The sequence below is a fragment of the Colias croceus genome, chromosome 19 (assembly GCF_905220415.1).
Source record: "Colias croceus chromosome 19, ilColCroc2.1".
Classification (NCBI taxonomy): Eukaryota; Metazoa; Arthropoda; class Insecta; order Lepidoptera; family Pieridae; genus Colias; species Colias croceus.
The window spans coordinates 2452778-2701890 of record NC_059555.1 but is presented as its reverse complement, the minus strand read 5'-3'; the positions used below and the strand labels follow the sequence as shown (position 1 = coordinate 2701890).

Sequence of the window (249113 nt, the reverse complement as noted above, 5' to 3'; positions counted from 1 at the left end):
TCGTTTAAAGCGGGCGAAGCCGCGGGCGGTAAGCTAGTATTATTATATACTTTTAACAGACAATTCTTCAGTAATTTATTGATACAAAGGTTTCTTAAGGTTCTTGTGTGTGTACCTAATAAAACCTCGAACGAAAAAAAATGTTCAATTAGAATAAACTAGTTGAAGGGATTTTAGTAAAAAAAAACAGGATTATAATGTAAATTTTGAATTTATTAATACAGTATAACAAGCTGGTCTGTAAATGAAATATGACAGAAATATTAGAGCAACATAGACTTAAATGTAATCAGCCTAGATTCAGTGCAGGCGTAAGGGTCACTGACACCCCGGGCGCAAATATTGTGGCGCCCACTTGAGGGAAGTAATACCAAGTGTTAGGTTAACCAACTTCAGATCTTGGCGCCCCCCATTATTTGTCGCCCTGGGCCATTGCCCCCTCTAGCCCCCCCTAACACCGGCACTGCCTAGATTATAACAATTACTATAAAGTGTTGTATGATACAGACAATATATGAGTGGATTTCAACAACTAGCATTTTTTTACTAATTTTGGTGGAAATTTTTGTTTATGATTTTTTTTTATTCAATTTGATTTTAGGTGTTAGATAGTACTATCTTTTAATTAAATTATCAACAAGAATAAGAATATTCCCTTAAATAATCATGTTATTCCTGACACCGAAATTTACCTCCCACCAAAATTGGTTTTTTGACACCAAAATTGAAAATCATACCACCAAAATTGTTACACCCCACCAAAATTATATTTGGATGGAAAAAAACCTTGTACTGCAATAAAAAAATGAAAAATAATAATAAAAATTGCCTTTTGGTAACAGATCTGCTGACTACCTTGGCTGGCTTGCCTGCCTGAATAACTTTACCTTAAAATTCATGTCATGTAAAGCTAGCGTGCAGCTTTAAAGATGGACAGAACATGTACTAGTATATAAAGATGAATCCTAATGGCTGTACCTACTCATATATTTTAAAGACTAACCGAATATGGCCTCGGCCTCCAGAAAAATGAACTGTTTGAACTTCTTCTCCATATTTTGTGTTATAATTCTCACTGAAGTCAACGTATATTAAGCATTCGTTTTCAGATAGTTCCTCTTTTATTTTCTTTACAGAAGCGTAATGATTCTTAATTCTTCCACAATGAGCCATAAAGGGCGTTATAGTTTTTAAAAATAATTAAATAACATCTTTAGGAGTGTCCACTTTGTTAACTTTTGCAATTGCATTAATATATTATTTTTCTTTGTTGTTTTTAGTATAGCTTTTGGCTGCTTTCTCCCATGCATAGTATGAAATGGTTTTTGAGTTGTCAAATTCCTTGAAACTTAACATTTTATTACAACAAACCTCACATTTACGTAGTAAACAGGCAACCGTAGTTTTTTCACAAGTCAAAGTATTTAAGACCTCTGTTATGGAATTTTCAAGAATAATCTTGTTGTTCTTCAGAGATGATATTACAAACTCCATATTAGCATGCGTTTTACACATGCACGTCTCACGGTTTTCGATTCTTGGCTTAATAACCCAAAATGGTCTCATTCTTGTAAAAGTAATATAGCTTATAGGCGGGTACCCATTCTCAAGATATTTTCGATGTAAATTTCTTAGAGAATCATTCCAATATCGTTTTTGCTTTCTCAATCCACCTCTTGTTATATAATCTTGCTTGCGACAAATTCGACTATTTTCATCATCTTCAAAGAAGTTTTTCATAATATTGCGTAGTCTTTTTTGTTTAGGACTGATTGATTTAGGACTTACCATACGTTTGCTACACCCAACCTTATTTGGACTTATCTTCATCTTTTTTTCCAACCTCTCAAGTCTTTTTCTATACAAAAACTTTTGTTGTTGTTCCTTCAGAAGAGCTTTCTTAAGTAATCTTATTTTGGACTTTTTCTGTTCTCGGTATTTTCTAAGTTGGTTGTTCAGTTCTCGTTTAAAGATGCTACTTGTAGAAATATCTGACTGTGGACTGTTTCGCCCAGACATAGAACTGGGAGAGTGTATGCAGCTTATGTTGGGACTTATAAATGGAGAAGCGGTCTCATTAACGGGTGTGCTTCTTTGAATAGCATTGATAGATAAAGTTTCTTCAATCGGAGCAGCAGGAGCAGATTCAACGGTAAAAGTAAGACTTTTGTTATGGGATCGCAAAACTCGAGGTGAATTTGAAATTTGGTGCTGTGACGTAGGCTGTGACGTTGTTTCGATGGGTAAATTATGTAGTGGAATGTAGCTGGACAGTATTGAAGGTAAACCTCTTCGTTTTTTTCTTTCACAGTACGCTTTGAAGTTAATATAATTTCGTCTCTGTTTCAGTCTACGGGCTCGAGGTGGTAATTCGGACAATGGTACAATTTTGCCTTCAGCTTTCTTTCTGTGGTATCTTTCGCGTTCTTTTCTTCTCAGTTCTTCAAGCTTGAGAGGATCTTTTCTGATGTTTTCTTTTCTCTTTCTTTCTGACTCTCTCTTTCTTTGTAACTGCTCTGCTCTAGTTTGTTTAGTTTTTTTCTTTGGATTCCTGTAACAGAATACCTTCTTAATTTGAAAATATCTATCTACAGGATAAAAAAATATTGTTATGTAGGGTCCCCAAAATGCCACCAAAACCACCAAAATTGTCCCACCAAAATTGGAAATTGCAAGAAAAAAATTCTCATAAAAAAAACTACGTGTACTAAAATAATAACATATTTACTAAACAATAAACAAACCAAAACTTTACTAATACTCAAAATAACAATAAAATATTACTGTCACAAGTATGATAAATTAAGTACACCAAAATTGCATAAAATCGGGGGTGTTGCAATGAAACTGTTTACTTACATTTTTGGCGGGAAACTGGTACGACACAGCACACAACCACCTGCTAAGCCGGTTAGTGCGTGACTAAATGAAGTGCATAACGTAATTTGTATGCTTTAGGAATCACTGGTGTTTTGTAGAAATATCGTTTTGTAAATGACACCAAAATTAGAAAATTCTCGGCGACAGACCTAAATTGTGCCTGTAAAACTATACTACAGTACTTAATATAATTAAATTGATATATTTTGAATGGTCAACTATTATAAAACGACTACATAAAAATTAAAATCGAATCCTAAGTCTAGTTTTTAGTTAATCGATCTTGATATTGAGTGAAGTAGGTCGGCGACAAGCCACCAAAATTGGAAATCGCCTATATTTACTTCATTTTCTTGGAAAATAATAATTATTTTTAAACTATAATGATAGGGCCATATTATAAACATTGTGCTTTACGATTAAAACAAAAAATAAAAACAATATCTTGAAAAAATAGGATAGTTTTCAGCCTTGCCGCGTAAAAAAGCGGTTTGGGAAATCCACCCATATCTTGTTCTTATATTAAATTTATTTTATTTATCATAATATTGAGATTCTTCACACAGAGAGTTTTCAGATAGGAAGAAGTTGCCAGCTATCGGCCCATCAAGATTGTATTTACAAGCAAAATCTTCAACAGAAAATCCTTGTCGGTCACGAGCCAACCTGAAATCGTAATTAAAGTTATCGTCATTTCCTGAAGTAAATTAACAATATAAGTACCTAATGAGGCTTAGGTACTAATTAATATTCGTCAATGTTCAGTTTGTTATCGGTTCTCTTTTTAATTGTTCAAATATTTTTTTTATTGTGTATATGAATTGTCTGACACCACCACCAAATTCAATTTTTTCTTCTTTACACCGACTACTCACCTTTTCTTGCAGCAGGGGCAATATTGGAACAATGTTGATTGCACGGCCGGCGGTCGGAGCAATTTGCTCTAAATTGCCCCTGCTTGCCTATACACATCACATTAAGGAGCCAATTAAGGGTGCAATTCCAAATTGCAAAATCAGATAAGTTTTTAAATTTTACAGTTTACTTACAATAAAATTTCAGCACCATAAATGTCCATATATGCATTTTGTCGATACATCAAAGCAACGTATCGATGCAGGCCAGTACGTAAGGCAGGATTTGCGGGTGTTAATGGAACTATAACGTCTCCTTTAAATAGGTTTTGAGCAGGACTATTCACAATGATACCATTTATGTATGCTCTACCACTTGGCTTTGAAGGAGATGGTGAATCGATATCTGAAAAGCGCCATAAAAGAAGCCTTCGAAATTCACATTAGTTTACTAGTAGTATTAATTTTTTCGATTTCGAAGAACTTTTTGGAAGCTGGCAAAATAGAGATGTGAATCTATGTATTTTCCACAGGCTTCCAAAAAAGGAGTAGTTTCTCAATTCGTCTGAATTTTTATTGGTTTGTTTGCTCAGAACTTTCGACTGGATGAACCGATTTTGATGTTACCATTTAAATTTGATCTAGTTCTGATTGAAGATTTAATTATTAAAAAATAATTATTGTTAATTTACTAGTAGCTTGAATCTTTTTCTATTATTATATACTAGCTTTCCTCCCGCAGCTTGGCCCGCGCAGTCAAAGAAAAACCCGCATAGTTCTCGTTCCCGGGGGATTTCCGAGATTGCGTCATTTTCCCGGGATAAAAAGTAGCCTATGCCCTTTCTCGGGTATTAAAATATCTTCATACCAAATTTCATGAAAATTGGTTCAGTAGTTTAGCCGCGATTGAGTAACAGACAGACAGAGTTACTTTCGCATTTATAATATTAGTATGGATTTGGAAGCTACAATAATAGAAAATTTGATTTTATTAAATAAATACCTACCAAGCAGCATTATTGTATAAAGTTCCCCTTCACACGCATTAGGGTAGTATATGTAAGGGTAGTCCATAGTGTGTAGCGGAGATAGTATGGTCCCTGGAGTCACCTCCACTGTTGAAAATCCAGCCTGTTGATAAATAAATAAAGAATTAAAGTTTACTCCTGAAATAATTTAACATTAGTAGGCGAATCATTGTTTTCATCCACAAATTAAATAAAATGGAGTGACAAAAAACGTTACTGATTCATGTCGAAAATTTACAACCTATTGAAGATGGATATTATTTTGACTGAGTGATATTTTTAATAGACAATGCTTACTAAATTGTCTTTCTTTTGAACAACATTCAAGTTGCGAAATGAATTCTGTTTTTCTTTCCGAGATGAAAAGAAAAACGACGTGTGGCACTCGGGGACTGCCGCGGTAAAGCTATTGCATAGCAAGCCTTCAAGCCACACCTCTGCCCGTCGGAGTGGGTAGCGTGAGGTTATTTCGTTACGGAATTTCTCGATTCGGTCCCCGCGCTCAAGGCCCGCGCTAGAAGTTATGCAATAGCTTAAAAGAAACCTTATGATCTACTTCGTCTTTTTTCAACAATCTGCAGTTTTATTACCTTCAATAAATCTGTAGGCGGCTCTTTTATGTAATCGCCCACAATTTTATATTCCTTGAACGCTTCTGCAACATTTAAATTCTTCTTTGGTCTGATGGGGTTTATTCTACAGCAGCTATTTGCATTTATTTCAGTTATAGCGAACAAGGTGATCGCAAACGCTAGAATATTTAACATGATGTCTGATTGCAGTAAATCTGAAAGAAAGGGTTTTTCAAAGATGAATCGGTTTGTTATTAGATCATGGGACATCCACTATATTTCATTATTTTTTGATTAAGGATCTAATTAAGGATTGTAAAAATACGTGAAGTAGAAGATATACAATATTTCATATTGCATATTGTTGTATGTGTTAATGGTATTGAATCAAAAATGGAATTTTGAACAAAATCAACTTGGTTTTTAGCAAAAAAATAATTTTAAACAAAAATCCATAACAACCTAATAATTAAACGAAAATACCTGTGATGTTTGAACCGGAGTAAAAATAAGGACAAGACCCTTTAATTTATAATAATCCTTTTTATAACTTTTAGCATATCTCGCATATGGAAATAAGTGCATGTAAATGATAAACACAAATGCAATAGTGATACGAAAAACTTGATATAGAACACTATATGCACCCTCCGACATTATTTGCTTTTCATTTTATTTTATTTTTTTCGTTTATTTTATTACGACTCTTAATTAAGTTTTTTTTTTTATAAATGCAGGCAACTAAGGTAGGTACTAATAAAAATATGTATTTTATAATTTAAAGTATAAAAAATTATAATTTTGCATTTGCATTATACAATGATTATAAGCTTTAAACGAGAACAGATTCTTTTATAAATTGTTATATATTATATTATGTTATGATAATTCAAGTGCTTTCATTTACCACATTCAAATAATCATATTTTTAACCAATATTACTTTGTATATAACTAGGTTTCCGCCCGCGGCTTCAACCGCGCTGTCAAAGAAAAACCCGCATAGTTCCCGCTCCCGTGGGATTTTCGGGATTGCGTCATTTTCCCGGGATAAAAAGTAGCCTATGTCCTTTCTCGGGTACCTATCAAAATATCTCCATACCAAATTTAATGTGAATTGGTTCAGTAGTTTAGGCGTGATTGAGTAACAGATAGACAGACAGAGTTACTTTCGCATTTATAATACAAAAAAAAATATATTAATATATAATAATAATATTTTATATGTATAGTAATAACGAATAACTATGCAATGAATGTTATCTGTGAAGCAGTGGTGGCTCAGTGGTAAGGACCTCAAGAGACCAGGAGGGCGTGCAGGAGATAAATTTGTTTTCCCAGGCTTGTGTCCCAGCAGTGGGAACGAGCTGATGATGATGATGAATGTTATCACCATGGTTTTGGTTACCTTCGAAAGTAATAAGCATACATCTATGATATTATTTGTATAGATAATAATAACTAGCTTCCGCCCGCGACTCCGTCCGCGCGTCGAAAAATTAAGAAAAATTATATTAAGATTTTTTTTCTACGTATTTTTCCGGGATAAAAAGTATCCTATTTTATGCCCAGGATTATAAGGTATAATTATACCAAGTTTCATCGAAATCGAACCGTCAGTTTTTACGTGATGCCTTCACAATTCACATACAGACAGACAAAAATCTTCACAGACAGACAGACAAAAATTTTTTTAATCACATATTTGGGTTTGGTATCGATCTAGTAAAACCCGTGCTATTTATTTTATCAAAATATTTTCAATGTACAGAATTGACCCTTCTACAGATTTATTATATGTATAGATTATCTACAAAATATAATACATACAATAAGACAGATACTTTAAAAGTATTTCAAATGAACTACTTAATATTCAAACGATAGGTACTTATTTGAACAGTTGGATTAGTTTTGAACTTATCCATCTAACAATAAAAGAAAATTGTTCTTAGTTGTGAAATTGAATAATATTTCACGCCAATTTTATTTATTTGACGTCATAATATAATTTCTACAATTATAAAGTATAACTGAAAATTTTGAGGGGTTGATCGCGCTAATCTCAGGAACAACTGGTTCGAATTGGAAAATTCTTTCGTTGTTAGATAGCCCATTCATCGAGGAATGGAATATAATATCATCATGCTAAGGCCAACAGGAGCGGAGCTTGTTATTAGCGCGTTCGAACTAACAAACAAACTCTTCAGTTTGTATAGAATATTGAGTATAAGTTATATTAGAATAGAACTCTTAATGCGAAACTGTGTTTATTTATTTGTTATTTATTAAATAAAGCCGTGCTCAATAAATGGCCTTTCTAACTCTACCATCTCTTCACATATTAAAAATGTTTAATTCGCATTTATTTAGAACTAGCTGCTCCGCGCGGTTTCACCCCCGTGGCTCCACTCCTGGTGGTAGCATGATGAATATAGCCTATAACCTTCCTCAATAAATGGGCTATCTAACACCGAAAGAATTTTTCAAATCGGACCAGTAGTTCCCGAGATTAGCGCGTTCAAACAAACAAACTCTTCAGCTTTATAATATTAGTATAGATAATAATTATCTTACTAGCTAACTTGAAATATGTAGTAATTAATTCACGAATATTTTCATGGTGTATTTACATGCTTATACCTAACATTAATAAGCAAACATGGAAATAGTATGCCACACGTAACAAAATTAATTATGGTTGGCCCTCGCCCTCCATTTTTCATAAGGAAAAATAAATAAAACATCCCTGGTTAAACTTTACCTTCATTTGTTTATCGGGACATTACTGATATTTTATTAATGTATTTTCTTTAATATTTATGACTAGTTAAGGAATCTCATATAAATGCTATTAAAAATATAGAGCGTAACACACAGTCCCCGGCCGCGGTTGATAACTTAGATAGCCAATAAAAATGGCCAAAGTGTATCCGGAAAAATATGAAAACAAAATGAACGGTCCGTTAACATTGCTGTTTAAAATATCTAGGACTTTAGGAGTAGCTCCCGTTGAATTCACTTCAAGAGGTCTGAAGATTTCCAGATCATACATATTATATAGTAGAGTTGTGATATTCATTCTATGTAAGTATTTAAATATAATTATCTTGTTGGAATGAATGATTAAACCATGTTGAAGCAATAGTAGCTATCAAGGCAGAAAGACAATAATTATAGACAATATTTCCTATGTGGTAGTGACTACTAGAACAAGATGAATCAGGGTTTATACATTCAGCAGAATTTACTCGTTGTTCCATTCCAATCTCATGGTGGTTTAGAAGTGGAAACTAACATCCTGGGTGAAAATTTATCACAGATTGTAAAACATATTCTTGGCTATAAGTTTAAATGCCATCTAATTACGTAGTTTTAAAATACACCTGTGTGAATTGTTTTATGTATCATTGAGAATCAATTTTAAACATATTATAAATTCCTCATATAGAAATATAAAACACGGGATTGGCTTCAATTTGGGTTGCATAGAATTTAAAACTTTAGGTCCAGTCTTCAAAAATGTAAACCTAATTAAATAACGTTTCGACGGTTTATTCTTTAAAAGCAATCGGTGTATTTTCTTCTTTACATTCTTATTTTTACAGTTACTATTATTTTAACCGGCTTCAGTATAGATTTCGTATATTCAAGTGTATCTCTCCGTGCAAATACTCCGTCTACCGCTCTCACTTGGATTGGCAATTTGTCAATGCTAATGACAACTACTGGAATAGGATGCTTTAGAGGAAAAGAACGGTTAACATGCATTATTAATGTGTTAAATCGTATAGAAAAGGTAAGATATTGTAGAATCTATGCTAATTTAAAGAAGAAATATCAGGTCAGATAAATTCTTCAAAAGCAATTATAAAAAAATAAAGAAATCGATGACGGAGGCGGGATAAATGCAGATTTTTTCTATTATTTAAAGGAAATATTCTGTTTTATCTATATATTTTCTATAAATGCATGCAATGAATGGAGCTCTTCCAGCCCCATGAAGTTATTGCTGTGGGTATGTCAGCTCTGACAGGTCCTGCACGTACAGCTTCTCTTTCTCGGGTCCCGGCAACATTCCCATTATAAATCGATCGCGCAACACATCTTCTACATTACTGAAGACAGTATGCTGTGAGGCCGCGAAGTCTCGCTCGCCGCTCGGTCAAAGATTAGAACACTACTTTGTTGTAAAATACTGCTAAATCTACAGACGTATACGGTATATCTATGTATATTGTATAGGTTTATGTAATATGCTTAATATAATAGATAAAGACTGATCCTTAGAAGCGGACGTTTTCAATTTTTGTAAAGAAACTAAACTTGATACGAATATATAGTAAGAATATGAGACGGTATTAAAGTTAGATTAATGTACGTCAGTCACGCTATAACGTCATCATATTATTATATGGTTGAAGTTAGGTTGTAGTAATAAAATTGATAATGTCGAAACATTACAGATAATTAGTACACCTTAACAATGTTTAAATATTGCTAATTAACTTTAACAAATGTCTTTACTTTGCAGATAAAATACAAAATGGGTGTAATTAAAAAAAAGGACACCACTATACATATTCAATATGCCATGATTTTCTCTTTTATTACTGTCTTAGTAACTTTAGAGGTGATCGATTATAACTCCTATATTGATGAGGCTTATCGTCATAATCTTAATAGTAAGTAACAACTAATGTACTAGATTTCCGCCGCCGCTTCGCACGCGTTTTCAAAGAAAACCCCGTATAAATATAAATTTATAACCCACAGCAATATATAATGTATATGGTTTGAATGCCATAAAAACCAAAAAATATAAACCCCGTATAGTTCAAAAGAAACTTGCGTCCCATAGGCACATATTACCTATGTTTATGTGAAGTCCCGTGTCCCCAAGTGGGGTAAGGGGCTGATGCATTATGCATCCACCTGTTTCACTGATCGATTATCTTTAGGGACAAGTAGGTGATCAGCCTTCTGTGTCCTGTCACTGCCACTGGGAATCGAACCCATTATCACTCGGTTCTACGCTCACGGCATATGTATATGTGCCTATACTTAATTAGGATATGTACATATTGTATCCATACTTATCCATACTAATATTATAAATGCGAAAGTAACTCTGTCTGTCTGTCTGTTACTCAATCACGCCTTAACTACTGAACCAATTTGCATGAAATTTGGTATAGAGATATTTTGATACCCGAGAAAAGACATAGGCTACTTTTTACAGCGGGAAATAGGATAGGTTTTATCCCGGAAATCCCACGGGAACGGGAACTATGCGGGTTTTTCTTTGACTGCGCGGACGAAGCTACGGGTAGAAAGGTAGTAGGTATCTTAAGATTTCACATTATTTATTATGGAAAATGGGACTGGTATTAACCAGTCACGTATGACGTAAGACGTGCGTCTTTCGAATTAACAACCCATTTTAAATAACAACGCAATAACGTCTTATACTGATAGTAGGTATTACTTTCAATTTTTATTTTATCTATATTGCTAATAAGAAGAATATATATTAAACTAGCGATCCGCCCCGGCTTCGCCCGTGGTACCTACATGTTTACGTTTTTTTTTCATAAAATCTATCCTATCTCTCAAGTTGGATCGAACTGCACATGGTGTGCGAATTTTATTATAATCGGTTAAGTGGTTTAGGAGTCCATTGAGGACAAACATTGTGACACGAGATTTATATATATTAAGATAATCTTTAATTATTTTCACTCAGTGAAATAAAAATAATAAGTATTATAATTATGGAGACTCGGATTATGATCAGATTTTGAAGGAAAACTTATGATCATAATTGATAGTATATTAATGTGTGTAAATTAATGTGAAATCTCATATGTTTCAGTAAAAACATATTATATGTACTCCCTGTTTTATGTGTTATTCATTATACAAGTACTCCTGGAGCTCCAGTTTTCATTAACAGCGATGCAATTGAGAAATATGTTAAAAACGTGTAATGACGAGCTGGATAACATATTAAATAAGATAAGTATGTACATGTCTCTAAAATACTTACTCTTAATTTCAACGCAAGATGTTTTTTAAAATTAAATTTTCTGATTCTACGACTAAGTATCTAAGTACTAACAGTATCATTGCCTTGATCAGATAGAATCGATTTTAAGATTAACGAATTTTAGAAAGAATTTACAATTTATGCTTGATTATTATGATGATGATAGCTTTCCGCCTGCGGCTTGGCCCGCGTTTTAAGAAAAGTTAGCTTAGTTCCCGTTCCCGTGGGATTTCCGGGTTAAAACTTGTCCTATGTCCATCAAATTTAATGTGTAATCCAATTAACCCTTTATATGTGTGCATCCATCATCATAAACTTTCGCATTCATAACATTAGTAACTAGGACAGGAAAGGATTTCAAGATTTCCTCGAATACTGTTCAATTTATTATGATTTGTAGGTCTCCAGGGAGATTTATTATTATCCCAAAACATGTACTAAAGTATAATTCTGTTTCAGGTTCAAAGGCAGAACGAAATGAAAAAATTAGTAACGCAAACAAAAAGCTACCCGTAAGACATATTAATAAGGCTATAGATACATTATACACAAATTTAAAAAAATCAGGTGAATCTTACAATTTTTCATATGAACAATTTTATTTACTTTTTTCCAAAATAGTGCTTAATAATATTGAATTGTGTTTCACACAGCCCGAGGCCCCAAAAAAAAACTACGAATTCACTTAGAAATACTTTAATATAAAATTATTACAATGTGTCTTTCTCGATGCAAGTCTTAAAAATTAATGAATATAATGCTAATTGAATTTAAAAGGAAAACTTAAAATTACGTTGCGCCAATGGAATCTGCTACGTTCGTACCAGTTCGTACAACACGTTCCCGTGAGAACCTTCGACGCAGCAATGTCTTAGGGATCCGTTGGCGTAACTATTGGCTATTGCAATAATATTTCCTATAACAAAAGTTTTAGTTATCGGATTTCTGGTTGGAAATTTTTGTTTGAATACTAACGAAGAAAATATAGTAAAAAAAATGAAAATGAATATACCTAAATAAATTATATGTTACAGATACAGAAGATCACAAGAAAACAATTCGTGCTTTAGCACAAATATATGAGGATATTTGTAAAGACGAACAAGATCTCAACAGAGTTTTTGGAAGCCTCCTCATTGTTGTACTCTTTTCTTTATTGTTGTACTTGATCATCACTCCTTATTATATAATCACTTATTTACGTAAGTTTTCAAGGAATCTATACTAATATTATAAAGCTGAAGAGTTTGTTTGTTTGTTTGAACGCGCTAATCTCGGGAACTACTGGTCCGATTTGAAAAATTCTTTCGATGTTAGATAGCCCATTTATCGAGGAAGGTTATAGGCTATATATCATCAGGCTACGACCAACAGGAGTGGAGCCACGGGGGTGAAACCGCGCGGAGCAGCTAGTACTAAAATATGAGCAACATAGCATTGATAAATTAAATTTCGGTTGCTTGGATATGTAATTTTTTTTAGATAGATAATTTCTGGAGTCCGTTTTAATTCGTTCCTAATGTTAGATATTTCCTGTAAGTCTCTAAGGAAAAAAAACCTACCTGGTCTTTTTCAAATACTTTCTCTTTCATGAAATTAATTGAGGGTTTCGGCTTTTGCGGTTATCGTTAGGAAAATAGTCCAATACACACAATAAAATTATGTAATAAATTTAAATTTAAAGCTAAGCCTTATTTATTTTATTTTTATTTTTACTAGATTACTCAATAGATCAAGCAGCGACTATTTTATTCCAAACTGCATGGCTTTCGTTTCATGCATTTAATTTATTGCTAATAACAGAACCGTGTCACTTCATGCAATTAGAGGTGAGTTAATATTGCAGTTTTATTTATTCTTTATTGTACCAATATATTATTATTGTATATACAAATCGAAGATACACTGAACTATATATAATAAGGTGCAATCAGAACACACAGCACATACGTAAAAAAGGCGGCCTTATTGCTCAAAAGCCATCTCGTCCAGGCAATCCTGATTGGTAAGGAATGTAGACTTGTACGCAAAGGCGCAAATGTTGAAGTTACATAATTAAAAATAATTATATTATTGAATTCTACCAAAATTAGATAATTGGTGCATAGGATCTATTAATTGTTTTTCAACAAGTAACTAAACCAACAAATAGTCAGAGTTGGACACAATTTAAAAGAAACCAACCGGAAAACTTCCAAATAAAAAAAAATCATCACCCAGTTTAATTGAAAACATCCTTCTTTTTTGAAGTCATTTGAAAATAGGTACCTTATATAATATTTTTTACTTAATTTACTCTAACTAGAGAAGAATAATATCTAATAATATTCATTTTTAATAAGTTTACTTCTAATATTTTTAGGTTTACAGAACTCGTGTTATAGTGAGCAAGCTACTGCACCGATCATGTTTCTTCAGTGACAGTCTTTACGAAGATCTTCGTGTATTTAGCCAGGTTTTGTTAATAAATAAATTTAATTACGCCCCTATTGGCATGTGCGTTCTTGAGCGACCACTTATTACCAAGGTAAGTAGGTATTACAAGATTAATGAAATTGAATATACAGTAGAACCTCGATAAGTTAAAGACTAAGGGAAACACAAAATATTTTAAGTTATAGAGGTTTTAAGTTATCAAGGGTCTATCCATTTTTCACTGTTTCTATAACTTTTAATTTATCAGCGTAGGTGAGGGTTGTTAGTTTTCTTTTTGGAATCATTTTAAGCCAGGTTTATCACACAGTAAGTAAAGCGATGTTTCCAGGACAACGATCAAAAACTTATGATGGAAGTAAGTCGTTGTCATAAAGCTAACCGCCGCAAAGCTTAGAAGAATTTCGATAAAGCAAACAATAGGTTTACGTTAACAATACATAGTAAACACGTGCAAGCAATAAATACCGAAACCTTTTGTTTTGACACTCTTTCAAAATGACTCATTGACAAAAATTTTATGTAATATAGAGGTTGTGGAAACATTTATTTAAGTTATAGAGGTTGCGTATTTTAAGTTAGAGAGGTTTTGGGCTCTGATGGGAAGGGAACATATTATTTTTTGAAGTTACAGAGGTTTTTATGTTACTGAGGTTTAAGTTATCGAGGTTCTACTGTATTATTTTTTGAAGTTACAGAGGTTTTTATGTTACTGAGGTTTAAGTTATCGAGGTTCTACTGTATAAGAAGACTGATTCACGCTACACCGGGCCGCGGCCGGGCGGTGCCGGATTCGTGAAACAACGGTGTAGTGTAAATGATCCTTTATAGATCATCATTAGCAATTTCTTTAAAATAAAAAATTGGATATATTTTATAATCTTCTTGAAAATAACTTTCTATTTCATTATCTGTTCATAGATTTTAGGTGCAGTGACGACTTATTTAGTAATCCTTGTTCAATTTCGTGCAGGAAACAAGGATTGGTGAAAATAGAACATTATAATATAAACATTCTGAAGAAACTATGGAAAAAGATCAATACATTATATCAGTGATGTATTAGTTTGTTTCATCATTTATATTTTCCAAGCATGACGTAATTTTTTCATATCAAAAATCTAGCTGCTTTTTATCAAAAAAATCTTTTGAATTGTATATTTTTTAATTATTATTAAAGGAATTCTTTGAATAAAAGAATGTCAGATAAGAAACAGATTTTTATTTATACCTAATCTTATTTCTATCCGAAAGACATTGTCATCTTCAAAATGTATTAATACATTAGATACAACTAGCTTTCCGCCCGCGGCTTCGCCCGCGCAGTCAAAGAAAAACCCACATAGTTCCCGATCCCGTGGGATTTCCGGGATAAAATCTATCCTATGTCCCGGGGTAAAAAGTAGCCTATGTCCTTTCTCAGGTATCAAAATATCTCTATACCAAATTGGTTCAGTAGTTAAGGCGTGATTGAGTAACAGACAGACAGATTTACCTACTTTCGCATTTATAATATTAAGTATGGTAATGGATATACAAATAATATCTAATAATAATAATAATAACCCCATCACCGTATCTCTACGTTGACGACGTGATGGGGCTTGTGTGTTTCAATGACTCTCGGGGCTAAGCCGGTAGAGCTACTCATGCCGGATAGGCCCAAGACGAGAAACCAGACCAAGCGAGATACAGCCCAATCCAAGGTGGAACAGCAAGCGCCAAAGGATGCATGGCTAAGGGGAGCTTAGTCGCTAGTTTGCGAACTCCGGAGACCAGGGGAAATCCGGTTTAAATTACCCTTGCCACGGTGAACGCGGGGCTCTGCCCTGGTGGACCGATAGTCCCTAGCTACTCGTGGGAACATCATGTAACAAAATGGAGGAGGTAGGAGGCAGACAAAGATATAACCTAAGGTCGCTGCCCGGAGGACGCCGGGGCGCGTCTGGAGCCGATGCTGGACGTGACAGCATGCGAACCATCGGTGACAGGGGGCTGAACAGGAGAAGCCCCCTCCGTAACAACACAACAAATGAAAATCCCTCATCATCAGCATCATCCCCAAAATCATTATTTTCCTCCCTCCAATCATCCCCAATCTCTTATACCAATCATCTTTCACCTTCATCATGCTCATCTAACTATTCTAGTTCTATAACAACCGAGGATGTTGTGCAGGAGGCAAACTGTGCCGAAATACCTGCACCCACCAACGTTGAAAAACGTGCCCGCAAGAAATGGACAGATGAAATGAATATCTTTATCTTGCGCACATATTTTACTCTTACTCTATTAGAATCTGATACGAACACATATTTACCAGCATTACACACATCATTCATACAACAGTTCCCACAAATGCAAGTCAGCAGACAGCGTATAGGCGACCAACGCCGAGCTATTACGCAACAACTTACTTAATCAAGATAAAGTACAGGAAATCCGTAGAGAGGTTGAAGTATTTTTATCGAGTCAAAACAATTCTGCTACTCCAGCTAATCCCGTTTTACTAAACAGAGAGAACTCAGGCCAAAGAATGAGATGGTCAAATGCAATAAACGAAAGTATAATGTATCATTACTATGCAATCACTAATTTAGAAACCAATAGAACGTCTTACATTCAACCTCTGCATCAAGCTGTAATATCTAAACATCCTCATATTTCGCATGTATCCGAACAACGTATATCTGACCAACGTAGAGTCATAATTAATAACAAACTCATATCTGATACCCGATTGCAAGAAATGAGAAACGAAGTAGCTAGTATACTATTGCATCTTGGGCAACAACCACAAGATGAAATCACTAATGAGACACCAGTTTCCTATCAATATATTAATACAGCTGCTGGTATTGAAGGAGTTTTAACAAATGATGAAACTATTCTTTCTTGCAATTTGCTCGCAGAAAATGAAGCGGAGGCCCATAAAGAAACTTCGATGTTTATTTCTTCAGATGTTGAGAATACTTTTATAAATACTTTAGATACATTTAAAAACACTGACCCTAAACAAATACCATCAATCCCTAAGCAAAAAATAACCAAAAAACTAGCTCATTTAGTCAACTTCATTAATCACACCATACTACCTAAATACTGTCGAGAGGATACAGACTTTCACAACCTCCAAGAAATTATTTACTCCGCAGCATACACAGCCGCTACGCACAATGGATCGAAAATTAGAAATAACCCCATTCATACACGTCCACATAAGCATAAAACTCCACTCTGGCAGGTTAGATTAGAAAAAAGAATTGAAGACCTCAGAGTTAAAATTGGCAGACTCACCGAATACATAAAAGGAAACAGCAGCCCAAGATTAAAAAGACATATTGAATCGATTAAACGCAGCTATAAAATTCACTCTCAGCATGAAAATGAAAATACAGATCTTGCACATTTCTTAGATACCCTGAAGCAGAAACTTAGCGCTTTGTCCAGTAGGCTACGTAGGTATAAGCAAACTACACTGAGGAAATCTCAAAATACCCATTTCACTATGAATGAAAAATCTTTCTATAGGAACTTTAATCAATCTTCTTCAGAGCCACGCGTCGAGTTAGAAGAACTACCGAACCCTGAAGATGTCCATGGTTTCTGGTCAAATATTTGGGCGAAACCAATCCAACACAACCCCGCAGAATGGATTAAAGACGACAAAGACAGTCTTATCGACGTATTAGACATGAAATATGAAGATATCTCTATTGAACTGTTTCGGTTTGTCATAGGAAAGTCACACAATTGGAAAGCTACTGGATCTGATAAATTACACAATTACTGGTATAAAAAATTTACTGCCGTCCACCATTTGTTGCTAACTCTAACTTCGTTGCTAACTCATATAAACACTTTTATTAAATCACCCGAATCAATACCTAAATATATTACTCAAGGAATAACTGTCATGATACCTAAAGACAAATCAGACCCAAAAAATCCCGCAAAGTACAGACCAATCACATGCCTACAAAATATTTACAAAATTATCACTTCATGTATAAGTCAAATAATGTATCAGCACCTAGAAAAATATTGCATAATAGCAGAAGAACAGAAAGGATGTCGTAAAAGGACTCAGGGATGTAAAGAACAACTTGTTATTGATTCAGTGGTTTCAAAGCAGGCATACAACAAGAAAAGAAATATATATACAATGTACATAGATTACCAAAAGGCATTTGACTCGGTCCCCCACAGCTGGCTTATATATATACTCGAACACTACAAAATAGATCCTACACTTATAAATTTTTTACGAAGCATTATGAATAATTGGCAGACAGTTTTAAGACTCCACACACAAACTAAATTTATAGAAACAGCGCCCATAAGTATTCGTCGTGGTATATTTCAAGGGGATGCTCTTAGCCCTCTTTGGTTTTGTTTAGCATTAAATCGGCTTTCTAATTTATTAAACAAGGCTAATGTAGGTTTCCGTTTAAAATACAATAATAATTAATTCATACTTACACATTTAATGTACATGGATGACATAAAATTATACGCTTCAAATTTAGCTGAAATCAACAAATTAGCAGATGTAACGCAAGTTTTCTCTTCCGACATACATATGAATTTCGGTATTGATAAATGTAAGATACAGAGTGTTAAACGAGGCAAATTAGAATCGAATTCATACACTTTACATAATGACGAAGTTATCCAGCCAGTAGACAACCAAATAGGATATAAATATCTAGGCTTCTACCAAAATCAAAATATTCTCCATAAACAGGTTAAAATCGAAATCGAAAAATGCTTTAGAGTTAGATTACATAAAATATTGAATACACATCTTAACGCTAAAAATATTGTCAAAGCTATTAACTCCTTTGCTATACCTATCTTAACTTACTCTTTCGGAACAATTAACTGGTCTCAAACACAATTAAAAAAGCTTCAACGAATTATAAATACTTTAAGCACTAAATACCGTAAACACCATCCAAGATCTGCAATAGAACGTCTGACGCTACCTAGAGCCGAAGGAGGACGGGGTATTATCGATATACAAAACCTACATAATAAAATTATTACTAATTTACGTTCATACTTTCACAATAAAACCTTAGATTCCGTACTGCACAAGGCTATCTCTCACACCGACAAAAAACTTACACCTCTAAACTTATCAGACAGAAGTACCCAAAAAAATGAAAAAATTAGAAAACCACAAGATAAAATAGATGCATGGCTACAGAAATCTTTACATGACAGACACCGACGCGATCTGATGAATAGTGACATCGACAAGCTGGCATCGAACACATGGCTCAAACGCGGCGAGTTGTTTCCAGAGACAGAAGGTTTTATGATTGCCATACAAGACCAAATAATTGATACGAGAAACTATAGGAAGTTCATACGGAAAGACCCAAATTTAGTTACAGACCAATGTAGACAATGTCACAGCGCATCCGAAACAATCCAGCACATTACGGGGGCTTGCAGGTCGCTTGCTCAGACAGACTACAAGCATAGGCACGACCAAGTCGCGTCTATAATACATCAATATCTGGCCATCAAATATAATCTCATCACCGAAAAAGTATCTTACTATAAATACACCCCTAAAATAATTCTAGATTCCACAAACTACAAACTCTACTGGGATAGAACAATTATTACGGATAAAACAATTCAAAGCAATAGACCTGATATTACTCTCCTAGATAAACGAAACAAAATTGTATATTTAATAGATATCGCTATCCCTAATACACACAACCTAACATCCACATTCTCCAACAAAATTGCTAAGTATACTGATCTCTCCATTGAAATAAAAACTCAATGGCGAGTCAGTACAGTCAAAACGGTCCCAATAGTTATCTCCTCAACAGGAATCATACCAAAATCACTTCACTCGAGCCTCAAAACTTTAAGCATTCATACTTACTTACTTAATTTCCTAAGGCCCCTAGCTGGGGCAAAGGGCGTCAACAGTACTCCGCCATGCGTGTCGATTTTGGGCAGCTCGTTTTATCTCGCTCCAGCACCTTCCGATTGACTTGGCCTCTGCGATAACAGTACGACGCCAAGTGAGCTTTGGACGGCCACGTTTCCGTTTTCCCTGGGGGTTCCAATCCAAAGCTTGCTTTGGTATGTGTTCCGGGTCTCTACGTAGCGTGTGGCCAATCCAGCCCCACTTACGGCGTTTAATCTGAAGGGCGATCGGTGTCTCATCGCAGCATTTCCAAAGGTCGTCGTTGGAGATAGTTTCTGGCCAGTAAATTCCGATGATTCGGCGGAGACAGCGGTTAACAAAAACCTGCAGCTGGCGCGTGATGTCCTTTGTGACCTTCCATGTTTCACACCCGTATAGCAATACAGTTTTTACGTTGGACTGGAAAATTTTGAGCTTAAGCCTCCGCGTTAATTTACTCGATTGCCACACGGGTCGCAGCCGAGCGAAAGTGGCCCTGGCTTTGGCTATCCTTGAAACGATGTCTTCTTCCGTACCACCGTTCTCTGTCACAACGCTTCCAAGGTAGGTGAATTGGTTCACGCGCTCTACACACTCGGAATCAATTCGCAGCGGCTGCGAGCTCGTATCGCCACACCTCATCTCTTGCGTCTTGCGAGTGTTTACCTTCAGGCCCCTCTTTGTAGCTTCTCGCTGTAGGTCATTAAGCTTGGCTTGCATATCCTCACGGGTGTGACTGAACAGACAGATATCGTCTGCGTAATCTAAGTCCTCGAGAGTGTCAGTCAAACCCCATTCAATACCGCGGCGGTTGTTGACAGTGGTATCAAGCATAATGCCATCTAAGACAATAAGGAAGAGCAGAGGTGAGAGCAAACATCCTTGACGTACTCCTGCATATACGCGTATGTCATCCGATAACAAGCCATTGTGAGAAACTGTACAGGTGTATTTTTCATACATAGCTCTTATGATATTAATTAATTTCCGAGGTACTCCAATATCCTGCAGACGTGACCAAATACTTGACCAACTCAGCGTATCAAAGGCTTTTTCGAAATCCACAAAGGCTAGATAAATTTCCCTTTGCCATTCTGATGCCTGCTCCAAGATAATACGTAGAGTGTTAATTTGGTCAGTGCATGAACGATTGGGCCGGAAACCAGCTTGCTCCCTGCGAATCAGGGGTTCGATTGCTTTTGATAGCCTATTCAATATTATCTTGCACAGAATCTTAGATGGTATTGAGAGTAAGGTGATACCTCTCCAATTGTTGCAGTTGCTGAGGTCTCCTTTTTTCGGAACGGTTACAAGCACTCCTTTATTCCAGTCGTCTGGTAACTCTTCGCTATTCCATATTTTTTGTATCAAGGGCGTTAGGTGTTTGACTGCAGTTTCAATATCAGCTTTCAGCATTTCAGCTGTGATGAGGTCTGCTCCAGGTGCCTTGCCGTTTTTGAGTGACTGGATTACACTTTCTACCTCTCTTTCAGTCGGCGGTGCTGAGTTGATATCAAGAGTCCTGATTGGCGGGCTACTACTAAGATCAGCAGTTGCAGTGGTAGTGTTGTTCGAGGCCTGAAAGAGCTCCTCAAAGTGTTCTTGCCAGCGTCGCAGCTGTCCTTCAGAAGTCACTACGAATTGGCCTTCCTTATTCTTAAGTGGTCTTTTTGAATAGCTCTTCTTCCCCGATAAACGCATAGTCGCCTGGTACATTTCCCTCATGTTACCACATCTGGCAGCACGTTGCGCCGATTCTGCTATAGCATCTGCCCACACTCTACGGTCTTTTCTTGTACTGCGGTAGATTTTACGGCGAATGGAACGATATTGTTGGCTGAGTTCTTCGTGGGTACTGGCGGTGTTACAGTTCAGGAGTTTCAGGTGGATATCTTTCCTGTCATTTATTAGGTCCCATGTTCTTTGCGATATCCAGTCGTCACGACAATGACTTTTATAACCAAGAACTTTTGAACAGGTTTCTGTATATGCCATTTTAATTCCATTCCATTGAACATCTATGTTATTGTTATCGGGATCAGTCTCTAGACCAGAGAAACGGTTTCGAAGCTCGATTCTGAAAGAGTCATAGGTATCTGGATTTTCTAACTTAGTGCTATCATAGCGTCGACTAGCTTTTACCGTCCTGGTTCTATTCCGATTTGTGGCAATCTTTATTCTTATCTCCGCCACTATAAGGTGATGATCACTATCGATGTCAGCGCCGCGGCGGTTGCGTACATCGAGGAGAGATGAACGCCACTTGGAGCTGATGGCGAGGTGGTCAATCTGATTCTTAGTAGTGCCATCGGGTGAGTTCCAGGTATGTTTATGGTGATCTCTATGTATGAATAATGTTCCACCGATGGTCAGATCGTTGCTTTGGCAGAATTCTAAGAATCTCTCTCCATTTTCGTTTCGGGTACCCAATCCGTGCCTACCCATGTGCCTCTCGCAGTTCGTATTATTCGAGCCCACCTTGGCGTTGAGATCTCCCAAGACAATTACTATGTCCTGCTTGCGAATAGACTTGAAGGTTGCTTCGAGTGCATTATAGAAATTGTCTTTGTTTTCTTCAGATGCCAGGTTTGTAGGAGCATAGCACTGTACTATGGTTAGTTTTCGGACTTTGGTGTTAAAACGAGCTGTCAAGATTCTGTCTGAGACTGGTTTCCAATCCAGTAGGCTTTTCTTAGCGACATCAGAAAGAAGTAGACCTACGCCATTCTCATGTACATCATCTTCATTTTCCTTGCCAGAATAGAGGAATGTAAGGCCTCTAGAGGTTCTAATCTCCCCAAACCCATTTCTTCGTACTTCGCTAAGACCAAGTATTTGAAGATTATACCTGAGCATTTCCGCTTCCACTTGTGCCAAACGGCTATCCTCAGTTAGTGTACGTACGTTCCAAAAAGCAATTCGAGTCCGGGTTTTCATGCCAAAGGTCGTTGTTCGTAAATCGGTCCGGTTTTGTACTGTTTCAGTTTCGAAAATCATGAAGTTTTCGGATAAGCAGGTGATTAGCCCACTATATCCTAGTCCGCTGGTGGGATTGCCACCTTAAAGCCTGCAGACGGGCTCGGTTTAGTTTCGGGTATCCTCCCTGGTGAGTGATTCTGAGTTATAGGCGCAGAATTCGCCTTTCGCCCTGCATCTTGTTAGCAACTACGACTTTTTAAGGCGGATCACGCGGCGGCGTGGTCGTAGCAGGTCCCAGGGTGGACGACGGGGACGTCGATGACTCGGACTGGGTGAGGCTCTGCTAAGAAATAGTGTCCCGCCAAAAACACAGCAGATAGATACATGGTAATTTGATGGTAATGCTACGCTCACCACGTGGCATTTCCAAAACCTTTCCTCACCTTCCCACCCCAAGTAAGTAAGCATTCATAGTAACACACATATTCTTTTACAAAAGGCCGTTATTTTAAACACGTGCCGTATAGTTCGCAAATTTTTATCTTTGGATTAATAATTAAGTTTGTCTGTTTGTCACACCCATTAAATATAAGCTTGTATAGGCATCTTTGTTTGGCCAAAAGCCCGCAAAAATGCTAGAGTCCTCGATTTTGAGAGAACTTATAAAATATAAAAAAACATAAATAATAATAATAATAAAACTCACTATCAAAGTTAAAGAATTGGAAATCCCCAGGATCAGATAATATTCATAGTTTCTGGTACAAAAAGTTAACATATATTCACCCCTTTTTAATGGACCATATCAATAATTTCATTCTTCACCCTGAATCAATTCCCCCTTTCATAACAGAAGGAATAACACATATGATACCAAAAGATCCTTCAGAACCACTTAACCCAGCAAAATACAGACCTATTACCTGCCTACAAATAATTTATAAGATAGTTACTTCTTGTATAGCTGAAACTATAAATAAACACGTTAATAAAAATAACCTAATAAGCGAGGAACAAAAAGGATGTAGAAAATTTAGTCAAGGATGTAAAGAGCAGTTGATTATCGATTCCGTTATTCTTAAACAGGTACTGAAGGAGAAAAAAGATTTATTCACAATGTACATAGATTATAAAAAAGCATATGATTCGGTCCCACATTCGTGGTTATTTAAAGTGTTAGATTTATACAAAGTTAACCCAATTATAATAGATTTCCTTTTAGTCGCGTCAAAAAAATGGGCCACCCGATTAAAGATTAATACTTGCAATGGATTCCAACTAACAGATAGCATTAAAATACAACGTGGCATTTTCCAGGGGGACTCTCTTAGCCCCCTTTGGTTCTGCCTCGCTCTCAATCCACTATCAAACATTTTAAATGCCCACGACTTAGGTTTCCCTCTTAAATATACTCCTAACATAAACGCACAAATATCCAGTATTAGAAATAATGACGCTGTAAAAATTACGCACCTACTCTACATGGATGATATAAAACTATACACTTCTTCACAAAATGATATGAATAAACTTGCACAACTGACTGAAAATTTTTCAAAAGACATCTGTATGCAGTTTGGTATTGACAAGTGCAGGATAAATTCTGTTAAAGCGGGCCGTAATCATGAACACTTTTACGTTTTAGATACAGGAGATAAAATAGATCCACTAGACCAAAATAGCACATACAGATATTTAGGATATAATCAGGCAAAACAAATCTTAAACAAAGAAACCAAAATAGATCTTACCAACCAATTTAAGAATAGACTAAATGTACTTCTAAAATCCAAGTTAAATGCAAGAAATTTAATAAAAGCAATAAATACATATGCAATACCTATCCTCACCTACTCTTTTGGAATTATAAACTGGTCAAAATCAGAACTTAAAAACATCCAACGCATTATCAACGTAAACATGAGCAAAAATAGAAAACATCATCCAAGATCATGCAGCCAACGTTTAACTTTGCCAAGAATTGATGGAGGGAGAGGACTTATAGATATTGTCAATCTTCACAACAAGCAAATAGCCACTCTTAGAAAGTTTTTCCATAATAAAGCAGTTACAGTAATATTGCACAATGCCATCGTACAAAACGATAAAAAGTTTACTCCACTTAATTTATCTGACCATACAACCCAACGAAATGAGACCCTGATAAGTAATAGTACTAAAGTAGCGGCATGGACCCCAAAAATCACTTCATGGAAGACATATCCAACATCTTAATTTACCTCAAGTAGATAAGGCAGCATCAAATACATGGCTTAAGAGAGGAGAGCTCTTTCCTGAGACTGAGGGCTTCATGCTAGCTATACAGGACCAAGTTATCGAAACACGCAATTATCAGAAGTATATTATCAAAAATTTATCATCAGATATTTGTAGAAAATGCAATAGTGCACCAGAAACCATCCAACATATAACAGGAGCATGTAAAGCAATAACCCAATCCGACTACAAACACCGTCATGATCAGATAGCCAGCATTATCCACCAGCAATTAGCGCAAAAATACAAACTTATTCCATACGACAATACACCATACTATAAATATATACCAGAAACCATCATAGAAAATAACTCTCATAAATTATACTTTGACAGAACTATATTAACTGATAAAACTGTACACTACAATAGACCTGACATTACACTTATTGATAAAAAAGAAAAAAAGGCATTAATAATAGATATAGCTGTACCTAATACTCATAATCTTCCAAATACTATAGCCGAAAAACTGAATAAATATATAGAACTTAAACAAGAAATAACAAAAATGTGGAAACTACAAAATGTTAGCATAGTGCCCATAGTGATCTCCACTACAGGGGTTATACCCACTCAACTTCACAAATCCATAGAATTACTAGAGTTACCAAAACATACATACATAAAATTACAAAAGGCGGCAATATTAAATACATGTAGAATAGTACGCAAATTTCTTCAGACAGAGAATGAATGATAGACAACAACTATAAAAATATAATTATATAGCTTACACTTGGTTTACGCCCGTGTATTCTATTAATACCAGCTGAACATAAGCTGAGAATGCAAAGCATTAAAAAAATAATAATAATAATAAATTCTTTATTGCACACCAGGTAAAATAACAGAGTAAAAAACAGCACATAGAAACAATGTACAAAAGGCGGTCTTATCTATTTAATTGTATGGAAATTCAACAGTAACAATGGAATGTGCTTCCATTTCAACAGTAATATTATGTATAAACAATGGGCTATCCAACAGTGAAAGATTTTTTCAAATCGGACCAGTAGTTCCCGAGATTAGCGCGTTCAAACAAACAAACTAACTGTTCAGCTTTATAATATTATTAAGTATAAGTAGAATAAAATAAATAAAATATCAATATCAATGTTTAATTCAAATAATAAAAAACGACGTGTGGCACTCGGGGACTGCCGCGGTAAAGCTATTGAGTATTGCATGCTATGCCTTCAAGCCACACCTCCGCCCGCCGGAGTGGGGAGCGTGAGGTTTTTTCGTTACGGAATTTCTCGATTCGGTCCCCGCGCTCAAGGCCCGCGATAGAAGCTATGCAATAGAATATAATATATAATATAATGAATCACCAAATGTGTTGCTAGGTGCAAAATTTGAGGACAGCTGAACCGATTTCGTTAATACTTCTTTTTAAATATTCCTTGAAGTAGGTACGAGGGTGGTATTAGGAGGAAAACGTAAATATGTGCCACGGTCACGGAATAATAATTAATAATATTTTAGTCACTAGAATAATTTGATAAAGTATTCAAATATTTTCATTAAAATTTTATTCTAATATTCAAAATTAAAATTAATAGATATTTGATTGCCACTGCTAAAAAAATATTAAATAACGTTGCTATACAAAGGTTTCTGAACCGATTTACATGATTCTTTTTTTGTTCGATGCGGGATGGTATCGAATTAGTCCCATAAAAAATTTATTCGGTTATGCCCAGTATTTTTTTATTTTGTGAGCATTTTTGTTTGTACTCGATGACTTAATTGGAATGTAGAAAGTAACTTTGATTCCCTTTCCGGTATCCGATTGAGCTGAAATTTTGTATACGTATGTAAATTGGATAGCGATAAAACATTATCATGACATAGAGCTGATTTGATGATGGAATCGGAAGGTGGCCATAGGAACTCAGTAATATTATATTGACTCAACTTTATCGAGTTTGGGCTCGTTTGATTCGTGTTGAAAAATACACTTAAAAAAGTAGAGTTAACTACGGTACCTACTTACGACTGAAAATTTAAAAAATAGAGAAGTAAATTATTGCATGCATTGAATTGCAAGCACAAGTACATAATAAAAAAAAGGTTAAAAATATAACAGGATCCAACAATTTAAAATATGGAAGTACTTAACTACTTAAAACAAAAGTAATTCGATAAGTACATTCTTTGGAATCATAGAGATCTAGAGAGATGCCAATCGCTTGCGCTGAGTACGAAACCAGTGTCTCATAACAAATTTACGCACACAACAGTAAACAAAATAAAAACAATACTTCGCGTTGTGTGCGTGTCATCACACAAAAATTTGAGAGCGACTATTCGTTCGCACACTAGATTGTAAGTAACGTACGTATACAGCACCACACAGCCGCAAGATATGCGTTTACGATAGGGATTGCTTGTCGATAAAATGAGAAACGTTAAAATTAAAACAATTTATAGGCAATACAGTAACTAGGTAGAAAATAGAAATGGACACCTTGATGGTAGCATTCATGGTGATGAAGTACATAAAGCATTGCCTATTGACTTATTGTTAAGTAAAATAAGTATGAAATAAGTGATTTTTTTTTAATCCATGTATAATAATCACTATAAAATTATTGCTCGAGTACCTATCAAATAATAATAATACATTCAGATATTAAGCTAATAGTAATACATTATGATATAATAATAAGGTAGTAAAATAATACATAATACGATAAAAAATCCGAATCTTATCGACATGGACACACTTAACGCGCATCCTCAAGTAACGACCGCGAGCAGCGGCCGTACTACACGATCGAACGTTTTTGTTAGCTTTAGTATCTTCATTATACATTGCGGTATTCGAACTCCGCGTTTGAATAGAGTCACGTACAGAAGAAGCATTGTAAACTATTTACATAAATTAATGTGACTGTCGTTCTGTCACATAATGAAACCAAGAAATCACTCAACGTAATATTGTTTTTGAAATTATAGTAAGAAAATCGTATAATTTTCAGTACTTACCGATGGTATGTGATTCCATTTGACTTAAAGTTGCTGGTTTCACTTCAGTTTTTACAAACTTTAACGGAACAACGCGGCATTGTCAAATAATACCCGGCCGACGGTCGAACGTCAACTGAATGCAACAAACAGCATGTGTTCTTTTTTTGGGCATATTTCTGCGACACCGGCCCCGCCCCCTAACCATATCTCCCTTTAGTTTCTGTGATCTGTGTTTGGAATATATTAAGAGAAGACTTTAGTACCTAAATATTAGAGGAATGATGTTGCTCTTTGCTTGCTTTTTCATTTTTTACTTTACTGCTGTTATCTATATTAGTAAGACATAAGTATGCCCATAATTTATGGAGATCTATTTAAAAGTTACTTCATAAATCATTAATAACTGATGTATATCCTACAAATTGGAGGCCAATGATTACGTGTAGTAATTCAGTATTTTCTGTTGATGTGAATTCCTTTTACAGAGATATGGCGGTAATTACTATTTACACAGATGGAATAATAGGTTAAGTGTAGTATGTAGTTAATGTTGAATAGTATTACTGCTGATACTTTACGTCATTTTGGATTCCATACTGTTAAAATAACACTGAATAACTTTCCATCATATTCGTATTAATAAATAAATAATCAATAATACTTAATATTTCTAAGGTGATAGTTGGATAATGTTTGTACTTTTTTAATAAAAGATTCAAAGCATTCCTCATATAAGTTCCTACCAAAATAAACGTATTTGAGTTTATTCCGTTTTATTGTTTCCCTTCATGAGTGTAGATTTAGACAAAACTTGTCAGTTATATTTTACAGAAATCATGCGTCCCCAAAGCTGCACAGTGAGCGAGCCGCTGGCGCTAGTGCTGCGCATCATGCGAGTGCTCTCACTAGCGCCGCTCACCATCGCACGGGAGCGCACCGGGTACCGCATTCGAGTCTGCAAACGTTATGCGTACGTGGGATATTTCTGCATCATATTTTTGAGTAAGTATCGGTCTAAAGACCGAGCGAGAGAGAATTTTTCCGATTGTGTTAATTAGGTGACCGATGATTAGGTTAATCCTAATAAATTGTATACCTACCTACTAAAACGTGCTAAAACCTTCCTCTTGAATTACTCTATCTATTAAAAACCGCATCAAAATAGTGATACCGATCACTTACTCTTTCATTCTTTACATGTGGTACATTTATTCCATACAAAATTTTAATTATATTTATAATTTCTTTTAGATGTTTTCCATGGTGTATTGATTTTCGTTGATATGGCTATAAATTCAGATTATTATAGTGCACTGCGTGCACATATACCTTTATTGTCGTTTTTAGTGCAATCAAATATTTTGGTAGTGGCACTCATTACTTTGCAAGGATCTTTGTTTAGTGTATCAAGAATGAACAAACTAATAGAACATGTGATCTATATGGAAAAGGTAAAGTATGAAATTTTAGTTTTAACTTCTTGATTATTTTCAATATATTGGTAATGTCAATGTAATCATTTATAAAAATTGATCAAAGAAAGTTATTTTCAAATTTTACAGGCAATCCCTACGAATACGAAAGAAGTGTCTAATAAAAACAAAAGACTATTAATATTTATGATAATTTCTAGAGTTTTAATAGACACAGCCAATTTTATACGCATATTTTATATACGGGAATTACCCAGTAAGTTTATTAATTTAAGAGTGTTAGTTAACATTTAGAATTAAATGTAGAATTGAGACTTAATTTTGTATTTTGACAGAATATAAAATTTATAACTACATTTTAAGCCGCATAAAATATTTATTAGTGTGTTCGATGCAAATGTATGTATTCATAATATACGAAGAGATTTTGTTCAAAATTCGTGTAGTTCGGGAAGAGTTACAGGATCTAGCAAATTTCTTAGAATTTGGTACGTAACTTTATCATATTGTTTTATAAATAAGTTATTTTTAACACGCCTATACAAGTGTGTATGTATGTATCCTTTAGAGTCTTTTGACTTAGAATTTTGAGCCACTCAAAACAGACCGATTTAATTCCATCTTTGTACACGTATCGTATATATATATCGTACATAATATTGATCGGTGATAATACTATAATTCCATAAGTATAAGCGTGTTTTTTAATTTGTAAAACTATATTTATTTACAGGTGTTTCTATTAGTCTTCCAAAATAAGCTTTTTCTTATTAATTTAAATAACTCTTAGGTAATGTAAACGTAAAAAATAATTTTTAGAATACGTCCCATCGCCAGGGTTTACTCGATCGGCCAATACGAAACTACAAAAGATTGGAGAGAAATTGGATTGCATTAGAAAAATATTTACGAGAATGAACCAATGCAACGAATATGCTGTTTTCTTCCTTTACATATGCATTGTTTCCCGCTTGATAGAAATGGCATTCGAATTTGTTTCCTGTAAGTGTATCCCTTCCTTTCAACTACCGCCCAAACCCAGCGGAAAATAGCGTAAGTATATTGGTTTGTATATTCGACTGTGGTTCGACTGCAGAACGAGAAATCCCAGGCTCGATTCCCGGGTCGAAAGAATTTTTATTATATAAATCATCAACCATATATTATGCTCCCACTGCTGAGACCACGCTGGGACGCAGGCCTCGTATGAGGGTTGACAATTTCTTTATTCTGGTGTAACTTGTATTGACGAGATAAAATAATTAGAAATCTTTGGTGTCTAAATGCTCATTTCACTTAATACTTCCTTACTAAATAGCACTAAACTGTACTACAATTTTATCCAATGAATGAATGAATGAATGAATGAATGAATAAATGAAAATACTTTATTTGCACCAAAACAAGGAAACAATACGAAAAATGAGTATGTTTGGTTTAGTTCCAATGATCGATGTTTTTTTAACGATATATAACGAAGATAAAAACCTTAATTGTAATTAATGTTGCAGTTCTTCAGAAACCATCACCGGTGAATACGATTACGTACTTATTTATAATTACGTACTATATTTTTCTCCCGATAATATTAATTGAGCCCTTCAGAGGTATAGAGCTTGAGGTAAGTGTCGTATACCGGGTGTAATCGTGTGTGAAAAGGCGATTATTTCGTAACTATTGCAGATATAAAAAGAACTTAAAAACTGATATCGAAAGTACATTACCTAATGAGTAAAATTATAATAATAACTTTTTTTAAATAAAACCGGATTTCCGGTTAAGATATTTATCTTATTTAAAAAGTTATTATTTTAGGGCTTTCCATAACAGTTTAATGTTCTATGAATCGCCTGTGCATACTTAACGAATACACCAGGTATATAAAGAGTGTAATGTAATGAATGAACCAACATCTCTTCTCTATCTCTACCTGCAGTTACCATATTATAAATACAATAGAATTGAGTCGTATCACGCCATCATCAAAACTCATATAATAATTTTATGTTGGATTCCAGATGCAAGCTATGAAGTTTCAAGTTGGCCGCATCGCCACAACAGACTACGTAACCGACTCCATTCCAGCGCCACTTGAAATGCTCTACGACGATTTATCCGCTATAGATTTGTCGTTTTCTCCACTTGGCGTCTTCACTATAAATCGGTCTTTATTAGCCAAGGTAGCTTACTAATTACTATGTGCATGCAGCGCTTTCTATGACCATAGATAATCTTCCTACATAATGAATCCGGATTATAAAAAATACGTATCGATAATAGGGAGTTAAATAACTTTATTCCGGTTAGCTACCGACCGAACCTGATTGTGATTTTTGTAAATTAGGTAAATAAGTTTAAAAAGCTGCCAAACTATATTGAAGGGAAACTTCTTTAGGTGCGTTGAGAGCTTGGTTGAGAGTAAAATTTCAAGGTCGTCAATGGCAGTACCGTCATATCATGGAGACGCGACAATTTTGGTATCTTTCGATCTTGTCAAAGAAGTTTCACTTTTTAAACGTGTGCTCGGCACACACGCTCTTTTAAGGTACATCCATTTAACAAAAACATTTAAATTGTTACAGACCTTTGGTGCGGCGATATCCTATCTCACTATTATTTTTCAATTCAGATCTTAAATGCAGGACTAATTTCATCGACTATATAGTGATAAATTTATAAATATAAGTGTTTACTGTTTAAATATATTATTTCTTATCGCTTTACCTTCAAATTAAATGCGGCATATTTATTATTTATTTATTTATTATTAATATGAATAAATAAATAGATATTGTTAGTATAAGTTGTAAAATATTGTTATGAAAGATAAATAAATTTCTGAAAATCATGAATCTTTGTTTTAATTTGTAGATTGATAAGTTATGTTAAAAAAATATTGACCAGCAAAGCTACAAACCAACAGACAAAAAACTAAAATTGTTAATTTAGTTTGTATAGAGTTAACCAAATATAAATTTATAAAGAATAGAAAAATATAAATTTATAAACTAGTTAACCAGTTAACTATATATAAATAAATATATTTACTTTAATTCATAGTTAAATCGAAACCAATCGCACAAGTACTTCACGTAATAAGTACCTATTTTTACGAAATCGGCACTTTAAAAACTCCATTGATAGTACTTAAAATCTAGGACAACCTGTATACATGATGGAATTGAATAACCTTATTCCTTTTGAAGTCATTACAAAATATACAATACAAAATATTCCCTATTCATACGATACAAGCATGGTAACAAGCATAATGATTGATATAAAAACCACAGAAACCACACGATACATTTACAGTACCTATACAAAAGATCTTTTAACACAAGTGAGTTTGATATAAGTATCTATTCATTACATTCACATACTATAATTACTTGTATAAATTTATAAAGAATAGAAAAAATTCGATCACTAGGCGGGACGAACGGATCGAATTTTTAAGCTATTGCATAGCTTCTAACGCGGGCCTTGAGCGCGGGGACCGAATCGAGAAATTCCGTAACGAAAAACCTCACGCTCCCCCACTCCGACGGGCGGAGGTGTGGCTTGAAGGTGTGGAGGAAGGAAGGTGGAATTCCTCCATCGAAAAAGGGAGAATTCACATTTCACGTCACCAGTCTACTCGACTGGCCGGCCGTTAAAACTCGTTGGAATATGTTGTCTCATTTTCCGAACTCTAGGGGGTTCTATCCACTATCCAGGATTCAATGCAGTATAATCGTCGTTCTACAGGATTAATAAGAATTTATGAATCGTTGCTATACTTTGTATTTAATATAATATGTAAAATTTTAAAGACAATAGTGTTTTAAATCTCAACATTTCTAATTCCATTGCTGGTAAAATTAAAACGATATAAAGGAGTTCAAATATTTATTTATTCCTGACAACAATATTACCATGAACAACAATTAAAAAAGTGTACTGTTCTAAAATTAGGTTTAAATTTCCAAGCCCGTATTGCCCTTGTAGTAGGAATTAAGAAGGATCTTAGATCTTCAGTTTTTGTACTGACAATGAGTTAAAGAAGCAGGGGCAACTTTTGTTAATCATCATGTAAGGCTTCATTACTTTCAGCACATAAAACTACATAGATCCTTTTTATGCAGGAAGTAAATTAGGCATTTTAAATTGAAGAACAATAACGAGATATGAAAGTGCTGTGCGCAGAGTCTGAAAAAAAATGAAATTTCTATCCTTAGTTTCTATATTTTATTTATTCGTATATTTTATTTCATAGCCGTGTTTAAAATAAAGCTTTTTTACAATGAAATACCATAGTTCTAGAAAATAAAACAACATATTATGGGATCATTGAAAGCTGTAAGAATTAACGTAGAGCGTGGTAGAGCAACCACAAAGTACCTATGTTTTCATGGACTGCACTTTCATGTTAGACAGCATAATAGACACATTCTAGCTGTTCAAAACAGGCGGACTAAAAAGATATAATTATTGCCATTAAATAAAATACTTAATTTAGTACTTATTTAGACAGTACGTAAAGGAAACCTTGTCTAATAGAGATCGGCGTATAACGAAGATGCCGAGTGGAGATAATGTCATATCCATAGTGTACCTAACTCGTCGTGGAGCATTTCAAGTTGCACAGGAATGGAGTCGGTTACGTAGTCCGTTGTGGCGATTCGACCCACTTGCAACTTTATTATTTGCATCTGGAAAAAAAATTACTTTTCCAAAAAAAATATAAAAAACAGTTAAAAGTTTCTGATTTTGTATGTTTGTTGATGTCTTTGATACTTCCATGAAAAATCTTTGACTAATAGAAAGCTACGCTATTAAGAAGTGGTCCTTAAAATGTTACGATTAAGACAACAGGAAGAAGTCAGCGGACGAAATGAGTATGTAGACTTTAGTTTGTCTGGGCCTTTAATAATTAGGAGCAATATTAATAATATTATCATAGAAGATACAATATACATACTCACCTCGAGTTCTATTCCATGGAAAGGCTGAATAAACAGCAATAGCGAAAGTACATGATGGAACACGAAAAATAAGCGTAAAATAATCGCTGCTGTTAAACCTTCGGTACCAACTGTAACATGAATAAAATTACGTTACACTCTTTGTAATATAAGAATATATTTTGCTCTCGGCAACTAAGGATGAAAATATTTCTAATCCAAATTAGAAAACTTTTACTTCTCTTGATTAGAGCAGTGTAAATCAGCCCCATCTGTTTTGAATAACGCACCTACTTTATAGATTATATTTCAAATATGGACGTTTTTAGGGTTCCGTAGATCAAAAGTAAAATCAAAAGGTTTCAACCTTAAGTAGATGATCACTTCATGAGGTAAAGGAAACATACATGGTACATTTAAAGGCAATTTTACATAGGTTTCGCCTTACTAGATTTCAAGCAAAACACTTACTCCGAGAAACATCGTACGCAGATTGTATCGAACGGGTAACAATGCTGACATAAATAAAAAACGCAGTATACTGATTGCATTGATTCATCTTCCCGAACGTATATTTGCTGATTCCGTAAATGCTGTCGATGTTGGAATGTATTCTATGTATGATATGTAATTAATCTGTAGAAGGGTCAATTCTGTACATTGAAAATATTGAAAAAATAACTAGCAGGGGGTGTTACTGGATCGATACCAAACCCAAATATGTGATTAAAAAAATTTTTGTCTGTCTGTCTGTCTGTCTGTCTGTCTGTATGTGAAGACATCACGTGAAAACTACCGGTTCGATTTCGATGAAACTTGGTATAATTATACCTTATTATCCTGGGCGTAAAATAGGATACTTTTTATCCTGGAAAAATACGTAGAAAAAAAATTAATCTCAATTTTTCAGTTATCCATAGACGTTGTTCTGTAGTAGGTACCGCGAACGTTGCGTATTATTATAGACCTAGCCGTATTTGGGTCCAATAGATATTTATAAGATGTAATTGTCCGAGTTACTCAAAATGGAGAAATAAACCATCCACGCAAAGACCGACATCCGCGCGGACGGAGTCGCGGGCGGAAGCTAGTTACTCAATAAAATAATGCAGAGGTATCCCGCAAACGCATAACGTTTGCAGACTCGAATGCGGTACCCGGCGCGCTCCCGTGCGATGGTGAGCGGCGCTAGTGAGAGCACTCGCATGATGCGCAGCACTAGCGCCAGCGGCCCGCACACTGTGCAGCTTTGGGGACGCATGTCTGCTATTTTTGTTATTATATTATCAGCTGTAATATTAGCTTTAAATTACAATTGTTTAAATGTGCGATAGATTGACTAGAACAATTTGTAATCTACCGTATTATAAATCGTCTCTACCTCAAGGAATCTTTACTAATATTATAAAGCTGAAGAGTTTGTTTGTTTGTTTGTTTGAACGCGTTAATCTTAGGAACTACTGGTCCGATTTGAAAAATTCTTTCGGTGTTAGATAGCCCATGCATCGAGGAAGGCCAAAAACCAACAGGAAGGGACAATAAAAGGAGAGATTTAGTTGCTTGTTTGCAACGGTGTAACTCAAAAAATATGAACGGATTTAAAAATTCTTTATTTTATTTTTATCCCAAAATTTATTATTTTATGTAAATTGAAAGTCACCTGTCCTACTTAGTTCTACTTCACTGAATCAAATAATAATCACGTATTGCAATACACAGACAGTAATGCTTCTAGAAATATGTCGATATCAACGCTGAATCTACTATTTAACCTGTTTAAATAGTAATTATTGTCATATCTGTCTAAAACGAATTCCCATCATGATCAATACTTATATATTTTTTTTTTATATTTTTAGCTTTCATTGAAGTAAATAATGACCAATACATTGTCACAAAAAGGTATACAGTTTACGAAAATTGCGTTGACGGAGGACTATGAAATTTGGCATTATACCTATAGTTATATCAAGTTAGTATCAAATTAAGGTATTTTTCTTATGTAATTTAATCCAATAAAATCTTCGAAGGTCGTAATGTCGTATTTAAATGCAATAACGCTACGTAGTAAGTATTTAATTTTTTGGGTAAAAGGGATCAATTATTTATTTTTGCAATTCTCAATATTCTTTGCAGTTTTAAAAACATGGGTCAAAAAATGTATTTACATGACTATTTATTCACCAAAATGAAAACAGTGTAGGAGTGGTTGAAACATCAATTTATTCTTCATAAAAATATTTGAAACAAACTAAATATATTATTCTCTTTTGTTAGTCGCCTTCATCAATTCATTCCTAAACTTAGTCTATCTGTTTAGGATTGTTAGACTATTTACTCATCACGTCTAGATAATCAATAAGGACAGAAAGCTTACTAAGCTACAAAATTTTAATCTCCAACACGCGAGAGTATTTGTGAATAATTCTATAACTTTTAGTGCATTTAATACAAGTATCATATATCTAATATAGAGTTTTTTATTAACATAAGCATAATATGAAAAGTAACATCCATTATGGATGCAGCAAGCATCTTCAGTGACCTAAAATTGGGAATTATTAATTTTAGGCTGTGTGGATACTTATTTTAATAACAATACAGACAAAATAATGAAACAGTGCTTCGTCGTTAAACTAAACATTATACGATTTTACACTACCCAGCACAATGTGGTTACCAAGACTTGTTTCTGAAGGTAGAGAAAAGGTTCGTTACAGCTAAAATTGAATATATTAAAACATGAAGTCCTTTCGTTAGTCAAGTTTGAACTGAACAACAATAACGAGATAGGATAGCGCAGCACTCAGGGTCTGAAACAATTCGAAAATGTTTGTTAATAATTCAAATATGCCTGGGAGGTTGAAATAAACCTCATCTCCTGAAGACTTAGTGGTCTTCGAAATTTGATGGTTTTAATATACCTTGACTAATAAAGACCGATTCATAGTGATGACGCCAAGAGGAGAAAAAGTCATATCCATAGTGGATAACTCGTCGTAGAGCATTTCAAGTGGCGCTGGAATGGAATCGGTTACGTAGTCCGTTGTGGCGATGCGCCCCACTTGCAATTTTATTGTTTGCATCTGAAAACCAAACCAATATAACATTATTTTACAAGTATATTTGCCTATACACAACAAAAAAAAACATATTTTCCTATCGACTGAAGAAGTTTTCACTTCAATTACATATTATTTGCAAAGTCTGTCCGATCCAAATATTCGACGCATTTTGAATGGAAATATTATATTTTTGGTTTAGTAGGTTTTATCAGACTATATGGTTTAGTAGGTTTTATCAGACTATAGATCTAAATAAATGTTACAGGTGTTAGTAATTTGATTAATAGTAGTGTTTGTTAAGACAACGAGCAAGTAGCCAATAGTTCTGTACTATATGTGTTATGAACTTAAGAGACTCGCCTCAAGCTCTATTCCCCGGAAAGGCTCAATTAACAATACCAAGGTAACCATATTATGTATCAGAAATAGAATTATCACACCAGTGACAGTAATATCGACTACAGATTGAGTCCCCGTTGCAACTAAAATAAAAAGAACAATAGAATTGTGTCCATCAAACATAGAAATAAAATAAAATAATCATATTAAAGACCTTAAAAAGCAATAATTTTTAGAAAACGAAATGATGACTGCCGTTTCATACATTTACGCTAACTTTATTGAATAGCCCAGGTCTCCACAGTGGGAACTGCTTTTCCGAATGGTTGCAATGGCACATGCGATTTCCTCGGTCGAGCCACGTCCACGCTGACCTAGCTGCTTCGCGCTGCAATTGCTTCGCGAGGATGTTCGCTCTCTGGGTACCCGGCTTATGAACCAATTAAGGCAGATATTTATAGGAATGGAATATCAAAGGGAGAAAAATAACAAGAACTACGTTTTGTCCAGGTAGTTAAATTATGTTAGGAATATTAGCTACTAGCTTTCGACCCGCGGCATTGCCCGCGCAGTCAAAAAAAACCCGCATAGTTCCCGTTCCCGTGAGATTTCCGGGATAAAACTTATCCTATGTCCTTTCTCGGGTATCAAAATATTTCTATACCAAATTTCATGCAAATTGGTTCAGTAGTTAAGGCGTGATTGAGTAACAGACAGACAGACAGAGTTACTTTCGCATTTATAATATTAGTATGGATTACGCCTAGGTTACACGCGGTCTGATGGAATATGTAGACCACGCACAAGCAGCTGATAATAATTTAGTTAAAGAGAAGGACTCACGCGCAAGAAAGTGGAATGCGGCTTCTATTATCCAACTAACAATGCACATGTAATTTAAAAAAACTGTATATTCATTGCATTGGTTCATGTTTGTATATATTTCTCTTAAAAAATTCAAATTTTCTCCAATCTTCTCTAGTCTAGTATTGGCCGATTGATAAAACGCAGATGATGGAATATATTCTACAATCATCATAACATTTTATTGTTCTAATCGTCTTTTTATTTCTTGGTTTCATTTTTCTCCCAAGAATTAGAGGATAATGCAAATATCATTTTTAAAGAGTAATAAATAATATATTGATTAAAAAAGATGTTTCATACCAAATTCCAGCAAGTCAGCCAGATCTTGTATCTCTTCTCGAACGATACGTATTTTGGACAACATTTCACTGTATAGTATGAATACAAACATTTCAACTGAATACACCATTGTGTATTTTATGTTGCTTATAACGAACATATAAATTATTGTGTCTGCCAATAAATTATTTTAATCTTAACCTATTTCATTATATATTTATTTAAAGTTATAAGGGAAAAACGTTATCTGTAACTAATTGAGTTGTGTGCAACTTTGTTGCTACTTATTACTTTTTATAGATGGATGTAGGAGATAAAGCATGAAAACCTTGTTTCAAGATGCCGGTCTGGCGACCCCAGAAACTTGAGACCTCCCCCTACATAAAGATTTAATAAAATTGCGTCCTCTGATAAACACACGCTAAAAATTTAAACCTTTAAAATGCAACATTTTAATGGACTAGAATATAATAATATATTCTTATTGATTATTGAAATTTTTGCTATTGCTAATCTATACACATAATAAATCTATAGAAGGGTCAATTCTGTATACATTGAAAATATTGAAAAAATAAATAGCAGGGGGTGTTACTGGATCGATACCAAACCCAAATATGTGATTAAAAAAATTTTTGTCTGTCTGTCTGTATGTGAAGGCATCACGTGAAAACTAGCGGTTCGATTTCGATGAAACTTGGTATAATTATACCTTATTATCCTGGGCGTAAAATAGGATACTTTTTATCCTGGAAAAATACGTAGAAAAAAATTAATCTTAATTTTTCAGTTTTATCCATAGACGTTGTTCCGTAGAACCGCGAACACACGTTGCGTATTATTATAGGCCTAACCGTATTTGGGAATTGGGTCCAATAGATATTTATAAGATGTTATTGACAGAGGTACTCAAAATGGAAAAATAACCATCCACGCGAAGACCAACATCCGCGCGGACGGAGTCGCGGGCGGAAGCTAGTTTTTAATATAAGCTCATTATGACAGAATTGATGTTATCTTACCAGGCAGTTTTAAAATTAAGCCGTACATAACAAAACACGTGTCCAGAATAAATCTGCAAACCGTCATAAATAAGATTAGCTTTCTGTTTTTTTTACCTACTTCTTTACTAATATTCACCGGAATCACCTGAAAAAATATTCTAATATTTATTAATCAATACCTAAGTTGTATATAAGGGGGTGTTACTGGATCGATACCAAACCCAAATATCTGATTAAACAATTTTTTGTGTGTCTGTCTGTCTGTCTATATATGCTGACATCACGTGAAAACTAACGGTTCGATTTCGATTAAACTTGGTATAATTATACTTTATTATCCTGGACATAAAATAGGATACTTTTTATCCTGGAAAAATACGTGGAAAAATAATCTTAATTTTTCAGTTTTATCCATAGACGTTGTTCTGTAGAACCGCGAACACACGTTGCGTTACCCGCAGTGGATTCTTTTTTTTTATTGGATGTCATTGTCAGAGTTACTCAAAATGGAGAAATAAACCATCCACGCGAAGACGGACATCCGCGCGGACGGAGTCGCGGGTGGAAGCTAGTTTATTAATATTTATTAATGACTAGATTTCCACCCGCGGTTTCGCCCGCGCAGTCAAAGAAAAACCCGCATAGTTCCCGTTCCCGTGGGATTTCCGGGATACAACCTATCCTATGTCCTTTCTCGGATATCAAAATATCTCTATACTAAATTTCACGCAAATTGGTTCAGCAGTTAGGGCGTGATTGAGTAACAGACAGACAGACAGACAGAGTTACTTTCACATTTATAATATTAGTATGGATTTGTTAGCGAGGAATAAAACAGTAAGTAATTTGATGAGAATGACATTGAAAATACTCAAGTTAAATCGAATTCATTACATTTTCCATATAGAACACCTGTTCTATTACATTGTTCATTCTTGATACACTAAACAATGATCCATGCGTGGAAATGATCGTCACAAGCGATGTCTTTAGTACCCACAAACACAACACTAAAGGTATTCGAGTGCTTATTGGGAAATATATTTGCCCATAATTTATATTCATCCATTTGCAGTAGACAAACAATATATCTGAAAACATGATTAAATACAGTAAATAAAATTTGGTTTAGAATAAAAGAATGCATGCAATGAAGACAATGAAGTCCTAAGAGTGAGTGAATATTTCAATAACAAGAGATTGAAATATACGACATAATTAAATGTTTCCAAATGTGAACGTTATATAAAATATAAAAATAATACAAATATATTATGTCGGTGCACGGTAAGCGCACTTAGTATTACCGTGCACCGACATCAAACCTTTTTAGTAAATAACACATCTAAATAATATGAAGTAATTAATAATATCAAATCTTTTTTTTATTTTTTTTCTTTTCCGTTTTTGAAGTCGGTTGTTTTTAACGTAGTTATTTTTATTTAATACTTTTTTTAGTGTTTTTTTCAACACGAATCAAACGAGCCCAAACTCGATAAAGTTGAGTCAATATAATACTGAGTTCCTATGGCCACCTTCCGATTCCATCATCAAATAAGCTCTTTGTCATGATAATCTTTCATCCCTATCCAATTTACATATCGTGTATACAAAATTTTAGCTCAAAGTTACTTGCTACATTTCAATTAAGTCATCGAGTACAGACAAAAATGCTCGTAAAATAAAAACTATTGATAACCTCCTCCTTTTTTTGAAGTCGGTTAAAAATGGAATTTGACGATACTTACCCAATAAAATAGCGCAGAAGTATCCTACATACGCATAAAGTGTGCAGACTCGAATGCAGTACCCGGCGCGCTCCCGTGCGATGGTGAGCGGCGCTAGTGAGAGCACTCTCATGATGCCCAGCACTAGCGCCAGCGACCCGCCCACTGTGCAGCTTTGGGGGCGCATTGTCTGCTATATTAATTGTTTATGATATGCTATGTATTAAGTAATTGCTTCATTGGTATATTTTCTATGATTCATATTATGAATTGAAGAGTATTTGCAAAAATTTCCGTGAGTAGGTAAACACAGAGTATGTATAATAATAGGTTCCCATAAAGCAGTATTTGCGGACCGCCTGTTGAGTTAACAATTATTTATTTGTATTGTCTCTGTGCTGCACAATACAGAATTTTTTGTTGTTGTTGTTGTTTAAAAGTAATGTAGCATATTAAAAATAATGTCGCAAATTTTTTAAATTTTAAGCTCGTTGTTTCAAGATTCTTCTATTATTTAGAAAATACATCAAGCGATTTTTATTAGCTTAGAAGATACTTGATAAGGCATAAGTTGAAATAACCTTTTGAATTTACCTATCAATTTCATACATAGTAGGTGAAAACGGAAAGATGGACTTTTTTCTATGAGCTATAACTGAAAATATTGAAGTTTTTTCGCACTGAAATTTCTAATATGTATTATAGAACGTATGTGTGATGGGATGACTGTTTCCAGAACACGATTGGAAAAATTTTTCTCGATAAAAAAAATCCTGAAGTTACCTCTAAAATATCATATAAATGCTCATTACAACCGAATTTTATGATAATAATATGTAGAAAATCACAAATACATAGGTTCTCGCTTTCTTGACTCTTTTAGATTTAAACTAACTTTTTGATAAAAATGTGAATGGCGCTTACGATTTTTAGTTTCGAGCACGTTGATTCCATACTAAACGCGGACCCCCTTACCCCTTACCTCAGACCCGAATAGCTGAATTTTCGCTGACCACCTAACACCCCTTAAATAATGATTTCAGATTGCGACTGTTCTTGTTTTACCACAATGAATCAAAAGTATGCTAACGTACAATAATATAATACCAGACCGGTTTTGTAAACAATTCAATATCTTTGCTGAATCTAGAATTTGACCCGAAAGTAGTAATTACTGTCATATCTATTTGGAATGAATCATCAAAAAATGTTGCATTTTTTTTTTATTACAGCTAGCAAACATATTTTTACTAGTTGAACATTGAAACAATGTAGGGGTTTTTGAATATTTTAGTCTCTTCTGCTTCGTTTTCTTTTTGTTTTCCTGCTGAGTTCCTTCCATTCCTGATCTTATGTTTAGGTTTATATGTCAGTGTATTCATTAACTATGAAGGAACATCACATCTATGTTATCATTGAGATCAGACACAGCAGACTTTACTATGCCCCAACACACAGGAGTGAAAGCAAGCCGTAGACCGTAGTGTTCCTTGGATAGGTCATTTTTATAGAGGAGAGTGGGCAAACGAGCACGTGAATCGCCTGTCCGTATCTATCTAAAGAGCAGCTACAGAGGTCCGAAGGTGCGTAGCCAACATTAGGTGTATTTTAAATAATGCTAAATAAGCCATTCTGTGTCACGACTCACGACTCATTAGCTCTATTATCTTACAAAACCTCTATAGAAAGTAAGGTGAAGACAGAATATTTAATATAACGTATTCAGCTCTTCCATTAGTTAACTCTGAATTGAAGTACAATAAGGAGATAAGTAATTGCTGCACCAAGAGTCTGAAACAATTTGAAATATTAGTTTAATACAATTGTTGTTTTTGTTTTTTATTTTTGTGTGAGGTCTTTCGGGGTTTAAAATTTGATGGAAATTAGAATTCCCAAAACCACCTTAACTAACAAAGACCGATTCATAGTGAAGACACCAAGCGGCGAAAATGTCATATCCATAGTAGATAACTCGTCGTAGAGCATTTCAAGTGGTGCTGGAATGGAGTCGGTTACGTAGTCCGTTGTGGCGATGCGGCCCAATTGCAACTTTATGGCTTGCATCTGGAATTCAACACAAAAAAAACATAATTGAAGTATTTTTGTACAAATATTTTTTGTATCTTATAACCATCGTGTGCTTTAGTTTTACATTGATCCCTTTATCATTAATAACTAAGGCCCCGGAACCACAGACACAATAGAAAATCTATTGTGTCTGGCCGATGACCGATTGGGCCGCTTGGGGCTCAATGGGTTAAGTCAATGAGAACGGACTCATGGCCAGGCCAGGATACAACATGCACAGTACGAACTACTAACCTCGAGATCAATTCCTCTAAAGGGTTCAATTGTGAGCACCATCATTAACGTAATATGCATCACAATTAAGATGTCCAATAATATGACTACTGGAAGATCCTGCGGTCTAACTATAAGATATAAAGTTAGAAAAATTAATATTATAATTAATTATATAGGTATAAATTATATAAATAATTTTTGTGTTTAATTTAATTAAAATTAAGTGATATTAAGTTTTTTAAATCTAATACTCTAAAATGTAGGTTCAGAAAGAGTTAAGAATACAAAGCGTTACTTATATTATGTAGATAAAATATACTCACAATAAATAAAATCAAATGCGGTTTGTATTATCCATGAAACCATACATATATACATAAAAAATGCTATATATTCGTTACATTGGTTCATCTTCGTAAATATTTCTTTTATAAAATCCAATTTTTCTCCAATTTTGTGAAGACTCATATTGGCTGATTGAGTAAAAGCTGACGTTGGGACAAATCCTACAATCATGAGTTTTATAATTTCGCTGGCTTTAAACTTACTTGAGACCTTATTCTCTTTCAAAAATCTCCAAGTTTTTGTGAAGTAAATACTTAGGTATTATTTTACTTAAAAAGTCAACTTTCCATACCAAATTCCAGCAAGTCTGCCAATTCCTGTAACTCTTCACGAACGATGCGTATTTTGGCCAAAATTGCTTCGTATATAATAAAAACATAAATTTGTAACAAACGCACTACTGCATATTTAAAGCGAGTTAGAACTAAGCCGATGACGATGACGTCTGTCGAGAAATTATTTTGGCTAATTATAATTCTACATACAGGTAGTAAATAATAGTATTAATATGGAGAAACATACCAGGATACTGCATATTAAATACGTAGTGAAAAAAATTTATTCCATCTATTACAAATTTACAAGTAAAGATAAATATGATCCTTTTTTTGGATTTCTTAGAGTCTTTGTTCGCAGGGATTACCTGTATAATCGTCGTTAAAATGTTATTTCTTGGAATATGATCTGCGTTTTTTTAAATTAAAGGGTGTTCTAAAAACGGTGTACACTAGGGTCAACGGAACTTAGAGTTTTGCATAGTTCTGTACGTCCTACAAAATGACGTTGAAAATATTCAAAGGATGAAAAAATTAAAAAAATAAAATTTCAGTTAACCTTTTCCATATAGAACACCTGTTCTATTACATTCTTCATTCTTGATACACTAAACAATGATCCTTGCAAGGTGATGATTGCCACTAACGATATATTCAACAGCATAACAAAAATCAACAGAGGTGTCTGTGTGCAAATTTCTGTATAATATTTTTTGTTTAATTTCACTTCAAGCAACATGCACATACTGTGAAAAACATCTGAAAGAAATTATAAACACTATTAGATGTAGCTCGATAAACGGACCAAGTAATATTACGAAGTAATGAATTCGACGTGATTGATATATAAGACAAAATGAATGGGCCCCAAATACGAACCTTGTGTGACCCTATTATAATGAGCACTTTTTTTAACGATACTTACTTATTAAAATCATAAAGATGTATCCCGCGTACGCATAACGTTTGTACACTCGAATGCGGTACCCGGCGCGCTCACGTGCGATTGTGAGCGGCGCTAGTGAGAGCACTCGCATGATGCGCAGCACTAGCGCCAGCGGCTCGCCCACTGTGCAGCTTTGGGGTCGCATGATCTGCTATAATATTATTATATTATATATATCTTCGTTTCCTTCTTGTCTTTGTTACACCAAGAATGATCTTAAGGAAGCGAGTAGTATATTTTTATAGGTTTTAGTAGTTATTAATCAAACATGTAATTTTTTTATAACTTCAAATCATTCTTAATTTTGTAATCTCTAAATGCACTCTGAACATTTTGTTTTTTAAAGGGGAAATTGTTATAATTATTAATATTACAACTGATGTATTGACTATAAATAATAGTCACGTTTCATATCTATATAAAGGCAATTCTTATCAACAGAAAATGTGGAAGCACATCACATGAAAGTAAATAATTACTATCACATTACTTTAATGCTAATGTATATGAGTATCTATTCAATTACTTGCCACTTGGTTAATAAATTTCTAGTCTTGTTTTGTGCCCATAAACATACCTACATTTTTATTCCAAGTATTTTTTAATAAATTTATTTTAGGTTTACACTGGTTATTGCGTTGAATAGAAATACCTACTAAAATTACTTATGGTGCAATCCAATATCCTATTGAAACAGAAAAATATATTAATGCTATTATTACCAAACATGTAAAACATAATGCATAAAAGCACTAATAGACTAATATCCTCATCATGGCACATAATTAGGTAAACTTGATATAAATCAGTACTTAATGTAAGCTTAAATATGTTTTTTTATATGAAAGAAAATCCTTTGAATTTTTTTTTATCACCTGTTACAAATTACTACAGAATAATAAAAAGGCATTTGTATTATTATCGAAAAACCCTTTTTCAAGGATTTAGATAAGTTATACTATTGAATATTATCTAGTCTATTGACTATGTTATTTTAAGGAACTAACATAGAAAATAAAGGAAATAATTTTTGGCATGAAATTGACAAAAATAAACAAAAATTCCTTTTTTTGTATACTTGGTTATGGAACAACCATTTAAAATATATTGGTGCAGGAGACCTTGAGTCTTGAATCTGTCCTATTACTAGATTAAACCCATTTTTTTATTTATATTTAAATATCTTTCATTAAAATATTAGATAGGGAGGCGAGGTAGCTAAATGACGTAATTCAACGGCGTCGTCGAGACTTATCAAAATCGAAAGAGAAAATAATTTCGAAAAGAAAAGCTTCTATGGTAAAAACCATTTTAGCGGTGGGTTTGGCGTGTACGGATTTTCAAAAATGTAAAAAAAAACAGTTACTTGGGCATTCTCGAGCGCGTCAGATATTCATACTACGTATGCCCCAAGTCCCTCTGATAACAACGGTATACTAATCTGCCGGTTTGCGTGGTGGGGCTAGGCATATAAATTCGTCAAAAATGCACAAAAAAAAAATTTACTCGAGCGCGTCAGATTTTCGGAAGGGGTGTTAAGTAGGCCCCAAGGAAGCTCCCTTTAAAAAAACTGACGATTACGACATGACGGTAAGTTATGATGAATTTTTGAAAATGCAGAAAAAAAGAGTCCTTTTGAAATACTCGAGCGTGTCAGATTTTCATAGGGGAGGTTTATCTCGGTATCCAGAAAGCATATTTTCTTAATCTGACAAAAATGTTGGTGGGTTCTCTTAATCTGACCGAAAAAGGTTTGTGGGTTTCTTTTTTTTAATCATCGTTATTTCATATCAATTTTTCTTAACTCCTTCAGTTTTCGAGATATACACAAAAAACCGGGAGTTTGACTTTTTACGATGCTTCAAGTAAAAAAAGTTTTAACTTTGGACAAAAATGAAAAGAGACCTTTTTTGTAAAATAAAATTACCTTTTTTATTTATTTAAACTTTTTTTTTTGGAAAAAGTAAAGTTCGCGACTTATATGCTGCAACGCGTTTTTCGGAAGATGAAATGGCTCCTCCAGACTTCCGGTCATGCGGAAACCGGCAGATTTTGTATTTTTAGTAAGTTTTAGATTATATTCTTCAAAATAAAAATAAAAACAATCGCGCTCGAGAATGCCGGATTAACGTTTTTTTTTTACAAGTTCGCGACCCTATAACTCGGCGGCGTCAAGGACTTATGGTCAGATTAGTTAAATTTAGTCTTAAAACACTAAAATCAACCCCCAATATCTTAATCTGACGCGCTCGAGTATTTCAGACTATCGATTTTTTTTTACTAATCTGATCGTCTATCCTAGGCGCGCGTCACTACATATAGAGCTAAATAGTTAACAAGGTTGTTCTATTAGGTCTAAGGTATCTCTCATATCTTAAACTGCCACGCTCGAGTATTACAGAAAATTCCCCTCTTCGCCTCCCTATCTATATGCCTGTGATTACTTGCCCATCAAATAGGTTTTATGGTCGTTTTTAATTAAATTAATTTTATACTATAAATTAATTTTGTTTTCATCACCTTTTCTTTCATGTTTACCAAAAAAACAAATGGTTAATATAGAGAATAAGCATAAGGCTAAAGGCTCTCTGACTAAAGGGGATGTCATAGAAAACTTTAATTTACACATTTCTTTAATTTTTCTATACAGTGAAAAAAACAAAAGTCACAGATTTTAAGACATTTATTAATTTTTGATAAGAATAAATAAGGAAGGAAATATTTTCATACTTATACACTAAGCTTATACAGAAAAGGTAGGTATTCGTTGAATTGGATAACAATAGTGAGATAGGACACCGTAACACCTAGTGTCTGAAACAAAAAGAGACGATATTTTGTAAGGATGTAATTAAAAATAAATAATAAAAGCATTCACGAAAAAATCATTTACTAAACTACCTTAGCCAATAAAGAACGATTCACAGTGAAGATACCGAGGGGAGAAAACGACAAATCTATTGCGGATAACACGTCGTAGAGAATTTCAAGTGGCGCTGGAATGGAGTCGGTTACGTTCTGTTGTAGCGGCCAACTTGAAACTTCATAGCTTGCATCTGGAATCCAACATAAAATTATAATATGCTTCCTGATAAAATATGAAACTTTATCTATCTAGTATTTCACACTATAATTGACATTTTAAAATAGTTATACTACAGCTGCGTTAGCACGTAGGTCTACCATGAGTTTACGCACACGATACTCGCTAGCGATTGTAGTAAGCGGTTTGTATAAAATTTCGTACAGCGCCCCTAGTGTGCCGTAGCGGAACTAAAAAGCCTACTTAGTTTATAACTATTCGACGATAGATACGTCATTCACGGTAAATAATCTCGTGAAAGTTAAGAACTATTCACGTTTACTATTTTAGTTACGTCAGACGATTTAACTATGGTAGAGGTAAAGAACATAACAAGCAGCGCAAGCTTATAGTCATAGAGTCACATCTACCAGTGTTATCTTAATGTCGCGTTCAGAGCATAAGGAGCAGTATCTTATAACGATTAAAGTGAAGTTCCGTGGCGTAAGGAGCAGATGCATTATGCATACATCTGTTTCACTGATCGATTTTCTTTAGGAACAAGTAGGTGAGGGTATCGGCCGATTGGGTAAACCCTGGTGATGGATCGTACCCTAAAATAAGAAAAACTTACTTCTGTTTTCTTCAATAAGTCACAAGTAAAAAAATAATATATATTGACAAGACAATATAAGGCAGTTTCATACTAAATTCCAACAAGTCAGCCAAATCCTGAAGCTCTTCTCGAACGATACGAATTTTGGACAAAACTTCTTCGTACATAATCTAATGTAATATATATTATAAAGGCGAAAGTTTGTAAGTATGGATGTATGGATGTATGGATGTTTGTTACTCTTTCACGTAAAAACTACTGAACCGATTACAATAAAATTTAGCACACATATAGAGGGTAACTTGGATACATAGGATAGTTTTTATCCCGGAAATCCCACGGGAACGGGAACTATGCGGGATTTCCTTTGCAAACGCGGGCGAAGCCGCGGGCGGAAATCTAGTGAATACATTATATATTTGTACTGAACACATCAAGTTATATTTTATGCGGCGTATAATGTAGTCGATCATTCTAAATTCTGTAAAAAATAGTTAATTTTGAATTTGTTATTGTTCATTGCGCTAATAATTATACTTTCTTCAAAATATTAGAATGAGTTCTAAGCTTCTTTTTCTTGATTTGATGGTTCTCAAATATTTATTACTAACTGAATTTTTTTTTTTGTTCAATCTCAAGATAATTACCTAAATTATTCGAAAAAATATTTGTCCTACAAAATCTATGGTTTGTTCAAAGAGTCCCCCTTTCCAAAGTGTATCGATAACGAGGTCATCATAAATGAATGAATGAATGAATGAATGAATGAAACATTTATTGACAACAAAGTATACAAGCCGCACAGAAACAGAAAAAAAAGTAAGAACAAAAACATGGTGAAAAAAAAAACAAACTTAAAAACTAAAACAATATACCTATTACACAATCAAAAACTTACAACCTAAAAATTAGATAAGTACTGTGCGGCAACGTCTGTTGTCAAAAGGGGCTTCTCAGTATAAAGCTGCAGTGACTTTTGAGTCAACTAGCAACACTGATTTTCAGAAACCCCTATTGACAGTCGGAGTTACAGCCTGTGTGATGTGTGTGCGTGAGTGAGTGAGTGTGTGAGTGTGTATGTGTGTGTGTGTGAGTGTGTGTGTGTGGGTGGGTCGGTGCGTAGGTATATAAGAAAATAAAAATAAAAATAAACGTAAACATATAAATAAGTGAGAACTATATAGCATTCAATAGGACAGGAAATTAAAAATACAAATAAATACATATTAACTATAAATACTTACTATACTTACAATATTATCAGAAATATGGTGACAGACACTACAACGCGGGTACTAAGGCTGATTCGTAGAACTTAGAAGGTAGTTTCGATACTTAAAACGAAAACTACTGACTGACGTTAATTTAGACAGAGGTGGAGGGAGATCGTTCCAGCACTTAGTGGCCCGGTAAGTGAATCCACCTCTAAAGGCTGCGGTGCGATGCTTCGGAACTGAAAGTTTCACGCTGGCGAATCTTGTAATATAGTTGATTTCACTACGTTGTCCCAACCATGCCAACTTGTTGTACAGATACAGTGGTATTTTTTTATGAATTATTCCAAACAACAAAGTGGCAAAGTGTAGTTTCCTACGTCCGTCCATATTCAAGATATTGGCATCTCTCAGATAAGGACTGACATGGCTTCTGGGCGGAATATACCAGCAAAACCGCGCACAGGCATTCTGCACTCTCTGTATAGCAGTCTTAGTTCGAGCTAGCAGTCTGGGTCCGTATACAGTGTCAGAAAAATTAAATTTTGATAAGACAAGGGCATCGCACAGACGAATACGCAACTTTAAATCTAGATATTTTCTTATCTTGTATAATACTTTTAATCTATAAAACGAATTGGAAATAACATTATTTATGTGTTTTTCGAATCTAAGATTCTCGTCAAATACTACTCCCAAGTTACGTGTTTCGCGTACGCGTTCTATTATATTATTATTCACAGCTACTTGGGGGTTATAGCGCTCAGATATTTCTAGAACCTTAGGACTGCCTATGATCATAAACTTTGTCTTTGACAAATTCAGGACCAATGAATTGCTCGTAGACCATGCGAATACTCGACTTAAATCCGAATTCAAAAGATTAAATGCATTTTGTGTTTCCCTGGGATGATATGATATATACAGTTGTACGTCATCGGCATACATTTGATACTTGCAATGTTTGATGCATGACACAATGTCGGCACTATAAAGAATGAACAATAGTGGGCCCAGTATCGAACCTTGCGGAACACCTCTTAAAATATTGCTGCATGCAGACAAATGCTTTCTACCATCCTCTTCCGAAACCGACACCGTTTGCGTTCTGCTACAAAGATAACTACTGACCCATTTCACAGCATTTGTACTTAGGCCGTAATATGATAGTTTAGAAAGTAATAAATCAGTTTGGATTGTATCAAATGCGCGTGAATAGTCGAGCAGCAGCAGTCCTGTAGCCATACCTTCATCCTGTGCTTTCAAAATATTATCTACTACGTCGATTAAAGCCGTAGAAGTGCTTCTGTGCTTTCGGAAGCCAGATTGTTCATCAGGTAAAATGTTATTGGACTCCAAAAAATCCATAAGTTGTTTATGCACTATTTTTTCTGCGACTTTAGACATGCATGTTAGTATGCTTATGGGGCGAAGATCTTTAAATTCCTCCGGGTTATCTTTCTTGGGAATTGGAATTACCAAAGCATGACGCCACAGTTCCGGGAAAGTATTGGTACTAAAGGAAGTGTTAATGATCTTTGTTAGCACGGGAAGTGTTTTGGATAGAGTAAGGAGGAGCATGTCTAGTGAGATCCCATCTATGCCGACTGCTTGAGATTTTAATTCATTAATCACTTTAAGTACAACATTTTCATCAACTGATTTAAATTCAAACGATGCTTCAGAAAAACGATGAAATTCATAGAATGTGAGATTAGATAATGGTAGCTTATTAGTTCCGGGAATGTCTAGAAAGTGTGCGTTTATCTCATCAGGATCTCTTAAGTGTGAAGGTAAGACGCTGTTCTTTATAGCTTTGAAATTAACCTGGTCTTTGATATGTTTCCACATTTCTCGAGGTTTTTTAACGTTAGCATGTATAAACGTGTCAAAGTATGCTCGTTTCTCACAATCAAGGGCAACTTCAGTATATTTCTTTAACTGTTTATAATATTCTTTGTGAGAGTCAAGCTTTGTTTTCCGTGCTCGTGTATGTGCTTCGTTGCGGCATCTCATAATCAACTTCATGTTATAAGTTAACCATGGATGCTGTTTGTCTTTAATGTAATGGACTTTCATTGGTGCATAAAAATCAAATAAAGATAAAATATTGTTCGTGAGGGCTATCACCATGTCATTGACGTTGTTGAGGCTAAGAATATTATCCCAAATGATATTTCCCAATGATTGATTAAAAATATCCATGTCTATGTCTTTAAGTGATCTACACATCATTCGTCTGGATTGAGGTTTCTCTTTGGCTATTTTAAGAACACAAGATATAAAAGCGTGACTACTTAGAGTTTCAATATAATCAACTTTTATCTGAGAAACATTAACATTTGTACAGAGTAAATCGATAAGCGTCTCTGAATGAGCAGTAAAGTGAGTTGGTTCAGATACATATTGCCTTAGGTTATAGAAGTGTAGAAAATTTTCTAGTTTATAAAAATTGGGCTGGTCCTTATTTAAATAGTTAATATTAAAATCCCCTAATAAAGCTAGATAGTCGCACCATAAAAATGAGCCCATAGATTCCGCCAATGCACTAAAAAACACATCAGGGTCCAACCAGGGAGGACGATACGCTGTGCCAATGACCAATGTCTTACCGCGCAATGTATGTTTTAACCACATTTGTTCAACTGCCGAAGAAACCGGATGTGACAGGGTACGTACCGTCAGGCCGTGTTTTACGTAAAAGCCGACCCCACCACCACGGGTGCGGACGCTGGCCGGGCGCGGAATGTGACGTAGTCTGTATCCAGGCACAGCCGGTGCCCGACCATCTTCTCCCGGACGCAGCCACGTCTCATTAATAGCCATAATATCGACGGCACAATTCTCCATGGCAAAAATAAATTCATCGTGCTTATTTCCAAGCGAGCATGGGTTAAGAAAGCCAATTTTTAATTTATTTTTAGAACGACACGTCATTTTTGTAAATAAAGATTATTATTGTAGCTTATAGGCAAATCAATTATAATTAAAAAATGTAATGAAATAGTATTGTAGGACCTTATGTAGGACAATATAAAATGCACAATTTCTGTAAGTATAATAATAATATTATTATATTTCATCGGGGATAACATAATATTGTAAAAAAATCTAATGAGATATAAAATTATGTTATAGTAAATGTAATTTATTAATATATAGCACCATGAATAGTATAAATTAATTAAAAGTATTACCAAGTAGTGTTTGATATTTTTCAGCTGTTGTAATATTGAAATAAAAAGAATAGACAAATAGATATAGAAATTACGCCACCACACAGCACTTTTCGATAAAATACAAGAGAGAATTATTTTAAAAGAGTACAATAATGTAAAATAAAATAAAAATTCTTGCAATACGTTTGGCTTAATCTGACCATTGTTATTATTAAAAAGACAGACATTATTATATTTAGATATAAAAAAAGCAAAAACATAAACATTTACGGTTGATGTTAACAAAATATGAATAGAATTTATGCGTACGTTATGAATCTGAAGACAGGTAAACATAATAATAATATAAATGTCGCAATCAAACAAAGTTACAGGGTAAAAACCTTATCCAAATCCTCCTGCGAGCGAATACTATAAAGCTTTGAGTTTTGATTACGCCTAGCAAAGATTCTCCCGCCACGGGTCCAAACAAAACGCCAGTTTTTTATACGCCCTAATTGCTCTCGTGTTGTATAGAATAAGTTACGATTCACATGCGTAAGGTGTTCATTGATATAAAACCTCCGCGGCTCCCCTCCCACCCCCGTGCCGCTGGTGTCTGCGCCGCGCCGCACACGCGCCGCGTGCAGCAGCTCGTCGCGCAGATGTCGCCGTGCGAGGCGCACGACTATGGGCCGCGGCCGCGCGCTCGCCCCGTCCGCCGCGCCCGCGCCGCCCGTGTCGCTGGCGCCTCCCGGTGCACGGCGCAGTCCCCGACGCTGTGCATTTACTATGTCTCGCTCGTCTAGGGTTATACCTATTTTTTGCGCTAGGGTGATTACGACGTGTAACAAATTTTCACTACTATTTTCTGATACTCCTGTTATTTCAATATCGTTAAGTAATTTCTCTTGTTCGGACTCATTTAATCGTTTTTTTAAATCGGTTATAGTGTCATTTATCTCCTTATTCTGTTGGCATTGATTTAAACAGCTCTCAGCGCAGGACGCGGACTCAAGTTTCGTTACTCGTTCCTCTATACAATTTAACTTTATACTAAATTCCGATACAAGCGATGATAGCCTCGACATCTCCGATCTAAATGACGATAATTCTGTACGAAGTAATTTTATCTCCTGAGCGAGTAGAGGAGTATCGGATTGGGCAGAGTCGGTATCCACAAATACGTCATTTTCGTCATCTGGAGTGCGTGTATCTAATATTTTGGTTGTAGTTTTTCCTTTACATATTTTACATATCCATTTCGAATTAGTGCGTGCGTCTGGGCTAAGGCTATTGCATTGCCTGTGGTATAGAACGTTACATTTATGGCATTTAGCGCCATCTGACGTGTGACTAAATGATTACTAACAAGCAGATTTTTTTGTTTTCACTTAGTTAATGTTTATATAATTCAACAGACATAATATTATCCTACAAATTGCGTAATAAATATTTGAGAACCATCAAATCAAAAAATTTTATCCTTGTTATCTCTGTCAGATACCACATTGTTACCACAATCGAGAGTTTCGTACACGACATTATTCGGTGTCTCATCAAAATAAAGCTACAAAAGGAAAATCAGCTTGATAGTAGTCACTTGCAAAAATGGGCGATGTATCCTGAACTATTAATAAAACAGTAACAACTTACTAATAACTCCCACAATATAACCAAAACGTATAAAATTTGTCACATCTATGAAAATTTTATAAATAATCACAAGTTTGAATACTCTTTTGTTTTTTTTTATTAACTTCTTTATTATTATTCCCAGGAACTGCCTGTGAAATGTTAAAAATGTCATGCTTTCTATAAGTTTGGACAGAAGAATGCTAAAAATTTTAAATAGCACTTCAACCTTATCATACACTAAAAAATGATACATGTAAGGTGACGATTGTTACTGCCAACATATTCAATATTATCACAAAAAGCAATAATGGTATCTGTTTGCGAAGTTCATTAATAGTATCCGTTGATTACACTTATTTCAAACCAAACGCACAGACCATGCAAAACATCTGAAAGGAGCAATAACTATAATAAAAATTTAGTTATATAAAAATAATTTATAGGACAAAAAGAAGAGGTCCCTAATAAGCTAATAAGCTATTTTTACATCACGCACTAAGCAAAATATCGCCGATGTATCCGATAATAGCATAAAGTTTGCAGACTCGAATGCGGTACCCGGTGCGCTCCCGTGCGATGGTGAGCGGCGCTAGTGAGAGCACTCGCATGATGCGCAGCACTAGCGCCAGCGGCCCGCACACTGTGCAGCTTTGGGGACGCATGATCTCTGTAATATTTGCTTATTATATAATGTTTTCCTTTTCTGTTACTGCCGCCGGTTTATGGAACTCCCTGCCCGTTAGCATCCGAAAAGCTCAAACATTGTCTAGCTTTGCCAAACAAGTCCGAAGCCATTAATTACCATAACTTAGCATTTAACTCCGATCAGTAAGTTCTATATTATTTTAATTAGTATTTTGCTTTATTTTTTATTGTTATGGTTTTCTTCTTCCTCTTGGTTTTAACGTATTGTATGAATAATGTATGTATGTTCTTTTTTTATATAGTGTTATTTGTCCGTATTTATGCAAAATGGAACCACTCGACAAATTTGCTTTTTTACGTTTATTGAAGAATACTCATTTAAAAGTGGTCTAAATTCTTATACAAACAAGAACCACGTGATTTTTACCTTGGAAACAAGGTATACTAAAAGCAGAAAGGAACCACCAGCAACAACGAACAATACACATGAAGCAAAACCGAACCACAGCACCACGGGTCTGCTTTGTTCAAACAAATAAACGATATTACTATCATGTCTTTTTATACAAAACAGATCCGCACATACTTGGTACCATTATACATTACACACATTTCTATTAATAACAATTATTTTTAATACACAAAATGGAACCAGGTTTCTGTGGTATGGTTATGCGTAAAATAAATTCATAATTTAATTGTAATTTTTTATTGCAAAATAAAACCACAAGCATTCGGTTCTATCATGCATAAATAAAAATTGTAAAACATTCTGAAACCCATCATCGCTTTAAGGTACCAAATGCCTTGACTTGTACAATGCTTCTCATCTTTAAACAACGTATTTCATTACTTAAATAGCTGAAAGTGCTTAAATAGCTTAAATAACTCAAATTTTTAAAGTAAAACGTCGAATATAGGTGACATTCAGCGAAGTAGTTCAAATACCTACGTGACGGCCGTTTTTTTTTCTCCGCGAAGTAAGTTCTATTGTTTTTGTTAATTACCTTAAAAATTAAATATGAAAATGTTTAGTAATAAATAAATAAGCAATCAATTGGTAAGAAAAGTATTGGAGACGAACACCGAAGTTAAAATGAAGATACAACGGGTAAGTAGTATTATTAATTTGCATTTAAGTACTTATTGAATCTGAGATGCAGGTACGCTTTATCCACTTTTGATTCATTCCCGATTGTGGAGTGATTTTACAATTTTAATTTAAATTTAAAACATTAGGTACAAGAGGAATCTTCTGTGGATTTACGTATTTTAACGACACTGCAGTTGTTGTTCACAAAGGCGAGTCGAATTAAGAGTCATTTTGTTACGATTCATTTGTCATTGTGAGATGAAACTACTAAACCCTTTTTTAAAAATAACTGTCGATGATCTAGGTCTACCTACTATTTTGGTAAAATACGTTTAGATTCAGATTTAGTACAGTACATTCAGCGCATATAATTATTTGTTTGATTTTAAAACTCGCGCTGCCACTGTTTTGACCGGAACAAGGCCCTAGCCCACGAAATTCAAAATTTTAACGAGTTTATTTATTTAAATTTTTGCTAGGTTTGGTCACTGTTGCATATGATTTTTAGGGTTCCGTACCCAAAGGATAAAAGGAGACCCTATTACTAAGACTCCGCTGTCCATCTGTCTGTCCCTCTGTCTCATGAGACAGAGCTAACTATCACGGTTCATGAACCGTGATAGTTAGACAGTTGAAATTTTCATAGATGATCTATTTCTGATGCCGCTGTAACAACAAATACTAAAAAAACAGAATAAAATAAATATTTATATACAATAAACCGTGCCGTTTTTATAGACAATGGTAAGGAACTGTTCATTGCGCGAGTCCGACTTACACTTAGCCAGTTTTTTGTACATGGTGCATGTACCTACAACATCGTCGTCTAGTAGGCATACGGCTTTATAAGAACTAATAATATTTTGTTGTCGCCATATACCTACGTATAAAAGCCACGCGGCTTTATTGTTTTGATTTAAAGCTTTTTCTTTGTGTTACAGAAGGTAACGAAGAATCTTATACGTCGATGCCTCTGGAAAATTTTTCTTCTCCTTCAAGCGATATTCAGGCCATATTACATCTTATTCCTCAAGATGCACAGAGTTTTTATAACGGTCTCATTAGTGCTGATGCAATAGAAGACCACATAGACACGGTGGATTTTGAAATCCAATTTGATGACAACGTCGAATAAACGTCCTCTATAAGTTTTATTTTATATATTTTTTTAATTAAAGCTTTATTACGATATTATAAATACATAGTTTCATTTATATCATAAAATCCCTAGGTTGTGGTTCTTTTTTGTATAAGAGAAAACCTATCAATTGATAAATGTTAAAAGGAACCACATGCACATTTTCTTAATTATCTAGAAAGTTTAAAAATATTCAGAGCCAATTTATATACACATACTTAAATAAGTAATTTATCAATGAATTTAAATAAAATAAACATTAATTTTACTTCATCTAACAGAGCTGCAAAAGTTTTTGTAAATCCTTTGATATCTCAGAAGTGCGTTTTTGCTGGGTGGTTCCTTTTTGCTTAAATACGGACATTTAGTTTTATATTTTATTTTATATATGTATTATAAATATTTATTTGTATGTATTTTGTGCATATGAGTATGTATATGGATTAGTAATATGTATGCATATATAAGTGTATGTATTTATTATTTATGTAGTTGTGTACTTCTGACCTACCTCCTCCTTTATTACTTCACACAGTGGGTTACCTGGAAGGGATCACTCTTTAGTGATAAGGCCGCCCTCTGTGCTAGTTTAGCTATAAGTTTTAGTTTTATGTTATTTGTATAACTAGCATAGTAAAGTGTCAAATAAAAAAAAAAAAAAATGTTTATATTGTCGCCTGCTAGGTAGTATATTGGCATATTTCAGTCAGATTTAGGATTTATAATATTATATTGAATAAGTAATAAAAATAACATATTAAGTATGTCTATACGTATATGTTATTTTTATTACACAGAGGAGTATAAAAACATACCTAACAGTAAAGTTGATGTTGTTGATTAGTGTAGTCGCGTCTTTGTTGATGTTTAATAACATATTATAATGACAATATTAACCAAAACAGTAAAAGCATTACTAAAGAAATAGTAATTACTGTTATATCTCTCTAAACTAATTCCTATCAACGGAAAATATACATAGAGGTACGTCACGTGAAGGTAAGTCATTACCATTACATTAGTATAAATATGTGATGACTATCTGTTCAGCATTACTTACTTCTTTGTATAATTATATACAAAATACATATGCACCACACGAGAATTTCGTTCCTTATTTTTTCGAGTTTTTATTCATTATATGTATATCTAAAGATAAACCCATAGACAGAGAATCATATTAGGTAATATAATGTTAGCATTCAAGCAATAGAAGACTGTTATTGTCATGATTATTACGTAATAAATCAATCTGATTTTATTTGATCTAACTTAACGTAAAGTTAATTATGTTTATGTACTTATATTCTGCATCAGATAAAAAAAATGTGTAATATTAACGAAAAAAATAGTTTGGAAAATCCAAAAGTGCACGCCTCATAATCTCATCCTTTACAATAAAATTGATTATTTATAAAGAGTACACTATAAATATAGAAAAGAAATAAAATAAAACAGTTGGAAAAGTAAAGAAAGCGGTACCGTAATAATTGAGCTATTTTTCTTGTGGCCCCACCTACATGTGAAACTGCGCAGGTTTAAGGGACTGACTACCAACTTATTTTTTTAAACCTTGGCTTATAGTATAAAGAATCGAGTTTATAATGGTGAATTTTGAGTACACTATAAATATAAAAAAAAAAATAAAAATAAAATAAAGAATATAATATACTTATAGATATACTAAAATTATGGAGAACAGTCGATATTTTTTTTTTGTTTATTTAATAACAATTAAACCACATCGAATCAGACCCTGAAAAATGAAAGGGTTCTATTCCTGAGCATACTCAAGCGTAAGAGAGAAAAAAAAAGACTCGATTAGTAAAGTATTTCGGTCGCTATCGTGTTAACAAGAAAATCCTCCGCACATACAGACACACGGACGTCCAAGACAGAACTTTTTTAAACTGTTTTTTAACTAGTTTAAATAACAAAAATGACATCAAAAATATCATGAATGTTAAAAATAGTGTTTTTTCTTAATATGTGTGTGTATGTATTATCTTACAAGTGCAATGTATGATACATAAAGACATTTTAAGTTTGAAAAATCGGGATGTTTTGCGCGAAGTGACAGTAGTACCCACCTCAACGCTTCGCTTATGAGGCGTGCAATATGATGTTCTATTCCAGCTCCTTAAAATGTACTTATAAAAAAATTGACCAAGCCCCAATGTAAAACAGAATTTATTTTCCGTGAACTACCTATTCACAGATAGGCATACGCCAAAACAAAACATAGGACATACTTACTTATTGTTTGGAAATCCTTTGTTTATGGATGTAGCGTCGAATTTAACAGTTTACTTTACAAATTTTAGGTAAGCAATATTACTCTTATTTCGCTGTAATTTTACCATATATTTACATTCATAAATTAAAACAATAGAAGAAGTGTTCAAACGTTTATTAATTTATTCGTGATAAAAATACTTGACAAAATAAAATAAAACATGTAATAGCTACAATAATCATTTCATAAAATCGATCAGCCCCCCTAGACAAGTGGCTTGCTAAACCAAGAAGCGCTAAACGAAAGCCACTTGTCTAACCCCCCTGAACGTTTATACCACCGTCTTCGTTCCGTCCACTAATCGAGGATCGTTGAGATAGGAAACATTTTGAATGAATGGTATATCACAAAAATTTTGTATAAATACGCGGCCATACATTCGACGAGTGATATGGGAAGTAACAATAAAAGTAGGCAGAGACAGTGTCGCCACGTTACTCGTCATGCCACTCGTTGTGCTCATCGTCCTGCTCACTGCTCCCTATTTTGTCGGTTTTTGTGTCTGTGGCTGTGCCAGTGCCTGGCCACATACTCGCGCGACCGCATTTCGCATTGAGCGCTCGTGCAAGACGCACACGTATGCAAAATTGGAAATTATGTCGTCCCCAAGCATGGAATGGTCAAATGAAAAATTATTAAGTAATGTTTTTTATGTTTGAGGACGACGACGACGATGCATATTTCTTTTTACTACATTAATATAATTAGCTATACTAAAAATGCATAGCGCGCACGCTGCCACAATTTCAACGTCCATTTCGTGAGACAAGGCAAATGACAAGTCAGGAGCATCGCGATTAATCGCGCGAGTAGAGCAGTGTGTGTCCAGAGAGGGCAATGTAACGGCGAATAATGGCTGCGCGATGAGCAGATCGATGAGCAGCGCGAGGAGCATAGTGTGGCCGAGACATAAGATCAAAACATCTTATTGTTCTCTATTAAACAAGGAAAGAATGAATGCATGTTTATTCATTTTCCCATTTAACAATATCTTACTTTCGTTTATTCATTTTTCCAAGCTTGCAATTAAAAATTCATTATTTATCTTTCAAGAGAAATAAAATAAATGCAGCCTGATCGAAATATATTTTAATTTCATCTATTGAATTTCTCCATTAGTTCACTTTGAATTGAACAACAACAATGAGATGAGCAAGGACAGCGCCAAGGGTCTGAAACAATTAAAAAAGTTCATATTTTTATTGATATATGAAAAATACAATGCTAGGAAATATTTGTTGAGTATATAGCAGTGTTATTCTCCGCTAAATTTTTTCCACCCACCACTATTCAGGCGGTAGACAACAAAGCCAAGCAAAGAATGCTCCGCGATTAAAACCGTCAGTCATCTTATTTACACTACCTATCTATCTACTCTCACACATTTGCACAGCTTATATATGCCTCATGGACTGTAGTCAATCACCTTAGCCAATAAAAACCGATTCATAGTGAAGACGCCGAGCGGAGAAAACGCCATATCCATAGTGGATAACTCGTCGTAAAGCATTTCAAGTGGCGCTGGAATGCAGTCGGTTACATAGTCCGTTGTGGCGATGCGTCCCACTTGCAACTTTATTGTTTGCATCTGGAAATTCATAAAAATACCTTCCCATTTTATACATATTAAATAAATGTATATTATGGTGTATATAATTTTTATAGAGTCTTCGCGCATTAAAGATGACTGAAAACAAAAAGTAAGTACAAATTAAAAGATTAGAGGAAATAGACGAGATACAGGTGTGGCGTTTCTTATTTATATATTTTCCATAATGGCAACATTTGACGTCTGTGACGTTTGTAGAGTTCAAAAAGGACGGTTAATTTTCACTGTTATAGTATAGATTAAAGTTAAAGTTACAGCGTGTTTTTATCTCATAATGGGAATACAAATTCATTTAGATACTAGCTTTCCGCCGGCCGCGGCTTCACCCGCGTTTTTAAAGGAAACCCGCATAGTTCCCGTTTCCGTGGGATTTCCGGGATAAAACCTACCCTGTGTGTTAATCCAAGTTACCCTCTATATGTGTGCTAAATTTCATTGTACCTAATCGGTTCAGTAGTTGATGCGTGAAAACCACGTTCTGTGGTGAAAACGATATATCCATAACTACAAACCTTTCCTCTTTATAATATTAGTATAGATAAATAGCATGACTTATGGTAGCTAGCTATCGCCACGGTGATACTCTGAAATTCTGGGTGCATGTCCACCGGAGTCACGATGTTTTGTATTTGATACATTGATGTAAGTATATTACGACCATTTAGCTGGAGATAAATTATTAAACTCAGGACCGATGCCTAAACCTATACTGTGTGTATACGGTTCAGGCATCGATCGTCATCAATGTTGTTTACCGATATTGGTGCATGAATAACTATTTGCTTAGGCCGGTTGCAGAGCTTCACCGACCATCGGTCCTGACGATACGCATTGACCGACCGAATGTGCATCAGTTTATATCATTCAGTGCTCTGCGTACCAGTAAACTGACCAGACCTGGTATCGATGTTCATGTTCACAACGACGATACACGCGTTCATTTGTTTGAAACAAATGGAAAAAAATTGTTTCCATAGCGCGTCAGTCAACCGACGCTACGTATGCGGACGCGCTACACCGACGGTCCTCGTACGCATTGCGTAGCAAAATACGCGTGCGTATGGTCGGTCTAGCTATGAACGGTTTTATGAATTTCCATACATAATATGACAAGCGCGACTGACGTACGCACTGATGGTCGGTGAAGCTCTACAACCGGCCTTACTGTTACACTCACCTCAAGATCTATACCTCGAAAAGGTTCTATAATTAGTACAAGTACAGCAGTATAGTACATCAAACTTATGACGTACAAAATAGTCACAGTATATTCTCGTGAAACTGTAATGTTAAGAAAAAATTTGGAATTGTTCTTAGTTAAATTATACTATATGGACTATCCTCACAATGGGTAGTGTTGGCCCAACAAATGATCGCCGATGTTTGCCACCAATACAGAAATTATGTATCAAAATGACGGCCGATCATAGACATTTAGGCCCTCTACATCTACACCATCATTGCCCCTACATGCCGAACGCTGCCTATGTAAAGAGGGCTCATTAACTAAATTGGACAAAATTTTAGCAAAATGAGCATTCATGTATCTTTTGCATTTTAACAAAAAACGAACACCTTCAAATTGATGGGACTAAACAAAATTTAAATGGGCACAACTAAAGTTCTGAGGTGACAAACCCAAAAATATACAGTATATTATAAACTTCCTCCTAGTTTTGAAGTCGGTTGAAAAGAAAACACTTACGCCAAAAAAATTCGAATGCAATTTCTATTATACGAGCTGTAAGGCATATGTATATAAAGAAAACTGTATATTCGTTGCATTGGTTCATCTTCGTCAACATTTCTCGTAAAAAAATCAATTTTTGTCCAACATCTTGTAGCCTCGTATTGGCTGAATGAGTAAACGCCGGTGATGGGATATATTCTAAAACAGGAACATATCGTAGTATTAAGTACCTTCTTAAGTTTTTATTGACATTAACCGACCTGCCAGAGCACTGAGACAAACGTCAAAACGAAAAGGAATATAATTCGCTAGCGATACTAATTGTCATAAGCGTATGATATTTCCCCAAGGATTTGTTCACCCTACCAACGACGAAGACGACAACAAACATAATTTTCATCCAGTCGCAATTTAACAAAATTCTGTAAAACACCCTTAAAAATAGAATATTAAAATTTTTTGTCGTTCAGGTGATTGGAATTTTTTTTGCGAAAATGAACGAAAACATAGATTTTTCGTAGAAACGGTTTTTTTATAGATAATTTTATGATTTTATTGATTTTGGTCCCAGGTGATTCTATGATTAACTTATTGTCTCGGCGAAAAACGCAAAAACCCTTTTTTTATTAATTAAACCTCGAATTTTTTTTTCTTTCCGAGTACCAGTATGACGGGAAATTTTAATATTTTATTTTGAACGAATTTTGTCTGGATGGGAATTTTGGTCGTTGTCGTCGTTGTCCTTGGTACCTAGTGTGACCGAACCATTACTAAAATGACATGAGCTTATGTCAATAATAATAATTAGCGATAGCAGTTTCTATTCCTTAGCGTTTATTCTATTCTCTGCCATTAGTCTCGATTTGGTCTCGACCAAGAAGCTTATATCTAATACCAAGAAGCCTATACCTTGAATGATGCCTGGTTATTTTTTGTCCCTTTCACACCTAACTTGGCAAGTTGGTGTGAAAGGGATGAAGGAACAACCAGGCGTCATTCAAGGTCATACCTTCCCGTGACAAGTCAACGTTCATAGTGCAATCTCCAGTGTATTAGATATAAGCTTCTTGGTCTCGATCTACAGTTTTGGAGATGTCGCTAGACGATCTATAACTATAGCTCTGTCATTTTTTCATACATAATTAAAAACATCACCGTAACCCCCCTGGAAAGTCATAGCACAGATAATAATATACCTAATAGGTAGATATAAACCTAATAGGTTGAAATATTGTTTTTCTTTAATCAGTTAAATTTTACTTTTATTTGATATCATAATGTAAAGAAGTTCCATACCAAATTCCAGCAAGTCAGCCGTGTCCTGTAGCTCTTCTCGAACGATACGTATTTTGGACATAATTTCCTTGTATACGATGAATACATACGTCTGCACTGAACACACTAGTATATATTTCATTTGTCGTATAATAACGCTGTATATGGCTATGCCTGTGAATGTAGTGAATCATCTTTCATATATTTTGACAAAAAAAAACCTTTATTGACTGACTGACTGTATCGTACATGTACATTACATACCTACGTAATTCATTTTATACTAATAGCGTGCTAGCTACACAATGAGCAGGTATTAAATAAAACTAGCTGCTCCGTGCGGTTTCACCCGCGCGGCGTGGCTCCACTCCTGTTGGTCGTAGCGTGATGATATATAGCCAACCTTCCTCAATAGATGGGCTATCTAACTCCGAAATAATTTTTCAAATCGGATCAGTAGTTCCCGAGATTAGCGCGTTCAGACAAACAAACAAACTCTTCAGATTTATAATATTAGTATCTACTTATAGATTTCAATAATAAAAAAAAACTTTAAAAAATTGAATTTAGGAAGCTCTGCTATAAACAAGTGTAGGATTTATCATTTGTCGCAAAATTTAGGGCAGTAGTTTCACAGTGTTCGTAGGAGTTTTGGACTCGATCTTTTTTCATTAGCTCACAATAGTTAGAAATAAAATAATAAAAATAAAATGGCTCGCCCACTGTGCAGCTTTGGGGACGCATATTTTTACGCTGTATATTTTTTTATTATAATATCAGAGACGATTAATTATTTTATTTTTATAAATTAATTTTTTATAACTAAGAAAACTTACCAGAATATCCCAAGATGTAAATGTCACGTATAAAATTAAGTATACCTTCAACAACTCTAGAAATAATCATAAATATGATTATATTTTTGTTTTTAGTGTCTGAATCTTTTTTTTTATTCGCAGGAATTGTCTGTAAAATGTTAAAAATGTGACTTTTTATTAATATGTTTTTGGAGTCGTAAGTAGTGAGGTAAGTAATGAAGACTGAGAATTGAAATAACAACAAGAAGAATAGAGGAAGATGTATATATTCGTAAATACACGTTTTACAATAAATGAGAACAAACGACATGCGCTCCGCGTCGAGGTCAGAACACGACTGCCTCTCTGCGGCCGGCCTGCGCTCGCGCAGCGTGATGCGCCCCCCGCGCGCGGCCCCGCATCATGCGATTGGACGGAGCTTATCGCGGCCTAACGGTACTCCTCGGTTCTAGTGAGGAGCATCGGTCGATAAAGTATTATCGATAATTTAAAGAAGTTATCTATCGATAATTTGGAGTACGCATCGCTTGTAATAAAAATGTAAATATAATAAATACAATATAATGTGTATAATATAATAATATGTATAATGAGTTACTTACATAATAAATATAATATAATATTATGTTTATGATAATATGTGTAATGAGTTACCTACACCACCCCCCTCCAGAGACCGTCAAGGGCGATAAAAATCAGTAAATCTTACCCGGCGCCCAGAACGAGTGACATACTCTTTGGGTATAACTGGCGGAGGTTCATCTTTATGGTCGGACAGTATGAAGGCCGGTTTAATACGGTCTATCGATACTGTGACCTCATTGTTCTTTAACAATATCTTAAAAACTTTACTTCCCCTTGATAAGACTTTATGTGGACCTGAATAAGCCGGTGTTAGAGAACCACGTGATGCGTCTTCACGGAGGAAAACGTGATCACAAGTGGCGAGATCCTTATAAACGAAGGTATTCGGCAGACCATGGCGAGTTGTTGGTGTTGGCTGCAGCTGTCTGGCAAAATTTCTGATGCGAGCTATGAAATCAGAAGTATCGGTAGTACCTACTGTGATGGGGTTAAAAAATTCACCCGGTAACCTCAGAGGTTCGCCGTATACCAGCTCAGCCGATGAAGACTGGAGATCTTCTTTAATAGCTGTTCGAATGCCTAACAGAACCCATGGTAAAGACTCGGTCCATCCCTCATTCCCATGACATACGATAGCGGCTTTGAGTTGTCGATGGAAACGTTCCACCAGCCCATTGCATGCTGGATGGTAAGCAGTTGTATGCTTATGTTCGAATGCGGCTATCTTAGACAAACATTGGAATAGCGCCGACTCGAACTGACGACCACGGTCGGTTGTAATATTTGTAGGGCAGCCGAATCGAGCTATCCAGCCTGAGAGCAAGGCTTTGGCAACTGTCTCCGCTGTGATGTCCTCGATCGGTATTGCTTCCGGCCAACGAGTAAACCTATCTACCGCCGTCAGACAGTACCGGTAACCATTGGAGAGAGGAAGGGGTCCCACAAGGTCAATGTGGATGTGTTTAAACCGTGCCCTGGGTAAACTGAACGTACCTAATGGAGCAGTCACGTGGCGTGTTACCTTGGCACGTTGACATGGGATACAGGCTCGTGCAAACTCTCTGCAGTCCTTGCGCACTCCTGGCCAGACGTATCGCTCAGCAACTAATTTTGCCGATGCATTAGCGCCAGGGTGGCTGAGTGAGTGCAGGCTGTCGAAGACCTGCTTCCTGAAAAACTTGGGTACATATGGTCTGGAAGTCGGCGTACTTACGTCGCAGTACAGAGCTATACGACTTCCAGGTATGTGTAGTTTCTCCAGGCGCAATGATGAACCCTCTTCTAGTAACTTAGAAAGTTCGTTGTCCGCAGCCTGGGCCTTGGCTAAATTCTCGAGGTCGACAGGCGCTTCCAGTTCCTCGATCCGCGACAGGGTATCAGCAACGACATTGTCCTTACCCGCTATATGTCGTATATCAGTTGTGAACTGGGAAATGAAGTCTAAATGTCTATACTGCCTGGGCGAACAGTTTTTCTTCCTTTCATGGAATGCAAAACTGATCGGCTTATGGTCAGTATAGACTATGAAGTGTCGGGCCTCGAGCATATGCCGGAAGTGTTTAACCGCTTCATAAATGGCAAGTAGTTCCCTGTCATAAGGTGAGTACTTTACCTGAGAAGGGCTTAACTTTCGTGAGAAAAAAGCTAACGGCTCCCACGAGTTATCCTTACGTTGTTGAAGAACTGCACCGATCGCCTTGTCTGACGCATCAGTCACCAGGGCGAGCTTAGCGGAGCAGTCTGGATGTGCTAGAAGAGCGGCGTTAGTCAAGCTCTCCTTACAAGCTTCGAAGGCAGCTAGGGTCTCCCTTGTGAGCTGGATAGGGTGTGATCCTTTTACTGAACCAGTTAACAACGCGTGCAATGGGGCTTGAACTTCAGCAGCGTGAGGAAGAAATCTCCTATAAAAATTAAGCATGCCCAAAAATGCCCTTAGTTGCCGGACGTTGGTGGGTGCAGGGAAATCTTTAATCGCCTGGACTTTGACGTCAAGCGGTCGGGAGCCTCGTTCGGAGATGCTATAACCTAAAAATGTTACCTCCTTAGCCCCGAAAACACACTTCGACGTGTTCATCACCATGCCGTAGTCCCTCAGCCTACCAAAGATGATCCGGAGGTGCTCTTCATGCTGCTTGCCATCGCGCGAAAACACTAAAAAATCGTCGAGATAGCAGTACACGAAATCTAGTCCCCTAGTCATCTCGTCCACAAACCTCTGGAAAGTTTGGCCCGCATTTCGAAGGCCAAAGGTCATGAAAGGGAATTCAAATAATCCAAACGGTGTGGTTATTGCCGTCTTGGGAATATCCTCTGCGCTGACAGGTATCTGATGATAGGCTTTGACCAAATCGAGGGTGCTAAAGATCTTGCAACCTGCTATAGAATGGGCAAAATCGTGAATATGACGAATTGGGTACCTGTCGGGCACAGTGCGGGCGTTCAACATGCGGTAATCGCCGCACGGCCGCCAACCGTTGTCCTTCTTACACGCTAGGTGAAGCGGAGAGGACCATGGACTCTTCGAAGGTCTGGCAATCCCGCTGGCGAGCATGGACTGAAATTCCTGCTGAGCAATTTTTAATTTATCAGGCGCAAGACGGCGGGGTGATGAGGAAACTGGAGGCCCTGGCGTCGTGAGTATGTGATGTGTGGTGTCACCAGTTTGGAGTCGTAAGTAGTGATATTCGTTTTGATACATCCGAATTGTGATTTTAAACAGAAACGAAAGTGAAATTAAACTTAAAAATACCTTTTCCATACAAAAAACTTGCTCAATTACATTGCTCATTCTTGATACACTAAATAATGATCCGTTCAAAGTGATAACCGTCATAAGTAACGTAATCGAAAGGTCCAAAAAAAAGAACAAAGGGGCATATCTAAAAATTAAATTATAATGGTTTTTGTTTGAATTTATATCAAGCCATATAAAGAGGCCACGCAAAAAATCTGAAAAAAAAAGATAATGCTTTAAATAAAGATGGACGATAGGTTACAAATACAGGCTTAAAAGGGATACCTGTTTAACTATTATAATGAGTTATTTTAACGTCACTTACTCAACAAAATAACACAGAAGTATCCCACGTACGCATAACGTTTGCAGACCCGAATACGGTACCCGGCGCGCTCCCATGCGATGGTGAGCGGGGCTAGTGAGAGCACTCGCATGATGCGCAGCACTAGCGCCAGCGGCTCGCCCACTGTGCAGCTTTGGGGACGCATATTTTTAGGCTGTATATTTTTTTATTATTATATCAGAGATGATTAATTATTTTATTTTTCAGGGAATTAATAAAATCGTAACTTGTCGACTCGTTGAGACATCAAATCATAGTCACCTTACTTAGCTTTTTCCAAAGCAAACAGTACGGAACTAATGTAGGGTACACATAGGCATATAGTAATTGCAGTCATATCTCTATAAAATAAATTCCTATCGTTTCCTATCAATAGAAAATATAGAAGTACGTTGCACACGAACATTAATAATTACTGTTACAATGCCACTATGTATATGTGATTCAATCGGTTATCGGTATCTATTAGATACCGATCCACACAGCAATGGGTTTGGTCGTGGAAACCGTGCGCCATTTTCCTAGGCCGAAGAACGTCCAAACAAGGACCAAACAGACCGAGCTGCTTCGTGAGGTGCTTCGTGAGCTCTGTGTGGACCCGCCTATTCAATTTTACCTACTTCTTTATATATTATGTCATATAATTTATTATTAAAATATTGTTTCTTATATTTAAATATTATATTTATGTCCTAAAATCTTAAAATATATATATATATTATAATTTATAACGAATTAGTATACCTAGTGGCTAGTTCTATCTTTTTAAAAACAATTTATTCAATCCGCCCGCGACTCCGTCCGCTCGGAAAAATTAAGATTTCTTTTTCTACGTATTTTTCCGGAAAAAAGTATCCTATTTTATGCCCAGGATCATAAGTTTTATCGAAATCAAATCGTTAGTTTTCACGTGATGCCTTCACGTACAGACAGATAGACGGACAAAAATTTTTTTAATCACATATTTGGGTTTGGTATCGATCCAGTAATACCCCCTGCTATTTATATTTTCAATATTTTCAATGTACAGAATTGACCCTTCTACAGATTTATTATATATACGTACCTATAGATCTCTGCTTAACATTTTCAAACCTATCGTAAAACGTATAAAAAAGCCTTTCTAAAATCGTAGTAACACTTAGTATGTTATTATAAATTTCGTGAAATAAGTGGAAATATCGAATTTATACAAACTGTATCACAAAATGATACGAAATTACCTATATTATTTACGTCAATGTAACGTAAAATATAGGAATATTCTGTAGATATGAATACGTTTGATGGAGATATGAAAGTAATTACTATTTATATAGGTTTAATAGGAGATTTAGAATAGATATTGGATTATTTTTAAAAGCATTACTGTTTATATATCGTTACCACATTATCTTGATTCAGTGTGGTTAAACCAGAACAGGCGCAAGTATACTTTTATTTTTTATATATATAACTATAAGTTGAAAAAAATTTACCACCTTTTTATTTTTAAGCCCCTTGATTTCTGAATTCTTGATTTTTGAAGCAACTAGTTAGTCTGACGCCTTTGATCTAATTAGGCTCTAATTGTAGATCATGCGTCCCCAAAGCTGCACAGTGTGCGGGCCGCTGGCGCTAGTGCTGCGCATCATGCGAGTGCTCTCACTAGCGCCGCTCACCATCGCACGGGAGCGCGCCGGGTACCGCATTCGAGTCTGCAAACGTTATGCGTACGCGGGATACTTATACGCTATTTTCCTGAGTATGTGTCGTTAAGAGTTAAGATTGGACTAACAGATTAAATTAAATTTTAGGACAGCTTTTCCAAACTCAAAACAATTCATCTCTTCTATATTGATTGACCCCTACTGATTCTCTTATTGCTATTTCTAGTTATTTTTATAACTCCTCATATATCCTGTCAAATAATAAACAGTAGGTATTAAATTAATCTTAACTATAATACCTACTTGCTGATTCGATTTTTTTTAGATGTCTTCCACGTTTACATCTCATCGTTGGGGAAAGATTCCAAAAATGAATATATCAAAACAATAGAAAATTTGCCGTTACTGTGGCTTTTAACAATTTTAGATGTGTCACTGGGGACAATTATCACGGGGCTCGGAGCATTGTTCAGTATATCAAGAATGAACAATGTAATAGAACAGGTCTATTATATGGAACAGGTAATGTTAGTGATTTTAAAAGAAACCTTTTTTTTGATGTCGCCCTTACCTATATCATAAACATTATCTCATCAAACATTATCCGTGAATATTTATATATTTATTTAAAAAAAGGCTTAACTACCAACTAGATACATAATTTTTTGTTCAAACAATTCAAAATTAACTTAAAATAAACATTAGTATTTACGTATCTAAATTACAGGTAGGCGCCGCTTTAACAATTTTTCATAAAAATTAAATTATAAATTGAAACTAAAAAGTAAAAACTTAAATTTTATACAATTTGTTTAAAGTTTTAACAATATGCTTTTTGAACGAGCTTAGTTTTGAAAAATAAATAATAATAAATAAATAAATAAATATTATAGGACATTATTACACAAATCGACCTAGTCCCACAGTAAGCTCAATTAAGGCTTGTGTTGTGGGTACTAGGCGACGATAAATATAATATTTAATAAATACATATATAGATAATAACACCCAGACCCAAGAACAAATAATTGAGTTCATCACACAAATATTTGCCCTGACCGGGGATCGAACCCGGGACCGTCGGCTCAGTAGGCAGTTACTTTACCACTGCGCCAACCGCGTCGTCCTGAAATATCTGTGTTATGATCAACTGTAAATATTCTATTACATATATAATTTTAAAATAAGTTGTAACGGGGAGTTCGAACCATATCTATTTTTTGATAATTTTGTGTACCTACATAGGGCAAAAAGTACTTAGCCGACAATTATAGATAGGCACCACAGTATTACAATATTATATGGTAATACTGTGTAGGCACCGAGAGACCAATTTGCGACAGCAGTGATGGACTGTCTATCTCAAATGTTCAATAATTTATGTAGGCATATTAGCTGTGACGCGCTTCTGCGCGCTTCCAAAGACTCCATTTTAATATAAAAAAGTTAAGCTTTTCGCTATAATTTTTACAGTCGTACGGCCTACTTACCATCGTAATATGTGTACCACGACAAAATTAATAATTATGACATCGTTTGTTTAATTTCGTATTTTTACGTAATCTGAATATACAAAATTATAAGATCTTTAAAGCTTAGTAAACCGACGGTGTATATTCATAGCAATTGGTTGTTTCAGGTGTTCCCCGCACACAGACAAAAAGAAGTGAATAATAAAAACAAAAGGCTTATACTATTTATGATTATTTCGAGAATGTTATTAGATGGACATTTTTTGGTATATACGGCTTTTATCAATAAAATAGGTCAGAAGAAAAATATTCATTTATAAGAAGCCTAGCCATAAGAAGCCTTTAATGCCTAAAAAATTTTATCATACCTTTATAGGGAAACATCATTTAGAATTTTAATAGTCTTCATTCGGAGATCAAAGTATTAAAATAGTTTTTTTTATAGATAAAGGCTGGGTCGGCCTACTCTCTAATCGCCTTAAATTCACAGTAGTATGTTCGGTGCAAGCATATGTATTTGCGTTGTATGAAGAAATGTTATCTAAAATACGTATCGTTCGAGAAGAGCTACAGGATCTAGCAGACCTATTGGAATTTGGTAGAAAATTTTTCATTATGCTTAAGTATATCATGTGCTAAATAATATGCTAAATCCGTTTTTATTTTAGAATACATCCCATCATCGGCCGCATTTACGGAATCAGTAAATCTAAGGTTACGAAAGATTGTAGAAAAAATTGATTTTTTAAAGAAAATATTTGGCAAGATGAATCAAAGCAACCAATATACTGCCTTTTTTATTTACATCAACATTATTACCCGGTTAATAGAAACTGCGTTCGATCTTTTAAAGTGTAAGTTGAGTGTTTCTTTCAAATATAATGGCTGTCGACGCGCGCTATGGTACCTATACACCCATGTACAGTGTACACCTCACAGGTCCACCTGTACTGGACTACGCAGGTAAACTGTAGCATGTGTGGGAATAGATCTGTGCAGTTTTTTTGAGCCTATCTATGTTTGGTTGACCTGCCCCCCTTGACAAGTGGCTTTCTATTAGCGTAAAGTTTGATAGAATAGATTATGAATATATGAGATTGACATATGCATTAGATAAACGTATCTCCAGCTTACGTCAATCTCATACATTCATAGTCTATTCTATTAAACTTTACGCTAATAGAAAGCCACTTGTCTAACCCCCCCTGTGCAGATATATCTATAGCCTTGGCGTGTATAGCTTACGTAGGTACCTAATACGGCGTAAACAATAAAATATGTACAAATATTCCTTCCATGGCCTTACGAGTACCTTCTCTTAACGATCAATTCTTGTTTGTTTGTATTTTATGTGAAATCATTTGAAATTTTACTATTAATCTTTATAATACAAATAGATAAATCTGATTTACTACATTTCATAAAATTGAGAAGTACCTAGCTCGACGTAGGTACCTAGTTACCTATTTGTTTTGTTTTTGTAATTTCACGATAAAAGTGTGGTCTCAAAAAGAATGGAAGATAATTTTTATTCATGTTACAGTCGGTCCCGAAGGTCTAACCGTGATGATTACGTTCCGCTTTTTATTCTTGTTGCACCATTATTTTGTTCTGGTTATGTTTACTGAGCCTTTCCATGGAATAGAGATCGAGGTGAGGATCATCTTCTTCTGTTTTAATATTTCTCTTATATTAATGTATATCATAAATTGTACTAAATGAGCATGTGATTTCTTCTGGCTTCAAATTTAATAATGTTTTAAAAGATCTCGATTATCGAAACAATTGACCCTCGAAAACAAACCTTTCAGTTGTCACTTATTACTAAACAATATAATGATACATACACGGTAAGTTAATTTTATGTTGAAATCCAGATACAAGCCTTAAAGTTGCAAGCGAGTCGCATCGCCACAACGGACTACGTAACCGACTCCATTCCAGCGCCACTTGAAATGCTCTACGACGAGTTATCCACTATGAATATGACGTTTTCTCCGCTTGGAATTATCACAATAGATCGATCCCTACTAGCCAAGGTTTCCATTCTATTCTAATTCTAATTTTAAATCTTATGAACAGAAGATATTTTTATAAGAAATAGAAAGGAATTTGATCACGAGGCGGGATTCGAACCCGCGTCTTTCGCCATACCGGTACGCTTATACAGAGTATACAGATTGTATTTAAATACAGAGTAGATGATTTTTATGCTATAGGTATTAAGAAAAAAAAAATATCAATTAGAGATAGAATTAATAAAAATGATAATAATAGTTAGGTATTTTAAAAGTTCTCAATAATGTACCTACATAATTTTATCAACTATAAATGGCTTGTAACTCTAAAATCTAAAAATAAGTATATTATGTAGTTTTACTAACACTAGAATAAGTACTACTAACAATATATGGGCAATGCTGCCTGATATAAATAAATAAATAAATAAAATATAGGTACGCTTGGTCCCTCGGCCACCCGTGATCCCGCGAGAGCAATCGAATTTATTCTACGCTTTCGTTCCCTCTCTAATAATTTTGTCTTTTCCGTTAAAAATTCTCATTTATAAAGCTGAAGAGAGATATTTTGTTGTATAGCATTCTGCATATCTTATCGACATCTTTTTCAAGTTTTATAATTGTTTCAGACCCTGGGTGCTGCAATTTCCTATCTCGTTATTGTTCTTCAGTTCAAAGTTGACTCAGGGAAAAATTAGTTTTGTCTTACCTGTACTTTCTGGAAAAAGAGAAGATCTGTTACTTCATGACATGATAAAGTTGATATATCTACTATATAAAAATAAGTCGGGTTTTCCTTCCTGACGCTATAACTCCAGAATGCACGAACCGATTTACGCAGTTTTGCATTCGTTGGAAAGGTCTCGAGCTCCGTGAGGTTTATATATAGCAAAGAAAATGTGTCTCTGGTGGCGAAACGGAGTTCGCCCGGTTTGCTATCTATATGTACCTAAATACATACCTATTTTTATTTCGAATTGTGATTATCTTTCTTTAACAAGCATAACCTTGAATAAATGTTTGAAAGCTTCTAATTTCGTTTTTAATTTCTTAGTCCATTGAAGTTCTAAGAACATTTTTTTTAGAAGACGCAATTTTACTTTTTTGATGTTTATTAGGGGTTAGTGTGAAGTTTTTGGGGCCGCCATCTTGAAAATAAGGGGTGAAATGATTTTTACAATATAAGTATATATAATATTATATCTCTTAAACTACACATCTAATAAAAAAATACGCTAACATTTTTTGTTTCAAATTAAATTCTCTAAGTACCTACATCTTTGGCCCAGAAACTTTTTGTCGTGGAACTGTAAATAAAAAACTTATGAGCGAAAATGTCCAAAAATTCGAGAGATTGATATTTTTCGATATAACTTTTTATCATTTTCCAAAAAAATGGTATCAGGCCATTTTTGTAGATTGTTCTTTGAGGAACAACTATACAGGGTGGAAGGTTAAGATGGGGCATGAAGGGCAGGTACCTTAACCGTTGTAGCTACATGAAAACGTTCTTAGGAGACTATCCTTAAATTCTTGAGAAATTTTAATCTGCATTCACAGATTTTTGAAAAAATGTACGGTCAGCAAGGAAATCGGCAGTTTTCAAAAAAAAATTTTTTGATGCCAATCGATCCAGTTTCTCATGGGGATCAAAACACTCTAAAAGACCAACTGAGGTATGAGTACTAGAAAAGTCAGAAATCGCGAAAAACTATTTTCACACATTCACTAAGAAAATAAGTGATTCAACAAAAGATCCGCTAATAGAAAACTCCAAAGAGATTTTCAGGCTTCAATATTTTTTGTTTCTGATTATTAAAACACATACTGATAATAAGAAGAAACATTAATTTAATTAAACGGTTGTCAAAGAAAATAAAAAATAACAAAATAATAACAAAAAACAACATTTAAAGTGGTGATAATTCCAGAATTTCTGAAATAATTTACATAAAACTTATGATATGAGATGCTCAAAGTGGTCACCGTTTTGACGTAAACATTGGTTTGTTCGTTTACTACTGAGCGCGTAGCAGCCGACAACTTATTTGGGTGAATTCCGTAAAGTATTGCAGAAAGTGAATCTTTTAGTTCTTGAGCATTGTTGTATGATCTTTTATAAATTTAACAACCAACTTCGACGGCAACTTGTCTTGAAGAATTTTCGGGATATGCTTCCACAAGTGCTAAAATTGCTATCACCGTATTCTCATTCAATACGCGTGAACGACGCGGACGTGTCAAGCTTTTCTTAAATGAGCCACTTTCTGCTAGATTTTTTACAAGATTCACAATTACCTTTCGCGTCGGTACCTGTCGCATTGGGTATTTATTCCTGTACCATTCCAATGCAATTGTTGGGTTTTTATTATTTAAAAAGTAAGCCTCTAACAGATCTAAACGTTCCAAATGATTTAAGGACATTTTTAGTGAAGACAGAGTAACTTTTGGTAACTTTTGTTTTCTATGTATTATTGTTTACATAAGCCATAAAAATGTGACGTGTTCGTTCGATATTCAAATTTAAATAATATTTCTTCTCGTGCACGAGCTGCCAGCCACCGCCCGCTCATGCCCCTCGTCGCTGACATGTTATGCTGCTGTACCTTTGTCTTTTTACTTGTACATGAATGAAAATAGTTTTTCAAGATTTCTGACTTTTCTAGTACTCATACCTCAGTTGGTCTTTTAGAGTGTTTTGATCCCCATGAGAAAATGGATCGATTGACATCAAAAAAAATTTTTTTGAAAACTGCCGATTTCCTTGCTGACCGTACATTTTTTCAAAAATCTGTGAATGCAGATTAAAATTTCTCAAGAATTTAAGGATAGTCTCCTCAGAACGTTTTCATGTAGCTACAACGGTTAAGGTACCTGCCCTTCATGCCCCATCTTAACCTTCCACCCTGTATATAAGTACCTACAACATTTTTTCATTCAGTCAATAGCTAAGGTTTTATAGCGCTCCGAAGTGAGTCCTATTTTTCACTACTTGAATTTATACCGAACTAGCTTTCCACCCGCGGCTTCATCCGCTTTGTCTAAAACCTATTAAATTATTTACTAAAACCTTCCTCTTGAATCCCTCTATTAATTAAACCGCATCAAAATCCGTTGCCTAGTTCTAAATATTTAAGCATAGGTACATTGGGACTTAGGCCCAGATTCACAATCGTGACTTTACTTTAGAGCAAAAGAGTCTTCACAAAGTAAACTTTGTATGACCGAAGTTTACTTTCAACATATTTAATTTCAGAGAGAATTGCTTGACTTTCCTTAGAAAAGTACGGTCCCAAAGTAAAGTACAGGGTAAGACGTGTAACTGTTACTTTATACGCATAATTTATGTTTTTGAGAACATAATACACAACATAATATTATTCAATTAAGTTATAGGTATTTCCATAAAAAAACATAATATATAATAATAACATTATTATTTTAAGTAGTTATATCAAAAATTAAATGTTTAGAAAAAAAACCATCATGTTAGAAGATTATAGTAGAAATATCAAAAACCGGTAGACACAGCAAAATTCGTCAGAAAAATATAATAAAACATTATTTTTATAATTTATAACAATAAGGCAAACGAAACGATGCAACGATCAACACATCAACAAAAAAATGTTACTCGACATGACGTTTCGATCTATAACCCAACCAATGTGTTTCTATTCTAGGAAATTGGTTTAAAATGAAGGCCTACATGATTTATGCGCATAGTCATGTAAAGTTTACTTTGAGACCAAAGTCGTGATTATCGGCTCCTTAGCCTTTACTAAGTAAAGTACTTATAGTTTCTGGAAAGTAAAGATGAGCTTGACACGACTAAGAAATATATTTTTGGGTGAAAGTAGATCTTTCCATCAAAGTAAAGTTAAAGTGCGATCTATGAATCTCGGCCTTAGGGACAGAGAAAGCGACTTTTCTCTATACTATGTAGTCATTATAATGAACCACATATTTAAAGGTCATTATTTTACGACAATGTAAGGTAATAATATAGAAATAGAAAATTTCTGTTGATGGGAATTTGTTATAGAGAGATATGATGGTAATTACTATGTTATCAGGTTAAATAGAAGATTCAGCATAGATATTGACATATTTTTAAAAGCATTAATGTCTTTATATACGTTATTATTATTTTTATTCAGTGTGGTACCTATACAAGAAGAGGCACGATTATATATTTATTTATTGTACTCTAGGTACTTACACAAAACTTTTGGAAAAATCATTACCGACGTTCCTGCGTCTCCCCAGATTTCTAATTTCCTTCGTATTTTATTTTAAAGCTTTCACCCACAATATTTTACAAAAGCGATATAGTTAATAATTATAGGTACCTTATATACCTTAATAATAAACCTTATTAATACATATTATGTATATTATTATATCTATTTTTTTTCACCGCATTGGCTCAAACCGCCTTCCACCGCCTCTGTATCTCATAGTATGCTGGAGTTAGAGATATATCTATAAAGTCCAATAAAATTGCAATCCAGTTAAGTAACGTAAACTTTAACGTAGGTATCACGCGTATAATACATGTTTAAAATGTCGAATATTGACCTACAAATTTTTTAGCATCTTTCAAACTAGAAAAAGCCTGCCATTTAGTAAAAATTTAGAAATATATATTTAAAACAAAATTAATCTGTAGTGAATAAACCATACGAATTATTTAGCTTTACCAGATACTTATTATCTTCTACACAATAATAGTATTATCTACAGACGATGCGTCCCCAAAGCTGCACAGTGTGCGGGCCGCTGGCGCTAGTGCTGCGCATCATGCGAGTGCTCTCACTAGCGCCGCTCACCATCGCACGGGAGCGCACCGGGTACCGCATTCGAGTCTGCAAACGTTATGCGTACGTAGGATACTTCGGCGCTATTTTATTGAGTAAGTGAATATTTAATCGTATAAATTAATTAATTAAATTTAATCGTTAAGCCTTTACAGTTTGTCACATATTTTCAACCACTTTCTTTAGAAGCTCTTTACTTCTTTAATTTAATCTAGACAGTAGAGTCAAGACTATCGACTATTTTCTCTAATCTTTTAATTTGTAGATACTTTTGTTTTCAGTTATCTTGAATGGTGCATATATTTGGATTGATATGAAAATAAAAAAAGAAAATACAATCATTACTGTAAAGTTGCCGATATTGTTTATTTTAAAAATGTTAGATGTATGGCTGGGGACATTAATCTCCGTGCTCGGGGTATTGTTTAGTGTGACCAGAATGAACAATGTAATAGAACAGGTCTATTATATGGAACAGGTAGGTAATGTTGGAAATTTCAATTGAACTTTCCAAAGAGTTTTCACAGTCTTCACTAGGTATGATGGTTTTCTACACATCCATAACTTTATCTGACTTAAATTCATAAAAATTTAATATGTTACAGGAAATACCTGCGAACAGGCGAAAACAAGTAAATAATAGAAACAAAAGGCTTATCCTGTTTCTGATTATGTCCAGAGTGTTTTTAGAACTAATTCAATTTATACGCGATCTATTTAGCTTGGACTTAGGTCAGAAAATAAACTATTTACCATAATTAGTTATGCCAAAATCGGTAGTTGATATTGCTTTGTATAAAAAATCTTATGGACCAACTAGTGGTCCACCCCGGCTTCGCCCGTGGTACATATTTCGCAATAAAAGGTAGCCTATATCCTTTCTCGGGTATCAAAATATCTCCATACCAAATTTCATGCAAATTGGTTCAGTAAGTAGTTTAGGCGTGATTGAGTAACAGACAGACAGACAGAGTTACTTTCGCATTTATAATATTAGTATGGATTAAACTTCTATAGAAAATCAAACATTAAATAATAATTTGTTTTCATAGAAATAGTCATATACAGCTACTTCTTTAGTCGCATAGAATACGTACTAGTATGTGCGGTGCAAATATACTTATTTGCAATATACGAAGAAATTTTGGCTAAAATACGTATCGTTCGAGAACAGTTACAGGATCTGACAGATTCATTGGAATTTGGTAAGGAAAATCTTTATTTATACCTTAGATTTATACTATCACGCTTCTATCAGGAAATGGTATTGGTAATTGGTATTTTTTTTAGAAAACTCGATTCTACATTAAGTATTAACACGTTAGCTGCGAAACAGGGCTTGAAACACCCTGTCCGTGTCTCGTCGTTATAGCGGTAGGAAAAAACGTAAACTTCTCTGTCGTGCGGGAGGCATAACTTCCATCTGGTTCAGTGTAGGAAAGTGATATCTATATATCTGAGATGTGCTATTGATTCCTAGTTCAATGGTATACCGACCTTAATACCGGGTTTCTAAGACCTCGTGCCGCACTGAACAAATAAAAATTCTAACACAGTGCGGAACGAGGTTGCGAACACCTCGTACCACCGCGCACCTCGTACCGCACCCTAAGCTAGCTCACGCGGTTAGTGTTGTGCAACGCATTCGAGACTATTTGTGGAACAACTTATTGAAGCTTTTACAAAGAATGACTTGAATGTAGATACAGGTAATTTACAAACATCCTAGCTACTATCTAAATATCGTTAATAGAAACGTGAATGTGACATGTTGAGTAACTTTCTTCAAATAGGTTGATAATCATGATTACTATTAGTGCGTTTGTTCATTAAATCAACTAGCGGCAAATCCAAAACACCCGGCAATCGGTGTATGGCTCATCAAAATTTAACTCTTGCCCAAGTCAACAAGCCAACAAACAAGGCACATCATCTCTTAAAGGGATCAAAGAAGAGGAGACGTGTAGGATGTTACTAAAAACTCCGCACCTTCTTAACAAGTCGTGAGGCTGACAAAAAAGTAAAGAAAATTCTCACAGAATGCACTGGTTGCAAACAATATTACCTATTGTTTGGCCTGTTTTAATGAAAAACATCCATAAGTTTGATAAATAAATACAATTAAATAAAATCGATATTTCTTTTCCCATCACTAAATTGTATGAAAAACTGCTATTGTTCAGTGCGGTATGGGGTACATCAGACCCCACATTTTATTTTACCCATAGAATCTAAACTAACTAATCTAACCACGGGCGGCGGTAGATTTAGGTCAATCAACTCATTGATAATAATAATCAGGACAAAAACCGCACATTTTGTCTTATTTGGCGCCAAAAAAAGGATTTTGGTCTCCTACGGGCGGTGGGGTTTAATATGCCTCGTGCCGCCACAATCTCTGGTATAGGACAAGGTTTAAAACGACCCGTAACGCAGTAATGGAAAGTACAGCTATATCTGTGCCGCAGTGAACGTGTTAAGTAGCTATACCTTATAAACTTTAAATGCTGGTACGTCAACAACCAGCTTGTACAAGCACTATCATGATATTGCCGCAGTACGTCGTAGTCTAAAGACATTAAATATTATTATGATAGACACAATAGTACCTACGTACCTACTACTTATGCGTGTGCGCCAATATATTACTAACTCACGTGTACACAATTTACGTGTACGGTGGGGCAGGGTGGGGCGCTTGCCCCACCCAGGCTTTGACCTGGAAGGTACCTAACCAAATCTAAAAATTGAATTATCCAGGTACTAACTACTAAGCTTAATATCCGTAAGAAAATTCACACTCAATTCTGGAAAGTCGACAGTCGACACAGAAAATGAGACCAAAACATTAGTATTATTTACCTCTACAATGACTGATGAACAAATAATTGTCATGCGCCCAGCGACCAAACGGCTGAAGATAGGGACACATTTTGGATCTATTTCGTGATGTGGTAGGTGAACAATAAGGTGTTTTGAATAAGAATAATTCGAATAACGAATTACACACGAAAAAAGAAAATAGCTGAGGCTTCTATGTTACATAAACTGTAAGAAAAATGAGTGTAGTACAGTTAGTTACCCCACTATTTTATCCAATTTCAATTTTGTTTTAAGTTTCACGTTCTAAAGAACGTGTCACGTGAGTTACAACTCAAAAAAATATGGGCCTTAGAAAAAAAACTTTCAGAAAATATTACACAGACTAAAGTGAGTGTTATAAAAAAGTTTTCAAGGTCAAGAAGATGTCATCGCAAATGCCCTCGCAAATGCCCTCGCAAATGCCTTCGCAAATGCCTTCGCAAATGCCTTCGCAAATGCCTTCGCAAATGCCTTCGCAAATGCCTTCGCAAATGCCTTCGCAAATGCCTTCGCAAATGCCTTCGCAAATGCCTTCGCAAATGCCTTCGCAAATGCCTTCGCAAATGCCTTCGCAAATGCCTTCGCAAATGCCTTCGCAAATGCCTTCGCAAATGCCTTCGCAAATGCCTTCGCAAATGCCTTCGCAAATGCCTTCGCAAATGCCTTCGCAAATGCCTTCGCAAATGCCGGCGGCACAGCCGCCGGCCGTGCCACCGGCATTTGAGGTTTGAAGACCTGGATATGACTTTGGGTACATACAGTTGCTAGTTACATATTATTTTTTTATTGTTGCCCCACCTTGAGCCCATGGCTAGCTACGCCCATGCGTGTACGCAAAAATTACTAACTCAAGTGTACGCAAAACCGCAGCCTAAACCATTTCAATTTTAGAATATATCCCATCATCGGAACCAATTACGGAAACAGCAAATATAAGGCTACAAGTGATTAGCGAGAAAATGGAATTCTTAAAGGAAACATTCCAGAAGATGAATCAAAGCAACAAATATACTGCTTTTTGTATTTACATTGTCGTGTTTTCCCGGTTTATACAATCCATGTTTGATGCTTCTCGGAGTAAGTGTTGTTTTTCTTTCAAATCTTTTATGGTGTAACCATCATATATTCTCTACAGGCTACGCTATGAGCACTTCCTGTAGGTAGTTGGTACGTATATGTATTTATATAAATACAAATAAGAATTTTCTTATTTGTATTTTACAATCAGTTTTCCCACGAAGACATTTATAATATATAATTTATATTTCACTTTATATGAAACTGAGTAAAAAAGAGCATCGAATAATATTATTACACGTTGATTTTCATTATGACCAAAAATAGAAAAGAATATATCATTGTTTTATGATTTTAGATTACAAATATTATAACGGTCACCCGAATAGTATACCTACTGTTAAGTTAAAAAGAAGGTAACGTAATTTTTATTTTGTTTTACAGTAATAAGGCCAGAAGATCTTGTAGTGTCTATTGTTTTCCGCATCATATTCGTATTACACCATACGTTTGGTCTGGTGCTATTTGTTGAGCCTTTCCATGGAATAGAGCTCGAGGCGAGTATGCTATGCTTGCTATTAATTTATATCAGGCGAAATAAAATTGAATACAGACTCCTTTAAACGATTTTGTCTGATATTTCACAGTTGTTGCATAGGAAAATTTGTCTCAATTCTCGGAAAGTTTTATTATATTTTGTATGTATTCGTTAAAATCATTTACTAAAATATTAAATCCATCTATAATCATAAAACTGCACCTTTCTACTCCATCGGAAAAAAATATATACACCATAATATACATTTAGTATAAAATGGCAAGGTATTTTTATGAATTTCCAGATGCAAACAATAAAATTGCAAGTGTGTCGCATCGCCACAACGGACTACGTAACCGACTCCATTCCTGTGCCACTTGAAATGCTCTACGACGAGTTATCCACTATGGATATGACTTTTTCTCCGCTTGGTGTTTTCACTATGCGACGATCTTTATTAACCAAGGTAGCTTCTCCACATATAATACTGATATTTGTATACGTAGTATATTATTATTAGTCTGTGCTGATATTAACGCAATATGTATTGTATTATAACGCCCTCTAGTGTAAAGTTTACAATTTAAAAATAGGTTTAAAAAATTCAGTTCGGTTTATATAAAGGTAGACCAATCGGAAAATTCATTAGATTAGTCTCTTTGAAGTTTGAATGTAAATTAGACAGATATAACCCATGCTTATTGCTAACATAACAAAGTTTGTATGTTTACGATATTATATTATGTTTCTTTCACACAACGCCACCTAGTTTAAAATACTACAAAGCTATGCATTGGTTCTCATTTTTCAATAAAAATGTCCTAAAGGCTAAAAGTGTTAAATGCATTTATTAAAATTTCATTTTGTTTCAGGCATTGGGTGCTGCTATTTCTTATCTTGCTATTGTCATCCAATTCAAAGTAGATTAACGTCAGATCTTAAAATATATAATATACTTTACACTTCACCAAATAATTTAAACACATTCCCCAACACCTTCATCGAAAATAAATAAATATTCACACATTTTCAATGTACAGTTTATCAATAAGAATAATTGTATGTAGTATTAAGTAAAAGCAATACTATTATTTAAAAATTTACACCAGAAACGCTGCAAAGGAACCTTCATAAAACTTCAGTTGTTATTTACTGAACAACATGATTTTTGCCTTCACTGATGTAGTGAGCTGGTGAACAGGTACATTCTAGTGAAGCATGCTCCATCCTAGACTACATACAATACAGCAGGTTAGATTGAGGTCAGGTGCTTCCTTTTTGTTCATAAAAATATTATAATCAAAATATCAGTAAAAATAATAAGAATGACTAATAGAAGAGAAAGAAAAACTATGATTGGTGGCTACAATAATCTTAATGTACTTTCTTAGTTCATTGAAAAGTTACATTTGGGGTTGCATTTCTTAGAGGACGCAATTTTATTTTTTTGATGTGTAGAGGGGGTTAGTGTGAAGCTATCACCAAGTTTGTGGGGTCGCCACCCTTGTCCCACGGCCGCCATCTTGAAAATAGCGGAAGATATGGTTTATACGATATATCTCTTAAACTGTTAATCTGATAAAAAAAATTGTTAACATTATTTGTTGCAAATTAAATTCTCTACAATTTTGGTCCAGTAACTTTTTGTCGTAGAACTATAAATGAAAAAGTTATAAGCGAAAATGTTCAGAGAGTAGAGATATTTATATTTTTCAATAAAACTTTTTTTTATCATTTTACGAAGAAATGATATCACACCATTTTTGTAGATTTTTTTTCGAGGAACAACTTTTACATACAACATTTTTTCTTAAAGTCAATAGCCAAGGTTTTAAAGCGCTCCGAAATAAGTACTATTTTTCAGTACTCTTAGCTATACGTTATACATATATTACGTGTGTACTAATAATTATTTGTCATCAGTAATTGTTTTTTTTTTTTTGTTATTATAATATTATTTTTAATAATTAATTTTGCAATATTATTAATAATTAATTATTGACTCTTTTCCCCACCACCCAGGAGGTATAGTCTGGAAGCAAGTTTTTTTTTACGTCGAAAAGCAGGGCTGGTTCTTGCAGTGCTGCATGGGAAAAGAGCCAATAGCCAATATATGTATAGTTAAGAGTACTGAAAAATAGTACTCACTTAAGAGCGCTGTAAAACCTTACCTATTGACGTAATGAAAAAATGTTGTATGTAAAAGTTGTTCCTCGAAAAACAATCTACAAAAATGGTCTGATATCATTTCTTCGTAAAATGATAAAAAAAAAAGTTTTATTGAAAAATATAAATATCTCTACTATCTGAACATTTTCGCTTATAACTTTTTCATTTATAGTTCTACGACGAAAAGTTACTGGACCAAAATTGTAGAGAATTTAATTTGCAACAAATAATGTTAACAAATTTTTTTTTATCAGATTAACAGTTTAAGAGATTTATCGTAAAAACCATTTCAACCTCTATTTTCAAGATGGCGGCCGTGGGACAAGGGTGGCGACCCCACAAACTTGGTTTTAGCTTCACATTGAACCCCCCTACACATCCAAAAAATAAAATTGCGTCCTCTAAAAAATGCAAGGTTAGGCCAAAAAAATGTAACATTTCAATGGACTATCTAGACTAGCCCTTATTTTAAGATATAATTTTATTGTATGAGATATAAGTAAAAAGGTATAATTAACTAACAAATATGTTGTATTCTATCATCTATGTGCCTATAAGCTAGTTGTCTTCCCAGTTCACACATCAACAATCATTCACTCAGGCTTCTCTTCGAACTTCTGCAAATAAATCTGTGCTAAATATTGATACTTTTTTATTTAATATGGCAACTTAGAAACTGCACCTATAAAAAAACAAATTTGTTATTTTTTCTATTTCATAATTGCAATAAATTGTACCTACTATAGTCCTTACACAGGTAAACTCCATTTCCAATTTGAGCCCTTAATTTATTTTCTATATTATTAATGAAACCTTTAGCGCAGTTTGCAGTTTAATGGAGGTTCAAGAGGATAACTCCAAGCGGCTATGCAATTCATCCAACAGTCTTTATGGTGAACTGGTTGAATGTGGACAGTTAAGTGGCTTTGAAAACAGTAGGAACATTAAGTTCAATTCACATAACAAATTGAAAAAATATCTTAAATTATGTAAGTTTATAAAACGTACAAAATCAATTATTAGAAATAGATTTTCATGGAAAAATGTAGTACAATTACAAAATAAAAATAACAGTCTTGTGAAAGAGTTAGATAGTTATCATAGGGACTTAGAACATTATAAAATGTTATATGAAGTAGAAACTTCTGAACTGAAGGAGAAAATAGACTCATTAAATGGCACATTAATTGACCTCAAACAAAAATATTCGGCTGCCCAATTACAAATTAATGAACACATAAAAGAGGCAGATTACTTAATAAAGTTGAGTAATGAAAATATGGATCGCTTCGAGTCTCTGACCAATAACTATGTATGTAGGTGTTCCATAAGTGACAATGAGCAACCGTCGCCCCATAAGTCCATTGACTGCACTGATATACATAGTATTCAATCAACGGCAACAATTCCATCTACTAAAACGAAACATCTTTCTATGCAGGAAATTATTGTGTTGTCAGATAATATAGGTCAGGGATTTGGCGCTTTGCTTAACAATTTGGGGCATAAAGTAACTAATTTTTGTACTCCTAATAGTTCATTTACATATAATATTTATTTATTTATTTATTTATTTACTCTTTATTGTACTTACAAAAGTCTTATAAAATAAAAATACAACAAAACCATTCAAAATGTACAAATGGCGGCCTTATGGCTCAAAGCCATCTCTGCCAGGCAACCTTCAGGCAAAGGACAAATCAAAACTTTAGGTACCAATTAGTAATTTTGCATTTGACAACAAAAATAAAAAATAAAATAAAACTATATTTAAATAAAATAAAGCATAATACACAAAACACTATGTTTACATAAATACAATACATATATACATAAACATTAAACATACTAAATAAATATTCATATATGTACATAGATACATTTTAAATATATTATATACATAAACAACAAACATACTATACATAGACAGTACTTATATAGATAGATAGTAGTCTTTCAGCATCTTTTTAAACGATCGTAACGTCTGGGCGCGTCGAATCGTTTCCGGAAGGGCATTCCATAAACGGATTGCTGACACCGTAAACGATGTACCGTATAATTTAGTGCCATGCACAGGGAAACGAAGAAGAAAGTTATTAGAGGATCGTAGGGTATAGGACTCGGAAGCAAGGTAATGGAAATTGGATTTCAAGTAGCTAGGAGTATGTGGATTAAAAAGAATGGAATAGAGGAGGTGGAGAGTGTGAGCATTCCGACGCAATCGGATTGGTAACCAATCCAATGATAATATCATGAATTCATTAGATAATTTTAGTTTTAATGAAAATAGTATTGTTATTATATTATATGGAGATAGTTTTAAATTAAAAAAACATGACATTGATATAGGATTTCAAAAAATGTTAAAAATTAGTAGTGAGACAAAATGCAAATTTATGTTGTGTACATTACCATATTTGCCTGGTTTGACACAAAATCAAAATAAATTTATCTATACTATTAACTTAAAATTATAATATAATATTATTAATTAATTATATTATAATTTAACAAATCATCATAGTGATGCATTTATATATTTTGACCTTAATTCTTGTACAAAATCTTTTTGTTTGACAAAGGATACAGTTTATCTGCCATTTAGATATAAGCGAGAACTTGCTATGTTAATAGCATATAATATTAACCAGTCTGGTACATGTTCGGTATCAGACCATCGATCTACTATAATTTTATGTAGTAGTAATTATATACATCAACCTAGGTTAAGTGTTGACAGACAATCTAGCCCTAAGCTAGATTTAAACTAGTATATAAGACAACAGCTAAGCAGACTTTTTCCATTGTGCATCAAAATATTCAAGGCTTGGCTAGCAAATTGTTAGAAATAGAATTGTTTCTGAATGATAACAATATTAAAATATTTTGTGTAACAGAACATTGGCTTAAACAATGTCAGTCGTTAGTAAATATTGAAAATTACAAATTAAAAAGTATATACTTTAGGACACAGGCTATTCACGGAGGTTCTGTTATTTTTGTACATGATAGTGTAAAATGTAAAGAACGAACTGACATTGTTAGTCTTTCTGTAGAACGGACCATTGAACTGTCCTGTGTGGAGCTGGAGCGTTATATTATTGTTTGCGTTTATAGACCCCCTTCCAGTGACTATAATATGTTTGAGACAGTCATGGAAGAAATATTAAAGCGTCTAAGCAGGAGTAAAAAAAAAGTTATAGTATGTGGCGATTTTAATATTGATTTACTTTTACAAACACAAACGGCTACACGAATTGTTAATTTATTTCAGTCATTTAATCTATATAAACTTTTTAACGAACCCACACGAATTACACCTACTTCTGCAACCTGTATTGATAATATATACTTACTGTGACTGCATCTGTTTAGAGAAAAATATTCTCAATACATTGACTTCGGATCACTGTGGCCAGAAAGTAGTTTTTGAATGGGATTGCATACCTACATTTAAAAGGATTAATGTTAGGCCTATAACTAAAAAAGGCATTAATAAATTTAGGAATAATATTAATAAAAACCTGCCCGTACTAAATGATCAATCCTTTCCTAATAGTCCTTGTGAAATGTTTAAAAATCTTTTTAATTTAGTACATAATGAATTTGAAAAAATATTTAAAGTTAAATCTTTAAATATTACCAAGGATTTACCATTTAGTAAATGGGCGACAGCTAGTATACATAGGTGCAGGAACATTCTTTATGAATTATATGGTATGAAGCAATATAGTAAAGACCCATCTTTCCTTAGTTATGTTAGAAATTACTCAAAATTTTTTAAAAAAGTTTGTTTTACTGCAAAGCGTTTGTATATCAAAGATAAAATACGCGACTCTGGTAATAAAGTAAAAACAGTTTGGTCTATTATTAACGGTGAAATGGGTAAAAGCAAATCAAGTAATACCATAAAACTTGTAAATAATGACAGGGTTATTGACAAAAGTGCTGATGTTGCGCTTGCTTTTGAAGAATTCTTCAGTAGTGTCCCTGCTACTATTACTAATAGTTTAAATTCGTCTTCAGCACTTGCAGAAACCTTTTTGAGGGACCATGTTGCGGGGTGCAGTACATTATTTGAATTACGACACGTAACTGCTAGTGATATTGTTACTGCTTTTAAGACGCTTAATCTAAAAAATACTTGTGATCTTTGGGGAATGTCCGTAAATTTAGTTAATAATATAATAGAAAATATTGCGAAAAATTTAGCTTTCATATTTAATAAGTGTTGTGACTATGGTACATTTCCTAATTTACTAAAGCTTAGTAAAGTTATACCTCTATTTAAGAAGGGCGATCAAGAAGACTGTAACAATTATAGACCTATCTCTATTTTACCAACATTAAGTAAGGTATTCGAGAAGTTAATATTAAACCAATTGAGTAGTCATTTTGCATCTAATAATTTACTGCACACCAAACAGTTTGGTTTCACAAAGGGGCGCTCAACCACAGATGCTGGAGTTGCACTTCTAACACATATATATAAAGCATGGGAAAACTCAAAAAATGCTCTGGGGATATTTTGTGACCTCTCTAAAGCATTTGACTGCGTTGAACATTGTACTTTGTTACGTAAACTTAATCACTATGGAATTAAAGGAAAAGCCCAGAACCTCATAGCGTCATACCTGTATGATAGGATTCAGACTGTAGTTGTTGATGGAGAACGTTCTAGCGGTGCGTCAATTAACATTGGTGTTCCACAAGGGTCAATTTTAGGTCCCTTCTTGTTCTTGGTATATATCAATGATCTTCCCTATTATTTGCAGGATAGGTGTGAAATAGTTCTGTTTGCAGATGATACCTCATTAATTTTTAATGTGGATAGGCATGACCCAAATGTTGACGAAGTGAACAGTGCTCTTTTACACATATCTGAATGGTTTACTGCCAATAATTTATTATTAAATGCCAAAAAAACCACTTGTGTTGAATTTTTACTTCCTAACGTAAAAAAGTTGAACAGAGATATTACCTTGAACGGGGAGGTATTGCATCCTACTGAGTCTACTGTATTTCTAGGGTTTACATTGGACGAGAAACTACAGTGGGGAGCCCATGTCAACACCGCTGCAGGTAAGCTCAGTTCAGCTGCATATGCAGTCCGAAAAATAAGGCATCTCACCGATGAAGATACGGCTAGATTGGTTTATTTCAGCTACTTTCATAGCATTATGTCCTATGGAATTCTACTGTGGGGCAGGGCTGCAGATATAGAAACTATATTTATCTTACAGAAAAGAGCCATTCGCTCTATATATAATTTACGTGCTCGGGACTCACTAAGAGATCATTTTAAGAATACTGGTATCCTTACTGTACCATCACAGTATATATTTAATAATATTTTGCATGTACACAAAAGCTCCGACTTACACACAAGAGTAGGAGATAGACACGATTATGGCACAAGGAACAGGAATAGAATTGAAATGCCATTTTTCCGATTAGCTAAAGTTAAAAATTCATTTATGGGTCAAGGTATACGCTTTTACAATAGAATTCCTCATAATATTAAAGAGTTTAGTAGTTCTAAATTTAAAACTTATATAAAAAATGTACTAGTTCAGAGAGCGTACTACAGTATTCAGGAATATATGGACGATAAAAATCCATGGAGGGTTGTCGCGTAAAAACCACAGGACAGTTCTTTGGCATATTATGATATAATATGTAGTTAGATATAAGTTACTGTATATTATGTAATATTGACATGATTTTAAAAGAGCAACTATGGAGTTTCTTGCCGATTCTTCTCCATAGATACTGCTTTCCGAATCGGTGGTAAATGTTAAAAATACTTACCTATGTAATGACGATTCGAAAGTGCTACTTAATAGTAGTCTAATTGAATAAATGAATGTTTGAGTTTGAGTTTGAGTTTGAGTTTACACTTACAGAATTAACACCTTCAAAGTTTCAACATAATGTAGGTATTCACAATCGCCATGCCCTTCATATAAAACTTGGGAATGTTATTTAACCATACCAACACTTAAAATTCACTTACTTATAAATATTTTAAATACCTACATGATACGTGATTGAGTAATTAAAAACTTGCGTAATCTTAATTACGCAAATAAAACGCATTGACTGTCGAAGTCAGATCGAAGTAAATAAAAAAAAATGTGTATTGAACACATTTTATTTTTAAAGAAATAAATACCTATCATATTAAAACTTAAGAACATAGATTATTTTCCAATTACTACAAATTATTAATAAAATCTGTATCCCAAAATTCAAAACACAAAACATACTAGAATCACAGAGCACTAGAATCTAGATTCTAGATAATGGTGAGCAAAGAATACCTATGTCGTGGTCATATCGTAGATTTGATCATTTCATGATATGACTGGCCATTTCACGAAATGGTCGCATATCGTGAAATGGCCAACATAGTTTGATCAGATCGTTAAATCGTCAACGTTTCACGATTTGGTCATCCACATTTGGCCAGATCGTATAAAATATAAAGAGTCCATAAAATATTAAAAAAATTCAGAATAACTATATTCTAAAAACTTGTTTAATGTCATTTAAGTAAGTGCCGCGGCAGCGGCCGGCAAATGCCAGAAGCGAATCGTTTTTGCAATAGAAAACAGTTTGGTTAGGTTAGGTTAGACTTTGATAAACAACGCACGAGCCGAGCGAGCAAAGCGAGCGTGCCGCGGCAGCGGCCGGCGAGTGCCAGAAGCGGATCGCTTTTTAAAAAACAAACAATTATATTAATATAGTAGTAGTTTCTTAAATTATTTTATTTAAGTCGCATTTTTTCTTAAATACATATAAGATATCCACATTTTCCATAGTACTCGTACCTCTTCGTCGTAAATTCTTTGCTATGACTTTCTTCATAATATTGTTCTTAAACGAATTATGAAGTTTTTAACTGCGAATAATTTAATTTTCGCCAGCGGCCGCCATCTTATCACATAAACACAGAGCTTGCAGCGCCTCTACCAACGATTAATGTAACTATTTTACGATATGATCAAATAATTTTGATCATTTCATGAAAAAACCGTGCGTTAATTGGCCATATCGTGAAACGATTTCTTATCATTGATCTGCCCAAACCACATCATGATGTGGCCAAACTAAATTGGCCATTTCACGATATGCGACCATTTCGTGAAATGGCCACTCATATCATGAAATGATCAAATCTACGATATGACCACGACACCTATACCACAGGAATATACTACTACCTTAGCTACTCAGTACTCAGTACTCACCTTCGGCGAGATGGTGAGGTACCTAGGTGCCTAGGTAATGTTTATTGTATAAGATATACCTAAGCTTCTTGTCTTCTTCTTGTTTATTGTTTATTGTTAAATAGGTAGGTAGGTATTTATAATAACAGCTGAGATGATTGTTGCCAGATTTCATCATAGTTTTATTCGTTCATGAATGAAAAATAAGTTTTATATTATGAAAGTTTTTATTCATAATATTTAATACATATCGCTTGCCTACGCTTTACGAATTTATTAATTATTTCAAAGAAGCACAGACCTTAAATATAATTTCTAAGTTCATATGTTCATTTCTAAGGCGAGTGACATATGATCGAACAGCGAGGGTGACTAAATTATCCTTAACTTTTAAAGTTACAGTATTTTATACTGTAATATTTTAATATCCATCAATTAATGATAACTATAACTAAGCTTTAAAAATAAAATATTTCATTGACATTTTGCATAACATGACAGAATTGTTACGTTACTGGTAACTGGCAGCCCTGATGTTTTCTCTTGTTCCGTCCGATGGTTTTGCTTTTAAAAGTGATAAGAAAATTAAATGTAGTAATTCTCAGTGATTAATTTACGTATAGTCAAATTAGTTTCTTGGATTTCCTCGCTTGTTCTTGATACCAGCGGAGTATAAGGAGGTAAGTGTTATTGCGCATTCGTTTTATCCTTATTGAGTAATGACAATCTTTGCACCAATTGTACAAAATCTTTATCAACCTTGAGTTGAGATTCGTGTATCGTGTCTTGATCGTAAATAAATACCCTTATTAAGTTTATTTACCCAACTCGCTGCAAACAAAACTCAACAAACTCATATTTTCAACTCTGCTAATACAGTTTGAATAAAAATCGTGTCATTCTACGTTGTCACCTGTTTTCAAGTTTACTGCCTTTGTTTAACATAATTCGTGTAAACGCGGAAGTTAATAGCCCAAAACCATGTTGTTGCAAACATAATATGTGAGGGTAGAGCATAAAACATGTGCAGTTTAATATCCTACCTCCAAATTTCAAGATATATCCAAAAGTAATTTTGTAATTAGTTCTCTATTGTACAATAATTTGAAGCCAAGTATATAGATCCCAATAATCAAACAGGTGATAATGTCACAAATGTTAAAACAATCAGATGTACTTATGATGTAGCATAAATTATCATTGTTCATACCCGTTAAAATTTTAAAATTTTAGAAAATCCTCTCTTCCTACTTACTTTAATAATTTTTTCGAAGTTAAAGTGTCTAAAGTTAAAATCTTTCACCATAAAGCAGTCCGTCAAACACAGAAACAATTATAACAAATACTTAATCCTTAAATTATTATTTTGCATATATATGAAACAGTGATCATTTCTTTGTATTAAATAAACAAGAGTTTTATCTGAAGATAGTAAATACTTTCAGAATTCAGAAGTATATTATAAAACTAAATTTACTTGTTTGCTTGAACACGCTAATCTCAGGAACCATGGGTCTGATTTTAAAAATTACACAGTAAGAGAGTCCATCTATTGAGACAGGCAAGCTATATATCATCACGCTAAGACAAATAGGAGTGTAGCAAAGTGGGTAAAACCGCAGGGCAGCCGCAGCTAGTTTATGATACACTAGCTGCTCCGCGCGGTTTCTCCCCTGTGGCTCCACTCCCGTTGGTCGTAGTGTGATAATATATAACCTATAGCCTTCCTCGATAAATGAGCTATCTAACACCGAAAGAATTTTACAAATCGGTCCAGTAGTTCCCGAGATTAGCGTGTTCAAACAAACTCATCAGCTTTATAATATTAGTATAGATAATATACTGAATTGTTTATATTAGAATCAATTGAACTATCAGATGCCGTCATAGCAAATAAACAGATGTTTAATTTTTCTGAGTCCTTGGCTCATGACATTTTATAATGGGAAAGTTGTATAGTATGATATTTTAAAGTATTTCCTTTTGTTTAATTTGTTTGTTGTTGTCAATTTATTTCGTATAGAAATGACAATAAAGCAGTTATTAATTGGCAATTGAAAAGGTTTTTTCCATTGACTTTCAAAATATGATGATATAAGATTAACATTATATACCTATTTTGTTTTAATTTATTGCAATCTCACCTAAATATTTACAGTAATTTTATATCAAATAAATAAAAAAATTACAATAAAAAGCTGCCTTAGCGAGTTGTTTTGTTTTCTTGTTCTTAATGTAGGATTAATTAAACAAGAAATAAACATACTAAATATTTTATTGGAAATTTGAATACAGTACAATTTTAATTTGTCATATTGGGATTCTAGGTTTATTTATATTGTTTCACTACAATGCAATACTACGAACTGCAAGTTCCCTTTCTCAATTTTACAATAGGTAACAATGGTAATGTAAAGTAACTTAGCGTAACAGTAACATAGCCTATAACCTTCCTCGATAAATGGGCTATCTAGCACCGAAATAGTTTTTGAAATCGGACCAGTAGTTTCTGAGATTAGCGTGTTGAAACAAACAAACAAACTCTTCAGCTTTATAATATTAGTATTGATATGTACGACGGCAGAGTCTGGGGAGGACCGTTAGTACTTTATATTCATAATGATATAAGAAGAATAAAATTGATATTTTGTTTGTGTTTAAAGGGAATCCACACACAATTTCAAACAAATATGTAATGTGATTCGTGAAAAGTATGCAATAATGAATAGGCCCATAAATATTGCGAATCCAGTAAAGGATAACACACACGATCGTTTCATAATATGTAAGCACCCTAACTAACACTATCGCTACGTATAACCAGATAAAATATCAACAAACAAAGGTGCCGCGGCCAATCTGCGTAATGCCCGTCCTTGGGCGCAACAAGGTCACGTCTCAAGGGCGTCTGGATGTCATGTTATTTGTTCCTCGATGTAGGGAATATCGAATTTCTGCTTTTTGCTATTACCACATTGTGATTAGCGCGTTTTTTATGCTGATGTGGTTTGTTGTGAAATTGATATCGACGGATTGTGATTAGGTGGTTAACATTTTAGACCATGGTGGTGTTATGAGTTAATTTCGATTATTAAACCGCGGTTCGTTTTTTTACAGAAATTATTGTGGAATCGATGAAGTTGAGAAATCAATTAATAAACCTAAAGGTTTGATATAAAAAAATGTTAATCTTGGTTGACGGGGCGCGGTGGTAGGTTAATCCCACTTTGTAAGCTAATTAGTATTTACAAAGACAACATTATAATTTATATCTCGTCATGAGAGGCGACTTGACCTCTCAATGTTATCTGTTTATGCTTTTTATCTAAAAGTAAAAAGATGTGTGGCACTCGGGGACTGCCGCGGTAAAGCTATTGCATAGCATGTCTTCAAGCCTCACCTCCGAGCCCGTCGTAGTGGGGAGCGTGAGGTTTTTTCGTTACGGAATTTCTCGATTCAGTGCCCGCGCTCAAGGCCCGCGGCCGCGATAGAAGCTATGCAAATGCAATAGCTTAAAAATACATTAAAAAAATCTTTAAACAAACCGATATAGAATTACGTCTATAGTGGAAACTCATTTGCAGCAGACGTTTAATCTCATAAAGTATTGGAGTTTTTTTTTATGAAAAAATTGAATTACTATCTTCATTACGTATAGAGAGATTTTCCTCATTACCCATGGTGGATGGGGTAGTTGCATTAGGTACACATTCGTGTCACTGATGAATGTAAAAGAAAGAACTAGTGATACCTAGCTAACGACACCTTAGATATCACACATACATTTCACATTAGTTTAATTTGTATGAATAGAAGGTAGGTAATAATCTAATTAGATTGTGTAAATTAAAAAAAAGCAAAATGTAGGTACCTATTGCAATATGTAAACAAACAAACCGCGTATTTTATCGTCAAGTTAAATGTAAACAAAATATTTGTTTTGCGGTCAGTTAAATATATCCCAGGCTTAATTTAGCACACGGAGCATTTGAAATATTGAGCATTTAAATTATTTTTATAAAACCGGCCGGCCTCTGTATCTCTTTAATTGAATATACCATAATATGGTAGAAAAGAAAGTTACCTTGACAAGTTAAAAAGTAATCATTTCAGAGATATTTGAAATTAAATCTGTAGAATCGAGAAGTCACTAAATAAACATGAAATGGGAAAAACATCGTAATAATTTTACATTAAAATTTAAAAGATCCCATGTGTGTAGGTATGGCGCAAATGCTATGGCTTAATATTACCTACATACCTATGTATTAATAACTTTCAATTACGCATGGCAGAGGATCTAGCTTCTAAAAATTAAAAAATATATACCGTCTACTTCATACCCATCGAGTTACATTTAAACAAATATTACACGATCATCTATACATATAATAAATCTGTAGAAGGGTCAATTCTGTACATTGAAAATATTGAAAAAATAAATAGCAGGGGGTGTTACTGGATCGATACCAAACCCAAATATGTGATTAAAAAAATTTTTGTCTGTCTGTCTGTCTGTCTGTATGTTCAGGCATCACGTGAAAACTAACGGTTCGATTTCGATGAAACTTAGTATAATTATACTTTATTATCCTGGGCATAAAATAGGATACTTTTTATCCCGGAAAAATACGTAGAAAAAAAAAATCTTAACTTTTCTTAATTTTTCCGCGCGGACGGAGTCGCGGGCGGAAGCTGGTATAAAATACTAGCTTTCCGCCTGCGGCTTCGCCCGCGTTTTCAAAGAAAAACCCGCATAGTTCCCGTTCCCGTGGGATTTCCGGGATAAAACCTAGCCTATGTTACTCGTGGATAATGTAGCTTTCTAATGGTGAAAGAATTTTTAAAATCGGTCCAGTATTTTCTGAGCCTATTCGTTACAATCAAACAAACAAACAAACAAAGTTTTCCTCTTTATAATATTAGTGTAGACATGCAATACATCTAACTGCCCATGGAACTACGAATTACGGTGGTATTTTAATACTTTTCAAGCATCAATGCACTATAATTTTTCAAACTACCTTTATATAAACTACCTACACTATTATTGTAACAAGTGAATTAAAGCTGCTAAATAAAGATGCAGTTGCGCGCGGCTCGATTTAGCGCACATTTATTTTTAAAAGCCTGGCGCCTGGCCTCTAATTGCATGTATATTATGTGAGTACGAGGACCTCGATTCTTTTTGAATAGCTTCGAAAAACTGTATGTTTTGAAAATTCTTTTTAAAGCTTATTTTGAATTTTATAAAGATTTTTCATTTTTCAGCAGTTTTATCACTAAAATCTCGTTAATTTGAGGATTCATCTACTTTACGAATTATTACAACCAATATTTATTAATAATAATTTACTTACTTGTTTCATCAACTTGTACTTATCACCTTTCTCTATGTTTATACTACGCAAGATGACATGCATACGTTTACAAAATATGTAAATGAATCGATACCAAACGGCCAATTTACTGAAAAACCTTCAATATAAAAATAAAAGTAAATGAATAATTTATCATGCAACCAGACAGTTCAATTTCTGAAAGGAAGTAGCGTAGTAATAAATATAAACCTTATAACTATGTCGATAAATGTACTGTCATTTCGTGTACGAATCTTTATTAGGTACCGGTTTTTCAAAAACCTTTTATTGTAATAGAGAAGCGCTAAGAAAGGTATTCCTGATTCATGATACAAGAATATAGGGGCCATTACTTATTATTTGTTCATTTCAGTAAAAGTTAATTATTAGATAACACTACACTGACCATTCATAAAAAAAACTTATTTGTCTAGAAAATATGATTCTGCATAAACACATATTTGTTTATGATTCTTATGAAGCACTTAATTTTTTCAAACAAATTTCCCTTCCATACATAAACACGAGTGATTCATATTGTTGAAAAACCGACAAATCGTGGGATAGTATGCACAATCGCCATTTAATTAACACCAACAGCAATTATATTATAATGGAGAGAGCGTGCACTCTAATTGGCGGTAAATTCTGTACGTAAATCATTGCATAAAAAGAGGTGAATAAAATTACTGCCTTCATTCAAAACTGGTTGTGGCTCCCGTTTATTATTCACTTGCTGAGCCATGCGGTGTTACCCGCATTACTCCGCTCCTATTGGTCTTAGCATTCTGATATGTATTATAAAATAGCCTATGTGTTAATCAAGTTACCCTCTATGTGTGTGCCAAATTTCTTGAAAATCGGTTCAGCAGTTATTTCATAGAATGTAATATATTTCAAATAGATTATGTTTACATTTATATTGTTTAGTCATTATTTCTTAAAACAAAGTCAGTCAACAAAATACTTCTAAGAAATTACGCAACCGTGCCGCCCATGCAAATTTTACTTTCTTGACCCGAATACCAGTGGTTAGTTACATTTCGCAATTTACCATTACATTGTTTTAGGCTACTCGTAAATTATAAGGGAAACAATTATAATTTCGAGCTCTATTTTGCACCTATAGGCCGATAGTTTATTGAACCTTTACCTTGATACAATTCAGGAGTAATATGAATTGATCACGCGACAATATTTGTGTATTGATCGCTTATTCCTTTTTTTATTTTTAAGGCTCAGGCTTTTATACAGTTTTCCATATTATACTTGAAAATTTTACGTTCGTTAACTTATTTACAAAATATCGAAAGGTCAGCATTGTTAGATAGATTCGAGGAAGGCACAACAATTCATAGTAATTTCATATTGTCATCACTGGCTATACTTTTTTGGTTACTTTAAACTATTTAAATAATATTTAAATAGCATCTGCTTAATGTACTTCTTCAGGACCGCCTCCTTGGTACAGACCGCTTCCTTGGTACAGTTGTTGACGCGCGAGCGTAGTACCGATAGTCCTGGGTTCAATTCCCGGTGGAGACGAAGAAAAAAAATGTCTTGGTCTGGCAGGAGTCAGGACACAGAAAGCTGATCACCTACTTGTCCCTAAAGAAAATCGATCAGTGAAACATATGTATAAAGCATCTGCCCCTTACCCCCCTAGGGGACATGGGACTTCACTTTCTAATATACTTCTTGCCAATTGAACCACTTAACCGTTCCTATACTAGGTATCTTGTTGTATTTATGCAGTAGGTACCTAATGATAAGAATTTCTCTTACAAATGAACCTTGAATAGTTCACACTAGAAGTGCACTGATTTGCTGAATATACAAACACCGTATCACGTAGCAAAACATAATATGACGTAGCTATCGACTCTGATTATTAATAATAATTGATCTAGAATCTAAGGTCTCTGACCCTAGTTCTATTTGCAGCCATGTAAACAAGTCTTAGTAATGTGTTAGGTATGCTGGCTCTTAATGCCGGCAATTATGAAAGCTATTCGTGATATTCTTTCATAACTATGGTTATTCTTAGTTGTCACTTTGTTTTAAACAGAATGTATATTGACCACATCAGAGAGTTAACGCCTTAGGAATATAAGATGATACATAATTTAAATCTACATGAAAAGTAAAAGTTTTGATGTAGACTGTTGATTTGAAGTTCGTTAAGACATAAGCAAGCAAGCATATCTTTAAATCAAATTGGTATTGGATCCACCAACTACCAAGACTTCATAAAGTATGAAGACTGTATTTCTACTGCTTAGGGCTGATTTTTCAATCCTTGGTTAAATCTTATCCGTCCAAGCCCAGTCAGGCCCTTAGTTGGTTAAATAACAAGATTCTTATTGCAACATAATATAAGTCGACGATTTCACGTATAAGTTAAGGGTATAAAAACGAGTTCGCTGTAGTTTTAACACTTTCATACGATCGTCAAAAACCTAACCTACGAAGCTACTTCTATTAAATAAAGTAAGAATTATCTTAACACTAGCTTTCCGCCCGCGGCTTCGCCCGCGTTTTCAAAGAAAAACCCGTATAGTTCCCGTTCCCGTGGGATTTCCGGGATAACACCTATCCTATGTGCTAATCCAAGTTACCCTCTATATGTGTGCTAAATTTCATTGTAATCGGTTCAGTAGTTTTTACGTGAAAGAGTAACAAACATCCATACTTACAAACTTTCGCCTTTATAATAGTAGTAGGATTTTAACATTTTTCCTCTACTGTGATTATGACAAATCCAATAACTTCAATCTATAAACGTTCAAACTTAGCCAGACACATCGCACTGGAGCATGAAATAGGCAATCTTAAATGATCGTCGGAAAGAATTAAGCACATTACAGGCAATCAGTTGGATCGGCCATCCGGTTATATTAAAGTGATGAACCATTGTTGAGATGTTTTCCATTTCCAATCGCTTATTAGGTTAGCTAGGCTATATGAGATTTGCTAAGCGATGGGTATTGCAAATAAATTGTGGTTCTCTGTGTGTACAGATTGACAATTTATTTATCAATTATGATTATTTATGATTATTCTTTCTTCTTCTTATAAGAGAGGCATAGGCCTCTATAGGATCATAGGATCCGGACAATATTAAGCTGATAATGCTAATGATGACTTTGCTGTTTTTTTCTTATTCTAAGTTGCCTTTTTCCCATTTATTTTGGATCAGCAAATCTAACACTAATTCGTATTTGTAGCTATTATTTCATATTTGAGGAAATTATTTTAATCTATAGATATACATATAATAAATCTGTAGAAGGGTCAATTCTGTACATTGAAAATATTGAAAAAATAAATAGCAGGGGGTGTTACTGGATCGATACCAAGCCCAAATATGTGATTAAAAAAATTGTTGTCTGTCTGTCTGTCTGTCTGTCTATATGTGAAGGCATCACGTGAAAACGAACGGTTCGATTTCGATGAAACTTGGTATAATTATACCTTATAATCCTGGGCATAAAATAGGATACTTTTTATCCCGGAAAAATGCGTAGAAAAAAAATAAATCTTAATTGTTCCGCGCGGACGGAGTCGCGGGCGGAAGCTAGTAAATAATAAACCTGTAATAGAAAAATATCACGTTTAAAATTACTTTGTATTTTTGCTGTTTCCTTCTTTGCTCATATGATTATTATTTTGTATATTGTATTTATGTACGAATTCTTATTATATTAACAGTTATTATTAAATTTAGAAATACTCAATACCTACTAATAATATATCCTAAATGCAAGTCACGTGCAATTATGGATATTGAATGAAGTAAACATCAATTAGTTTAATTGCATAAATATAACTTTATATACATAGAGTTTGTATTATTATACTAAATGTATACACATTTAATATAATAATAATCGTATATAGGCGCCGCGGAAAGGCGTCACTACATAAGGCTCCATTCATATAGACAGACATTAAGATGCAATTATATTCATAAAATCATAATTAGCGATAAAATATGTTGATAATGAGTACATTCCGTACGGTCAAATACTTTAATAAAGCACATTCTATGTATAATAATTTATTGAGTAAGTTATACATGTTCATATTGTACATAACATTATTTATGAATGAATAAATTGGGATTTCTTCCATGTTGAGAGCTTTACTTGCAAAGAATAGAAGAAATAAAAATCAATAACTTCGAAAAACTGAAAGACAATAAAGGCTCATCTTTCAATTTATTCAAATATCTACATACATATAAGTACAATAATTAAATGCGTTTCCTTTTATCAAAAACTAGCTTTCCGCGCGCGAATCCACATACGTTAGGTACCAAAGTTACTAAGCTTTTATAACACTGGTCAACAATGATTTTGTTGCCCTGGATGTGAAAGTGGTTTCGAATAATTTAATGTATATTATTGTAGTATATTAGTCATATTAGTGAGGGTAGACACAAACAATGTCACCGATCGTGTGTCAGTTTGTTGCCGGTGAATAAAAGTGATTGCATCATCCTTGTGTTTCAATCTAAATTAAGCCTCAAATACCATAATTGGCGACGAGGAAATAGTAATTCACACGTGAAAAAGTGCAAAGAATACAGTGAAATATGTCGTTTGTTGGAAATGCGTCATTTGGCAGCAATCTCACGTTCGACCACCGCGCGCAAGAATGGAGTATATTCATTAGTCGTTTTAAGCAGTATTGCACGGCTAACAGCATTGATGACAATTCAGACAAAGCCGGGGTGAAGCGCCGCGCGTTGTTGTTGACAGCGTTGGTAGAAGACACTTATCGCGTCGCTAAAGATTTAGTATTTCCTTCGGATTTAGAAAACATCGAGTACGCTACACTCATACAGAAGTTAAACGATCATTTTATCTCGAAGAGAAGTACTTTTGCTGAAAGATATTTGTTTTATAAGGCTGAACAAAGACCGGGGGAAGATTTAACTGAATGGGCGGCGCGAGTACGACATTTAGCGCAACATTGTGGCTTTAAGAGCGAATTGGACACAGCACTACGTGATAGATTCGTATTGGGTCTAGTAAATGCCAAAGAAAAAGAAAAGTTATTCGCGGAGAATATCGATAATTTGTCTTTCAACAAGGCGTTGGAGATGGCATTAAGCGTGCAGTGTGCCCGCCTGGCATTGCAAAGTGCTGATTCGGCATCATCGGCGAGTTTGCAGCCGGGAGTCGAACGCGGTCCGGTTGGTGTGTTCGCCGTCCGTCCCGGCGCCCCCGGGAGGGCGGCCCGGGGCTCCAACTTCAGTGAGAAAGTTTTATGTGTAGTGTGCGGTGGTAAAGGCCATTCAAAAGAGCAGTGTCGTTTTAAAAGTTATAATTGTAATAAGTGCGGTAAACAAGGGCATTTACAACGAGTTTGTAACGTTAATGTTAAGCGTAATAATTATGTAGAAATGCACGGCGAGGACTCTGAAGTTGGTGAGTTATTTAATATTAAATGTTTAAATGGAGAACCTATGCGTCTTTCGGTATTGTTGGATTCGATAAAGTTTATTTGTGAAATCGACAGCGGTAGTGCAGTATCCGTTTTGCCATATCTTATTTATGAAAAATATTTTAAACGTAAACGGTTGTTACAACCGAGTAGTGTGGTGTTTAATTGTTATAACGGGACTAGAATTAACCCATTAGGTTATATTTGTATGAACGTTACCTATGATAATATCATTAAACCGATTAAATTTTTTATTGTTAATACACACAAAAACCAACCGATACTTTTAGGCCGTGATTTTATTTCTATTTTTAGTTTGGAGTTTATTAGTTCGTGTAACTACAACAGTTTAGAATCAAACGGACTTGCAGATAATATTTTAAATAAATATTCTGTCCTTTTTAGTGATACCTTAGGTACGTTTAATAAATATAAAGTGACTTTAAAAATCAAACCAGGGAGTCAATTGAAATTTTTTAAACCTAGACCGGTACCGATTCCATTGAAATCTAAAGTGGAGGCGGAATTAAATCGTTTACTTGATTTAGGTATTTTGGAAAAGGTTGATTACTCTGATTTTGCAACACCTATCGTTCCCGTTTTAAAACCCGACGGTAATATAAGAATTTGTGGGGATTTTTCAGTAACTTTAAACAAAGTGTTGTATATCGATAATTATCCTCTGCCTAGGATCGAAGATATTTTTTCTAAATTACACGGAGGGTTAGAATTTTCTAAGCTAGATCTTTCTAGGGCTTACAATCAATTATTATTAGATAATTCCAAAGAATTGACATGTATCAACACTCATTTGGGTCTCTTTCGATACAATAGACTGGTTTTTGGTTTATCGAATGCTCCGTGCATTTTTCAGCGTACTATGGATCAGTTATTGGTGGGTATTGAGGGAGTTTGCGTCTTTTTGGATGATATTTTGATAACGGGTCCTACAAAAGCATTGCATTTGCAGAGATTGGAGTTGGTTTTGAGTAGATTGCAGGATGCGGGTTTACGTGTAAAACGAGAAAAATGTAAATTATTTCAGACGTCTATCGAATATCTCGGTTTCATCATAGATAAAAACGGTCTACATAAATCAAAACAAAAGGTTGAAGCTATTTTAAATGCAAGTTGCCCAAAGAATGTTAGTGAGTTGAAATCTTTTCTAGGTATGGTAAATTATTATAGATGTTTCATACCAAACACGTCGAGTGTTTTGGATCCGTTACATCTGTTACTAAAAAAAGATACAAAATGGTTTTGGGGCCGCGAACAGGATGAGGCGTTTTGTAGAATTAAACAAGAATTATCATCAGATCGGGTGCTGGCCCACTTCGACCCCGAGCTGTGTACGATAGTGACGGCGGATGCGGGGCCGGCGGGGCTGGGCGCCGTGCTGGCACAGCGGCAGCCGGACGGCGCTGAGCGGGTCGTGGCGTATGCGTCGCGGTCGTTGTCGCCCGCGGAGCGTAATTATGCGCAGATTCAGAAAGAGGCATCTGCTATAGTTTTTGCAATAAAAAAATTCCATCATTATTTGTACGGTCGTACTGTTCCTTTCACTTTACGAACTGATCATAAGCCTTTGTTGTCGATATTTGCATCAAAAAAGGGTATTCCCGAACTCGCTGCGAACCGTTTGCAGCGTTACGCGTTGTTTTTATCGGCATACAATTTTAATATCGAATATATTAAAAGCAATAACAATGTTGCAGATTTTTTGTCTCGATCGGTTCTAGAAACTCCGTCTGAATCTGAATGTGATTTAAATACAACCGACTCGTGTTCATACGTTAATTTTATTGCGAATTTATTTTTAAAACCTATATCTTTTAACGAAATTAAGAGCGCCACTGAAAATGATAATATTTTCCTTAAAATTATAAATTTCATTAAGCACGGTTGGCCTAAAAAGCTTGCAGATGTAGATTTACAACCGTATTTTATGTGTAGAAATGAACTTTCATATGAAGATGGTTGCATTATGCGCGGCCATAAAATTGTAATTCCTACCATTTTACGTGAACGTTTATTGAATGAATTGCATAGTTCTCATTTTGGAATCGTTAAAACTAAGAATGAAGCGCGCACTCGTATGTGGTGGCCTAACATCGACAAGCATATTGAGCAGAAAATTGGTTCATGTAGTATTTGCAATGTTTTTCGTAGCAGCCCCCCGCGCGCGCCCCTCGCTCATTGGTCCTACCCCGAGCGTCCTTGGGAGCGCATTCATTTAGATATGTTTTCGTTGAACAATAAAAATTTTTTAGTAGCAGTTGATGCATATTCTAAATGGGTAGAATGTTTTATTATGTCAACGACAGATAGTGAAGCTGTGGTATTGAGAGTCAGTGAAATGTTTAGTAGATTTGGTTTAGTTAAAGTTATAGTGACGGATAATGGAACTAATTTTTGTTCAGCTTATTTTGAAAATTTTTGTCAACGCAATGGAGTAAAACATGTAACGATTGCACCGTACCACCCAGCGTCTAACGGTCAGGCCGAAAATACTGTGAAAACATTTAAACGCAGCATTCAGGTGATTTTAAACGAAGGCAGCTCCAAAATGTTGGTTGATAAATTATACGAATATTTATTTAATTATAGAAATTCGGCTCACTGCACTACCGGTGTCTCTCCCGCAGAGTTGATGTTTGGCCGTAAGTTACGTTGCCGTTTAGATTTACTTTGTGAACGTAGTACGGTGGCTGGTGGCAATTCACCAACCTCAGAGTCTTTGTCAAGTGTTGTTATGGATAATGTTAATGCTAAACAGATTTCACAAAGTAACGCCTATGGGGGTCATCGTAAAATTATATTTAAAACCGGAGATGAAGTTTTGTTTAAACACTATTATAAAAATGGAACCAAACATACATATAAATTTGGTATAATTAAAAAAAACATTGGCTCAAGGATGTATTTGGTTTATGTACCAGAACAAAATGTCTACGTTCGCAAACATATAGATCAAATTTTGATTTTTAAGGGTTCTAAAAAATACAATGAACATGTGTCTGATGATGTGAGTTGCTTCGGGGACTACACTACTAATGGGGTGACTGAATCTTCAGTTCCTGTGGATACGGAACAAGATTCACCGCAATTGCAGGGGGTTCCTCATGACTCAAACGTCTTGTCATCGCCAGCTCCTCAACAAGAGCAGGTAGAGGAGGAGAGGAGTGAATCGGTACCAGTTGGCTCAGATTCTGAAGGAAGTTCTGTCGCTACTGGCGTGAGTTCTCCTTCCGCCGCTATAGACCCTCGGAGTGACGATCAGTTGACACCTCGTAGATACCCCTTGCGTATACGTAAAAAACGTAAATTTTTGTAATACCTAGTCATTAAGTTGTAACTAAAGGTGGAGGGATTGTAGTATATTAGTCATATTAGTGAGGGTAGACACAAACAATGTCACCGATCGTGTGTCAGTTTGTTGCCGGTGAATAAAAGTGATTGCATCATCCTTGTGTTTCAATCTAAATTAAGCCTCAAATACCATAATTATATATAAAACTATTAATGGTTTCAGTAGATTGGCTCTAGTTTTTTTTTAATCCTAATTTTCTTATTAGACTCTAAAACGCAGAATGAAATAGAAGGTATATTTGTTTAACATCATTTATTTATTACAAAGTCTTACTTAACGTTTTGTTTTAGTATTTAATTAATTCAAATGGATATAAAAATAGAGAAAAATCATTAAAACTTATGAAATAGTACAAGGAAATAGATTTTTTAAGCTTCTCTTCTTAGTTAATTTTGGGACAATAGTTTTGTTATGGACCATCAGTAATCTGCCATCATGTGCCGATCCCATAAACCCTGATACCTTTATTCGATAATTTTTACTTCTTTTTCGATACGTTCTTCCTGTTTCTCACATAAATTTTGCAGATTTACTGGATATCTATCCAGGAGACTGTGGGGAAAGTGTAGCTTTATGTTCGTATTTGCTCATAAAATAATGAAGTTTTTTAACAACTGTTGTGCAATTTCTTTATAATTTGGTGTTTTAAATTTACCTTAAATTAACCAAAACTATATCTCTCCATAATTTACAAACAGCATCAGGTATAAATTTTTGTTAAATTTTCATCTTTTATCAATTTTCGACACGCCCGTCCTGTAGGGCCGTCGGATATTCTTCTTATACTTCTAGATTCCCTCAAAGGCCTAAATTCTCATATAATTTATTAATTATTCCTAATGAATTTGCTTTGTCTAATACTATTAATAAAAACATCAAGGGAATTTCGTATAGGTACCTATCCACTTTGCTGACCAAGTGCTACTGGATTCCTTCAACTCAATACAAACCGAACATTGTTGTTCATAAAAATGATTTTTTTACAGAAACCATTTATTATTCTGATATTCTACAGTCAGTTTTATAGAATAGGGTTATGTCTGAGCGAATAAATGTGCAGAAAACGTAATTCAACAAAAAAATAAACACTTGTTAGTAACCCGTATTCTGAAGGGCCGTAAGAAAATTTAACATATGAAAATCCAAATTTAAAAAAAAATAGAACCAATTAAATAATTTTAATGATTACATTCGCAAACTGGGTACTTGAAATATATAAATCAGTAGAAATATCCAGAGCAACAAAAAAAAAATAGATTTTTTGTTGAGCTGTGTAATAGATATTACTAGGGATTAAATAGTAAATACAATTTAATTTCCAAATAAAAAAAAAACACATATTATTAGCCTTAAATCTCCAAACTACTTACAAGTCAGCGCGCATGCACTCCAGCGGATGCAGGACGGCGTGATGTGGACAAAAGTGCATTGTTTCACAGCCTTGCGTTTGATTGGGGACACCGGATTGTTGCCAGATAGATTTATAGCTTGACATTGAATGGTGTGGATGGCTTTTCTGAATTAAATTATGATTACAAATACTAAAGATGTTTGATGTTAGCTGTATACATATCTCCAATCAGTCAGGAAACATGCGTTTGGAGCAGGATTGTTGCCATCTGGCAAGAATCCTTTTTTTTTTTTTTTTTTATAGTGGGGAAATCTTCCAAAGATACCCACGGCCCCCGGGGAAGGAGCCGTGGGTTATGTCGTATTCTTACCGACTAAAACCCCACTGTGTTCCGTCGAGCCGCTTTAATGAGGGGGCCGCGGGTATTTGTTAGAATTCTTCCGCAACATCTGGCAAGAATCCTGCTATCTATCTAGATTTGTAGCTTGACTAGTGTAGATAGTTGTTCTGAATTGGATTATCCGTATTGGTACTGAAAATGAGAAAAAAAAATTGTTCGTCTTCCTGTCACGACGCAAAACAGCGACTTTTTTGTGAGCTAGAGCACTTTCTATATCGCGAAACATATAATACAAAACAATAAACATAATTTAGATAAGTATTAAGTATCTATGATGCTTTCAATGACATTCTTTATTACAATATCAAGGACTCTAGGGATGGGCGCGTGATACATTCTACTAGTTGGGAGGGTGGTTTTTATTTTTTTATAGAAAATAACATATTTAAATTACTTATATAGATTTTATTTTATTACGATGTGGTGATAAACTTTGATTAATCAATTAACTCCCGTTTCATGTTACGTTATCAGCCATAAATTATATTTTAACATTATTTACTTACACATAATATAAACGTTACGTGCGTGTGTCTAATCTGGTATAACTTGAAAATAAATCTTGGGTCACTAACTCCATAACTCATAATTAACTTGAATAAATAATTAAACTTGCAGCTGTATCGCTTTATCTTGAAAAGTTAGCCTACCGTTTTCACAATATCTTTTAAATCTCTTTATTTCTATTGTTAGACATAAAGAAACGTTTGTACCTACGTTGCGTTCCACATAAAGAAATTTTATTTAAATGCACGGTCCTAGTAATTTTTCATTAAGTCAAGATTATCAATGTTATTGTGACATTGCAAAACAAAATAACGGTTTAAGGTTTAAAGACATTTATTCCCATTAAGACATTAAGTCACTTACATGAGAAACTTAAATTTTAAACATAGGTATTTATAAAAAATATCATTCGTTAGTTAAAAATTTAGAGTAAGTTACATACTATAAACATAAGTTTAGGGTACTCATTCATTGCATTCAAAGTTTGAGCGTGTGGTCTTCCAGGATGTGTTTCGCTAATTGTTTTTTGAATACAATGAATGAGTTTACACTTTTTAATTTGCTTGGCAATCCGTTATAGAAACGTGCTCCCTCGTATGTTGCCGTTCGCCTTCCATAATTCGTTCGGATCTTCGGGAGGGCAAGATAGCTAGCTCGTCTATTAGGATAGTGGCGATTTGATGTTGAGAATATTATATTTGTATTTATGTTTTTATGTAGCGCTTTGTGGATGAACATACACGTATTATAAAAGTATAATTGTTTTAAATTCATTATTTTAGTATCGTCGTAGATTTTATTTGTAGAAGTTAAAAAAGGATATTTAAAAATGGTTTTAATAATTTTATTTTGTAAAATTTGTAGTGGCGCTAATTTATTTTTGTAAGCGCTACCCCATACTTCTATTAAATACATTAGGTGAGGTTTGACTAACGTGTTGTAGATGGTGTGGCGTAATTTATGAGGAATGCAAGAAGTGATATTACGCAGAGATCTAAGAAGTGCTGATAATTTATTTTTTAGGTGGTCGATGTGATAATTCCATTTTAGAGAGCTGTCGATTCGCAAACCTAGGTATTTCTCGTGGGTTTTATGTTCTAATACAACACCGTTAATTTTAAGTGGAGCGTGTGGTGGAATAATTTTGTTCTGAGCTTTGAATTTAATATAACACGTTTTAGATATATTTATTGTTAGTAGATTGTATTGAAACCATTTATTTAATTTATTTAAATCGTTTTGTGCTTGCTTTATCATGTCATGTATAGAGGGACCAAAATAAAACAGACAGGTGTCATCCGCATAAAGTGTTAGATGACCATTTAGTTTTAAATCTTGTAAATTATTAATATAAATTAAAAAAAGCAATGGGCCTAAAATCGAACCTTGTGGTATGCCACACGTAATTGGTAAGGGAATGCTATTGTAGTTATCTATTTTAACGATTTGTGATCGATTTTTTAAATATGATTTCAGCATGTCTAGTGCTTTACCAGTAATGTTAATGGATGCTAATTTCTTTATTAAAAGTTCGTGAGAAACGGTATCGAAGGCCTTTTGTAGGTCAATAAATACTCCCAAAACTAAATTTTTTGCGTCAATGTTCTGTTTTATTTTAGTAGTCAGGTCTATAGTCGCTGACAGAGTGTTACTTTTTGGCTTAAAACCGTATTGACGCACTGAAATAAAATTAAATGAGTCTAAATATTTTTCTAATCTCGTGTGTAAAATTTTCTCTAATATTTTTGACAACACTGGCAACACCGAAATTGGCCTATAGTTACCAGGTTCAAATTTTGAACCACTCTTATAGATAGGAGTTACCTTCGCTATTTTTAACGAATCCGGAAAACGTCCTTGACTTATAGCTTGGTTGAAACAATCGCTTAAGGTATGATTCAATTTTTCTTTAATGCATTTAATTGCTTTTGTGGTAATACCATCAAGACCTGTACTACAGTTTGAATTAAGGTTATTTATAATTTTTAAAATTTCATTAGGTGTACACGGATCAAAAGTGGATAATTCGTACTTTTTTGATGGTGATTTAGGTAAGGTTGAGGAAGAGTTGGTTTGATATTGTAGGGGTATTAAATTTGCTAGACGAGATCCTATTGTAGAAAAATATTGATTAAATATCTGGCATATTTCATTTGGCTCGGTAATATATTCAGAATTTATAAGTAATTTAGTAGGTAAAGTACATTTTACAGTTTTGTTATTAGCTAATTTATTTACTAAAGTCCATAATTTCTTGGGTTTATTTATATTCCTTGTAAATTCTTGGTAATAGTAAGAATCTTTTGTGTCTTGAATAAATTTTTTTACCTTTATTTTTTGAGTGTTAAATTTTATTTGAAGGTTTTTATTTTTAGGGTTGTTTTTTAGTTGAGACCATAATAAATTTCTTTCGTTAATTTCTGTTAAAATTGCTTTGTTTATCCAGTCTTTTCGGGGCAGATTTAGAAATTTAGTTTTAGTAATCTTACTTTTATCTATAATAGATTTAATTTTATTTTCTAATATTGTATAATCTTTGTTTATTTCAGTATCAACTATGGAGTCAGACAGGGATGATAATCTTTCGTAATTAATTGCTTTATATTGAGTTTTAACACTTTTTGGGGGTAAATATTTTTTTAATTCTACGTATATGTGCTTATGGTCGGAAATACATGAGTTTATTATTGCGAAATGAAAATTATCATTTTGAAGGTTCGTACTTACATGGTCAATGATAGATTTTTTTGAAGAGTCTCTTGTGCTGTATTTTTTAGTTAGTTTATTGAGTAATATATGTCCATTACACTTAAGAGTATATTTGTATAGTTTGGTATTTTTATCTTTTGTTAACAAGTCGATATTAAAATCTCCAAAAATAATAGCTCTGTGCCTTTGTTGTAATTGCGATTCATACATTTCAAGGAATTTTTGACAGTTAGTATAGCCCGGTTTATAGATAACGCCTACATCAATTTTACATCGTTCTAAACTTATCCATAAGTAATTGTTCCCTTCCTCGTATCGTGATTCAATAAGATTGTGTTTTAAATCGTTGTGGATGTATGCTGAGACTCCACCTCCTCTTGCGTCAGTCCGGTAGTTAAAATAATGTGTGTAATTATCAATATTTAATTCTGAAGCTTGCGCATCAGAATTTATCCAAGTTTCAGTAATTAGAATTACGTGGATAGGTTTTATTAATGAGCTCAGGATACATTTTACTTCATCTAGTTTACCTTTTTTTCTTATGCTTCGCGCATTGAAGTATATAAATCTAAGCCTGGATCGGGAGAGTTGCAAATTTTCATAGCTGTCTAGTATTTCATAGGAGTTGATATTTTGGTTGTTTGTCTTTAAATTTATTTCTAGTTTTTTGACACAATTTTCTTTATAGTAGGCATTCCGTTAACGTATTTTATTGTGAGATCTGTTTCTCCTTCACCAATGCGACGGTTTAGTTCATCCTGTAAACTTTTAAGATATTTTTCCTGAGCTGGCGTTTGATCACTAAAAGCTTTAATATTGTTGGGTAGTTTATTTTTGTTACGTAGGATTATTTTAGCAGATTCAATTGTGTCATAGCAAACCTTTATTCTACGATTTTTCCCCGGTGAATACTTGCCAATTCTATATATCTTTACTGGCTTCGGTAGGTCTGAACTTATTAGCGAGGTAATTTTTAAAATTTCGTAGTTGTCTTTAGATATCCTCTCCTCTGAGTTATAAGATGTCGATTCTGGGAAACCAGCAAAAATTACATTTTTTTCGCGGCTTTTTCTGTCTCGTAGTTCCTTGATTAAGTGTTCATTTATATGTAGTTGATTTTTAGACGTAAAACCCGATGGATTGGATGACTGATTTATTGATTGAAGATTTAACTCCAGTGATTTTATTTTACTCTCACCCTGGTTGATCTGGGATTCTAATTGAGAAATAGTACTCTTCAATATGTTTTGTTCAGTAATTATCATACATGCTGATGACTTAATTTCATTGATTTGATTCGTATTTTGGCGAATTAAATTCAAGGATTGTTCGTTGGACGATTTAATTTCGGTAATTTGTGTTTTTACCTCAGAAATGTTTTCATGAATTTTGTTTATTATTTGTTCGTTTGAGCAAACATATTTTTCAAGTAATGTACTAATACGGCTCAACTCCGAGCGAATATCCTTCATATCATCACTACATCTGCAATCTTGTTCTAGCGGTTGTTTCCGTTTTCTGTAAGTGATTTGAGTATCAGTTGGCGTAGAACTCGTTGAAAACGAACTTAGCTTCGATAGATCGGGATGCGATCCACCGGCAGTACCCACTGCACCACTGCTGGTTAAACGTGTTGGCGATCGGCGTACACTCATATTTACTCCGCAATGGATAATTTGTGCACGAATATGAGTCGTTCTACGGTGCGTGCAGGACAAAAAATTGCAATTGTCTTGCTCCCGCTTGAAACGCTCGCTGTGTTTCGAACGTAAATTCAAATGATATAAATACCAAACACTAATTATGCAACTTGAATTCTTATTATCATGTAAATAATTATTAAAATCGCAAAGCACTTTATAGTAAAAAGTAATACACGTCTATTCTGATTCACTAACGAACGATGAAATAACAAAACACAAAACAGGAATAAAATAAATATTTCGTTAAAACGTCAAATAAATATTTCTTGACTTAGCAATTACCTACGCAAACTTTATTGAAACGAATTCTGGGCCAATTCGATAACGCTTTCAGTTTAATAATATCCCTTATAAAATTTATTATTTGTAACATTGTGTACTTTTTATTAGGTAAGGTGAGGTAAATAAAGCTCACGTTTATATAGGGCTTTTCTTACCTCCGCCAATTACTTGTAGGTAAGTATCTCGAATGGATAAAGTTTCTCTTACCCCCACCAATTATGTGGTGCATTTAGTAATCTGTGCCATTACACGTAATATCCTATTTCTTCTGTAAGCATTCCCCTCGATTCATTTAACCTGATTCCTAAATTACGTTATATGACACCTTAATAATACAGTTAAATAAAATAGTAAAAAAGACGTGTGGCACTCGGGGACTGCCGCGGTAAAGCTATTGCATAGCATGCCTTCAAGCCACACCTCCGAGCCCGTCGGAATGGGGAGCGTGAGGTTTTTTCGTTACGGAATTTCTCGATTCGGTCCCCGCGCTCAAGGCCCGCGATAGAAGCTATGCAATAGCTTAGTATATTGTTGACATCCTGCAAATATACACAGTCAATCTAGATATTCAATAAACAACCTTACCTCGATTCTCTCATAGTGTATCATTTAACAACAAAGGCCACTTTATTTGCATCCTTTAAAACGATTAGATCATTAAGAAGAATTAAGTTATTACGTTAACTAGTTACATAACGATCACATTGTCCTGTTTATGATATAGAACCAGTTTTAGCAGTATTGGATACATGTATTGCAATAATATATTGTTACATTACATTGCGTACATTTAGAACCTTCGGTTTGCGTAAAATTTAACATATAGAACACCAATGTATGTATTTAATTACATACTAGCAGACAAGTTTTAGGATCTGATTGATTAAGTGGAAGGAATAGTATTGGATATGATTCACATCAAGACAAGAACGAGAAATTTAATCGGGTTCTACTTCTGTGTGCTTCACTCGACGTAGAAGACTTCTATTATCCCACTCTTACCATCTTGTGTTGATTCGAATTATAATGTAATTTTGTTATCTTTGTACACACATTATGCAAATAAAGACATTTATCTATTTACAAAATACTTTTTTTATTATCGTTGTTATTTGTTAAGACGGCCGCGGCGGCAAACTATGAAAATACGAAATGGTGGTTCCGCAAATGTAATTGCGTGTTACAGGGTATTTCCACTTACAAAGGTTCCTTTTAATCGTAGCAATAAACAAGTGATAACTGCGTTAAAAACAACCGACTTCAAACTTGCACTTGCAAAATTTACAAATACCTACAGACAAAAATGCTCATAAAATAAAAACTACTGGGCCTATCCGAATAAAATTTTTATGGGACCAATTCGACACCATCCCGCATCGAACAAAAAAAGAATCACGTAAATCGGTTCAGAAACCTCGGAGTAATCGGTGTACATACATAAAAAAAAAAAAAAAAATATACCGGCCGAATTGATAACCTCCTCCTTTTTTTGAAGTCGGTTAATAAGAGACCATCAGTACGCTTGCTGCGACCAGATGCGGCCTTGACTCGGTGCGTGCGCGCATCGATGCAAGGGTATATGTCCCTTGCGAGTGGGTATTTTTGGCGCATCGCGAATTTGTACTGAGTTGTCGTTTGTAATTGTTGAAATTGAAGTTTTTAAAAAATATAACACACGTTTTTGTGGTGGTAAAGGTGGGTGTGAAGGTGTTCATTTTGAATATGTTTTAGACAAGATTTTATATATTTTTTTTTGCTTGTTACAATAATCACTAGAAATAAATTATCATTATATGACTATCGCTTTTTACATAAACCCATTACGTTGATAAAAATCAGTATCTTTGCACGTGACTTTCTTCGCGCAAGACAAAACTTAGTACACATTTTGATTTAACACGTAATTTGCGATCCATTTACATTGCAATTTCTATCCCTAATCAAATCCATTTAGCCCTTTACCTCAATATTGCACTTAATATTATAAATGCGAAAGTTTCTATGGATGTATGGATGTTTGTTACTCTTTCACGTAAAAACTACTGAACCGATTACAATGAAATTTAGCACACATATAGAGGGTAACTTGGATTAACACATAGGATAGTTTTTATCCCGGAAATCCCACGGGAACGGGAACTATGCGGGTTTTCCTTTGCAAACGCGGGCGAAGCCGCGGGCGGAAATCTAGTATTGCATAAAACCAACTACCACCTCCATTTTAATTGTAATATCCATGCATACATAGCAAATGTAATATTATTTATAAAACGTGTTGTGTAAAACATTAAAATACGGATGCGTCCAGGCTATTTCGGTCCGGTCCCATGGCGACAGTCGAGATTGCTAACGCATACTAAATGAAAGATGCAATTCATGCTTGGAATTAATAGGTGGAAATTACTATGGATTGTTTGTTTTCTAGTTGGGTGGATTCGTATGTTGGTAGTTTTATACTATTAATGTGAATAGGTTATGTTTTGGTATAAAGATGGGACTCGATCACGATTGGACTTCTTTTCAAGCGGTTTTTATTCGTCGTTTGCATGGAAATTAGTTTGTATTTGGAACTGTTCATATAGCTGGCAATTCCGATGGTCTATTATTTTGTACAGATTTAATTAGACCACGCAATTTCTGCCTCAGAGAAACGTAAAAATCATATTTTCTGAATCCTTGTCCGCATTATGTAAAATCTTGAAATCAAAAATTTATAATACATAAGTTAAAGAAAAGTTTTCATGTGTATGATTTCAGTGATCTTGCTCAAACCTTCAAGGTTAAAGAAAACATATAACTGATAATTTTTATCAGAAGATTTTTCAATTTAAAAATCGGTATTTCTTTTGTCAGATGCAGATCGTCTGATGCATTTTTCCAATCAAACAAAAGATGTCTATTAAAATATTTCGGCAGCTTATCAAAAGACGAAGAGTAATAATAACATATCTACCTATTCTTTGTATTTATTTTTTAATTGAAATAAAAAAATAAGGAAAATACCCAATTTACGGACAATTAAGTCATCTTTAAATTATACAGCTAAAAGTGAAATCAGTAAAAAAGGTCTTCCAATTACAAAGTATAAAAATATCTCGAGTCTAAAGTCTGATCATTAATCGCAGCTTCTTTGAATTTAAGGTGGATGTTCCGACCGTCCCTCCATACATTTTTGATTACCTCTAAACACTTAACACAGACACTATTTCTTTAAAACTAATCATTTTATCACTTCTCTATAATGAAATGTGTGCGCGTTCGACCTTTTTAATCAATAATTTACAATATTTACTTAGAAAAACAACAGTAAAATACCGGAAAAATTTGACACTTCTACAGTAGTGTGCGTGACTTTTGCCAAGCGAAACACGACATAAAGCACGACATCTAGCGCATAGACTATATACTTATTACAGATCTAGCGCGTCAATGTCTAAACGAAAGGCGATGTTTAGACATAAGACGCGCTAGATGTCGTGCATTCGCGTTCGTTATCTTATACATAATGAGCATAATTCTAATAAATCAAAGTTCTGTGTAAAAATTGAGTAATTTCATTTCCAATCGTTCAAAGAAAATAACAATAAAATAAAATAAAACTAATGACCTTAGAAACTATGTTTTTTTTTGTAAACAATTTATTACTCATTATTGTTCGTCCGTCGTAGGTCTGTAAACTGTACACTGAAGAATTGTACACTGAAGGTAAATGGTACTGTAGGTACTTTAGTTCGGCGTCGTCGTCGGCTTGATATAAATTACATTCTTGATTTCATTGACACGCGCTATGATTTGCGCGCGGAATTTCTTGTGTTGTGAATTTATTTTTGTATGCTATGCATTTTAATTGATTCAAATTGCAATGTTTCTCTAGTATGCATTTGAGACTATATTGTAAATTGTAATAATTGATCGTGGGTATAGTAATTAATTATTCTAATAACGCAATTAGTAATATATGTATTTTCGGTGGGATTCAAAACAAAAAATTGGCCCGTGATTTTTATGAAATTTCACCACATTGCAAATCACATCAATCATAGTTCATACACATGTATGACGAAAGTGATTAGTATTGTGGCTAACATTGACTCATCAGTTCATCACTGAAACCAGTGATAAATCGTGTTTGAATATTTTTAAACAATGATATAAGTATACAATTATTATAAATCGGTAAACTATCAAAGTAATCACAAACTTGCAAACATTGGTAAAATGTCCAGTAGTTTATGAGCCTATTCATTACAATCAAACAAACAAACAAAGTTTTCCTCTTTATAATATTAGTGTAGACAAACACTATGAATACGATCACGAATGCAAATTCGGGGATTTTCTAATTATTGCTAAATAATAATTGAATTCGTTTTGAAATACTCTATAATTTTTAGTGTATAAATATTAAATAGACATTTATAATGTGGTGCTCATTTTTTTTGTACTGCTAACGCTATTGTAGGTACCTATTTTCGTTGTTTTATTTCAAGTGAACACGGCCATACAATTTTGTCACGAGCCGCCTATGATTGTAGGTACTTTTGTTAGGCTCCTTCGTCGTCCGCGTCGCGTCGGCTCGAAAGTTCTTGATTTCATTGTCACGCGCTATGATTTGCGCGCGGATTTTCTTGTGTTGTGAATTTATTTTTGTATTATTATTATTTTTTATTTTTTTTTTATTTTATTGATTCAAATAAAATATTTCACTAGTATGCATTTGAGACTATATTGTATTATGTATAATTTATCGTAGGTATAGTTATTCTTATAACGCAGTTATATTTTCGGTGGGACAATTTGACCCGTGATTTTTCTGAAATATCACCACGTTGCAAATCACATCAATCATACACACGTATGACGAAAGTATAGTGGCTAACATTGACTCATCAGTTCATCACTGAAACCAGTGATAAATCAGTATATCATATTTTATTGTGTTTGAATATTTTTTAAACAACGATATATACAATATTATTATAAATCGGTAAACTACCAAAGTACTTCCGAATTTTCAGACAGACAAACAAGTAGTTTTAACACGCAGTTTTCTTATACTAGTAGCAAAAATCAAAACCATAATATTATGTTTACCTACTATATTTTACTAAAAGTCGAGTGCGTCGAAATCGTAAATAATAATATAATGTTTTTCACCTTCCTGGTTATTTTCCCATAGTAAATAGTGTTTTAGGTTTGTTGTTGTAGGTAGGAATAATAATAATTATTCTTACTTGTTGGTTATGAAATGTATATTGAAATAATTTACTTTTACAAATCATTAGTGATATTAGTTTTGAGTGAAAATGCTTGGATCAGCATAATATTATATGGTACTTCAAATACATGTTTTGATAAAAAAACAATAGTGTAATAAAATAAAACTGCGTTTTATTGTAATCAATGTTGACAGTTTTAAATTCCAAAATTATTGATCAATAAAATAGTTTACACCAACAAATATAACTTTTATTTTTATAACCATCGTTCATAATATAAACCGTAGCAGGTGGCGTTTTGAAGTTCTGTCTACTCATACAGAAAAATGGAAAACTTGTTTTTTTTGTAAACAATTTATTACTCATTATTGTTGTTTGGCTGTGTGTTTGGCAACTCGAAGCGTGGTCGTCCGTCGTAGGTACTTTTGTTCGGCGTCGCGTCGTCGCTCGTCCGCGTCAGCTTGATATAAAACATTCTTGATTTCATTGACACGCGCTATGATTTGCGCGCGGAATTTCTTGTGTTGTGAATTTATTTTTGTATGCTATGCATTTTAATTGAATCAAATTGCAATATTTCTCTAGTATGCATTTGAGACTATATTGTAATAATTGATCGTGGGTAGGTATAGTAATTAATTATTCTAATAACGCAATTATATTTTCGGTGGGATTCAAAACAAAAAATTGGCCCGTGATTTTTATGAAATTTCACCACATTGCAAATTATATATTATACAATTACAATTACAATTATTATAAATCGGTAAACTATCAAAGTAATCACAAACTTGCAAAATATGCTTTTCCGAATTTTCAGACAGACACACAATTTTATTAGTTTGTTTTAGCAAAGTAGGTACCTATGCCTATACGCTTACGTCGCGCGTCGCGTCGCGTCGTCGAAAACGGTGCGCCCAGAAACAAACATACCTACCTAATTCAGTTACAATCCTTTTTTTGTTCCGTAATATATTGTATTCTAATACGATTTTTTTTATTCGTCGGCCAGTTCTACTAGGTATAAAAAGATAAAATTGAAATATAATTATTGTAGCGACAGCCATGTTACTATGTTTTCGTAAATATGTTTTTCACCTTCCTGGTTATTTTCACATAATCTTATATATATATAAATGAATCGCAAAATGTGTTGGTAAGCGCATAACTCGAGAACGGCTGAACCGATTTCGATAATTCTTTTTTTATTATATTCCTTGAAGTACGAGGATGGTTCTTATGTAGAGAAAACGTAAACATGTACCACGGGCGAAGCCGGGGCGGACCGCTAGTCTATACAAAGATTATAAAGAGGAAAGGTTTGATTTTTTGTTTGTTTGTTTGTTTGTATGAATTGAATAGGCTCCGAAACTACTTGGCAGATTTGAAAAATTCTTTCACCATTCGAAAGCTACATTATCCACGAGTAACATAGGCTAGGTTTTATCCCTGAAATCCCACGGGAACGGGAACTATGCGGGTTTTTCTTTGAAAACGCGGGCGAAGCCGCGGGCGGAAAGCTAGTCTAATATAAAAATGAATCGCAAAATGTGTTGGTAAGCGCATAACTCGAGAACGGCTGGACCGATTTCGATAATTCTTTTTTTATTATATTCCTTGAAGTACGAGGATGGTTCTTACTTCTTATGGAGAGAAAACGTAAACATGTACCACGGGCGAAGCCGGGGCGGACCGCTAGTAAATAATAAAATAATAAATAGTGTATTAGATTTGTTATTGTATCTTGTATACCTACGAATAATTATTCTTACGTCTTGTTGGGAAATGTTCAAATACCTACCTATTGAAATAATTTACTGTTACAAATCATTAGTGTTATTAGGTAGTTTTGAGTGAATAGGCATGGATCAGAAATTCAGAATATAATATGCTACTAACTACTCAAATACATACACGCCAAACTTGTTTTACATTCACGCCATCTAGAGTTCAATCTTTATCATTTTTGTATACGTCTGTGTGTGTAAACGACCCTGTATGCAATGACAGATGTTAAAACGCATGGTTTTACCGAATTGGGTGGATTTTAAGGCAATGATATGACATATTTAAATAAAATATAATATTCAGTAATCGCCATGACTATTCCTACGACCTTAATCTTTTCCAATTACGCAAAAACTCAAATAAACTAGAAATGTAGAATTCAGCGCCATCTAGCGGGACATTGAACAAAGGAAATTACGTGGTTAATTTTATTAAAGATTTGTTCAAACAGTCTGTTTTGAGTTATGAGCAATGAAAACGAGTAAAAAACGTTACTTTTAAACATTGAAAAATAACCTTTATCATCTAAATTAGGTACAAAGTCCGTTAACAAATATGATATTTTTATAAATTATTCGCTCTTTGTTATTTTATTGTAAACAAGTTAAAAGGATCAATGTCGAAGTCTTAATTACATCGCGGTCTCAAAAGAGCTATTAAACTAGCTACTGTCAATCTGTGGTTATAGTAGAGTAGACTGTAGAGTATGTAATCTGCCTTACATTTTATTCTTTCTTGAATTTTAAAATCTACGAGAAGGCACTGCGCAAGTAGATGATCGATTTTATATATTCTGGGTTAGTTGACTTCATGAGACATTCAACCTACAACAGCTAATGTTTTTACAAACGAAACAATAAAAGGACAATTGACGTCATGTTATAGTTCACGCATTAAAATATCATAGATTTTAATAATGGGATGACGTCAATGCCTGACTAAGTTGTTAGTTTATTCAAATTTATTAGGCACTGAAAAAATCAGCATAATGTAAGTTCTATGCCAAGTTCGAGAGAAACCTTTGAAGTTTTATCTAACTTCGCGCGTTTTTAAAATGTTTTTAAAATGAATATTATTCAGGCCGTTAGTTGAATGGCGATGATTAATAAAAGGCTAGGCTCCTTAAATATTTCATTCCTTCCTTTACACAGCTACCTTTTACATGTATGTTTTTATATGGCCAAAAACACATTATTTCTACTACTATTTGTGTATTCAATCTTATATCTCATAATGTAATACCTTTAGTTCATTCCGTACACATAGAGAAATGGAAACATAAGTATTCATTCTTCAAAATTTTCATATCCAAAACTTTTTTTTTTTTTTTTTTTTTTTTTTTTTTTTTTTTTTTTTTTTTTTTTTTTTTAGTGGGGAAATCTTGCATAGATACCCACTCCGGGGAAGAGGCCGTGGGTTATGTCGGATTCCTACCGACCAAAACCCCACTGTGTTCCGTCAAGCCGCATCAGCGACAGGGCCACGGGTATGTGTAGAATTCATACGTGACATATTCAAAACCCTGCTTGTAACGTGTCACTCATCTGCTCTCATACTCACATAAAAAAAAAATTTTAATTATAACTCCTGTCGATATTATACTCGCAAATTTGTAAATCGTTTAAATTTTAGATATAATGGAGAAGGAACCGAATTATTTATATGTTCAATATCTCTAGCAAATCTATATTTTCAGAAATTTGTGTCTAAGGTACGTACGATAAATGTTTTAATATATAGGAATAATATGATGGATAATTACAGACACTATTTCCCGTATATTGAAGAAAATATATCACAAATATTACACCGCACAGTATATTTAAGTGTTGTATTAAATATTTATTTTCATAATGCTACAAAAATAATAAATAAACGAATATTATAATATAATGGATACACCCTTGAAATTTTATAGACGTCGTAAGTGTCAAAGTACTTAAAATTTTAAAGAGGCTTTTCATGATCCCTAAAAGGTTTTAAAAGTATTCAAATTAAGTGTTTTTTAAACCGGATAAGCGTATCTTGAGACTCAAGCTGCGATGGGTCGGTGTTAGATTAAGTTATCTGATACATTTACATTGTAGACTTATTTGTAACTAGCTTTCCATCCGCAGCTTCACCCGCGCAGTCAAAGAAAAATCCGCATATTTCCCGTTCCCGTGGGATTTCCGGGATAAAACCTATCCTATTTTAAAGTAGCCTGTCCTTTCTCGGGTATCAAAATATCTCTAAACCAAATTTCATGCAAATTGGTTCAGTAGTAACAGACAGACAGACAGACAGAGTTACTTTCGCATTTATAATATTAAGTGTGGATATTGGATAGGTACTAAATAAGCATATACCATTTTATTTACGTCTCTACGTATGTAGAGATTCGAGTCTTATTATAAATTATTCCAACAATTTGATAGATTTTTTGTGATATGTTTACAACTGGTCAAATTGCTCAATATAACAATATCTCTCAAACGAAATTAGTCTTTAAATCTTATTCCATCAACTCTATTCCTTTACTAGCTTCCGCCCGCGACTCCGTCCGCGCGGATGTTGGTCTTCGCGTGGATGCTTTATTTCTCCATTTTGAGTAACTCTGACAATGACATCTTATAAATATCTATTGGACCCAAATACGGCTAGGTCTATAATAATACGCAACGTGTGTTCGCGGTTCTACAGAACAACGTCTATGGATAAAACTGAAAAATTAAGATTAATTTTTTTTCTACGTATTTTTCCAGGATAAAAAGTATCCTATTTTATGCTGCCTGAACATACAGACAGATAGACAGACAGACAGACAGACAAAAATTTTTTTAATCACATATTTGGGTTTTGTATCGATCCAGTAACACCCCCTGCTATTTATTTTTTCAATATTTTCAATGTACAGAATTGACCCGTCTACAGATTTATTATACGTATAGATTAAGACAACTTTCGTTTTCATGTACCTAAACCAATTCCGTTAAATTATTTGGTAGTTGATCTTCGAAATTACTATGAAACTATAAACTTTAAGCGATTCGGATATTTGTGTGGGGAAATATTTCAAGTGTACCTACATTCAACAAAGTCGAAAAAGATGCTTAACCTATTTACAATTTTTTTTCTGAAATGACTATAAATAACATAATATTTTCGTATATATAGCAATAATTTATAAATATTTGAAGAATTTAAAATAGGTATAAATTTTTAATCATCAAAAATGTTATTTTCAATGTGAGTACAATCATTCCGACCTTGAGTTTCGATTGAGCTTATCAAATATGCGAATGCGGGTTCATTGACACCGTCTGTATTATTTCAATGCTAATTATTCATCCTGGTTTACGTCGCAGTATATTTGGATATAGGCAGTACAATTTGTTCCGTGACCTGAGTCATGAGTAATTCGGAATGAGATTTGTGTTGCTACGCCGACTTCATGTTTTGGGGGTTTGTTTACAGTTAATGGTTTATTAAGTTTAATAAGATATTTTTTGTTGTATTAATATAGAGTTTAGGTAGGCAAAATGGTATATAGAATATGGCTTCACTGTGGTGTGAGTTTTGGCCGATCATTATTTTTCATTTAGAATTTACCTGTCTTACCACAATAAACTTTAAACAGGGTTCTCGGTTTCTCTTTAATCTGGTTTTGTCATACTTCACATAGATAACTATTAAAGTGACAGATCCCTGGTTTAAAGTTAGACTGTGTTTTAATTTAATTGTTTTGTGGTAATACCACACATGTTTATTGCCTACAATTTATTACCGTAATAACGCACCGCACGAATTTACTGAAACTCCTGAACTATTTTATAACTACTAATAATAATTTATAGATACCCTACTTCCTTATATTCGATTAAAACGGTATCTCTATAAAATTGAAACTAACTCTTCATAATCCCTTAAGTATTCATATTAGAAAGCTTGGGATTATGTTGAGTTTTATTCGTTAAAAACCCTACACAAAGGAATTAACCCAGATAAGCCTGAAACTAAAATTTTCTGAAAATTTTGAAAAAAGTTACATTATTTAGTTTATTAGATCTTATGCAACATAAAAAAAATTATGAAAAAAAAATTAAGTGTAAGGCTTTCAGGGAAACAGCCGTCCTATATGTAGGACAGTAGGATAATAAGAGGAAATAAAAGACCATTTATGACAAAACAGAATGTAATCAAAAAGTGTAGTTTATTAGATAACTATTGATTATATTACCCATTGTTATATTTAATTTACTAGATTAACACTATTTATGAATGATACGTTTCAAAACACTTGACACACACTCCAACATCACATTTCTTGCAACGTGTCAAACATTTTTTGTGACATTGACGACAGCGTGTTTGCTTCGATTGAGGAATAACCAGATGATTCATTTGGTCTTTACGACTATCAGCATGTTCATGATGGGAGGGTCGGCTAGGCCCTCTTTTGGCATTTTTTCTGTTTGATTCAATCAAAGCAATTGCTACCCTTCTGCGAAAGCCAAGATGATCCAGTTTTCCATGATTTATTTTATATAACTGCCATGCATTATGTTCGGCAAGATCAATCATGTGTGTGAGCAACGGCATGTACCATTTCTTACCTCGTATACCAATTCGGTAATGTGAAATATTTTCATCAGACCGATCCACTCCTCCCATATATTTGTTATAGATGGACACCATATGTGGTTCTTCTATGACAATGTTTCTCTTTTCACTTTGTGAGAAGCGTTTGGCAGATTGTTTAGGATTTATTCCTACAGCATTAGAAGCAATACTGAATATATTATTGTCATGCCATTTAGCAATAATGAACGTGTTGTCATGTGTCGTTCTGTAATCGACAGCACCACGTTCCTTTTTTTTCAGTAACTTCGATGTAATCAGAGGACAACTAGATGTCCTGTTTTCTCGAACTGTCCCAGTGCAACGAAGGCCTTTCTTTGTTATCTCTTCCAGCAAGGGCGTCCCAGTAAAAAAATTATCAAAAACTACGTGGTAAGGAAGGTCGAAGCCACGTGAAATCAACACATCGCAAAAAGTGAGAACAACGCTTGCACCCAGCCCCAATTCTTTATATATTGGATTGCACATAGTTGTAGCACCTTGGTATGGTTCCATCCATAAAACATATCCTAACCGTGTAGCACCAACCCAAGCTTTGAACCCGTACCTAATAGGTTTACCTTTTATGTGCTGTTTGCAGCCATGTCTACCATAGTAGGGGATCATGGCCTCATCTACACTGTAATGCTCTTCAAGAGGAGAAAACTCTAAGAACTTTTTATTTAGAAGTGTAACTAGGGGGCGTACTTTTGTGTATTTGTCTTGCAAATCCAGATTATCATTGACATGAAGGTGGCGAAAAATAAAGTCAAATCTATCCCTAGTCATAGCCGAGCTGATCAACTCATTCTTTGTATCAGGGGAGTTTTCCCAATACATTCTTCTACGGGGGAGCCATGAATAACCACTAACCAATAATATGCCGATGAAACATTTCATATCTTCAGTGGTTATGTCTCCAGGAAAATTCTTTTTGACAGCATATTTATTGCTCTCTGACACCAACAACGAAATAACATCTTCATCTAAAAAGTTTTCAAACCACTCAATTGGGCGCTTATCTTGGCAAGCGCCTTGAACATCTGGCCAATTCACGGGATTTTTTGCCAAGTCCCGTTTTCTCCATGCGTAGGTACGCCTACGTTTAGTTCGACCTGTAGAATCAGAAGGTTCTTCTTCTGCATCACTCACCATAATCTGCCCTTGAATCATTACTTCAGCCGGTTGAAGCAGAATGTTTCGTGGCAAATTATTCAAAGTTACATTATCTTCTTCACCCGAATCTTCGTCAGTGAGACAGTCAGGATCAACTGGAGGAGGTAGAATACATATCAGTCGTTCTCTATAATCTTCTTCATTATCAGAAACATTTTCTAAAGCATCTAAAATTTCATGCGCAGCTAACGGTCTGTAAAGAAAAAGTTGTATTATTGTACTAAAATCATGTATATTATCCTACTGTCCTATATATAGTACGCTAGTATTTGTAACAAGTTATATGTAATTTATTTATATTATTTTGCTAGAATATTTATTTAGTACAAAAGTTAAGGTTATCAACTAGATATTTACACAGAAAAAAACAACTCACGAGTAAAATATAACTTTTTATACATACCTGTTATTTGCCATGTCTGCAACGCACTTTTATTACACACTTATAAGGTAAAATATAAGGTAAAAACTGTTAAAATAACTGTCTTTTTATTTTTTCTAATAAAGCTGACACGTTTCTTACTGCAAATCATAAGACTAAATAATCTTAGATAAAGAGGGTATTCTGATATCTTTTTTTATTTCTACCGTCCTAAATATAGGACAGTAGGCTTATCTGGGTTAAAAACCAAGAGGGTTTTTTTTAATGTTTATCCCATTTTTATATGGAGCTATAAGATTATAAAAGGATCGTTCATAATAAGGATTATAAGATTCAGTTTAAAAAAAAGTCAATAAAGGTACATAAACCTCTTAACTGACACTTTTTATTAGTTTAAAAGCTTTCTCTCTCTAGTATTTTTCCAAGCTATTAGAAAATTACATGTCGTATCGTTGACGATATTATTATGTAGGTTGACAAGGGAAAACCTTTTTATATACTTACTGATATTAAATTTACTCAGTCGTAATATTGACTAAATAATAAGGTTTTGAAACGTATGCTACGCTTTGATTATGGTTATAGTCATTTTGTTGTTAATATTTATTCAAACACGACAAAGTTAAGTTAGTGCCTCAGTAAAATTGTATTGCATACTACACATAGAGAGCGTTATGTTGTGGTTAGGTATGTTAAATGTTGGAGATTATCACTACATATATAAAACAAAGTCGCTTTCTCTGTCCCTATGTATGCTTAAATCTTTAAAACTAGGCAACGGATTTTGATGCGGATTCTTTTAATGGATAGAGTGATTCAAGAGGAAGGTTTTAGTAAATAATTTAATGGGTTTTAGACAAAGCGGGCGAAGCCGCAGGCGGAAAGCTAGTGTGAAATAAATTACATACTTCGATCGCCTTAGACACGTCGGAACATACTGTTTATATTCTTTGCTTTTGTTACGTATTAATTCTGAATAGTTTACTTTCAAATTCTGTATTGAATAATACCTAGTTACGATTAAATTACTCATGCAAGATTGTTTGTTTTATTTGTATAATGCATACCTTGCTGTAATTAAACACAAGCAATGTTTATAAGTAACCTTATCGCCGTAGGGTAGGTATGTGTGGTACTGATAACGGTTATCACAATGTCGCGATAAGTGGCGCTTATGTGATTTTATTTATTTTTTATTTGCATTCTTTTGTAGTGCTATTTCCAAGGTAACTTAATGTTGTGTGATGTGTCTATGAAATGAGCATTAGGGGATTCGTTTTCATGGCGATAATGTTTGAATTTGTATCATATTGATTATTGATATTATAATTAATACAGTTTGTGTTAGAACTTAAACATATACCTACCAAGGATATTCATAAATTGAATTTAACAAATACCTTTGAAAACTAAGGGTATTTGAAATACAAGATATGATATTATAATGAAAATATTTTTACAAATATGTTAAAACATACACAACTGAGTATCAACAGAATTCTGTCATAAGTTACTACCATTTGTAAAGTCTCGTGGAAGGCTATAAGCCCATAGGCTACATTACTACATATTATCATCATGCTAAAGGCCTAAAGCTGAGCAATGCGGGTAAAACCGCGGGTCACAGCTAGTCTAGTAGCAGCCTTTAATATACTTAAGTACATAGGTATTTGGTGGACACTTAGATATTCTAAGACGTAGAATATGCGCTTACCGTTGGGTCTTGACCCAGAATCTAGGTTAATACCCAAATGTGCAACTTGGACTCAAATTATAGCTAAGGGTATCTTGATCAATGTGTTTCAATAAATATGCTTTTAGAAATTAAAGACTTTTTAACGGATTTTAAACGCGATTTATTCATTATATTATTTTCCCGACGCGGACGTTTCGAACACTTTACAGCGAGCGTGGTCACGGGGACGGTCTGACTCTCGAAATCCGTTAAAAAGTCTTTAATTTCTAAATGTAGGTATAATACTCGCGTAAAATAAAAAACTAGAAAATACTAATATGGTTTTAATAAAACTATGTGAAATTAAATTTAAATAATAATAATGTTCTCCTATTTTGTTTCAGGTAATAAATGCCATAAGTAAATAAGATGTTTACGGTAAGAGACGATTTAAATCAATTTTCAATTGATAAATACTTGCGTCAATAACTATCGGGTACTAAAACCGATATCTACTATAAATAAACATTAGTTTATTGCTAAACGTCCTAATATATAAATTTTATTAATTATCCTACTAATGTTATATAAATGCGAAAGTTTGTGAGTATGGATGTATGTGTATCATGTATACTATATATGTTACTCTTTCACGCAAATACTACTGAACCAATTACAATTGAATTTATTAAACATATAGAGGGTAACACATAGGATAGGTTTTATCCCGAAAATTCCACGGGAACGGGAACTATGCGGGTTTAAAACAAACATGGGCGAAGCCGCGGGCGGAAAGGTAATCTACAATAAATAAACATTAGTTTATTGCTAATCGTAGATTAATAAATAAGTGCAACAATGTTCTTGTTTGCACATAAATTTAATATTTATCTCCTGTTTTGTATATCTCTCTATCCGCATTCCATGATATTTTCTTGTTAATACCTGATTTACGATAATATGCTTTGCAATTCAATTATTAAGATTATGACGGTTTAGCAATTTTGTCTTATTAGTCTATTAGTATCTGTATAAAAGAATTTTACAATTGAATTAATCAATTAGTCTTTAGCTGGGTAATTGTATAAAGGCTTATCCCCATGTAAAACTTTTAGTTTCTGGGTCTTATGGAATTTATAAACAAGAATTGTGTCTGCATGAATCCTTTATTCATCTCTCATAGTCATAGTAGAGGTCCCATATTAACTGATAAGTATGGATTATAGATTTAAAAATAATTATCAAATCAATAAAATACAGCTAATGTGTGACATAGATATATTTTAATTTTGGTAGATTCCTGAAAAAATATAGACTAACAAACATTTTATTTACGGTACTGAATGTGTGTATAGTGTATACTGTGCTCATCTTGGAGATTACTCTTATCTCATGGATAAAAAAACGACGTGTGGCACTCGGGGACTACCGCGGTAAAGCTATTGCATGCTATGCCTTCAAGCCACACCTCCGCCCGTCGGAGTGGGGAGCGTGAGGTTTTTTCGTTACGGAATTTCTCGATTCGGTCCCCGCGCTCAAGCCCCGCGATAGAAGCTATGCAACAACCTCTTATATACATGTAAACAGTTGTACACATTATAGCTTTTTACATTCCAATTGCCACGCATCATTTCCTTTAACTACATATAAAAGAAGACACTAAACGTTCAGATGCGAAGACATTTGTCTCTAGTCGTTTGAATCATAGTTTAATGACTTTATACTATATTTGAATGTAACATTATAGTGGCAGTAAAGCAGTTAAGAGCTATTAAATGCATCGTCACCGACTGTGATCTTAATTTTCGAAATAAAGTTGGTGTAAGATGTTGAAAGTGTGCTCTACAAAATACGAGTTATACTATTCTTATCTAATTTAATTTTAAAAGAATCTGTGCTTATACGAATTATGAAGTCAAAAAATGCCTAAAAATGTGAATATATTCTTAGAAATACAATAGGTTATAATAATGTGATGTTAAAAAATTGAACATTTACTCTATTTCTATTACCCACAAATCGTATTACAAAACCCAAACATTTTCACACGCAACATTTTCCAGTCCAATTAGGTTAACGACCCGGTTACGAGCGCAAAACGTCATAATGGTAGACCGTAGCAGTAGCTTATCATGAGATAGGACGAGTCGCTATATACCGTCTGGCACCCTTAACCTCGTGGTCAAGGCCGGCGGGAAGCCATAGCACATAGGCGCCTCGAATATAGTAAGTAGGTAATAGGTATATATCTCATGTTAGTATTTTATAAGCACGTTTGCGTATTGGGTTAAAACAATGTGAAGTATACGTGAGTTACGAAAATAAAATGGTAAGTAAGTATACTTCACTGCTCTGATCTTGATCGTAGTTTGAATAGCAGATTTTGATGATTGAATTTATTTGGTTGTTTAAAGAGGTGTTGTTCATAGATAGATTAGTTTTATTATCGAGCTAGCTGTGCTTTTCGGTTTTACTCCTGTTGGCCTTCCTCGATAAATGGACTGTCTAACACGGAAATAATTTTTCAAATCGGACCAGTAGTTCTTTAGATTAGCGTGTTCAAACAAACAAACCCTTCAGCTTTATAATATTAGTAAAGATAAATAGTAGCGAATGAAAGAAAGAATATATTAATCATCAGGAAAATCAAGCTGTACATAGCCATCAACGGATAATTCAATAATTTTATTATGTCCATTTATGAACTCAATTTAATAATGTTCAAATCAGTTAGGGCATTGCATAAGGCATAAGCCAAATTTTTATGTGTTATCACTAAATGTTCGGCTTGTAAATCAAATTGTATATTCTTGTTATCATTATAAATTGAATTAAGTATTTACTTCGTTTAAAAAAAAATATATAATATTTCTTAAATTTTATTTGTTAAATTAAATATTTATAATTCTACATATTCTGAATTACGATCTGTTGAAAAACCAGATTGTTATCTGTTTCGTAAGTATATTAAATTTCATCAAAATAAAATACGATCCCACATACCTACTTTAAAATAAAAATTTATATTCAATTTATGAATGCAGATAAATGATACAGGGCAAGATAAAGTAAGTTGTGCTTATACAAAACACATTCACATACACGCATGAGAGAATCTGCGTCCGAATATAATTCAAATGATGAAGATCTTCAAAAGTCAAAATCATTATGTAATTTATTATTGACTTCGAAAATATACGCATGATACAAAACAACAGGCGAACGAATAAACAAGTCTGGCGTTTCCTTAACATTGGTAATATTAATGGAACAAACCATGACTCTGAACGCCCTTGTCCTACTATCGGTGACGCTACGTGACTACACACACGACAGAACACTTTCCCATGAATTCTTTCTAGAACTTTCCCGAATTACGTTCATTAAGTTAAGACGTAGAACGTTTATTGTTCTTTTTTCAAATGTTCTTATGGCGGCGGGTTTTTTTTTTTTTATCTTTGAGACCTTTATTTTTTATGCTAATAAGGACGAATGGAAGGTTTTCGGTTTGACGTGAATTAAAATTTGCTTTGAAGTAAACAAAACTGATAATAAAGACTTTTTTGTGTATTGTTTAACCATTACTTATCTTGATATAGTAATTGAAGATATTGTAATTTGTAAGGTTTGATGTGAGTTTAATGTTCATTTACGTTTAGTTTATGATTTCTAGCTTACCTGATAACATTTCTAAGATTATAACGATGTTAATTATGTATACTAGATTTTGTCTTCCTACAATTTTGTCCTATTATAGCTCTCATTTAAAATGCCCTACGCAGACTTTTTCCAAATCCATTTGCTTATGATATTATGTTGTAGACTGTAGTATGTAGAGCTATAAATAAATTATTTAATTTAGCTAAAATCTCAAGTTACCTGCAATTTTAAAACCGATATGTTGTTTTTGTATTGTTTACTTTTAAATCAAAAATATTTACAATTGATTCTAGGTAGATCCATTTCATAAAATATGAAGGTGTTAATTATAATTCTATTATTATTTTTAAACAGGATAATTTTGTATGATGATGTACAAAAATTACACAATCACTCGCTAATAGTTCTCGTTACATTATTTGAGAATGCTCCAATTAAAATATTTTCAATGGACGTTTTATTTACGTTTTCATTCGACCTTGAACTACATATAATGTTATTGTTATCAGCTGTTTCATTATCTTCACTGTAGTCTTAACTATTTCATTGTGATCTTTTTATATGATTTTCTATATGAAAACGGATAATGAAATTTTTGTTATAGCTATTTGAATGATAAAATGTTACAATATGTCTTACATTTTGGGGGTTATCGATACGCAGTTAGTTTTGTACACATTTTATCGTTTTGATAACATTATTTTATCAGTTGTTTGTAGGGGAACTTTGCAACCTTGCAGATGGAGATATATTGGTGTTAATTTTTTGGCTATTTTGTATAAGAATAGGAAATAGGAGACTTTTTTCCTATTACAATGACGAGGGTTGCTGACGAATCAGTGACGAATGAATATTTTTTTTGAAAAATAATAAAAAAGTGGATTATTCGGTATTGACTATTAGTCCATTGAAATGTTACATTTTTTGGCCTAACCTTGCATTTTTTAGAGGACGCAATTTTATTTATTGGATGTGTAGGGGTGTTCAATGTGAAGCTAAAACCAAGTTTGTGGGGTCACCACCCTTGTCCCACGGCCGCCATCTTGAAAATAGTGGTTGAAATGGTTTTTACGATATATCTCTTAAACTATTTATCTGATAAAAAAATTTGTGAACATTATTTGTTGCAAATTAAATTCTCTACAACTTTGGTCCAGTAACTTTTTGTCGTAGAACTATAAATAAAAAATTATAAGCGAAAATGTTCAGAAATTAGAGCTATTTAAATGTTTCGATAAAATTGTTTTTTATCATTTTACGAAGAAATGATATCGGACCATTTTTGTAGATTGTTTTTCGAGGAACAACTTTTACATACAACATTTTTTCATTACGTCAATAGCTGGTTTTACAGCGCTCTGAAGTGAGTACTATTTTTCAGTACTCTTAACTATACATATATTGGCTATTGGCTCTTTTCCCATGCAGCACTACAAGAACAGAACATTTCAGCCCTGCTTTTCGACGTAAAAAAAACGTGCTTCCAGACTCTACCTTCTGGGTGGTGGGGAAAAGAGTCAATAATTAATTATTAATAATATTGCAAAATTAATTATTAAAAATATTATAATAACAAAAAAAAAAAAAAACAATTACTGATGACAAATAATTATATATATAATAATATATGTATAACGTATAGCTAAGAGTACTGAAAAATTGTACTAATTTCGGAGCGCTTTAAAACCTTAGCTATTGACTTTATGAAAAAATGTTGTATGTAAAAGTTGTTCCTCGAAAAAAAATCTACAAAAATGGTCTGATATCATTTCTTCATAAAATGATAAAAAAAGTTTTATTGAAAAATATAAATATCTCTATTATCTGAACATTTTCGCTTATAACTTTTTTATTTATAGTTCTACGACAAAAAGTTACTGGACCAAAATTGTAGAGAATTTAATTTGCAACAAATAATGTAAACAAATTTTTTTATCAGATAAACAGTTTAAGTGACATATCACACTAGCGGATTGCGAGCGGTTTCAAAGCGGAGCGGGTGCGCAACGAATACGTTGCGGGCGCGCAACGAACACGCCGCGGATGCGCAGCGAATTCGTTGCGGACGCGTGGCAGATGCGCAGCGTTTACGTCGCGGTCATGTACACTCATTAACAAAATGGAATCCGTGCTGGTTGTTTCTTATAACTTGTTATAGTATAATAATTATGAGATCATTATTTTTTACGAGTTTCATAACATGTTAATGTTTAGGGTATTGTTTTATCTATTAAATCTTGGTCGAAATGCAATCAGATAACTTAATTGCTCATTATGAAAGTTCACTAGCGAAATAAATTTTAAAGCTCCTTAACTTAAACAGGACTATCTTATTATTAGATAAATAGCAGTGAATAGAAAATTTTATCAAGCAACCTGCAACTCACTATCACTTTGCTCATAATTAGGTTCACAAAATCTCTTTATAAAATACGTTGCTATGGGAGAGATTATACTGGTCAAGTGGTCAGTCGTTACATACTTTTGGAATGTATGTTACATTCTAAAGTCCTAGTAATTCAATTTTATAGCACCTTTTACAACAACTTCAGTTGTTATTACATATTTAGTTAAGTAAGTGCATTTCCACAGTACCTACGGTTAAAAAATGGAGTGCTACAGAAACGATGGAAATATTGAATGGAAGTTAGGCAAGGGCTGGCTTTTGTGCGAGAGTATACAAAATGACGTTGACGCTTCTATTCGCAGCGAAACCGTTGCGCGTCCGCGGCGTGTTCGCTGCGCATCCGCGGCGTGTTCGCTGCGCATCCGCGGCGTGTTCGTTGCGCACCCGCTCCGCTTTGAAACCGCTCGCAATCCGCTATCGCTATCCATATCTTCCGCTATTTTCAAGATGGCGGCCGTGGGGCAAGGGTGGCGACCCCACAAACTTGGTGATAGCTTCACACTAACCCCCTCTACACATCAAAAAAATAAAATTGCGTCCTCTAAGAAATGCAACCCCAAATGTAACTTTTCAATGGACTATATAGACACAAGATATTCTGTCATAAAATTACAAAAAATAAAGAATAACTTACAGTCAAACTTGTTTAGTAGAAGCAATATAGGTATACCGGTTTGAAAGTGATTCACAAAATTTATTATAGGTAATTAAATACCTAAATAAAAATTAAAATTAAGTAAATAAAAGTTTATTTGTTTAAAGTGTATTGAATAAAAAAGTAAACTGAATTTTAAAGTTTACGAATTTAAAAATAGCTAACATTTAAGAATATTTAAACCCTTCATCATCCATACAACTTTTTATAGAATCTATGTACACAATCAATTTTATGAACTTGTGAGGAGTATATAATGTAAGATTTTTTAATTAATAAATCAGTTTGTATCTGGATCTCGATGGTATCATTTCTCTCCCAACACACGAACCTTATATGGCGACCCTGCCAGTGCTAGCATTCCGCTAGCCATATATGGTGCATCGTCGGGCGTCAATTGTCACCATGACGAAAAATATACATCTATATTTCGCCGTGCCGCGACACTTGTGTGTGTTTTAGAATTGATCAAAGAATATGGGATCTACAAATACAAAAGAAGAATTCATTTTAGCCCAAAATTCAGCAGCAGCGAATAATGCCGATATAAGGCAAATTGCGAACCACGCAAGTAACACTAATATAATACTACTGATAATTCTAAGCATTGTGGCATTACTATTTATTTACGGAATATACAGACTTTATAAAAATTGTCACCAAAAATGGATTATAAATGAAATTGCGAGAAATTCCGTAAGAAAATCTGTAAGATGGCGTGGAGGCATTCAACATGATCCAGAAGATATAGCCTGAGGTGTGCCTAAAGTGCAGTGCAGTGCAGTGAAAAAGTGTAATAAAAAAAAACTGAAAAATAAATCTAAAAAAATGTGTTAGTGCAAAAAAAAATGGACAATTTAGAGGACTTTAGAAGTTATAATTTTAATTTTTAATTATAATATGGATACTTATATAAGGTATATAATACATATATATATATAATAATAAAAATATAATATGTTAGAAAGTGTTCGTGTGTAATGAATGTTACTCGGTATGTATATTAATATTATTATCATAAGGTTTATAATTTTTCTATATGGCAGAAACTTTGAATGAATTATATAATAGTTTGGTTGAAATAAGAAAATATTTGATAAAAATAGGACCAAGTCGTAGAAAAGGTAGTTTAGTTGTTAAAAAATTAGCAGATGCTGATATTTTACTCAGAGATTTTAATATATTTTTAGAAAATTATTCTAATAAGAAAAGTAATTTTAAACAAAGTGAATGTATTTTAATAGAAGAATTAACTTGTAATTTTTATAAAATTTATGACGAAATATTAAACTTGTGTTCTGAAGAATCAACTTGCAAAATGACTTCTAAATTCGATTTAAAAATTGCTTTACATCTTTTACCTGTTTCATCTGATGATGAGACAAGTATAAAACAGTTAATTGATGGGATTGAATATTATAAAACAGAATTAGACGAGTCATCCCAAAAACAATTAATTAATTTTGTATTAAAGAGCAGACTATCACAGGCAGCCAAATTAAAATTATCTTTAACATATCATAATATTGACGACTTAATAAAAGATATTAAATTAAATTTACTGCCTAAAAAATCTGCTTCTGCAATACAACGTAGATTACAAAACGCAAGTCAAAATAATATGTCTATTGATGACTTTGGTAAAGAAATAACAGAAATGTTTGTGGAGCTTACGATCGCTCAATCCGATGGCAATCCCGAACACTTTAAGGTTCTTAAACCATTAAACGAGAAACATGCCATCAAGTGTTTTTCTAATGGATTGAGAAATCGCAGGCTCAATACAATCATTTGTGCAAGAAATTATAGCTTTTTAAAAGACGCTGTTCAAGCCGCAATTGACGAAGACGTTAATTCTTCGCCAACAACTGATATTTTGACTATGAATTATAGAGGCCGAGCTTTCCATCGACCAGGCCGGGGACGATCCTCATTCTCAGGTAGACCCCAAACCCAACAATATAGAGGAGGACACCAGAGATTCGTACGGGGACGATCCACGTTCACAGGTAAGCCGCAAGCGCAGCAGTATAGAGGAGGCCATCCGAATTTCAATTACAGAGGACGAGGTAAGTCTTATTATAATAAATCATATCAAACTAATAAACATACGGTAAATAGACTAGTATCAACGGTAACCGAGCCTGAAACGGTACAAGATATTCAAAACACGAGCAAGTTTTTTCGTGAATAAAAACCATATTTTATCATTTAATAGTAATACGGGTTTCGTTAAAATAAAATTGCAAAATAATTATTGTTACGATTTGTTAGTCGATACCGGTGCATCAATTTCAGTCATAAAGTATAAACATGTTCGTAATCAAAACATTCATATCCATAAAGAGAATATCTTAGTCAGCGGTATAGGCGGTAAAATAAGATCGATTGGATATGCTTACTTAAATTTATTTCTAGGAAATCAAACACTACAACATAAGTTCTATGTTTTTAAACACTTACCATGTAAGGCAGATGGCATTCTCGGACAAGACTTTTTAAGCAAGTACAAATCTGTTTTAAATTATGGTAATCGAAGTTTAATTTTGTGGAATAATAATGTTAATATTCATTTACCTTTAATAATAATTGATAAAACATCCATAACTATACCATCTAGATCGGAGTCTATTCATTTCATTGATACGTGTGAAACGGAGGAATGTGTTATAAATGCAACAGAATTGCAACAAGGTATATTTATAGCTAGTTGTTTAGTAAAACCCTTAAACGGAAAAATACCTATTCGTATATTAAACACAACCGATTCGGATATAGAACTAAAAGAAATATATCCCACCCTTCATAAAGCTAGTGAATACGAATTATGCGATTTTAAGCAATTACCGAATAATGCCCATCGCGTAAAAACTTTATTTTCATTATTAAATCTAAATTATTTAAATACAGAAGAACGAGATACTATTGAATCGATTTGCGCAAAGTATTCAGATATTTTCCACCTTCCTGGCGATACATTGAATACGACGAATATTTACGAGCATAAAATTACTTTAAAACCTAATGTTGATCCGATTTATACAAAACCGTATAGGCTACCGCATGCACAGAAAAATGAGCTTAAACAACAAGTTAATGAGTTACTTAGGCAAGGTATTATCGAACCTTGTACTAGTGAGTGGTCTAGTCCGGTATTACTCGTACCTAAGAAATTAGACTCCAGCGGAGAAAAGAAATGGCGTTTAGTCATTGACTATAGAAAACTTAATAACTGCATTCAAGACGATAAATTTCCTCTTCCAAACATTACAGAAATTTTAGATTCACTCAGTGGATGTGTTTATTTTACGCATCTAGACTTAAACCAAGGATTTTTTAACGTGAAGCTCGAAAATAATAGTAGAAAATATACAGCATTTTGTGCAGGAGAGCAGTATCAAATGACTAGAATGCCTATGGGACTAAAAACTAGCCCCAGCTCTTTTTCACGTATGATGACCATGGCTATGGCAGGTTTATCATATGAAAAATGTTTGGTTTACTTAGATGATTTAATTATTATGGGTAGAAATTTAATTGATCACAATAAAAACCTTTTGCTTGTTTTTGAAAGGCTACGCAATGCTAATTTAAAATTAAATCCTGTCAAATGCAATTTTCTAAAAAAAGAAATCCTTTACTTAGGACATGTAGTGTCGAAGGATGGTGTATTACCTGACCCAGAAAAAATTAAAACTATTCAAAATTATCCTGTTCCTAACAATGCTGACGAAGTAAAGCGTTTCCTAGCTTTCGCCGGCTACTATAGAAAATTCATAGACAAATTCGCAGAAAAGGCATATTATTTGAACTTATTGTGTAAAAAAAATGCAACCTTTATTTGGGATAGTCAATGTCAAGAGTCATTTGAAATTCTCAAAAATAGTATGATATCACCTCCCGTACTACAATACCCAAATTTTTCGAATGAAAACGAATTTATTTTGCAGACTGATGCCTCTGGCTATGCCCTAGGCGCTGTTTTATGCAATAAAGATAAACGGCCAATAGCTTATGCTAGTAGAAATCTCAATAAAGCGGAGAAGAACTACCCCACCATAGAAAAGGAACTCTTGGCTGTGGTGTGGGCTATAAAATATTTTAGGCCATACTTATACGGTCGTAAATTTAAAATACTCACAGATCATAAGCCTCTTGTTTACTTATTTAATTTAAAAGATCCATCGAGTAGACTTTTTAAATTTAGATTGCTTTTAGAAGAGTATGATTATGTTGTCGAGTATGTGAAAGGCAAAGATAATGCAGCTGCAGACGCATTATCTAGGATTCAAGTTTCTTCGAAAGAATTGAAGGAGATGAATGAATGTTTATATGTTATGACGCGTGCACAGAGAAAAAGACTAAATGACACTTCTTGCGACCATGATATGATTTCTTCAGACGATTGGCCTGATCAACCAAAAGTCGTAGAAACTCATATTAGGCCGAAAGATGCAGTTGAGATGAGATTTACGGAAAAAAAGATTATTGACCGATTTAGGAAAAATAATGAAATTACGTGTGAAAGTAAAAGATTAATTTACGTGTCTAAGAAAAAGACCATTTACATAAATCCAGTTTCTCGAACACAAGTCTCGCGAGCCGAATTTGTGAGGGAAATTAGTGATTTTGCAGAGAAAATTAATATAAGCGAAATATATTTAATAAAAAATGAAAATAATAAGATATTTGTCGATAAACTTGCAAGTGAAATTAAAAACATAACTAACTATGTAGGTCCTAGGTTATGTATAATAAAAGATGTCGAAACAATCGATAATGTAGATGACAGAAAAGTAATACTCAACGATTTTCATCTTTTACCTACGAGTGGCCACGCAGGCATAAGAAGAATGTTGAACAATATTAAGCGTTACTATTTCTGGCCTAGTATGGCATCTGATGTTAAACAATTTGTGTTAAAGTGTCCGCAATGTCAGAAACAAAAGTACACTGTTCAGGTGAAAGAGCCAATGGCCATCACCTCGAGTGCTCATTCGGCATTCGAAAAAATTTTTTTGGACTTAGTTGGACCATTAGACAAGGACAGTAATGGTTATATTTATATTCTAACCATACAGTGTGAACTGACAAAATATGTTTGTGCCTATCCATTATTTACTAAAACTTCAACAGAAGTCGCGCGAAGTCTTGTAAACAACTTCATATTGCAACATGGAGTACCTAGAGAAATAGCTACCGATAGAGGTGCAGAATTCATGTCTGATACAGTCAAACAGGTATGTGAATTACTTAATATTAAAAAATTGAACTCTACAGCATATCATCACGAGAGTATAGGAGCATTGGAAAACTCTCACAAACATCTAGGAGCATTTCTGAGAATTCAATCAGAAGGTAAGTATGAAACATGGAGTACATGGCTTCCGTTTTGGTGTTTTTCATATAATACGTCGGTACACAGTTCGACAAAATTTACACCATTTGAATTGGTTTACGGCAAGAAATGTAATTTACCCAACAATTTACTAAAACATGTCGATCCTCTCTATAACTACGATAGTTATCCTCATGAGTTAAAATACAGACTACAATCAGCTCACGCTGAAGCTCGAAAAAATCTTATAGCGACTAAATTACAAAGAAAAATTAATTATGATAATCATATTAATCCAATTTTATACAAAACTGGTGATTTAATTCTTGTTAAAAATGAAGTAGGTAATAAGTTATCAAACCTTTATTCTGGTCCCTACAAGGTTATCAAAGATTTGTCACCAAATGTAAAAGTCGAAATAAATGGTAAAACTGATATTATTCATAAAAACAGAACCAAATTGTATCATGTTTAGCTTAAGAAATATTACATCATACAAAATACATAATATTATTTTGTCACTGACTGTACTTATAATTAAAGATCAATTTATTATTATCTTAGCTTGTTTAATGTAATATCGTATTCATGCATTATGTAAACAATAGTCTTAAGTGTCTAAGATTACTTTGTATGTTATTCATGTTATATTTTTATGAACTATGATTAATGTTATTACTAAATAAAGTTTTGTATTAACTTTATATTTTAACTTTTTTTTCATAAAATGAAATCTTGTATCAATTTCATTTTATTTTATTTTTAAGGGCGAGATGTGAGGAGTATATAATGTAAGATTTTTTAATTAATAAATCAGTTTGTATCTGGATCTCGATGGTATCATTTCTCTCCCAACACACGAACCTTATACTAAGTAGTAGTGTAATAAATTTATTTTACTAGGTACTAGTTCATAAAATTGGTTGTACTTTGAATGCTTCGTGACATTTGCATTGTGGTCATAAAGTTCTCTGTCGCCATAGCGATTAGAAATGGTTTACTTCGCTACACCCATGGCTGTAATGTTATTACACGATACAAAACATCGAACTATTTTATTATCCCAACATGTGAATTTAACCTAGAAGTTAATAGCTTTTCTAAGTAAGAATTATTCATAGAATGTGGCTTGACAAATGTAGAAAGTCCTTAATTAGCACGGCGACTTCATATAAATTGCTCATTTATTGAAATATTTTTAAATGGAAAGCAAAACACCGGTAACTATGTATTTAACAAACTCGGATAACATCCGCATACTTGGCGAGTGAATGGAATATTTGCTTTGGACTTATTCTCTATATACGACAATGCAAAGAAGCCGGACAAAAACACGAAATTGTTTTAAACGGCTTACATCCTCTTACTTATTGTATCCCGCGGAAAACGATTCGTTACTCGATACATGCAATAAAGTTGAATAGCGCCTTTTTGCAGTTCCTCAGCAGCGGCTAGCCGCTAGGTGTGCACTGTGCAAGTACGCACGCGCCCGCTTACGTTGCACAATTTACGAGTCAACCTCTAGACCGTGGATGCGAAGCGTTCAGACGCCGGCGGCTCCCCTCGCGAGTGTCCCCTCGCCCCGTCCCGCGCGCCTCCGCCGCACGACTTCCAGTTGCCCCGCAGCTGCCGCGCGCGATCGTCGCATATCCCATGCGACACCGCAACCCTCCTAATATAATATGGATATACCCCAAATACGCTCTCTCGTCAACATTCAGTTTACATATCTGTGGTTTTGTGAAGTCTCCGACAAATATAAATGGATTATATTGTTAAGTGACGCCAAATAAGTTAACATTCGTAAGGTCCGCAATGGAATTTTATACTATGGCGAATGCTGCGCGCCGACGTGTTCGACACATGGTTACTAATAATACGGTGCTGGCGGAAATAATGCTTTAAATTACAGTATCACATGTTACAGTTGTACTAAAGAATGTTGTTTCGTGTTTCTATGTGGTAATCGATCAGAATTTATCACTATTGAGCCGAATATGTCGGCCCACGGCATGGTGTACTCGTGGCGTCTACAGTACATTATGGCGCGTTTACTCAATAAAACAAATTTATTCGATCAAATATTATATTTTTACACATTTGATATACATTTAATTCAATAAAAATTTGTGTAATACACACCTTTAAAATATTTACATCATTATACTCGCTGGATTAATTATAATACGCGCGCCGTTAAATATTCTGATAACATTCCTGAATAATTATACCGTTTTGCAAGATCTCAAAATATTCGATTGTTATTACTTTATACTGTGATTACGTACGAGGTCACTACTCACTAGAGTACAAAACATTGGCTCATCATTTGGACGTAAATTAGTGAATGAATCTGTGAATTTTTTGTGGCCGGTCTTAAAATTAACGATTATTTTGTACCTAGCAGTAGTAATTATACATTCCAAAGTTTATTACTTTCAGTTGGAATTTCGTTTCATTCACTTTTTAGATAAGGTGACAAGTTGCTATACACGTGCATATTAGCAAAAGAACTTGACTTGAGTATGAAAGTGTCGCGCCCGCGGTGCAACGTGGCTGACTTCGGCTATAGTACTATAGGGCTTGTAGGCGTGGCCTTACACATTCTCGTTTCTGGCTTCCTGGTACTTATTGGTACCGGCGAATGGTGAAATCTATGTTACCAACAATTGCAACGATTTAACACAATGCAACCGCTTTCAATATTTGCATGACTACGTAAAGTCAAACAAACATATCGAATATAAACATTCAGAAAGATGTTTCAAAATACAATCATAACATGACATGTTTTATTAAACAACATTTGGATAACGTAAATAATTGTATGCTACCTACTACTAATTAAGTATGCGGTAAAAGAACGATTTCTTAATGACATAAACTCGATAAGAAAAATCTATCTCATCATCAAAATTATTAACATAATTATAATATTGTAATAGGTCTTGCAATTGTAATTAAAATACATAGCAACGTACAGCGTGGCAAAACACCTAACTACATACATAATATGCTATGCATCAATACAGTCTAGACTCTAGATGTTCACATTGGCAGGACATCATATCGTATTTGTTAGAGGTTATGCAACTGGCGCCACGTGGCTAAAAGAACCTTCTGCGCATGTCTGGTTAACAGATCTATTGCGGATTTTCGGCATTCCACCGGTCTTATAACAACTTGTATTAAACTCTGCATGTACAATAGAAGTTATGAAAAAACGTTTTCCACTAACGTTTTGCACAGCCAATTCTTTAGTAGTACTTTTACAATATTTGAGACACAACTCTCTATACTATTTTTATTCAATGAACTATGTTTTTCAAACACCCATTAAATATTCATACAGGACACTAACACACATACAGGAGTCTGATTGTAAAGTTGTAGACTCAATTAAAATACAATATACTGTAGTATTTGGTCAAGCCACGTGGCTGCAAAACCTAATGCGCAGGTTCGAAAGTTACAGCTGAGTTCCTAGAAAATCGTTACCGATTCCCTGTATGGTCACGTGGTATAGTCCACGAAAAATTAAACCTAACTACTAACTTGAAACTTTCAAAAATAAACCAAATTAAGAGCGTCCAGCGAAAATTAATTGCATAAATGTAAACATTACTATCATTATCTCGTGTTGATAAGATAACAGTTTTAACACGTAACTTGTATTTACGAAGCCAGTGTTCCAGTTCAGTGATAAACAAACACACACTTTTGAGTGGCCTGTAGGGAACTGGGTCACCATACAGCCAAATATTTTTATCGCGCAACCATATCACCTCGGTCATTTGCCATGATAAAGTTCATTGCATATCGGACCACAATATTATTTGGTTTCTATCCATTGATATATACTTGGTCTATTATTTGAACAATTTTCTGACTTATGTAGAATATGCAGACCTGCAAGCAATTAACAAAATTACTGGTGTACTTTATCCAAAAACACTTCGTGATAACTGATTACTTCCGAGATCAACTTTCACTTGGACAAGGTTTTCAATAGAGCATTATTGTAGTATTGCAATAATAACTACGTGATAAAGAGCGGAAATAAAAATAAGAATTGTTATATCCATACATAGCTCGTACAATCTAATCTACATAAGTCTTATGCTTTGATTCAGGAAATATCTCAAATACCTATAACTTGTGTACATATCCGTTATATTAAATGTCGTGGTGTTATTTATACTATTCACATTATAACCGCAATAGGCTACTGCAATCACTTGTTTTTGGTCTTTAAATATCATGCGTGCAGTTGGACAAATGTGACCTCGATTGATAATATCTAGATGACCTTGTTATCAGAGAATGTGACCGTTCCAAATGTTTTTAAAGACATTTGTTTTATTCGCTTTATGAACATCTATGTGTGAAATTAGCCTACAATATACTTTGATACATTTTTGAACCAATACTATATTTGTACTATACCTATGTGTCGAGACAATCATGTGATTAGCGATCTAAAACTATCAAACCAATTTATTTATAACGTTGTAGGAGTGTTGTCGTTTTCTTTTGTAATTGTATTGGTCACTGTCTTGAATGTCGTTTCCTCTGTTTTATCTTTCATCGCGGAAGTGTTTAACACCGGCACTATCCCTTCGTTCAATCTTGACTTTTAAGGGACGTACTAAAAAGTATTAGAAAATGTCCGATGCGCATACAAATGCATTTAATGTACTTAATACTTCTGTGATGTGGACGAACAATAGTACTTTGAATGGAATGCACTATTTTTCATTTTCTTTAACGGGTATAATGCGGTACGGTATATTTGCTGGATGACCAATAAAACGCCCAAAAAATAAAAATGCATAATCATCCTTTAATGCTTTGTCCTCTCAACATCTCCAGACTTCGTGCCCGACACAAGTTTTCATCGTACATTAATGGCCGAGTTGTTATTTATAGTTCTTTGTGGTGTTGCATATGTTACCTACAAATTATTATTTACAACTTTGTACGCCGGTGAAGGTCATGGTCGGAACGCGACGCTTGTACGATGCACGATGCAACGCTCGTACTTGTTTTGTGCGCAACGCATCGTGGTGTCTCCCCATTGGCCAGTTACACCGTGCTTGCTATCTTTAAGCCGCTATTAATATATGCTACAGCTTCATGGGTTTTGCAATGTGCATCCATTTAAAAGACAGACGATTTATAATTTTCATAGGATATTAAAAAATAATTTTGTGTTGCTTCTTGTTCCCCACCTTTGAAACAACCAAGATTTTTAGAATGTTAGAATATACTTTTCAAGTTACCTATTTAGTCTCACAAAGTCCGACCATAATTATATAATGTGGCATATATATATTATGATGCTTATATTAAAAACTTGTTTATTTACCTATGTTGTCATCGTTTGCCTAAGTTGACCTTTGCAGACATTTAACGTTATACCTCTACGTAAATCAGTTTGGTAAATACAATAACAAAGGACACAAGAAGTGAATTTCATTGGCAAGGTCGTTCCATATTCATTTGACTGGGAAAACGACCTTGCTCTACTAATCTCATAAACTTGATTGCTCTTAAACATGGTTCTGTTTTATCCAACATAGTGAAAACATGTTTGACAATTTGATTTATTCAATGAAACTAAACACAGATGTCAAAGGTTTCAATTGAATACAAAAATGTTGAAACCGCGTGCTGCACTTGGCCTTTGTTTTGCTATCTATACACATTATGATATCGTGAATGTTATTTTCGTATTTAATACTTGCAGAAGGTTGTGATTAGAATATTTCGGAACGAAATGCACGTATTTACGTGATGTTCTTCGTGATGATATCACGAAGCCTTGGGACTGGAGGTGAATTAAATCTCAGGGAAGTAATAAAAATGTTTTGCGAACTCTTTATGACCTAGATATTCTAAAATGATTAGGTTTGTCCTCATACATTGTCATCGCCATATTTATTTGTTGAAGATTTAAATGAAATTGAATATTTATCAGTCTGTCTCGCTTTGATTATATACCTCATTTTAAATTGACGAATGAGACATCAAATACGTGTACAAATGTAACACTATATTCCAGTTGCAATTTTAGACTCTTGTATTAGGTGTCGGTCTATTTGAAACGCGACGTCAAACTAAAATGCAGTCACGGCAGATTCTCGTGTTTCAGAAATACAAACCGCGCCAGGAGTAACGGCAAAAATGTCGAATTGGAACTGCGAAAAAATCCACTATTGCAAAAGTGCTAAGCTCTAATATCCCTCGCTCGTATTGTGGTTCAGTGGAATGTCGGTTAGATGCGTAACCTGAGAATGGTGAATGAGAGGCAACTGAATAATGCTTGCGGTCCAGCTATTGGAGACGTGGTTTTATATGTTACTATTGATCTTATTGTTGGCTGAATCCTGAATAAACAGGACGTGTTGACGAATTAATTAGTTTATATTGTGTACAACTGTATCTTCAGTATTGTTGTGTTCAAGATCCTTGTATTCCTCACTGTGAGTAATTGCTTAATGTTTTTGTTCTTAGCGCTTCATAATATAAAAGGGTATATTTACGTGATTGTATTTTTTCAAGACCTTGATTTTTACAATCAATTTGTCTAGTCGTGCATTATCATACGAAGCATTTATGCCTTCTTTATGTCCATTTTTTTCAAGCGCAGCATCTTAATTATCCGTTCTATTATCTTGAAAATTGAGATAATCATCATAACAAATTAAACATCCCAACGGTGCAAAACTGAAATTTTCTAATTGTTTTCCACTTGGAAAATTTTATCCGTCGATGTATGAGGGCGATAGGCGCCGCTGACCGCATTCCGACGCCGGCACGCAGTAAAATTGGAGCGGGCATCCGCCAAGTGTCTGCGGGATTCGTACTCTTTACATCCTTTAATAATGGTTATTTAAAATATATTTTTGCCATTTTGTCTCATCCATTCGTACCATCTGAGGTTGTTTCCTAATTCTTCAATGGGGTATAAATGTTGGGAGTTTTGAATTAACATAATTTTTTTATTGATTTTTGGAACGAGAATTTTGAAATGAAAATGTTATAAGCGGGAACTTATAAAATTATCTAGGTAGGTACATGCTATATTAAAAATAAGGTATCGACCATAACCTTTATTACGGATGGATGGATATCCGAAAATTTTAACGTCTCCCTAGTCTTGAAACCATCAAAATTACGTAAAACCAGTTTTTGAGTATTTACATTCGGTCAAAAGAAGGTAATTAAGATTTTTCGTGGCCGTGACAATGTGTATGATTTACAGAACCATTTATCTAATTAATTAATTGAAATTAAGTAAAAACTATTGTAAGCTTGATATATTGCGCATGTTTATAGTCATTAATTGCATGTTGAAGACATACAAATATTAGCAATTAGCACTTCTTGACTAGTTAGAAAAATGCATGACGTCGAGTATAATTTTTTATAGTGTCAAACTTTGATGTAAAGAAAATTACGTGATTGTAGCTATGGATGGTTAGATACGATTTTTTTCTAAGATTCGCATAGGTTCTTATAGATGCTTTTTGCATAGATATTGTATATATGTATGTACTTTCATAAACATTTAAAAAAGCAGTTAAATTTATATCTATCGCATTTTAACTTTATAATCAAATTTTTATAGGTGAAGTATACTAATGAACCTAAAAAATAAAAATAATCATTTACATCCGTCAGATGTTTACGTTTATCAACGCAATAGTAAATGAAACTACGCGGAATCAAAGTTCATCCACTTATAATGTAAATTCAATTATTTCGTCCAACTCGAGGTTACCTGAACGTGCCTGAACGCAGCGCGTTGATCGAATATCTGTTTATTAATGCCCGGTTCCTATATTCAACGGATCGTCATAGTATCAAAGCTACTATCCGTTTTTCTAGAACTAACTACGAGTCGTTATTACCGTTCCACAATTTTATTTCTTGACGTGCTATCGACGGACATCCGTTGGTCATAAAAATACCGAGCCCTCTTCACTCACAGATGTGCGTTTCGTTATAAGCCAAATTGAAATTAAAATAACACAAAATTCAGGACAAAATAAGTTAAATATACAGCCGAATTATAAACTTTAAGAATAAAGTTTCTTATTAATAAAGAACTAATACTAAAGAACTATATATTTGTAGACATCTGCGTGATAATTTTCCTTCTAAACAACCTAATGCGTTACACAGAAAGCAAAAACGGAACGTTTTTCTCGCGCACGCGTGCATTGCTATTTGCTTGTCAGTTGTCAAATTATTGTCATTCATTGTTGATTGATGATTCATTGTCAAGTTTTATAATTAAAGAATAACAATACAACGACCACTGTTTATATATTTATTAAAAATGGATATTACGCCGGTATGTACGCCTTTATATTTCTTCTTTAAAATCGTCTGCCGCTTACTTTTTGCTTCGGACACTTTTAAAGTCAAACATATATTTCTGTTACAGAAATCGAAGAAGGCTATGAGTAAAGACGAGATTGCTCAATTATTATAACCAGTAAGGAGACTAATGCTTCTACGAATAAATTAAAGGATGAATGTTGGACTTCGTTGACCAACACATTTAATGCAAAAATTGGTCAAATACCTACTAGGAAAACTTTTTATTTTCAGCCAAAAAATTCAAACATAATAAGGATGATGGACAAATATTATGAAGTAATAATTGAAATACTGAACACACAATAATTGAAATACTGAACACACAATAACTAATTAATTTTTGTATATTATTAAGCAATATATCTAGACATACGGTAGAAAAAGAATTTGTTAGGTAGTGCTAAATGTAAATCTTATGTAAAAAATGTATTTAGTTCAGAGAGCCTATTACAGCGTTAAGGAATATAATATAGAAGATGATAATCGATGGAGGGTTGTCGTGTAAGAATCACAGGACAGTTCTTTGGCATATATTATGTAGTTACATATTACTATGTAAAATTAAACTGTAATAAAGAAATAAAACTTTTATTCCATTTTATTATGTACTTTTATTTATTTTTTATTATTTACAATACAATGTTTAAAAAATTGATTTCTACATTGCAAACATAGACATACATATAAATATACTAGTGGTCCGCCCCGGCTTCGCCCTTGAAATACTGAACACACAATAACTAATTAATTTTTGTATATTATTAAGCAATATATCTAGACACACGGTAGAAAAAGAATTTGTTAGTGCTAAATGTAAATCTTATGTAAAAAATGTATTTAGTTCAGAGAGCCTATTACAGCGTTAAGGAATATAATATAGAAGATGATAATCGATGGAGGGTTGTCGCGTAAGAATCACAGGACAGTTCTTTGGCATATATTATGTAGTTACATATTACTATGTAAAATTAAACATAGTTATAAAGAAATAAAACTTTTATTCCATTTTATTATGTACTTTTATTTATTTTTTATTATTTACAATACAATGTTTAAAAAATTGATTTCTACATTGCAAACATAGACATATATATATACTAGTGGTCCGCCCCGGCTTCGCCCTTGGTACATGTTTATGTTTTCTTTCCATAATAACCATCCTCGTACTTCAAGGAACATTATAAAAAAATAATTATCGAAATCGGTCCACCCGTTCACGCGTGATGCCGTGACCAAGGGAAATAGGTCTGCCACTGATATCGATATTGTGCCTAAAGCATAGAACCTCAGCGTCAACAGTAATTGATGTTATGGAGATACCCCATGATTCCTGAAATGACAACATAAATTAGGTATGTAATAAGGTTAGACGTGTTTGGTATAATATTAATGCCTCCATTAAACTAACCTGGCTCCTTTTATTCGTACGTCTGGATAAATTTCAAGAAGTAATTGTTCAACAGATTCTTTATCAAGTCGAAATCTCAATTGAAATTCGTGAGAATCCAGGGTCACAAAAAAATCCACTCCTCCTCTATAATATATACTCTTTCACGCCCACTATCTTCTTCCGAAATTCGATATAATATTAAACACTTCTCTATCACTATCTGAACTCCACATTTCGATATTGAAGCGGAAACAATGAAATAGTAAGAATTTAACCGCCCGAAATCGACGGGTAAACAAAATGCTATACGAATAGTAACTTTGACAGCATAATGACGTTAAAAATATTTATAGGAACGCGATAAACTGTCTTCTCCATACAATATGCTTACCGTTCGTTAATAGTAACCCTCCCATCCGTCAGTAGGAAGCCGTCGGTAAGTTGCTTGACGAGACGTTTTTTATAGGAACGATTTTCGCTTACGCTTGGTTAATTATACTACTATTCGTAACTAAAACGGATCGTTTTTCAAATATAGGAACCGGGCATAAAACATTATATGGTAATAACCATTGTTTCGTTAACCTATATAACGATAGCTTGATATTTAGATACAGACTACAGAGGTATCCTTATGTCAATTGAATTGTCATAAATATGGATGGTTACATAGTCAATAGTTAAGGGCCTTTTCATGTGATCTTTCACTGTATTATCTGTTCTGATTTTGGAAAGGCATTGTTTCAAAATAATATGAAGTGTATATGTATATTATGAAGAATCAGAGGTAGTCTTAAAAGAAGAATATATAGAAAGTAGATTTCCGCCCGCGGCTTCGGCCGCGTTTGCAAAGGAAAACCCGCATAGTTCCCGTTCCCGTGGGATTTCCGGGATAAAAACTATCCTATGTGTTAATCCGAGTTACCCTCTATATGTGTGCTAAATTTCATTGTAATCGGTTCAGTAGTTTTTACGTGAAAGAGTAATATTAGTAGGATAAATGAATTGATTTCATACAAGCAAAAGTACAGAGAAACAAAGATTTCATGCTGTATGCGCATGCGCAACCTTATCCCTTAGGAGGATTTCTAAATATTAAACTAACACAACAAAAACAAGTTTTCCTTAGTTCACCTTCGAATAGTTTAATGTCCCTACTTAGATAATTTCTTATAAGAATAATATTTACAGTAAGTATGTATTAAGTAGGTTTAATGGTATAAAATAAATTATGCAAGTCCGTTGCACTTATGATAATTTTATTGCTCATATACATTTAAAAGAGCAATTAGCTGCAAGTAGTACTTTTATAATGAAGGCTTAATGGACCGGCCAGGACACATAAAAACAAAATATCGAGGTAAATGAAATCGAACGCTATAAACCATTTGAAAAGTTTTTCTATAGGAAATGTTTAATAAATCTAATAAGTATCAAGGCAGTAATTACAAATACCTCGACTCAACACCAGTAGCAGTGTAATCCAAGTAGCGCGATCCTATTTCTCCGAGTCGACTGGTTTCCGCACATTTATTTATTCCCATCAAGTGACATTTTTGACTCTAACACCTTCAAATTACGGACCAATTTGTAACTGACGCACGAAACTAACCTATACCAATACAATCAGAGGACACGCTTGATAGCACGTTACATAAGGATGAGGAAGGTCGAAAAGGTTACCTATTATATGATTAAGAGAACGTATTTCTTGATGTGATGATGATAGACAATCATAAAGGTTAAGCAGACATACACGTAGAATCAGATTGACATACTTGAAGGATTAATAAGGAATTAGACGATCAAGGAATAGGTACAAATGTTAGCAATGAATTAAATATGGAAACGACGGCTTTTGTCGCGGGAATAACGAGGTCGTGATCAAATTGAATATTTAAAGGGTTATAATTCACCATTTTAAACTTTGTTAACCGACTTCAAAAAAAGGAGGAGGTTATCAATTCGGCCGGTATGTTTTTTTTATGTATGTACACCGATTACTCCGAGGTTTCTGAACCGATTTACGTGATTCTATTTTTGTTCGATGCGGGATGGTGTCGAATTGGTCCCATAAAAATTTTATTCGGATAGGCCCAGTAGTTTCTACTTTATGAGCATTTTTGTCTGTATTTGTAAATGTTGCAAGTGCAAGTTTGAAGTCGGTTGTTTTTAACGCAGTTATCGCTTGTTTTCTACAAACGTTTCAATTTATCTGAAGTTCTTATAATTTTGCGTAACATTTTTACTTCACATTTCTGGGAAACTTAGGATAGGTTAGGAAGATAAAATATTGACTAAAATGAAAGTTAAGCAATTAAGCTGGATAGATCTTGGGGTTCTTTTTAATAACAATAATGTTTTTTTTAAGTGTAACTTACGGACTTATCAAGAATGAAGAGATGAATCTCATTCTTTCCCGTTTTGCAACTAAATTACGCATGCCCTGGTCATTGACCGATGTTGAAGGAACAAGTGTATTAGAGATAACGTAGGTATTGTATACAATAGACGGATAAACAATATACAATGCACATTATGATTGCATGTCGAAAGGGCGATCGACATGCAGCGCTCGCGTGTGAGTCGGGACTTACGTAAGGCTCTGGGAGAAACGTGGATGTAGGATATAACTAGCATTTACAGCATTGTTATAATGCATTGTATACAGAACTACATGTTCGTATGATAAGATTGCTTTGAGTCTTATAGTGAGGTTATTAGTTAAGGAAATAAATGGTGATGGCAAAAATGCAATCTATGTTTCTTTATGCAAATAGTGACTGATGTTCATGACGCTATACTGCTCAACAGATGTCTCAATGAAGAAACATTAACAATAGACCATAAATCTCAACTATTTTGCAATATTTTATCGTTTACGTTTAGTTGGAAAATGGAATGTGAAAATCCTGAAGTGCATTGTAATTCGTATAATAATATTCTATAGAAAAATCAACAAGTGAATCCTGTTTTTATCAGAATACCGACCATTTCATTTGCTTTTGTTTATAATAAAATACCTTGAATATTCATTAAAAATTATAAATTATTAAACAGGTTTGAATACATAATTGATTCTTATGAAAAACATTAAGTGAAATCCTCGCAAGCCAGCATCGTATTATAAGCGCCGAACGTTTAAAATATCTATTGTATTTATGACAACCATGGAATAAATAGTTTTTTCCTCAAACAGATAAGTGATGGAATTTGAGCGACAACGTAGTGATAAAAAAACACTGTGGATGTGAACTCTATTGTGATCATATTATACACGCGTAGATTATATTATTTATTACATATTAACGTTTTATATTTATTGTAAAGATGCATCGTTATAGAACTTTAAGATCGTTCGACGTGCTTCCTCTATCGATAGCTAGTGTTTAGTGCGAAGTGTGACTGTTACTATTAGAGCATGCTGATCAATACTTTCCTGGACACGGAAGATTTCGTGCACCTGTACTACCCTGAGGATGAGCCGCCCGCAGCGCAGGGCTGCGGCGCGGGCGCGAGAATGGCGTCCAAGTACCCGCCACGACCGCCTTCGCCGGAGTACAAAGAGGTACTGACGTCTGACGTGAACCTTCGAATTTTCAACTATTCTCTATTACTATTTCTCTATTGTGTTCGATTATGTGGGTAGATGGAGTTTTGACAATTGACGTAGATTAATATTTAAATTAAGTTTTATTTTGATTTGAAAATGGAAATTATTATGTACCTAATCACGGTGAAAAGCGAATACATTTTAAATTACAAAATTAATGTATGTGTTTAAATTTAAATATATACATTACCTATTCATTTATTTAAATTGAACTCGAAAAAAGTAATTTTTATTTCCAAGGTTAATTCCCGAAAGTGTCTGATAATTGTTATTTTTTACATGCTTTTGAAATGATATCGTATTCACATTTACCTTGGAGTGTGGCCCAAACATGATATATGACATGACCCCACTATGTCGTGAAGTTACGTCCTTGTCCTCACTAGAGAACCTTCATCTTCTCCTAAATACAATCAGTATAGTAATTGATTTTCATTTTGTTTACGTCTAATACTTCTAGATAAAGTTAAGTTTCGTTAAAAAAGGTATTCATGAACTGCAGTTTGTTTTGGTAAGAGAAATGTCGTGGGTACTTTTTCAAGGATTTTTGGACAATATGATGATTATTTTCTTCCGCTCTGAAGTCTATTGTTTCATAACTGAAAGTCTTTTTATTTATATTGTATTGTTTTTCTAATCTTCGCAATAAAACGTAATAGAGAAAAGAAAATCAAGAGAAAGAAAACTCATCAAGACTTGTAGACCTGCGTAATGCAACTGCTGAATGAATATCTTTAAGAGGTTTTTCAACATTTTTTATGTTAGATGAAAATGACTTATACCTATATCTAAAATAGTCGTACGATTTTTAATTCTCTTTTTCAAGCCGCTTTAAGGAATTTAATAGGCTATTTTCTAGCATGATTCACTGAATCAGTATGTACTTAGTGAGTGATTATGCACGTGTATAAAGTACAAGCTAATTTTAAATACCCAGTGCTAGAATTAATCTCTGGTACATCTTATAGCAGTACTTATTCCAGTGGAGGAAATTGACGGCGCTAGATGACCCCTCTAGCGCTATCCCTTTCCCACGTTTGAAATAGTGGAACTCATGGTAATTCTTAACTAACTTTACCTAGTCTACCAAGAGCATTGCGAATATAATTTTACGCAATTAATTGTAAATTACAAACGACCTCGATTTAGCCGGGTTTCGTGATCGCGGAATGTTCGTTAAATCGAAAGCTATTGTAGTAGCTATTGTAAAAACGATATACTATTGTAATAACGATGTAAAACGAGGTGCTTGTAAGTATCAATGAGCCCGCATGGAGGTGGCATTTCATTGTGACTTGTATGTATGAATTTAGGTTATTCCAATGTTATGTCAGAGGTATTAACTTATTTATAGCCTATGAATGGTTTATTTCTTTTGGTATAGGGTGAGGTTTCATAAAGATTGTATCGTATTTATTCATCCATAATGTGTTCTATACGTTTCTTATTTATTGGTATTTATCTTTTTTTATTAAATTACCTCGCTTTGGAAGATTACTTACCTACGTATACCTACTTGTTTGCAAGATTTGGAACTTTGCTAATAAAGATAACGCAACAGGTCCCAGGTATAGAAATTAAATAAATTTAAATTAGGTATAACTATTTCAAGTTTAATCTTTTAACAAAATAAACAAATGATATACAATTAATTGACTCTAGCGCTCTCAAGTTTTGCAAATTTGCTTTGTTTTAATAAGGTATTGATTTATGTATTATTAATGATTAAAAGGAGACAAAATCCTTTTTGATTAAATAAACAATTACTGATACGGGGAATTAATGTAATCCAATACAAATGATCATGCATAACAATTATGTGAATTTTATGAAACAATTATGTTATCATAAATATGCGTAATAATTTAACATAATTTTACATGGATTCTTTTCATTTTGCTTCTTCTTGAAATCGGTACACCTTGTTGAATTTTAAACAATAATAAAGTAGAGTATTTCATAAACTTAATACATAATATATGAAAATATTTATGTATTTTTAATTGTAAAACAGTTAAAATTGTATTATGTATATACTTACTAAGTCCTCACTAAAATAAAACATTAAAAAACTCATCTGACCTTCCAGTATTGATTGATGTATTCTCAGAGGAAATCTTATAAATTCATTAAACTAATTGAACTGTAAAACGTTTAGATTACTGAACAAAGAACGGATAACGTTAATAAAGATGCGCGAATCTGGTGCAAACTGCAAACCCTTCAAAGGGCAATATTTTGCTTTATTGAGAATGACATACTTTGTCTCAGTTTCGAGATTACATTAACAGGGACGTTAATACCACTTAGTGCGTCCTGTCGATTCATCGACTTCTTCAATTACAAAGATTTGTAAGGATTTGGAAGCAAGCTTGTACCCCAAGAATTTTCAAAATGCACAAATATATCTAGAAGTTCGAGAAAAGTACGTGATTTAAAAAAATACAATGATACTTACGTCTATAGATATTTTTCTTCCCTGAGATTCCGCTCAGAGAGCCAAAAAGTAAAAACTATTTGCCCACATCATGATTATATTATGAAGATATCCTGATGACGCTAAACAACACGGAAGCTTCATATATCTAATATCCCACTACAATTATTCACGCTAAAAAGAAACCCCCGTTGGCTTAAAGAACAAAAGACAATTAATTTCCTCGCCATAATCTTGCAAGTAATTTTATGGGTCAATGACGCGCGCAAGGTGACGACGGAGAAGCTAACTTTCCCTATCTTTTGTCTTATTCACCAACAATATTGTCAACATTGTACGCGATTTATGACTATGAACAATTGACCAACATCAAGTATTATTATATAACGTGTCAGAAGTGAAATATAATTGATAGTGCTATTAATAGCTCGTCGAAACGTGTAGTTGCGTCGTACTGTAGTAATAAATTGTTTCAATACATGGAAATTGTTGCCATCACCTCGTGTCGGCATGATCAAAGTTTAATGAGCGAGAAAAGCGCACGATGTAGCTAATAGTAAAGGTCAGAGGAAATAATTTTATACTCGATGGAATGCGCTGTTATTTCTCGTAGAACTTACTTCCTTTTTAATGTTATCAGTGATTTAACAGGATGTAGAATGGCTGTTATAAACCAAACTGCAGACTAAGCGTTCACCAGTTAATTTGCCGATTAACCTTTATCGTGGTTTAATATGGCGGGTACAATAAGTACCGCTGCACCACTGACTCATTACTCGGGCATGTCTATGCTTTATTGAATGGCTATGGCTCCCTGCTACCCATTGTTGTGGTCAAGACCAGACTGGGCTTACGTTCCAATCCATTCTATAGCGAGCATTGACGGCAAATTGCTTCTAATGACAAGATTACTGCGAAGCTAATTTCATCAGCAGTTAATTCTGTTCCATGTTGCGTATGAAGTCTGTATAAATTTTCTTATTAGATACGTGATATTTAAACTTAATTAATCACGTAGTGGTTGATTGACACTCGACGAAAATACCTCTACTATAATATGGACAAGATTTAATTTATAAGCAAAACATTGCACAGCTTTACATAAAATCGAAAGTGCCTTGAGATCGTGTATTTGTATCACATTTAAATGTTTTATGAAGAAAGCAAACTCATCATGTTCATATCTCGATATTGCCTCAGGAGATCTTCAATGGTCGGCATTAGAGCTGTAAATGTTTTCCAATTGCAATTACTGTCTCACCTTTTACGATATCGGCATGATAGACCGCCATCGAACATCTGGCGCCTGTATTTACTATCATTATATCATACGTGAGCTAAAAATGGCCTTCAATCAACTCCGTTTGTAGAAACCCCGTGACTCAACGTCGACTGAATAGAATAAGCGTTGCGCCAGATGCTTGGCACGCCATCGATGTATCTGCCACTAGATTTGGAATTACAATGCGACGAGATAGAGTTGAAATTTGTTTATTCTATAGTTATCGAGAACAAGGCTCATTAACATCCGTGGTGTATTGTTCGAGTGGTGCGTCTAATTGTCTTGAGGATCCTTTTGGTGCCTTGACATGGCGCTGTACTTGGAGGGTTTTATGAATGAACTAAATGGAGGGAACTATGTGGAGGTTGGCGGCAAAAAATGGCGAAGGTTCGTTATTTTATGTGAGGTCATGAGGCTAAGTTAGATTCGGTTTTGAATTATTGCATTTTAGAAAACTTATTTTTAATTATTATTTAATAGGAGGTTTGGCTACTGAATACATTTTTATTTTTTATCCTCAGTTCTTCAATTAAATACAAACGATAAAAACAATATTAAAGTTTACTTACTAAAATGCAATATAAATATTTATATTATATTCATTTGATACTCTTATATCAACTGCTTGAATTATAAATATTTACATAACATATAGGTAGGTACCTATATCGAGTCAAAAATGCGATAGCAATATCGAGTAGGTATGTTTATTTTTAAACAGAATTTCAGAGATAAAAAATATTGAGACATTTTTCGTAATTACTAGATGTATCTTCAAATAGTCTTATCTTACTTTATATAAAAACGTATTACCTAGTTAAAATAAAATCATTTCTAATAAATTTTTCACAAATATTAATTACTAGCTGTTCCCCGGTTTCACCCGCATTGCTCCGCTCCTGTTAGCCTTCCTCAATAAATGGGCTATCTAACACCGAAAGAATTTTTAAAACCGGACCAGCAGTTCCCGAGATTAGCGCGTTCATCAAACAAAGTCTTCAGCTTTATAATATTAGTATAGATTATCAGGATTCAGATTCAGGTCGATCTTTATTTTTCGAAGTCCTAGACAATTATCTCAAGACTTAGGTTATAAATTATAATGTGTATTTTGTATCTACCTGAGCTCAATCGTACCTGCACACTACATCCGTAACACAAATCTAAAACATTGATTTGTTAATTTTTCCTGTAATAAGAAACCGATGTCTATACAATGTTATTCACTCTGGTTAAACTTCTTTTAGAGCATTGAGAAGTTAAGTTTTTACACAAATTTTGTACTTTTCGTATTTCCTCAAAATAATCACACTCCGTACTTCCCAGTAAACAAAAAAATATAGCCGGGCTCTGAATTTTAATATAAATAAATTTTATCTCGACCAGGCCAGACAACCTTAGCCTAAAAAAACTTTTGATCACGGATATTTCATATTATGCCATCTTTGTTTGTGACCTCAATTCACTTTCATCACAATTCAAAAGCCCGCTGTCAGGTGAATTTAAATTCTTTAGACTGTTAGGGTCACTTTGTAATTTTTCGTTTACAGACCCGTTATCGTCAAAAACGTTGCTGTATAAATGTTCCTGTATAATTAACATTAACGTTCACATAATATTATGTCTCATTTTAATGACAAGGTTATATAGAAGATTTTAATCAGAATTCATTAGCATTGCTGTCTTATAAAAGCTACTTCAACGTGCATAGTTTTTCGAAATCATCATCTCTCGTTAGGCTATCTCGGTCAAGCGTTTACCAATCAATAAAAATATACTTAAAAAGCCACCCATTCAACCCATGAACAATTTCCAACCGGGCCGTGAATGGGTCGCGTGTCGCAATATCCCACGGACCTTTGTCTATTCAAAGCGGAGTACCAGGCCCGGCTGGCATAACGCATTGAGCGGTGACGTTTCGCCATTGAGGGCTCGCCTCCGTGGCGTTTCCGCGATTGGCCAACCGGCGGCCGACACGTTGCGAACGTCCTTGCGAGTACATCACCTATCGCAGGCCCCCCACTCGCATGTGACGTCACGGCTACGAAACTAAATGGAACCATGTGATTGTGCGGCTGATCAAAGATTGAGATTGTCTATGGGACTTGCAAGATCCAAAGCTTCATCTCTATAGTTTTGTTAGCATAGGAGCACATGCGAGATGAAAGAAGATTGCTATTTTTACTCAACAGATGTTATCTAGGCGTGTGAAATGTACTTAAAATAAATGCGGAAGAGTTATCTCACAGACTTTTTTACTGGGTGAAGTTCAAACAAAAACATGCAAAAAATGTTTCAAAAACGCTATGCAAAAAATATTTGAAAACGCGCTAGTTTTTATGATATTTATTTTCATTCTTATAGATAACTATCAACGACTATTGCAGTACCCTATGTTTATGGCCACCGCAATTATACATAAAAATTGTCGGTTTATATTATTATTTTAAATACATAGGTAATATCTAAAGAGTCTATGAGTTATCGTATATTATGTAGAAATAGATCACACCTTTTCAGATAATATGACAAGGGCCTTTAGACAAACGTACGTAACGCCGTGGAATAGAAACTGCTAACGCTAATTATTGACATAAGCTCATGACATTTTGGTAATGGTTCGGTCACACTACCAACGACTACGACGACCACGACCAAAATTCCAATCTTGCCGAAATTTGTTCAAAATCAATATTTTAATCTCCCGTCATTCTAGTACTCGGAAATAAAAAATTTCGAGGTCAATTAATAAATAAATAGGGTTTTTTTGCGATTTTCGCTGAGACGATAAGTTTATCATACAATCACCTGAACCAAAATTGTAGATCATGTAATTATCTATTATGTTAAATACATGTTCTAAAATGTTAAATACATTTTTTTCTAGGAGCCACCGTTTCTATGAAAAATCTGTTTGTTTATCCATTGATCTCAAAAATAATGTTTCCAAACACCAATACGACAGGAAATTCTTAAATGTCATTTTAATTGTGTTTTGCACAATTTTATTTAATTGCGACTGGTTGAAAATTTTGTTCGTGGTCGTCATTGGCCTTAGGCAAAACATCGTACGCTTATGTCAATTTCTATCGATAGCGTATTCTATTCCTTGGCGTTTTGACATTCTTTTCGGCGCTAAGGGAACATACAGAATTCAAAATTTGGCAAGAAACAAGTGCCTAGTGCCTACTGAGTGCTGGCTGGCTGGTTCTAAATTGCTATAATAGACTCATTATGTATTCTTTGATGAAAAGTGAATGCCGATTGTAGTTAACAGGGAAGTGAATTTATAAGTGTTTTCCAGTACTTCTGTTACATAATTAAAACGATTGCCCTGTATTGTATTACCTTTCGATTAAATAACTGTTTGGAAAAGCTGAATAATCAAATGCCCAAAACCATATTTGTACTTAAGTACATATAGAGATTGTTTGAGAAAACTAGTAGAGCAATTTTAAATTATAAAAAGATTGTTTGTGTCGTTGAACCAAACGTTGCAAAAACTTCGTTTAAGACACAGATAAAACGATACCGTATCTTTAGACCACCTTGAGATTTGGCCGTAGGCAATTTCTGTCCCCTCCAAGCGGATATTGATGAATATTATCACTTAGATCTATTGAACCAATCTCCACTCTAATTTAAACTTTATCACTGTAACTGTGAATACAAATTTGAACCGTAACTTGTTCGCTTTGTCGTCTAGAATATTCGATGCGCCTGAGGTTTTTTATGGGTACCAAATAGTTAGGGTTAACGAACTTAGTGGAAACTCAACTACACGACTGAATATATAAACACTCGGGGCGGTTAGAGACGATACAAACAGAATATGTCGAGTAATTGAGTCGGTTTAACTTTAGTTGCCCACCCGCACGGTTCCGACGATGGCTTAAATGACTAATGTTTGGATACTTTGTGCTCTGTTTTAGTGTTGATGATCTAATAATATATTTATGGTGTGTTTACAAAGGAACTATTGATCCAACGTTTCGATGGAGTCGTAAAGTCGTGGGACGGTTTTATTGTGAACTCTCTGTGAGTCTTTGTAATGTTGGTAGTGGAAAATTTGTTGATTTTATTGTGTTATTCATTATTATTGGTAATCATCCATATATCCTATAGCCTTCCTCGATGAATAGGCTATCTAAACCGAAAGAATTTTTCAAATCGGATCAATAGTTCCTGAGATTAGCGCGTTCAAACAAACTCTTCAGCTTTATAATATTATAAGTAACTATAGATAATATATTAATATCACTTGACATCAGTTTTTAACATGTGTGAACTGTGACCTTACTTTATGAATGCTTACTTAATGAAAAAAAATTCATAAAAACTAGTTTATTATTTTCTGATCAAAAAATTGGCTAGTAATTACCTTGTATTCAATTAGTTAATTAAGTACGTAGATACGTTGATTGTATCACGTGACATATTTTTTGTTTTTATTTAATTATGCAGTGTCATATTATTAAAATAAATGTTTTGCTCATCTATAAACTAAAGCGCCAATGTAGCCGTGAGAAAATTTTTAGAATAAATATCCAGATAATCTTTTAATTTGAACTCAAATCTAGACTCCCGAGATTTGAGCCAACAATGAGAATTTCTCTTATTGTGACATTCCTTAAGGACCATTTTAAATATCATCTTGATACGAAAGACGAGATTCAATCCATCTGTTTAAAATAAAACAACAAAACCACGGAAGCTTTTGAGATCAGGTATCAAAAAAGGAAATACAAATAGCATATTGTACATCATCCCCTCACCCAACAGGAAATTAGGATATTTTTTCATTCAAAGCTCAACTCGAGAATTCTGAAGTAGACCGTTAAAGCACCTACGGATTAAAGCGGAATACATTTAAACAAAGGGCTTCAAAAGTTGACTTGAATACAGGGTGATTCGTAACTTGAGATAATCTCAAAGAAAGTCGCGTACAAAGCCACGTTTCGCCTTTGAAGCCTTTTTCGGTCGCTCGTGCGCGGGTGAATGCGCCTGTGGGTGGCACCCGCCCACTGCTCGCTTGTAAGGCTTTGTGCACGCGGAACTAGTGCTGCGTTTAATTGTTTTAATCTTTTGTAATGCACTTTAAAAATCGCCCTGTGAATGCGGATTTTCCGGTGCTAAATTCTTTCTTTCTTTTTCTTTTAAGCCTCAATTCACAAATATGTAGGTAGTTGGGTAAGTATAGGGATCCTCATGTTTCCTAAACAAACTATGTACTACGGTACTAAATTAGGTTTTATTTATTTTATTTGTTTGAAGTGCAAATAGCCATACTTTATTTGAATGCTAGTAAATCACAATTTGGTCTGTTTATGTGTAAAATACAAAAATGGTAAAGCTTATGTTTCTAGTAATGTGAGCTATATAATACAGAAAGTTTAAATCGATTATCTAATTATTATGAATAACAAATGTACTAACCAGTCGTGACAAAATCGATTAATTTACGATTTAAAAAGGACAACTCTATTATGCACGGTGTACTTATAGAGTTCGAAGGTGAAGTTGATTTATTTATTATTAATAATATCGATTTTATAATTCACTCTGTGAACTGTTATGATAGCTAAGCGCGGATGGTAAAATTCTTTTGTATTTAAATGAGTGTAATTAGGCAGTGTTAGTAGCGAAATAATGACGTGAATTTGTGGCGTTTGAAATAATTTTGCATTTCATTTAAATGCGGTTAGAAAATATTTTAGTACTTTTAACCTGGAACTATATGCCAAGGTTGTAAGGTACTTATATAATTCATACGCACAAGAAACTTTTCTTACAATGTTGTTTAAACATCATGCCTATATTTCATATAATATGAATACCCTTTCTTTGACTCTCGTTATGCTGAAGAGTACATGTTAAATGTTAATCTTTTGGTATTTCTCGCAAATCACAGTAAAATGACACTTTTACGATATATTACCTAATTGATTTCTATCGATAAATGGTGTAACATTTCTTATATTCTTGTTTTGTTGTGCAACAAATGATAAAAGCACTTGTAATGTTATTATGTAATGCATCCATTTTGCAAAGCGACGCGTGAAGTCACACGTCGCACAATACTAACTAATCTAGCTCATTGCAGTTATATTAAAGTAAATAAATGATTCAGAGCATAATTGTTGTGTGTTCATAGGCGCTGGCGCCTCGTTGCGTCACCACTGGGGAATGTTACGTAGTAGGTACATCGGATAGAAAGCGAAGTTTATTGCCTTTAACGGTTATAAATAAATGTGGAGTTGGTACTGTTTTTATGCTCAGGGTTTAGGGCGGTTACGTGACTCGTGAGATAGATGTTTGTTCGTGTATAGGTCGAGATTGGTGTGTTGTTACTGTTGGTCGATGTAGTTTAGTTGCCCTACCATGTTTTAGTTTTAATTGCTAGAATTAAGTCACTGTCGCATTGGGCAAATAACCTGTAATGGCATGTGATAATGATAAATAAATAAATGAAGCAATAGCTTGAATTATATCCTTTGTGGTCCGGGAGCCAGAAGCAGATTTTATGACCAAGTTCCTCTCAAGCGGTAATTAGTAAAATGCATCAATGTATAGTATTATTAAGCCTCGTGAACGTCAGCTGGAGCTCGGTTGGGGGGGTGAGCGGTTGTAGCCTCCCACGCACGGAAGAAAAAAAAGTATATTCATTCATTTCCTCTCAGCTAAAAATTTGTCAAATTGTAGCTAATCCATTATCTCAACGAAAAATAATAATCAGCTGGTTACAACATGGTGTATTATACGTCAGCTGGTGTCTCGAATATAGTCACAGAATACATAATAGTAGCTAAACGCTACAGAACGGACACTCTCCGCCTCCCGCCAAAATTAAACACTTACCTCACCCCGCACGATCAGACATGTTATGGTACCCATTTCCCCGCAAGGACGATACCAACGACGTCTTTAGACGAAACGCAACGAAGATTGACAACATTAATCAAATTGACTTAAAGCAATTTTATTATTTTGGATTTGTGATTATCGTTTTTCGTAGAAAATGGTTAGATATTGTGCTGTTTACGGATGTATTTCATCAGAAAAACGCGAATTTTTTTTTACGCTAGTCACAAATGTGCCAACCATAAAGAGTTTACACACACATTTGCAGTCTCTACAGTGTGACTGTCAAAACTATAATTTTGTATGGAGTGTCCGGGGTGTTATATAGTGAGACATTAACAAAATCATCGAGATACGTGGAATTCCATCAACATAAGTCCCCGTAAAAGATAAGTAATAACTTTATTAATTATATATTATACTATTATTTTTTTAATAATTATAGTTAAATAATGTTTTTAGTGGGTTATTTCATATTTGTTACACTTTTAGGTAGTTATGTGAATTTGATGATATGATAGTTATTTTTAAATGCAGTTTATAATATTTGTAAAAACATGTTTACCGATGTGGCTGAATGTACGTAGTACCCCGATCATGCGCACAACTAACCACCTCCAAGTACCTTATTACTGTCTATATTATGCTAGCGTGTGTTGCTTGAATTTTTAAAAATAACGATAATAATTAAAGATACGTCATTTCATCTCAGATGTAAATTTGTGAGCTGATTGTTAATATACTGATGCGATAAATAAAAAAAATCAGCTAGCAATAATTCGAGGAAAACCTAGTCAGTTGATGCATATAAATTGGCAATAGATGCTTCTGTCTAACTCCTAAGTAATAACTTTCAAAGTATCAGCTGACGGTTTTTCCACCAAGATACAGCCAGCTGACCTATATAATATATATCCACAGTTACATATAAGCTATCATCAGGTAAATTTTTGTTTGAGAGGAAATCACGGAAAATAATTTTATTTTTTTCATGTTCGAGACACCAGCTGACGTATAATACACCATGTTGTAACCAGCTGATTATTTTTTTTCGTTGAGATATTGGGTTAGCTACAATTTGACAAATTTTTAGCTGAGAAGAAATGAATGAATGTATTTTTTTTCCTACGTGCGTGGGAGGCTACAACCGCTCACCCCCCCCCCCCCCCAATCTAGCGCCAGCTGACGTTCACGAGGCTTTATAATACTATACTCTGATGCGTCTGACGAATTATCTCTTGAGAGGAAATAATTAACCAAATTTGCACCTGGCTCCCTAACCATTGGACTAATTTTATTTAGGTTGATATTTAGACCAGCATTGTATTATTAAAATACGAACTATAAATACATCAGCTTAAAACCGCAGTTTTAATCACGTGGCACCGCGTAATTTATGTGTTAATCCAGTCTTCAAAATCTGGTCAGCTGTTTTTGCGTGAGGATAACGAACATCGACCTATCCTCACAAACACTCGCGTCTATTATTATAATATGTTATTGTAGTGGGATTGAATAGTTGAGCTTGTTTTTTGCCTCTCAACTCAAATTGCGTCTAAAAATAGGCTAAAAGGTCGAAGCAGATCCTACCCACGAACGGCCTAATAGGTTTTGGCTACATAATGTCTCAATTTGTTCAGTGTATAATAGAATGCTTTTATTTCTTATCTTTGTCCGTTCCCTTTATTCACGGCAATGATGCAGCTGTTTTGCCTAATGTAGGCGCCGTGAGTCATTTCTCTCGTTTACTCTAAGGATTTGCTTTTGTTTGTGGGAAAGTCGCATTTGTGCCTATGAATGAACTGATTGATACACGCATTGTTTGTATAACAATTAAACAATAAAGTAACACTTGTAGCGGGGATTCTCCGTGGAGTAAAATTGTTCATAGACACAAACACAGGAAGTTGATCGTTAGTGCCCCATACATGGAAGGATAGTCAAGATCGTTTTGTTTATGAACGTCTGGTTCATTAGATTGTATCACAATAACATTGTACTACTTTTTCTATTTAAATGTCTCTAATCTATAAAGAGACTTATCGAGCATTGCAAGTACATTTTGAAATTGCATATTACGTCATAATGAACAAAGAATTATATATAGGTATGTAAAGTATTTTATTATAAACAGAACATTTGGTGTCGACACGCAAACTAAGTTGAAACTAAAGTATGGACAATCGAGAAGTGAATGAACCCATGAATAATTTAAACTTCATTCGAAGGATATTAACGAATTTTATTTATGATGTTAATGCACTTAAAGATTTAACAAAGGAGGAGAGAATCGAGATTTGTTCCGGGTTAAAATAAATTAACGCCCACAAACCTGAAAGGATACATACGCGCAATTCCCAGAATTACACTGAAAAGCTTCTAAACTGCTAGTGGTGAATTACAAACGAGATATTTAACTTTAACTCGACTATTTAGCGGTCTTAGCTAGCTAGAAGTTTGGAATATATGGGCATTATTTATGTTGTTGAGAGTGGGCAAATTTGGTGGCTTAATATTTATTATTATTTAATACAACCACGTTCAAACAATGTTTAACTAATGCTAGAATGCTGTAGTAATATTATTCAATTGTTTTTACATATTACGTGATATATTTTTGTGGTTAAATCATGACGAGGCAAGTTTTAAAGTTCCAATCCCATTGAACAAAAAATATAAGAATTAAGAATCATCGTAGAAACGTTATATAATTAAGTTGTATGTACATAAAAGAAATAATTACATTAATCTTGGATGGAATGCTCTTAGAGTTATGATAATGATTTGTTTATGTTTATAAATAGTAGCGTTATTGACGTGGATATTTTGTAATTTAGATCATATAAGATATTTTTAATATTGCTCTATAAAAATTTTAAGGCGCAAGTTAAGGCTTAAGACTATTTACTATTAAGTATTCTGGGGCGTAAGGTTGCTAACTTTTGGATTATTGAAACCTACGTTTTCGCTCGTCTTCCTAAAATCTTAATATTAATTAATATTTATTTATTTCCTCAAAAACTTACAACTACAGTTGATATTAGCATGGTATTGTATAACCTTTTTATATGAACAACAAATAATATCATCCTACAGTTCTATTAAAAAGGCAAGATATTGATCAGAAAATTGTGGGCAGTAAATCTCGTGTCATCGTTTATTAGGTACAGTGGGCATATATTTGATTCAGATAGGTACTTGGCTTTACTTCTCATACACGTTGTAAAGTACCTACATATAAAACTACTAGCTGTGCCCCGCGGTTTTACCCGCAATGCTCCTATTGGCCTTAGCGTGATGATATATCGCCTAATAGCCTAAGGCCTTCCTCGATAAATGGGCTATCTAACACCTACATAATTTTTCAAATCGGACCAGTAGTTGAGAGATTAGCGCGTTCAAACAAACAAACTCTTCAGCTTTATAATATTAGTATAGATTTCGATACACAATGGACTTTACGTATGTATTATGCATAGTTTTGACGTTATTTCACGTCGAGCCGTGAGAAAATGCCCCCAGGACTTTGTTCTTTGTTTTTGAATGAATCACAAACATTTTTCACATGCTACTTATATGGTGTTGATACGTAAGGGTTTTAACGAGGTTTTATTAACGTTTTCCTTGCTTGTTTGAGCTGTTTGTTGCAATTGAACAAAATGATAATGTTTTATTGGACTTGGTTGGTGAAACACAATCTGTACAGGATACGTTTCCGATGCAAGGTAATGTTTCGTTTAAAAAAGTATTATTTTTAACTACCTTTTTTATGAGTATTTTTAATCTAAATCGGATTGATTTCTAAGTGTTTTCTTTGACAAGGTGTTTTTCAAGACTATTCCTACAAAATACTTTTATCTGTTTCCTAAGTTTGCAGCTACTTTATTTACCTACTATTACTTTAGCTTATCATAAATTCATACTATAAAAGTCATTGATCATTTATGATTCATGAATGGACGGTTCCCTGTTAGGCGCTGAATGATTATATTACACACAATTACTGATTGACTAGAGGGAAATAGAGCGAAAATCACATATTATTGAACGCATAGAGAGTATGTAAGCAAATGATTTTATTGTTTACTAGCTTTCCGCCCGCGGCATCGCCCGCACAGTCTAAGAAAAACCCGCGTAGATCCCGTTCCCGTGGGATTTCCGGGATAAAACCTATCCTATGTCCTTTCTCGGGTATCAAAATATCTCTATACCAAATTTCATGCAAATTGGTTCAGTAGTTGAGGCGTGATTGAGTAACAGACAGATAGAGTTACTTTCGCATTTATAATATTAGTATGGATTGTACCTTTATGGACGAATTGTATATTCTATTTTGTTGATACTTATATTTTTTCTACTTGTTTGTAAATTTACTTGATTCGTTAAGGATTTAAATATTAGATTGAATTGATACTTTCAAAAAGCAATAAGTAACAAATGTATAGGATACTAAAATTGTAATGTAGTTAGTTATGTATATTGTATAGGTAGTCAGTAGTGTAATAAAGCAGTATAATTTACACCACAAACATCATTCAACATGCAACCAGGAAATGCATTTGTTGTCCATCTCAGACGTCAACCTTACGAGTCCTTATCATAATATAACGACTAGAAGGACACTTGGACTTTGTTCGAAACGAGAAGGAAAGTCCTTCCTCTCTGTCCTGCGCGGTATCTTGCGACGAAATTAGTTATCAGTGCAAGTTGAACTCCAAACTTGGTGGAAGTGTCTTTGTTTAACTGTATCTTGGACTTTCTATACCTCTATATAATATAGACTAATTATCTGGCTTTCTGCAGTCATATAGTAGACTGTAGTCAGTAATGTGCCTATGAAGTGCTATTTGTTCTGTTTGCAGTGTATGCCAAATATGAAACGGACATCGTTACGTGTGTTTTTCTATAAGGTTGTTGTTTTCATTATAGTTAGATAAGTTTGATGTTTGGATATGACTATTGTCGGAAGAGTAGCCTGAAGGTGTAAACCTTGTGATATTCTATACAGCTCGAATGCATAATATGATACTTATAAGCACTGGACAAATAAATGCATGACGGCAAATTCTGCTTCTTCCAATAGACTCTAACTAAATATGTCACCAACGTATAAAGTTGATAAGTACAAAAGATACGGATGAAAAAGAATGAAATGTTGATACTTTTTTTTCCTCGTAATGACTGAATATATTATAAAGTTTTAATTCGTAAACAACTACATAATACAATTACAACTTAATCTGTAGCTTCCACTGCTACAAATTTACAATCTTTTACAATATTCTCACTCAACCTATATGTATTCTATTTTCGCTCATTCTATATTCACTTTTCGCTCATCCCATATTCTCTCCGCTCAGGTGGCAACGGCGTCGAGCGAGATGAGCGACCGCGAGCGATACCGCGCGCCGCCGCAGCCGGAGCCGCCGCCGCACCGCGTACGCGCCTCCGACTTGTACCCGCGCCAACGCACACACTACGATGAGCCCGGATTGGATGCCGGCTTCACGCCCATATGCGGAGAGTTCGTGCAGGTAACCGCTTGAGCTATATTATATGAGATTGATATGCAAAAATGTTAATTGAGAGCAAATGCATTGTAGTAATTTAATGGGGTAGAGTCTCACAAACAAAAACACTGTAAATTATTTTATTGGTATTTCTATGAATTAATAAAATATTTTGTAGAATGGGTTTGTTGTGCATTTGTGAATGCATTGTAGCAAATACCATATTGATTCCTATTATTTAAACGACAGTCTGACATGAACTGCATATGTGCTGATTCAATCAACGGTTCATATCCTAAAGACACTGATACATTTTCTTTTGTAAATCTTAATATATATAAATCTCGTGTCACAATGTTTGTCCTCAATGGACTCCTAAACCTCTTAACCGATTATAATAAAATTCGCACACCATGTGCAGTTCGATCCAACTTGAGAGATAGGATAGTTTAAATCTGAAATCGTTTTAGAGAAAGCGGACGAAGCCGCGGGCGGTAAGCTAGTAATAATAATGTTTTTAAACCTTCAAGAAATATGCCAACATTAATATAGTATAGCATAAGTATTTCTCATTTCATGTTTAAGCTACTTTGTGACCGTGATCCTGTTTTCACTGTAACAAATACCTCTATCACATATAAATTGTTATCGAACACTGTAACAATGTAGATTGTACACAGAAAGTATATAAACTGATACCAAATTCAAGGTGTATCTTCCATCAACATGCCAACAGACTAAGTAGGTACAACGTGACAGAAATTCCGATTTTATACAACAAATGTTAAAGGGATGAGCATTTGAACATGATATGAGTATATGAGTGTTTATACGATAATGGTGTTACACTATTAAATACAATTTGTATTATTGTACCTATTAGGTATCTAGTGTTGGTAGGAGAATGCAAAGTGTTGGGTGATTTCTTGTAGCATTTTTGAGTACTAGCTTCAGTCAGCGACTTTCCTATATTATAGAAGTCTACTATTTCAATGTCATATTGCCTCCAAATTAATTTAAGAATATTTGTACAATAACGAACGTTTTGTTAGAGTTAAATTATTTATTCTTGCATTCATATGTTTTATGTAATATTAGTTATATATATGTTTGAATTTAAACAGGATAAGCATTGTACTAATGCACATGAATGCAAACCTGGCAAAGGTCGAGCTTGAGTTCAATGCACGATCAGTTGCTGTAATTATAACGTAATTGGAATAATTATTTTTATTAAATAGGCTAATTATTAATGAGATAATGTTTTATTAGTTAATATTTTTATATCCGTTTTTATTTACGTATAGATATGAACAAAGAATATTACACAATTGCACGTGAATAAAATATCAGTATATTTCCATACCTACATTATAAGGAAAAGCATTTTCTATTCAAATTGTAACTTGTCACTGTAAATAAATTGATTTGAAATTAAGCCTTCCTTTGCTTCTCAGACCTAAACATTCTTTATTTACTGTAAAATCAATTTTCAATAAGCCCACATCAATCAATAGAAACATTCGAATAATAATCCATCTAACCTGATGTATTACCTAATAATAATAAGCAACAAATACCTATATGTAAAATTTTCTTTCCAGTGGGTCGGCAGGACGTCAGATGGCGGCACTATAGCCATGTCCAACTACCGCCTACACTTGCAGCCGAGACGGCGAAACGGCGCTGGCTCGTCAGTGCCCTTAAGATTAATAGATGCCCTGGAGATCAGGGATCTACTCTGCTTGATTGTGCTGTGCAAACACGGACGGCAGCTAAAGTGAGTACATTTTCTGTAGAGAAATAGATACGACACTGCATGTAGAATTAGGAGGTAGATAGATGATGATAGATAGTGCCACTAAGATTGATAGATCCCCTGGAGATCAGGGATCTACTCTGTTTGATTGTGCTGTACAAATATGGACGGCAGCTAAAGTGAGTAGCAAATATAGAAGAAGTAGATACAACACTGTATGTAGATTTAGAGATATATTTTGAGTGAATGACCCTGCATCTGCAACCGCGGCTTATAGGCTATATATATGGAGATCTACTCTGCTTGATTGTGCTGTGCAAACACGGACGGCAGCAAAAATTCTCTGTAGAGAAGTAGACACGATAGAATAGAATTAGGTGGAACAGTACCGGCTTTCAGTGCCTCTACGACTTATAAAGACCCTAGTTTAATTTGCAGTAAGCGTAGTGTTTTAATGGCTAAGTGAATCATAAGCATTTCTTGTATTATTTTGTCCGAAATAAAGCGAATAGTACATCTCTGATAAGTATATGAAATTTTTCAAACATTGAAATGGAATATTTATGCATTAATCAAGTAAAAATCAAGCGAAGAATCCCACTCATTTTTACCATATCGCATCCTTCCCTTTACATTTATATTTGTATAATTGTCAAACACTTCCAACGGATATTATTGATAAGGACCATCAGTTGGTAACGGGGTTAATGACTGATAGCACACAACATAAAGAAAGTAAAAACTTCCTTCGATAGCATGATAATGGGGCGTTATTCAATTTGTCCGTTTGGAGGTGACCTAGAAAGCTGTCACTAATTCCTGATTATAATGCTTATTAATAAGATTAGTTGCTGTGTTATTTGTGGTCTAATTAAATAAATATTTTGTGTTGTTGCTATGTCTGGTAAGTGGATAAATAATAATGAGTCTACGTTGGTTTTCCGGACAGTTAAACACCATAAATAAAACATTAGCTAATTGATAGTACAAATGAGATATTTAAGATTTACGAATGATAAAAAGTGATTTTAACGTGCAGCCTTAATCGTCGACTAGAAAACTGTAGGATTAGATAGATATAGGATGTTGTACAAAATGATAGGTGAAATAAATTTCAATTGCTTAACAGAGAAAGGTCGTCACAAAATAAACACTCCGTTTTTGATGGTCAAATACGAAAAAAATATAAGTATTTGATATGATACTTGACTGAATAAAAGAAATAGAAGTTGAAGTGTAACTAAACACAGACAAAGCCGCTAGCAACATCTAGTGTGTTCTATGAAAACGTCTTAGAGCAATTCTTATATTCCAAGAAAATATCCTCACAACGAGTGTCGAGCAAACATTCGCATAACATTTGCCGAGTGCGAGCAAACACTCGGCCATTTCTCATTTACTATATGTACACAAATATTGAATGCTCAGCGTTAGATAGACTGTGTGATTTCGGAATTGTAATGTAGCTGGCAAATATTGTTGAGATCACTGCTAAGAGCTGATTATGATGGCACTACACTTGCATTGGAATTGTTGTTTAAAAATTTTTTACATTTAAGATTTTTATTTTACCATTTACCATACCATTAAAGGTCACAAGTGTATATAAATAACAATAGAATTAAGAATATATTCGACATGGATTTTGTCGCACATTACACATACAATGTTCTTATTTCTTATGGTTAGTAGCATGCACGACACCAAATGACACCAAAAATAAGAGTGACAGCACACTATAATAAGACACGCAAACATGTCGGAATTTGCAATGCAATTTTACCTCAACTTAATATGTATAAGCAAATTATCCGCCTTGCAATCGCTGCAACTCTACAAATAATTACGAATCTTCTTCAAATATTTTGCAACTGATATTCAATAACATGTTTTATTTACAAACATACTATTGATTTTTGAATAAATATAAAGGATATGTTATTCGATAAAGATCTAAAGATCTAAACACAGAAGATATTTCCAATTAGAAGCATCCCAATTTATTATGCGAAAATGTTCTACCTATTTTTTGGAAGGTTAACGAAGTATGTATGTAAATGCATTTTAATTTATTTTCTTTTTACAGATGTTCCTTCAACACAGGCGAGCAATGTCTAGAATGGTGGAGGCGGCTCGGTACAGCGCTAACACCGATCACGTCTCTACAGGAAACGTTCGCAGCGGCGTACGCGGCGTGGGCGAAGGAACAACCGCCCTCGTCGGTGCACAGAGCGCTAATGAGCGCTTCGCACGCGCCGCAGAGGCATTGGTTCGGCCCAGAGGTGAGAACTACCCGCATTTTGTTTGGTTGGTATGTTTGGTATTTTTGTGAATAGTTGATTGTTAATTTCGTTATTATTGTGGAATAAGATACAGAGTCATTTTATTAAATGAAGAATGACATAGCTAAAAAATATTGTTAGACATTATTGTATTTCAATTGATTTAACACACGGTTGATTTATATCAGAAATTTGGAGCAGATTAAAATAATTTGTAACAAAATGATTCAAATAATAAGCTCTTTATTCAGTTTAATGTGTTTGTTTTCCAGTTGGAAAGATTAGGATTCTCACCAAAAGGTCCATGGCGAGTGACAGCTGCCAATGCGGAATACAAACTGTGCTCATCGTACCCACCTCTATTGATAGTGCCCGCTACCATCGGTGACGAACAACTGGAGTCTGTTGCACGGTGAGAGAAATATACAACTACCTACATAAAAACGTAAATAATATCTTATTGATCTTGTTTATAAAAATTTTCTTTGCATATTATGAACATAATATATTCCTGAGAACTTTCAGAAATAATCTTACTTTTATTGGCCTAAGAAATTTGTTTCAATAAATCTTTTAATTTAAAAACCTATAAGACCTTTTTGTGTCAAAAGTGCAATAAATATCCACATACCATCACAAATTTTCTTGTTTGTCCACAACCGCACACTATTCTGATTAATATGTATAATTAATTGAAATAATCATTTATTTCCTGCAGGTTTCGAGCCATGCGCCGCATTCCAGCGGTTGTATGGCGGCATCGTGGTACAGGCGCGGTAATAGCTCGATCCTCTCAACCAGAAGTGGGCTGGTTCGGTTGGCGTTCCAGTGATGATGAGGGGCTGTTGGCTGCGTTCGTAGCTGCTTGTAATGCGGATAAGCAGACGCCTAATAAGGTGAGACGAGAGGGGAAGGCGTGTCAAACTCTTAAATCTTAACATATATAAATCTCGTGTCACAATGTTTGTCCTCAATGGACTCCTAAACAACTTAACCGATTATAATAAAATTCGCACACCATGTGCAGTTCGATCCAACTTGAGAGATAGGATAGTTTAAATCTCAAATCGTTTTAGAGAAAGTGGGCGAAGCCGGAGCGATAAGCTAGTGAAAACTAAAAAAAGGTCAGACTATGGTGTGTTGGCTAATTACTTTAATTGCTTATCCAAAATGTTGACATGTTATTTGAACACAAGGATTTTATTCGTGTAACATTTGCTTTGCTGAATTTGGGCAGATTATGGCCTAAACTTTTAAAATATGCCTGGTCAATATAAAAAAAAACTAATGTTATGGTCCTTAAAACTATTTGCGCAGTATTATTTTTCGAAGTTCTATACCTAATCTATTCCCATCACGATTCCAGCAACTCAAGCTGCTAATAGTGGACGCTCGTTCCTTCGCGTCAGCGGTGACGAACCGAGCACGTGGTGGTGGCTGCGAGTGCCAGCAGTACTACCCGCACGCGGACATACAGTTCATGAGCCTGCCGAACATACACCACGTGCGCAAGAGCTTCCAGCAGCTGCGGGCGTTGGTCGCCGAGCCGAGCGATCAGGCCAAGTGCGTACATAGCTTTATTTCTAGTTTTTTTACCTGTAAAATTGCCCGAAAAAATTAATTTACCCTACTGTTTCTAGGGGGTAAAGTCTCTGGCTGCGATTTTTATATATTATTTGCATCTTTGTTTTGTGTTACAACTTGTTCCTGATATAACATTAACCACTGTATGGCTGATAGGTGAAGGTCCTAGTGTGAAGCCGCCCCTAAAATTTACACTTACTCTCTCTAGTGTCTTTAACTTCATTTTTTATTTTATTTATTCGCACCTTTCTTTAGAGATAAATTCCAAAAATTTTTTTTTTTCTAATTATAATATTATCGTTTTACAGCTGGCACAGCAACCTGGAGCGGACGTTATGGCCGCAGTATTTATCGGGTATAGCGCGAGCAGCAAGCGGCGTGGCGCGTGCTGTGTGCGCGGGCCGGCCCGTGCTGGTGCACTGTTCGGACGGCTGGGACCGCACGCCGCAGCTCGTGGCCGCCGCGCAGCTGCTGCTCGACCCGCACTACCGCACGCTCGAGGTGAGTGTGTGCGTAAATATACACGCACATGTGCGTATACGCTTTACGCACGCACACGAACATGCACTACACACAAGTACACATGCAAAAATACTACACACATGCAAAGATACTGCACATACTTACGTCTTCTAGCTATATTATTCTACTATTATTTAAACTAACTTTATAACTGCTTATAACTAACACGCGTGCGTGCATGAAGCGTACGTGCGCAAACGCACTTATAAACACCTACACACATACACCGCATACATACTATCTACATACAGGCATAATAAAATACATCTGATGCGTGTAACGGGAACAAATATCTGTTTTAGGAAATAGTGGCATGCTTCGCTCACTACAAATATTTTAACTCAAAATTTATTTAACCATTTTTAATTGTTTTTTGTTCGCTTTGAAGTCATACAATATACAAACATTTACAATACCTGCATTTAAATAGTACGGTAAGTGTAATTAGAATTCCCCACACATATGCACACTATAATTTGCACTTTTATATCTTTAAAAAAATGTGTTTCTTTATTGCAGGGTTTCCGCACACTGATCGAGCGCGAGTGGCTCGACTTCGGGCACAAGTTCGCTGAGCGCTGCGGGCACCAGGTCGGCGGGGAGGACCCCAACGAGAGATCGCCGATCTTCTTGCAGTGGCTGCATCTGGTGTATCAGCTGATGCTGCAGTTTCCATGCGCTTTCGAGTTCAATGAGGCTTATTTGGTGAGTGACGGGGTGGAATATAGGATGAGTCATTTTTTGGTCGTATTTTTCCATAATTTAAAAAAATATGTTATGAGAATAAATCATACAGATTTGTTTTTAAAAGACCAATAAAACGGGCAAATCTCGCAACTTAACTTAAAAGACCAATAAAACGGGCAAATTTTGCAACTTAACTTATCAAAACATATTATCAAACTACTCAAATGATAATATGTTTTGATAAGTTAAGTTGCAAAATTAATTTGTTGTTTCACTTCTTTTGGGTTGTAATCGATGTAATCGTATCCATAAGCTATTTCAGGACAAAATATCTATTTGCATATAAAATCAAGCAGCTACGTTCGTTATTCCGATACTCATCCTTTGGAATACTACTTTTTCCCATACTATACGACTCAAATTCGTCACTTTGCAGATAAAGCTGGCGACACACGTGCACTCGTGCATGTTCGGCACGTTCCTGTGCAACAGCCGGCGCGAGCGCGCGGACTGCGCCGCGAGCACGCCGCACGTGTGGCACCTGCTGGCCGCGCCCGCCTACCGCAACCACCTGTACGCGCCCAACCACGACCAGGTACTGACACCCCACCGTACGATGTACTTCCGTAGCTGAGAACAAACAGACAGACGAAATGCCGCTGGTGAACGGTGACGTGTGCGCTCAGATAGTGGCACGCCGGCGGACGAGTGGAACGTGGTCGACTGCGATATAAACACCGATGTAATAGAGATGGCCGATGTGAGTGTAGTTTTATAGTCGAACCAATTTAATAGGCAACATTTGACGTCTATCAATTTTATCTTCGAAGAGAGGTAATCTGCTTAAAAACATCGATTAAAGTGAATTAATCGATACGGACTTGAAACATTTGTCAATCGAATTTATTTATTTTGTGATGATTTTTATCCACAAGTAATCAATGCATTCGATTCTAGATGTCAGATTTCGATTTTAGAGTAACATCTCTGGTATTTAAAAAGAAAAAAGGTTTATGGACACAAAATTGTAGCGACGTCAGTTCTTCAATTCATAAATTGTTTATTATGTTTATAATGGTTTATCATTAAAATGAAATCTTAAAATTAATTGTGTCGGTCATTATTATTATAAATATGTAATCGTAATTGAAAAAAGTTAAGCAAATGTGCAGATCTAACAAAACGAAATATCATGTTATTCTATGTCGTCGTTACTAGGTTAGGTTGTTGAATTTTGTTGAACTGTCAAATGTTGCCTATTAAAATGGCTCTACTATAGTAACAATTAAATTTAGAGCTTGATTCATTATTTTCCGATAATGTCCGTAATAACTGCGTTCTGTACAAGGATGTTGTGCTCCACGGTTTCACCCGCATTGCTCCGCTCCTGTTGGTCTTAGCGTGTTGACATAATATAGTTTATAGCCTTCCTCAATAAATGGGCTATCTAACACCGAAATAATGTTTCAAATCGGACCAGTAGTTCTTGAGATTAACGCGTTCAAACAAACTCTATAGCTTTATAATATTAGTATAGATTATACTCTGAAAAGAGAAGTGTTAGGTAGCAGATGCATTTTTTTAAGCTGCAGGCAAACTAGAATTCGTTCTCAATTTTTTTTTTCCATTACTAATCTTGAATCAGACGCCGTACAAGTTTTTAAATGTTACTCGTTCTAAATGCCTAATAATTCTATTTCATTCATTTCAATTCAAATCCACATTAATTACAATGAAACCTTTCAACGTTCATCACGTGGTACTTTCATAAACTATTTAAAAAGATTATATTAAAAAATATTGTCTTATAATGTATATTTCCCACAGGTTATCTGGCCGGAATGCAGCGTGCGTTCAATGCAAATCTGGTGGGGAGGCCTAGGCGGGGTGGAGGGCGAAGGTGACGCGGAGGGCGAAGCCCGAGCGCTTGATCCACCGCCCGCGCCGCTATTTGCACCAGATGCTGCGCCCACGCTGCCGCATAACGGTACGAGGTTATGCTCTTGTAAAAACGACTTTAAGTCAGTGGAATAAGGTTGATTTTAGTTTGTTACTAGCTTACCGCCCGCGGCTTCGCCCGCTTTCTCTAAAACGATTTGAGATTTAAACTATCCTATCTCTCAAGTTGGATCGAACTGCACATGGTGTGCGAATTTTATTATAATCAGTTAAGTGGTTTAGGAGTCCATTGAGGACAAACATTGTGACACGAGATTTATATATATTAAGATTGACCAGCTGAATGAGTTGTTAAAATATATTGTTTTTTGTGAATAGGTACGCGTGTTTATGTTAATGTTAATGAGCGAGATTTTGCTTCAATGCTTGTTTCTTCCTAACAGAATTTTACAAACACCCTTCGACAGTTTAACAATCGTTTTGATATAGTTATTATGTGTTTACCTTACCTTACTATGTAGTACCAATTTTGTTTTTGTATAAAATGCACGCACAAAAATATTTAATGACATATGTAAATTTGCAGGTTTTATGACAAAAACGCGATCCTGTGATAACTTATTGAATGAAGGCGAGAAGCGAACGACGCAGCGGCGGTGTAGTGACCCTAGCATAGCGCCCGATGTTATGTGAGTAAACCTTGTCATATTTATTTGTGAAGATGCATTCGGAAAAAAAATGTGTGCGTGTACTAGTGTACACACGTAAGAAGTGAAACTTCTTTATGACCTTATTTTTCAAAAAATAATTTACTATATGCAACTGTACAGAAATACGTCGAATCACGCGTGGTAGGGATAGAAAAAAATGGCGCGTAACGGAAAAATGTCACGCGTAACGAAAAAATGTTACACTATTTTTTTTTTTCCAAACCCGATAAAGAAGTTTCACTCAAGTGGGTCGCCTGCTCCATTGCAATAGAAAAAAAGCACTTACTCAAATTTTTTTTTTTCAGCAAATTATCACTTGTAGTGAACGGAAGGACCATCGAAGGGGAGAAAGAGAAAGAGCGATCGGAGTGCGGCGTCGCACTCACGGACAGTTGTGTGGATTCCTTGCCGCAGACTTGTTTAACGCACGCCGAGAGTGAGGATCAGGTACTACTCTATCGATTTAAATAAATAGCATCAAAATTCGTTGTGTAGTTTTAATGATTTACACTTACATAGGGATATAATTGTATGTGATCTTCCCTTTATTTCTATTTGACATACTAGATTTTATAAGAGAAGATATTATTTCTTTAATACTCTCTTTTTTGCATCGGTTTCTGTTTCTGTTTTCACATTTTTTATGAAAAAACGTCTTGCACAATTTAGTTCGCCTTCTAAAAAATAAGCTGATTTTTATTTTTTTCTTCTAGGTTGTCAGCCTCCACCCGGACTACTTCGACAGCCAACCGCGTGACATTACCAGCAATTCTTCATCGCTCGAGCGAGAACTCGCTTCCGTAGCTGAAAACAAACAGACAGATGAAATACCCCTGGTGAACGGTGACGTGAGCGTTGACGTCACGGATAGTGGCACGCCGGTTGACGAGCGGAATGTGTTCGACTGCGATCTATACACCGATGTTATAGAGATGGCCGATGTGAGTGTAGTTTTTAGTAACAATTAAATTTATTTATTTTGAGCTTGATTCATCGTTTTCTGATAATGTCCGTAATAACGTATCTGACACTTTTTGAAGCAGATTTTCTTATTTTTTTAAATATATGAGACGTGGAGACAGTTCGGATGCGTAACTTGTTATATTATTTGTCAATTTATATGACAAGCTGACAAAACATACCGCGAAGTTGTGAAACCGGCTATATGACGCGTATAAGCAGCCTATTCCATGACGCATATGTAGTCATTAATTGTGTCATATGAAATAACTGTTCTGAGCCAATCGTAATAAATTGCCAATGTCGGCAAGTAGTCTGTCTCACATGATTTTATATTATAACACATTATAAATTATTCCAGACATCAAGAGAAGTTGGCAGAACGAGAAACATCAGTATAACGTGGCGATCTATATCAGAATCGAGCAACCAATCGTCAACCGGCTTCGACATCCCAGAGAACTCGCCGCAGAGCCGCATAGACCCAAGCCCACCGAGATTAGATCAAATCATAGACAACAGAAGCTCTTCGGACAGAGACACGCCCACCATAGACAACCGGAACTCCTCCGATAGAGAAACACCGATCATAGACAATTGCAACTCCACAGAGGGGGACATAGTCAATCACAATGTAGTCAATGGTTCGACGAATCATAATCGGGAAAACGGTGTCAGTAATGGCTCTGTTAATGGAATTGTTGATGTTACGGCGAAGTTTTTAGAAGTTGAATTAAATGGTATGTTTTTCTCCTTTGCATTTACCGTTATCATTCTGAGTTTGATTTTAAATTAAGTATAATAAAGTAATTGGTGGCTATAGAAGTATAATATACACCTTTTGTCTGTTACTTATTCCACACTATAGCGTAAAAAAATATGTAAAAAAATCATCTATTGACAAAAACTTTTGAATACGCTTATTTTTATTCAAATATCTTTTTATTGACATTTTTTTCACGCTCTAGAAGTTTTGATTACGCATATCGACCTATCTATATTCATAGAAAAATAGGTTAATAAATAAGGGTAGGGTCAAAACATAAAGACGGTCAATTTTATGTCTATTTATTATTATTTTTATATTTATAATTTGATTTTCGAGCACAGGTGGTGGCGTATCATCGAGCGGCGCTAGTTCAGAGAGCGACGGTGAAACGCGCGAGGTTCGAACCTCGGACCCGTCCAGAGGGAGCAGAGTGCCGAGCCAACTCACTCTGTGCCCAGCGTCTCCAAGGCGACCGGCTTGCTGTCATTGTAGTACAGGTATGTTTTTTATACCAGCATAAATTAATGAAATACAGTTCCTAACTATTCTAATATTTGAAATAGTGGTTTGCTTTTGATCCTAGTCTTATTGATGAAGATATTTTTAGGGGTGCTATTTTTTTCTTTCATGTTTTACCAAAATTTGATTTATCATGTAATTTATAATATTCCATTCAATAAATCACAGTGTGTAATTATTTTTGTAGTGTATTGGCAGTATGCATTATCTGTGTATTGATTCTCCCATTCATCTTATAAATATAACAATTTTAAGATTTTTTTTTCAGTTTGATTTCGCAAAAATTCCTAAAAAAAAATATTAGAAAAAAATTTGTTGCCTGTGAAGTCGGTATACGGGCGAAAGTTTTACGTGACAACGACTTTTTATGTCTGTCTCTCTCGCTCTTAGGCGGGCTAACCATGCCCGAGTGGAAGGGACGCGTGCCTCTCACTCGCTCTCATTGTGAGCGCATAACGTGAGCGGAGCGTAACGCAGTTTCTTGAAGTGTCACCCGGCAAACCAATTTATAAGACGTTGTCACGTCAAAAATGTATTTCTCTTGAAATCTTCTCTTTGTCTTAATTATAAGTTACTATCATCATCATCAGCCCATATACGTCCCCACTGCTGGGACACGGGCCTCCTATGAGGGTACAGGCCATAATCCACCACGCTGGCCAAGTGCGGGTTGGCGGATGACACATGTCGTCGAACTTTTTAATTCTTCGACATGTCGGTTTCCTCACGATGTTTTCCTTCACCGTTCGAGCAGTGGTGATGTTACAACATGCGCAGATAAATTGAAAAATCAATTTATTTCCTGCGCGCTCGCCTGGTCTCGAACCACGGACTTATCGATTCGAAGATTCTTTTAAGTTACTATACACTAGGTGAATTTAAATCTCCGTCCTGTATATCATTTCGTTGTTTCTCCCCCCCAGGTCGGTACAGCGCCGCGTGCTGGTGCGGCGTGTGCGGTGCGGGCGCGGGCGCGGGCGAGTGCAGCGCGGTGGCACGCTGCGTGTGCGGCGCGGGCGCGGCGCACACACACCACTCGCTGGACGGCCTGCCGCCCGCAGACAACCCCACGCAGGCGCGGCTGCACCAGATCATATTGTATCAGAAGGTAGGATACAGGGTGTCACAAAAGCAATGTGTTAAGCTTAAGGGGATTTAATGTATTGAATATATATTTTAATGTATCGGTCAGTACTATCAAAAAAAAATTTTTTTTTCTAACAATTAAGTAACTAGCTAATATGTTTTAATTGTTAGTTTTAATTTTTGTTACTAGTGTAGGTTTATAATAGTTTGCATGTTGTGTTCGCTCCTAGAAGGAATTGTATTTTCACTATTTCTAAATGTTGGAACGTCCAGTTAGCGGATCAAATAAAAAAAAATGTTGATTGTGGAAAATACTCTTAAATTCTAGAAGCATTTTTTTCCTGTTAGATGAATTCTTAATAATGTGTACCTACACTCTTAAATAGGCAACCTGTCTCGTTTGCATATTTCTCATAAACAAAATGCCCGTATTAGGTATATGAAGCTGTGTGAACCTAAGGACGAAAATATCATCAAATAAACAGCGTGCTTAAAAATTGCAAAAATAATACTATTATTATTTTTGCAATTTTTACTTAGTATCGTATATACATAACTATACCATATACCTTTATCCCACAGAAAGTGGTAGAAGAGCTGAGCGGTCAGTTACGCGAAGCTCGCGAGGCGTTGCGGCGCGCGTCCCCCCCCGCGCCGCAGACGCGGCCCCCGCCCCCGCCGATAGACACGCATACGGTGAGACCTTAAGTATGTCTTATTTTGGGCTAGTGTGTTTGAGCTGTTTGTGTGGAAGAATTTTTTTTGACGTGACAACGTCTTATAATTCGATAGAGCCGGCTGCACGCACGAAAAAACATGACTCATGCGGCGTTACCTTGCTCTGAGGCGTTCCATGTAAGGTAAGTGCAAGCGAGAGCACGGAACGAGCGACAAAGAAGCACAATCAGACGTTGTCACGTTCAACTGTCGTCAGTAAACCGAACTTACAGGCAACCAATTTTTATTCAGGATTAGACAAGCATTGGACCATCGTTTCGCCTGATGGAAAGCGACAAGCGTGGTCTAGGATGGAGAATGCTGACCTAAAAGATGCCTATTCGCTTTTCTGTTATAGGATAGGTTCTGTCGAGTTTCACAATTTTTATAAATGCAAAAGTGTGTTGGTTTGTTTGTGATTTCTTCACAACATAACCAAGTGATTTCATGGTGTATCATATTGTCTTTGACTACGCGAGATAACAGATGGTTAAAATTATATATTTGTTTTAGTCTAAGATCCCACGGCAAGATTAGTGCGTTCATAGTTTATTTGTTAAAACCAAAATTTTATATATATATTTATAATTAGGAGAATATATATCGACTAGATTGCCAGTCAAAATTTGGCCGCAAGCTTTACAGAAAAAAAGCTAGCTTTAATTTGATATATGATTCACAAATGTGCGTTAAATGTGCGTTATGAACGCATAAATGGATCGAAATCCTGCGAAGAGGTTGCGGCCAGGTGAAAAACGGCAACCGTGATTTTTTTAGAATCTTTATATGATTTGCCATGATGTAGACTATATTTTATGTAAATAACAAGTGACCGAAACGTTTTTCGAAAAATCGACTAGAAAAAAAATGTAATTAAAAATGCTTGCGGTCAAATTTTGAATGGCAACCTAGTCGATATATCCTAATTATAATTAGTATACGTAAAATTTTGGTTTTAGCAAAAAAACTATTACCGCACTAATCCTGCGGTGGGATCTCATACTATTTGTATAGGGGTCATTTTTGACCAATCTATCACATGTTGAAAGTGTACAAGGAGCTCATAAGGGTCGTCGTCCACAGGTGAGCAGCAGCGGCAGCAGCGGCGCGAGCGGCAGCAGCAGCGGCAGCGCGTCCGAGGTGGAGGTGGGCGAGGAGGCGCGCGGCGTCGTGTGGCTGCCGGACAGCGCCGCGCCGCGCTGCCAGCACTGCCGCAACCCGTTCTGGCTGGCGCGCCGCCGCCACCACTGCAGGTGCGTAGTGTGCTGTGCTGTGCGGTGTGCTGCCGGACAGCGCCGCGCCGCGCTGCCAGCACTGCCGCAACCCGTTCTGGCTGGCGCGCCGCCGCCACCACTGCAGGTGCGTAGTGTGCTGTGCTGTGCGGTGTGCTGCCGGACAGCGCCGCGCCGCGCTGCCAGCACTGCCGCAACCCGTTCTGCTGTGCTGTGCACGGTAAAGGTTGCCAGGGATGCTGCACGCTGCGTGGCCTGCTCGCTATCAATTTAGCAAACAATGTTGGCTAAATTATAACGTGTTTTGTAAATTATATGTTTGGTAAATTATAACTTAATCAAATTAAGGATAAAATATGTATAAACTTACCTATTTTACCCAAACTATCCTTTTTAAACATAAAAATTTCATTATTTTTCAAAAATTGCAAGTTCTAAGTACTCTGATTCAAAACTTGCCTAAACGTACCAATGATTGTCATTCTATTATTATTTAATTATTTAATTTAATAAACATTAACATTTTCCTTCCAGACTGTGCGGCGGAATATTCTGCGGCTCGTGCTCAGAGATGAGCTCTTGGGGTGAAGTGGGTGCTGTGCGTGTGTGCCGCCGCTGTAGGGCGCTGCGGTGACCGCACATATAGCGAACCAAGTGTATGCAACATCCGCGAAGATACAACTATATGGTACAGAGATAGTCCCCCCATGATACATATAGAAGACAGTCTGGTACAAAAACACCCCACGATATAGTTCACTATGTTACGCAGAATCACTCGTGATCGTACAGAGATAATCCCCACAGAATATGCAGATAATATAGTCCCTAACAACATAAAATTCGCAAAGACAATAGACACGCTCGATATGCTACTGAGATAGTCCCCCATGATATGGTATACAAACACAGTCAAACGCAATTATATGGTGTGCAGTGCAAGTCCCTTTCGATACAAAGTTCGCATAGACAATAGACATATTCGATATGATATTCAGTCCCTACGATATAATTTATTATGGGTAGAAGATAGTCCCCATGATTTGGTATACGGATACAACAATAATATGGTGTGCAGCGAAAATGGGGACTACTTATTTGTGAAACTATTTTGTGTATCAGTTGGACAACCAGTCGAGCGATCGGTCTGAAGATTTGCCTGCGATTTCCAACATATTATGGACATTGTTCGTTAATTTATGTGAACATTGTGTAACAGTGATGTGATTGTCGATTTTCATCTGTATAAATACCTTGATAGAAAATAATCGGAACATTTGTAATACAAGTTGGACGACTAGTCGAGCGATCGATCCGAAGATTTATTACTTGTGTGTAACTTATAAATGAATTTGTGAATGAACTGGTGTAGTTGTACTACTAATCGAGCGATCAGTCGGAAGATTTTTATTTATTTATTCACTTGTTTAAGGCTGGTTGTTTTATTAACGAATAAATTCGTTTAGTAGTCTTATAAACTGACAAGTGTTTTACTTATCGCTTGATTGGTTGTCCAATTTGTCCAAATGGAAATATTTTGAGGTTAAAACGAGAGAGAACACTAATTACTTATTTTTTCCATACTTCGTTACGATGTTTGTCGACTAGTCGATCAACCTGTAATACAACTAGTTGTTGTTTCATTAAAATTTCTAAAAGCATACCAATCGAAAAATTGATCGTTTGCTAAACTATCTTTCGACACAAACAATATAGATACAGTTTCTACATGTTTTTCGGGTACTCAAACTCAACGTCGACTCAAAATAGAGTTTGAGTATTCGATTTACTCAACTATCGATGATCAACAACCATTATCGTTTAAAACAAATGAATTATAAACCGCGTAACGTTCACGAAATATAGAATTTATATTAAAATATATAAAATATTTACCTCATTAAGAAGCAATAATCGGTTACCGTGGCTTTTTCAATTTTGTACAAATATATACTTTATTAATATATTATTGTATATTTTATAGTATATTGAAATACTATTCGTGAAGGACGTCCGTTGTTTATTGAATTCTAGTTGCTTCATAACAGATACAACACCAATATTAACATTATCGGGAATTTATTTAGTGTACATACTTCATAATATCCAACTTTGAACTACGTCCAAACTTTCTGTAAAACATTTCATGGCTTGAATAAAAGAAATTAGGCAAAAATATCTGTCAATTAATGAACAAAAAACTCAAAATACCGGCCCAATTCGCAAATTCCGAAATTTATCATTGACAGTAGATTACGTCCGTTTATTTTATGTCCGATAACGCAAAAGAGAGAAAAACGTGTCAATACAAAACACATAAAAACACGTTTGTTTCTTTAAAAGAGCCTGAAAACCAGGTTATAGAAATTCGTAACCTGGTTACATCTTACCTGCATTAAGTATTGAATACATTACATAATGATATATATATAATATAGTAAGGACGTAGTTCAAACGGCAGTTTGAATGCTAGTCATCTCGAATATATTCCTAAATGTCCAAAACATCGATCATGACAATTATTATGTCACAGTTTTAAGTGAGAATTTATAGTGACAACACTTTACGAGAGTCACCAAAAGTTAAATTGCATTTTTTACTCTTAGGCTGGGTTGCAACCCTTTAGCAATAACAAATACACTTTAGCAATAACAAATATGTTAAAGTAACGGTTAGGAAAAGTTTATTGCGCCATTTGACAATTTTATTGATGACGTCATAATTTTAACACTAACTTTAACCGCTCGTGTTTCACCGGTTAAAGCTAATGTTAACGTCAGAAGCGTCAAATACAATATTAGGTGTCATTTGACTTGCGACTTTTAACTATGCTAAAAAGTACGCTAGTGCAACACGTTTCGCAGTCAATATAAAAGTCACCGTACAGTTATTGTTAAATTTAACATTAATCTTACTGATATAGTAAAAATATAGTGCAACCAAGCCTAAAATTATAGATTATAGATTTTTGACTCGGTATCGTATATTTTTGTCACTATGACATAGCACAATACGTTTAAACGTGTGATATAATATGAACAAATACGATATGCCTTATCTAAAAGAAATTATGACAGTTTTCATAATAAATTCAATATTTTAGCCACACTTTTAATGTCTATGAAATGGGGTGCGGAGTGTCTGTGTCACTTCGGTTGGGATCGACTAGGAATGAATTGCGCCCAGAGGTGTTTAGGTAAATTGGACCCTACGACGATAAATTAGCTACGATTCTCTATGGATGTTTGACGTTTGCCTTTTAGAGGTTTGTCAAAAATCAATAGTCCATAAGGTACAGGTATCGTTTCCGGGATTTAGTAAAAATATTAAATTTATGTAATACTGTTATATCATACTTCAAGTGGGGTTTAAAAAATTAACTCGAAACATATCGTAGATACATCTTCATTTAATGTAAAGAAAGAGATATCGTCGTAGGGTGGAGTCGGTGAGTTATGTCGTGACGCTATTTTAAAATAGACGTGCACGACGCGTGCGATACGATATCGTATCGTCGCGATGTGACCGGCTCGCGGATAGAGAATGTTAGTACGAAGGCTGATATTGAGCTGTAGTTTTGTTGAACGATGTACGAATGCGAACTATATAGACTGATTTAGATGTGCGCGACGTTGCCTCCACATCGAAAACTAAATGTCGTTACGATGAACGGAATTAAGTAAAGACAATTTTTTGTAAAGTTTTGTTTTATTTTTTGTATAATAGCGTTTCGTTATGTTGTATACGTTTTGTACAGTTCTATTGCGTAGTCGAATTCACATTTGCCAAATCGACTCCAATGATTCCGCTCGTTCGGAAACGATTTTTTCCTTTGTAAATTCACGTTTCTTTCTACTTTATTTCGCTTTGTATAATGCGTTATATTTATAACTGAGGTGTCGTTAATATAGTTTGAATTTATAAATAGTTTTAATTATGTATCAAAATTATGTATTTTTGACAAAAATTAAGTATTCCGGTATATGAAGAATTAGCGCTGAGTTTATCGATTTTTTGTGATATTGATGATAATTTTGTATAATAATAAGAGTTTAATAACATGTTATTAGAGGTTAAATTTTACTGGTCATAATTTAAGTGTGCTCGTTGAGTTTGCGATTATTGTTAATAACAATAATTTTATATGTATAACGCATAGTTTCCGAATGTCGATCAATTATTGTTGTATATGAATGTAATATTGGTCATAATTGCTTATTAATTTGTAAAAGTGATGAGATTTCATAGTTTACAAGCTGCCAAAACTTAATGAAATATATTATAGTTATTTAATACGGTTAAGGATGACTATGAAATCTCGAAACTTGTATCAATTATTTTTAACAAAAGGAACGTTTCAATCTTTCATGAATCAAAATGTTTCAGAAATGTGTTGAGCCAGTACATTGTATACTAAATAGAATATTTATTTGTTTCATATTGATTAATTGTATCCTAACAAAGAAATGCAATAATTAAAAATGGCGGGTTGTGACACGTCACATTTTGACGTGAGATGACATTAATTGTCAGTTCATTTGTTTTAGTTTCCATTAATATTTTCTATTTAGTGTAAAAAGTGCGGGTATAAATGAAACATTGAAAAGAGCGAATCTTAACCACTTTATGTATAATGCATAAATTATTTGTGAGCCGGAGAATGTTGTTATTTGCATATATTTTATATTGTAATACAAATCACGGAGCGTCTCCGCTCCGTCGTCGTGCAAACTTGTTTGTGACCAATTAATATTGACGCAATGTGAAATAAAGCATATTTAGTTTTATGATATTGTTGTCTTTCATTCCTCCGTTTTTTCCTGATTCTCAAATCATGAGGTACACTTTATCCCATACAAAAAAAGGCTAGGTATGCTAAGACCATAAATTATATCGAATCATAGAGTAATCAGATTCCATGAAGAGTATTTACTTACTGGAATGTGAAGACCTGACTCAAAGAAACATGATTTGTGCACTTCATATACGACGACGACGACACACACACACACATGACGTGTACATATTTTGTTTTATTTAGGTACCATGCCACTAGTTCCGGTGAAGCAAGTTTGTGATTCCACTCAACAAATACAAGATGGTCTCAGATCCGAATATAAGTCGAAATGCAACGGCGTGATAATAGAATGAGACCAATTTTATAATAAACTAGCGGTCCGCCCCGGCTTCGCCCGTGGTACATGTTTACGTTTTCTCTACATAAGAACCATCCTCGTACTTCAAGGAATATAATAAAAAAAGAATTACGAAATCGGTTCAGCCGTTCTCGAGTACTTACTTATTTTGCAAATCATTTTTATATATAAAGATTTAGTGTATTAAAAAATGTATTAAAAATAGGTTGATTTTGGCTGTTTTATTACAAAATTGTTTTATTATCTCGAAACTGCAATTAATAAAAAGTGAAAATAAAAGATTTTTTAATAATTAATAAAAAATATCCTGTCCAGGATTTTCCCAGTCAACCCATTTTTAATACATTTTTTAATACACATAAAATTGGTCTCATTCTATTATCACGCTGCGGCCGTTGCATTTCGACTTATATTCGGATCTTAGACCAAGACTTTTTACAACAAGACACGCTTACAATAAATCTACCTTTCATGTTATATTCAAATTCAAATTATTTTTATTTGCAAGAATGTAGTACAAATTATAGATCTTTAAAATTTACAATATTATGTCGCTAACACATTCTACCCATTGATTGGGTGTGCAAATTTAACAGAACTAGCTGACCCGATGTTCTCTCGCACAAACTGCAGATGAATTTCAAATAGCCGTTAGGTTTCATTTTTTTTGGCGCAATTTTCTTACGTTTTCCTGACTATATAGAACACCAAACAAAGAAATATTAAAATCGGTAGTTCACACGTGATGCCGTGACCAAGGGAAATAGGAATAGGTACCTACATTTTCATACCGGGTGTAATCGTTATAGTGTGCACAGGCGATTATTCCGTAACTATTGCAGATATCAAAAAACTTTTCCATACATTTTGTATTCAATGGTAATTTGGAATACCATTGTATCACATTGAGCTCTATTTACAGTTTCTAAGTGAACTTTCATTAAAATTTGAGAATTAAAGCACAAAATTAAGTAAAAAAGCAAAACCTTTCATATTAAATGTTTGGAATAGTCATATCTCATACTAAATGTATGAGAGTGCTGGATGTAATTTTTTTTATATTTCTCTTTTTTTTGTTACTTTATTGTCATTTAACTTATTGGGTATAGTACTTTCAATATCAGTTTAAGTTTTTTGATATCTGTAATAGTTACGGAATTATCGCCTGTGCACACTTAACGATTACACCCAGTAAGTACATATAGAAATTGATGGTTTCAGTGTGTATGAAAGAATCGAAACTTTTTTCTCTTTGTATCAATGTTAATTGATAAAATTAGTTCACTCTCGGAGTGTTACTGTAAGGGTCAACTCACACCAAAAGAGCGTCGAAGCGCAGCGAAGCGGAGCGCAGTTTCAGTGCCATATGAATTTTAACTTTATTTTCATTACTATAATATTTATTATCGCATGAGAAACTCGAACGAGTCGCGCGGATGCCCGCGGCGCCGCTGGAATTCCGCGGAATTCCAGCGGCGCCGCGGGCTCGAGTTTCTCAGGCGATAATAAGTTTTATAGTAATGACAATAAAGTTAAAATTCATATGACACGGAAACTGCGCTCCGCTTCGCTGCGCTTCGACGCTCTTTTGGTGTGAGTTGACCCTTACTGTAATGGAGGTGGTATACATAAAATAAAAGACAAAAGTATTTACAACTATTCATTTAATCACACAGAATTGTAAAACATAACATAACATTATGGTTTTCATTGTAACATTTGGTTTAAGTTTAAAAATTATTTTACAAGATGAAATCATTATTTTAGGTATAGTAGATTTAAGGGTATATTGATTTTCTGGACGGCTATTACGTTAACATTACAAAAAAAGAAGTTAAACATTTAATTTTTTACTAACTCACTATTATTTAGAAGACAGAAAAATAATCTAATTTTCACATACTCTCCAAGCATAATAAATACGTATATTAACTTTGGCATTTCAATTATTTTAATACTGATTTGTTTCAATCGGATGCATATAATTTTATATTCAATGAGTTCTGCAATGTTCATATTTACTTAAACCAACAACAATATTATAAGGTTGCTTTTCCACCAATAATGTGTGAGGATGCGTAGCGAGGGATGTGTTTGTCCAATCATATCACTTAATTTAGTTCAAAGTTCGAAGCGTTTAGTATTTGAAGCGATACTATTGGTTATTTACAAACACATTCCTCGCTACACATCCTCGTACATCGTGTGGAAAAGCACCCCAACACGAGTTACTTCAAAAACAACATATATTTTATCTAATAACAGATTTGACTAGAACAAATGAGACTAGATGTGGCTGAACAAGCAAGAATCAATTTATTTACCTTACACTGAAATATCATTTTTTTTTTCAAAGCTAAAATGAATTTTAAAGTACATATTAGTTACTAATCGTGAAAAAAACGCCAAGACAAAATTAGTTACGCATACACACATTTGTTGGCGTAATATTTTACGCATACACACATGTATTAGTTGGCTTTTTTGAAGCAAAGTTTACAATTTGGGTATGTACTTATATACTTTATTATATGACGTGGTTTTTACTTAAAGGTACTGTGTTTACTAATAATTTGTAGATTTTTATGCGCTAAATATTATCAACACGATGCAAAAGACAATATACATTGCAACAATTATTTGTGACTAGTAGGCAAGAAATTATGGGAAATATTTCTTCAATATCCCTTTTTTACCAAAATTAATTGGAAGTTTACATAAACCACTGTTTAACATATAAAAAATGCTTTAATTTATTTATTCTAAGTTTTAATACATCACACATTGAACATTTATGTTTAATTAAAATTTTTACCTACTTATACTAAATAACATTATTTACAATCTTATAATTATAACGGGAAATTCTAATCGTCTGAAAAGATACTAAAAAGTAAAAATTAAATAATATGAACTACTAAAGGAATCCTTACTAAAGCAACTAACAAACAAGTATACATAACAGTATAATAATATTAAAAAATATAAATATAATATGAGTTTCCTCAATTAAGTACATAGTTCGTTATAGTAGGAACTTTATCTTTTCGGGGTTTCTGATAGCATATATAATATATATATGAAAGCAAATTTATTTAATTAAACACCTATACAACACTTACACTACAAAAACATATAAATAGCATTAGGCCTAAGAAACTTCCATTGTACTATTTAAGATAATATAACAAATATAAATGAGTATTATTAAAACTAGACTACAAGTTTATACAAAAGAATACAATGAAAAAAAAATCTAAAAAAAAGGTGAAAAGACATTACTTTTTTGTTAATTCAGGTACAAAAAAAAACAGTTAATATTATGACATTTGACGACACAAGTTGACGAGACACTGCATAAAATGTTGTTTTAAACAAAATAATGTTAAATTAAAATATGGTAAAAAAATTAATCACATTGAGTCAAGTCAAATAGTCACGACCGCATACATTTTCTGTGATATACAGAAAAAATATGTGCATAGGCGAGATCACCTATTCTAAATATGAAAAGAAAACAATTCATAATTTTTACTTTATCTACAACTTTGAACTATAATTTATCTATGAGCAATAATTTTTACTCTGTGCGATTGTGAGTTCTTTGATAATCTATGACCATGTCCCGCACTCGATTTCTTACAGTTTGTAACGCCGCATACATGTTCGGCGTAAACGGATCGAAATCTGTGTATTTTTTTCTTCTTCTGTAAATACCTTCTTTGTTGTACATCGCGCAATTCATGTCCTCCTAGAATAAAATAAGAATATATGAATAAATGTTTTATTATAGGCATCAATTACACCAAGAAAAAGGCATAGTTTATACAATATCAAACTACATTTTTACGATCTTTTAAAATATTGTTATTAGCGCGCATTGAAGTCATATTAACTCATTTCTAATGTTTTAACTGATAATATAACTCACCTCCGTAACAGTATGATTTAGGAAGTCCAAAATCCCCTGTATCGTCGGTCTGGTCCTGTCCACCAAAGTTTCATAGAACACAATATGAATGGGCCCGGGAAAGTCGTTCAACCAATGCTTGTGTGTGCTTTCCCAGGATCTCAGCTCTACTGACACATATGTCGCCCAGTCTGAAAGATAAATTAAGTTATTAGAGCGGCCGTAGTTAACGGCTGAGTAGTTAACGGCTAACGGCTGAGTAGCTCGAGTAGTTAACGGCTGAGCGACGTATACGGACTGCTCGAGCAGTTGGTCATTGACTGCTCCAGCTGGCGCCACAAACCGCGCAGTTGACGGCTTGAAGCGGTTGCGACTGCTCGAGCAGTCCTTGTACGGGAGTGAATGAATGTCCATAGTTCACCACGCGGTCGCGGCTTCAAGCCGTCGGTCTCAACTGCTTGAAGCGGTCTGTGTACGGGCTTGAAGCACACATACCACTACATATTATTATTTGTTAAACAAAGCCGCATCTGTCTATCAGTCTATTCACAATAAACTCAAAAACTACAGCGCCGATTTTATCTCTGTTTAAAGGTGAATGGCAGCCATTCCCGATTGAGACTAGCCAACTGCGTAAACAATATATTATTGCAATGCAATTTGCGTATTTTAGGTGACCAAAGAATCAAATGGAGCTCTTGATCAGTACTGTATGTTAATTGATTGTAATAACCTATTCTCAGAAAAGTCAACAAATTTGAGTACACTTGTAAATTATAATTAAATAAATAAATAGTTTGAAACATTGAGATAATTTCTTGATTCTACAAAAATAATAAAATTAACAATAATTTTCTTACCAGATTTATGTTCCCTTGTTTTTCTTTTAAATGCAGACTTTGGGGCTGTGCCTATATGGCCCTTGTGGATTCTATTAAAATCAGCCTGAAATTACCAAAAACATTTTGCTAAAATAAAATAAATCACCTTGGCTTACCATAGATTGTAAGTTAGTATAATGTATTATCCTAACCTAAGCTTATGGTATTATTATTTATGGTATATTAAAATAAATAAATAAAATAAAATAAAAACATAATGGAAAAAAGGATTAACACATAGGGTAGGTTTTATCCCGGAAATCCCATGGGAACGGGAACTATACGGGTTTTTATTTGAAAACGCGGGCGGAAAGCTAGTTTAATCTATATCTGAAATTTTGTTTATACATAGGATATAATAAGCTTTCATAATGTAACATTTTTATCGAAACCCTATTTATACTTATACTTTTTTAGATCACTTTATACCATTGCAATCAATACAATCTTATAAATAAATATAAATATTTCAGGACAATTTTCACACATGGCACGATCTGATCCCATACTAAGCTTTCGCTTGTGTTATGGAAACCAGATGGCTGATAAACATACATATATATATAATTTTTAATAAATACTTATATAGATAATTAACACCCAGACACAGAGCAAACATCTATGTTCATCACACAAATATTTGCCCCGGGTGGGAATCGAACCCACAACCTCTGGCTTTGAAGGCAGGGCCACTACCAAGCCAACCGGCCAGTCAGTTATGTTATGAGTGTTATATTTTATTATCTTAATATTCTATAACAAAAAAAAAAAATAAAAAACAATCGCAAATGCAAACTGTAATCATTATGTAGCATAAAAAACAAAGCAAAGGATAAGGAACATTGATTTTATCAATCAATAAGGATTTGTTATAATACATAAAAATAACATTTAAAAATAAAGTAAATCTAACCTTTTAGAGGTATTTTTTGTATTAATTATTTTCATAGTTAAATAATTATTTTACTGGTTATAAGCTTGATGTACAGCGGGACAAACTGAAAATACAAACAAAATAAAAAGCCATTAGATATTATGACAAAAAGCAAAAAAAAAATACAAATATATATTAAACACATAATATGTTATACAAATACAACAAACTGTAGTATTTTTAAGTTGTATGTGTAACCAAATATTTCTTCAAAATTAAAAAAATGGTAAATTTTTATAATTAACATGCAAACCACAGGAACAATGTTTGTATAAGTCATTGATAAAAATAACTAGATTTATAGAAGATATACAAAAAAAAATAACAAACATAAAGCAGCTAAACATTTAGTCATAGAAAAAAAAATAACTACCCTTTTTGAATAATATTCAATTCAAATTCAAATCATTTATTTGTTACAAAATGGATAATAAATATATTATTTTTACTAACACATAACAACAAATACCTAAAACTAATTTTAATATTATTATTCATACCAATATGGCATCCCTAGGATTCCTTATGAGCAATACAGCGGCTTGAAACTTGTTATCAGACGGAGGGCCTTCATGAGTTTTCACAACTAGTACTGATCCATTGGTCACATTCTCCGCTGGAAAGCCATGCACTCTCAAACCATAATCCATGTATATTGAGCCTGTCATAATGCCTGCAATTATTAGAAATAATATTAATTTTAATGCAACAACTACTACACTACTAACTATACTTATATAATATTTTATGACAGTATGAATATAAAAATAAAATAGCCTTGCAAATATTTTATAAGACTTGTACTAATGTTTTAGCAAACCAAATTAAAAAGTTAACTTGATTTGAAGTAGCCTATTATCACTACATAGTATAAAACAAAGTCGCTTTCTCTGTCCCTATGTCCCTTTGTATGCTTAAATCTTTAAAACTATGCAGCGGATTTTGATGCGGTTTTTTTTTGACGTGACAACGTCTTATAATTCGATAAAGCCGGCTGCACGCACGAAAAAACATGACTCATGCGGCGTTACCTCGCTCTGCCTCATCTGAGGCGTTCCATGTAAGGCTTGAATGCGAGCGAGAGCGCGGAATGAGCGACAAAGAAGCACAATCGGACGTTGTCACGTTCAACTATCGTCAGTAAACCGACTTTACAGACAACCAATTTTTAATAGATAGAGTATAAAGTATTGTCCATTGGAAAAATGTACCTACTCAATTATTTTCTAGCAATAATAAGAATGACAAACCTGTAGCTTGTTGCAAGAGATATCGCAGCCAAGTGTTCCCGCTTCCAGGATAGGACACCAAAGCTACGACATTATTAGATGGTGGAACACGAAACCTCAATTCTTTGCACCAGTTTACATTTGGCTGCCTCAAAGAAAGGCGATTTGCGTAACTGCCTCCATAATAAGAATTTTTAGCAAAATACAATGGGCTCAACATAAATAGAATTATGGAGAAATGCAATGTAGCTACGATAGCTGCTAATAAAAATATCCACCTCCTACCCATTGCTGTAGACGATCCTACATTTTTGTTTTAAATCCTGGTTGTCTATTTCATTATTATAAGATTCAATGGTTATTATATTTTTATGATTCATTTACTTTAACAATTATGCTGTATTTTGATAAGTATCTCAGAGTACCTATCTCATTGTGCTATCGATGTTTTGTTAAAATAAAAAAATAAAAAGAAATACAATTTACAGTTTACACAGCGAATTGTCAATAATGACAGATGAGTGATGACATTTATTCATTTTATTCCAGATGCGTTCCACTTGGTTCCACTATGGTTCCACAATTTTCCAAATCGAATAAACGTAGCTCAGAATAAAACAACTCCAATATAATTTAATGAATGAAAATGTTTCGTTTGAAACACTTCAAAACAGAATTTTTCAATTTTATAATGCTAAATGTCTGTATGTCTGCTTTGTCAAATCTGTTTCAATGTATCAATATATGTAATGCAAATTAAAAATCCTGAAAATATTCATAGAGAATTTTCTCTAATCAAATATTAATTTCGTCATTGCTCTTAATAGGAATCAATAAATATCTAAAAGTCGTTTAGGTAGATTGAAACAAAAATCAATAATTTACTTTTTAATATAAAATATAAACACAATTTTTATAAAAATTTATGTCTATGTCATTGTGATACATGAGTGTAGCGTATTTTACGTAAAATGGTATGGCAATTCTCTACATTGCCCAAACAAATTTCCACATACATTTGTAAAGGTAAAACTTTTGCAGAACTAATTTGCTGCAGCACTTTTCTTGCTTGTAAAAGATCACCTCGTAAGATATTGCACACAGCTGCCTTTGCCCATACCGCTACTCCAATAACATCTCTCATTTGATCTGGCAACCCTGATACTAATTCATGTATCATAGTTGGTTGTAAATGTTCTATCGCTTCTACAGTTTTATCAAGAATAATTAAAGCTTCTGCTGCATAAATGTGTGCCCAAGTTTTATTACTCTTAGACGCATCTGCTTGACTTAAAAGTTCATTAGCACTAACTAATGCTGCCAGAGGGTCTTGGAGGTGTAAAAATATGTAACTCTGTAGAACTAATATAGAATTCTTCAATTCACACCTATGTTTCCAATTGATTGGTGGACCAGGAGGAGCTTGTATCATTGGTACCGACACATCTGCAGGAGGATCTTGATTAGGCAGTAATGTGATGGCATTTTTCAGGCATAGTGCTGCAAATTCTAATGACAGTGATGGTATCGCAAAGGATTCACCAGATGAAGAATATTTCTCCTTTTCCTTGGCAACAAGGACTTTTGTATGGGATCCACTGCCAAGTTTCTTAACTATGAACTTCTGAGCCTCATCACAACAACATTTTTTAATGCAGCACTCAGCTAATCTTACCCATACTAGTGGATTATTGGGGTAATGCCTCGCTGCTTCAACGAGACACTCAAAAGCTCCTTCAGTGTTCTTTGTAGCAAGTAATGCTAATCCTAGATTGTACACATATATTGGTCTGTCCTTACACACAATTAATCTTTCACTGTCTTCACTCTCCATAGTTTTAAAATGCTCTTTTAGAGCATTCTGAAAATACTTAGTAGCTATGTACGGTTTCTTGATTGATAAAAATATAACACCAAGGTTATTGTTTATTGCTGCCCATATATCTTCACCCTCATTTCTTACACCATAATTGTATTGTAAAGATCTATAAAGTCCCAAAGTATTAGCAGCATCATTAATATTACCGTTTATATACTGTTGCTGGGCTATGATGCAAACATTTTCTATAGAATCAGCCTTCAACTGTACCTTCTGGCCAAGGAATATTTGAGCTCTGCTTACCAAACGTTGATACAAATCACTCACCTCATTATTCGATTTTAAGCCCTCGCCATGTGTTTTAGCTATTTCTAAAGTTTTATCGTAAGTACGCCTACATAGTGTACATTCCAATAAAAGCAAAACAACATGATGTAGTAGCTTTTTGTCCTTAATTACTTTTGAAGCTAACAGCTTTTCTAGGATTGTAGCACTCTGGTAATAGTAACGTGAGTGGTAAAGAACCACTGCATAGTTATAAATCGCGAAAGGCGAAACCGTCTCTTTGACATCTTCGTCAGGGAAAGAAACGCCAGTACAATCTGCTAACGTTGATTTGAACTTAGCCACATTCTTCATATCACTAGCAGCTAGCTCCACTACTGCTTTGTTATGTTGTATACGTTTCAACAAGGCACTGTTATTTCCAACAAGATTTTCTAATTCATTAAGGTGTTGTAGTGCGGATGTATAGTCCTTCTTCAGATAACATTGATGAGCTAATACGGCTGGTTCATCTGAATTGTTTGCCATGGCGTTTTAAAAGTAATTAAATAGCAAATAACGACTGAAAATAAATTGTTTTTTATTTTCAAAAATAAACGCGATGAACTATGAATCAAATGTCAACTTCATGTACACTGTCACAACCTAAGAGCAATAAGTCACAACTAGGTTAATTGCTCTTAGGTCACAACCACAGTCACAACATTGACAGTTTTTCTTTTTTTTTTGTGGCAAAAAGCTCAAAAATTTATGTAGATACTTGTCTTATTTTGCTCCCTAGATATACGAAAGAAAATATATTACAATGTGTGTACTGGGACGATTCGTCCAGGGTTTTCCCTGAAGATTTTTAAAATTTTAATGTTTCAAGTTTCACTCACTTTAATCGATGTTTTTAAGCAGGTCACATCTTTAAAGATACAACTGAATAGACATCAAATGTTGCATGACTAGAGGGGAGGATAAAATACATACTTTTAAATTGCTGTTTAAATATTTATTACAACTGCAACTAACATCATCATAAATACAAAAATCTCTGCCACGCAATATTTTAATATGTACTTCACTATTATCAAAAATCGACAATGAATACTGAATACATAATATGAGAACATTTACTTCCGACCGCCTTTTCCGCCGTCCGGGCCGGTACCTATACTGGTTAACTTTTGGTTGACGCGTGAGTGTAGAACCATGGGTTCCATTCCCGGAGACAAAGAAAAAAAAAAATGACTTGGTCTGGTAGGACATAGAAGGCTATTATAATTTAATTCTATATAATCAAATCTAAAACCTGTATCTGTTTTGAATTTGGAATGCCTCAATAAAATATGTATTTTATATAAAGTTATAAAACATTGTAATATAACAAAAAATATATATTTATAAACACAATTAATGTACCATTATTACTAAACTAGTTATTACTGGTGGGGCCCTGAAAACCAGCGCTATGCTAACCATATTGGCATAGCATAATATGCTGAGCGGCCTTACCCTTCAGATTGCCAGTCGCCACACAAATTATATTCTTAGTTTTAATTTTTAAGTGTATTTTGATATATTTTTTGTGTGGTGGTGACTGGTGGTATTTGGTGTGCCTAATAATTTTTTTTTTATTTTTAAACTATTACTGAATGGGAATTTTATAAGATGATACCTACATAATATATGAATTATGAAATGAAATAAACAATTTATAATTTAAACATATTTAATTCTATAAATCTGGATGGAAGTTATTCTTGAATTTTTTATTTGATCGTTCAGCTGGCCTGATACATAAATGTTTACCAAAAAGAGTAATTTTTACATTTCTTATGTACATATCAAACACACTTTCCTTTTTAGGTATGGTTGTCACCACATCATCTTTTGATACAATTTTTAGAGTATTTTTTGTATCCATAATACATATGCCCTTTTTACCAACATAACTAGGGCATTTTGAACGCACCACCTCTAGCAAGCTGCCGTGAAAATCTGCCTTATAGAGAATCTGTGTAAATATATCCCATCTCTTACTCATTGGATCAGGAACTGATTTATCCAATTCTAGCATATCAGAAATATAATCTATCCATATTGCGTTGATTGCCTCTACATCCTTATATTTGACACTGTTACGTGGTATAGAATAAAAACCCAATTTCCTTTTTTCATTGCGTGATAGCAGATTATTTCGCCGTTTCTTTACTTTCTGCTTTTGAACTTTACTTTTAGATTTTCCTAATACAAAATCTTTTTTTAGCTCGCTTCTAATATTGGCTACATCGGATCGTGGTACATTTGATTCTAAAAAATTAACTACACTGCGAAATGCTTCGCTGTTTACCTCTTCGTCCATTTCTTGTGGTATTTGGTTCTTTTACAAACTTGTTTGAATTTGAAACTTTTATTATGTATTTGCACTTCTAGTCTGTACTACAACTTTTTTTAACAATGTTCTGTTTATAATGATCATTGAATAAACATAAATAAATTGTTATTTGTATAATAAAAAATAAAGATTTATTTATTTATTTATTTTTATTTTTAAATATGATTATGACATTGTTGCATTGGACACATAGAGCACACGTGAGTTTTGACAAATGACAGCTGACATTAGTGACAAAAATAGCATTCAACCCTAAAAGGCCCTACTCACGGTTCAACACAACCCACAATCTGCTGACACAATTTGTTGAAGTCGCGATTGAGCGTTCTCTACTCACGATTCATCCAACCCTCAATCTGCTGATACAATTTCATTCCGCGATTGCTTGCCACAACGTGTGCACGTCACGTTGATGCCTGGCCTGATGCTAAACCTCAACGCAATAATACGCATTATTAATGGATATACTAATTTATGAAATATAAGATAATTATCTTTGTAAAGCTTGTATTTTTTCCAATTTTATTGATAGATTTCAAGGGCTATAAAGTATAAACGGCTATAAAATATAAACATCTTCCTCAAATATGTAAAAATGTCTTTCCCGCGTTTATCTCAAAACCGCCATTTTGCGATTACTGCGCAACGCGATTGAGCCGAGATTGGAGCAATCACAATACTCACGTTTCAACACGCACACAATCTGCTGAGACAATTTGTCGGGTTGCTTCCGCGCCGATCCAATACACAACATGTTGGGTTACGCCCCCAACGTGCCCTCAACTATACTATTCACGACACAATCTGTCAGCTCACTGCAGATTGTGTCAGCAGATTGTTACTGAAATTGAATCGTGAGTAGGCTACTTAAGAGCAATAAACCTATAGAGTTCTTATATTGAGACAGAACAAAATACATATTTTCTAATCTACTTACTCTTAGTCAATAACAGCATAAGCCAGATTGAGATAGCGATAGAGTATCTGCACTGTCTTCAAACGTAGCGCGCCGGCAGTCAGTTTGTTTTCCAACCAGCTGGTGGGATCAGTGCGTCAAGTGTTTTTAACGAAATATTTAGAAAATATAAAGTGTACAGTGTTTCTTTTTATTTGTCAGTGTGCTAAAATAACTATTGTATGTTTATCAACCGGCTATCACTAGTCGAATGGGAGTTTTGGATAAAAACAATGTGCAAATATCTTTCCATCGGTAAGTGATTTTCAGCAAATTGATAAATATTTATGTTTTAAACCTATTTGAAGGTTTTATCAAGCGCTTTTTTGTAATTTTATGTTGTAACTGTAACATTTACCTACTTTATGGGGTTGTGGAATATAGAATAATGAAATAATTTTTAAAAAATGTCACAATAATATCACGTTTGGCATTTTGTTTACCACCGTAGTGTTGTAACATATCTAGCGTATATTATCGATTTATGACAAAAAATCTATTTCATAATTATTAACGTTGATTTATTTATTTTGTTTCTTATATCAGATTTATATTATGTAGTTGTTGTTGCAAATAATAGATGTAAATTTTTTACCGCAGGAAAATAAAACATACCACGTGGTTGTTTTATTTGCCTTATGTGTTTTAGTTTTCGTTTGTTGTTTAGTAATTTCTCTTTCAGTTTATTAATAAATTCATTTTGTTTTAGATTTCCAGAGCTAAATAAAAAATGGGTATAAAACATGAGACATGAGTTGATTGGACGCCGCCACAATTTGCTATATTGTGTTCACTGCATTTCGAGCCTGCGTGTTATCAAGATGGATACTCTAGAAGAATTGTGCAATCTTACGCTTACGTTTTTTTTGTTCCTGTAGTTAGATAATAAATACATTTGATTAAAGAGAGTGAATTTTTATTTTGAAATTTTTTACACATAAGTTACTTTAAATGTGTAACTATGTGAAAATTAAACGGTTGATTAAATGACAGTTCTCATAGATGAGAAACTACTATTGAAATACATACTTAATATACATGCGTTTTCAAAGAAAAACCCGCATAGTTCCCATTCCTGTTGGATTTACGGGATCAAAAGTAATTTTTCCAAATTTCATTGTAATCGGTTTAGTAGTATTCGCGTGAAAGAGTAACAAACATTCATCCTCACAAACTTTCGCTTTATTAGTAGGATGTTAGGAAAATGTTTTCATTAAGACTGTCTTTTTATTAACTTGTTAAAATGCTGCATGATTCCTTCATGCTGACTGTGCCTTTCTCCTCACTCCTTTAACTTTGTCATCATTTCCTTCTTTATTTTAAATTACATTTCAAGTTTTAAAATTTCTTTTATAATATACTAGCTTTCCGCCAGCGTTTTTAAAGAAAATCCTGCACAGTTCCCGTTCACGTGGGATTTCCGGGATAAAACCTAACCTATGTGTGTATGTACAAAATTTCATTGTAATCGGTTCCGCAGTGAAAGAATAACATCCATTCTCGCATAATTTCGCATTTATTATATACAAATAATGTATTCAACTGAAATTAATTATAAGTTTTGTTTTTTTTATTTATTATTTCACGAAACCGTAAATGCAAAATACATTCACGATTTTATCGATTGAAGCACATCCATCACTATCACCTTCTATCTATCTAAATACGTACCTATAGTAAAAATGGTGCCATGACTATGTTGAAACGTAGCTTGTTGTCTATAGCTGTCTCATTCTTTCATACGAAGTTTTCTTTAGATAGAGAGAAACAAATATATGTAAATTGTATACGCTCGATACAAGTACTCTATAGGTTTATTGCTCTTAGATTCAACCATGTTTAATGTTGCCACAAACTTATCTGACCCGGTGACAGTGTCACTCATGCCGCTTTCTTTTTATTTATACAAAATATTCCATACGAAAAGTCTGTGAAAATGTGACATTTCAAAATGGCGGCACGAGTTCCAGTTTTTGCCACCGGGTCAGATAAGTTTGTGGCACTTTAAACCATTTAGGTATGTACTTGGTATGTACCAATGTACACAGGGTATGTTATATTATGTGAAAAAAAAATGTGTGCGTGTACTGTACTAAGGCGTGTACCTTAGGCGTGTACTAATGTACACACGTAAGAAGTGAAACTGCTTTAATACCTTATTTTTCAAAAAAATAATTTAGGTAGGAATTATAGGTAGGTATGCAACTTTACAGAAATACGAATCACGCATGGTAGAAGAAAAAGATGGCCCCTAACGGAAAAATGTCACGCGTAACGAAAAAATGTTACACTAAATTTTTTTCCAGCCCCAATAAAGAAGTATCACTTCAAAAAAATGTGTGCGTGTACTAGTGTACACACGTAAGAAGCGAAACTTCTTTATGACCTTATTTAAAAAAAAATAATTTACTATATGCAACTTAACAGAAATACGTCGAATCACGCATGGTAGGGATAAGAAAAAGATGGCGCGTAACGGAAAAATGTCACGCGTAACGAAAAAATGTTACACTAAATTTTTTTCCAACCCTGATAAAGAAGACCAATGCAAACTTGGAATCAATGGAATTTTGGGTCGAAAATGACCTTGATCGATAGGTCTCCGTTAGGTCCTTTAAGGTCCCACAATTTTTTCGTTAGGTCCCCTTTAGTTTTTTTTTAATAATTTTTTCAATTTTGGGTATAAAAAAAAATACACTTTAGCACCCCATCCATAGAATTTTGGGTCAAAAATGACCTTAATCGATAGGTCTTCGTTAGGTCCTTTAAGGTCCCACAAATTTTTTCGCTAGGTCCCGTTTAGTTTTTTTATAAATATTTTTTTTTTATTTTGGGTATAAAAAAATTACACTTTAGCACCTCATCCATAGCAAAATTGGCGAATTTTATCAAAATCGTATTCTTTACCGTTAGGTCCGTATAAGTCCACCATTGAAATTGTTAAATTATTTATTTTATTAAAATAATAAAATAATTAAAACCTGCGCATATCGATAATCGTCGATGTATCGTTTAGCGATATGATCAAGACAAATAATCGAGTCATGTTTACTCGATATTGATGTGGCCTCACGACATACACTATCATAGAAAGAAAATATACTCAAATTTAATCTTTATGAACTAAGAGATTAAGTTGAATTTAAAACGCGATATTGAACCGCATTCCCCACGAGACTATCTTGGAAAGAAATACAAATTTAGCGAGACTATCTTGGAAAGAAATACAAATTTAATATTTATGAACTTAGTGATAGAGTTGAATTTAAAAACTCGTCGCTTAAAAGGTCGTAAATTTTTATGACTTTTTTAGTGACGGACTACTTCTAGCTATCGTTGTCGATAAAAAAATATTTTTATATGTATAATTTGAAATGAGATGAAAAATAATCTTCATTATATTAAAATTGTACACAACTGTACAAAAAGGAGTATAATGTTTATTTTGTAAGTATATATATTTTATTATAATTTACGCTCGGTTACTTTTAACTGGCAGAACATTTTAATGGTACGGAACCCTTCTTGCGCGAGTCCGACTCGCATTTAGCCGTTTTTTTGTAATGTTAATCTTGTAACCTTTCTATTATGTAATTTGTTTATATGTATTTATTAATATTGCGTATGTTTCAGATTATACAGGGTTATTTGTAAAACACCGGCAACCTCGCAGGACAAGATAGCTAACATCATAAGTAACAACATTTGATCTACGACTTTTGGCATAACGCAATAAATTATTTTTAAATGATTTTTTAAGCTTTTATTGTACTCTCCTAACATTTGTAAGTCTATGTTCTATTCATTGTCGAAATGACGACACGACGCCCCCTTTCCCCTCCCGTTCGCTTCTTGGAATGCGCGTAGAGTTTATAATATTCAAATGGAAAATTAAATGAATATTTGTATGAAAATAAAATATCAAAAGTCGTAGAACAAATGTTGTTACTTATGATGTTAGCTATCTTGTCCTGCGAGGTTGCTGGTGTTTTACAAGTAACCCTGTATATTTAAACTTTTAGTACTACTTTTGATAATGTTCTTAGGGACATATTTATTTTATTGAAATGTGCTGTGATGAATGAATACATATTTATACCTACCCAAAATTAAAAAAAAATATATTTATTAAAAAAACTAAAGGGGACCTAACAAAAAATTGAGGGACCTTAAAGGACCTAACGGAGACCTATCGATTAAGGTCATTTTTGACCCAAAATTCTATGGATGGGGTGGTAAAGTGTATTTTTTTTATACCTAAAATTTAAAAAATTATTTAAAAAAAACTTAAGGGGACCTAACGAAAAAATTGTGGGACCTTAAAGGACCTAACGGAGACCTATCAATCAAGGTCATTTTTGACCCAAAATTCCATTGATGGGGTGCTAAGTTTGCATTGGAATAAAGAAGTTTCACTTAAAAAAAACTAAAATAGATATACAAAATGTGAAACTCGAAAGTAACTGTGTTTGCCTGTCTGTCTTTTCTTCACTCCTTAACTATAATACTTATGCTGTAGCCACGCTGTAGCCAATATCCATGAAAGCCTAAATTTTCTTAGTTTAGGTTTATGAACGGAACCTGAAAATTTTAGATATGGCAATAATTGGCTCTAAAGTTTGGATGACAGATTGACAGAACCACGACCGAACGCAAATTTAAATTTGCTTGTTTACAAAAATAATTCAATGATTATTAATTAAAGGTTATTTTGGTCTTATCAATATTCATTTGAACAAGTATTGTATTTGCACTTATAATTTTGTCAAGTCAAGTTATCTTGAAACTATATAAGAACCCTTTTCAATAAAACGATAAGTATTTAATTGTTTATTCGTTTTCTATCAACTCCTTAAAAACTCTTTTTGAGGTTCCCAGTTATAAATTAGGTACTGAAAAGTAATTATTAAATATGGCTTTTAAAGCTCCAATTCTTATATTGAACAATGGCCTAGAAATGCCTATTGTCGGACTTGGAACCTATGCGGTAAATATTATCTTTTCTAATAATTGTCTAGCTGTTATTTAAAAAGAGTTTAACCTTCTCTTAAGTTATTACATTATGAGTTAATCGTAGGTATATCTATTTTTCATTTTATATAAACAATATTTCTCTATAATTACTTTCATACATTATAAAAATTATGAATTACAATTTAAAAAAATTGATCAATTCGAGCTCACAAATTAAAAATTACCATACAGCTTTAACACAAACACACTAACACAAATCTTACTTTATCCAACTTCTCTCTCAATTTAATTAAACCTTTTCCTTATTATAAGTTTACAGTTTCGGTCCATTTAAATGTCAATTAAAGGTCATGTAATTTTACATTTATATGTGGTTATTTGTGAATTTTGGTATAATAACTTCAAGAGTAGCCTTTGTAAAAAACTATACACAAAGACCACCTGGAAGAAATAATATTAATTTTGTATATTTTGTCACAAGTAATATGCATTTACAGCTTTGGTAAACCAAAGAATTATGTCCACAATTTGAACCCAAATCACCTTTTTTTTGTATATCATCTGATTCATTATATCTATGAAATATTAATAAATTTGTTTAATTTAAAAAATGAGGAATATACTTGAAAAAATAGAATGCAATGACCAAAAATCACTTTCTATCATAAACAAATACACACATTACATAAAAAAATATGTAATAAAAATCACACTACTTCTACAGAGAGTACTAATTTAAAATACTATAGCTAAATATAAATAATAAAATTAACTTGCAGCGAAAAGCAGAACCTGGTCAATACCAGCAAGCCGTAGAATGGGGTATAGATGCAGGCTATAGGCATATAGATACAGCTAGTTGTTACAAGAATGAAGAGGAAGTCGGTCAAGGGATTAACAAAAAAATAAAGGAAGGAATTGTCTCGCGGGATCAACTGTTTGTGACTACTAAGGTATGATCAAACTCAAACATTTATTTACTCAATTCTTAGAGCAGCACTTTTTCTCTCATAATATATTTTTTAAATTTACCACCAATCCAAAAAGTGTTCTGAATTGGTGATCAAATTACAATAATTTGTAAAAATGAAATAAATTCAAAATTTTACAAATTTTCTCTGGTCTGCTAAATATTTTTTTTTTTTATATTTTACATTGTTTAACCTTAGTCTTCTACTTCTATCAGTAATGAAACAATAAAATTGTTTTGTTTCAGCTATGGAATGATTGTCATGCAGAAAAAGATGTAGTTCCTGCACTAAAAGAATCCCTGCAAAGGTTAAAATTGGACTATGTGGACTTGTATCTTATACATTGGCCTGTGTCTATTAATGTGAGTCATAGTAAATAATTGTTCACAAAAAATTATGTACATATTGTGTTTTTCAGAATGTACTTACAGTTAAAAAAATCCATTATGTATAGGTAAACCAGAATCTGATTGCAATTAGAGAAATCAAAATTTTGAGTGTGCAACCCTAGGGAAAATGGACTGAACGATCTTGATACTGCTTATTTTTTATTTTGTCCTCAACATCATTAGTCACATTTCATAAGTGAACAATACTGTACTTAGTAATGAGATATCCACTTAATATTATGTAGGTAGATACTTACATGTATAATATACATATAACTTTTATCTATGTAATACATAATATTATTATTTACACATACCTATATTTGTATATTCATTATCATTATGCCATGCAAAAATATGGATGTAACGATAATGCAGATCAAAACTAGATTGCTCATAATTTTTTATAAAATAAAATAAAACTATGTTTATTTTCGTAAGTATTAACAGATACACACATTATAAAATTGACTTGGACAGCTTGACGAATAACCGTATTGGAAACTCTTATAATAAGTTGTCATAAAATTATATTGTAATCAACAAACAATATTATTATTAGTAACCTACCTACTTATAATATTTTTAATTTTCAGTATCAAAACGGGTAAGTCCAATTTACCAATAAAATATTCAATATTGAAAATTGTGATGTGTTTGACCCTTCTTCATCGAATGTTTTTCTACACACATTATAAACAACACCTCTTGATTGTGATCGCAGCGGCTTTTTCGACATTTTCGAAGATTTTTTAGACAAAATCCTAAAATAATTCATCAATTGCAAAGAAGACAAATAATTTGACAACCAATTTGATAGTTGTCAAATAAAATTGCCATATGAAAATCTTTTATTTCTTAAATATAAATATGCCATCAGATTCTGGTAGACCTATAGTAAGATAATCTTTACATTTTTCCAAATTTTTATACACACACAAGAATACAACCATTAAAATGTTAGTATTGAAAACATATTAAATTTTTCTTTACATAATAACTAGTTGCTCTCTCCAGCTTCACTCGGTTATCCTCATTTTTTAAAAAGTTTTTACAGTTATTATCATAGTCCAAGCAGAGTAAATCTACAAACCAATTATAATTAAAATCTCTCCCGCCGTTCTTGAGTAATGTGTGTAACTACCTCAACTTTATTTTATAGATTCTTTAAATAAAAACGTATTTTCAGGCGAAAGGTGATGACCAAGAAATAGATTATATAGAAACATGGCGCGGTATGGAAGAAGCTTTGAGCTTGGGTCTCACTAAATCCATTGGAGTGTCCAATTTCAACGAGGAACAGCTTCAGAGGATATTAAATAGTTCTAAAGTTAAGCCTGTCGTGAATCAAGTGGAGGTAAATAATTATTTCCATTATTTTTAGTATGTGTTGTTCCCAGGCCTTTAATTGATGTTTAGATGGGCAACCTAAAGTGTTGAAAATAAATTTATATAATAAAATTAAAATAATATTTCTCCTAAATAAATAGGGTATAAACCATCACACTGGCCTGACGATTGATATACATTAAATAATATGTATTAGTGGTCTTCTATCCTCCTCTTTTATTCTGGTCATGCAATTCATCTTTGTTGTTTGTGCTTATTTTTTATTAAAAATGGAAAATTACCTGTTTTTATTAAAGAAAATTAAACCGACCGACGAAAAAGTAGAAAGTCAACTTGTTAAAAGTCAACATTAAAAAATTAACATATATATTATCTTTTTTTATTTTTTGAAAGCAGTTTTTTTTAACGAGTTGATAAAGAAATAGATATCATCATGTGACATTCAAACAAGTGCCTTATATTATAATTACTAATTTACTGATAAAAATAATTTGTATTCTTACAGGAAATTGTAAAATTACATAATAAGACGTAAATTAATTATTAGGTATTTTGTTTTAAAGCAAAAAATGTGTTTAATTACTATTTAATTGCGAAAAAATTCCACACTAACGTTAAGGTTTTATAATAATAACAGACAATAAAATAAAAAAAAGTGAAGTCCCATGTCCCCATAGTGGGGTAAGGGGCAGATGCATTATGCATACATCTGTTTCACTGATCGATTTTTCTTTAGGGACAAGTAGGTGATCAGCCTTCTGTGTCCTACCAGACCGAGACATTTTTTTTTTCTTCGTCTCCACCGGGAATCGAACCCAGGACCCTTCGGTTCTACGCTCACGCGTCAACCACTGTACCAAGGAGGCGGTCAATAACAGACAATAGACCAATATAATTGCCATTTTAATTTCCTTTGTTACGTAACACTGTACTTATCACTACATAGTATAAAACAAAGTCGATATCTATGTTGCTTTCATATATCCTAAAATGTCTCTTTGTATGCTTAAATCTTATAAACTACACAACGGATTTAGATGTGGTTTTTTTAATAAATAGAGTGATTATCAAGAAGGTTTTAGTATATCATTTATTGGGTACATTGGTAGTTTTAGGTAAAATAAACACTATATCAACAATTATAAAAAAAAAAAACAATTAAAATCAAAATATTTTATCAATGATTTTTGCCTTAAAACTTCATTAAGTTTGAGTAAATTTCCAGGATTTTTTTAATGCTTCATATTTATAATGTAAAAAAATATATAAATTTACAGATAAACCCGACACTAACACAACACAAGTTGGTTGATTTTTGCAAGAAGCATTCTGTACAACCTGTGGCCTACACTCCCCTAGGTCTTATATCAGACGCTAGACCAGAATTCGCGGGCAAGGATGTGATCAAATCTGACCCTAAACTTGGTGCCTTAGCTGACAAGTATGGAAAAACTAGAGCGCAAATCGCTTTGAAATATTTGGTAAGTTCACGAGCTAAGCTATAAGAATTAGCTTATAAGAAAATTCTTAAATTGAAATTCAAGTTTTATTTTATTTATTTATGTACTAGCTTTCGCCCGCGACTCCGTCCGCGCGGATGTCGGTCTTCGCGTGGATGGTTTATTTCTCCATTTTGAGTAACTCTGACAATGACATCTTATAAATATCTATTGGACCCAAATACGGCTAGGCCTAATATAATACGCAACGTGTGTTCGCGGTTCTACAGAACAACGTCTATGGATAAAACTGAAAAATGAAAAATTAATTTTTTTCTACCTATTTTTCCTGAATAAAAAGTATCCTATTTTACTGATCACCTACTTGTCCCTAAGGAAAATCGATCAGTGAAACAGATGTATAATGCATCTGCACCTTACCCCACTAGGGGACATGGGACGTCACTTCATTTTTAATATATTGTTTTTGTAATCATAGAACAAGTTTATCATTATTGTCTGTATTATAATTAATTTTGAATTTGCATAGACTTTCTTTTTATATTGTTTTTGCATAATAATTGATTTCAATATAAATTCAGTTCACATAATTAGTGTCTAAATATTAAGCTTGAATATATTTTTACGTATTTTATTTACAGGTACAACGAGGCATTGCAGTTCTACCAAAGTCGTTCACGGAATCTCGAATCATAGACAATTTGAACATTTTCGACTTTGCACTAAACGAACAAGAGATGGCGCTAGTTGACAGTTTTAATATTGACCATAGATGCGTTCCCGGGGCCTCTTTCGCTAAATATAAGAATTATGCGTTTTAATTGTTTGTTTGTTAATTAAATAGTTAGGAACACAAGCACCTTAATGTTACGTTAGTAAATGTTACTTAAAATTGTTTGAATTATAGGTGAACCAATGTAAGGTTTAATTTTATAGTTTTTTACAAACCAAAAAGGTGTTTTTCTTTTGTTATCATAATAAGATTTAAAAATAAGAGAAACATAATGACTAGGTAGGTATACATCAGATCATGCACATAATTATTAAAATGGTGCCAAAATGTAATGGATATATTCTGTGCCTATGTTTTCCTGTAAGTTAGCTGCAATAGTTATTGGTGATATAATGTGATAGTTTTATAGTGCTATAGCAATTGTTGTGTATATTTTTTATATATGTATTGGTGTTTGTCTGTTTTATTAAATGAATTATTTTCGAATTGTTGTATCTATTTCCATTCATTTTACGAACCTTACCTTGTTTATCCCCTTTTAGAGTTGTACAATGTAAAACAGTATCATTTTGAATTTATTATCATGCTCAAAATATCCCACTCTTAGATACCTTGAATATAGGTTAAAGACATCCATCCATCGACAAAATAAAATAGCCCTTAATACCCATTGAGATACACATATGGAGACGACACCGCCTATATCACATATGTTCCGCTCAACATACGCCATATGGCTTAACTGCACGCTCATTTTTTATTTGTTTTAAAGTGAAACGCATCAAATATGCCTTCGTGTGTTTTACGATATTGCACAAATAATACGGAAAAGTGCAAAGGAATAACTTTTATCGGTGAGTACCTAACTAGATAATAATTTTTAAAACTTAGTTAGAGCATGGGTCCATGTTTAGAGCAAAAAAATGGCGCACATATTTTGTTCGTGGTGTCTTCTCCATACGTAGTAATTATTATCTTAATGTTAATACCACACGTTAAAACGCATGTGCATCAGCAAAATATATACAAAAATATATCCACGAAATTGACACACAAAATCAGAAAAATTGGTAAATCCTAATAATTAATTATAATTAATGAATGAATTTTCTTTTCGCATTTTTGGAAATATTACCTATAAGGAAATTTATGAAGAAAAAATCTAGCAAAAAATCTCTATGAAGCCATATTCCATAATTAGTGAATAGATAGGTATCGGCGCATTTAGATCAAACGAGTGAATGCTCATTCTAACCCCACTATATCAAATTATTTTAGTGTACCCAGGCGTGTATGCTTTCGTTGTTCTTAGTGCGATCGAAAAGCTTCTATGCATTATCAATTATTATGTTCTAATACTTAAAAAACACTGAATTCAAACTAATAATATGTAATACCTCAATGATTGCAAACCCCTTTCCCTGCATTTTAGAGATGAATTTATTCCCCGTAGTTAAGAGATGAAAAATTAATGTATTTGTGACAATGATTAGTTAATTAATCTATTTGTGTAAATAATTAGTTGTGTTTGATAATCGAAAGCTAGCTTATTTTTTAAACAGTGCTAATGCATTCATTCCTGTTAGAAATTAGTCAGAGAAATAAAAATTAGAATTTTTTTTTATACAATTGTTAATTAAAATTAAAACATAACAAAATTTTGACATTATCAGTAAAGGAAAAAAAATGCTTGATCAGAATAAAACACATTAATTTCATTTGGCAATTTATTTCAATCAAAAACAAATAATAATAAATAATTGTAACATTTAACATCAAATGCGAATATGAAATTAGAAAAATAAATAAACTTTATAATAAACGGAATGTCTATTTAAGATCTCTCAAAAAGTACGTAAAGGGACTTGGAAAACATAATTTTCTTTTATTACCGTCAAATATATACTTTTCGCGTTCCCTTAAAGTCCTTTACTTCTTATGAGAGATCTTAAACTATAATAATTATCAAAATGCATAGCAGACAAGAAATGCTTATTCACATAGTATAAAATCAAATACATAATAAATTGAAAACTGAAAGAGATTCTTAAAGAAACAAGTCAAAACATAAATAAAATAATCTGATAAATAAAATCTATAAACCTCGTCAAAACACAGCCGACATTACAATATTTCTGTTAAAACAATAAAATAATAACTATCAATGAAAATCGTAGAAAAAGGCATAGAAAAGAAATGCAATTATTTCAAGAAACCTTCACTTATTAACCCGATTATAAAATTATATGATATAAAATATTGACGTAGATAATATAGAAAAGACTGCAGTACAAAAAATAGGCCATACCACAAAAAAGAGGCACATACCATAAAATGGATATCTCAGCGAAACATGAGATAATTAACCTGATTTCTGATCATATTCATTATAATAAAAAATAGTTGAACAATTAAAGTAGGTACTTGGTTATAAGAAAATATCTCATAGAAAAAAGTCGATTCTTCCATCTACGCCCACAGCAAACCTACATCACGTGTTTAATATAAAAATATATTAGACTTAATCTAGTTCCGCTTATTTGTACCAAGTGTGGCTGAAAACTGATTTAATAATTATAATAAATTCAGTTTCATTTCAATACGTCGCCTAACATCTAAATACCGCTATACAAAGATTACTTTTAGTAAAAACGCGATTCTACATAGTAACATTTCGATTATTGTTATACAATATAATTGAATTCGACAAAATAACGTATGGTTAGGGAGCCAGGTGCAAATTTGGTTAATTATTTCCTCTCAAGAGATAATTCGTCAGACGCATCAGAGTATAGTATTATAAAGCCTCGTGAACGTCAGCTGGCGCTCGGTTGGGGGGGTGAGCGGTTGTAGCCTCCCACGCACGTAGGAAAAAAAAATACATTCATTCATTTCCTCTCAGCTAAAAATTTGTCAAATTGTAGCTAACCCAATATCTCAACGAAAAAAAATAATCAGCTGGTTACAACATGGTGTATTATACGTCAGCTGGTGTCTCGAACATGAAAAAAATAAAATTATTTTCCGTGATTTCCTCTCAAACTAAAATTTACCTGATGATAGCTTATATGTAACTGTGGATATATATATAGGTCAGCTGGCTGTATCTGGGTGGAAAAACCGTCAGCTGATACTTTGAAAGTTATTACATAGGAGTTAGACAGAAGCATCTATTGCCAATTTATATGCATCAACTGACTAGGTTTTCCTCGAATTATTGCTAGCTGATTTTTTTTTATTTATCGCATCAGTATATTAACAATCAGCTCACAAATTTTCATCTGAGATGAAATGACGTATCTTTAATTATTATCGTTATTTTTAAAAATTCAAGCAACACACGCTAGCATAATATAGACAGTAATAAGGTACTTGGAGGTGGTTAGTTGTGCACATGATTACACTACGTACATTCAGCCACATCGGTAAACATGTTTTTACAAATATTATAAACTGCATTTAAAAATAACTATCATATCATCAAATTCACATAATTACCTAAAAGTGTAACAAATATGAAATAACCCACTAAAAACATTAGTTAACTTTATTTATTAAAAAAATAATAGTATAATATATAATTAATAAAGTTATTACTTATCTTTTACGGGGACTTATGTTGATGGAATTCCACGTATCTCGATGATTTTGTTAATGTCTCATTATATTCGAGACACCAGCTGACGCATAATACACCATGCTGTAACCAGCTGATTATTATTTTTCGTTGAGATATTGGGTTAGCTACAATTTGACAAATTTTTAGCTGAGAGGAAATGAATGAATATACTTTTTTTTCTTACGTGCGTGGGAGGCTACAACCGCTCACCCCCCCAACCGAGCTCCAGCTGACGTTCACGAGGCTTCATAATACTATACTTTGATGCATTTTACTAATTACCGCTTGAGAGGAACTTGGTCATAAAATCTGCTTCTGGCTCCCGGACCAGTAATACCAAATCTAATTAAAAAAAAAACAATTCTATTTACAAAATTTGAATCTTAACCACCATAAGGTAACTAGGTCCTTCGACAAACGTCATTTAAAAAGCAAAGTCTTACTCTATAGTCTATGGTCTGTCTGTGGTTGTGTATTATCTATGGTTACTTCCACACGTAGTTGAAGACGTCCATGATGCTGTCATAGATAGTGAACGTTATAGCGACGTCGAATACAACTCTGCTGAGTCGTGGTACTGTTCCCTTGTAGAAGGCTAAGGGACCTTCATGTTTCCATGTTTTGATGAAGCAATCCCATGTGCTCTTATATTTGGCGGCTTCGAGACCTTGCATGCGGGTTTTGACTACGTCGATTGGCGTGTTACCGAAGACTGATGCGGCTCCTGAATAAATAAATTGATTTTTTTGAATAAATTTTCTCCCCAAACACTTATTTGTTAATAATTTCAAATAATATAGATATAAAAGCAACTAGCGACGCGTTATGACTTTGAAATTATGCATTTTTTACTCTTAAATCATAATTATGCAATTTATGTTTTTTTTTTGCATTAATTTATTATTAAACTTTGCTTTATTCTATTCTTGGAAAAGTGTTGTTAGTGATGGTTAATAAAATACTGGTGAAATTACTTCTAAAATATAAACGAATCAAATAACAATGAATATTTTTTTTAATTAAAATAGGACCCCTCCCGCCCCGTTTAAGAATATACTTTGAAATAAATCCGCATTCATGATTTTATTTATTTAAATTCTTTATTTAACACACACAAAAAAATAAACACAAAAATAAAAACAAAACAAAAAGAAAATCATAACATGTTAAATAGGCGGCCTTATCGCTATAAGCGGTCTCTGCCAGGCAACCTTTGGATAGGATTTGTCATACGAATTAAAAATACTTGTCACACAGAGATAAGACGAATGTCAGATAGCAAACGAACATCATTATTTTATTATCATTCGTTTATCTTTGATATCTTTGTAAATTAGTGATAAACTTATCAAAATACAAAGAAATAGTGACAAAATACCATATTTATAACTTTATTTTTATTTTTATAAAAACTACAATTGAGCCGGACAGCACGAATATGCAAACCCATACGACGCCATTGGCAAATTCTTTTTTCTATACCATAGTGCAAACATTCGCACATTATACGAATGTTTGGACGAGGCATTAGACCTGCTTGCTGGATAACCTATTAAATACAAACCTACTAATTTGATCTAATAAAATAAATCAACGAAATAGATGTTACACATGAAAAAAGACCGTGTGTGCAGAGCACGTATCAGAAGTGAAACTTCCTTGGCAAGATTCAAGGATACCAAAATCGTCGCATTACTCCATGACATGACGGTATTGCATGACGCGACCTTGAATTTACTCTCAACGCGCCTAAAGAAGTTTCACAGTTTCACTTCAAAAAATAAAATAAACACCTACCCGCAATTCCACCAAACAGTCCAACAATATACTTCGGCACGTGCTTATCTCTATCCCCTCCCTTGTACCAGTCTCTTAATGACTCCATCACGAAGAACCGAATCGCTTGGTTACTGCCTTGCTTCATGATTGTAGCTGTAACACCTTTGTATACGCCACCGACACCTGGAATTCAAAATATGTAAAATTTAATTCAAAAAGTGTTCTGCTTATCTATACTAATATTATAAAACTGAAGAGTATGTTTGTTTGTTTGTATGTTTGTCTGTTTGTTTGAACGCGCTAATCTCAGGAACTACTCGTCCGAATTGAAAAATGATTTCGGTGTTAGATAGCCCACTTATTGAGGAAGGCTATTAGGCTATATATCATTACGCTAAGACCAACAGGAGTGGAGCAAAGCGGGTGAAACCGCGGAGCACAGCTAGTTACGTATACATATTGATATTTACTGTAATTCTATTTTTATTGGCTAAGTCAAGACTTCTATTTTTGTACTAATTATTTTTGGCAGAGCAACTAAACGACAAAGTGTTCTCGATATTGATCAACACTAAATTTTTCCTCGACAAAAAGTTAAAGCAACTACGACATTCATCATCTTTAAGACAGAAAGTCTGCTTAAGAGGTGATGAATGTCGTAGATGCTGAAAGTCTATCACGTCAATTGGCAATTACAATACAAATACACATCTAACAAAATCATAAAACACTTAACCATTAAAAAAAAAATCCTCCATATAGCCATAAAAATCCTGCAACTCACCTTCCTCCCTAACAATAGTCCTGACCCCATGGAAGAATCCCTTGAACCTCGGCTTCTCCATCCTCATGTCGTTGATGAACTTCACTTTGACCGTCTCCATGGGGGTCACAGCGAATATCGCTTCAGCCACACCGGCTGCGAGACCGCACATGAGCTTGCCAGAGTTGGATAGAGTACCATTCTCGTTGATCATGTATAGCTTGGCTTGCTCGAACACTCCGAATCTGAAATTGAGGCAGTTTGTTGGTCTTTGTCGCTCTTCTTATAGCGCCCGGCAAACTTCTTGGCCAAAAAGTAGCGTGGTGGGGGAAGTTTGCGCATCAAGTTTTGGTACATTTTTATATGCGCAAGCTTCCCTCAACACGCTACTTTTTTTTCGGCCAAGAAGTTTGCCGGGCGCTATAACAGTTAGTACATGTGGCTAGTACGTTCAGGACATATTAATTGTTTCCGAATGAGTATTTGGCCCTTAACAGCTATGTAACATAATGGTTCTAACAGAAAATTCTAGTTGTGTAATGTCTTTCAAAGTTGATTTCTATCACATATTATCTGCAGGGGTTTAAGAATGTGTCATACTAATAAATAACATCATGCGGCGATAGGATTTGTGTTATCAAAAGCGGTGTTATTTATAGGTGCGGTGTAACCTTACGTGCTTATTTAATTATAAGGTAAAAGGAAACCTATTCATTTTTTAATATTCATATTTTGATTAAGGCAATCGTTTATAAGGCTTTTCAACGCACTGATAAAAGGTTTTTTTAATATTACTGTTACTAGGCACCTAATGATAATGTAATCGTGATCTTAAGTATGTTTTATTTTATCATTCAAATATGGATACAAAATCTGTACTCATATATATCATTGATAGTACAATTATTCATAATGACGTTAAAAATTGTAGATTCAAGATAAGAAATCGAACGAGCACCTATCGTGTGACATTAAAACAACTGCAGTTTTATATCTTTTACGATCGTATCTGGACAAATAAGATATAATTTAAAGATAGAGATAAGAACTTATATAACAAATAACGTTATAAATCAGTAATATGAAACTTCAAACGTTTTCTATATAAAACTCAGCGTATTCAAAGGGGTTTGAAACTTTTTGTATGGACGCTGGCATATCGACCCGCCGCCATTTTGATTTTTTTTCAAAATCGCGGCTTACGATTTAAGTGGTATGTATGGATAGAGGACACATAGACGAACAAAAAATGTCTCATAACATAGTACCCTAAAGCGTCACATTACCGAGATATTTGGAGGTAAATATTCACTTATGAGTACGACAAACACTAAAAATAGACATAATACGTGTCTATATGCATAATATTATCTCCAAATAATCAATCCCGGGTAGATTATTATTATTACAGGAAGAAAGTAGGTATTCATTACATTACTTACATTTTTATGTAATGTATGTATGTTTTTATGTAATGAATCTACCTACTATCTTCCAATAAACCGTTATTTACCTCCAAATATCTCGGTAATGTGACGCTTTAGGGTACTATGTTATAAGACATTTTTTGTTTGTCTATGTATCCTCTATCCATACATACCACTTTAATCGTGCGCCGCGATTTTGAAAAAAAAATCAAAATGGCGGCGGGTTTGATATGCCAGAAAGTTTCAATGCCCTTTGTACTATCCCTTGTATTATAGCTCTTATGGCACTGCCTCACGAGTCACGACGCCATGGCGACGGTGCTGACAACATATCAATCAAACCTATTAAACAAAAAATATTTGTTTTGATAAAAAACTCAAGGTTGTTATTTTCATATATTAAGTGGAAGTTAACCAAAAACGGTCAGAGCTAGAGGTCTCCCAAAAGGAAAAGGTCCTTGTCTAACGTTTTGACAACTCATTACTCAACCAATGGTAGTTAGGGTAACCATGAATTTCGTTTGATTGCACCATCTCCACACACTTTTACGGTACAATATACGTACATTATTATTTCTTTTTTAATTAAATTTACATTTTTTTTTAATTAAATTGTCGCTGGCCACCGACACTGGCACTGTGAGCAAGAGCTCATACAACATGGGGGTCTTAGCAGCAATTTGAAGATAATCTTATAACAAATGCACATAGTCACAAAAGTAATCGTCCGGAATGTCATTGAGAAGTTATCTGCCGACCGTATGACTCAATGAACTCCTTATCATGCCGTTTCTAAGCATCTTGGTGATATGCGAATCACACTGTGCCATTTGATAGATCTCAATTGAATTGGCCTGTCACGATATTAATTAGAGAAGATCACGTTTTTATAGTATAGGAAGGTGAATCTTAACGGATACATTAATAGATTTTCTTTCGTTAATCAGAGATATAAAGCATAAATGGAAAGTTACATTTATTTACAGAATCCAAAACAAAACTCTTCTATAGTTTCATTTATTAAAAAGTGCTACTAATTTAATTTTTCTTTTGCTATTCTCAAATACAATTGCATCAAGAAACAAATCAAAGTACATGTCCAATTTCATTTACTGTCACTACTTGATCCTCTATTTCGTCGCACTGAAAGGATTTTTATGTATTCCCCGAGGACAGTTCATATATGAAACAGGGATGTCACAACCAAGGTTAAAACTGTTAAAACTGTGGGTGTGTTAAGATGGTCTATTTTGTCCTCAAGTTTTTTTTTTACGATATGTTTATTGTAGCTTATATATTATTATCATATTTTGCTTTAACCCATCCCAACGAGTCTATTCACAAGTCCATCAAAATTCCTTATACTGTAGCTAATTCATATTACGTATACTTATGCATGCCGTTGAATAACGGCTAAACATGCTGAAATAATGTATCTTATTATTAACACCTATGTATACCATGTTTACTTGCAAATAAACGATTTATTATATTATTATTATTATTATATTATGCGTAATGTTATTCAACTCTCGTAAAAGAACAAGAATAAAAAATATTGACCAATTAATGAATCTTCGATAACAGAGTAAAATATGTTAAATTCCAAGTTGAAGGTTAAACGTGTTTGTGGGATCGTAATGTAGAATGGTTATATACATATTTTTATATTACTTCAGTCAGTGTGAATTTAGGAAACTGTTGGTTCTTAAGGTTCTTGCCTTGTGATCGATATTCATCCATAACCATAAGCAAAATAGTTTTATATGCGTGTGTGTTAATTGCATGGCAAAGTTTATTAAGTACTAACTGTGCTCCGCGGTTTCGACCGCATTGCTCCTGTGGGTCTTAACGTGATGATATAAAGCCTATAGCCTTCCTCGATAAATGAGCTATCTAACACCGAATGAATTTTTCAAAACGGGCCAGTAGTCCCTGAGATTAGCGCGTTTAAACAAACAAAACTCTTCAGCTTTATAATATTAAGTATTGATTACATAATATATTGTTCGTTTGACCAGTATAATATGTCTTTTGGTATACTTCAATTAACCGATACAATATACACAAGTACGATATTTATTTCCTAATTAGACGCTATTAGGGGTAATACAATTAGCTTAGTACTAGGTACTTCAATATAATTTAATTAGTTCCTAGTGTTATTTGGTCAACGTTATAAAATGTTAGCACGAATTTCTAAGCTACGACAATTTTTCTGTTAACATTGTCAAAATAGTGGGTTTAAAATTTGTATTTCATCTCTGATGAATAAATTCTTTACTCAGCCAAAAAAGAATAAGTTATGAAAACACACAAATAATTGCACATTGACGACCTTATGGCTACAGAGTCATTTCTTCCAGGTCTTCAGGGTCAGGTATCTTTATCTAATCCCAAGAATTACCTGAACATACTGCTGCATTATCCACAAAAGCTCATAATAAACGTATGTCGATACTAACCTAACTGCAGACTTCGGAATGGATCCATACAGCAACACACTGAGGCCTCTGTAGAGACCGAGGACTCCATGGCCCTTTACTGTCTTGCTGACGCAGTCGAATATACCCGTGTATTTCTTGGTACCACCTGGATAAATGTGATTGTAATGAGTATAATTCAAGATAGATGGAGCATCTTAATATATATAAATCTCGTGTCACAATGTTTGTCCTCAATGGACTCCTAAACCACTTAACCGATTATAATAAAATTCGCACACCATGTGCAGTTCGATCCAACTTGAGAGATAGGATAGTTTAAACATGTAGGTACCACGGGCGAAGCCGGGGCGAACCACTAGTATATTATATTATTCACCTAACTCACGAGGCGTGTTCGAATTTCTTCTATTGTTTAAAATTTATAAAGAACTAGCTTTCCGCCCGCGGCTTCGCACGCGCAGAAAAACCCGCATAGTTCCCGTGGGATTTCCGGGATTGCGTCATTTTCCCGGGATAAAAATTAGCCTATGTCCTTTCTCGGGTATCAAAATTTCTCCATAACTACCAAATTTCATGAATATTGGTTTAGTAGTTTAGGCGTGATTGAGTAACAGATAGACAGAGTTACTTTCGCATTTATAATATTAAGTATGGATTTGAATGTCATAAAAGCAAAATATCAAATTCAATATGATATCGATATAATATGAGATCGGATTTACTTTAATTTGTTTGCACTGGACTTTGCATAATTTCTTTAAATTATGAAGCTGAAGAGTGAATAAGTTTTCTCGGCTTGTTATTCCATATCAATTATTATCAGTATTATACAATTTTAATACTTATTATATTTCTCCGACCCTGAGACTATACCGTTTTATTGTGCAACCGAAATGGACACAGACTTCCTCGTACTTATATGGCAACAAATAACATTTATTCTATTCCCAATTTCTGAACGACTTCCTTTATATTGAGACACCTACTAATAATAATGACGAATTTGGCTCTTTTTTGGTTTTTGTCTCTTTTATTTACTGATTACAGTAGAACTCCAATTATCCGAACTCCGACTATCCGAATCGCCGATCATCCGAATCACAAAAAATTGTCGAAAACGGTTGAAGACCGCAAAACAGCTTACATTGACGGAGATGTTTAAAAAACAATGATTTTTATTTCTAAACTTGTACATATACATAAGTACATTTTATTTATATTTAAAACTTGAAAATTTCATGTTTCTTTTATAAAAAAATAGTGCAATATCAAAACGTAGCTTTTATTCTCTCCAATGGCAATTTAAAAAAAAAATCCGATTATCCGAATATTTGATTGTCCGAATGGGTCCCGGTCCCCATTATTTCGGATAATTGGAGTTCTACTGTATTTGGCCTACCAAAAAAGTAGTGTTTCAGTTGGTTAAGCTTATATAAACGGGCAATTGTGAATTTCAGAGACGATTCCAATACACATTTAAATAAAATCAAGTTATAAGGTACTCATCATATAATTATATGAACTAGTCATAGAGAACCATACTTTGGTGTTTGGGTGATGATATGATATAGCCTATAGCCTTCCTCGATGAATGGGCTATCTAACACCGAAAGAATTCAAATGGGACCAGTAGTTGGCGAGATTAGCGTGTTCAAACAAACACTCTTCAGCTTTATAATATTAGTATAGATAAGTGTAAGCTACTAACGTTTCTCCTTATATTTTAGCTAAGTTTATTCAACACTTTGATAATAAATTGATCGTCTAGACTAGACTCATAAGTCCACTCACGACCTTATTGGCCCAGTCACATACAATAGTCTACGACACTTGGGCTAAGAGCTACTTATGTGTCACCTTTTTGTTTCCTTCTGATGCTCCTATGCTGTGTTTTTTTATTTGCTGGAGAATAATTACAACAATACGTATTGATTTATAGTTTATTAAGGTACTGTAATGTGATTAAATCAGAAGTTCGAAATTGTTTTCTTTATCATAGAATAATACAAAATATTTTCTTTTAATATAATACCTAACTAGGTATCAGACGTTTAGAAGCGTAGTACAAATAACGGATTTACTTTAATTTATTGAAGTTTCACTAAATACGATTTAGTAATAGGAATCTTTACCACGGTTCAACTGTTCAAAAGGTAATTCAACATTTAATTAACATAATATTTACTATTCACTTTGGTTGTAATTCGTATAATTACATTATAAAGAACATCAACACTAGTTTAAGTTTTTAACAAAAACTTATTGGAAAATTGTAGATAGAAATAATTACCTTATCATTTCATACAGAACTGAAGACGGATATTTGTTGTTAATTAATTATTTTGGACACATAAATAACCCTCTTTATGTATAAGTCTTGTATAAGTGGTAATAGCCACAAATGACCAAAAGAGGTTTTATCAATCGATATGGAAACGAATTTCTAGGTCAAGTGCGTAGAGCGCAATAACATCGTTAAATACAAGTCACGTTAATGTTTGTTACGCAAGATATTGTGAAACTAGTCAGAAATGATTAGATTACACGAGGATTGGAATTTTCCGATGTATTTTTGGGACTTTCTTTTGGTGAATGACCTATATAATAATGTTGTTTTTAACGCGCTTTTATTAGCTGCATCTGTATGTTTGTGTGTAACCAACTGAGACTCGAGTTGGAGCCACTTTACAGACAGATTTAATTCAAACTTTGTACACTTATCAAGGATCGGTGGCAATAAAAGAAAGCGTGTTTATTTTTTCATCTATACCTATCTAACAACCTATATTGAAGTCGTAGGAAAGTCAAAACTGTACATTGAATATTTTTTTAAAGAATACTTGGACAGACAGGAAGAACATAGGATAGGTTTTATAGCGAAAATCCAACGGGAATGGGAACTATGTGGGTTTTTCTTTAACTACGCGGGCGAAGCCGCTGGCGGAAAGTTAGTTATTTATAAGAATGAAAAACGATAGCTCTGTTATTGATAGATCAAACGAATCCTAAAAATAAGTTATTTGTGAAATAAATATTTTGATAGAGTCGAAGATTGCGCGAAAATTTTTTGGACTTTGAACTTTCTTTAGATTTTTTTGCATCGCGCGGTCATTTGAAGTTTGAAAGTTTATAGCTCGCATCAATTTAGTGCATAGTTTGTGGGTATTTATAGAGATCAATTTATTCTCGTGTTTGATTGTATATGTCTACCTATGTTTGCAGACGCAATGCTACTGTTCGGAACGTTGCTTTTAAGAATATATCTGTCGTGGTCATATCGTAGATTTGATCATTTCATGATATGAGTGGCCATTTCACGAAATGGTCGCATATCGTGAAATGGCCAACATAGTTTGATCAGATCGTTAAATCGTCAACGTTTCACGATTTGGTCATCCACATTTGGCCAGGTCGTATAAAATATAAAGAGTCCGTAAAATATTAAAAAATTTCAGAATAATAATGTTCTAAAAACTTGTTTAATGTCATTTAAGTTAGTGCCGCGGCAGCGGCCGGCGAATGCCAGAAGCGAATCGTTTTTGCAATAGAAAACAGTTAGGTTAGGTTAGGTTAGACTTTGATAAACAGCAAAGCGAGCGTGCCGCGGTAGCGGCCGGCGAGTGCCAGAAGCGGATCGCTTTTTAAAAAACAAACAATTATAATAATATAGTAGTTAGTAGTTTCTTAAATTATTTTATTTAAGTCGCATTTTTTCTTAAATACATATAAGATATCCACATTTTCCATAGTACTCGTACCTCTTCGTCGTAAATTCTTTGCTATGACTTTCTTCATAATATTGTTATTAAACGAATTATGAAGTTTTTAATTGCGAATAATTTAATTTTCGCCAGCGGCCGCCATCTTATCACATAAACACAGAGCTTGCAGCGCCTCTACCAACGATTAATGTAACTATTTTACGATATGATCAAATAATTTTGATCATTTCATGAAAAAACCGTGCGTTAGTTGGCCATATCGTGAAACGATTTCTTATCATTGATCTGCCCAAACCACATCATGATGTGGCCAAACTAAATTGGCCATTTCACGATATGCGACCATTTCGTGAAATGGCCACTCATATCATGAAATGATCAAATCTACGATATGACCACGACATATCTAAGTAATAATCACCTAGGTACTTACCTATTTCAATTCTTAAAAAATACTAGCTTTCCGCCCGCCGCCCCGCGGCTTCGCCCGCGTTTTCAAAGAAAAACCCGCATAGTTCCCGTTCCCGAGGGATTTCCGGGATAAAACCTATCCTATCTCTCAAGTTGGATCGAACTGCACACGGTGTGCGAATTTTATTATAATCGGTTAAGTGGTTTAGGAGTCCATTGAGGACAAACATTGTGACACGAGATTTATATATATTAAGAATATACATAGTTACCTATGGTAACCTATAATGTTATTTTACATTTAGAATCAAAATAGCTTATACAATAAAAGTAATGGATTGTTTTGATTCAAATTAACAGGAATAGATAAGCAAAGGCATAATAAGGGCTTGGTCTTATTGACGAATTACGATAGCGGAGTCGTGTTTACCTTTTCTGTATAGAATCATTTTGTTTGTGTTGGCCAACATTGAGAAATAGGGAAGGGCTAGCCTATTGCTTTATTGATCGAAATAGTTGCGACTTGCGAGTCATTTCCGGTCCGCGCGCAAAGTAAGGACTTAGAAATTTTTTGATGCAAAGTGAAAAATTTTTTTTTGCGCGTCGACGGAGCTCCTATTTCTGTGTAGTTTTTTTTTAAGAAACCTAACCTAACCTAACGGCTAACCTAACCTAAACCTAACCTTTGAGGGCGAATATCTCGGCCATTTTTAATTTTAGAGAAAAGTTGTTCCTATAAAACATGCTTATATTGGCGTAATCTTTACACCAAATTTTCTAAGTCCCCCTGCGCCCCCTTTGCTTTAGAGTTTAGTCCAACCGTCATTTCCAGATTTTCCTTTTACGTAGCATATTTTATACAGGGATTGATTGAATCTTGGTAGTATAGATGTAAAAATAACTTGAATAACTAGGGAGAAAGAGGATAGAAATTTGTAGATACGAAAAACGGCAATCGTTCGATATAATTGATAATTCCACTACAATATCGAAATAAGAAGCCTACATGGCCAAACTAGTAAAATATCAAACAATTCTTCAATTTTAAGAAATGTGTAAATAATTAACACATTGCTTCGTGACAGTTTTAAGAGTATAGTATTATAATTTATATTAGGGTGGAGTCTCCTATTATCGGCCTGCTCCTAATATCGGCCTTTTCGAGAAAATGGAATATAACTATAAATATCGATCTTATATCATAAAAATTTTTATGCAAAAAGAGACTCTATATACATAAGCAAAACCTCCCAAATTTCGGTGTGGGTACCTTAACTGTTGAAGATTCAGTTGGCCATAGAGCACGCGCAGGTACGAATATGGGTAGTTTGGCGGCATTGCGGAGTCAAATCCCTGAGTCGACGCTTTACGTGGATAAGTATTTTAATTTTTAATGGAATTAAACAAACCTATAGTATTTAAATTTATATGTTCTTAAAGAAAAACAGTCAAATTATCGATAAAATAGTGTGTTTTTACATTTATTTGTCTTTTTAATGAAATAATTGCGGGGCCGAGATTAGGGATCTGTATTTATTGATAAATCTCAACATCGGCCGGTGGTCGATATTGGGGTAATGTATGAAAACTTTAAATAACATGTTTAGCTATTTTATATGTTAGCAGTGATATTAATAAGGTTAGAAATGAAACAGCAGCTCCGTTTGATCACTAGATCCTAAAGTCGGCCGCCTAAAAAGATTTTTATTAGCTGCGGCCGATATAGAGCGAATCGATGCGTAATAACGGCCACCTTAGTAAAACCTTTTCTACTACCGTACCGTCGGACTTTACAATAAACAGGGCTAGTGATACAAGATGTATTTTTGATAATCATGCCGGCACAATCTTAAAATAATAGAGGCAGTGAATGCCGTCAAAAATCAAAGTATGAGCATCAGAGACGCAATTCGACAATACAACATTCCGACGACCACTTTACAAGGTAGACTTCATGGAAGAATAGACACAGATTGCACAGTTGGTAGAGATATCGTCGAAGAAGATGAAATTGTTCAATGGATGATATGGATGGCTATTTGCGGTTTTCCTAGATCACGTAGCAATGTGATAAATAGCGTTAAAAATATGATAAAATAAGATAAAAGATCCAATCCGTTTAAAATGGACAACCAAAGAAAAAGTGGTATTCCTTGTTTTTAAAAAGACACTCAATTCTTAATGAAAGGGCTCCAGAAGCTATTACTCTGGCCAGGGCTGTAGTTACAGAAGAAAGTGGTTTAATGACTTACAAGAACATATAAAAATTAAAATCAATCGGGCACGGAAGACATAATTATTACAAGATCCACGGAGAATATTAAATAGGGATAAGACGAGCTTTAGTATTTGTCCGAAGACAGGTGAAGTAATAGAGCCTAAGGTATGGAAGAAAATTTATGAATGAAGTTGCTAAGGGTAGTGAAAAAAATAACAATAACTGTTTTGCTAGTCATATCTGCAGCAGGAGAATCTTTGCCTCCGATGGATGATTTCCCTATATCCATAGACCACTAAAGTAATCGTTTATAGCACCATCCTGGTTTCTCAGTTTATCAAATATTGGTGGATGAGAAGTGTATGTAGTATTCTATGAATATGTTGCAAATGGCTATAATGATTGGGTGATTTCTGATAACATTTCAAAGCCAATTCTTTTTCTAGTTGATGGACACAAGTCTCATTTAACCCCGTATCTTTATTAATATTGTCTTAAGAATACTGAATTAGTTACATTACTTTTAATTTTTAAGACAATGCAACGAAAATACCAATCATGATAGGTGAGTTAAAAAAATGATTTGTATCTTAATTGATAATAAAAAATGTTACAAGTTTTACGTTTTATTGATCTAACTTCACCTTAGAAAAGATATGCCGATATTAGGGCCAAAGACGGCAGATATTAGGGTGTTATCTTGCTATTAGTGGCCGATATTGAGGGAAATCGGCATACTCGAAATAAAAATTATATATTAAATAAAGTAACAATGGATTCGTAATTTTGAAAATGTAGTAATGGAGTTTCAATATCTATCTACCTAAATAAGGCACTGTAAGAAAGAAAAAGCTATCAATGTAAAAATTACATCCAGTCAAAGTTCAAAAAAAGTTGACATGGCCGATAATTGGTGCCACCACCCTATATGAATATCTGCCATCTGTGGTCTAACTATGGTATAAGTATGGATTACAATGTGTTTACCGTTCATTCAAAACCTATGAAGTATTCGAATATGTATGTTTGCATAAAGCTTATTATTTATTCCTTCAAATACCTGTTCAAAGTAGCATATCTTTTAAACAATATGATTAGATTAGAAGTTAATTACGCATATTATATTCACAGGTTATTAAATTTTCAGATAGTTTTACTATAGAAGTGACTGATTATTACATGCATACAATAATACAGGGCTGTGTCTCTATAGTGCAGTCATAGGCATGCTGCGGCATGGTGTACCACAACACACCTAAATTCTCTAAAGGGCCTCTGCCTGTTGGACCTGTGGTACTTTAATTAATAAAGGAATCCATACTAATATTATAAATGCGAAAGTAACTCTGTCTGTCTGTCTGTTACTCAATCACGCCTAAACTACTGAACCAATTTTCATGAAATTTGATATGGAGATATTTTGATACCCGAGAAAGGACATAGGCTACTTTTTATCCCGGGAAAATGACGCAATCCCGGAAATCCCACGGGAACGGGAACTACGCTGGTTTTTCTTTGACTGCGCGGGCGAAGCCGCGGGCGGAAACCTAGTTTGCTATAAAGCAATATTTAACAAAACTAAAAGCTTTACACAATAATACATTGCTATTTACAAGTCAATAAAACTGCGTTAAAAACAACCGACTTCAAACTTGCACTTGCAACATTTACAAATACAGACAAAAATGCTCATAAAATAAAAACTACTGGGCCTATCCGAATAAAATTTTTATGGGACCAATTCGACACCATCCCGCATTGAACAAAAAAAGAATCACGTAAATCGGTTCAGAAACCTCGGAGTAATCGGTGTACATACATAAAAAAAAACATACCGGCCGAATTGATAACCTCCTCCTTTTTTTGAAGTCGGTTAAAAATGGCCCAGTCACACCTCATTTACACTTTATAAACAAAACTATAATTCTTATCACAAGTGACAACAGATACCATTTGTTATCATCCTCACTTTAACTACTTTGGAATCTCTTATCATCAATTATTTGAAATATTTATATTGAGATTATGTAATGTGCATTTTTCATATGACTTCAATTTAAAAATAACATTCCATAATCATTTTGGATTAAAATTATCATTTTGCATTTGAAACAAAATGCTTTTATGGATTTATGTGATTCAATTTAAGATTTGCGAAGCGTAGTTCCATCTTTTAATAAATAACCATTAATATAACAGAATAATCCCAATCGTTTTACAGAACGTATGTGTGATGGGATGACTGTTTCTAAAACATGATTTGGAAAATTTTGCTCGATAAAAAAAATCCTGAAGTTACCTCTAAAATATCATATAAATGCTCATTACAACTGTATTTTACGATAATAATTCGTAAATTAATAAATATTTAAAAATACTAAATATTTTCATTCAGTTTTTGATAAAAATGTGAATGGCGCTTACGATTTTTAGTTTCGAGCATGTTGATTCCATACTAAACGCGGACACCCTCACTGCATACCTCAGGTCCGAATGGCTGAATTTTCGCTGACCGCCTAACACCCCTTAAGGAATGTGTATAGCATTGACATAGTGTTTTGTAGAATAATAGACAAACATTTTGTTGTGTTAATTACAATTATTAAAAATAAATATTAAAAATAAATTATTTAATATAAATAATAGTAGTAATTAATGTTTAAACAAACACAAAATAAATCGTGCTTATTCAATATTGTCTACTTGATTATGAAGCTACCATTAATGAGCTATTTTTCGTGTTATATTTAATGGTTTAGAGGAAAATTTACATTATTTGCTATTGAAATCAGCAGAACAGGCTATACAACAACAGGAAACTTATTAAAATTTTATAAAAGGAAGAATATTGTAATTATTGCCAACATCTATTGATGTCTATTATGTAACAAGAATCTATGACCTACAAATATTATTGATGTATAATGTATTTTTAATTTTGCTGAATATTAAATTTAAAAAACTTTTGGAAATATATATACCTATGTATAGCTAAAATATAACAATATGAACTCAAACAATAAACATTGAGTTGTGAAGTTATGTAAACATATTCAAATATACCTAAGGAAATATTTTGTGAAATGTAACTAAGTTACAAGGATACAATTAATATTCCTGATAGGTTTTTATTAGAGTAAAATAACCTTGAAGAAACTGATACATGGAACAATATATCACTAATCTTTGTTTCCCGCGTACATTAAAAAGAACAAAGTCCATGTCGCTGAGTAAAGTATTATTTTACAAATACGACTTAGCGCCTCATTGTAACGTAACCTCGAAAACGACACTAACAAGATTCTTATTGGAAAATAAATATGTTCCTTCCATACTTCGGACTGTAGTGAATTAAATATTTATACTTTGAGTGTGGATGACGTAAACTCCAATTTTTTATTTTTAGACGGAAAAATATTATTCGACAATGTTATCGCCGCGATCGCAGTTCTACTACAGATTCTGTTGATGTTATTGTGACATAAACTAATCAAATAAAGTATCATAGGATAAGCACTCACCTTTCTCGTCTAATTGCAATTGTGTTTTCACATATTCAGTTGGGAATGTTATACAAATTTCAATGCCACCAGTTATGCCGCCAGCAACAACACCTTTCAGTCCCACTGATCCACCTCCAGCGGCCGCCGCTGCTCCAGTTTCAGTCATCCATGGTCTCGAGAATGGATTTTTGAAATTTCCTGTCCGGGAAGACATTATATAAAAATTTCAGACACTTGTCGTTAAAACAACGACTGGAGCACGCGGCGAGTACCTCCCCCTACAACTGGTAAAAATTGACTGAATTATTTTTTATTTTCTTTCATCTTTGATCTTTCAATGATTTGACATTTCATTCATGGACAATGAAGTAATAATGCATAGACAATAAAATATAAGCTGTCATGGTCATGGTTTTTTTTACCGTTTTTGTAAGATGGAAATTCACTGGAAATTGAAATTTGAATCTATTTATATATTTTTAACTTAGAGTATATATACTATCTATAGAGTGCGAACAACCAAGTGGGAACAGTAGGCACAGGTGGGAACAACACGACGTTCCCGCCGCGAGCGCTCGCAGTCGTGGTTGAGTGCTCACGAAGTGCGTTGCTCTGGATTTTTTTTCATATTACGAATAAACATGGTGAAATGTGCTGTTCTATCTTGCAAAAACGATACTAGAAAATACACAAAATTGAAATCCACTATCACATTCCATCAGTAAGTCGATTGTTATACTTATTTTTATGAAAATAAATCTAGCATCGCGGGCGTGAAGGGTAGGTGAGAGGCGGACACGCGCAGGCTTGCTCGCGCGCCTCACTGCCGCCACGTGATCATAGTGATGTGACCTGACCAACGCTGTACTCGATATAAAGTTTACTAGAAGAACTATATTTTAACAAATTATTTATTTAACTTAAAATTTAAAACTCTTTTAAAAATGTATTATAAATATATTTGTGGTGTGTTTTGTATGATACACTTTCTGTAGTAGTAGTTAGTGTAGTTTTGTATGATATACTTTTCTTTTCTTTTTAAATATGAATGCGAATGTAAATGTAAAGTATGTAATGTTACGATATATTTTCTGAACCGCTAAATTGATTTTGAAGATTTTGATAGTAGAATGGATAAAATTAAATAAAAAAATTATTAATATTATTTATTAACTATATTATCATTTTAAATTATTAATTATTTCTTAATATTTTTTACCATTTTTAAAACATTATTATTATGGTTTGATTTATTATTAAAGAAATAGCACTAAACCTGATCTTTTATTTTATTAACTTTATTATTTAAACGTTCTCACGTTTTTCTGATATTCCAATTAAACATATTTTTTTAAAGTACTTATAATTAATACAAGAAAATTTCATATATAATATTTAATATTCAAATGGAATAAACAAACTTTATTCAGTTGGTAGACAAATTTAAAATTACATATTTATACTTTATTCGTATATTTTTCCTTTAATAACTTATTGAACATAAAATTTACTTATGATACATATTTATTTACATAACTTATCGACAGTTCAACACGCAATTGATACCTACCCATCCCTATTTGTCACACACACATCTATATAGTATCTATAGCTCATCTGCCTACGATGCGCAATAAGCAATTTGTGCAATACACTCGCTCTATACTATTGTAATATATACTCTAAGATTTTTAATATCTTCACATGACATCAATTTGAAAGGAATGATACGAGGAATGATAATCCATACTAATATTATAAATGCGAAAGTAACTCTGCCTGTCTGTCTGTATGTTACTCAATCACGCCTAAACTACTGAACCAATTTGCATGAAATTTGGTATGGAGATATTTTGATACCCGAGAAAGGACATAGGCTACTTTTTATCCCGGGTAAATGACGCAATCCCGGAAATCCCACGGGAACGGGAACTATGCGGGTTTTTCTTTGACTGCGCGGGCGAAGCCGCGGGCGGAAACCTAGTACATAATAATAATAGATGCTATAACAATCAATAATCAAGTCAAATGTGTTTATAAAAATTCAAATATACCTTCAAATTTCGAATTCGAGGGCGCAATTTGGAAAATAGTAGATTGTTATTATCTTTTACTAGCTTTCCGCCCGCGGCTTCGCCCGCGTTTTCAAAGAAAAACCCGTATAGTTCCCGTTCCCGTGGGATTTTCGGGATAAAACCTATCCTATCTGTTAATCCAAGTTACCCTCTATATGTGTCCTAAATTTCATTGTAATCGGTTCAGTAGTTTTTACGTGAAAGAGTAACATACATCCATACATCCATACTTACAAACTTTCGCCTTTATAATAAATAGTAGTAGGATATTATCAATATTATTGAATCATTTTAAAGTCTGGATTTCTTAAACAACTTTCTATTCTTTGGAATTTATTTGATTATCAACTTGTTAACAACCACACTATGTTATTATCAACAAAGTCTTTGATACTCTATAGTCTATGTTCTTATGTCACATTTGACGTTTGCGCGTCGTTTACATGAATTGTCAATCTCACTATTGATGGCAGTTCCCGACAATTTTAGATTTTCAGTTAATTATTTTATTACAATTAAAAAGTGAATTTATTTTAACTTGAGGAGAAGAACAAAAGCAGGCAATATGGCATTAAGAACTTACGGCGACAAGCCGATAAGCTTTCAGATTGAAGAAGGCGGTGAATTTTATTGCGTTGGGTCTGAGGTACTTGTATACCTACTATGCTACTGCAAATATGTTATTAAACAAGCGTTTATAACGAGAAGTGCTTGTGTTTTCCAACTTGCTATATGATAATCAAAGTTCCAAGTACAACTACTGGGCGATATCCATAAAACTTTCTATGTTTACAGGTTGGAAATTATTTACGGTTATTCCGTGGATCTCTATACAAGAAGTACCCTGGCATGGCCAGGAGGACCCTCACGAATGAAGAGAGGAAACGATTAGTTGACAATGGTTTGGGGTCTCACGTTCTTTCAAGTTCTGTTTCTTTGTTGAAAGCTTCTGAAGTTGAGGATATTATTGAGGGCAATGATGAAAAGTAAGTATAATATTTATGTTTCCTATGTTTCTTCTACCATGATTTTTTTTAGCATTCGATATTTAACATATTTTCATACATTGAAGTCATTCAAAATGTATTCTAATACACACATCGACAGTACATAATATCCTACTAATATTATAAATGCGAAAGTTTGTGAGGATCTATGTGTGTTTTTTTACTCTTTCACTCAAATACTACTGAAACGATTACAATGAAATTATATCAATGGAATTAAATGTTGATTAGGAAACTAGTAGACTCACAGATAATATATTCTCGTTGAAAATCTTCAAAATATGAAGTTATGTAAACTTAAAAAATAATATAAATAAAAGCAGTAAATGTTTTAAATTATGTAATTATGTTTGATAAGTTTCATAAAATTCAAATGCCTTATAAATAAGACATTTTTTAATGTTTTAAATATAATGAATATCATGGCAGCATGTAAATTAATAAAACAAATAAATATTTCGGGACAATTTTCACACACGGCACAATCCTGATCCCATATGAAGCTTTCCCTTGTGTTATGGAAACCAGATGGCTGATACACAAAATCTGTGTCTATTTGCCATTCCAGGGCAACACCTAGCCTCCGCCAATGAAAACATAATCCTACCATAGTTCATGACATTACTTTCTATGTGCCACCGCTACCATACTCTACTCGAAGATATTGTTTTAATTCCAACGTGTCAAAGGAAGCATAATTTCTACACATCTGAAATGGAACTACCTATAACATCTTATTCGTTGTTAAGTCAATTTGTCGAATTAATTTTGCGTAAAAACATCCAGACTAAAGAGGGATCTCTAGGGAGTACTCTATAATCGAACAAAATCGATACTCCAACACTGCACTGTAAAAAGATTTAAGATTATCAAAATACAGCGGCTGTACTATAAATTGACTTTTAAATGTATATGTGCATATGGATAACATCACCACTACTCGAATTGGTGAAGGAAAATATTGTGAGGGAATGTGGCATGTCCATTAATAAAACAGGTTGTTAAATACATACCTAAAATATACAAAAATGCTCTCATGAAATAAGCTATTTATTGATGTGTGAATGTTGAAATCTGTATCCATTTATTTGCCTTATAGGCTTTTAATAAAAGCCGATTCATCTAGTTAAAGTTTATACTGTAAATATATTATACAAAAGAATTCAGTACTTAAATTGTTTCTTTTATATTATTAACAAAATTTAAAGAAGAAATTCTTTTGATTTTGTTAAATACAAATGCATATTATGTGTGTTATAGTTAAACTTTTTGTAATAACAATGATTTTTTTGTATTACATTAATATCGCGTTTTAATCAAATAAGTAACTTTAAAAACATTGATTTAAATAAAAAGACGCTTTGCCTCGGAAAGAGAACAGTAGTTGGTTATGAAAAGTCACTACCCGTTAAAAAATCGACATCTCAACGCTTTAAAATTCGTGGTGCAATTCAAAGAAATCATGACGTTCTTTTCACTCGTAATTATATTATTTGTTACTTCAAATTATAGTAGATGTATGACGTATGCGGGTAGAATTCGTACCGCGACTTAATTATCAACTGAAACGAAGGTAGACAGAAATATTTTGTTGTTATGTTATTATTATCTTGTTTTTTTTCGATTGCATACATATTGTGCTTACTTGTCTAATCTTAACATTTCTTAGGATATAACTGTAATTTTTATATTCTGTGTGTGTGTGTGTTGTATAAGTCAATTTATTCTCCTTCTGTGTTGTGTCGTAATAAACAATTAAAAATGTGAGTATTGTGTCTCTGAAAAAGTATTGTACAACCCCATCCTAGTTTATATAAACATCAATCTATATCAATTTGTGCTATCAGCATGATCTGAACACCCAACGATCATTATGCCTAACATTAGCACAATTTTTTATGAACTAAAAGCATTTTTGAGAACCCCACATTCAGTTAGTGAAAATACAACGGAAATTGGTGTAGTGGTCGCGATAAACTCGCGAATATAAAGACGCGGCGGAAATCTTTAGATAAATACATAATATACATAACATAATACATAGTGATTATACACATCTGTACTTAATTGTTGTAACCAATTTGATCTACACATGCACCTTCACAAAACATGACGACAATATTAAATTTTTCAACAGGTATAAAGCAGTGTCAGTCAGCCAAGAGATGGCAACGCCCAGAGAGGGTAAGAGCAAAAAGCCGCACAACCCCTCCTGGCTTCCTGTTATGCCGAACTCGTCACATTTGGATGCGGTGCCTCAAGCTACACCCATCAGTAGGACCAGAGTTCATACTAAGAAGGTAAACTTGATTGAATTTTAATGAGGATGTAATGATTAAGTTAGTAGTAGATCCACTACTACTAACTTAAATAAGAACATAAGTAATATTATGTCGTCCTCATCTGCTTGAATTTGCTATTTGATTGAATGATCACGTTTTAAATCCATTTAATACCCATTTAATTGAATGACTAGGCCATACATTGATTTAACAATCATCACTCTACGTCTAATTAATTTTACATTTCATAATTAACATATAGTTTTTTCTTACATAACAATAAAAATAGTGTGAATTCTTACCACAATAATTATTGTGGTATATTTTATGACAAGTGGGTTATTATTCTTTAATTGAAGTGAAACTTCTTTATCGGGATTGGAAAAAAATTTAATGTAACATTTTTTCGTTACGCGTGACATATTTCCGTTACGCGCTATCTTTTTCTTATCCCTAACACGCGTGATTCGACGTATTTCTGTAAAGTAGCATATATAGTAAATTATTTTTTGAAAAATAAGGTCATAAAGAAGTTTCACTTCTTACGTGTGTACAGTGTACACTAGTACACGCACACATTTTTTATTTTATTCTCAGGTCCGTACATTCCCGCTCTGCTTTGACGATACAGACATGACGGCTATGTTAGAGAACGCTTCACAGAAGCAAATTCTTGTGCCCATCAGACTTGATATGGAGATCGAAGGCCAGAAACTGAGGGATACATTCACTTGGAACAAGAATGGTAGTGTATATTGAGTAATTAATTATTAACCTTACTGTATTGAGTTGCGTTGAGATAATGCTGATCCAATAATTTTATAGTGTCGAAATGGTCTCCGTTGGGAACTTTTGCTATGCTGTTCTCTTTGTTTTTATGTCAAACTAGCTTTGCCCCGCGGTTTTATCCGCAGCGCTCCGCTCCTGTTGGTCTTAATGTGATGATATATTATAGTCCTCGATAAATGGGTTATCTAACATCAAAATAATTCTAAACAGACCATTTCAAACAAATAAACTCTTCAGCTTTATAAATATTAGTATAGATTGCAGCTTGGAGTTATATGTAGTACATAATTGTTCTTAATGATAACATAAACTGCTATTTCTAAATAAAAAATAAGATTTATTAAAACGCAAAAAATTCGAAATACATATTAAAATTTTCAATATACTTTACTACATATTCTTCATATTATATTAATTATATTTTTTTACAGAATCAATTATAACCCCAGAGCAATTTGCCGAAGTTCTGTGTGATGATTTAGAACTCAACACCAGCACTTTCATACCGGCCATAGCGTCCTCTATTAAGCAGCAAATTGAGGCCTTTCCAAGCGAGCCACCAGCTATATTGGAAGAGGCAACCGACCAACGAGTTATTATTAAGTTGAATATACATGTTGGGAACACGTCTTTGGTTGATACGGTAAGTTAATATTATATTATTTATAGAGAACTGTTACAATTTTGAAACTTAAATTATTTAGATTGGAATAAATATAACATGTTTTGTTTTTATACCATTTCAATGATTTATAATAGAAAAATATATTATCATAAATAGTAGTTGTTCACGTGTTTATTAAGTTTTTCTATCATAAAATTTTCTGTAAATAAAATTTATTTGTAACTGATCATTTGGAATATGTTGTTGGAATTGGATGCTACACATCTTGTCAATAAAACAGTTATTATTAATTACTAATTATCACAAAATATTTTTATTAATTCCAACACTAAATTAAATTTTGTTCCAGGTGGAATGGGATATGTCAGAAAAGGAGAACAATCCGGAACAATTTGCAATGAAGCTATGTGCAGAATTGGGTCTGGGCGGTGAATTTGTAACTGGGATCGCTTACAGTGTGAGGGGCCAGCTGGGTTGGCACCAACGGACGTATGGGTTCAGTGAAGCTTTGCCCACTATTGAGGTATGTATATTATAGTTGGACTGTATGTAATGTAATTAAGTTATTGTAATGTTCTTTCTATCTGTACCTTTATATTTTAGAGGGAAAATAAATTATGAATTTTGAGCCTGCTAGTGGCTAACATTAAAATTGCCTTACTTTGCCATCCTAGTTTCAAATCAGCACCACATTGTTACCTACTAAACATTTTTACTGTTTGCAATGTTTGTAGCGATATAACTTCGATAAAAAACTAAAAAATAATAGTCTTTTCACCATACTCTGGTGTAAATTTTTTTTAAATATCGCGTTATTCCTCTTTCAATTTTATTATTTCTCTTGACTATTTAAAACCTCCTCACATGATCAGTATGTATAGTTTTCTATAACAAATATCTAATCCCGCCAGACGCCATACCGCCAACCATCAGAAGCGGAAATATGGGCTCCACACCTTGAAACCCTGACTAATGCTGAAATGGAGAAGAAGATCCGAGACCAGGACCGTAATACGAGGAGGATGAGGCGATTGGCCAATACCACGCCGGGTTGGTAAACATTTGTAGCGTTTGGTTGATATTTAAAAGGGCTTAGGGCAGGATTTTTTGGAGAAAATGGGTTGATTTTTAATGGATTTAAATCACAGTTTATTCGTTGGTAGTTGTGTGTTGTGTATAGGGTATATTCGAGGCCAGGACCGTAATACGAGGAGGATGAGGCGATTGGCCAATACCACGCCGGGTTGGTAAACATTTGTAGAGATTGGTTGATATTTTAATTTTTTTTTGGAAATTTGACGGATCTAAATCGTGGTTTATTCGTTGATAGTCGTGTGTGGACGTGGAGTGTGGAATATGTTTGAGACTAAAACCGCAACACGATAATTTTTTGCAGCATTGTAGTAACTCAGGCCCCGGAACCACAGACACAATAGAAAATCTTTTGTGTCTGGGACCGATCAGGCCGCTTGGGGCTCAATGGGTTAAAGGGTTTTTTAATGTTCCAATTTTTGAGAACTTTTTCCAAATATGTATGTTTAGATTTTATGGTGCTTTGATAGGTTTAAGTTGCGGACTATTTGTTGGTTGTATGCAGGATATTTTATTGTACTAGACAATAAATACATTCGGGAAGTATAATAATGAATAAATCGCGATTTAAATCCTTTATAACATCTTTGTTTATACATCATTTCAACTACACACGTAAAACGTCGTTGCGAAATTGATGTTGTTTTATGAAAATTAAATTTAGAAATCAGTACGATTTTTTTGGGTTCTAGCTATTGTATTGGTAGGTAATTTTAAATTTGTCGAATTGATTTTAATTGCTCAATTAGAATAAATGATTGTGCCGGATATAATTCGACTTCTATTGCAACTTAAGAAAAAATATTATACGTATTCCAAAAATGTTTTAAGTTGCTTTATCCTCATTAAATTTATTACAACGTTTGACTTGCCATACAAATTTGTTAATAATTAACTATAACTTCGGAATTGTATTTAAATCTACTATTTATATCCGGCTCGAAGGATCAAAAATATGATATTTTTAATTTAGAGAATTAGTGACTCAATAAAATAATTTTAATTGAACATTACTTAACTAAGAAGCCCTTTATTTATAGAAAACCAATTTCGCAACGATATTTACCTTATTTATTATTTATTTATAATTTAATTTTACAAACGCTCTTTTTTATTTCATCAATAATAAAAAAAATACGTGTGGCACTCGGGGACTGCCGCGGTAAAGCTATTGCATGCTATGCCTTCAAGCCACACCTCCGCCCGTCGGAGTGAGGAGCGTGAGGTTTTTTCGTTACGCAATTTCTGGATTCGGTTCCCGCGCTCAAGGCCCGCGATAGAAGTATCATATATGTGGGCAATATTTTGGATTTAATAAGAATAGGTACATTATTTATAAACGTAAATTTACACAAATATTTAAACTATAATATAATTAAAGCATGTTAATCGGGTGTGAGGGAATTGTTTTTGTGTTCAATAATAATAATCGAATTTGTAGTCACAAATCTAGTTCAGTTAGATAATTATTTAATTACTAATTATTAAGTATTGGTTTTCGAGTACATTGAGTACATATTTATGATATTTATGACAATGTTAACGACGGTATGACGTACTTAATTATTTTTTTTTTTGATATAAAAATGCCTTTAAGGTATTTCGATTCTTCCAGAAGTAATAAGACTATAATATAGGATGTTAATTTATTGGGTGTATGCAATTATAAAAATATTATATGTTATTAATAATTTATTTGCATGCTGGTATACTTAATAAATTGTAAGGGACTAATATAAACTGCCTTAAAAAGTACAATGGTATTCATTAGGATAATATGTTTGGATGAATATTAGTAATGGTATGATAATTACAAGCAATGGTTTACACGAGTATTGGCAGAAAATTGATCTGGTTTAGTTTTGCTCCATTTATGACGATGCATTTTTTATTTTTTATATAAAATGTTTTGTGGCTATAACTTTTTGCAGCATCTAGATTTATGAAAAGTTATCTTACCATTCGCCTTATTTGAATTGGGACATAAAAAAGAAAAATAATAGAAATTCAATATTCCGATTCTAGAAAGTACATTATATACATGTTCCAATTTTTGAACGAGCACGAGCGAAGTCGCGGGCGGAAACTTAACTTTCAAATTATTTACAATATACATGACTCAACAAAAGCCAGCACTGTGAATGTACCGTGAATTTAAATTATGTCATGCAAATGTTAAAGCGAACAACGCAATATAACCATTAAACTTCGGCTGTATCAATGGGGAAACTATTAACAACTTCTGACATTACTCGTGCAAACAGGATGTACTTAAGTGACTCGTAATGCATGTCTATACGTATAGTCGAGCCAATTTAATAGGCAACATTTGACGTCTATCAATTTTATCTTCGAAGAGAGGTAACCTGCTTAAAAACATCGATTAAAGTGAATTAATCGATACGGATTTGAAACATTTGTCAATCGAATTTATTAATTTATGATGATTTTTATTCACAAGTAATCAATGCATTCGATGCTAGATGTCAGATTTCGATTTTTAGAGTAACGTCTCTGGTATTTAAAAAGAAAAAAGGTTTATTGACACAAAATTGTAGCGACGTCAGTTCTTGAATTCAGAAATTATTTATTATGTTTAGTATGGTTTATCAGTAAAATGAAATCTTAAAATTACTTGTATCGGTCATTATTATTATAAATATGTAATCATAATTGAAAAAAGTTAAGCAAATATGCAGTTCTAACAAAACGAATTAACATGTTATTCTATGTCGTCGTTACTAGGTTACGTTGTTGAATTTTGTTGAACTGTCAAATGTTGCCTATTAAAATGGCTCTACTATAGGTATATTTATATGAGTGAACTTGTCAAAATTTCGATTCGAGTTGAAAAGAGTAAAAGAAAAAATGGAATGTGTTTTTTTGAATTTTGAATTGCATGGCTTGTTTTTTTGCTATGATTCGTGAAAATTTTAGGAAAATAAATATTACAGTGGCAACACTTATAAAAATTTAAGAAGACGATTTTATAATTTTATTGGTGTAATAAAAGCGCCCTTTTATGATGTTTGTCAAAAACAAAAGTGAAATTATAAGTTGAAAAAATAGTTTACAACATTCAAGACGATATTTTGACAAGTTTAAAAATTATTTATTATTAGCATAATATGAGAAAGTAAGTGGACTGTTGAATTATTATCACAATATTAAATTTTCTAAATTTTTAAAAACATTGTTTCATTTGACTAACCATCATCTTACTTCACGATGGGTGATTAAATTTACACATTCTGCTTACCGTCTTCATTAGTATAATTTATTACGTATGGCAATATTTTGTGTGAATTATTAATGTAGAATATTCTATTATTATTGCTATGGCTTTTTCTATAAAAACTTTACCATATTTAGGCTAGAGTAATAAAAAAGGCGTCTTTTTTGTACCTTATTATGCAGCATAACTCGTAATTTCTTTTAATGTCTAATTTATAAATCATCATCCTCTATATTCTATCTTATTACGTTCCAAATTGACAGCCCCCAAACGATTTCCCGCCAAAACCTAACAGAGTATTGCCATACACAGCAAGCACAGATAAAATAAAAATCAATTGTTTGGTAACAGATGTGTCGCTAAGCCGCGCGGTCAACCGGCTCATACGCGCCGACGAAGCTTTGTTCCAGACAACGCCGGAAAAGCGGAGGAAAAAAATTTAATCACTCACGATAATCTACAGTGGAACCTTTTTCCTTATCCCGCTAGAATAAGTATGGTTAGATAGGGTAAAGTGTCTTGTTTGGGGTAAAGTTGATAGAAATGTTTACGACTATTTTGTGTTTGGAAATCTTATGTTTTAAATTTTAAAGAATAGTAAAAATTCGATCACGAGGCGGGATTCGAACTCGTGTCTTTTGCCTTACGTCTGACTACTCGGCCACTCGTGATTTTTAAGTTTATAATATTATTCATAATAAAGCATTGGAATGCTATAAAACTAAAATATCAAAATCTCATGATATTTTTTTTTTATTTCTTTTTATGGGGAATAGGGAAGCGCTTGACCACAATCTCGCCTGATGTTAAGCTGAGATGTAGTCTAAGATGGAACGCGCTTCCCTAGAAGGTACCCGTTCACTCTACGCTTGAAGACCCCCATATAGTACTCGAACACGTTTGAAATGGTTCAAGGCACTTTACTCTATGTTTCTGATAGATTTTAATGAATTTTATGAATGATCAATTGCTTTGATAAATGAATCTGGATTTCATTGATAAAGTTTAGAATAATATAAATTTTTTAATTTGTGTTTCAACCTCAAAATAATTTTCTTTTCCAATAAAAATAAACCCAAATTTTAGATCTTAATTAAGAATTTTTGTAAGCATTCAAGTGAAGTATTCGTGAATAAATGTAAGATTTTAAACTTGTTTTGTTTTCTTTATTTATTTTGATAAGTTTTAATCGCATTCACTTATAAAAGCGTCGTGCAGAACGTGCCTTTAGAAAAGGTTTATAACAGTTTTACACAAATCGGCAAAGAGTGAATACGATTTGCTATGGTGCATTCGAGTAATCGCATTATGCCGGCACTACACATAGGCCAACGCGTTGGCGAGCGCGTTGGCACATGCACTTGTCCAATGTGTAGAACGGGCGTTCGCGCGCTGGTGGTAGGTATTTGAACGTTGGCCAGCGCGCTTGCGAGCTTGCCGCGCGGTGTCGGAAACATCAAAGGACACTTTTCGCAAGCTTGGCGCACCATCCACACATTGGCCGCGCGATCAGTTTGACTGTAGCAGCGATCAGGAGTGCACGTTTTTTTCTTGCGGCGAATTAACACCTAACTTGACAAAATGGCGAACAATATGAGTAACGAGGAAACATTTAAATTTATTGAGCTCTATCAGAGTTAAAACTGCCTCTGGAACCCAAAAAATAAGTACCATAAAAATAAAAATGTTGTATGTATTAAAAGTGCCAAATAAATAAGGTTCTTGGACATGCCGTTTTCCTCACAATGTTTTACTTCACAAAGAGCATCCTACTTTAATATTATTTTAATATTATAAATGTGAAAGTGTGTTTATTTCTTTGTTTGTTACATCCATTTTGAATCCGTCCGCATATTGGCTCGAACCAAACCATACTGAACGACCTTCCAATGTGTGGATTACTCACAAGCGCGTTTGCAAGCGCACCGCCAGCGCGCTGGCGAATGCGCTGGCCTATGTGTAGAGGCGACATTATTATTGGTATATAAAATTTTATATATATCTTCGGTTAAAGGTAAGTAAAGAAACTCATCAACTCATCCTTCTTATATGACTTCCTTATTATATAACTTCGTGCGAAAGGATTCTTGTTTTCCTATTATGTGTACTTATGCTGTATTTTAAGGGGCATAGATTACATAATACAAGCTTATAATCATTTCACAAATTTGACCGAGAGTTTTCCTACTGGGTCGATACGTAAAATGTAGCATTTCAAAAAAAATTTCAGATGGAATGATGATACTACCTTTTAATTTGAAGACTTCATTGGACCACTTTTATTTCACCCCAAAAGAATGACAATTATTCGAAGTTTATCCATATAAAGTGGTTTTAGATAGTACTAAAAGGGCGGTGGGTTTCCAGTTTTCCTTAACGCGTTTTGTAAATAAATACAGCAGAGATTTATAACCTCGATATTAGGATGTACACATTGATTGCGTGAAATATATCAAAGATTACGATTATGGTTTATATTAGTAGGTACACGATTTAACACTGTTTTCCCCTTTTCAGGAAATGTGGGTAAAATGTTATACTTAAACAAATATATAGAATGTTTGTGAATTTTTAGTCAATAAAAGAATTTGTTATTTCTACTGATACAGGGCACTTAATTCTTGGATATAAATGAAAATTTATCAGGGGAACAGATGTTACAGCAATAAGGTTATCATGCATGCATTCACATTCTTAGTAGACTTTGGACTGATAGAATCTAATGATGTTTATTACCTGTCAGGCATTATCATCAATTTTTTAATGATATCACGATTTAACTTGTTTCCTCTCTACTTCATACATTAAAGCATTTTAATAATGGATATGGAATGCTAGATATCTATAGGTAGGTATTGTAGTAGTACAGAATTTTAGAGCTTCTCGGTACACTAACAATATAATTATTAAAGTCCTTAAAACTTGTTATAACTTAAAGATTTATAAACGAAAACTTTTAATTGGCCTTTGTTTGTAAATACTTTTATGTAACTAGTTGTGTATCTTCTGAAATGTTAAAAGTTAATTTAATTTTACATTAACTTGAGTATTTCTATCTTGCATACAACCTCAACAGAGGGTAGTCAAGTGTGAAATAAATTGAAAAGCGTTTAAGTGTTTACGTCAGGTAAATAGATCAGTGACCCCAGACTCAAAAAGGGAACGTCTGGATACATACACCCACACATGCGTTATCTGTAAGCATAAGTGTTAGTCTCGTAGCTCATTGACTTTAAAACCGAACCGATCAAAATCTGAAGTAACCGAAGAAATCCTATTCTTATAAGCTTGCAATGCAGAAAAAGTTCGCCGTTGTATCAACTGTAAGACGTCCACTGCTGAATATCGGCCTGCCCAAAGACTTAAAGAATAGTCCTCGGCCTGCATGCAGCGGCTCCCAGCCACTATAATCTGATCAAGTTTATTGTCATAAAGAATATGAGAAAACCTAAGTTTTAGGAAAAAATATTGAGTACCTACTACACTACATAAGAGGTGCATTACTCAATATTTTTTCCAATAAAGCTGATCTAATCCACACATTCTGATGGTTATAATTTTTGTCACCAAAAGTCAACCTGGTGCATATCAAAGAGTAAGTAGAATTCAGTGTCAACATCGACACTCGTATTGGTATACGATATAGGTAGAGATGAAAGGCGAAAAAACCGTATAAGCAGGAAAATGTTTCGTACTGTTTACCAATACACATACTGAACAAATATTGACATGTGTAGGCTCGATGAAACTTGCAAATGGCTCTACCAAGGCTCTACCGATTCGAAATTTTCTGTAAGAAGAAATAAATTTCGTATAAACACCTCTGGTAAACTCTAAAATTTAAACTCGCCAAATTATGAATGTAGAGTTTACTCTAATAATTTAAATTCATTATATTACCTATACACAACAATGTACAATATTTTTATTAAGTATTAACATTGACTTCTTCATAAATTATTACCAATAGAAATAGAGATCGCAGTTAATACTGGCAGAAATAATTAACTTATACGTGTCCTGAATGCTCGCTCCACGGATTTTTGTTAAGAATCCTATCAACTACAATCAGGTCAAGTTATACACAAGTAGGTATATTATTATAGTTTTCAAATCCATATCGATATCTCGGTCATCACTCAGCAATGAATATAAGGCTTAGTGGAAGACGATTCAAGTTATCAGTTGAGAAAAACATCGTTTGCACATGCGCGATTTCAGCCAATGTTATGCTTACTATCGCTGGAAGCAAGGAAGACAAGGATGTAAGGTGTCGATAGATTTTGTCGATACCTTTTTTATAGATAACAACAATATAGATAACAATTTATAGATAACAGGTATTCAAAGTGGAGGTAAGCAACTATTTTAGGTATTAATTTGAGTTTGAGAGTGCTTGTTTGGATTATTAAGTAAGTTTATGTTTTGATAAGACATATTAAACATTACAAAATTTAAGGATCGTCAATTACTTAATTGTGTTACATTTGAAATAGGTTCGTGTCATAAAACAAAAAAATATTAGGCATATTAGAAATAAGCTTTAAAAAAACATTGTTTTGTTTAATTTGATAAAAAAATATTGCTTACCTTTTTTTTATTGACTCTATAAAGTAATACGATTTGAAACTTTAAGCACACATTGGTTCAGAGCTCTTCTTTCTATTCAGTAAGTACTTATAACTGTAATATTTTTCTATGAAACATTCCATAAACTGTGATCTAATGATTTTATCGATAACCAGTAACATCACTGCCTACAGAATCGCGATCCCTCAGTTCGAAACGATGTGCCGAAGTTGCGGATGGGGGCTCGGCGATTTTAACCAGACTCCCGCCAGCGGATAAATTCAAATTTCTACAACACCGAACGTTATCGCATTACGATGAAATAGTTTATCGATAAAGATTATGGTAATCTCTATTAACTTTATGAGGTGTGATGTGTTTTTAATTCGATTTCTTGATTTTTGTGAAAGTTTTGTGTTAAATGAGTATTGGAATATATGAAATATTTTATGGTGAGTTTTTGATAAATAATTATAAATTTTGAGTTATAATTTAAGTATTAGTATATAAGGAAAATAGTATATAAGCCTGCGAATATTATATTATAATGTATTGAACAAATATGATTTCGTTCTTTCGTATATTGAGAATTGATGAACCGATATCGATGCGATCGATTTAATGAGGTGAAGTGAGTATTTATTTTACATTTAAAAGCTATTGGATATATTTTTGTTTCTATTATTATTATGAAAGATTTGCTCTAGGTATCTTATTAATTAGGTACTTACATATCTATGTAGGTTTTTAAACTCCGTTTCCTTTGCGAA

At 33.9% G+C, this 249113-nt stretch overlaps 9 protein-coding genes across 16 annotated transcripts; 4 read left to right on the top strand and 5 right to left on the bottom strand.

Moving 5' to 3' along the window:
- The first annotated feature begins 70955 nt into the window (after nucleotides 1-70955).
- LOC123700204 lies at nucleotides 70956-75338 on the top strand. Of its 2 annotated transcripts, XM_045647353.1 has the most exons (8): nucleotides 70956-71076; nucleotides 71307-71503; nucleotides 72621-72747; nucleotides 72899-73051; nucleotides 73122-73307; nucleotides 73997-74106; nucleotides 74331-74492; nucleotides 75101-75338. In XM_045647353.1, the coding sequence occupies exons 1-8, from the start codon at nucleotides 70965-70967 to the stop codon at nucleotides 75167-75169; spliced, it is 1116 nt and encodes a 371-aa protein (XP_045503309.1). In that variant the 5' UTR covers nucleotides 70956-70964; the 3' UTR covers nucleotides 75170-75338. The 2 variants fall into 2 exon arrangements, with proteins under 2 accessions (XP_045503309.1, XP_045503310.1); XM_045647354.1 differs by lacking the exon at nucleotides 72899-73051.
- An 18294-nt stretch (nucleotides 75339-93632) lies between these two features.
- On the top strand, nucleotides 93633-188149 carry LOC123700202 (myotubularin-related protein 4). 4 transcript variants are annotated; one of them, XM_045647350.1, is made up of 21 exons: nucleotides 142768-142944; nucleotides 154122-154490; nucleotides 170476-170649; nucleotides 172230-172405; nucleotides 174471-174666; nucleotides 174939-175078; nucleotides 175385-175562; nucleotides 176033-176229; nucleotides 176559-176751; nucleotides 177292-177477; nucleotides 177896-178054; nucleotides 179287-179446; nucleotides 179945-180047; nucleotides 180374-180515; nucleotides 180782-181009; nucleotides 181390-181768; nucleotides 182139-182294; nucleotides 183240-183424; nucleotides 183985-184098; nucleotides 185203-185372; nucleotides 185886-188149. In XM_045647350.1, exons 2-21 carry the CDS (start codon nucleotides 154344-154346, stop codon nucleotides 185983-185985), a joined length of 3483 nt encoding a protein of 1160 aa, XP_045503306.1. In that variant the 5' UTR covers nucleotides 142768-142944; nucleotides 154122-154343; the 3' UTR covers nucleotides 185986-188149. The 4 variants fall into 4 exon arrangements, with proteins under 4 accessions (XP_045503308.1, XP_045503306.1, XP_045503305.1 ...); XM_045647349.1 differs by having other exon boundaries at nucleotides 142768-142949; XM_045647351.1 differs by having other exon boundaries at nucleotides 142768-142949; nucleotides 154106-154490.
- LOC123700205 (piggyBac transposable element-derived protein 3-like) lies at nucleotides 125498-127114 on the bottom strand. The gene is made up of 2 exons (XM_045647355.1): nucleotides 126378-127114; nucleotides 125498-125571 (listed from the first exon to the last, which is right to left on the bottom strand). Exons 1-2 carry the CDS (start codon nucleotides 127019-127021, stop codon nucleotides 125547-125549), a joined length of 669 nt encoding a protein of 222 aa, XP_045503311.1. The 5' UTR covers nucleotides 127022-127114; the 3' UTR covers nucleotides 125498-125546.
- Nucleotides 188150-192264: 4115 nt separating the features above from the next.
- LOC123700523 (WSCD family member AAEL009094) lies at nucleotides 192265-197942 on the bottom strand. Of its 2 annotated transcripts, XM_045647761.1 has the most exons (6): nucleotides 197740-197942; nucleotides 197483-197634; nucleotides 196733-196905; nucleotides 195278-195362; nucleotides 194439-194608; nucleotides 192265-194258 (listed from the first exon to the last, which is right to left on the bottom strand). In XM_045647761.1, exons 1-6 carry the CDS (start codon nucleotides 197748-197750, stop codon nucleotides 194088-194090), a joined length of 762 nt encoding a protein of 253 aa, XP_045503717.1. In that variant the 5' UTR covers nucleotides 197751-197942; the 3' UTR covers nucleotides 192265-194087. The 2 variants fall into 2 exon arrangements, with proteins under 2 accessions (XP_045503717.1, XP_045503716.1); XM_045647760.1 differs by having other exon boundaries at nucleotides 197483-197942.
- A 394-nt stretch (nucleotides 197943-198336) lies between these two features.
- Nucleotides 198337-200205, bottom strand: LOC123700368 (CCR4-NOT transcription complex subunit 10). The gene has a single exon (XM_045647562.1). It carries the CDS (start codon nucleotides 200091-200093, stop codon nucleotides 198396-198398), a length of 1698 nt encoding a protein of 565 aa, XP_045503518.1. The 5' UTR covers nucleotides 200094-200205; the 3' UTR covers nucleotides 198337-198395.
- A 1059-nt stretch (nucleotides 200206-201264) lies between these two features.
- On the bottom strand, nucleotides 201265-202065 carry LOC123700176 (ribonuclease P protein subunit p29). The gene has a single exon (XM_045647312.1). It carries the CDS (start codon nucleotides 201913-201915, stop codon nucleotides 201289-201291), a length of 627 nt encoding a protein of 208 aa, XP_045503268.1. The 5' UTR covers nucleotides 201916-202065; the 3' UTR covers nucleotides 201265-201288.
- Nucleotides 202066-207549: 5484 nt separating this feature from the next.
- Nucleotides 207550-213266, top strand: LOC123700391 (aldo-keto reductase AKR2E4-like). The gene is made up of 6 exons (XM_045647593.1): nucleotides 207550-207890; nucleotides 208657-208830; nucleotides 209094-209210; nucleotides 210427-210594; nucleotides 211865-212068; nucleotides 212689-213266. The coding sequence occupies exons 1-6, from the start codon at nucleotides 207816-207818 to the stop codon at nucleotides 212866-212868; spliced, it is 918 nt and encodes a 305-aa protein (XP_045503549.1). The 5' UTR covers nucleotides 207550-207815; the 3' UTR covers nucleotides 212869-213266.
- Nucleotides 213267-216734: 3468 nt separating this feature from the next.
- Nucleotides 216735-232973, bottom strand: LOC123700206 (putative tricarboxylate transport protein, mitochondrial). The gene is made up of 5 exons (XM_045647357.1): nucleotides 232688-232973; nucleotides 222834-222960; nucleotides 218963-219186; nucleotides 218197-218361; nucleotides 216735-217123 (listed from the first exon to the last, which is right to left on the bottom strand). Exons 1-5 carry the CDS (start codon nucleotides 232881-232883, stop codon nucleotides 216885-216887), a joined length of 951 nt encoding a protein of 316 aa, XP_045503313.1. The 5' UTR covers nucleotides 232884-232973; the 3' UTR covers nucleotides 216735-216884.
- Nucleotides 232974-235187: 2214 nt separating this feature from the next.
- Nucleotides 235188-244928, top strand: LOC123700330 (SWI/SNF-related matrix-associated actin-dependent regulator of chromatin subfamily B member 1-A). Of its 3 annotated transcripts, XM_045647512.1 has the most exons (8): nucleotides 235188-235390; nucleotides 235540-235730; nucleotides 237889-238051; nucleotides 238631-238778; nucleotides 239254-239465; nucleotides 239797-239970; nucleotides 240359-240497; nucleotides 244126-244928. In XM_045647512.1, exons 1-8 carry the CDS (start codon nucleotides 235310-235312, stop codon nucleotides 244215-244217), a joined length of 1200 nt encoding a protein of 399 aa, XP_045503468.1. In that variant the 5' UTR covers nucleotides 235188-235309; the 3' UTR covers nucleotides 244218-244928. The 3 variants fall into 3 exon arrangements, with proteins under 3 accessions (XP_045503468.1, XP_045503469.1, XP_045503470.1); XM_045647513.1 differs by lacking the exon at nucleotides 244126-244928 and having other exon boundaries at nucleotides 240359-240505; XM_045647514.1 differs by lacking the exons at nucleotides 235188-235390; nucleotides 235540-235730 and adding an exon at nucleotides 237385-237514.
- Nucleotides 244929-249113: the final 4185 nt, after the last annotated feature.

Coding starts and splice junctions, on each gene's coding strand:
- LOC123700205 (XM_045647355.1), bottom strand. CDS start 127,021: ATGATTCAAGGGCAGATTATGGTGAGTGATGCAGAAGAAGAACCTTCT. Junction 125,572..126,377: donor GTTGGTGCTACACGGTTAGG/ATATGTTTTATG, acceptor GTCACAAAAAAT/GTTTGACACGTTGCAAGAAA.
- LOC123700176 (XM_045647312.1), bottom strand. CDS start 201,915: ATGGACGAAGAGGTAAACAGCGAAGCATTTCGCAGTGTAGTTAATTTT.
- LOC123700202 (XM_045647350.1), top strand. CDS start 154,344: ATGCTGATCAATACTTTCCTGGACACGGAAGATTTCGTGCACCTGTAC. Junction 175,563..176,032: donor ATAAGCAGACGCCTAATAAG/GTGAGACGAGAG, acceptor TCACGATTCCAG/CAACTCAAGCTGCTAATAGT. Junction 176,230..176,558: donor GAGCCGAGCGATCAGGCCAA/GTGCGTACATAG, acceptor ATCGTTTTACAG/CTGGCACAGCAACCTGGAGC.
- LOC123700204 (XM_045647353.1), top strand. CDS start 70,965: ATGCGAGTGCTCTCACTAGCGCCGCTCACCATCGCACGGGAGCGCGCC. Junction 71,077..71,306: donor CTTATACGCTATTTTCCTGA/GTATGTGTCGTT, acceptor GATTTTTTTTAG/ATGTCTTCCACGTTTACATC. Junction 73,308..73,996: donor TGCGTTCGATCTTTTAAAGT/GTAAGTTGAGTG, acceptor TTCATGTTACAG/TCGGTCCCGAAGGTCTAACC.
- LOC123700206 (XM_045647357.1), bottom strand. CDS start 232,883: ATGTCTTCCCGGACAGGAAATTTCAAAAATCCATTCTCGAGACCATGG. Junction 222,961..232,687: donor ATTGCAATTAGACGAGAAAG/GTGAGTGCTTAT, acceptor ACATTTATCCAG/GTGGTACCAAGAAATACACG. Junction 217,124..218,196: donor ACTGTTTGGTGGAATTGCGG/GTAGGTGTTTAT, acceptor TTATTTATTCAG/GAGCCGCATCAGTCTTCGGT.
- LOC123700391 (XM_045647593.1), top strand. CDS start 207,816: ATGGCTTTTAAAGCTCCAATTCTTATATTGAACAATGGCCTAGAAATG. Junction 207,891..208,656: donor TCGGACTTGGAACCTATGCG/GTAAATATTATC, acceptor ATTAACTTGCAG/CGAAAAGCAGAACCTGGTCA. Junction 212,069..212,688: donor AAATCGCTTTGAAATATTTG/GTAAGTTCACGA, acceptor TTTTATTTACAG/GTACAACGAGGCATTGCAGT.
- LOC123700330 (XM_045647512.1), top strand. CDS start 235,310: ATGGCATTAAGAACTTACGGCGACAAGCCGATAAGCTTTCAGATTGAA. Junction 235,391..235,539: donor TTTATTGCGTTGGGTCTGAG/GTACTTGTATAC, acceptor CTATGTTTACAG/GTTGGAAATTATTTACGGTT. Junction 238,779..239,253: donor ATTCACTTGGAACAAGAATG/GTAGTGTATATT, acceptor ATTTTTTTACAG/AATCAATTATAACCCCAGAG.
- LOC123700523 (XM_045647760.1), bottom strand. CDS start 197,750: ATGGGTAGGAGGTGGATATTTTTATTAGCAGCTATCGTAGCTACATTG. Junction 196,906..197,482: donor TCTCTTGCAACAAGCTACAG/GTTTGTCATTCT, acceptor TAATAATTGCAG/GCATTATGACAGGCTCAATA. Junction 194,609..195,277: donor AACAAGGGAACATAAATCTG/GTAAGAAAATTA, acceptor TTTATCTTTCAG/ACTGGGCGACATATGTGTCA.
- LOC123700368 (XM_045647562.1), bottom strand. CDS start 200,093: ATGGCAAACAATTCAGATGAACCAGCCGTATTAGCTCATCAATGTTAT.